Here is a 212,243-nt window from a genome sequence, read left to right on the forward strand (position 1 = left end):
GGGGTCTGCACCGGGGCCGTGGTGGCTCCGGAGTGGAGATTTTGGGTTGATTTCAGAGCCAAAGCCTGGGAATGAGGGCTGCTGTTCCTGTGGGGTTGTGTTGAGTCGTTCCTCGCTCGAGGCTTCTGCCCGGGCTGGGCCTGGCATGAGCAGGATGGAGCGGGAGCTGGGACAGCTGCGAGTGGGGACTCGGTCTCCCCTCCCACTCTCCACAGGCAGGAAATCAGCTGTGCTTTTCCCTGGATGTTGTAATGGGCTTTTGCTTTTCTGGGTCCTTCTCCTCCGCAGCCTGTGCCTGGGGACACTCCCTGGGAGGGGTCTGCCCCAGCCTTCCCTTCCCTTCCCACCTTCCCTGGAGCTGTGGGATGAGGGAGGCGCCGCTGACAATGCACTGAAAATATTTATGGTGTTTCCTTGCCAACGTGCTGAGTGTCTGAGCCACCCTGCAGGGCTGAGCCCCGCCTCGGTGACACGGCCTGATGTCCCCTTCTGGGCCACCTGAGCCTGGCCCCGGGCATGGTCCCGGGGATCCCGGCTGGTCCCGGGACTGGGCACGGCGGGGCCGCAGCCGTGTCCCCGTGTCACTGTCCCGTGTCACTGTCCCGTGTCAGTGCCACCGCAGTGCCCGGCCAGCTGAGCATTGGTGACCCCATTGTCCATGGGGATTTGTGGGATCGCTCCCAGCTCCCTGGGCAGGGGCGCTGGAGCAGCGTGGGGCAGAGCTGGCAGGGGCAGAGCGTGCCCCTAATTACGTTAGTTGTTAATTGCCTCCCGCGTGCGCCGGCCGTGGCACCGTTTGCTGGAGGGACACCTGAGCAGGGCCCTGAGAAATCGCCCGTTCCCAAATCCTGCCCGAGAGGGGCACTGGGACAGGGCTGTGCCAGGGGATGTCCCCGCTCCCGGCTCTGTTTGTGCCGGTGGCACAAGGGCGGGGGTACCCGCGGGATGCTGCGGCAGGGCCCGGCTCCAGCCTGCCGCCGCTGCCGGGCCCCTCTGGCCTGTCCCGGCCCGACCGGCCCTTCTGGGCCCAGCCCTGCTCGTGCCTCCTGCCCTGCTTTCGGGGCTGTCACCTGGGCTGGGAGGATGGCCCGGGTGACAAAGGACGGTTTGCGATAAGGATCTCGCTGTGTCACCGCCGGGGTGACACACCTTGGGGCAAGGCCGGGCTGGGAAAAGCCCATCGGGGACCTGGTGGCCCTGAGGGGGTGGCACCAGTGGTGGCCTGGCCGAGAGGGACCGGCTTGGCTGGCCGGGCCACGAGCCGTGCTTCTGTTCCCGTGGGAGCCCGGGGGTGTGGAGGTACCCCAGGAGCCCGGGGGGCTGAGGGGTCTGGGGGTACCCTGGGGGTTTGAGGGGTCTGGAGGTACCCCGGGGGGCTGAGGGGTCTGGGGGTACCCCAGGAGCCCGGGGGGCTGTGGGTTATGGGGATCCTCAGGGGGCTGTGGGGGTACCCCAGGAGCCCGGGGGGCTGTGGGTTATGGGGATCCTCAGGGGGCTGTGGGGGTGCCCCAGGAGCCCGGGGGGCTGTGGGTTATGGGGATCCTCAGGGGGCTGTGGGGGTACCCCAGGAGCCCGGGGGGCTGTGGGTTATGGGGATCCTCAGGGGGCGTGGGGGTACCCCAGGAGCCCGGGGGGCTGTGGGTTATGGGGATCCTCAGGGGGCTGTGGGGGTACCCCAGGAGCCCGGGGGGCTGTGGGTTATGGGGATCCTCAGGGGGCTGTGGGGGTACCCCAGGAGCCTGGGGGGCTGTGGGTTATGGGGATCCTCAGGGGGCTGTGGGGGTACCCCAGGAGGCTGTGGGTTATGGGGATCCCCAGGGAGCTGTGGGCTGTGGGGGTACCCCACAAGCCCGGGGGCTGAGGAGTCTGGGGGTACCCCGGGGGGCTGTGGGGGTACCCCAGGCACTCGGGGGGCTCTGGTGACTGCCTGGGGACCCTGTGCCTGGGGACTGCCCGGTCAGCGCAGCTCGGGAGGCAGCAGCCGGGGCAGTGACGTGGGTGACAGTGAAGGGTGAGGTCACCCTGCCGCGGTCACCGCCGTGCCTGGGATTTGTCAGGAAACAGCCTGTTCTGGACGGCGGGATAAAGGTGCCCCAGAGGCCGGGAGGAAGGAACAGCCTGAGCAGGAGCTGATTTGGGAGCTGGGCAGAAGGGCAGGAGCTGTTCCTGGAGCAGACTGAAGTGTCAGCTGCCCGAAGGTGCTGGGAACAGCCAGCCTGTCCCCTCTTCCCACCCGGCACAAACGCTGCTCCCGAGGTAGCCACCCTGGCCAGGGGCACCCGCAGGGACCCGGCTGTGTCTGCCCTGCCTGGGGTTTGTTCTGGTCATTCTGGGGCTGCCCAGCTGCGGGATTTCATCAGAGAATGGCCCTGGAGTGGGAAGTGTTCCTGTCCCCTCCTTCCAGGCGCTGAGGGCTGCCGGGCAGAGCTCTGCAGGGCTCTTTGGGGAAGGTGCAGGCAGAGGGGGCTGGTGGTGGGAAGGTTCCCGGGGAGGTGTCCTGTGAGTGGGAAGGAGCCTTGGGAGGTGTCTAAACCAACGTCCTGCTCAAAGCAGGGTCAGCTCTGAGGTCACACCGTGTCCCCATTGAGCCTGCCCTGGGAATCTGCCGGGCTGGACCTGCCCAGCTCCTGCACAGCCTCCCAGCACAGCAATGTCCCTGTGAGGGCTAAAACCCTTAAAAGCAGGACTGTGGTGGCCCAGGATGACACACCCCAGCTCCTGGGCTGCAGCTGGGTGTGTGACCTCCAGGCTTGGGGCAGGGGCTGTGGGAGAGGGGCTGCAGATGAGTGGGACCATAAGTGGATGCAGTGAGAGGTTCCTTGGGAGCAGGAAGCCAGGGCTGGGTGGCTCTCCCAGGACTTCCATCGGATTTCTGTGGCTCTCCTGTAGCTCACCGGAGTTTTGCCTGGGAAAAAAAGATCCCTTTGCTTTCAGCTGTGCTGGGAGAAGCAGAGTGAGGTGAGGCTGTGGTGTCCCAGCAGGGTGGGCACAGACTGGCCCTGGGTTTCCTTCTGCTGGAGGGGAATTTGGTCCCTCATGAGAGGCTGAGTCATGGGTGGCACAGAGCACAACACACCAGAGCCTCATGATCCCAGCAGCAAACCCCTGCCCAGCCTTATTTGTAGTTTTTAATGTGGAAATCTGAGGTTCTCACACAGCAGTGAGAACTGGGGGATGGACACAGGGAGCATCTCTGGCTGCCCCTGGGGTTCCTCCGTCCCCACCGTGTCATCCCCATCCAACCATCGCAGCACATCCTCTGCATTAATATTTATTTTTCTCTTATGGCTACAAAGTCTGTTTTTATGAGAATAATTTCCCACAGACCCAACAACAAATGTCAGGTTGACCTAAGGGTTGTTGTTGCCTCAATTTTCTTCGGGCTCCCTCTTGTCCAACCAGCCGGGTACAAGTTGTCTCATGCGTAATTAGCCCGTGATAAATCATCTCCTGCCTTCTCCCCGTGCACGAGGAGCACATTCCCATGTGCTGATCCACGCTGGGGTTTGTTTGTCTGTGCACTCCGTGCACTCCCTGTACCTCTGCAGCTCAGCAGGGCCAGCCTCGCCCAGCTCTGCGCAGCTGCACGGGGACAGGAGCCGCTCCACGGCCACGGACTGCAGCTGCTCTGGGATGGGCCCTGGCAGGACGCGGCTTCAGCCTGCTGGAGATGATCCAGAGAGGCTGTGGCTGCCCCTGCATCCCTGCAAGTGCCCAGGGCCAGGCTGGACCGGGCTTGGAGCAGCCTGGGACAGTGGAAGGTGTCCCCATTGGCAAGGGGGGAACGGGATGGGATTTAAGGTCCCTCCCAACCCAAACCATTCCGTGGTTCTGTGACCCATGGTGTCCATGGAGAGGGTGAATCTGCTGCCCAGCTCATGGCCCAGCCTGGAGCCTGAGCCTCTCTGTTAGTCCATCCCCGATGATGGGGCAGTTCCTGGCCATTCCCACCTCAGCTCTCCAGCAGAGCAGGTTGCTCCGAGGCCTGTCCAGCCTGTCCTGCTCGTGCTGCTGCCCCCAGGCCGGGTGTTCACTGAGAGCCATCCCAAACCCCCTCAGCTGGGTCACAGGAAGGGCAGGACAGGGAAGTGCTGCAGTAAATACCACTATGGAGTCAAATTGCTGTTTGTTTCCCATGAACTCGGTGTTTGCACAGTCAGAGCAAAGGGCTCTGCCTTTCACTCGGATGCAGCACGAGGCCAAGGCACCAAGTGATGCCTCTTCCAGATAATCTCAGCTGGGATCTGCTGAGCTCAGAAGTCTCCTGCTGACTGATGATCCAGGTGCTTTCTGTCTCATTCCTGCCCACATCCAGAGCATTAGGCATGGGAAGCACATTTCAGAACTAACGCCGCCAAGAGCAGCCCTGGATGTACCAAGGCTGCGAGGGTTTGTTCTGTCCCGACCTCTGCATGGCTCGGGCTGGCCCAAACCTCAGCACAGGCTGTCACTGCACAGCCCCGGGGAACAAAGCTCAGCCTGAGCTCCTCCGAGTGTCCCAGGCAGGGGCAGGGGACGTGGTGCGGCACCGAGGAGATGCGGTGCCTCCTAAATCCTCATCATCTCCCACGCCAGGATGCAAGCAGGGAAAAGGCAGGGTTCTTCTCCCTGACTCCCAGGGATGCAGCACTAAACCCCCCACTCCTGCCTGGAGCATCCACCGTCCCTGGAAGGGGTCGAGATGTGGCCCTTGGAGATACGGTTTATGGAAATGGGGGTACTCGGTGGAAAGTTGGACTTGGCAGCTTCTCCAAGCCTGGCTTGGAAATGTAACGTGAGCATCAGCTGCTCCTGTGAGCTCTGTGCTCCTGGGTCGGTGTTGCAAACATCTGGCAGCCCGCTGTTTGTTTGTTTTTCCACCTCACACACATTTTCGTCATTTCTGCCGGGGGTGCTCCGGGGAGGCTGCAGGAAGCCAGTCTAGCCAGGGCAAATCTGGGCTTGCTTTGGGAGGGAAGTCGGGAAGAATGAATGTTTGCCCTGTGGCATCAATTTCCTGCCTAGCATTCTCCAAAAGGCAGCTGGAGAGGGTCCAGGAGCACAGATGTGTGTGTTGTGTGTGCCTGGCACCCTCCTAGCAGGGCTGGGAAGGAGCCTTTGCTCTTCCCTTCCTCCCTCCAGAATTCCCAGAATCAGCACTTTGCTGGGGAGCTCCTCTCCTCGGGAAACACCAGTGCATTATTCAGTTTAATGGCCCGTGTGGGAAGACGCAGCTGCTGCCTTGGGACACGGAGTGATGCAAGGGATGGGTTGGGAGGGAGGGGGAGAGAGAGGTCGGGCCACTGCCAGTGATCCCTGAGCCCCCTGGGCTGGGCAGGCACCTCACACTGCCTGAGCCTTAATTGACAGTGAGTTTTAATGATCTCTTTCAGGAGGCTGAGGAGTGGTAGCTCAGTGCCATGTCCACTGCTGGCATCCCGGTGGGATGGAAGGGCACAGCAATTGCTGCTGGCTGCTGTGTAGTTGTAACAATAACAAAAACCCCCACCCTAAACCTGATTTATTTTAAATGTGCCTTGTCTATGACTGAAATTTTGTTGTGGGCTTCATGTAAAAGGCTTTTGATGCCTCAGGTTTGGCGTGTGTCAGGTTTTACTGGATCACAGAACATCCTGAGTTGGAAGGGACTCACAAGGATCATCGAGTCCAGCTCCTGGCCCTGCACATCATAATCCCAAGATCCCAACATATTCCATCTGATCACAGCCTACGATTCCCACAAGGACAAACATCAGCTAACAAAAGCTGGCTTCACGTGGCCCCAACCAAAACCTCTCATGTGCATTTTCACCTTCCTTCTCATGAAATTGATTGGAGAAGCCTTTCTTTGCCACTTCACAGCCTGCTGGCAGTTGTTGGTTGTGGTTATGGAAATGTTTTATTTGAATAGTTATGGGAAGGAGTTTCAGCTGGGGGCTGGCTTGGCTGCAGCCCCACCCAGCAGTGCTGGAGCTGCTGGGGCAGCCCTGGGTGGATGGCACCGGCCCCAAGAGCTCCTCATCCTTCCTTCTGATCTCCTCATCCTCGAGGGCTGAACAGAATCAGGAATCCAGCCTGGTTTGGGTTGGGAGGGCCCTTAAAGCCCCTCCTGTTCTCCCCTGCCCTGAGCAGGGACACCTTCCCCAGACCAGGTTGTTCAGACTTGAAACCTTACTTAGAAATCAAATACGTGCTGAAATTCAAGTGCTCCCTTGATACCATTGTGGGTTTGGATTTTATTCTTCTTTTCCTATTAAGTCATGTGCTGTGACAGCATAAATAATGTGACTGAGTGTCTTTGGCAGTCTGGTCATCTGCAATGTGTCTCGAGGCTTTTGAGGGGGGGTAAAGCCAGAAGAGCTGTAGCTGTTGGACTGAGTGAGGCTGTGGAAAGGGGATCATTACCTGGCTGCACAAATAAGTTGATTTTTTTCTATCTTCTAGGGTCTGTTTTCCTTTTGCTGTGTCTCTTGTAAGGCCAATTAGCATTAATGGGAGTTGTGGAAACAGGCCCTTACAGGAGGACCTCGTTAGCTCTGTCTTCCTGTGGTTTTCATGCTGAGTTGCTAAGTTTTATGGATTAGCAAGAATGCTAAAAAATATGGCAAAGCAATGCTGGCTGTTGCCATACTGAAGTGCTTACTGAGTGAAATTAATGAGTCAGGTTTGGGAATGGATTGGCAGGTCCATAAGTAACCAGACCTCTGGAAAATCCATACCAAGGCAACCTGATCAGCCAGCTGTACAAATATCCCACTGACCTCTTCCTCTCGGACAGCCTAATTCCTGAGAAACTCTGTTTCCAGGGGAAAACCACGAGAAATTCCCACAAACTTTGCCTTCCCAACCTGCCAGAGAGGCGTTTGGGAGGGAGTCACACCCGGGGGAAGGCCCGGGGGATCTCCTTGGCTCAGCAGTGCTGCAAGGATTGCTGATTTCCTGGGATAACTGCGAGTCCCAGCCGTCCTGCATCCAACTGAGCTGGGATTTTTGTGGGTGTTGTGTATTTAATTCAGCTGTGAGAAACCTACAGCCCCTGACATCACTTCCCTGGCCTGGGGATGTTTGATTTTTCCCACGTTATGGTGGGATAATGAGATGTGTTTTCCTGTGTGGTCTCCCAAGGGGCCCTGAGGCAGGAAAGATTCTTCCCTGTTTCTTCTTCTTCCCGTGAGTTTAAGGGAATGCAACAGCACGAGGGACCTGGGTTGTATCAGAATGTGAATTTGCAGGTCAAAGAGTGAAATATCTGAATTTCAAGTCTATCCATGTGGATTAATTATCAGGATCACGGGATAAATGAACGTGGTTGAGCAGGAATGACAAAACATGGAGGTTGGGAAACACCATCCTTTTTAGAGAGGCGAGTTTTGGAAATATTAAATAAATGTAGGATTTAGACAGAGAAATGTCCCTGTGCAGTAGCTATTTTGATATTGCCAGCTCACCTTCCAAGCCCTGTTGTTTTGAAATGAACTCTCGGGGTTGAATTTAACATCCTTGCTTTCAAAAAGCCAAGCACACAAAAGGACAAGGTTTCCTTTCTCGTTTTTACTGCTGTTTCCAGTCCAGCTCTGTAACGCTATTTTTAGAACCCTGCGTTTTAATGCTGTGGCATGAACTGCTGGGATTTCCCCTGGCTGATATAAAAGAGAGGATCTGCACTTTGGTAATTGCAGTCAGCCAGGAAATCCGTGCCTGGTGCCAGAAATGGGCCTTCCTTCATAAATCTGTATTTATTTTCATTTCCCTGAGCAGCGGTGACGTGCCAGATCAGCTGTGCTGGTGTCCTGACACATTCTGGAGTGCCATGGAACAGGGGAGGCTGGGAAGCAGAGGCAGGGTTTGCCTCTGATTCACTGGGGACACGCACAGCTGGGAAGTGCTGGCTCTCAGGGAATCGGGGATGGCACTGTGTTCTGAGCCCCATAAAGAACTGGCAAAAGGCACTTCACAGGGAGCCTCACACCTTTGCAAACGTAAGTGATCAGTCCTGTCTGATGGCCCTTGCCACCTTGACAGAATTATCTGTTATCGATCATAGATTTATTACAAAGCAGGAAAGCTGTGATCAAGTGGGCTGAAATCAATGGAACAATCCCTGGAAGTGCCCAAGGCCAGGTTGGATGGGGCTGGGAGCACCCTGGGATAGAGGAAGGTGTCCCTGCCCACTGCAGAGTGGAATGAGATGAACTTTAACATCTCTCCCAATCCAAACCATTCCACGATTCTATAATCCAGAGATCTGGATGCTCTTTCAGCTTGGCCTGTCTGAGCAAACCTCTCTTTCAGTGTAAAATGAGGATTATTCTGCCAGTTGATCATTTCACCATCCCTGGAGGTGTCCAAGGAAGGCCTGGCATGGCACTCAGTCCTCTGGGCTGGGGACAGGATGGGGATTGGTCACAGATTCGGTCTTGGAGGGCTTTTCCAGCCTCAGTGGTTCTGTGATTCTATGATTCAATCCACTTTCTGTGCAGCCTGTGAAGGAAAAAGGCTCTGTATAAATAACCTATAATTATGCTTCTTTTTGGATCCAAGTTAATTCCCAAAACTCCTGTGTCCTGTTGCTGCTCTGGCTGGTCCCTTCCCCTCCACTGGGAAGGCTTTACAAGGTAAGGGTTACGTGAAGCACTTTCTAAAGTTCTATTTTTGAGAGTTCTGAAAGGTGACACCTGTGTGGAAGTCATTGCCATCCTTAAAATAACCAGGGTGGCAGCTCCGGGCACGGTGACATTGGTGGTGAGCAGGGACACACACGGCACGGGGGGAGTGGGACTGGCTCTTATCAGGGTTTTAGAGCACCAGGTACTGCGGAGCTTAATCCTGACAGGGCCTCAAGGTGTGACAGCTCGATAAATATTGAATGTGCCCTTAATCTCGGGGCGGGGAGTGCTGTACCCCCAGCAGGAAGTGCTGATCCTCCCTTTGTGAGTGCAAGATACTGCAGCGAGTATCTCCCACCCTATCGGGCCAGATATGGGAAGTGTACTCAGAGGGATATTGTGCAAAGAGCAAACAGCAGCAGGGAGGGCTTTTGTTCCGCAGGCACCGAGCCGGGGTCAGCGGGTGACACACTGCAGAGCTCCCCAAACTGCAGGCTTGGAGTCAGACCTGACTTGGTCTGGAAAGGGAGGTGCCCTCCCCAGAAAGGGGGGCTGGGTGTGCTGTCCTCCTGCAGAGGAACGGGGAGAAGGGAGAGTGCAGGGACAGTGGGACACACTGCGAGCTGATCCCAGCGCTGGGCACCCCAAATCCTGCTGGGGGACGTGGCTCTCGCCCCGCACACCTGGCAGAACAACCCACAGCCCTTCCTCTGAGCCCTGGAAGAAAGGCCAGCAGGTAAAGGTCAGGGAGCTTAGTGCCTGTAGCTGGGTTCTGCAGGAAGGCAGCCATGGCTCGTGAGGGGAGGCTGCAGCGTGGGATGCCAGCTTGCTTGTGTGACTGATGCCCAGTGACAGCCCGCTGCTGGTGCAGCTGGGGACTCTCGCTCCTCACCATCACCACACGACAGCAAAACTCTTTGGGAATGAAATTTTCTGCCGGGGGCTCACGAAAGCACTCGCTGCAACCGCTGGGAATGAATTCACTTTTATTTTATCACAGTGCCATGAGAAAACGGTGAATTGTGTGAATTCCCTGGACACCTCCAGGGACGGGCACTCCAAACCTCCCTGGGCAGCCCCTGCCAAAGTTTAACCCTTTCCATGCAGAAATTCTTCCTGTTGTCCACCCTGAGCCTGCCCTGGCTCAGCCTGAGGCTGTTCCCTCTCCTCCTGTCCCTGTTCCCTGGGAGCACAGCCTGACCCCACAGCTGTCCCCTCCTGTCAGGAGCTGTGCAGACCCACAAGGTTCCTCTGATCCCCCTTTTCTCCAGGCTGAGCCCCTTCCCAGCTCCCTCAGCCCCCTCACAGGACAGACTGGATGCAGGTCGTTGTTGCCATTCCCTGGGGAGCAATTCCCTGTGACATATCTGGGCCACCTTTGGTGTGCCCTCCCTCATACCTGTGGTGGCTGCAGGCTGGGGCTGCGTCTCCTCCCAGCCCTCCTGCACTGCAGCATCCTGTGGCAGGGCCAGGTTCTGTGCCAGCTGGGGACCCCTTCAAAAACCCTCTGGCAATGTGTTATCACCATGGCGTGTCACCATGGCTTCCAAATGGTGGCTGCAGGTCCCCAGAGATGGGGACAAAGCTGCTGGTGCCATGTTGTGTAAACAGGAAGAAAATCTGCCTGTTCCCTCGGTGACTCCATGGTGACCAGGAAACACTGGCCCATTTCACAAGCCTCCCCTGCCTCTCACGGGTCACACACATGGTTTGCTTTCCCCAGAGCCACGGACACCTCTTTGTGTGACTCTGACAACAGAGTCACAGCTGCTTGGGCTGGAGGGGACCTTAAAGCTCAGGGACCCCTGGCAGGGAGTCCCCACTCTTGATTCCACAGCTCTGGGCCTTCTGCTGGCAGCTGTGCCAAGTTCTTCAATAGCTTTTATCTGCGATAAATCACAAAAAAAAATTCTAAAGATTTTAAAGCAATTTAATCTAAGATCTCCTTTCTTAAACCATTTAGGACACTTTGAAATAGCAAACAGCTTATGGAAACCATCACGTGCTGACAGATTCACAGGAATGGGGGCAAAGTTTGTGATGCTGAGCAGTGCTAGAGGAGCCCCAGCACGGTGAGGTGGTGGCTGCTACAGCTCCTGCACCTCCCCGGGCTCCACAGGCTGCCAGCTCAGCTGGCATCCAGCCACGGGTCACCTCAGGTGGCCACGGGTCACCTCAGGTGGCCTGAGGACACGACGGCCGAGCTCCTGGTCAGGGCAGCACAGAGGGCCATCCTCTGGCCATCACCTCCCCCAGGATCTACCTTCAGAGAGCAGAAATAACCAGTTTTGCACTTCAGTAAATATTATCTATATTTGGATGCTAGCTGCAGTCTTGCCCTTGCTCCTTTTGAAGTCAGCGGGTTTGACAGATGAGGAAACAGGCTCTAAAGCAAAGCAAGAAAAATCTTATCCCACCTTATTTTCATCCCAGTTCCGCACATAAAAGGGCAGGGCTGCTTTTAAGGAGTCTGTTGTAGCAACAGCCTGCAACCAACACACACGTGCTGTTATCTCTTGGTGGGAGATAAATTTACATTGTCAGGCCATGCCATGGAAATGCAACATTTGCATTTTCCTGCCAGGATGTGCCAGGACGCTGCAGGGCAATCCCAAAGCAGGAGCTGGGCACTGAGGTGAGGCGGAGGAAGGAGCAGCCTGGCCTCCTGCCAGGCACTGCACGCTGCAGGGTTTCAGAGGGGATGGAGAGGAGCCCAAGCAAAGCTCCAGAAGTGTGTCACCAGTAAATATCATAACACGGTCTCGGGGCTTGCAAAGACTCTCCTCACTAGTCCTTACTTGTATGGGTATTCCCATTCCCTCTGCTGTAAGCTGGGAGACCCAGGCATTGTTTTTGCACGCTGGATCTCAGAATGATGCACACACACTCATCTTGCCCCCTGGATTCAGTGAGCCCCACCATCCTCCTTGGGATGCTCCATCCTCTAAACATCCCAGCTTCCTTCATTTGTGTTTTCCCTCTATCTTTTCCTGTTTTACAGTGACTCCACAGTTCCTTCATCGCTGCCTGGTGTTTCTTTCAGTAGCTCACCAAGGCTGTAACATCTGTGTTGTTTCATCCATCCTTGTCCCCTTCCAGTGGGGAAGGCTTTGTGTGCAGTTTCTGTTTTGGCAGGATTTTCAGGTTTGGTTTTTTGTTTTTTTTTAAAGGCAGCAGTAGAAATGTTTTGCTCCCTCCAGCTCCTGTGTGTAAATTAGGAAAGAGCAGGTTGCTGGTGGCTGGGGGAACAGGGAAGATTGATGAGGTTTCTGCAATCCCATGGGAGTTCCCTGGCAGGCTCCTGGGAAACTGCTGAGTCCTGCATGATGAACCTCACCCTCACAGTAACAGCTCTGTTTTGCTCGAGGAGCCATCAGGAGTGCCACCATCATTGTCATCCAGAAGCATTAGGAGATCTTATAGATATGCCCTTGAATGCCTTGAAAATAGAGAACAAAGCCTCCTACCCTCTGCACCATCTCCCAGGGGGTTGGGCTATTGCTCGGACCTTTTGACAGGAGAAGAGGAAACGGCCTCAAGCTGTGCCAGAGGAGGTTCAGGTTAGACATCAGGAGGAATTTCTTCATGGAAAGGGTTTTTCAGCACTCCAAGGGGCTGTCCAGGGAGGTATCCAAGGAAGGACTGGATGTGGCACTCAGGGCTCCGGGCTGGTGACAGTGTGGTATTTGGCCAAAGGGTGGATTCCGTGATGCTGGAGATCTTTTCCAAATCTAACAATTCTTTGATTCCCTCCCCAGATCCCATCCTGCTGACTGGTCTGTGCCCTCTGCCCCTCTGTGCCCGTTCCTGACTGCCAGAGCTGCCTCTGTGCTCTGCATTCCCTCCTCACTCCAGCCCTGTATCCCTGAGGCTTTTCCTGGCACCCTTCCCAACTCCTTTTGCTGCCAAGTCAGACTCAGTACAAGCGTCTTGTATTCCCTTTCAAATCCTTTCCTATCGTGGCAAATAAACCCACTGTCCTCCACACACACACTCCTGATATTATCCTTGACAGCTCTTCACTTCTGGCACTCAGCTGCTGCTAATCATATGGTTTCTTTCTCTGAGTCACCTCGTGTGCTCTTGCAGCCAAGAGCTTGACTCTGATTTGGCAATGTCACGGCAGGAGCACATCCCTCGGGATCCCTTTGCTGCCCCGCGTGTCCCACTGCCACCAGCACGCTCCTCTGTGCTCTGCTCTGGGCCACATCCGTGCCTCTGGAGAGTGGGACCATTTCCTCTCCTCTGCCCTCCCACACGCGCCACCAGCACCCCGCTCCACACCGCTGTGCCCGATTTTATCATTTCCCTGCTGCTTTGCAGTTTCTGTTCTTAGCACAGTGACCTGCCTGACCTTGACTCCCAGGTAGCCCGAGCGCTCAGATCCCTTCTCCAAACATCCTGCCACTGAGGCCCCTCTCCCCCCACGCTCTCGTCCTTGTGACATTTGCAAAGAGGGGGCAAACGGAGCAAACCAAACAAACCCCATACTGCTGGAAAAGGGGAACCAATGCAATGTGCAGGGAGCACCAGGAATAACCTCGCTGCCTTCCGAGCCCTGTCCTTCCCCTGACCCCTCCTGCCGCACGCCTGCTCCATGCTGCGGGCCCGGCACAGGACCCCCCGCTCCTCCCCAAATCCCCTGTGTACCTACGGAGCGATAACCGAGCTCAGCTCCTCCCTAGGAAAACAACCGGAGCTTCCCAGAGGAGCTGTTTGCAGACGACGCTGCAAAACCGCTTCCCCGCACTGCTCCTTGTACCGAGCAAACGTAAGGGCAGCCTAAAGCCAGAGGGCTGGGATATAAAAGTTGGATTTCTCATTGTCCAGAGAATGCTGCAGGTGTGGACACACCTATTCACCCTCCCAGCCCCTCGGCCGGTCCCGCTTTGTATGAAGAGGGTGTTGGTGTTTATTGCCTTTTTTCCCAGCTGTACACTGGCACGGACTTTGCTCCTCTGGGCTGGGATTTCTAAGCAGCGGGAGGCTTTCCACGTGTGTTTGAGAAGGTACAAAGCCTGCCGGAAAACAATGGAAATAGCTGCCTTATGACTGCTGCGTGTCACGCACTCGGTTCTTGCCCGCTCGTTTGTCCTTGGAGCTGCTTGCACTGCCTGGAACCTGATCTCGAGCGGTGCCGGGCGCCGGGGCTGGCACGAACACCGGCACCGAGCCACGGGCACGGCCGCGCTCCGGCCTGGCCGGAGCCCGAGGCCTCGGGCAGGGGCTGACCGACCCCCTCAGCCCCCGGAGCCACCGCGGAGGTGTGGAGCGGGCGGTGGGTTCCGTGAGGAGTGGGGGTTTGTGGGGGCTTCCTGATGGGAGGAAACAGCTGCTTCAGAGCTGAGTGCTTCTCCCGTGCTCCCTGGCCTGGGAGCATCCCGGCTGGCTCAGCATGGCTCTGCTAGGTTCTCCACACCTCCAGGACAGGATCTCCCCCGATCCCCTCGACCTTCCCAAAGGACAGGCTCCCTCTGTGCAAGCTTCCCTCGGACTTCAAGGACAGGATCCCCTTTATTTCCCCTACGATAGCCTCCCCTCAGCCTCCCAGGACTGGATCTTCTCATCCACAAGCTCCCCAAGCACAGGATCGCCTCCATTTTCCCCAGGACTGGATCCCCTCACCTGCTCCTCCAGGACAGGCTCCCCTCAGCCCCGCCAATAACTGGATGCCCTCAGAACCCTCTGGGACAAGCTCCCCTCATTCTCCCCAGCACAGGAGCCCCTCAGCCCCCCCAAACACGCGATCCCCAAGACTGGATCCCTTCAGCTCCCTCTGGCCAAGCCCCCTCCAGCCCCTCCTCAGCGGGCACAGCCCGGGGGGGGCCGGGATGCAGCAGCCTCCGTTCCCCCGTGCCTCCCTCGCTGCCTGCTGCGTGCCGCAGCCCGCCTTCCCCCCGCCCTGCCGCGCTCCCCCCGCTCGCCGCCCGCGGTGATCCGCGCTGAGCTCACGGCCGCGCCTCACGACACCCTGGCTCGGCACGTCAGCCCCGCCATCGCGTGAGAGCCGCCGCCCGCCGCCGCCCCCCCGCCCGCCGCCATCACGCACGGCGGGAACAGCTGCCGGCACGGCGCGGCCAGACCCCGCTCCCAGACCCCGCTCCCAGCCAAGGCGGGCTCTCGCCAGCTCCTATTAATGCAGATCTTAATTAATGACCCCCGCGGGGGGCGAGCCGCCCTTCACACGCAACACGCGCTCCCCCCCGTTAGCCCGCGCCTGGCGGGGAAGCACGAAGAGGTTAAAATGGAGGCGGGGGCGTGAGGCGGCTGCCAAGGCGGGATTAGCGCGGCCCGGAGCTCGGCACGCAACGCGGGACGGGGCACGGCGGCCACACGCGAGGGACCCGCGGTGACACGCGTGGCACCGCCGTGCAAAGCCGGGGGGGAGACGCAGAGCACCGGGCGCCCGAACGGGCTCACGGTACCCTCCGTCTCCCACCCGGCTTTGCATCCCTCTGTTGAGACAACTCTTACCCCTTTTTCCTTTTTCCCCTTCTTTACTGATGCAATTTTCCTTTTTTTTTTCCAATAAAGCTTTTTTTCTGTCCCCTAAAATTCACTACTTTCTTCAATCCAACCCCTCTTTTCTCCCCTATTCGTCTCTCAACCTTACTGATTCTTCACCTCAGAGATGGGTCGTGCATAAATTAAATTAAGGTCACCTCGGGTTTTTTTTTTTTTTTGCCATGGCCTGTCCCCAGTTTTGTGTGTGTGTCCCTAAATTATGGTTTTGGGGGTGTATTGTTTTATATAAGGATGTAGGGAATGTTTTGGGGATGTAGGAAGTGCTTTGGGGATGTAGGAATTCCTTTGGGCAGATGGTCCCTGCTGTGTGATAAATCCAAGTCCCAAACAGGGGCTGGGTTTTGGAGGAAACAGGAACCCATCAGCGCTGGAAAGAAGGGCAGAAAGTGGAATTAATCCCGCTGAAACTGCCGAATCTCGCTGCCAATCCTTCCCTGATTTATTTATTTTCGTGACTGTGTTCGCTCCAGTGGGTCTCACCGGGAGCTGGCGGCTCCCGGTTCATCCCGAGGCTGAGCTCGTGCCTCGGGTGTGACACGCAGATGACCCGGCCGGCAGGGCCGGATTTGGGGGTGTCAGGGGTGGTTTTGGGGCACCAGAGCCGAATTGGGGCTGGTGGGGCTGAATTTGGGGTGTCAGATTCAGGTTTGAGGTGTCAGGAGGAGCTTTGGGGTGTCACGGTTAAATTTGGGCTGTCAGAGCTGGCGGGGGGGGGGGCAGAAGGGGTTTGGGGGGTCGGTATAGAATTTGGGGAGTCAGGGACGGGTTTGGGATGTCAGGGCCAAATTCGGGACATTGGGGGTGACTTTGCGAGTGCAGGGCCAAATTGGGGTGACACCGGAGCCCGCCGCCGAGCCTGCGGGAGGCCATGGAGCGGCGCGGCCCCGTCCACGCGCTGCCCGAGGAGATCCGCAAGGTACGAGCTGTGGAAATGCCAAGCCCCAGCACTCGGAGCTCCTGCAGCAGTTCAGGGGTGGTGCACGGGCCTGTGAGCGCCGGTGCATTATCTGTACGTTTTGGCCCTGGGTTAGGTTGGGTGTTGGGTTTCCTCACTCTTTGTGCGGTGTAATTACAGTAATTCTATAGGAACCCTGCAGAGGAACACCTGGGTCTGTGCCGGGGCTGTCACTGCAGGTGAGTTTTGGAGAGCATCTCGCCCTGTGCCGGGTTATCACTGCAGGTGAGTTTTGGAGAACACCTCACCCTGTGCCGGGGTTGTCACTGCAGGTGAGTTTTGGAGAACACCTGAGTCTGTGCCAGGGCTGTCCTGTGCTAGGACTGTCAGTGCAGGTGAGTTTTGGAAAACACCTCGCCCTGTGCTGGGGTTGTCACTGCAGGTGAGTTTTGGAGAACACCTGAGTCTGTGTTGGGGCTGTCAGTGCAGGTGAGTTTTGGAGAGCATCTCGCCCTGCACCAGGACTGTCAGTGCAGGTGAGTTTTGGAGAGCATCTCGCCCTGCACCAGGACTGTCAGTGCAGGTGAGTCTCAGCTCTCCCCTTTCTGGCGTGTTTTGCTGCCAGGAGTTTGGGAGGACTGCAGAGCATGACATGTTCCAGAGGAGTATCAACACACACGGGGACGGAACATTCCCCTTGCTCTCCCCTGGTGTCTTTGTGTGTTCTTTTGTTTGCCAGACAGATGACTGCCGGTGTAACAGCTCTGCTGTTTATATGGCTCAGTTTAGGAGGAGGCTGCACTCAAGTGGAACACGAGTCACTTTTTGTAACTCTATCAGGTTTTCACTCTGGCAGTACAACACCCAGCTGTCCTCATTCCTCGGTCTGCAGCTCATAATTGACAAATCATTTAAAAGCTTTGTGTACTCAGCCTAGAGAAATTCTCCCTGGCTTAGTCCAGGAAACAGTTCAAACAGTTTCTGAGATGATTTCTGAGAAATCAAGGATGGGCAAGATGGACAAAGAAAAGGAAAAGGAATACTTAGCCTTAAAAAAAAAGGAAGGGAAGCAGCTGTGGAACACCTTCAGACTCTTGAGCAGCTGTTTTCATAGCAGGAAGGATCCCACTAAGTTTGTTTATTTAGCAGTTAAGTTTTTAGCCCCAACGGGGTACAGTGGTGAGCAAAAATCAGTGTAAGCTTCTCAGAGAAACAGTTGTACCAAACTGTTGAATGAGGGAACCCTCCTGGAGCTGGTTACTGCTTAATATTTCCTTTAATGACTTAAAGCTGCAGTTTGGTGGCACTTGAGCCTGTTTTATGTTGGGATCAGTTCCTGAGCCAGTTCCTGCTCCATGTGCTAGGCATATGCTGGCACAGGGAGGGAGCCAGGGCAGGCACAGGAATGCAGTGACATGAGTTCTGTCAGCAGCAGTGTCAGTGGCTGCTGGTTACTATTGAGCCAGCACCTTGGATTACAATAGGGAATACGCTGGTGCCAGTCGGGAAGGGGTGTGAGCACTCTGGGAACAGCATTAAACTCCATATTCTTAGGAAAAATAAGGCATTTAAAATTAATCCAGTGCATCAATACAAAATCCATAATAACCTCCTTGTCAGACTTAACAGTCTGAGGGCTGTAATCGGGTCACAAGCAGAACAAAGGGATGTTACACAGAAAGAATCTGTTAATGTATTGATAGTTTGAATGTCTCAATAATTGTAATAGGAATTGCATGTGAAACTTGGGTCTTTGTTGTCCCTCTGTCCAGGGCTGTTGAAGTTTCAGTTCTGAAAAATAGTGGCTGTAAAGATAGTGACGTGACTGATGGGAATTTAGAAAAGAGCAAAAAATAGTAAAGAGCTTAAAAATCTTCTAAGGATAATAGAGCTGGATTTGCTCATTCTGGAAAATACCTGAGGGCACAGTAACTGCTCACAGGAGGTGGTGGTTCATTTCCAGGTGCAGATGAGTCTTTTCCTCACATTTCTCAGGACTGTCAGTGCAGGTGAGTTTTGGAGAGCATCTCGCCCTGCACCAGGACTGTCAGTGCAGGTGAGTTTTGGAGAGCATCTCGCCCTGCACCAGGACTGTCAGTGCAGGTGAGTTTTGGAGAGCATCTCGCCCTGCACCAGGACTGTCAGTGCAGGTGAGTCTCAGCTCTCCCCTTTCTGGCGTGTTTTGCTGCCAGGAGTTTGGGAGGACTGCAGAGCATGACATGTTCCAGAGGAGTATCAACACACACGGGGACGGAACATTCCCCTTGCTCTCCCCTGGTGTCTTTGTGTGTTCTTTTGTTTGCCAGACAGATGACTGCCGGTGTAACAGCTCTGCTGTTTATATGGCTCAGTTTAGGAGGAGGCTGCACTCAAGTGGAACACGAGTCACTTTTTGTAACTCTATCAGGTTTTCACTCTGGCAGTACAACACCCAGCTGTCCTCATTCCTCGGTCTGCAGCTCATAATTGACAAATCATTTAAAAGCTTTGTGTACTCAGCCTAGAGAAATTCTCCCTGCCTTAGTCCAGGAAACAGTTCAAACAGTTTCTGAGATGATTTCTGAGAAATCAAGGATGGGCAAGATAGACAAAGAAAGGGAAAAGGAATACTTAGCCTTAAAAAGAAAAATGAAGGGAAGCAGCTGTGGAACACCTTCAGACTCTTGAGCAGCTGTTTTCATAGCAGGAAGGATCCCACTAAGTTTGTTTATTTAGCAGTTAAGTTTTTAGCCCCAACGGGGTACAGTGGTGAGCAAAAATCAGTGTAAGCTTCTCAGAGAAACAGTTGTACCAAACTGTTGAATGAGGGAACCCTCCTGGAGCTGGTTACTGCTTAATATTTCCTTTAATGACTTAAAGCTGCAGTTTGGTGGCACTTGAGCCTGTTTTATGTTGGGATCAGTTCCTGAGCCAGTTCCTGCTCCATGTGCTAGGCATATGCTGGCACAGGGAGGGAGCCAGGGCAGGCACAGGAACGCAGTGACTTGAGTTCTGTCAGCAGCAGTGTCAGTGGCTGCTGGTTACTATTGAGCCAGCACCTTGGATTACAATAGGGAATACGCTGGTGCCAGTCGGGAAGGGGTGTGAGCACTCTGGGAACAGCATTAAACTCCATATTCTTAGGAAAAATAAGGCATTTAAAATTAATCCAGTGCATCAATACAAAATCCATAATAACCTCCTTGTCAGACTTAACAGTCTGAGGGCTGTAATCGGGTCACAAGCAGAACAAAGTGATGTTACACAGAAAGAATCTGTTAATGTATTGATAGTTTGAATGTCTCAATAATTGTAATAGGAATTGCATGTGAAACTTGGGTCTTTGTTGTCCCTCTGTCCAGGGCTGTTGAAGTTTCAGTTCTGAAAAATAGTGGCTGTAAAGATAGTGACGTGACTGATGGGAATTTAGAAAAGAGCAAAAAATAGTAAAGAGCTTAAAAATCTTCTAAGGATAATAGAGCTGGATTTGCTCATTCTGGAAAATACCTGAGGGCACAGTAACTGCTCACAGGAGGTGGTGGTTCATTTCCAGGTGCAGATGAGTCTTTTCCTCACATTTCTCAATGTGCTTTGCTTGACTGCTCTGAAACTCTGGAGCAGCTCTCCCAGGCTGTTGTGGAATTCTCCCAGTGGGATTGTCCCTTCAGCTTGTCCCTCAAAGTAGAGGATGGGGCAGGCAATCTCTGGATTGTAAACGTGTTTTGTTAAACGTGTAGCCAGCAGTGCTGGGTACACGTTTAACAAAAAAATCTGGTGCAGAGGATGCAGGATTTCCAGACATGGACACACTTCTGCTCCTGTCCCATCCTCCTGGTGCCACGTGTGAGCTCCAAGGCAGCGACAGCCCGGGATTTGGGATGAGAAAGTGCTGGGGTTTTACACATCCTGTGCTGTTGCTCATCTCCTCCTCAGCTGGCTCGTGTGGTAGCTGCAGCATCCTTACAAGGCACTACAAGTCACTCTCACCATTTCCTGCCCTTGCATCCCCCGTCCTTTCTGCACACATGTCCTCACTCCCTGGATAATAGAGCTGGATTTGCTCATTCTGGAAAATACCTGAGGGCACAGTAACTGCTCACAGGAGGTGGTGGTTCATTTCCAGGTGCAGATGAGTCTTTTCCTCACATTTCTCAATGTGCTTTGCTTGACTGCTCTGAAACTCTGGAGCAGCTCTCCCAGGCTGTTGTGGAATTCTCCCAGTGGGATTGTCCCTTCAGCTTGTCCCTCGAAGTAGAGGATGGGGCAGGCAATCTCTGGAGATGCCACCAGTGCTGGGTACATGTTTAACAAAAAATCCGGTGCAGAGGATGCAGGATTTCCAGACATGGACACACTTCTGCTCCTGTCCCATCCTACTGGTGCCACGTGTGAGCTCCAAGGCAGCGACAGCCCGGGATTTGGGATGAGAAAGTGCTGGGGTTTTACACATCCTGTGCTGTTGCTCATCTCCTCCTCAGCTGGCTCGTGTGGTAGCTGCAGCATCCTTACAAGGCACTACAAGTCACTCTCACCATTTCCTGCCCTTGCATCCCCCGTCCTTTCTGCACACATGTCCTCACTCCCTTCCCGTCCTCTGCTGCCCAGATTTCATAGCCTCTCCCCTGGAATCTCCCTGTCAGGGGGACGTGTGCCAGCTGTGCTGTGCCAGACGGAGCACGTGCTCCCAGGGCAGCACGTGTGGCTGCAGGGAGCCTGCCAGGCACTCAGTGCTGCCCAGAGTGAGGGATGTTCCTGGCCAGGCTTGGGATGGATGGATGGATGGATGGATGATGGATGGATGGATGGATGGTGGATGATGGATGGATGATGGATGGATGGAGGATGGATGGATGGATGATGGATGGAGGGATGCTGGAGGTTGGCTTGTGGCACTCACATGGGGTCCAGGAGCTGCCTCACAGGGCAGGCTGCAATGAGAGCTCTCGTTTTCCTCCCCTTGGAGCTGCACAAGCTGCTTATCAAGGTTTTATTTTAGAGGAAGTTTTAGTCTAGAGGGAAGGAGATTTCTCAGCATTTTGTTAAAGGAATGATAGATGTGAAGGGACCTTGGTTCTTCATGTTCTGATCTATTTTGCCTCTATTTTGCCTGTGTAGAAACTTTTACAGGTCCCTGCTTTCTTCTCTCTCTCACTTCTTCTTCTGCTTTCACACCCTGTTCACAACATTGCATTTCACATTCATTACAAGGTGGGTGCTAAATGAAAAGAACCAAAATCAACCGGTGAATAAAGCATTTACATATCCATTCTTAAAGTTTGTAGTATTCTTTTGTATTTATAGTTGCATACTTCTTGGGAACTAATTGTTAGTAAAGATGGAAATCAGTGGCTTTTAATGCCTGCTTTTAATGTATTTACATAGAGTTCCTGCCAGCAAACTCAGCCTGAGAGGTGTCACAGAGCCTGGCAGGGTGCAGAAGGGAGTTAGTGTTTCCTTGACTCCAGTGTCATGGATGTGTATTTTTGGGGACTTCTGGTTTTGTTGCTTGGTTAATGTTTTGTTTTGGTTTAATTTTTCCTCAAGGCTTTTATATTTCACCTTGGTAGTTGTTTGTTGCCAGTGGTAGATGAATCATTTTTTGTGCCTTTGGACTTTAGTTAAAGTTCTGTGGGAGTGGAGGAAAATAAGAAGGGAAAATGCAGCTTTGCACTGAGGATCTCCCTGAAACAGGAAACAGAATGACCCAAGTCCTCAAAGCAGCAAACACATTTCTATTTAATTTCATATCTCATTTGGAAAAAATATAAAACCTTTGTTACCATAAATCATGAAATGAACAGGGCCAAGATACCCTTAGAGACTGAGAGTTGTGTCATGCCAGGAGCCGAGGAGCTCAGGGCGGGCAGGAAGTCCGAGGCGGTTCCCCTTGGGGACAGAATGTCCTGTGGTGTCCCCAGAGCATCGGGTACACCACAAGCAGCAAACGTGTGCTATACATTGGGCACAGTATGGGCTCTGTAGGAGCACATCACGGCAGCTTTCCCTTCTCCTGCCCTCTGTGAACCCAGCGTTGGGGTTTTCTCGTGAAAGCTTCTGGAACACAGAGTTCCAGCTGTGGTTGTGAGCCCAGCAGGACAGCACGGCTCCGTGCTTGGGACGTGCTGCTGGGGTGCCAGCAGGGATGTAAAAGCAGATAAATCTCCAATTTGTGCCCTCCAGATAAGCGTGCTGGAATGGCAGAGCCCTTCTCAGCATCCTGCTGGCCCCCACATTCTGAGTTCTCCTGGAGGTGATGTCCCCCAGTGCCCGCTGAGGGTCTCAGCACTCAGCTGTGGGATTTGTAATGTTTTGTGGTGTTGGGGTGCCAGGCTCCTGCTGTGGGAGTGTTCTGAGTGCTGGGGAGTGCTCTGGAAACGGGAGAAAATCCTGCAATGGTTTGTGTTGGAAGGGACCTTCAAGTGCCATGGGCAGGGACACCTCCACTGTCCCAGGTGGGGTTGTACCCAGATGGTTCAGTCTCTCCTCTAAGGGACACTCCACACCCTCTCCAGGCAGCATGGCCAAGCTTTTCTCATCACACCAGGGCTGTGTTCTCCATATCCAAGGTTTTCTCGCAAAACCAGGGCTGTGTTCACTACTGCCAAGGTTTTCCACCCTTTCTGCAACCAGTGTCCAAGCGTGCTGCTGGAACCGGAGGGACTGGAATTCCTCACCTCCCACTCTGGGGGGTTTGAGCCAGGAGAGGCTCCCTGACAATCACACCTAGGGATGCAGAGGTTACTCAGGCAAAGCTCTGTTAACAATGGGCTAAATCATCCTTTGTCTGCTGTGTTTTGTCATCAGATGCTTCGTGGCAGTCCTGGGGTTGAGTTCTCAGCTGGAACACGCCTTGACGCATCCCAAGGAAGGTGGGGAGCTCAGGAAGGGCTGCTGGCCCTGTGCTGGAGTGTGACATGCATTGGGATTCATTATTCTGCTTTCCTCTGGGCTGCAATGGCTTTGGCTACCTGAGCTCCTGCTGCTATTTCCTGTCGTGACACAGGGATTTTCCCAGGGCATGTCTGGAATGAAGCAACTTTCTGGTTTTATCCCAGCCTGTTTCTCCACTGTTCGTGTGTTCAAAGCAAGCACAGGGATTTTTATTTTGCAACTGTGATTTTTATGGGCAGGGAGCAAATAATGATGTGAGCACTGTGGCTCAGCAGTACCATCTGTATTGCTTTGGGGTAGATGCTGATTGAAAACTTTGCTCACAATACACTTTGTTTCTTTTAAAAGAAGTGAAGTTTCTACTGGGACCTTTTAAAAATCTTTCTTTGACTAAGGCAAATATAAATTTCAATCTAGTACCTCCTCATTTTGCATGTGCATCAAAAGACTTCCCTTTCTTCCTCAAAAATCAACGGTGTAGTTTGAGTCATCATTTCTTTTTGTGCAATAGGGATTGACTGGTGTGTCAGAAGAGGGACAGACAGGATGAGAAACATGAAAATAATGTGGGAGAGGAGTGAAACAAAAAAGAAAGTAAAATTGGGTAATAAGGTAGAGTAAATCAACACACAGAAATAATTTAAGACCACCCAGCTGCAGCATAAGGATTATTTATTTTTTCTCGACTTTAATGTTTTCAGCTACAAGTTTAATTTGGACAGAGTTTTTTTGTTTTGACCAGTCCTTGCTGAAGCAATCTGAGTCCTGACAGATCCACCAAGAGAGCAAGAGCTGTGGACCAAGGAGCAGAGGGTGTTGTGAGGAATTTCTCCATGGAAAGGGCTGTCCAGCCTGGCCCAGCTGCCCAGGGCAGTGGTGGGGTCCCCATCCCTGCAGGGGTTTGTCAGCCCTGTGCATGTGGCACCTGGGGCTGTGGGTGCTGTGGGCTGGTGGCACTCCGTGCTCTTGGAGGCCTTTTCCAAGCTGAGCAGTTCTAGGGTTCTGTGATGAGTGATCCCTGTGCTGGCTGCTGTAATATCAAAGCCTGGCCAAATGAGAGAGGAGCTCGCTCTTCTGAACAGGAATGCAGCTCTCCATCGTGGGGTGTTTGTGGGTGGAATGTGGAATTCCAGAGGAGAGGGGTGGTGGTGCACGAGCTGACACACCCTGGAGTTATTTGGTCAAGTTCAAGTGGTACAAATTCCTGTCTCATCGTTCAAAAGGCTAAAAATGGTCCAGACCACCAATTTATTTTCTTTTTTTTTCCTTGCAGCTTATGCTCTACAGATGAGACTGAGTCAGACAGATGTAATTTCAGTGATTATCCCTCTTGGCTTAGTCCTCCCCTTGCCTTGGTAGCTAAAGAAATCTTTGTAACCAGGGGATAGATAATATTTCCTTCCAAAACCAAGTGCAGAGTGGAAACTCTTCCCCCAGATGCTTTACAGCATCTGTGCATCACAACTGTAGCTCAAAGTCTTGTGGATAAAGATCTTCTGAGATCAAGCACTTTGTCCTCAGCAAAACTGGTTTTTTCATTCCTAATTGATTTTTTCTGTTCACTGCTTGTCCTCAGTGCTTACTCAGGACACACAAGTCCCCTTTCTACTCAGCTCTGGTAGTTTCCTTTTCTATTCCTTCCAAACTGTTTTTTCCCCTGATTTTTTCCTGCTTTGAAGCTGAGATGACAACAGTGTTTTTATCAAATGGAAACAGTGAAATATGGAATCTGAAACCATGAACTTGTATTTAGTACACATCCTTAGTGGTTACTCAGCAATCTCACTGTTCCAGAAAAGGTAATTTGTAAGCATAAGAACTGATGACAGTTTGTTTCCTACAGATTTTGTTTAATGGTTGATCAACTTTGGTGTCTAAGAGACAAGGTCTAGTAGAGCTTTTCTCCTGGAAAGACCATTTATTTATAAGGCTGCCAGGGGGCAGGGATAGATGGGATATTGGGATTCCTGGGTCAGATGGGATATTGGGCAGGAATTGTTCCCTGGCAGGGTGGGCAGGCCCTGGCACAGGGTGCCCAGAGCAGCTGTGGCTGCCCCTGGATCCCTGGCAGTGCCCAAGGCCAGGCTGACTGTTTTTTCCCCTGATTTTTTCCTGCTTTGAAGCTGAGATGACAACAGTGTTTTTATCAAATGGAAACAGTGAAATATGGAATCTGAAACCATGAACTTGTATTTAGTACACATCCTTAGTGGTTACTCAGCAATCTCACTGTTCCAGAAAAGGTAATTTGTAAGCATAAGAACTGATGACAGTTTGTTTCCTACAGATTTTGTTTAATGGTTGATCAACTTTGGTGTCTAAGAGACAAGGTCTAGTAGAGCTTTTCTCCTGGAAAGACCATTTATTTATAAGGCTGCCAGGGGGCAGGGATAGATGGGATATTTGGGTTCCTGGGTCAGATGGGATTTGGGCAGGAATTGTTCCCTGGCAGGGGGGGCAGGCCCTGGCACAGGGTGCCCAGAGCAGCTGTGGCTGCCCCTGGATCCCTGGCAGTGCCCAAGGCCAGGCTGGACAGGGCTTGGAGCAGCCTGGGACAGTGGGAGGTGTCCCTGCCATGGCAGGGGTGGCACTGGGTGGGATTTAAGGTCTCTCTTAACCCAAAGCCTTCTGTGATTCCATGAGAGAGGAACCTTGGATTTAGGATGGGAAATGAGGTCAGTGCCTTCCTTGCTCTATTGACTTTTATCTGGGTGCTGTTAATTTTCCAGGTACCCTGGACAGATGTGCTGGGTTTAAACTAACTGTGGCTGGCATCACTCAACGTGTGCCAAATCCGCTCCTGGTGTCAGGGAACTGTTCCATGTATTAATGTGGATATTTGGAAGCTGTTCAATCTGTACACTTATTGCAGTGCTTGCAGGGTAATTATTAATGTGCAGAGCAAGGTCCTGATTTACACAGCCTTTCCTATTCTGTGATTTTTTGACTCTGTAGCAAATACTGTAAAAATCCAGCCTGATCAGGAATCCTCCCAGATTTTCATTTCACCTGAGGAATGGATGGGAAGGAGAGCACTTCCAGCTGAGCCCAGACAGGGAGTATTTGTTGTTCTATGACTTCATTTATTTTGACATTCAGTAACAAAACCGACTTTGAAAACTAAGAAGTTTTGGTACTTGCACAAACCCTTTTCAGTTCAGAGCCCTGGTGATCCTATCTTGTTTTTGGTGGGAGAAGCAGTGAGAGTTCTCAGCTGTTTGTGTGAGCAGCAGCAGTGGCTGTGCTGCACAGAGCGCCGTGTCCTCCCTGTGATAAACCCTGCACAGCTCGTTGTGTCCTCCTCCAGTGCACTCATTCCAGTGCTTTGGAACTTCGGGGTACTTATCCTGAAGAACAGTTTCAGGTTTCCAAGCACAGACTGCAGCTGCCAGGAAAAATAAACTTGCGTTTTCGGCTCCTCCAGAGCAGCTGTAACCAGGGGGGTTTAAACTGGAGCAATGTTAAGAAATGGGGAAATAAAGCTTGTCCAGGGCACCCTGAAACACTGTTTATATCAAGCTGTATTTAAACTCCTAAAGGTTATTGTATGAGTCTTTAATTTATAATTTTTGAAAGCTCTTTTCTTTCCTCTCGGTAGGGTTTCTTTTTGTTTATCCCAATGTCTCAAAACATCAATTTTTTTTCTTCTGTAAAACAAAGTTTCTTAATTTGACTTAAACTATTTGAACAGGTGCTTGCATGTTCCCTGCTTCAAGGTTAATAACCAGATCAGTTGGAAAAGTCTGTTTTCCAATTTAATAAATGGCCTTTCCATTGGATGGGTGTTACTTGCTCTGTGTTTTGTAATCAGTCCTGAGTCCTTCATTCCTGGCAAAGGGGTTACAGATTCCACAGCACCCCAGTGCCAGGGACACCTCAGCAGCACTCATTAATTATTTTTGTGAAGATTGTGGATTACCTCACTTCCCTCATCTTGCCTCCTTCACTTGGATATGAGATGTCGGAAAGCCAGAGAAATAACATTTATCTGGTAATCCCAGATTCATTAATGAGATAGCTTTATAAAACACAGCATTTCATTTTCCATTAATACCTCCAGCCTCACTCAGAAGTACTTTAGCATTTCAGTGGGAGTTCCCACGTATCAAATGGATGTATCTTGGGAAGCTGCCAGGAAGGGAAAGTGCTGCTCTAGCTGGGGTTCATTTTGCTAATGAAGATTATTGTCTTTATTTGTTAAAGCAATAACATCATCTGATCTTAAATGTTCCAGAGCAGCAAATGGTTTAAATTGTTTGGGTCTATTATTATTTCTTAGTGTGACTGAGGGTTTTTTTAGTTGAACCTGCTTCTCTGAGGCACTCTGAAGCATTTTCTCTCTTTGTAGATGCCCCGCGACCAGACAGTGTGCAAATACTGCGGAGTCAGCTACCTGACACTCCACGAGTTCAAGGTGATGGAAGACAAAGTCAAAGCAATGGAGAAGGAGATTAAAGTTTATAAGGGAAGCCTAGAACGGGAGCAGAGGCTTCAGGCAGAATTGCAGGCTCTTCACCACGACCTCGAGCGCTGCCGGGCGGAGAGCGAATCCAAAACGGAAAGGTCAGAGCACATCATCTCCTCTGGAGACCCTCTCCTGTGTGTGGCAGGGAATTTCGGCCCAAAGCAGCTTAAAATACAAATAACATTTGTCTTTCTTTGCTCACATGGCCCATATACGCTGTAGGAGTTGATTTAAATCATCCTTCATGGTGTCCTGTGGAAGCAGGTTCAGGGTTCCTGAGCAGTTCAGGAGCAGTCAGTGTGTGGAAGGGAAGGAGAGGCCAGAAGGCACTCAGAGGGATTTCCCCTCTTATATCTCATCTTATAATCTTGTAATTTATCTCTAATATTCCAAATGAAACTCCACAGGACCGGGAGTGCCGCAGTCTCCCAGTAAAGAATTCCCTGTGTCCTTCCCTGGCAATCTCAGGATTCTGAATCTCTGCAGGGCTGGTTCAGGATCCTAAAGCAGTGAGGAGCAGTTTGGGAACTGCCAGGGGCATTTTGCTTGACAAACAGGAGGTTTCAAATCCTTACAGATATGGGAAGGCCCCACTAAAAGGGGGAGTTTTGTGCCATAAAACTCCAGTAATTAATGATAGATCTCAGAGCCACATTTGGATTTTCAGAGCACAATTAGGACCTTCAAATGTATTCTTTAGCTCATACTTACAGAGTCTGTATCCTTTGTTATGCACATATTTTGGAATCTATTGTTATATTCCATTAATTGATTACAGTAGGACTATAAATAATTGATGTTTGTAGTCAATTAATAAAAGATACTTTATAAAAATGCAGTTTGCTTGAGTTTGCCACTGATGGATTGAGGCTACCAGAAACTTCTGGGTAATTTTTGGCTCATCTGACTCAAATGGGCAGAAGTTTTTTTGTAAGGATGAGGTTCTAATTTTAATTATCAGCTCAGTTTGATTTTTGGAATCCCCAGGAGAGGTGTTCCTTGTGTGACTGACTCACACCAAGGGTTGTAGAGCTGAAGGTGCTCTTGAGATTGGACTGAAATGCTTTGGAAACCTACTTTTTTGGGGGAATCACTCAAATACTGTTAAAAATTAACTTAATTAATGGATTTAATTAGGCTTTTGCTTGCTAATATTACTGATAAAAAATTCATTTTAGAGCACAAGTTCCCACAAAAGTGAACAAAATGCATTTATCTTGTAAGTTACTCATAATGTTTCTTGCAATATCTTTTTAATTTAAATTTAACATCTTTTACCCCTCCTTACAGATATTTAATATTTTCTGTGGTTTAATATCTATTTTTAAAGCTTCTTTGCTCCTTGTCCCTTTAACAACCCTGGGTGGCAGCCCTGGTGGCAGTCTGTGAGCAAATGCACTGACAGCACATTCTTCTTGTTGAGGATCATTTGCCAGAGCTAAACTTTAAATTTTCATCGAGCTGACTTTTTGTAGTAAAGCTGGAACAGTTAATAAAATTTTTATCTCTGCACTTTTCCCCCCTAAGGCTCCACTTGATTTAAAAGCTGCTGAAATCAAGTGGGATACTCGCAGTAGGTTTCCATTCCAGCCATAAATCAAGCATTGTGCCTCGTTAAGAAACTTGAATGTTCCTTATCTTGTCCTGGCTGTCCTGGGCCTCTCTGCCTGCCTTGTGCTGTGGTGTAAACTATTCAACATCCTGGCTCTGGCCAGGCTGGCAAATCACTGCTCCCAGAAGCCAAACATGCCTCTTTCTTACTTTTATCTCTGCTAGACCAAGGGATTGAATCTCTTATCACTTGCAGACTGTTTCAGGTTTCTGTTCCCTCTGGGTTCAGGCATTCCTGTTGGTACCTGTGGCTAACCTTGAGAGCCACCTGGGAGTTTGCCTGTCCTTGGTTACCTTTCCTTTGGGATCCTGGCAGGAGAAGGGGAACAAACTGCACTGATCCCACTCAGCTTCAACCTTATTTTGCGTTAAAATCACTTCAGTCTTGATAATTAATTGAATTATTGTTCATTTAGTTAGCAAAATGAATCCACATCCAGTGTAGGAAATGTAAAATAGATGTAGATGCTGAAGATGTCCTCGAGTGCCACATCCTCACGTGTCTTGAACGCTTCTAGAGCTGGTGACTTCACCACTTTCTGAACTGAAAATGAGCAGCTCCTGGCTGTGAAATGAAAGTGAGCAACTCCTGGCTCTGGGCAGCTCCCAGAGTTCCATGGCAGTGAAAACGCCGGGGTGGAGGTGTTTTTTGGACAGATGTCCCAGGCTCCTGCTGCCTCCTCTCCTCCTGGCGGTGCCAGTGCTGCTCCATCCCAGGGGGACCACCCCGTGCCATGCAGTGCAGCTCAGGGATGATTCCTGTAGATCCCCTGGAGCACAGGAGATGCTCCTCGTGCTGTGGGACACTGAGGGTGTTTGCAGCTCCTGCTGGCTTTTCTTCTGCTGGCTTTTCTCCTGCTGTTCTCGGGGTGAGCATGTCCTGACCCCCTGCCTCTGCCAGGGCCCCTCCTGTGCTCCCCAGGAGCTCCAGGGGATGGATGCCAGCCTGGGCAGGGAATGCTCTGTGGGACGGGCTGAGATCAGCCTGTTCCTTCTCCAAATGGCAGCTTTTAACATCCACTGGACTCTCCCTTGGTGCTAAAAACCCCCAGAATAACGTGTTTGTTTTGCTTCCTTCTGTTGGTAACAGCCGAGTGCAACTGTCCTGCCTTTTCCACAGATTCTTTAGTGTGTGACTGAGCAGGACATGGAAACATCCCTTTAATGTCAGCTCTGGAATGGAAAGAGGAAGAAAATGTGTCTCTCCTTATTTACCAGTTTCTTTTTAATCCAAAAGATCTTCAAATACTCCCCATTCTAGAACAAGAAGGGAAAATGAGCATCCGGCTCTCCCTGGCTCCCAGAGTTTGGATTTGTTGTTGGTCAGTGATAAATCACTGATTTTTTCCTCAGCTGCAAACATAGATTTGAATTCCTGGAGCTGTTTAGGGGATGGACTTTTTCTTTTTTTACTTGTGAGTGACAACAGTTCTTCTCCCAACCACAATCCAACAGATTTTATCTCTCTCCTCCTGCTCTCCACCTCCTGGAAATTTGCAGGTAGCAATGGGTAAAATTTCCTACAAAGGTAATGCCAGGAATATATTAAATTTTTTGTTTTGATTTTTTTGGTGGGGTTTTTTTTGTTTTTGTTTTGTTGGGTTGTTTTTTTTTTTTTTTTTTTTTTTTTTTTTTTGGTTGTTTTTTTTTTTTTTTTTTTTTTTTTTTTTTTTTTGGGGGTTTTTTTTTTTTTTGGTTTGTTTGTTTTTTTGTTTTTTTTTGTTTTTTTGTTCCAGGGTTCACAACTGAGCCCCAAAGACTTGCTTTTTAACCCCCAGATGTTCAGTTCAGATTTTCTCAGAGCTCTGCAGATCCATGTTTCTTAACCAGGACTAGTATATTTTTAAATGTGCATTTTGGTGCTGATCTGTGTGATAACAATAACTAATGCACTGTCATAGTTTGGCTTAATTTTTATATATTTTCAGCATAAATCATTCTCATTCTCTTCTGCTGTTTAAAACTGAAGCCAAGGCTGATGTAGAGCTTCTGCCAGCCTTTGGTTTTGTAAAATTCTTGTCTATTCAAACATTACTTATTTACTTGTGGCAATGAGTCACCAGGAGACAAATAGATCATTCTCTCTGTGTGAGCAGTAGGTGTTGAAAGCTTAAACGGGCTGGTTTTTAACAGTTGCTTGTCACTGGAGTGGTATTTTTGGGGCTGGGAGGCTGCTTTAGGATGGTTATCTCCAGAAAACAGCTGGGGCTGATGTGCTCTGTGGGATTGTTCCTCACATGTAGCACAGGAAGGGAACTGGATTCAGCTCTTGTATTCCTGTGCAGTTCCATTCATTTCCTGACAATTATGGGAGCAAGTGCTGAACTGTTGAAAGAGCAATGTTTAAACTGTGTTTATTTACACTGGGGTAGCTGTGCCTGAAAAACAAACTGATGCTGTAAAGAAAAGTTCCCAAGGTAAATGTTAGAGGGGAAGAACACCTTGGGGGGATGGTTCTGGAGGTGTTTGCTGTGCCTGAGGCCAGCACAGAGCTGGCTCCTGCCCTGAGAAAGCTGGAACCAAAGCTGGAGGTTGATTATTGGTGCAAACAATTCTGATTATTTTACTTACGTCTGTAGGATAAAAACCCTGACAGTGGAACTTAAAACCAAGCAGGAGGAGATGAAAACTGTGAAAGCTGATTTGCAGTATTTCCAGGAGGAGAAGGAAGCTGCCTACAAGCAGTCACAGGTGCTCAGGTGAGAACCCAAAAAGAAATGCTGATGTTGGAAATGCTGTATTTCTTACATATATATTGTTCATAGAGGTTCACCATAAACCTGGGCATACAGTCATTTAAACATGATTACTCTGATTTCTCAATTAAAAATGATTGGACAATTTCTTGTACTGGATTTTGAAATGATGAAACAAACCCAGTTTTCTTCATTTATGTATAAAAGCTCTAAACATTTAGATGGGGAAACTTATTATACATATATTCAACACACAGCACATTTCATACACTGAATTATTGTAACCCAATGCAGTATAAATTACCAGATATTGGGAACAGAGTTGTCAAGCTTAGTATAATTCCCAAGTTTTATTGATAGAATAATTTATAAATATACATCTGGTACATTTTCTTTCTTGCAGAACTACCTTGGAACACCATTGCTCCACCCTGAACAAGGCTGTCTCACTGTTCCCTTTCATTAGGAGTGAATTAGACAGTATTAAAGAGGTCATCTCCACCAACATGGAGAGCTTTGCTGCCATGAAGGAAGAAATTTTTCGGCAAATAAAGGCCATGAGCAAAGAAGCTCTGACAGGTAAAGCACCCTGCAACCATTTTGGGCAAGAGAAAAAAGGATCCTGCAGGGTGTTGGTCCAGCATCCTTGTGGGAGCTGCTGGAGTGTCCTGCAGTGCTGCCCCCAAACTGGACAGGGCAAGAGAAGTAAAAGAGGAAAATGATGAAGGTGCTGGATACAATCCTGCTGTTAACTGTCCATCTTAAGTAGAGTATCAGGTCTGAGGGTAAAATTCAAAGAATTAGCCTCATTTTGAGGGCAGGACCAGCAAGGACTTGTGGAGCTAACCCACACCCAACAGCAGCAGCTCTCCCTGCTCCCATTCCTGGGAGAGAACAAGCCCTGCCAGGTGCAGCCCTCCTTATCTGAGGGGTCCTTGGGCCTGCAAGGGGCACAGAGCAGCCCCTGGGCTGGCCAGAATTCCCTTGGCCCCCAGGCTGCTTCCTGCTCCCACCAGGGCCAGGGGAGCAGGGAGCAAGGACGGCTGAGGGCTTTTTCAGGAGGGGCCATGCCTAGGCTCAGGCTGAGCCTTGGGTGCCATTTGTGCTGAGATTGGTGTCACTGAGAACAGTGTGCAGTGGTGCAGTTACAGACTGCAACAGCCAGAGCCCCCCAGCTGGCCCTGTGCCCAATTTACAGCTCTAAAGGCCTTCAGAAATAATCCTCTGACATATTCCTGTCCTAGCAGTTTTTCAGTGTGGATGAGTGGATGAGCCGCTGTTTGGCGTTGGGACAAAATCACAGAATCTCCTGAGATGGGGAGGATCCACAAGGATCCAGTCTGACATAAATGAAAGGGCAGGAGGTCTTTCTCCTTTTCAATGCCTTTATTAAAGAGATTCAGCTCAGGTGGGGAGAAATCGACGAACCCAAAGATCCCCCTGCTGCCCAGATTAACCTCAGTTTGGTCAGGGCTTTGAGGGCAGGCTGGGGATGTGCATCTCCACCTGCCCCTGTCCCTGTGAGCTCCAGAGCAGATCCACAGGGAAACCCTGCATGCCTGGAGCAGCTCAGGAGCCCTGGAGCTGTTTGGCACAGCAGCTGCCCAGTGAGCTGTGCTTCCTGGGCCATGAGCAGTGAATTCCTCCCTCAATGGTTGCTTTGTTCCCACTGGGAAGGGCTCTATGCCTGGAGAGGATGAGCCCGCTGAGACACTGAGCCAGCACCAGCAGGAGCTGGGGCCCTGGGCCACCAAGGGCTCCTGCCTGCTGCAGGTGTGAGCCCAGAGCATCCCTCCCCAATCTTCACTCCTGTAAGGACAGAGGAAGGTTCCTGTGTCCTGAGGATTCCCCTCTCCCTGGTCTCATTCCCTGCCTGCTGCAGGCTGGGGGTGATGGCAGCACGTGTCCCTGCAGACTTCTTCAGCCTCACATACATTTCAAGGCTTCTTTTCTGGAGTATTCCTTGTTGTGTTTGTTGTAGTACTCCCAATATGCAGAGGATCTGTGTGGAAGCAGGAGTGGAGCCTTTCTTACAAGGTTCTGTATCCCTCAGCATTTCCCACTTCAGACTAGTGCCACACCAGGAATATCACACCCATCCTCAAATCCAGCTTTCCACATCAAAACAATTTAGCCCCACTTACTTTTGTTGGCCTGTGAATGCCATTTAAAAACTTTGATGTTCTTGTTCATAATTAACGTAAAATAACAACAGTCTACATGGATTTGTTTTGCCTCCTCAGAAATACCCAAATTGAACCAAAGATTGGCAAAATCCCAGCGGGAGAACGAGTGTCTGCAGGAGAAGGTCAAACACCTCACTGAGGTGGCTGACACAGTTGAGCTGAAAACTCAGCAGCTCCAAACTTCCCTTCAGCAGGGGAACGAGCTCCAGAGTCGGTGCCGTGAGCTGCAGAAGGAAACTCTGGGTAAGAGAAGTTTTTTATCCTTTCCAGCAAAAAATCCCAGGGGAAAAAGAAATGTTTTTAAAAGCACAAGAGTTGTGGTTGTTACTGTGAAAAGACTCCACGGGCCTGAATAAAAGGTGGGTGCCTGCAGTCAGAAGGAGGGAATGTCATTCCAAGGAGTCTGGAGGCCTGCTGGCTGGGAGGGCAAGTGAAGAAAAGAGGGAAACCATGAAGGTGGTGGAATACAATCCTCTTGTCAATTGTCCAGCTTAAGTAGAACATCAGGCTCTGAGGGTAAGATTCAAAGAATTGGTCTCATTTTGAGTGCAGGACTGGGAAGGACTTCTGGCTCTCAGAGCAGGACTGAAAAGCAGGACAGACCAAGCCTTTTCTCTGAGCCATTAAACAGCAGACTCTAATGATCTGCCCTTGATTGTGTCTCAGGAAGCAGAGAATGCTCTTGAAAAGGGTGAGAGCAGTGACAGCACTTGAAATGACACCCTGGGAGCTGTGTGCAGACAAAAACTCACTGCAAAAGGATTATTTATGTGGGTATCTCTTGGATCTCTTTTCTCTTGCGTTCACAGCTCTGGCTCAGAGGTATTTTAGGACCTTGGGAACACGTGTGGGCACGGCACTCAGACTGTAATAACAGGATAATATCTTATACATTAATATTTAATTGGTTTGTTCTTACAGCAATACTGCTGAAAAGCTCCAGCAAAGACACCTTCTTTCTTTGTAGAAATTATAAGGAGCAGTGGACATAAAATCTCCTCAGGAGATCTCTCACACTCTGAAATACGTGGGTTAGCATCATGACACCAAACACCTGTACTGCTGTATTTGTGTGATGGCAAAACTGCCTTAGCTGAGTCCCTTTCCCCTCTGCTTACTCCAGAGGTTGCTGCAAACAGTGAGTTCAGGGTTTGTTCATGAGCATGGCAAACAAACACTTCCAGTTTCAGCTTTGCCCCCTTTAACTCCATGCAGAACTGCCTTGTTCTTACCTTAAAAGAGAGCTTTTCACAGTCTCTATTTTATTATGTTTCTAAAGGTTGTTCATTGTGTTCTGTATCTTTGGGGGGTCTGCATGGCTTCTTGGATCTTCTGACAACCTCAGTTTTCTTCCCTAAATTGGCATGTTGCATCAGCCCATCACAATTAATGATCACAGAATCCTGGAATGGTTTGGGTTGGGGGGGACCTTAAAGCTCATCCCATCCCACCCCCTGCCAGGGCAGGGACACTTCCACTGTCCCAGGCTGAAAATTTGCAGTGAAATATAAAACAACTGAAATTTTATGGAGAAAACATAGCTAAAAACACATCTAATTCCATACATGGAATTCATACAGAAGATTAGGACCCTGAAAAATCTTAATGATGAGTGAAAATACAGTGTAAGCTGCTTGATGTTTTATGTGAGGCATTTTAAAATTGATTAATAACATGTAGCAGTCACTTGCTAATAAATGAGTTATTAAGAAGCAGTAAAATGTTTGATGTGGGTATGCAGAAGGAGGTTTCAGGGCAGGAAAGCTGCTGGCTCAGGCATTTGGATTCCACCCTTCCTGAATGGATCAGTAAAACACAAATCCAGGAGGATTTCAAGGGGTCTGGCTCTAGGGAACACGTTGCTGCATCGGGGTAATAAACCCAGTTAATGCACTGCTGATAAAAATGGTTCTCTTTGAAATACCAAACAGGGTTTTTTTCATGAAGCAATCATTAAATATGAAACGAGTTTGCCATTGTATTAAAGTAAATGAGTGGGAACAAACAACATCTGACTGGAAATCAGTTCCAGGGAGTGGATTTGTCCTGCCCAAAGTGGGGTGTGGAAATCAGCCACATCCTGAGTGTCCATGCTTTGGGGGGAGCTTGGGGTTTTGCCTTATTTTGCTTTTTTTCCTCCCACAAACTACTCCAAAGTCCCTCTTTGAAATAATTTGACACTCCAGAAATAATAAAAACTACCAGGATTTGTGATTTACATATTTTTAAAGGATTTTCCTTTCTGCCACTGATATTTTGAGGATTCTTCTGTTGCATGTTCCTCACAGAATTGTAAAGTCATGATTATTTCACATCACAGCAGGCGTTTGCAAGAGCAGGGAGCAAGCAGTTGTTCCTGCTGTTGTTTTTGGCTCTCATGCTTGTCGAGGCTTTCTGGAGATTCCCTTTGCAGGGGATTTGTGGGATCAGATGGATTTGCTGCCTTCAAGGCACTTTTCAGCCTCACAGAGCATCACCCAGTCAAGGGAGGTGACAAATGCTCAACGCAGGGTAAGGTCTGCTGGGTAATTGTTTAATCAATCAGCTTCCCCAAATCAAAAATCAATAATGGTGATAATGTGTCTGTTCTTAGTGCTGGCAGCAGCAGGGCTGCAGTAGCACGGGCTCCTAAAAGATTTCTGCTTTCATTTTATTACCAGCTAGATCCTTTATTTAATCACAAATAAAAAATCGGGGTTTTTTTCCCCAAAGTCCTTGTGGTTTTTCTTTAGCTCACGACAGCTCTGGCCTTGCTCTGGATGGGTTGAAATTGCTGCTGATGCTCCCAAAATCCCAATTTGTGGTCTTTGGCTGCTCCTGCTCCATAGGCTACTTCAGCTCCCAGTCCAAAGCTGGTGGTTTGCTGCCGTGATGAGGCTGCTGAGAGGTGATGGAAAACTGCTCATGGAAAGGAGAGGGAATGTTAGCCCTCCTCATGGAGAAGGAGGTGTTTTCATCTCCTGGAGTGTCTTTAATGGCACTTTAAAAACCACTTTGAAGAGCTTTGAAAATGCAAAGGGGGAATAGTTCCCTGCAGTTGTAGGCAGGCTGCAGATCAGCCAGCTGTAAGTGCTGTTGAAATGTATTTTTTTATGAATTCCAGCTGCGGTGGGGAGGCTGGGGAGGGTGAGAGCTGGGGAATACAGGGCTGCTGTTGGAGCAGAGAGTGAGAGGCCATGGCTCATTAGAGCTTTCAGCAGCCTGAGTGCCAGAGGAGGCCCAGGAATCCATGGCAAACAATCCCAGCTCCCTGCCAGGGGCTGGGACCAGGCTGCTGCAGTGGCACTGAGAGAAGGGCCACACTTGGCTTCCTGAGGAAAAGCAGGAATCCAGGTTCTCCTCTGGAGCCAGGCTGGGAGAGGAGAAGGATCCAGGAGAGCTCAGAGCCCTGCCAGGGCCTGAAGGGGCTCCAGGAGAGCTGGAGAGGGACTGGGGACAAGGATGGAGGGACAGGACACAGGGAATGGCTCCCACTGCCAGAGGGCAGGCATGGATGGGAGATTGGGAATTGGGAATTCCTGGCTGGGCTGGGATTCCCAGAGCAGCTGTGGCTGCCCCTGGATCCCTGGCAGTGCCCAAGGCCAGGCTGGACACTGGGGCTGGAGCACCTGGGACAGTGGGAGGTGTCCCAGGGGTGGCACTGGGTGGGATTTAATGTCCCTGCCAACCCAAACCATGATTCTGTATTAAAGGATGTGTCTTTATTGAATTTTGTTTTGTCTGCTTGGCCTAAACATTGAGGGTAAAAAATTATCCCCAAGGAAAATTAAGGTGAGGATCTCCATGTTTTTACTGTTTAGTTTTTCCAGTATTTCAAGCCAATGTTAATGTGTAGGAGAAGAAGGTCTGTAGGAATTGTGACATATCCCAATTAGCAGGCAGGAATACAGGCAGAAAATTCAGGCTTTAGACCCAGGCCTTTGATGCTGGAGTGTGAACTCTGGCCATGGATGAGCAAAGCCAGTCCTTCTGAGGGCAGGAGTGCTTGTACTGTGTCACTGGGGGCGTGGGAGGGGAGCAGGCTTTGCCAAAACAACATTTTTTTCCCTTTTTAAGGATTTTTAAGGTCTTGGAGATTGCCATGTTTGCGTGGTTGCAGTTGTTGGTTTGTTCTGTTGAGGCTGCCCCTGATTTGTGCCACTCAGAACCGTTTAGAATCCGGTCCCTTTTTCTCTGCTGGTTTTCTGAAGGTGGAAGAATGAAGCAGGGGGCCATGGAGCCCAGGCTGGCCGTGGCCAGCAACATCTGCTGGGGGAGATAAACCTCAGCCACTCCTCTCCTGGCACATCCTGCCAGCTCCTGGCAGCTCTGGGTGATTGGGACACTTCCTGATGGCACTGGGGAGGTCTCCAGAAGGGATCTCAATCTGAAATCCATCCCTGGGCTCCTTCCAGACTTTTGTGAGTCACAAATTAAAAGAAGGACTTTGTTGTGTAGACCAAAAAAAAAATTATCTTAGAGAACACAGTACATGAGCTATTATAAATACAAAGAATTAGTTCTGTGCTGTGCAGGGCCTTGGGGTGTTACTTCACTTCTTTGGTCTCCTTAGAAACACGTGGTGAGGCAACGTTTTCCTGCTCTGACACTGTAATTTTTCATGCATGTATTTCATATTTCTCACAGAATGTCTGCTATGCTCTTTAAAAAATTGTACTGGGAACTATCTGTGCTAAGTGTACCTCTGACTTTGCCTGGAATTAGTGTTCTGAGAAAAATTAAATATTTTTGCCCCCTTTGGCACAGCTGATTGGCCAAATTCAGGGCCCATACAAGGGGTAGTTATCAAGTAAGTTTTAAATAATTGCTACAACTTCCTTTTTCCCAGAATCCAGGAGAAATCCAGCAAGAGGGGCTGGGTTGCAGCCTGCCTTGGCCAGGGATCTGTGTGCTCTCTGTTCCAGTTCCTTGACCATCTCCCAGCTCTGAGCTCCAGCTGGTCCCTGGTGGCTGGGAGGGGACCCAAAGTGGAGGGGAGGGGAAGGTGGAGGATCCCAACCCTCCTGGGGGATGGCAGATGGCTTTGAGCCTCAAGCTGTGGCTGCTCCTTCCCTGCAGGCCAGGCTGGATGGGGCTGGAGCACCTGGGACAGTGGGAGATGTCCCTGCCAGGGCAGGGGTGGCACTGGGTGGGATTTAAGGTCCCTTCAACCCAAACCATTCTGGCATTCTGGGGTTCCATGATCTATTTGAATAGATGAAATAATGAAATAATCTTCATTGTTGTGCACATGTATGAAACATTGAGCTTTTATTTAGATCACCCCCAAATTGTCAGCTATTATATTGGATTGGATTTTGTAGGTTTTGCAGGAAAAGCAGAAAATTACACAGCTCTACCACGTGTGCCTCTGATCCAGCCTCACTGGGAATCTGGTAGGAATTAGCTGTGGAGCTGATGGCTTCCAGAGTGGCTGCTTAATATTTTTATTTTCCACTGAAATCTTCACCAGTTGTTGCTGTTTCCAGGCAGGAGCTGGGGCACCGTGCCCTTGGATGCAAACTGGGTGGTTCCACTCCTGAAAGGCAGCTGTGGGCAGGCTCTGCTGGGTGTTGGGCACACACCAGGGGCTGCAGTGATGCAGTTTGCCCAAGGAAGAGGGAACAGTGCCCAGTTTGTTCTGTCTCTGGTTCTGTGGCTCGTCAGGTCCTCGTGCACGGCGGGGCCGTGCCCCTCAGTCCCTGTCCCTGTCACAGCCCTGCTCACAGAAGGTTACTGGAAGGTTTGTCACTGTGCTGAGAGCCATTCTGAGTCACAGAAATAAGTAAAATTCAACAGAAGTGAAACTGAGATGGATTTGGCCTGCTGAGTCTTTGAGATGAGGTGGTTCCTGCAGCATTGAGCCGGTATCAGTATTACAGAGTGTGAGTTCTTTGCATGTTTTGCAACAGGCTTTATTTTCATTACCAGAGAACATTTTTACATAAGGGGTTGAGTACATTTTCCTCTGCTCAGCAGGTTGAGCAGTTTCCCTTTGTATTGCCATTCTCCTTATTAGTTGCCTCATTTTCACCATGGTTTTCATTGACATCTGCCTCCATGGGTGTGGGACTTTCTGCTCACCAGCTCCCATTGACCTTGGTGGGAATTCTCTCTAGAGAAGACTTGCAGAAACCATTTGTGTAATTAAATCCATCTATTCCCTCATGAAAAACTCCTGTCCATGCTCAGTGAGCATGAAAACTTCTGAGAACAAATGGAGTGAAAGAGGAAACAGCTTTGAGAGAGACCACCCAAAGTACAGAACCAAACCAAGCATCATCCCTCTCCTTTTCCTTTATTCCAGAACTTGTGTCCACACTCCCACACTGAGGGAGAAGAAAAAAATACCACAGTTATTAATTATTGGCAGAAATCTTTTAAAATAACAATTTTTAACAGGTCAGAAAGAGTTGTTTGGGGAAACTCTGTGAGGGTGGGCAGAGGGCTCTGCTCTGTCTGGTGTCCACCCACACTAATCTGGGCTTCATCTGTGTCCAGTCACAGAGTTCCTGCTGGCAGGGCTGGCTGCTCCCCACTGCTGTGCCTCACATCTGCTGGGCAGCTGAAGCCAGGGCTTCTTCCTTTTCTGCAGGAATTCTGCCAGGAAATGGAAGCTGGATTCTTCAGCTTTGGGAACGTGCAGGACAAGGCTGAGGAATGGCCAGTGAGGGGAGCAGCAGGGGCTGCAGGTGCCTGATGTGTCCAGAGGCTGCTGGGCCACCACTGCTGGCTCAGGGACAAGGGGAGAGGCCACCACTTGTCACAGCTTGGAGCTCTGCTCGCTCAGTCCTGCCTCCAGCCATGGCAGTGACAGCACAGGGCTGTCACAAAGGTGCACTGCACAAAAATGATGGGTTTGTTTGGTGTTTGATTGGCTGTGGCACCCACGGCAGGTGCTGCAGAAGCTGCTTCTACAATTAATTTCCATTTTTCCAAGGGTTCAATCAAGTCCAAGAAATTTTACTGTTCTCTTCAAAAAGCTCTTTATAAATGCTGATAGTTTGGAATGGATCTGGCTCGTCCTGTGTGTTTTACCCTGTATAATTCTCTCCATGATTATTTTTGTTGTAGTCTTATGGACCATTTTCCTTTTCCCTTTACTGAAAAGAGGGGACTCTTCCACTTGTAGGATTTATCAAGATAAGGTGTGGCTGGCAGGAAGTCCCACACTGGGATCATCCATCATCATTGCTGGAAGTGACTGACAGAGACATGTGGGAAAAGTCACAGAAATTCAGGGAATTGGGGTGAAATGATAAATTTAAGAACAGGAGTGGCAGATTTGGCTTCTGGGAAGATGCATCAGGGAGCTTTGAAGGACTGTCATGGGAGCTGTTCCCTTCAGAGACAAGGTCCCCTCACTTTGTTTGCTGTTGCTTTCTGAGGAATAATCTTGCTTTTTCTTTCACTTCCAGATCTGTTGCAATGATTTGCCATTGGATTTTTTTCCATGTAGTTTGTCTTGCTGTCCTTTTGGTAGAAACTTTGATTTCAAATCATTCTTAGGCTTTCTGGAAAGGCAGCTCTTGTTCATGAGGATATTTAGAGATGCCCAGGTTGCTGTGGCTGCCCCATCCCTGAGGTGTTCCAGGATGGGGCTTGGAGCAGCCTGGGACAGTGGAAGGGAGCTGGGACTGGATGAGCTTTGAGGTCCCTCCCAGCCCAAGGCATTCCATGATTCTGTGATATGTTCATGGAGGTGAAACTCTGATTGAGCCATGTGCTGCTGCTTCAGCTTAAAGGGCTTCACATCTGCCAGTTATGGCTGTTCTTGGGATTTAAAAGCACTGAAAAGGGTGATATTAAGGCACACAAAACCAAGTGAGATAATTTAACTAAAAAACCAGGGATTGTCCTGGGAAAAAGGCAGTGGCTGATGGGAGCTGAGGTGATGTGTTCTGGAGGATGACATGTAGAGGATAAGACAAATAAATCATTTAATTACTGCCAGGGTTTCAGATGAAGTGAATTCCAGGTGAGTTTTGGGGCCACCTTCCTGCATCTGTTTGCTCTCTGTACAAACAATCTGATTTCAAGCAAACAATCTGATTTCATGTTTCAGTGTAGTTGCATTTGGTGTTTTCTGGTGGGATAAAAAGCCCCAAACACACAAACAAACCCCAGCTTTTTGCTGTAGAGACACTCTGCTCATGTGCACTGCCCTGCCTGAGGTGGGAGCGAGGAGCTGCAGGTCCCACCTGGAAACAAACCACTGAAGTGGATTGATTTAACATGAACAGAGACACAACCTCGTGTTTTTGCTTTCAGATTTAACAAATCAGGTGGAGACAGCTGGCCTGCAGCTGCAGAAGGTGACAGCAGAGATGGACCACTACAAGAAGCTGTTGCTGTAAGATTCCCATTCCTTGATTGCTTCCCACTGCACATAAAACACATCAACCACTTTTTTTTTTTCCCAGCAAGTGCTGCTTGTCACAGTGTTCTGAGAAGGTTCTGACCAACAGAGGAACTCTTTTATCTCCATGGGATTAATTCTAAGCACCTGCCTGGGGCAGCCTGGCTGTGGGAGCAGGGCTTCCTTCCTCCAGCAGGGATTGCTGGAACTGCAGAGGGATAAGGAGCCTCACCTAACACACAGGTGTAGGAGGAATTTTGGGAAATCCACCTAGCTTCAGGACTGAACATGTGTATATATACACATTTTTATGTAGGAAGGAAGGAATATATAGTGATAGAGCACTGCCAGAGGGCAGGATTGGTGGGATCTTGGGAATTAGGAGTTGTTCCCTGGGGGGGTGGGCAGGCCTGGCACAGGTTTTCCAGGGAATTTGTGGCTGTCCCTGGATCCCTGGCAGTGCCCAAGGCCAGGCTGGATGGGGTTTGGAGCCACCTGGTCTATGGAAAGTGTGGGTGGAACAAGATGGGCTTTGGGGTCCCTTCCAGCCCAAACCATTGCAGGATTTTCTCCCATTTCCAGAGCACTCCCACAGCAGGAGCCTGGCACCCCAACACCACAAAACATTACAAATCCCACAGCTGAGTGCTGAGACCCTCAGCGGGCACTGGGGGACATCACCTCCAGGAGAATCCAGAGGGATCCAGGAGCCAGAGGATGCTGAAGAGGCACCAGTGGTGCTTGTGGGGCTCAGGAGTCAGGAGCTGGCACTGCCAGGCTCGTGGCCACCACCAGCTCTGTGCCCTGCAGCCTGAGCTCAGGGACTGTGCTCTCGTGCCCTGCACCTTCTGCTTCCAGTGCCTGCACTCGGGGGTCTGACCACGACCAAATATTTGGGGTGCTTAGCAACAAAGTACTTGAGTGATAATGTAAGGATTGAGTGGGAAACAAAGATGTCATGAACACAGTTAAATCAACACTGAGGGCTTTCCAAGTGTAAATTGACATTTCAGTAATAGGGGCACAGTTTAATGAAACAACATATTCTATATCTGTTTGAATGTAAATATGAACCTTAACCATGGTTATTAATTGGTGCAATGGTGACATAATGACATGAAACCTGCAGTTTCCAGCCCTTTTACCTACAAAATTGGGATTTGTTCCGTTTTATTCATTTATTACTCAAAACTGTCATCAGTGTTGCAAGATCTCACTTCTTGTTTGCACCATTTGTGATCCAGGGCAGGCTGAGATGGCACTGCAAGTGTAACTTCCAATTATTAACAACCATTGCTGGAGCTGACACAACTTTCTGTTCTTGGCCTTTTACCTGAAAGGGAAAATGCAAGGAGGAAAATACACCCAGAAGTGATATCCAGCTGCTGCAGGAGTAAAGGCTCATTTCTTTGGATAATATCCTTTTTTACCAATGTTTTTTTAGGGTGAAGTCAACAGAACTTGATGTCTGTCAAAACGAACTGAAAAAGATCAAATATGAGAATGGCATTGCTGAGTCCAGGTAAATGCTGAAATGATATTTCATCTTTTTGAGCAATGACAGCAAACATTTTATTATTTTAATGCAGTTTTTATGCAATACATTAAAAGAATTTTCTGTCAAGTCAGTATATTTAACTTCATAAAAAACACATGGGGTTTTGACCAATATTTTTTTCTAGGCATTATTATTTCTGTCTATAAATAAGAATATAGTAACTACAATGCTGTTGTTTCTTTATTTCATCTGTAGACTTACAAAAGAGCTGAAGGAAAAGGAGGAATCCCTTCTTGTTTGCCAACAAGTCTGCAAACATTTACAGGAGGAGGTGGCTGAGAAAGAAAGGAGAGAAGAAGATCTGAAAAGAAGAACTGGGAGATCAGAGAGTGAGCTGGAAACCCTTAAAGCTCTGCTGGGCCAAACAGAGCAGGAGGTGCTGATGCTGAAGCAGGAGAGGTAAAGGGAGCTGAGCTGGACTCAGGTGCTCCTGGAAATTCTGGAGATTTTGGGAGTCATTGGATTGGGTTTTTAAATTATAATGGGATAAACAAAACTTGGATGAAGGGAAGAAAAAGTACTATTAAAAATAGGAGTAGAGAAGTTTCCTTGGACTGCAGGGCTTCAGCTGGAGTTTAGTCTGAGCCCCAAAGCCCCATTTCTGCAGCTGTTCAGCTGCTCTGTGTGCCCAAGGTGCAGGGAATATTCAAACCCTGGAATGCAGAACAGTTGGTGCCTCCTGGCACTTCTGAGTGCTGAAATCACTGTGGCTCTCAGGAGTAAAACTGGAGATGGAGATTCCGTGGCAGGTAATTAAAAATATATGGATTCAGCTTGGGGAGTCCAAAGCACAGGCACTCAAACTCAATCCCATTCCAGGGAAAGCAGCCCTCAGAAGCCCAGTGCTTTATTTTGCACATCTCAAAAGCAATCCCAGGGACAATGGCAGCTTTGTTCACAGCTGAGACCCTTCAGAGCCAGGCTGAACTGCTGGGAAGCTGCTCTCACACCTCCCCAAGCACCAGGTCCTGTCCAGGACCCTGGCTGAGGGAATACTGGGGCATTTTTGAGGTGGACAAGTTGTTAACAACATCAATGACAGGAATTGAACCTCTCCAGGAGTCTTGCCCTACAAGCCCCCCATAACAAAGAGTTCCTTGAACGACAGAAAGTACTCAGTGGTTTTCATTCCAAACCCATTACAAATTTTTAATTAATGATCCTAATATTCCAAGTTCATGAAATACAAGTTCTGGGTAGAATATTTGAAGTTTTTCTGTGTTCTTTGAAATTTGTCTTGAAAATATCAAAGAAAGATTAAAATGCCATTTGAAGTGGAAGATCAAGCACCGCATTTTCTTCAAAACATGAAATTCAGGAGCCAAGTGAGGGTGTGGTGGAGATTCCAAGGGGGGATTCCTGGGGCAAGGACGAGCAGGATTCATTGCAAGGCCAGGGGATTCCAGCAGAGTGGGCAGAGTAAATGTAAATTCCATTTACGTGGAATTTGTGTTTTTAGGGAGCTGCTGAAGAGCAGGACGGAGCAGCTGCAGGAGACGCTGAGGCAGAAGGTGCAGAGTGAGGACTCCTGGAGGGACAAGGTGACCCTGGGGGCTCTGCTTTGGGGGGCTCAGTTCCACCAAGGGCACAGGGAAGCAGGGAATGACCTCCAGTGCCACGTGTGGTGGAGTCATGGAATCATACACAGCCCGGTTTGGAAGCGACTCCGCCAAAAGTTCTGTCAGGAGCACACAAATCTTGTTTGCCTTTGGCCTCTGAGTCTGCTGGGGCCTCAGAGCCCTGAATTCACAGGGAAGGCTTTGTGTGGAGCCTCCTGTTTCCAAAAGCACACTTCATGTTTGCTGAAGCTCATGGAATCACAGGATCCCAACCTGGTTTGGGACCTTAAAGCCCCTCCAATGTCACCCCAGCCATGGCAGGGACACCTTCCATGTCCCAGGGGCTCCAAAGCCTGCCCAGCCTGGCCTTGGGCACTGCCAGGGATCCAGGGGCAGCCACAGCTTGTCCATGATAGCCTTTGTCCAAAGGATATCCTCATGATACCCTCCTGCCTCTTCCAGTGGGATTTGGGAAGCTGCTTCCCATGAACCACTGTCACCATGTCAACCTTGTTTTCATCTGCAGCTTTTATCATGAGCACCAAAAAACCCTGAACTGAATAAGAAATAAAAATATATTCATCTATTAAGAAGAATAATAAATAAAATATATTTATGTATTAAAAAGGATTTTAAAATATTAAAAAGAATAAGAAATTAATATAAGTGTATACATCAGTGAAGGAAAATTTAAAAGCAAAGTTGAACAATAATTGTGACTTGTCTGATTTAAGCCTCACATAATTGGTGACTGAAATTACTGTACTTTTTGTTTCAGTGTCTGAAAGCTTTATTTAGCCCCAGGAAAACTTGGGGACTGGTAGCAATTAGGATCAGTTACATTTCTTTGGAAACCCCTTCACTTTCCTGTCACAGGATATAATTTGGGGAAGGGATCAGGCTGGCTCCACAATCAGAGTGTTTTCAACCTGACATGAGAACAAAATAAAGATTGGTGGGAGGGAGAGGAAGCAATTTCAGCTTTGGTGTCACAGCCATTAAAATGCATCCACAGCAAGGCCCCAAAACTTGGCTCAGCAGCCAAAAAAATCAGCAAAGTGACAACATTGCCTTTGGTTTGTGCACTGCAGAGCACCAGAGGGCCAAGGTTTCTGTTTAAAATACATTTAAACCTGAAATTGTTTTAGTGGAACAAAAAAAAATTAAATTACTTAAATTTCTTAAATTACTTTCAGGAAGCAATTTAAGAAATAAGTCCCTTGGAGCACACCATTTATGGAACCCCAGGGTTACTGAGGCTGGAAAAGTCCCCCAAGGTCATCAAGTCCCACCTCTGAGTGGCCAAACGTGCCACCAGAGCCCCAGTGCCACGTCCTGGCACTGCCTGGCACCTCCAGCTGTGGTCCTGTCCTTCCCTGAGCCTCCCTTTTCCAGAGAAATCCCTCCTGAAGAGATGGGTGCACACATTTTTTCACAATTTTAATTAACGAGGGGCGTGTGAGTCAATTAGTGCCCAGTGCTCTCTTGGAACATCAGCCTCCACCCCATTTCCTGTTCTGCATCTCAGCTTCATTAATTTCAACTATTAAATGGGAAATGTTTTGTGTGAATGGGCTCAGGTTTTTGTATTGCCTTTAATTGTTTAGTCTGTGGAGTCAAGGAGCCTCCAACAAGTGATCAGGACCTGTAATGACAGGCAGAGTTAATAAATTTGGGGATTTAGGTTCAGAGTCCCAACTCCCATCTAAGAACATAAAAATATTAATATTGATATGAATATTAATAATAAATACACATCACTATAGGAAATAGAATTATAATACAAACACAATTAACACTATATTATATTTTATACATATTAATATTATATTATATATAATAATTATTATACATAATAAATATTAGCTATCATATATTAATTATTACTATTCTTAATATATATAATAATTACTATTAATGATATAATAATTATATTTGTACTAATTAATATAGTGTTATAATAATGTAATTATTGAATATATATTAATATAATATAATTATCCATGTAAAATAATTATAGATATTATTATCTATTATAATATTATTATCATATTATATATTATACAATATAATCTATTAATATAATATTATTATAAGATCATAATATATTATATATTATAATTAATAGGTATTATTAGTGTTGTTATTATTATTATGATGATTAGAGTCTACTTGAAGCATCCTACAAATACAACAGTTTTTAACTATAATTTGCACCTCTTCCACCCCCAGAATTGGGTGTATTTTGCTTTAAAAAATAATGACAATATTTCCAGTTTCTCTTTTTCCCCTAAAGACATTGGGGAGATTTATTATATTTCTGCTCATAATAATGTGTGGAATTAGATAATTGTAATTAAGCTCATTGTGGGCTTTTGTGCTTTTAATCATGGAAATAATGAGGTTTGTGTTGTGCATTTAATGTGCCTGTTGTGCTCTCAGCCTGCTGCAATTAAACCCAACAGAATCAGCTGCACGAAGGAATAGGAGCAGCCTGGGTTAGGAAAAGTGTTCTCCTAAGTGCAGCCTTCAGGGTGTCCTCCAGAATCCTGAATTTTCTATTGGGGAAATGATGAATTTATAATGGGAATTGTTGGAGCTGCTGTAAGCACTGGGAAACTTCACCCAATATTCCAACTGGAGAAGGGTCTGGGCTGAGCTCCTTGTGACCTTCCAGGGACTGGGGACAAGGATGGAGGGACAGGACACAGGGAATGGCTCCCACTGCCAGAGGGCAGGCATGGATGGGAGATTGGGAATTGGGAATTCCTGCCTGGGCTGGAATTGCCAGAGCAGCTGTGGCTGCCCCTGGATCCCTGGCAGTGCCCAAGGCCAGGCTGGATGAGCTTGGAGCACCTGGGACAATGGGAGGTGTCCCTGCCACGGCAGAGTGGCACTGGGTGGGATTTAATGTCCATCCCATCCCATGCCATCCCATCCCATCCCATCCCATCCCATCCCAGTGTGACAATGCCACTGACCCCTCTTGTCCCCCAGCTGGAGATGGACCTGGCCAAAGGGGAGGCTCGGCACAAAGAAGCAATTCTCAAAGTCAGGGAAGAGGCCAGAGTGGAGCTGGAGCTGGAGAGACAAAAGCAGCAGGAAGTGATCACAAAGTACCAGAGAGAGCACGAGGAGCTCCAGCAGAAGGTGTGCAATGCTCAAGAGAAAACTTTTGTGGCAGAAGATCACAGAAAACTGTAAAAAATGGGGATGTGAAGGAATGAAACCTTCTCTGCGTGTCATCCTCTCTCTGGATGATACAGTACTTTTTCACACTCTCAGTATATTTAATTTTTCTTAATAGAACAAGCTGAAAATAACTATTCCAGTTCAAGTTAATTGGTATGGAAGTTCTTTCTCACCACCAAAACTCCATCTATGTCCCCAGAGTTGCTAATTATATTTAATCTGACATCATCACTTTTTAAAAGCTTGGGGCTGTTTCAGGCTATGATGAGGTGCCACAATCCCACTCATATTTTTCCCCTTCCCAAGGGAAGCCAGCAGCTCCAGGGCCAGTAAAACCTGCTGGGCTGGAGTGGTGCTGGCACCACAGGGGGCTGGGAGCTCCAGATCCCCCTCAAGTTTTATGTAGAAATTGAGAAGTTGTACCTGTAACCTGAGTTTCCAAAAGGTTTGGTACAATTCCTGAGAAAATCTGAGAGATCTGGAAAAATGAAAGGTATGTGATGAGGTTTTATTATTATTTAAAATCTGGGACACTGTGATTTAGAGCTGAAAATAAGTTTGGCTTTGTTCACTTGGCAAATATTTAACCATGGTTTTTAAACCCTGAGGAAACACCGCCTTGCAGTAAATTTAACTTGAAGTTAAATTTTCCCTTTTTTTACCTCAATGTCTCTATTTGATCTTGAACACACTAATTAATCTCTGTGTTCTCAGTGAGTGGTGATTAATTTACAGCTCTCTGGTGTCCTCTGAGGGAATTATGTAAATTCAGAGCTTTTTTTTCTCTCTGAGGACCTGCAAGTTTGAATTTGTTGGTTTTTTTCCTCAAGTCTCCATTTGTCTGCTATTAATTCTCCATATTTAGAGGTACTGAGTGGAGATTAATTCCTGTCTGATCTCACCCAGATCCCAGGTTTAATATCCAGTGCCACCAAGAGCTTGAGGATGGAGATGGAAATTCTGGAGAAGAAGCTCCAAGATGCCCAAATGAAAGTGGCAGAGAAGGATGGAGACAAGGAAAAAGAAATCCAGAGCCTTAAAAGGCTCATCAGTGAGCTTGAGTTCCAGCTGACCATGGAAAAGAGCAACAATGAATCATTCCTGGATAAAATGAGGAAAGAAATTAAGCACAAGTCAGATGAACTGGAAAAATTAACCCAGGAGAAGACACAGCTGATTCACAGCTTGAGTCAAGTTCAAGAGGAGGTAGGAACGGGACCCAGGAAATGCCTGGTTATTTTTACTTGGAGACATGTGATTTCTAAAATCATTCAAAGGTCTGTGACCAGAAAATCCACTGAAATGCAAAGATTTCTCAGACAAATCCATCATCATTTCCTAAATACGGTACATCACAAAAGAAGTTTTAATTCAGCAAATGCTTAAATTAGCGCTTCATAGAAAAATATATTATTAAAAATTATTTTTCAGTTCCTGCAAGACCTTTCTTAGTCTGTAGCCTCATGTCCCACTGCCCAAACATGAGTAAACAATGAAGAATTCCCAGTTTTTAGAGTAGAAGACACGGATATTTCTCATTCCTTGAACTGGTGCCCCAGCTCCCACCAGTGCAGCCACGTTCCCTAACTCAGGAATGCATAAAAATGAATTAAATGCAAAAAGAAATTCAACTGATGGATATTCTGACCACAAACATTTGCTGAATGCTTGGAATATAATGGGAAGGGAGGAGAGAGCTGCTCCATGGGAAATGTGGAGTCAGGGACTGCAGATAAGATTAGGCTGGAATGTCCAAAGCAATTCAGTGGCAGGAAAAAGAATTGGTCAACAGCAAAAATAAAACTCTTCCAAGTGAATTGGTGCTGGGGTTGGTACTGATTTATTCCTTGGAAAGGTTGGGAAAGGTGTGAGTGGAATTCCAGTGAGGCTGTGCCTGATCTGTGCCCAAGGATGGGGACGTGGGATAGAGGGGCCTTGGCAGTGCTGGGGCAGCAGGGGGGCTGCATGGCCTTCCCATGAGTGATTCCATGACTCCATGTGTCCAGTCCTGGTTCCACACCTGGTTCCACACATGGTTCCACACTTGGTTCCATACCTGGTTCCACGCCTGGTTCCATTCCTGATTCCATTCCTAGTTCCACACCTGGTTCCATACCTGGTTCCATGGCTCCATGCAGGCTGTGCTCTCCCACTGCAGAGGGTTCCAGGGAAATGCAGCATTAACCCCTTGGTGTCACTGCACCTCTGTCCATTACTGCCTTCCCTTCCCAAGAGCAGCATTCCCACTTCTCCCAGCTGGGCAGGAGAGCAGGAGCACCTTCTGAGCACTTCCCTGGGATGTCCTGCTGGCTCCCTAGGGAACAGCAGGACAGTGCAGGGCGGGTCCCTGTCCCAGGAGAGTCCAGGTGTGATGGCTGGGGCATTCCTGGTGTTTCTGTGCAGAATTCCCTGCTGCAGGGACAGTGTCCAGGGGTGATGCCTGGCGCATTCCCGGTGTCTCTCGTTGCCGAACTCCCTGCTGCAGGGACAGTGTCCAGGGGTGATGCCTGGCGCATTCCCGGTGTCTCTCGTTGCCGAACTCCCTGCTGCAGGGACAGTGTCCAGGGGTGATGCCTGGCGCATTCCCGGTGTCTCTCGTTGCAGAATTCCCTGCTGCAGGGGCAGTGTCCAGCTGTGATGCCTGGCGCATTCCCGGTGTTTCTGTGCAGAATTCCCTGCTGCAGGGACAGTGTCCAGGTGTGATGCCTGGCGCATTCCCGGTGTCTCTCGTTGCAGAATCCTGCTGCAGGGACAGTGTCCAGGTGTGATGCCTGGCGCATTCCCGGTGTTTCTGTGCAGAATTCCCTGCTGCAGAGAGTGCCCCCAGAGAGCCCAGGTGTGATGCCTGGTGCATTCCCGGTGTTTCTGTGCAGAATTCCCTGCTGCAGAGAGTGCCCCCAGAGAGCCCAGGTGTGATGCCTGGTGCATTCCCGGTGTTTCTGTGCAGAATTCCCTGCTGCAGGGACAGTGCCCCCAGAGAGCCCAGCTGTGATGGCTGGCACATTCCCGGTGTTTCTCGTTGCAGAATTCCCTGCTGCAGGGGCAGTGTCCAGGTGTGATGGCTGGCACATTCCCGGTGTCTCTCGTTGCAGAATTCCCTGCTGCAGGACACGGTGCGCCGGGAGTGCGAGGAGCGCTTCGAGCTGACGGCGGCGCTGGGCCGGGCCCGGGAGCAGGTGCTGGAGCTGCGGAGGCTCAGCGGGAGCCTCCCCGCCGGGGAGCTGCGCCTCTCCGCAGCGCTGGGCACGGCCAGGGCCGCCCGGGCCCCCGGCTCGGGCCGGCACGGCGGCAGCACCGCCGGATCCCTGGATGCTCCCAAGGGAAGGGCGGCCCCGCCGGGCGAACCCCGCGGCCGGGTCCCCGCCGGGATGAGGCACCGGCCGAGCCAGCTCTGACAGCTCCGCCTGGGAAACCATTCCAGCCGCCAAAGGAGCACCTCCCGAACTCATCCATTCCTACAGTTTAAAATCCAGTTAAATTTTTTGTTTATTTTTGAGGTAATATCTTTTATCTGTCCAATAATTTATTCATGGTGTAATTAAATGCTGGGCACATTTCAAGATGGGAAAAGTGAAAAGAGTCTCTCCAAGAGGAGCACAAAGAGCAGCACATCTTCAATGAGTGGGGTTGAAATCAGAAAACGCCTGGATCCCAGAAGGTTTGGGTTGGAAGTGGCCTTAAAGTTCATCCCATTCCAACGTCCTGGCCCTGGGCAGGGAATAATGGCCCAGCATCACAGGATCCAGGATGGATGGGGCTGGGAACAGCCTGGGACAGGAGCTGGATGAGCTTTGAGGTCCCTTCCAACTCAAATCAGTCTGTGATTGCATGATTCCATCATCTCAAACCTGGGCTCTTATCCCCCTGTTTGTGTCCTGGAGCAGCAGCTGCAGTGAAGGAGGAGTGTGGCCAGGGAGGAACAGCACGTAAAATAACGGGAGCAGGAACGGGATCATGGCTCTGGCACGAGGGAGTGGCCAGGTCCTGGAGGCAAACCAAGTCCAGAACAAATATTTCCCTTCTCCCCCTCCCTCCCAGAACCCGGAGCTCCTGCTGCTAAGCAATAAACAAAATATGGAAATGTCAGGGACCCTTTTTAACTGGCTTTGAAAACAATTTAATGAATCTCACCATGTCAAGGAAAGTTTACCAAGTGTTTTCCATGGTGGGATGACAGGCAGAGCACAAAGTGCCACAGAGGATGTGGACACCTCATTACAGCCCTGAAATTTTAGGAAATCAAACTTCCTGCAGGAAGTTCTTGTAGGAGTGGTGTCAGGGACCTTGCACTCCAGGACTCGTGGCACGAGGCAAAGCCAAATAAAGCTCCAGGAACAAACCTGTCCCTGTGGATCCTGCCCTGCTGGCCGTGGGCAGCATTCCAGCCCTTCCCTTGGAGAAAACATCCCATGGCACGAGGCTGTCCTGTCCTTCCCTGCTGGAAAGGCTTCAGACTGCCCCTGGCAGAGCTGGGGGTGGTGCCTGCTCTGGAGGGAGCTCCTGCAGCCCTGAACCTTTCCAGGCAGGATCAATCCCCTGTGCCAGGCAGGGAAATGGGGCTCGGTGGGCTGGGGCTGATGCTCTGTGTGAGCCCCAGACACATTCCTGGTGTGGCCAAAGCCTCCTGGCTGTCCCTGCTCCCAGGGGACAAAGGGACAGCACAAGAGGAGCCCTGGAATCTCAGTCAGTGCCTCAGTGTGGCTCATCCTTTTCCCACCTGAAGTTGCCCAAAATGCAATGTTCTCCACAGATGATGTGATGGAGAGTCCAGCCCCTGTCTGGTCCTGCTTCTCCTCCAGCAGAATTTGGGATCAGCACGGGCCATGCACAGCTTGCCATGGATATCACTTCATTCCCACTGGGATATCACAAACCAAAGCTGGGATGATCACTAGACCTTGCTCTGAGGTGTGTGTAGGATCTGGGATCCCGACTGTGCCTTGCAGATGGAGTTTTTCTACAAAAGAAGAAATTGGACTGCAGGAAAAAGCAACTTAGTTCCTAAGCAGTGTTAAAAGTGCATGGAAATAGAAACTGATGCCACAGATCATTAAAATGTATTAATCAGAATAAAAGCATGACTGTCTTTCTTTGTACTGTGCATTTTCAATACCAAATAAGAGTAGGATAATGAAACTGGGGAAAGTTCCCTTCGCAGACAACTTCCCCCCCCCAGCTGCATTTTTAGTTATTTAAAACAGGCCCTTATTTCCATCATGAAAATTCCATGTTGGATTTTGTCCTTGGTGGTTACAGGTGGTTGAGAGTGCCCTGCTGAAGGAAGAACAAACCCCAAACAGCTGTGATGGTGTGAAACAATAATCTGGGGTTTTCATCCTCACAGCACACACAGAATTCATTGGGGTGGGATGATAAAAAGGGCACTGCCTGAGATTAATGCTGGGGGATTTTCACACCAGGAATGTCATTTGTGTGGAGCATCTGGTGTTGCCTTGAGAGCTGCTCCCAGGTCATGGCCAGCTCCCATGGATTGTTCTCCTTGGCCCTCCAGGCTCTGGATCAGCCGTGCCCAGAACGATCCCACCTTGCTCCTCCCGGGGTGGGGACAGGGCTCGGTGCCAGGGGAGCCAAGGCAGGGACACAGGTGCCACCAGGCCTCTCAGGGGGATGGAGACCCTTCCACTGAGGGGGTGGGCCCAGGGTGTGTCTGAGGCCACATTTCCAGTCCCCACCCTCCCTCTGTTCCCTGCAGTGGGATGTGGCTGAGACCAGCAGGAGTCAGGCACTGGAGTCAGGCATGGAATGAACACAGGGTGGGAAACGTCAGGGAAAGGGGGAATAACCCAGGGGGTCCAGATGGGAGGAAAGAGCTGACATCTGGAAAGGAAAATCTCAGTGTGAGAGAGAGGAAAATGCCCTCCCCTGGAGCTGTGCAGCCAGAGAGGATCCCTGCAGTGGTGGAGCCCCTGTGCTTGAGTCATTCCAAGCGGGTGGGAAATATCCATGGAAAATGTCCTGGCAGGAGCAGCCCTGCACTGCAGGAGCAGCTGAACCCAGTGTCCCAAAGGGGATTTTCCATCTCCTGATTTATGGGATGTGGAAAGTGGTTAGGTTTGGCCTGGCACCACTCCAGGGGGCAGTGCCCAGCTGGCACTACCTGCCTGGGGCTCTGGGGAAAGAGTCCTGGAAGAAATCTGGTGGGCACAGAGGAAAGGAGCCTGGAGAGCCATGGAATGCAGCAGGTTCTTCTTCTTGCCGGAGGGTCACACTCTGTCCTGCCCAGATGTCCTTCACCATCACCACCACCATTGTCACAGACTGTGTTGAGTTGGAAGGACCTTAAATCCCACCCAGTGCCACCCCTGCCATGGCAGGGACACCTCCCACTGCCCCAGGTGCTCCAGCCCCAGTGTCCAGCCTGGCCTTGGGCACTGCCAGGGATCCAGGGGCAGCCACAGCTGCTCTGGGCACCCTGTGCCAGGGCCTGCCCACCCTCCCAGGGAACAATTCCTAATTCCCAATATCCCATCCAACCCTTCCCTCTGGCAGCGGAAGCCATTCCCCTTATCCTGTCCCTCCAGCCCCTGTAACACAGGCACTGCCCCCTCCTGACATCCCTTTCCCCAGTCCAGGGCAGCTGAGCAGCATTTCACTGGCAGCAGAAATCGGGCACGTAGCATCCCCTCAGCTACCCCCAGGCTGCATGTTGGGAGTTCCCTCTGCTCTGCTCCACGGCCGGTGCTGGGGGCACTGGGAATTCGGGAATGACAGGCGGGGCTGGCTCGGGAATCGTGTCTGTCAGGAGAAGTAGCTCCTCAGGAGCCCGAGGCCGGCCCCGCTCACTGAACGTTTCCATGAATCATTGGCTTTTATGGAAATCCGTTCCAGCATCCTCTCCCCAGCTGTTTCCTGTGCACTGTGCTGGCCGCAGGGCTTGTTTTAACTTTCCGGGACTGAGCGGTCATTTGAATCACCACAAAGTTCTGAACAAAGAACCACGCGTGCCTTTGGGGAAAAGCGCCCAAAAAAGGATCCTCGGGAGCAGCTGGGAGGAGCCCGGGCAGGGCCAGGCTCGGGGGTGTAACCGAGCAGCAGCACGGCCCCCCCGGCTGCCAGCCCCATCCTGTCTGTCTGGCCTGGGGGGTGTCTTTGCAGGCTCCTTCTGAAAATAACCCCTGAGCCTCTTGGAGGGTGATGGAAGCAGCAGCTGGAGCTGGATGAGGCAGAAATTCACCTGCTCAAGCTGGACACAGGGAGAACTTGGATTTCTGATCTCTGGATGAAAGGCTGGTTCTGGAAACCAGGATTTTCTGTGGATTTTCTGGATTTTTCAGGATTTTCTGTATTCATAGAAATATACAGAAATCCTTTCCTCTGGCTGGCTCTGGGTAAGGATGTTCCAAACCTGCTAAAGATCCATCTGACAGGGAAACAGTCCCTTGTCCACATCAGGAGAGGATCTGTGTGTGCCTGACCCTGGAGCAACAGAGACCTGGGGGAGCCACAGCTGGGCAGGGCCGTGCAGGGGGACTCTGCAACCAGGGCTCAGATTCCCTGCCCTGGATCTGTGGGACATCCTTTCCCTGGATCTGTGGAACGCCCCCTCTCCTGGATCTCTGGAACATTCTCTCCTGGATCTGTGGGACATCCCCTCCCCTGGATCACAGCACAACTCAGGGTTCAGATCATGAGCATTTAATCCAAAGCCATGGCCTGAAATAAGAGGAGAGCAAAACACCTGGGCAGGCTCCTGGCACAGAGCAGCATGTGTGCAGGAGGTGCACAGATCCCAGAAGGCAAAAGTCTCCAGGGTTCCCTCTTAGCCTGACCCAGGGAAAATTATTCTGGGACCTTAAATCTCATGATCACCACAACCCTGAGAGCCGGAGCAGGACGCTCAGTGCCTGGGGCGTCCACAGAGCTGTGGCTGCCCCTGGATCCCTGGCAGTGCCCAAGGCCGGGCTGGACAGGGCTGGGAGCACCTGTGACAGTGGGAGGTGTCCCTGCCGTGGCAAGGTGGGGCTGGATGAGCCAGTCTCACCTGGGGTTAAAGGTGGCTGAGGACACGTCGCTGCTCCCTGGCCACGCCGAGGTCGCCGCTGGCTCTGCAGAGGGCAGGGGAAGGGTGGCGGTGCTGCCTTTGTGTCCCCAGCTCTGGCATCCCTGTGTCGGCTTCGCTGTCGCCGGGGAAGCCACGAGGAGCCCTGAAACAAAAAGCAGCCCTGGGGCCATCCAGTCCGTTCCTGACGGCAGCCAGAGCTCCCTGATCGGAGCCAGATGTCAGAGATAACATCTCCGCTTGTTCTTGCGGTTTCCTCGATGGCAAAGCACTACCGTGCTCTCACCCTGCCTGGCCGCGGCCTTCTGAGCATCCTGGTGGGGAAAAATACGGAATTCTGGAGGGCTGGTTTGGGGCTGGGCTGGCCCAGCGTTCCCAGCCTGCCGGGAGATGCTGAGGGGGAGGACGGAGGGTGCTCTGTGCCCTTGGAGGAGGTGTTTTATTCCCTTGGAAGGGACAGGGTGACAGCTCCAGCCTCTCCCCTCCACTCTGTCCCGTTTCAGTCGCTGTCATCCCGCTGCATCCTCAGAGCAGGTGTCTCCTCAGCATGGAGGGCAAACTTTGAACCATCTCCACCTGGCAGAAAGATGCTGAAAGTGTTTCCTTTTTTAGAGGTACTGAAGCATAGAAAAAACTTCAGGGTTTGAATAAAATCTCAGCTTCTCACCCTCTAAATCACTTTAAAACAGGACCTCAGGCATTTGAATCTCAGCTCCTGATTGCTCCATGCAAACCTGGGCTCCCAAGTCACATGGAATTTTGGGAAGCGGCAGCAATTCCTGAACAGGGGTAATTAAATCTGTGAGGGCCTTTCAGGAGACTCACTTGCTTTAAGGTCATTTTGCTGTGGATTTCTGCCCTTGGCTCCTGGGCACAGGCCCGGGCCTGCCCAGCACCCGCCGGGCCTCAGAGGGATCGCCCTGGCCTGGAACATTCCAGGGATGGGGCAGCCACAGCTCCTCCGGGACACCTGGAGCAGCCCAGGCCATGGTGAGGGACCCCCATTCCCTCCCCTTTGGGTCACTCAGGGCTGTCCCCGGAGCTGTCCCAGTCCCTGCTCCCTCCCGGGGAATCTCCCACAGCTGGTGGCTGGTGCCACCCCTGGAGGCTTTGATCCATCCCCGGCTCCCAGCAGATGGAATTGGGGTGTCCAGCCGAGGCCGTGCCCCGGGGACGGGGCTGCTCTGTCCCCCGGCCCAGGGCAGGACATTTGTCCCCTGCTCAACCCTCGGTGTGGGCAGCCCCGGCAGAGCCGGGAGCCTCCGCTGGGCTCGGCAACACTTCCACCTACAGAGGGATCCCAGAACGGCAGCCGGGAGTGAGGGGAATACCGGGAGTGAGAGGGAATACTGGGAGTGAGGGGGAACACCGGGAGTGAGGGAGAATACCGGGAGTGAGGGGGGAACACCAGGAGTGAGGGGAACACCGGGAGTGAGGGAGAATACCGGGAGTGAGGGGGGAACACCAGGAGTGAGGGGAACACCGGGAGTGAGGGAGAATACCGGGAGTGAGGGGGGAACACCAGGAGTGAGGGGAACACCGGGAGTGAGGGGGGAACGCCGGGAGTGAGGGGAATACCGGGAGCGAGGGGGGAACACCGGGAGTGAGGGGGGAATACCGGGAGTGAGGGGGGACACCGGGAGTGAGGGGGACATGGAATCCATGGGAATAAGGGGGGGCACGGAACCCCTGGAAATGATGAGGGCACAGCACCCCTGAGAATGAAGGGGCTGCGGAGCTGGAATGTCTCTGCAGGGTGTGGGCACGACCCCTTTGCTCTCTCCAGCAAACCCATCCAGAAGGATTCTCCATCCTGGACAAAAATGGGCACTTTTGCTAAGTTTTTTCCTTCCACTTTTTCTTCAGGCCATCTTTACTAATTTTTTAAACTTTTTCTCTTTTAATTGTCCTGCTGGGCTGTGGCCAGGCAGGAGGAAGGGATGGAAAGCTGTTTCCTTTGCAGGAGTGCTTTTTCCAAAGAGGGATGTGATTGCCAGCCTGGCCAGGAGGGTTTGCTTCCTGCCCCAAGGAGCCTGGAAGCAGCAAGGATCACAGACAGGAGAGTCACAGACTCGGCCTGATGTGAAATCCTAGATTTTATGAGTATTTCTTGGCAGGTGCAGCAACCAGGGAAAGATTTCTTGGATGAGGGGCCCTTATCACCTCACCTGCTGCCACTCACCTGTGGGTTTGGGGGTGACTGAAGCCCTGAGAGGAACCTGTTGGGCAAATTTCCATCAAAAATATTCTCCTTTTTCATTTTTCCTCTTCCCAAACCATCCAAAGCTCCTGCTCCACGCTCATCCTTCCAGTATCTGTAACAAACCTGAAAGTGAAGGACAGGCAGAATGGTTTGTATGAAATGCCTTGAAATCTTTGCACCTTTTTGTTGAAAATTAGTCAAAAAATTTTAATAAAATCCTTTTTTCAGGGAAAAAGAAACTCTGAGGGTGAGACCCTGTGCCCAAGGAGAACCAGGTGGGATATTTCCCTGTCCCTGTGAGTCTCAGATGTTCAGAGCCCAGTGGCAGCTCCTGATTTCCAGCAGCGTGGCAGAGGCTGCAGCACCACCCAGGGCAGGAATCCTCCAGATTTCCCAGGAAAATTGTCTCAGCTACTGAGATAGGAGCAGAATGCAGCCTCAGGGGACTCCTGGAGGTCAGCACAGGCGCTTGAAGTCAAATGACTCATTTCTCTGACTCAGCTCCATGAAAACTTCAAAATTCAGGGATCCTTCAAAGTCTTAGGAGAGACAGGAGCTGTGGTGCAGGGACATGTCACCTGCAGTGCCCTGCAGCTCCTCCTGCCAATCCTGCAGGGAATGGGGCCCCTCAGGACTCTCAGCTGCCCTTGTGGAAAATCATGGGGCACTGAGCAGAGCTGGGGCTGTGCTGGAAGTTTGAACTTTGGTTGTTTCTTCTGAATCCCCAAATAATCCTCACAGTTTTCTTCTGATGTTTATATATTTTTTTTTTTTTTCTGGAAAAGGAACACTTGATCCTGATGGAGTTTGGAATCAAAAATGCAATCTCCCCCCATCCCTCTCCATCAGGGCTCAGGGCCCTTTTCCAGGCCCCTCAGACCCTCATCTCTCCCTGAGAGTGTTTCTTAAAATCCCCAGGTCTCTCTCAGTGCTGGAGATGGGGCAGAGCAGCCCCTCAGTGCCTGGATCCAGGGGTGAAGCCACTGCTGACACATTTTGGGATGCACTCAGATGGAAATGGATTTTCTTGTTACACTTTGGAGCCAGTTAAAGTGGATCAGTAAAGGAAAAGTTGGAATCCCAGAGTCCTGGACTGGTTTGGGTTGGAAGTAGCATAAAGATCATTGAATTCCCACCCCTGCCATGGCACTGTCCCCTTCACTGTCCCAGGCTGCTCCAAGCCCCAATGTCCAGCCTGGCCTTGGGCACTGCCAGGGATCCAGGGGCAGCCACAGCTGCTCTGGGCACCCTGTGCCAGGGCCTGCCCACCCTCCCAGGGAACAATTCCTAATTCCCAATATCCCATCCAACCCTTCCCTCTGGCAGCGGAAGCCATTCCCCTTATCCTGTCCCTCCAGCCCCTGTAACACAGGCACTGCCCCCTCCTGACATCCCTTTCCCCAGTCCAGGGCAGCTGAGCAGCATTTCACTGGCAGCAGAAATCGGGCACGTAGCATCCCCTCAGCTACCCCCAGGCTGCATGTTGGGAGTTCCCTCTGCTCTGCTCCACGGCCGGTGCTGGGGGCACTGGGAATTCGGGAATGACAGGCGGGGCTGGCTCGGGAATCGTGTCTGTCAGGAGAAGGAGCTCCTCAGGAGCCCGAGGCTGGCCCCGCTCACTGAACGTTTCCATGAATCATTGGCTTTTATGGAAATCCGTTCCAGCATCCTCTCCCCAGCTGTTTCCTGTGCACTGTGCTGGCCGCAGGGCTTGTTTTAACTTTCCGGGACTGAGCGGTCATTTGAATCACCACAAAGTTCTGAACAAAGAACCACGCGTGCCTTTGGGGAAAAGCGCCCAAAAAAGGATCCTCGGGAGCAGCTGGGAGGAGCCCGGGCAGGGCCAGGCTCGGGGGTGTAACCGAGCAGCAGCACGGCCCCCCCGGCTGCCAGCCCCATCCTGTCTGTCTGGCCTGGGGGGTGTTTTTGCAGGTTCCTTCTGAAAATAACCCCTGAGCCTCTTGGAGGGTGATGGAAGCAGCAGCTGGAGCTGGATGAGGCACAAATTCACCTGCTCAAGCTGGACACAGGGAGAACTTGGATTTCTGATCTCTGGATGAAAGGCTGGTTCTGGAAACCAGGATTTTCTGTGGATTTTCTGGATTTTTCAGGATTTTCTGTATTCATAGAAATATACAGAAATCCTTTCCTCTGGCTGGCTCTGGGTAAGGATGTTCCAAACCTGCTAAAGATCCATCTGACAGGGAAACAGTCCCTTGTCCACATCAGGAGAGGATCTGTGTGTGCCTGACCCTGGAGCAACAGAGACCTGGGGGAGCCACAGCTGGGCAGGGCCGTGCAGGGAGACTCTGCAACCAGGGCTCAGATTCCCTGCCCTGGATCTGTGGAACGCCCCCTCTCCTGGATCTCTGGAACATTCTCTCCTGGATCTGTGGGACATCCCCTCCCCTGGATCACAGCACAACTCAGGGTTCAGATCATGAGCATTTAATCCAAAGCCATGGCCTGAAATAAGAGGAGAGCAAAACACCTGGGCAGGCTCCTGGCACAGAGCAGCATGTGTGCAGGAGGTGCACAGATCCCAGAAGGCAAAAGTCTCCAGGGTTCCCTCTTAGCCTGACCCAGGGAAAATTCTTCTGGGACCTTAAATCTCATGATCACCACAACCCTGAGAGCTGGAGCAGGACACTCAGTGCCTGGGGTGTCCACAGAGCTGTGGCTGCCCCTGGATCCCTGGCAGTGCCCAAGGCCGGGCTGGACAGGGCTGGGAGCACCTGTGACAGTGGGAGGTGTCCCTGCCGTGGCAAGGTGGGGCTGGATGAGCCAGTCTCACCTGGGGTTAAAGGTGGCTGAGGACACGTCGCTGCTCCCTGGCCACGCCGAGGTCGCCGCTGGCTCTGCAGAGGGCAGGGGAAGGGTGGCGGTGCTGCCTTTGTGTCCCCAGCTCTGGCATCCCTGTGTCGGCTTCGCTGTCGCCGGGGAAGCCACGAGGAGCCCTGAAACAAAAAGCAGCCCTGGGGCCATCCCGTCCGTTCCTGGCCAGAGCTCCCTGATCGGAGCCAGATGTCAGAGATAACATCTCCGCTTGTTCTTGCGGTTTCCTCGATGGCAAAGCACTACCGTGCTCTCACCCTGCCTGGCCGCGGCCTTCTGAGCATCCTGGTGGGGAAAAATACGGAATTCTGGAGGGCTGGTTTGGGGCTGGGCTGGCCCAGCGCTCCCAGCCTGCCGGGAGATGCTGAGGGGGAGGACGGAGGGTGCTCTGTGCCCTTGGAGGAGGTGTTTTATTCCCTTGGAAGGGACAGGGTGACAGCTCCAGCCTCTCCCCTCCACTCTGTCCCGTTTCAGTCGCTGTCATCCCGCTGCATCCTCAGAGCAGGTGTCTCCTCAGCATGGAGGGCAAACTTTGAACCATCTCCACCTGGCAGAAAGATGCTGAAAGTGTTTCCTTTTTTAGAGGTACTGAAGCATAGAAAAAACTTCAGGGTTTGAATAAAATCTCAGCTTCTCACCCTCTAAATCACTTTAAAACAGGACCTCAGGCATTTGAATCTCAGTCCTGATTGCTCCATGCAAACCTGGGCTCCCAAGTCACATGGAATTTTGGGAAGCGGCAGCAATTCCTGAACAGGGGTAATTAAATCTGTGAGGGCCTTTCAGGAGACTCACTTGCTTTAAGGTCATTTTGCTGTGGATTTCTGCCCTTGGCTCCTGGGCACAGGCCCGGGCCTGCCCAGCACCCGCCGGGCCTCAGAGGGATCGCCCTGGCCTGGAACATTCCAGGGATGGGGCAGCCACAGCTCCTCCGGGACACCTGGAGCAGCCCAGGCCATGGTGAGGGACCCCCATTCCCTCCCCTTTGGGTCACTCAGGGCTGTCCCCGGAGCTGTCCCAGTCCCTGCTCCCTCCCGGGGAATCTCCCACAGCTGGTGGCTGGTGCCACCCCTGGAGGCTTTGATCCATCCCCGGCTCCCAGCAGATGGAATTGGGGTGTCCAGCCGAGGCCGTGCCCCGGGGACGGGGCTGCTCTGTCCCCCGGCCCAGGGCAGGACATTTGTCCCCTGCTCAACCCTCGGTGTGGGCAGCCCCGGCAGAGCCGGGAGCCTCCGCTGGGCTCGGCAACACTTCCACCTACAGAGGGATCCCAGAACGGCAGCCGGGAGTGAGGGGAATACCGGGAGTGAGAGGGAATACTGGGAGTGAGGGGGAACACCGGGAGTGAGGGAGAATACCGGGAGTGAGGGGGGAACACCAGGAGTGAGGGGAACACCGGGAGTGAGGGAGAATACCGGGAGTGAGGGGGGAACACCAGGAGTGAGGGGAACACCGGGAGTGAGGGAGAATACCGGGAGTGAGGGGGGAACACCAGGAGTGAGGGGAACACCGGGAGTGAGGGGGGAACGCCGGGAGTGAGGGGGGAACGCCAGGAGTGAGGGGAACACCGGGAGTGAGGGAGAATACCGGGAGTGGGGGGGGAACACCAGGAGTGAGGGGAACACCGGGAGGGAGGGGGGAACGCCGGGAGTGAGGGGAATACCGGGAGTGAGGGGGGAACACCGGGAGTGAGGGGGGAATACCGGGAGTGAGGGGGGACACCGGGAGTGAGGGGGACATGGAATCCATGGGAATAAGGGGGGGCACGGAACCCCTGGAAATGATGAGGGCACAGCACCCCTGAGAATGAAGGGGCTGCGGAGCTGGAATGTCTCTGCAGGGTGTGGGCACGACCCCTTTGTTCTCTCCAGCAAACCCATCCAGAAGGATTCTCCATCCTGGACAAAAATGGGCACTTTTGCTAAGTTTTTTCCTTCCACTTTTTCTTCAGGCCATCTTTACTAATTTTTTAAACTTTTTCTCTTTTAATTGTCCTGCTGGGCTGTGGCCAGGCAGGAGGAAGGGATGGAAAGCTGTTTCCTTTGCAGGAGTGCTTTTTCCAAAGAGGGATGTGATTGCCAGCCTGGCCAGGAGGGTTTGCTTCCTGCCCCAAGGAGCCTGGAAGCAGCAAGGATCACAGACAGGAGAGTCACAGACTCGGCCTGATGTGAAATCCTAGATTTTATGAGTATTTCTTGGCAGGTGCAGCAACCAGGGAAAGATTTCTTGGATGAGGGGCCCTTATCACCTCACCTGCTGCCACTCACCTGTGGGTTTGGGGGTGACTGAAGCCCTGAGAGGAACCTGTTGGGCAAATTTCCATCAAAAATATTCTCCTTTTTCATTTTTCCTCTTCCCAAACCATCCAAAGCTCCTGGACCATGCTCATCCTTCCAGTATCTGTAACAAACCTGAAAGTGAAGGACAGGCAGAATGGTTTGTATGAAATGCCTTGAAATCTTTGCACCTTTTTGTTGAAAATTAGTCAAAAAATTTTAATAAAATCCTTTTTTCAGGGAAAAAGAAACTCTGAGGGTGAGACCCTGTGCCCAAGGAGAACCAGGTGGGATATTTCCCTGTCCCTGTGAGTCTCAGATGTTCAGAGCCCAGTGGCAGCTCCTGATTTCCAGCAGCGTGGCAGAGGCTGCAGCACCACCCAGGGCAGGAATCCTCCAGATTTCCCAGGAAAATTGTCTCAGCTACTGAGATAGGAGCAGAATGCAGCCTCAGGGGACTCCTGGAGGTCAGCACAGGCGCTTGAAGTCAAATGACTCATTTCTCTGACTCAGCTCCATGAAAACTTCGAAATTCAGGGATCCTTCAATCTTAGGAGAGACAGGAGCTGTGGTGCAGGGACATGTCACCTGCAGTGCCCTGCAGCTCCTCCTGCCAATCCTGCAGGGAATGGGGCCCCTCAGGACTCTCAGCTGCCCTTGTGTCCCTGCTGAACGCAGAGACCCCCAGGGCCAGGCTGTGCCTCCCACCTGGCATCTGCTGCTGCTGTCCCAGAGCTGGCACAGCCTGGCTGGGGAGGAGTTCTGCCCGTGAAGAACAAACACTGAGCACTGCTGTCCTGCTGCCCCACAGCTCAGCTGCTCAGGGAAGGGATGCTCTGAAGCACACAGGGGTGTGCACAGGTCAGTGCTCACACAAACCAGGGCTGAGCCCTCCACAGGTCACTCCAACACAAACCCAAGACAGGCAGAGGTGCTCCTCCTCCAAACCCAGGGTTTCTCTCTGCTCTGGACTAGCTGGGGGAAAAAGCTCCTTCAATTTCCATAGCAACAACCACATTTTCCTGAGCACGACACACACAAACACAGTTGTTAGACCGAAAAACAGCGGTAACCAAGAAACAGAGACATTTTATCTTCTCCTCCCCAAAAATACTCACTTTCCACCTTTCCAGAGCAGCTGCAGAGGGGGCCCAGCAGGACAGGGCAGGGAGGCACCAACACGGAGCTCCTGCTCAGGTGTCCTCTCCTTTCTGAGGGCTGTGGACCAGCCTCAGCCCCTGGGCTCTGCAGGGGAACACTCCAGCCTCAGCCACAGCCAGAACAGGGAGAGGCACTTTGGGGGAGCCCAGGAGAGCAGGACAGCAAACACCTGCGGGCTCCAGGGCTTGGTACTACCTGAGCAGCTGCAGAATCAGACCCGACTCCTCCTCTCCCCTTGCAGCTCTCCTTTCCCACAGCAGGCACAGCTCCAGGAATGTCCCAGCAGCTCCTGCTCTGACAGGGCACAGCAGCAGCCCAGCCCGGCCTCACCCCATGAACTTCAGAGAAGTCCATGACCATTTATTCCAAGTGCCACACCCCCAGGAGGACACAAACATCCAAAGCTCTCCCAGTTTTCTCCTCCCAAGAGCTGCACACCCACACCCCCGAGTCCCACGCAGGCACAGGGGTCAAAGCCACGGTGTGTAAGAAAACCAAGTTTAGTTTCCACATATTTGGCATCCAACAGGCAGTAAAAAAAAAAAAAAAAAACTGGCCCAGCCCCGCAGTCCCAGGGCTCAGCGGCAGTCCTTGAGCTGGCCCAGCCCCGCGGTCCCAGGGCTCGGTGCTGGAGCTGGCCCAGCCCCGCAGTGCGGTGTCTCAGCGGCGGTGCCGGCCGTGGCCCGAGCGGCCGCTGCCGTGGTGCTTGCCGCCCTTGTGGGAGCGCTCGAAGGAGCGCGAGCGCTCGCGCCGTTCCCGGTGGTGGCCGCGCTCGTGCCGGTGCTTCTTGGCCGCCTCCGAGTGCTCCCGGGACTTGCTCTGCGAGCGGGAGCGGGACTTTTTCCGCTTGTGGCCGTGTCTGCTGCTGCCCTTGAGCTCCTCGCGGCCGTGCTTGGCCTTGGCGTGGGGCGAGCCGTGGTTGTGGTGCCGCCGGGGGCTCCCGCTGTGGCTGCGCGAGCGGCTGCGCGAGCGGGAGCTGTAGGTGCCCGACAGGCTCCGCCGGTTGTTGTAGCTGCAGAGAGGCAACAGTTACAGCGTGTCCCCACACCGGGAAAAGCAAACAGACGTCAGCACTTAGAGCTCCCAAGGTACTGCAAGAAATCAGGCTTTGTCCCTCAGGGGTAAGTGAGGGAGGACAGGGAATGTCTTGGAACCTGCCTCATGGAAGGCTGGGGTCAGTGATGTGGGATTAAAGGTCCTTCCAACCCCAACCCTCTTGTGAATCTTTTAGATGAGCTCATTTGAAAACAAACAGCTCAAACTAAAATAAGAATGCAACCTCTTTTGTCCAAATTGGGTGTTGCCTTTTTCCTTCAGTGACTTCACTGAGATCCAAGTTGGCAGCCTCCAACTTAGATGTGAGCCTGAAGATTCTTAGGAAACCCCATCTGAAGGCAGTGGCTCTCCTCCTGTACCACGAGAGGGGCAGAGCCCTCAAGAGCCAGGCACCGCACCAGGGAGCACTGACACAAGGAGGCTGCGCACCTGGGGCACTTCCATCCCCTTCCAAGGGCACTGTGCTCCCAGACACTGCTCTCAGTTGTAGTGGGATCCTCGTGAAGACTAGCAAGGGAAGACTAACACCAGCACAGCACCGACTCCCCAGGTACAGCGGGGTTAGGACAGGCTAATTTTACAGCCTGAACTCTCAAGCGCAGCCCCACACCCAGCACTGAGAGCCTGCAGTGAAGCCAAGGCTCCCCCTCCCTTTTGCCGGCCAGCACTCAGGAGTGTCCCTGAAGGCAGCAGCCCCCCGAGCACCCAGCCCAGCCCAGCCCAGCCAGCCCAGCCCAGCCCAGCCCAGCCCCACTCACTGCCTGCGGGGGCTGTGGGAGCGCGAGCGTGACTTTGTCCGGGAGCGGGAGCGGCTGGCGCTTCGGCTGCTGCGGCTCCTCTTGCTCTCCTTCCTCAGCCTGCAGGGCACAAACCCAACTGCTCAGCACTGACACAGCACAGGGGCTCGGGAGGAGCTGCCTGCACTGCAGCCCAAGGTGCTTCTCTTAGCAGAGGCTTTTACCTACCCGTTGTAAGGGCTCTTGGAGGTTTGCTGCCTCTCTTCTGGCTCTTTTTTAACGGTTTTGGTATTCACACACACTGGAGATTTCTCCTCAGCTTTTACTTCTCTTGGGGAAGCTAAGAATTAAATTTTAATTCAGAATTAGTTCTTTATCCATCCTTTGTCATAAACACACTGTACATTGCTCAGACACCTTCACCAGGATTTGCACTAAGTGTAGATATGAACTTTACATCTATTATTTCATCCCATCTCTCCACTTATATTCACTCCTGGAATGGCATATTCGTGGGGAAACACTCTGCCCATGAAGGAGGAACAGCACTGGCACCTTCAGAGCACACAGCCATGCTCACCTGGGGCCAAAAGGTACAAAACAGAAGCTGCCCTTGTGCCTCACAATACAGAACATGCTACCTCGGCATTTATTTCCAATGCTATAGGAAGGACTAAGTGTGACCAGCAAAATCAGATTTCATCTTTACAATAATGGCACAAATATAAATGAGTAATAAGTAAAATTATCCAGTTAATACATCAGTGTCTCTACAGACAGTTGGTACAGCCCAGAGATGGATTCACCTTTCATGGAAGGGCTGTTAAGCCCACCAGAGCTCCTGCTTTCAAACTCTTCCAACCTCAGCTCCCTCCTTGCAGAAAACACTTCCCTTGTGCAGTCAGAAATTCACACTGCCCAGCCCAAAGACCTCTGAAAACTCAGGACTCTTCAGGAGAAGCCATGAGAGCTCAGACAGATTGGCCAGTTCAAAATACACGTTCCATTTAATTCCCTCTGATGCCAAGGCAGTGCTGGGCCTCTCTGTCCTCCATTTCCTGCCACCAGCTGTCTGCCCTCACTGCACCAAACAGCTGCCAAGCACATTAAAAACCACCAGGGGAAGGAATTTTCACAGATACCTGCTGCAAAAGGGGCCATGAAGGCTATTGCAGCACCCCCAAATTAAATCCAAAAAGCCTCTCTTCACATCACAGAACACACAGTAACTCCTGCTTCATTATTCTCTTATGGGTGCATACTACTGATGTATCACTCTCTTATCTAGGGAAATGTGGAATAAATAATCTCTTTCTAATCTAGTTTCAAGACCTATGTGAAAAAAAAAACCAAACCAAACCCTAGAAAAGTTTTTCTGTTCAGAAAATGGACTTACATGGTTTGGAGGCAGGAGAAAAGCCACCCAGTGTTGACAGTGCTGGAGTTCCATCTGGATTTAAACCTTTTGCTTTCAGTTTGGCCTCCTGTAGTGCCATTTTCCTCTTTTCTACTTCTTTATCCAGAAATTCGTAATTGGGCTGTGGAGGTAACAACCAGGTAAGAAGTTGAACTAATGCAATTCATATCTCATCTCATTTCTGAAAAATACCGAGTTGGCTTTTAATGATCTGTCCAGTAATGTCACTTCCAGAATTTGTTCTCTCCTTACTGGAGCCTGTCTCATTAGCACATGTGTATTAGGCATTCCCAAACTTTTCTGGACAACCATAACTCAGCTCAAGCTGCACTGAGCATCAAGCAGCAAACCCCAACATGCCAAACTCACCTTCTTTCTGGTATAAAGCTTCAGAGTTGTTAAGCAGATCTCCTGAATCTCCTCTTCCGTGGTGCCAAAGAGCAGGAACCAGTGGGGACGGGTAGGCAGCGGGATCTGAAAATCAAACAAGGAGAAGCTTAATGGAGATCTCAGGTGAGTTTTTGTTGAAGTATTTCCATGAAGCCAGAGCAGCAGCAGTGCCAGGCAGAGCTCAGTGCAGGCAGGGCTCACCTGCAGGGCTCTAGCAGCGAGGTAAATGCACGCACACGCGATGGTCTCTGGCTGGAAGCGAACAAACACGTTCGTCCGGAGGCTGTCGTTCATGTAATTCCTGAAAAAACCAAGCAGCACCGGTTGGAACTCCAGTTTGCTTCTCTTTCATTGCATAACAATACTGGAGACTCAATTGACTTTATTATTTTTTCTGTTGTTACATTGAACACATGATTCCTTCAGGTTGTGCTGGATGTTTACATGTGTCGCTGTGACAGTCTGCAGCACTGCCACTGTTTTAAACCCCAAGGCAATGACGTGTAGCAGTAAATCCAAGCAGTGTGGAACAGCCACTTCCTCCTTGAAGTTACCCTGGGAAGTGTCCACTGAGTTACAATTTAACAATTACTTTGCATCTGTCCAACTGATTGTCTTAAACACCAATGGGTTTGTATTTAAAGATCAATGTAGAACTCAAGAGCCATCAGCAGAGCAAGGGGCATTTTCAACCTACCATTATCCAGAGGCTACGTGCAACCTGCAGAGTTCATAAAACTCTCAACTGCACTTAAATTTTGTGTGCTCTGAGTAACTTCATCCAGGGAGATGCACCCCATTTGCTCTCTGAGTGTTGGAAAAAATGTGTGAGTTAGGACTGGGCCCCAACCTCCTGAGCTGCTGCTGCACAGGGCTGGCACTGCCAGTAACACCCACCCAGAGATGGGGTGAGCAGCAGAGCTCCATGGATTTCTAAATTCCCAACATGGGAGAGAGAACAGCAGTCAGTCAGTGAGGACTCTACACCCCCATGCCCAGCTGGCTGCTAAGTGAACATGCTGCATGCACTGTCACCCTCTGTTTAACTCAAGTTTAAATGTTAAACCAACTAAAGAAACGCTGGCAGAATTGTCCCCCACGTGTCCTTTAACATACAGCAGGTAGGCAACAAAGACATTGAGAAACAGTTGTAACAGTTACTTCTAGAACCAAATATACAAATCCTGGCGCCAGGACAGAACTAGGAGGTGCTGCCCGATGGCTTTGGGTGACGGCAGTGAACTCGCTGAGGCTTGCACTGGCTTGGCTGGAGAGAAGGGCAGCCAAAGCAGCCATCCCCAGGTCATGGGCTGAGGTGCAGAGGGCAGAGCTCTATGACTTACCAGCAGGGACTACCCTTCAATCAAAGAGTAGAAAAAAGAACAAAGTTAAATTGAGTTCTCCATCGCTATGCTGGAATCAAGCCATGAAAATAGTAGGCAGAAACAAGCACCACAAGATTGTCCAAATGTGTTTGGGTGGTGACTTACATCTCATTGCTTTGCATAGGGATCAGCAGGCTTGTTATTTCTGCTACTATTTTCCTGGCTAGGAAAAGGATGGAAAATAGCAACTTACCAGGCTGTCTGTACCAGGGTTTGATTACGTTCACATTCTAGGACTTGTAAATACATAACAATGATCTGAGGAATAAGGAAAGGGGGGAAGAAAAAAAAAACCAACTGAGTTTCAACACATAAAGCAGGAGTAAGGAAGTACATATATACATATGTAAAAATGAAATCAAACAGTATGCCCAAACAATGGGGGCTCCTTCTCTCCCCAAGCACACACCCTAAGCTCTCATGTCAGCCCATCACGTTCAGACAATTCTTTACTCCACTACTTTTCTGCTATTTTCAAACCAGCCACCTTTATCCTTTCCCAGGGAAGTGACTTTTTTCAGTCAAAATGGCTGTTTGCCCAAGTACTCTGGCAAAAGCTTTAATAACTATAGGAGAATAAAGAGAAGAATTCAGGTCATTCTGACACCTGTGTTTCTTGTTCCACAGCTCCCAGTGATGCCACCAAGGTAGAGTAAGAATTAAAATTACATTATTATTGAGAACTCACCTTATGAGGATGCTTGACATGAACACAAAATCCCAACTCCTTCAGTACCCTCCTTTCTGCTTTGATTACTTGATTTTTGGTGTTTATGTAGTTCTGATCAAGTATCAGGGGGCTTGGAGTCCTATAGTTTGCAAGAAATAAAATCAAAACTGTTTTGCATATCCAAAAATAACGGCAACTCTGTTTTCCCTTCCAACCAACTAATGGCAACAGAAACCGGTTTTCAACTCCTGCAAGCAAGTTTAAGCATTAATCTTGTGCTGTCCAAGTTTAGATAAACTAGTTTAGTTGCTGCTTTTGGCTAGCTACAGATTAGATGGCTGAGATAAAAAAAAAATAACCTTCTGCTCCTGTGTATGCAAACTGCACTGCTCCAGCTGCTGGAAGGAGTTGGCTTGATGGGGGAACTCCCAAGAACATTTCCTCTCCAAGGAAGAGGTGGCAGAAGAAGGAGTCCTTTGCCAGGCAGGACTTCAAAGCAGAAGTAAGCCAGACCAGGGCTCTCACTGGCATTAAAGTGAGAAGCTTGTGCTCTAGAACCTGCAGTTTCCTATGCACTGAAGAGCAGCTGACTGACCCTTCAGAGAAGCCAGCCCTGCCCTGTGATGTGTGAAAAGCTGAGTGAAGCACAGAAATAACCTGGACATGGGCACAGATCTGCCTGGGACTCTGGGCCTGCTCCCCTCTCCAGGGGTACTAGGATGATCCTGCTGCTGTCTGCATCTGCAAAACAACAGCTCACTCCAGAGAGAGATTTCAAACTCCAGCATTGTCAATCCTAATTCCTCACAAGTCCAACCCCTGAACTGTCCAGAGCATGTTTAATCACGAAAACCTTCTGTACACTCGATGCACAAGTGTCACACTCCAGTGCATATTTGCTTTGTCCATGCTTAGACTTGACCTTTCAACATTCCACATGGGATATTTTAATCCACTTCCTGCTGAAGACAGACCAGCTTTTTCCCTGTAATATGCCTCACACATTCCATGTGCTTTCCAAAGCAGAATAATGATTTTGCAGCTCGTTATGCTCTAATAAATCACGGTCTGTGTACACGATACAGCCCAAGCGCTGGTGACAAATTTATTTTACATTACCTTCAAAAGAAAAAAAAGTAATGCAAAGTGGATTCAAAATACAGCTTTTGTTGTATCAGACAAAATATTTCACTGCCAACTTGCAAACTCCATGAGTGGATCGCACTTCTCTTCCCTGATAGGTCACAGAACAGAAAAAATACTCAAAAAACCAAGGTTCCCACCCCAGGAAGAAAGGGTCAATTTAACAACAAGGCTGGAATAATCCAGTTTATGCCATGACCTGTGCAGTTACTGCACAGGAACCCACGGCCATGGGCAAAGGACACCACAACCTTCTCTAATGGAAGCATCTTGTTGTACCACCATGCACCTGAAGCATGAGCTGTCCCTGCTCTTCCCAAGGGGCTGAGATGCAGCTCCCAGCTCTGGAATGAACAACTGCAGCTTCCTGGTGCCAGGCTGGACCTGCAATTCAAGTACTGCCTCATTATTTAAAACACCAGGTTTTGCATGTTGCACCAGAGTTAACTTCTCTAGTTAAGTGTTACTCTCACTCATCAGGGCAAGTTTACCAAGTTTTTCATTTCAGCTCCTCTAAATAAACCCCAAATTGGAGATTTTTTTTCTTCTGTTTACGGTTGGCTGTTTTTCTTTTCTCCCCATAAATTAACTGAAAATGAAAAGCTTTTCAAGCTCTTTCAAGCTCTTCAGTGAGGAGCTGATTTTGTCCAACACTTCAGCACTACAGAGACATGCTGAACAGTGCTCTGGAGTGGGACAGTGGCACAACCAAGCTGAGCTCTTCCCATCAGTGAAGCTGATTCACTTCCAACTCATTCCCATCAATTTTACTGGTGTTGATAACCTTTCCTTCAGTACTGCTCTCCACAATTTCATCTCCAGATCACTGGCATTAACAGGATCTGCAGAGCAGCCCCCAGAGGAGTTCAGGTGTCCAGGCTGTTTGTCAGCAGAAAGCCTCACCACAGGTGGGAGATCTCGGGTTACACACTTAGGACAGCCGTGACTTCCAGTCTATTAAGAGACTCTCCAGTGGGACTGCTCAATTCACCCACCAGCCCACCTTCCACATGTCCCTGCATTCCCCGAGAGCTCTGGCAGGAAGCTAAGGTGGCTCCAAGTGCAGCAGGACAGATGGGAGCCTTTACTGTATTTTAAGTTTCCACTGTCCTTGCACAGGGCTATGGGAGCAGCACCAACAGTTCACACTTCCCACGGCACAGGGACAGGAAACCCAAGATGCCAAGTGTGCTTTGCTTTACTCTGCTGTCCCACTCCTTTGGTCACGAGTCCTACAGCCCTAAGGAAGCCACACAAACCATCAGAGTATCCAGACAGGGCTTCCAGACAAATACAGCCTTTTATCCACTCATGGAAAAAGAAACATCTGCAGGGGACTGAATTGTTTTACTGCACCTTACTACTGGCATAGGTCAGGTTCTCCACTGCATTGATTCACCAATTTAATACTTTTGCCATAAACTCTGCAATGTTGGTGAACAATTATTTACAAGTTAGAAACTTCAGAAATTCCCCTTTGAGAAACTTCTTTGTTTTCAAATATGAAAAAAGAGGAACTTTGCCAGTGCATTTGCTGCACTTAATTCTCAGTCCAAGAATTATCCTAGGACCAAGTAACAAAGCAGAGAAAAAGAATTTATAAGCTTATATATGAAATATAAGCTTCAAACCCTGTACAGCCAAGGAGTGTTACAAGTTCCTACTTGGAATCTGTTCCTACAGACCAGCACTAGAGCTCCAGGCAAGACTCCATCTTTAAGAACAGAGCATACAATGGCCCCTCTGGGAAGTCAATCCAACACTTAAGATGCAAAACTTGATTGGGATTTAGATTGTGTAACAACCCAGAAGATTAACACACACTGTAATGTGTTTGTAACAATAAATAAATCACAAATACCTTTGTGAAAAATCACTCTGACAAATGAGACCTAAGTTCTCCACACAGCTGCAGTTTCATTGGGTGCAATATTAAACTTTGATGTCTTTGGCATGACTAATGCCCAGAGGAACAGTGCCCTGCGTGGAGTTTGTTCCTAAGGAGCAAAGCCCTCGTGACAAGTACAGCAGGGCACCAGCACCTCATTGCAGAGCAGAGATCTGTTATGCTGGTCAGCAAAGGAGCACCAGTTCTCTGTTTGTCTCCAGGATCACAACCACAAGCAGCTCAGGTTTGCAGGCAGTCTGAAGGCACTAAGGATGTGTGTCATTAGCTGACTGAACACCTCAAAGCACCATGTGAGATTACAGCACCACACGAGTCACATTTCCAGTCTCAGGACCTTCTGCAGCTTTCAGGCACAGTTAAAAGAAATAAAATCAGCTTCAAACTACATTCTGCAAGTTAAACAACAGTTGCACTTTGCTCAGAACAGAGGTTTTGGCACACATTAATTAAAAAGCAGTTTTTCCACAGTACGAGCTTTTCTCCATGCACACAAACATTTTTACATGCAGTTCTACATCACATATGCTCGTCAAAGATCCCAAAGAAAATATGCTACTCCAAAACACTTATTTAGCTTTTTCTTACTTCTCAGCATTAGAAATACCACCTCGGTTGACTACATGTCTCATAAAAGAAAATTCCAATGCAATTCCCAGTTCTGCAAACAGGTACATAAAAGGGACTGCTTACATCATGATTGATTAAAACGTACAAATTCAAGACTTCCGTACCCTTGTTTTACTGTGAATTCAAGCTGCAATTATACAGAGCCAGAAAGTGGAACTAAGAACCCAAAACTGGTTAAGAAAGAAAGCAAAGCCTACCCAAACTACCCCAAATTCGTGTGCAGGTTAAGAGCTTCAGTTAACAGAAATGCTAGACTAAAAAAGAAAGTACAGCAGCCTGTTTCAGTTCTGGGTTGTGTGTGAGAGACTAACTACAGCCTAAGTGTTAGCTTCAGTAAAAAAAAAAACAACAACAAAAAAAAAAGGTCAAGCTAGTATTCTAAAAACCTGGACAGCAAAGAAAAAAGCTTATAACAAGATACAGGAGTTCTTCCAAATGGTTCACCAGCGGCCAACCTGTTAGTCCCCCGATTCCAGTGACCTATGCTCAGAGCACTGGCTTCTCCTTGGGGATTTTCCATACTTCACTCACTGTTGCCATGACGACAGCTTCATCTTTATGTACCACTCCACATCACCCAGGCTTTGGTAAATGTAGCTGGTCGCTGTATAGTCGGTTGCAAGGGAAAAAAGAGTTGAAGTTAATAACGTGTACAGGTGATGGAACTGTCAGCTTGTAAAAAGTACAGAAAAACGTTTACATCCTGCTTGCTAAAAAAAAAAAAAGGGGAGGGGGGGGTGCGAGTCTGAATGTCAGACTGCAGCGTTTTTGAGGTTAATTTCATGCAGATTCACTCAGAATCGCAGAGCAACAATACCCATTTCTCCCGAAAATAATGGGTAGCAGTGCACGATTTCTCTGGACATGATGCACTTTAGGCACCACGTAACATGCACAAGTTGGGATTTGGAACAGGCTAGCTGGAAAGATTTAAATTCACAGGTTAAGTTCAGTTTCTCTGATCCTTCACACAGCACAAAGAGACAACTAATTTATATTCTCGTTGCAAAGAAAAGCAAGGCATATGATTAATTAGCCTTCACTGCCTGGACGGAGGCCAGAACTTTACTAATCGCTGAGCCTGCTCCAGTAATTCCAATAACCAGACTCCCTTAATAACTGTGGAAGACAATCCCACTGAATTCACACCTGGCAAAACTTCACACAGCTCTCTCAGGGCCATCGGGGAGAACAGCTTTAAAGGGCAGACAGAACAAAGCTAAACTCCAAAGCCTAACACCAACTCTTCCTTCTTGGATCTAGAGCTAACTAGGACAACACCATCAGGAGGCAGCAAAAGCCAAAGCTCTGCTTCAGCAAAGCATAACCAGGATAAAGACACCAACAAACAGCTGGCTTCCCTAAGGGATTTCTACTCTGTTTCTCAGAAAAGCTTGCATAACACGAGTTTAAATTCCTGCCGTCACCTGGTGATACAGGGCAGGGAAATGAAACGTGAATTTAACACTGTAGCTGAAAGCAAAATCCTTTTGTAACTACAGAGAACCTGAAGCTTTAAGCAATCAGGCACCAGAAGCAAAGCTGAAGCCTCCAATCCCAGACTGTGACACTGCTGCCCGACAGAATTAAGGAGATTTTGTGTTTAACAGCAACCTAGAGAACTCTTTCCCTTCAACCACGCCTTCCTCCTTTCAATGCATCGGTTATTTGCTTTACACACAAAAAACGCTGCTTTACACACAAAGGGCAGCACTAGAACTCAGAACTGGGACAGCTCCACCCCACGTTAACACGGCCAGGTGAGTGCCCACTCCACCTGCACAAGCACACCAGCACAAGACTGCTCTCACTTTCTGCGCCTAAAAATGCCTTCAGCCTCCCGGACTCAATTGCACGTTCCTCACCACTACAGCTGCAAACACTGCAGGCCAAACCAGCAGCTTTCTCAGGAACTTTCTAAAATGGCTTTTTCTAGAAGGCAACACTGTCACCACTAGAAGTTCAGCTTCTTCTTAACGCCATAACCACACTTGGACAGCCACAGATTAACGAGGAAAAAAACCATCAGGACTGCTAAGTATGGTTAAAAAACTGCAGAATACACAGCAACTCACTAACTGGCTACACACACGTAAGACTATCTTACAGCAACTACGAGACGCCAAAAAATCAACAAACAGACCTGAAACCACAACCATGGTCCTAAAACTAGAACCAGTACTTGCCAATCGTAACTCGTAGCTAAATCAACAAAGACAAACGGGTCTACCAAGTGAACAAAAGCAGAAGCAGCCGAGATTGCACTGTACTGCCTACACAGCAGCCAACGGGCACTCCCTTCTCAATTTTAGGTCGTTGAACTTAGCCTGGAAAAATACTGTGAATTGAGAACTGCAGTGTACATTAGTGGTAACAGGTGCTTATGCTCATAACGAAGCTGATCTTACCTTTTTGCTCTTAACTGCCGCAAGTGATGGAACACGTTGATCACGTCCCTTATCCGACGAGGCGCCTCTTCGATTTTGGACGCGAGATTGATGCAGGCCATAGCAACAATCTGAAAAGAAGCCCCGTTTCCGTTAAGCAAACAATTTTCAACCCAGATAAAAGCGAGAATTACGTAACTAAGAAGCAAATACGCCAGGCTCGAAGCGAGCGGCCAGCGTGGCGCGCGGCCGCCCCAGCCGCCCTCTCCCGGTGCCCCCGGGCCGCGCTCACCTCGAAGCTGTGCTTGACGAAGGACTTGGAGTAGAAGAACCGATGGAACAGCACCTGCCCCGTCGCCATGGCCACCTGTGAGGGCAGAGCAGGAGGAGGGAGAAGGAGCCGAGTCAGTGCCCTGGCCCAGCCGCCGCCATTTTGTGTGAGGCACCGCCGCCCCCCCCCGCGCCGCCTCACGCCCTTCCCGCCGCCACAATGGCGGCGCCCGCCCTTCCCTTCCCTCCCTGCCCCCCTGGAAGCCCCGGCAAGGGCTCACCTGCGGCAGCCGCAGCAGGATGCCGGCCGCCTGGATGAGCTCGCAGCCCAGGATGCGCAGGTCGGTCTCGCACTGCAGGTCCAGCCCGTCCTGCATGGAAGGGGTGGGCGAGAGCCGCTCCTCGGGGATCAGCGAGTGGTCGATGGTCAGAGACACCTCGGAGTAGAGCCGGTCGCCGATGAGGATGCCCGGAGCGGCGGGAGGAGGCGGCGGGGCGGGGGCGGCGGGCGCGGCGCGACAGCGCCGCGCGCGCGGGGGGCGGCGGGAAAAAAGAGTCCGCGGGACACGCCCCGGCACCGGGAATGGGAACGGGAACAAGAACGGGGGACCGGGACAGGAACGGGAGCGGGTGTAAACCCCTGCAGAATAACGGAGGGAGCGCGAGTGGTGCTGGATAACCACAGAATCACCGCAGCAGTTGCGGTTGGAAAGGATCGTCCAGGGTCAATCCAGTCCAACCCCTGCCACGGGCGGAAACGTGGTACAGAATAGATACAAAAACATAAAAGTAGCACAAAGGTTGTTAACCAGGGCTCGGGACCTGCATCCAGGCCTGGCTCGAAGGTTTTGGCGCTCGGAGTACGCCACGTAGTGCAAACAAGACCGTAAATTTGAATGAAAATAAGGATTGCGGGTTAGTGTTGGCAAAAGGCGGGCTGCGCCTTTCCAGACTGGAAACGTCCAGCAGTAAGTTACCTCCAGTTTAATTTATTGAGGAAGAACAAAATAAAAATCAACCAGCTCCAGCAGTTTTAGCCGTTGTAGGTAATAAATTCACAATAAACGAGGAAACATCCCACATGTTTCCGCGAGACGCGCGGAAGAGCACAGCGGCCGCTCACGCCGCGCTCGCCGCTGTCCCCGGACACCGCGCTCCCGGAGGCCGCCCTGGCGGCGCCAGCAGTGTCTCAGCGCTCCCGGCAGGGCCCGCATGTCGCGACATTCCCCCGCGCTGTCGCGACCCCGCGGGACGCGGCCACCGGGCCACCCCCGGCGGATGCGTCACTTCTGGGAACGTCCGCACTGCCGCCGCGCGCCCCAGATCCCTCCGCGACCGTAACCGCACGCGCGCGCCAACCGGGAAAGCCCGCCCCCCGCGGCCCCTGATTGGCTCGCTGGGTTTGAGTGGCGGCGGCGCCTGAGGGGCCGTGCCCGCCATGTTGTGTGGGGGTCAGGCGGCGGCCCCGCCTTGCCCCTGTTCCCCGGGGTCCCTCGGGAATAGTTAGAGAATCCCAGAAGTCGGAAAAATCGTCCAGCGTCGAGTCCAGGCTGTGCCCGGTGCCCACCTTGTCACCAGCCCAGAGCACTGAGTGCCACGTCCAGCCCTTCCTGGGACACCTCCAGGGATGGGCACTCCAAACCTCCCTGGGCAGCCCATGGAGAAATTCTTCGTGAAGCACACCCTGAGCCTGCCCTAGCCCAGCCTGAGGCTGTTCCCTCATCCCTGGGAGCACAGCCCGACCCCCCGGCTGTCCCCTCCTGTCAGGAGCTGTGCAGAGCCTGATCCCCCTTTTCTCCAAGCTGAGCCCCTTCCCAGCTCCCTCAGCCCCTCCTGGTTCTCCATTCCCTTCCCAGCTCCCTCAGCCCCTCCTGGTTCTCCATTCCCTTCCCAGCTCCCTCAGCCTCTCCTGGTTCTCCATTCCCTTCCCAGCTCCCTCAGCCTCTCCTGGTTCTCCATTCCCTTCCCAGCTCCCTCAGCCTCTCCTGGTTCTCCATTCCCTTCCCAGCTCCCTCAGCCTCTCCTGGTTCTCCATTCCCTTCCCAGCTCCCTCAGCCCTTCCTGGGGCTCCATTCCCTTCCCAGCTCCCCCAGGATCCACGGGATCAGCCATGAGGAGGAGGCCGAGGTGCTCGTGGTCTGCTCATCCTCCTCACAGGGTGTGGAGCAGCTCCTTGTTTTGTGTCATAGATACAGTCATTAATAAACCTCCCCACTTTTGCAAACGCGTCTTTTAGAAAGGTGTCTGCAGTACGTTTGGTTTTCACCCTTCTTTTCCTGTTATATTTTGAGGCTTCAGAGTCTGTAACTATCACCAAAACAGTGGGTTTTTAATGGAAATAAAGCATTTAATTGGGCGCTGTTTTATGTGCAGGTTCATGACTCAGCAGGGATTCTGGCTATTTGGAAAGGACATTATTTATTATTCACTTATTTGGAATAGTTCACCCTATTTTCCTGGCCCTTTGACAACCTCCCCTCCTATAACCATGTGCTGTACAATTCCTGAGATTTTAAAAACAATTTTACACGGAATAAAAAAAAAAAATCTCACCACCCACCTGGAGCAGACTTTGGAGCTGTGATAGCAGAGCCAAAAAAAGTCCTATGAACCCGAATGCTGGTGCTAAACACCTCTGCAATGGCAAAAGCAATTTACAGCCCACGGAATGCACTGGAGGTTAAAGGAACAGTGATAAAAGGAGAGCTGGGGGAAGTTGACTGTGACCCTCGGCCTACCCTGAAGTGAAATCCTGGGTTACGTGGTATTTTCAGGAGGCAAACAGCACTTTCCATTTCCCTGCCAGGTACCACCCTGTGCCAGAGGGGCTGGAAAGGAGCAAAAACGAGTCATGGAAGCAGCAGGTGTCAGCGCAGTGGAATTTGCCCTTTTTTAATTTTTTTTTTTTTCCATGCACACACCCATCATTTATTGCTTTCAACGCACTCCAGTTTTCCAGGTTGCCCTTTGATATTTCAAAAAGCCGGAGAGATTTGTACTTGCTCTCCTTACGCAGCTCAACCCGTTCTTACCAATCCTTGATGTTTTCACGTGTTTTTGAACTCGGTAAGGACGAGCAGTGCCTTGTCCCCTCGGCAGCAGGAGCAGTGCTCTGTTGCCAGGACACTGCTGGAAAACAGCATCAATCAATAATTGCTGCTTGAGTCATGATGAGACATTAACGAGCCTGCTTCTCCTGGAGCCCTTTGGCCTGGAGCTCTGCAGGCCATGGAAGCACAAATGCAAACTGATTTTGTCCTTCCAGGTGTCTGATTGCACTGAGAGATACCAAAGCTGAGCGATAAAAAACGGGAAAAAAGGAAAGACCTCATGAAAAGCGAGTTTTGGATATCCCAAACTCTCTCCTCTGGTGGGCAGTGCCTAAATCCCCTCAGGATTTACACACTTGGCAGCAAATGTTTCCCAGAACAAAATACAAAACGTTTCTTAGAAAATTACTGCAAATTACAGTGTGCAATTACCTTAACAGAGAAGAAAGGATTGTTTTGGGAAAATAAGAATCTGCGGTGACAGAAAAATCTGATTTCCTTGAAGAATGATGGCTGTAAGAAAACAACGTCACAGGAGTATAGGCAGCAAAATATTTTGACATGAGCTGATATCTAAAAGTTTCTGCTGTCATATCAAATAGATGAGACTAAGATAATACAAGTTAGATCAAGTTATTGATCAATTTATTCTTTAAATTCTAAAATCTCCAAAGTAAAGCATCAGTTGAAAGGTGTTCGTTTCTTTCTTCTTTTTTTTTTTTCTATCAAGCATTTAGGAGATTGACTTTAATTCTTCATGCTGAATGCGATAAATTAACAGAGAATCTGGAATTCCCTTCCACCTCAGTCATAAAATTCTGCCTTATCAGCTGGAACAGGACTTCTGATGGCAAGCACAGCCCCCGCATGTGTCAAGTACTGGGTTTGTATTGATAGAAAAGTTTGGTGCCAAAAAAAACTTGGCAATGGGAATTATTCCAGCTGGATAAACAGTGTTTTTGCTCTGCCAAATTATAACTTGAAGAGAAATTCGTTAGATACCTTTATGAAAGATTTACAGAGATTCCAATTTTGGGCTCTGAATTAACAGCTCAGAGGAACAAGGAGGATTATTTGAAATCGTTCCCAGAGGGTGAGTTCTTTAAGCTCTTACTCACTGGTTTTGAAAGAGAAAAGAGGAACTGAGCGGTGGAGTCACACCCTGCAGTTTGCCCCGTGAATAACCGGGTGTGAAACCAGGGCACCCGGGATAAGCTTGGCTGTAAATGTTTCTCTCTTTCAGCTCAACTGAGCCTTCACCTTCCACTCCCCCATCCCTCCCTGCCTTGGTTTCAGCGGAATTCCTCTCACTCATTTCTCATTTGCTGCAGTGGAGGCAGAGCTGGAGAGTGGCTTAAAGTATCAAGAAACGATTTAAACATTGCTCATATATCAAAGCAGGTTTGTTTCTATTATTCTGTCACCTAGAATGTAAAATTCACTGTAGAACTGGAAAATTTCTGCTGTAAAACCTCATACGCAAGACATTTGTTGCCTTTTGATTTCCCAGTAAATCTGCATTTTTGTGAGCGTTATACAGATTTTTCAGAAGATTTAGGGCCTAAATGAAGCCTGTTTCTCTCAGTTCATGAGTTTATGGACTCGAGGCTTCAGGTTTCCCGTCATAACACACACAAATTGCTTCAGCTTCCACCAAAGGTATTGGGAAAACAAGTAAGGAATACTCACCATGTATTAAAATTAGTTTCTCCTAATGTTCACCAGCTCACCTATCTGCAACAGTGGTATTAATAGAAACAAATATACAAATATAGCAGTTTGATGCATTTGCAAACTGAACATCAGGCTCGAAGTCACTGCAGTTCAAACCTATTTTCCAGCACATTTAGACACACTGGTATTCCAGCACTTTTCCACGTGTAGAATTTGATTTATTGGATCTTATCAAGGCCCACTGGGGCGTGGATCAGCAGCAGTAACAACCTTTAAGGCTGGATCCTCGGGCTTCTCTCTCTGCAGAGGTTGGGTGTGAGCAGCCTGAGCCCTTCCTTCCACAGGGTGTGTCCGTGCATGGCTGGCCACGAGCAGCTGGAATTCTGCGTGAGCAGCTGGAATTCTGTGTGGGCAGCGCCGGGGCGTGGAAGGACAGCTTTGCACTGAACTGGTAATTGCCCCACAGTGTGACAGCCATGTGGTGACATCTCTGCTGCCTCGTGGCTCCCAGGGCAGGTGGTTTCTGCTGTGCCCCAGGTTTGACTCAGCACCGCCGGTGACACCCGAAACCGTGAAGGTGTGACAGGAACAAACAGGCTGCTTCATGTCCCCGGTGGCACAGCCGGTCCTGGGCGGGTGACAAACCCTTCTGGCCTCCTTTGGGAATGAGGAGAAAAGCACAGCCAGCCTGGGTGACATCCCCACCAGCGTGTCACCTGAAATCCCGTCTGGCCCAGTGGAATGCTGGGGTTCCCAGCTGGGGTAAGAAAACTGGGAAAACAGCACCTGGGAGAGATGATGGCGAGCGTGGCCCAGGCTCCCAAACCCCCTGTGCTTCAGCGAGGGGCTCTGGCACACTGCATCCTCCTGGTGGGAAAGGCCTGAGCAGGGAACGTGCCTGGCTTTGTCCTTGGGCTGCCATCCCCTCCCGTGTCCTTGTGTGCAGGTGTGGGTGTCCCAGGTCTGTCCCCGCTGAGCAGGGACAGGAGGGAGCACGGAGGAGCAGGTCACAGCAGAGCCACTGGCACAGAGGGGACACAGGAGAACAGGCTGTATCCTGCACGGCTCACGTCAGGGACAGATATAGCTCCAGCTCTGGCAGGAGCACATTTATCACTATGACGAGACCCCTGAACTATTTTTAGAGCTTTCCTCATGAGTCTGCAGCTTTGAAGGACAGAAAAAGAAAGATGAGGCTGGCTTGGCTGGCCAGGCTTACCCAGCTCTTGTGGGGCAGGAGCTGAGGAGTGTGTGCCAGCAGGGACAAGGCACCTCCAGGAGCTGAGGAACACGTGGACATGGACAAGGCACCTCCAGGAGATGAGGAACATGGGCATGGACAAGGCACCTCCAGGAGATGAGGAACACGTGGACATGGACAAGGCACCTCCACGAGATGAGGAACACGTGGACATGGACAAGGCACCTCCAGGAGATGAGGAACACGTGGACATGGACAAGGCACCTCCAGGAGATGAGGAACACGTGGACATGGACAAGGCACCTCCAGGAGATGAGGAACACGTGGACATGGACAAGGCACCTCCAGGAGATGAGGAACATGGACATGGACAAGGCACCTCCAGGAGATGAGGAACATGGACATGGACAAGGCACCTCCAGGAGATGAGGAACATGGACATGGACAAGGCACCTCCAGGAGATGAGGAACATGGACATGGACAAGGCACCTCCAGGAGATGAGGAACATGGGCATGGACAAGGCACCTCCAGGAGATGAGGAACATGGACATGGACAAGGCACCTCCAGGAGCTGAGAAACACGTGGACATGGACAAGGCACCTCCAGGAGATGAGGAACACGTGGACATGGACAAGGCACCTCCAGGAGATGAGGAACACGTGGACATGGACAAGGCACCTCCAGGAGATGAGGAACACGTGGACATGGACAAGGCACCTCCACGAGATGAGGAACACGTGGACATGGACAAGGCACCTCCAGGAGATGAGGAACACGTGGACACTCTCGAGGCACCTGCGGGAGGGGGGGTACGTGAGCATGGACAAGGCACCTCCAGGAGATGAGGAACATGGACATGGACAAGGCACCTCCAGGAGATGAGGAACATGGACATGGACGAGCCACCAAGTGCAGTGTCTGGTTCTGTCGTGATGCGGCACTCAGCCTGCACAGCCCAGCATCACCTGTGCTAGAAGGCTGAGCCCAGGTGAGCATTCCCGAGCTCCATCTGTTTAAGATGGAATAGCTTTCCCCAGGAATTGCCTCGCTGTTCAGTCGCAGGGCTTTGGGAGCCTTGGGGTGTTTCCTGCCCACCTAGACTGTGTTAGCAACCCTGGCACGGCCCAGAGGGACACCCCAGTGCCAGAGGGACCCCCAGTGCCAGAGGGACCCCCCGTGCCAGAGGGACACCCCCGTGCCACCTTGCTGTGCAGCAGGAGCGCAGGTGGCTGTCCCAGGCAGGCTCTGGGACACAGCGTGGCTGTGAGCCCCGAGAGGCCCCGTGTGAGCACACCCAGCCACATCCTGCTGCTGAGGGCAGAGCTGTCACCAAAACCCTCTTGTCAGATCTTGGGGAAGGAAACGTGCAGCAGCCCACGGTGCCGGCAGGTGCTTCCCCCGAGCGGACACAGCGTACAGAGATGCTTCGCCTCAAGGAAATACCGAGCAGAGCTGTCACCGCCTTACCGTTCGCACATTTGCATTTCCCGGGCTGCGAGCAGCGCGGGCGAGGGTGAGGCGAGGTCAGGAGGGCAGCGCTGGGCACGGCCGGGAGAGCTCTTGGGTGTTCAGATCTGCTCTGCAAGGGCTCTGACACCATCTCCTGCTGGGCTTTTGTGGCCGCAACTCAGTGCTCTGCTCGTGAGCAAGAGCTCATTTTGTGTATAAATGAAAAAAAAAGCTGCTTTAATATTAAACAAGTGGTTACTTCTGTCATCCAAGTGTTAAAATACCAGCTGGCAAAGCAAGGAGGGCACAGAGCAGAGCTGGGGGTGATGTGGCCTCTTCTCCCCCTGCAGGAGTGAATTCCTGTCATGGTCTGTGAGCCCTTCAAGCATTTCTTAATGGCTTTGCAAGTTTGTTCTGCTTTTAAAGCATTTTCAAGTGTCTCCTTAACCTCAAGAGGTCTTTTCTGCTATTTTTTCCTCCTCAGAGAATGATTCACAGCAGAAAGATCAGGGCCATCAGGTCCTTGCCTCTTCATCTACTGCTCTGACTTTACTTCTCCTGCACTATCTGAATGACCTCTGAGTCAGTGGCAAATTCCCCACTGGCTGCAATAAAACATGAAATTCTGTCCTTGGGAGAGCAGAAAAGCAGCACAAGCTCGCTGAGGTGTGTGTTACACTGACACAAGCGAGAGGGTGAGCTCAGGAGGACGTGGGGAAGGAATTCCCCCCTGGCACAGGGTGCCCAGAGGAGCTGTGCATTCCTCTGCAGCCCCCTGGGACACTGCAGGTGTCCCTTTAAAGGCCCTTCCAAGCCAAACCATTCCATGGAAAAGCTCATATTGTACCTCAACATTCAAGAATGTGAAACAGCCTTTAATTTTATAGCTTTGTACTATTTTTTTTTTACAGACTTCGCTGTAGCGTAGGGTTAACTAAAAGCCAAAATATAATTCCATTAACGACTCGCCGGTGGTGAATTTCACTGGCTGTGTTTGAATAAGACGGCAGTCAGTACTCGTGGGCTTTTTCAAGGGGTTGTTTGCCATCTAGTGGGTTGTTGGGATTTTGCAGAAAAGCCTCAGGTTGGTTATTTTCGTGGCACCCCCTCCGTCACGGGATGGGCAAAAGGAACACGAGCAGCAAGAGCCTCTCCAGGAAAGGGAGGGGATATCAAAGTGAGAATACACGGGCAAGATTTTCCTTACTGATGTAACAACAGCAATATTGAACACACCCAGATACTGCCACTGACAGCTCACGAGCCATTTGTAAATAGAATAAATTGGTGATTTGAAGTAATTAGTTGTTCGTGCCATCAATAAGCTCTCCATCCCCAGAGCACCAAGAGAAAATTGGCATTTCAGCACAGAGAAGGTGTGCATTGCCAAGGTGTACTGGTGTGTAAATTTAGTCTGGGGTATCCACATCTCAGAATATTTTCAGTTCCTGTTAGTTAAGGGAATTGCACAAAGGAATAAAATTAATTTTTAAAAATCATGTTAATAAGTAATTTATGAGGATGTGGGAAGGCATTTTGTTCAAGGATTGAAATAGGGATTTCTGTCGTTATGAGCAAAGTTGCCCCACAGTGTACAGTATCATACATTAGAGTAAGGCTTTTCCTTAATATAAATCTCCTTTTAGTCAACATTATTGACTAGTTCTGTCACTCAGTTTTTGAGCAGATTAGAGTCTGAACTAGGGGATTCTTAACGATTCTTTAAGCCTTCTCTAGTTTCTGGAAAGACTCACAATATAATTTTCTACTATTTTCCTAAATTATTAAAAACATGGGGTTTGGCAAATGTATGTTATAAGAATGCTCAGCAATCTCTGTAAAACCTTTTCCAAAGTTCAGGTGAGAGAAATCCTCTGTAATAAATTACTGAGCAGTTTCTTGTACAGGGCCCTGCACCCAGCAGGAGGCAGCACTTTACTGCAAAACAATCCAAAACTTCTGTGTGTGACTTCAGCTACAACTCAATTAAACTGGAAAAAACCATAACAATACCCGCGGTCTGGTGCCTGTGTGCAGCAGCTTTGACAGAGGCTGTGCAGAAGTCGGGAGTGGCTCCTGCAGTTCTGGTCCTCCCCAGGCAGGGAAGGGGGGCCGGGGGGCTCAGCCCCTCCAGGGGGAGGGTGGAAGCTCAGGGGTCTTTTAGAAGGGAAATTCCACATTTCTCCTGCACTAGTTGCAAAGAGGACTGTGCTAATTCAGGGCGATGTCAGGTTCAAAGTGTGTTAATTGTGATTTTGTGGCCCTTTTGTGCCTGCAGGTATTGCCAGGAGGGCTGGAAGAAAGGCTTCTGACCCTGTTGTGCAGCAGAGCAAGACTTGTGGTGATTCTACCCTCAAACTGTGCCAGAAGTCTGCTCTGGTGCCACAGAGGAACGCCAGAGGGGATCAGCAAAATTCAATTGCTCCCTTAAAGTCCATTTGCATATGTCTTTATCAAGAGAAAAGTCACAATTTACCGTAATTACCATTTTTACTGCACCAGAGCTGAACAGAAAAGCTGGATGGCTCAGCCAGCTGAAAGCGCCAGAACCTCAGCCCATGCACGGAGCAGTTCTGGCTCTCCTGTGCCCACACCACACCAAAATAACCAATTTGGGATTTCAGACAGGTGGATTTCACAGGCTGGGCTCCCCCAATTATTGATTGCCCATCCCTTCTATGTCTGGAGCAGAGCAAGGCTGTCCCCAAAGCTCTTGGCTCCTTTGGGATAACACCAAAGCCCAGTTGCTGGACACTCACCTGCTTCCCTTGGCACAGCAGCACCCGCAGGGAGGTGGGACCAGCTGGGACCTCCTGAACCCCAAACGTGGATATGAGCAGATATCCTGCTCCTGGAACTCTTCTCAAGGAGTCCAAGACCAAGCAGATCACACCATGGCTTTCTCCATGTCACCACCCAACTGCCAGCACATCCAGGAGCTTCATGGGTCAGAGAGAAGCATGTTGTTCTTTTAGGTGGACTTTCCCTGCTCCCCATGTGGAGCCAAAAAAATCTCCCCACCCAGCAGTCCTGAGCCTCAATCCCCTCCTTCCATCAGCAAATCCTGCTCATCCTCTCCATGCCCACGTTATTTATCCCTCTGCCACCTGCACGTCACTGCCCAAACGCCTGCAGCTGGACCTCTGTCAGCACGGGGAGCCAGGCACTCTCCTCTATGCCCAGCTCTCCAGGAGCTCAGAGAACCTCGTGTGCTCCATGATTAATGGGAATGTTCCAGACAGCTCTGGCAAAGTCCAGCTGAGCACTCTGCAGGGCTGTTTTTCCCAAGCCACGTTTTGGGATGCAGCGATGGCTGAGGGAGTGAGAGCCGTGTAACCTCACACATCAGCTCAAATAAAGGAAAGATGTCTCCATCACAGGCCTGTCAGGGTTTAGGCTGCCCAAACAATCTGTGAGTGTTTAACAAGCTGCTGAAAACCACTGGTGGACAAAAGGCATTTCTGGCATTTTTGGATTTTGTGTCAAGCTGAGTTCCCTGACCCAAAATGTAATGATCATAACAAGATGCATCTCTCTGCACTTCTGCAGTGACCAGGCCCGGTGGCAGCTGTGGCTGTAAAACAACATCAGCAACAGCCCAAAGGTGTTAGTGGACACTGTGCTTCCATGATTTCCCTGGTGCTGGCATTGTCCTGCTCTCTGCTGGCTGGGCAGTGGGACACAGAGGGACTTCATGGAACCAGCAGCTGTCCCTGGAAGTGTCCCAGGCCAGGCTGGACGGGGCTTGGAGCACCCTGGGACACTGCAAGGTGTGGGACCAGGTGGTCTTTAATGTCCCCTCCAAGCTGAACCATTCTGGGATTCTGTGACTCTCTGAGCTGAGGCACAGTCATGGACAGCTGGAAAAACAGACTCTGCTGTTGCCTAAACACCACCTGCGCCGGAGCAAAGGATCCTCACACTCGTGTCCTTCAAAGCAAGAACAACACCCTGGTCACGAATGTTTTCCCTTGGGCTGGAGGCCCCGCAGCTCAGCCAGGCTGGGCTCTCTGGTCCCTGCTCTGCCCTGGGACACGTGGCCTCCTCCTGCTGTTTTCCCCCAAGGAAAGCTGCTTCCACCACAGCAGCCCCGGAGCCTTTGCCGGGAGCGCTGTGGTGACGCAAAGTTATCCTTTACAAACTCCCACAAACAAAACCCTCTCACACACACATCTTTTCCACGAAGAGCTGCCAGTGAAAACCAGGGGTTTTTGCTCCTAACCCCGAGGCATTGGCGTTGCTTCTGTCATCCTGGATTTTCAATGACCTTTACCCACGCCCTGGGTGGTGGAACCACATCCAAGGCAGTGGCTGAGCAGTGCCCGGGGATGGCCGTGGTGCCACTGAGCCCAAGGAGCCACCTGCTGTGGCACTGCCTGGGAAGGATCCAGTGTCCCCATCCATCCCCTCCAGGACACACAGCCACCAAGGTCCACGCTGATTTTCCTGCTGAGGAGGAGCCGGAAGGGAAGGGCAGGGGCAGAGATCAGGAGGCAAATCTTGGCTCTCAAACAATAGCTATTGTGTAAATGTATTTTTACTTCTGTCCTAAAAAAAAACCCAAGTGATTTTGGTGTGTCCTGAAAATTGCAGTTACTTAAATGCCAGGATTTTTGTGGAATCATAAAAGGGTTTGGGTTGGAAGGGACCCAAAGACCATCTTGTTCCACAGGCAGGGCCATCTTTCTCTACGCCAGGTTTGTGCAAGCCCCATTGAACACTTCCAGGGCTGGGGAGTCGATATCCAGAGAAGATGGACACAACATTTATATTACAGTATCCACATCTGTAGAAGCAAATAAACCTAAATCTTTTGATGTCCTGAGACAGTGTGAGAGCTGTTAGGGCTGCCTGGGGAGTCTCCTGGAGGGGCTGGGACTGGGATCACTGGGGTGGGACAGAGACCCTGGGCTGGGGCACTGGGGTCCCACGTGGGGGTCCCAGGTGGGGCCAGCCAGGGACATGCATGTCCTGGCACACAAACTGTTTTGAGAGTTCCAGGTCATTTCAGTGAAGCAGTCAAATGAATCAATTCTGATTTTGCCTCTTTCTCTGCCTAATTAGACAATGGGGAGATTTATGGAATAATTGAGCCAACTCAATGTAGCTGTAATTTGACATCTAATTAATCAATGTCCCGCTCCTTCACAGGTGCAATATAAACCCCTCCTAACTGCTGCAGGCATGTCTCTATTGTTTCTCTGGAAAAAATCCCCAATCCAACCCCATTTCTTGTTTGCTCCCGCCACTGGAGCACAGAAGCTGCAGGAATTCTGTCGTTGCCCCCAAACAGCAGAAGAGACCTTGCTGGGTGGTCTCATCCCACAGGTCCCACGGGATGGCCTCGGTGCAGGCTGCTGGAGGCACAGCTGCCTCCTGATGCTGCTGAAAGTTTGGGAAGCAGCTCTTCTCACCAAAATACTGCTGGCTGCCAAGCTGGTGCCGGAGGTCTGTCAGTGGGGAGGGAGGGATTGTGTTCCTGCAGCTGGCCGAGCCTGGGGAGTGCAGGAAGCTGCAAAGGTACCACCAGGACACCCAGGGATCCTAGGAAAATCCTGGCCCTATTAGAGTTAATAGGAGTTTTGCATTTGACTTCAGCAAGGTCAAGGATTTTACCCAAGGAATATTAGTCATCAGCATTGGGATGAATTAGAGGACTTGTCAACAAGAAGCAGGCAAGGTTAGTCCCATGGGTGGCTGAGCTCGGAATTGGAACGGCTGGAAAAATAATGTCCAGCTTATTCCATTTATTCCCGTGCTGCATGCGGGCCCTGTGTGCAACACCTCAGCATTCCCTGCCTGCTCTGTTCCAGCCCATCAGACACGCTGGGGAACGCTTTGTTTGGGATGGAGCGGGGAACTGTGGGGTAAAATTTCCTTGGGAAGCTTCCCGGAGCCGGGCTCAGCTCTCACAAAGCAGCCCTGGGAAGGCAGTGCACAGCCTATGGTTCCCGTTTCCAGGAGATCCCATCCAGCCTGAGTCCCACTGGCAGGTCCAGCCCAGCAGATCCCTGGGGATTGTGTGGATTGCACAGCTGGAGGCCAGCGCTGCTGCCACCCTGCCAGGGGACAGCTGCTCCCGTGCTCCGTCCCCCCTGCACCAGGGGAGGTGACAAAGCCCGAGGTGTGAGCCAGCCCTTCCCTGCCAGAGCCCTTCCCAGCTGAGCCCAGTTGGTTTTGGGTGTTCCTGAGGCCACGCTCTCACCCAGACTCGGATCCCTGAAGGATGCACGGGATGGGGCACAGGAGTCACGGGGGACATCAGCTCCTCAGGAAAACATGGATTATTGTCCTTGCAGAAACCTGGTCATGGGAGTGGGAGCCAATATTTGGCAGGATTTGTTTCCTAGAGAAGCAGTGCTGATCTGTGAAACTTGGAGGGTTTGGAAATTGCTCACGTTCAGGAAGGAGCAGAGCTGGATTTTGGGTTGGTTCAGGTTAAACCCTAAAGCTGGGTCTGTGCCCCCAGTATGTGGAAGGGACTGGGGGTGCTGGTTTGCACTGGGAGCTCTCTTCCATGGCAGAGTCCTGGAGCTGTGGGCTCTGAGGAGGGTGTTTGCATCCAGCCCTTTTTCCAGGATGTGCCCAAGGACCCTCAGTGAGCTCTCAGTGCTGTCCCTGCCATGACCAGGATGGTTCCTGCAAGGATGAGCAAAACAACAGAGAAAATGCTGCACAATCAGAGCTACCAACGTGGTCCTGGTGGATATTTAAATCCAAAATGTTGTGGATATTTAAATCCAAAGTGGTTCAGATATTTAAATCCAAATGTTGTGGATACTTAAATCTAAAGTGGTTTGGATATTTAAATGCAAAATGTTTTGAATATTCAAATCCAAACTGTTCCGATACATGTTCTTTGAAAAAGAACCAACAAAATCTATTTATACATTTGCTTGAGAAGTTCCCTGCTCTCATTCTGCACTGCATTGATGATCTCTGTGTTTCTCCTTTTAGGAGGGTGACTGGAAGAAGCTGCCAGCTGAATTTCTGTTTCATTTTCCTCCAAGTTTTAATTGAAGTCAGGAGAAGTGTGGCTGGGCTCCCTATTTCAGGGAGCTGTTTCCTGGCACGGCACCCAGGGTGCCTCTGGCTGCAGAGCAGTGCATTCCACATTGCTCCCACCAGGCTGGGCTTGAAGGGAAGGCTGTGAGTGCCTGGTGACAAGTCTGGGGACAGCAGGTGACACAGAGCTGTGCTGGTGCCACACACGAGGTGCAGGCTGAGGCTTGGCTCCGAGGGTAGGAAACACAGAATATTTGGGGTGTAAAAGCTGGTTTTGATGGCCAGCTGATAACTCACCGTTATCAGTGAACTCAGGCTGAATTGCAGGATGTGATTCTGGAACTCAAGGCAATAAATTCCAAGTTCTCACTATGAATTGACTTCATTCCCCACAGACTCAGTGGTTTGTCCTGAGGGCAAGGTGAGGATTTGTTGGTCCAGGTGTTGAAATTAAATGGACAATATCTCCTTTCCTCATCTCCCAGACCTCCTGTGGATATCTCCCGTGGTGTGTCCATCCTCACCCTTGCCCTGCTGCTCTTCCATATCTTCTGTGACTGAATTTGGCTTTAACAAGGTTCTTCTGATCACTTTGCCACATTCCAGGACCTGACACACATGTTCTAGCTGATACAAGGATTTTCAGGAACCTGAACATTTCACGTCTTTCCCAAGAGCTTTGGGGAGTCTGGAGCCAGTTTTGAGTTTTTTGGTTTTACTCCCCACCCTGCACTCCCTGTGCTGAGCCCACCTGTGGCCTCACCATCTTCCTGCAAGTCTCTTGGAGCACCACTGTCCCCTGGGGCCACCATCATGGGAAGTAATTAAAAGTTATGGGAAGAAAAGCCAAGCAGAGATGGCCAGGAGTGCAGACAGCCCAAGAGGAGAAAGCAAACAGCCTTTTCAGTTTAGCCTAATTTCCCTTTCCCTGGCAGTTCCTTGCTCCAAAGCCCAGAGATTCTTCCCAGAGGTTTGAGGGTGTTTGGGTGGATCAGGCTGAGAACCCCTCTGTCCTGTGAGGCCCAGGCAGCGGAGCTCAGGCACCCCCGTGCTGCCAGAAATTAATTTTTCCTCATTCTAATTTGGGTAAATGCTCATTCCCAAACACTGGCATCTCACCTGTCAGGATAACAAACGGCAGAGCTCTGGCAGCCAGGGAGACAAACACAGGAACACTCAGTGCTTGTGAGGGAGCAGGCTCCAAGGACAAACATTTGCATTTCGTGGGACAACATTCCCAGCTTTGAGCCAGAAACCTGTGCAGCAGCCACACCAAGGGAGCAGGAACCAAACCACCCTGGCAGATCCCTCAGACCCTTCAGACCCCACTCCCTTTCCAGCCTCAGGCCATCCTCCTCCTCCTCACACTGCACAGCCAGCCTGGGCAAGGCCAGCAACTGCATCCACTGAGTGGAAGGTACAGGGAAAAGCAGGTTTTTCCTCATTTTTCCACATTTCTGGCAATATTTTTTTGCCAAAGTTACATTTTGCTAGGTTGGAAAATTTCAAGTTTTATTTCTAGTCAGCCTTGAATGATCTCTGGGCTCATTTCTTCACTTGCAGATTTCTCGTTCTTTTTTTGCCGCCCTCTTTTGTTTTCAGTCTCTTCTACAGCATTTCCTCCACTTTGGAATCATTTGAAAGTAACAAAGAAAATCAAACAAACTGGGAATTTTCCAGATTTGCAGAAATTTTGAACAGTTACAGAACGGAGAAGAGAATTAAAAAAAAGGAAAGTCTAAAAATTACATTCAGTTATAAAGTAGAGCAAAAGCAGGAAAAAGAGGGAAAATCAAACCAGTTAAATATTTAAAATTATTTTCCAGCCATACAAAATATTTCAAATTTCTCAATTTAAACCTGAAAGCAGCAGCAGGACACATATAAACAATAAAAGGATAAAGTCCACCAGGATTAAATAAGGAAAATGAACTTTTCCCACCGAGTTGATTGAGAAAAGCAGCAAGCCCTCACTCCTGGCATTCTCTTGGCAGTGTCAGACCCGGTGCACCTCAGGGCTGGGTTTCTAACCACATTCCCTGGCTGAAGAAGCAGCCCTGGATTTCCCAAGGGAGGGTGGCAGCTGCTCCTGGGGCAGCGTCCCCATGGCGGGCCGTTGTCCCTCGGGCCCTGTGGCTGTGCAGGCGGCTGTCCCTGCTCCCCGTGCCCCGCAGGCTCTGGGTGGCCTGGTGGCCATCCCGCGGGGTTTGGTGGCCCCGGGCCTACAGGTAGGTGGTGGCTTCGCGGCCGTGGCGCTGGCGGGCCTGGGCCACGGCCACGTTGAGGCACTGCAGCCACTGCTCGGCGTTCTTCTCGTCCTTGGCCTTGAGCACGTAGGTCCTGCTGTCCGTGAAGATCTCGAAGGCCCGGGGCAGGCCCCGGTCCCGCCGCTTCTTGGGCACCACCTTGACGCTCTGCACCTTGCTCAGCTCGATGGGGCGCTCGTCGGGGTCGTCCTTCTGCACGCGGGGGACAGGCAGCGTCACCCGCGGGGGAACCCGGCCTCACAAACTGCTCAGGGCTCCTGGCAGCGGCCCAGGCCAGCCTGGGCAGGGCTGGGACAGTGAAAGGTGTCCCTGACGTGGCAGGGGTGGCACTGGGTGGGGTTTAAGGTCCCTTCCAGCCCAAACCACTCTGGGATTCTCCTTCTTTGTGGAGATGTTCCCAGGAGTCACCAGCTGCTGCTGCTGCCACATCTTGTGGCTGCCCTGTCCCTGGAAGTGTCTAAGGGGCTTGGAGCAGCCAGGGATAGTGGAAGGTGTCCCTGCCATGGCAGGGGGACAGAATGAGATGGTCTTTATGTCCCCTGAAAATTGGGAACCCAGCAGTGACAGCTCCTGGGCAGCACTCTGGCTGCCCTTGCTGTCCCCTGCCATGCACTTTGTGAGTGGGAAAACCACCACGGGCAAAGGTGAGGAGTGAAATCCTCTGGGAAAACCAGAACAGGCAAAGCTGAGGGGTGAAAACCTCTGGGAAGAGCAGAACAGGTAAAGCTGAGGGGTGAAATCCTCTGGGAAGAGCAGAACAGGTAAAGCTGAGAGGTGAAAGCCTCTGGGAACACCACCACGGGCAAAGCTGAGGGGTGAAATCCTCTGGGAAAACCAGAACAGGCAAAGCTGAGGGGTGAAAGCCTCTGGGAAGAGCAGAACAGGTAAAGCTGAGGGGTGAAAGCCTCTGGGAAGAGCAGAACAGGTAAAGCTGAGGGGTGAAATCCTCTGGGAAGAGCAGAACAGGCAAAGCTGAAGGATGAAAGCCTCTGGGAACACCACCACGGGCAAAGCTGAGGGGTGAAAGCCTCTGGGATGAGCAGAACAGGTAAAGCTGAGGGCTGCCAGCCCCTGGGAGCAGCACCACGGGCAGATCTGAGGGCTGCAGCCCCGGGAACAGGGCAGGGAGCAGGGCAGGGAGCAGGGCAGGGCTGCTCTGGACTCACGGATTTGCCCTTGCGGAAGAGCAGCTGGTTGCCAGCCAGGGTGAAGTAGCGCGTTTTCCACCTCTTGATGAACTTCCAGCGCACCTGCTTCTCCTTCAGCTTGCCCTCCATCAGGGGCTGCCCGTCCTGGTTGATGCCTGGGGAGGGAGCACACGGCCAGGGTTAGTCCTGCCCTCCCTGTTCCCCAGCCAAGGCTCTGCCGTGCTGCAGGAAGGTTGTTCTGCCTTCCTCATTGTCCCAGCCTCCAGCATTCGGCTCTCACTCCACACAGACAGCTCAGCCCTCAGCCATGTCCTGCTGGAGAGGCCAAGCAGATGGAGCTGACAGCTCACACCCCTCGTCCATCTCTTCTCCTACTCCTTCAGCCATCCCAAACTTCTCCCCACCACTGCACCTCCCAGTTGCACCCCAGCCCTGCAGTACCCATTTCTGGCCTTGGGCACTGCCAGGGATCCAGGGGCAGCCACAGCTCCTCTGGGCACCCTGTGCCAGGGCCTCCCACTCTCCCAGGAGGAATTCCTTCCCAGGATCCCACGCAACCCTGCTCTCTGGCAGTTTAAAGCCCTGATATCTCCTAGGGGTCTCTTTTTCCTTTCTCTTCTATCTTTCCATCGATGGCCGGGACACAAAGGACCAGCTAGACTGGAGGGCAGTGCAGGCACAGGCGTCTGAGCAGGGATGTTTTTGGATGAGATGTTTCCCTTGGAGCCCATCCCAGCATCTGTCAGAGGGGCAGTGATCCCTGGCTGGCTGCTCTCCCAGCCCCCCCATCCCTCCAGCACCGCTTTTCCTTGAAAGCCTTCGCTGCAGTCGGCAGCTCCTGAGCCCAGAGCTGCCTGGGGCGCCCAAGTGCCACCCAAGGGAGTGCCAAAGGCTTTATGGCCTCCTGGGCACCCAGCCCCTGTCTGGAAGAGGGCAAACCAACGCCAAGACAAGGCATCAGCTGTAGATAAAGGATGTGTCCTTCCCCCAGCACTGTTTTCCTTGGCAGCGAGGCTGGCGGGGGGTGCAGTGTGGACTCGTGCAATTTCCTCAGGAAAGACCATAAATATTCCTGTCTCTGCAGGCAGGGAGCGCTTGGAAGGAGATGGATGAATGAAAAGGGGGTTGGCAGAGCCTCAGTGCCGGGGGGAACTGCAGCTGTGATTGCCACGGCAGGAGCAGGCCGTGCTCCGCTCCACGCAGCCCCTTCAGCCCTGACTCCACAGCTTTTCTGGATATTTTTGTGCCAGCACCAGCCTGGCATGGGCAGAGTAAAGCAGAGTATAAATATTGTATAAATGTATAAATATTGTCACTGCAAAAGGGGATACATTTCCCAGGAGGCTGATTTGGGCTGCACCCTCTCCCCACATGCTCTTTAGTGGGACAGAACCACACTTTAGTGTCCCCTGTACTAAAAACTTTGTAATTTTGTTAAATATTGTTCCTTGCCTGGCTCCTGGTTCCACAGGAACATCTTCAATCCCATTCCAGAGCCGTAGAAAAATGTTCCAACCAAACTGAGAGGGGTAAAGCACAAAAGGCTCAGGGACCAGATGATACCGAGATAGTTTGTGGTCAGGAGCACAACATGAGAAGGGAAGTGAATGTGCAATTTTGGCCTAAAGTGAATTTTAATGGCCAAAATCTTTCAAACCCATGATCTGCTAAGAAATGTTGATCTCTGTAAGGAGCCAGTGGCTTTAGGCAATGCTACCAAAGGACTTCTCCTGTGTATCCACAAAGGAGCCCGGGGGAGTTCTGGTGGCAGCTTCCAAAGTGGCCGTAATGAATCCGATGCCAGCGTGTCTGAAGGGCTGATTAGGAGAGAGAGATTCAAGCAAGATAAGAATAAAACTCTTTTCCAATGTTTTTCTAAGTCCTTCTGCTTATTTTCCTTGCGGTTGACTTCACAGAATCCCAGAATAGCTCAGCTGGAAGAGAGCTCGAGGGGTCTCTCCTGCAGCTCCAAGCAAGGTCACCCACAGGGTCAGACTGGGCTGCTCGTGGATTTATCCACGTGGGACTTGGAAAATCTGCACAACATCTCTGGGCAAGCTGTGCCAGTGCTTGATATCCTCACGGTGGGAAAGCTTCCACTCACAGGGAACAATTCCTGTCCAATATCTCCTCTAAATCTCTCCCCTTTCAGTTTGAAAAGGTCATGAAATATCCAAAGGTCTTGAAACACTTATTTTTTCTTAAATCATCTTAATATAGACACACTGACTCCAGTTTAACCCTGAGTAGTTCCTGTTGATGTGTCTGTTGGAATTTTCTACTTTCTATCTTGCTTTCTTTGCAGAACGACAACACATCCAGCTCTAAGTAGTTTGGGTACTGAATAAAAAGTTAAAAACCCTCCAAACTCTTCCAAGATGAACTTGAGACAGATAAAACCCAAAGCTTTAAATCTTGAATTTGATGAAACATAAAATCCTCCACAAGAATTCATGAATGATCTCAGTGATAATAAACCCCTATGAACTTGAAAGAATGGAATGTGTGGCAGATAAATGCAATTAACCTCGGGGAATATGGATTCGCTCTCTTCCATTAATCACCACATTGGGTTTTGCTAAAAACCTGGAAGGAACACATTGCTGGATGCCACTTTTTATGATTTTCCAGTGAGGATTGGAGCTGGGCTCCTTCATTTCTGTGGATAGCTGGCAGTCTAGGAGGGGGATAAATGTATTCCCAAGTGAAGGTGGTGTTGGCTTTCCCAGGGAACTGCAGTTTTCCAGAGGAATTCCCAAACACTCTCAGTTCTTCCCCAATCCCAAATCCTTGCCCATGGCTCCTCTGCAGCCCCCAGGGATCCCTGCCTGTCTTTGTGAGCTTCCAGAGGGGGGAAGGAGCTGGAATTCCCTCAGTTCCCTCGTGGACTCTCCGGTGGTTTTGCGGAATGTTTTGTGCAAGAGCTCGTGGAGCCAAACTCCCAGTCCGGGGGGTTGTGCTGGAATGAGGCTCCCAGCAGGCAGCTTGTCCCAACAGGAGGAATCCTGGTGCTTTCCAGCACTCCAGGTGCCTGTGCTGGAATGGAGCACAGGACGGTGTGAGCTGCTGTTCCTCCCCTGAGCCCAGGGCAGAGCAGCAGGGATTGTGGGAATGCTGCTCCTCAGGGGCAGGAAAAGCCAATCCAGGGTGATTGAACAGCACTTCTGGACAAGTGTGGCTGTACAAGACATGCTTTGGCACCAGAAGAATGCATGAGGAGGAGTCAAACTTTCTCCAGTTGTCACTGTGGGTGCATCAACCACTTTGCTTCAGCTTAACTGGTTCTTTCCACTCAGGATCAGCTTCCAGCCCCAAAATCCCTCCCAGCTACGGCCAAACAGGAATCACAGAAACATGGAATGGTTTGGGCTGAAAAGGATCTTAAAAATCATCTCACCCCACTCCTGCCATGGCAGGGACACCTTCCCCTGTCCCAGGTGCTCCAAATCCCAGTGTCCAGCCTGGCCTTGGGCACTGCCAGGGATCCAGGGGCAGCCACAGCTGCTCTGGGAATCCCATCCCAAGGCAAGGCCAGGGCTTTAAGGCAGTGTTTGCCCAAGTCTGGAGGATAAATGGCATCTTGCACCATGGCATTCAAAAAATGCAACAAAACCCCACATGAAGCAAACCCAGCAGACAATAATAGAAAACAATTTTGCCTCTGAATTCCTTCTTCAACAGGAATTCGGTTGCTAAACAGAATTGCTGAGAGGAAGAACTTGCTTTCTTGCCTCTCAACAAGTATTTCAGATTTCAAAGGGTCTTTCACACTCGGGAATGAAAATAAAAGATGTTTCACGGCCTTTAAATTCCTTACCAATCCAAGGAGACCTCCAAATCCTTCCTTGTGTCAGATCCTACAAACCCAGAGAGACCCTGCAGGGTCTCCCACTCTGCCACGAGCCTTCCCAGCTGCCACAGCTCTGCAGCACCAATACAAAGGTGGAGTTGTCACTCCCTGCAAATTTTTATTCCACTGACCTCCCTCTTCCATGCTGCCTTCCTCAGCTTTCACATGACCCATTCAGGGAATTTATTTTCTTGATTTTCTAAAGGCCTTTGGAGCTCAGAAGCAAATCATGATACTCACAATGAGCCTTTCTTACAAAAATTCTTTTAAAGTGAGACAAAGAGAGCAACTGCTGATGCAAAGGACAGTTACAGCCAGGAGAGCAGGAGTGAGGCAAGGCTGGACTGCTTAAATGTCTTTGGAAATTCAGACCAAAGTTGCTTCATTAAGCTCTGACATTTTAAGCAAGAGTCTCGTTTTCCTCATCGCTCAACATCCCTGACGTGATGGGGAAACCACACTGAGAGCTCTGTGGAGATGAAGTTTTAACTGAGAGCAGGGTTTCTGTCCTGGTCCTGGAGTCCCACGGGAAGGAGAAGATGCTCAAACAGCCATGGAATGAGCAGGGGCAGCCCGGCCTGCAGCAGCAGCTGGCCACTCCTGCAAGACTTCCTAAATTCGGAGTTGATGCAGTCTGAAGAGACAATAACTGTTAGAATAAATCTCTGAAACAGCCAATTATTCAAACACTTGGCCAGAACAGTCCAAATTCTTGGCCAGGACTGGTCAGACTTTTATGGAGTGGTAGAAAGCATCTGAGAACAAGACATTCCTCTGCCTGTCAGGGCACTGATCTGCACTGCTGGCTGCCAGAGAGCTTCAAGAGCAGGGCACCAGGAGCTTATACTGGGGAAAAAAGCTGGTTTTCCCCATTTCCCACCCACCCTCTTTTCCAGTACAGCTGAAGTATTATGCCTTTAGAAGACTTAATCACCATGTCCCTAAGGAGGTGTGCACTGTGGAGTAAATTGTACTAAAGCAAATAATTGAGAGTGAAGGAAGCAGGAACCAGGTGTTGTTTCTGTGCCAATGTGCCCTGACTTGTGGCACCTGGGTGGGCTCCAGAGGAGCTGGGATGTGGTCCAGGAGATGCAATCCTGTATCTGGACACTGGAGGATGGGTGCAGAGCCCTCCCACTCCCCAAGGCTCAGCGATGGTGCAGATTTGGGGTTGTGTCCCTCTAAGCACACACCAAATCAGGTTTGGTCCTGAATGCCTCACCAAAGATGAGTTTAAGAGAGAATTCCAGCTAAAATAGCCACTGGAAAGTTTGGTTCCCCTTTTCCCACCATGGCCAGACACCCAGCACGACCAGTGAGCTTCACTCCAGGCACTGCAGCCCCCAGGGACAGAGGCAGGACCCCTCTGTACCTGTTGCCTTCTCGGGGTTGTTGCACATGAAGCACTGCCAGGCTCCTGCCTCCTCGCTGTAGCCAAACAAATCAAAGAACCTCACTTCCTCCAGGTGCATCTGAACGTTCTCCAGCTCCTGGGAGGGAAGGAGAGAAACCAAACTCATGAGGTGAAGAAGCACCAGTACCCCAAATCCAGAGGGACACAGGGGGTCCTTCCCATGTCTTCTGCAGAGGGACAAGGGGCCAGGGCACTGAGCTGGGCAGGACAGGGCACAGAGCTGGGCACTGAGCTGGGCAGGACAGGGCACAGAGCTGGGCACTGAGCTGGGCAGGACAGGGCACAGAGCTGGGCACTGAGCTGGGCAGGACAGGGCACAGAGCTGGGCACTGAGCTGGGCAGGACAAGGCACTGAGCTGGGCAGGACAGGGCACGGAGCTGGGCACTGAGCTGGGCAGGACAAGGCACTGAGCTGGGCAGGACAGGGCACTGAGCTGGGCACTGAGCTGCGCAGGACAGGGCATTGAGCTGGGCAGGACAGGGCACTGAGCTGGGCACTGAGCTGCGCAGGACAGGGCATTGAGCTGGTCTCTCCCTCCACCAGCAGGAGCAGCTGATCATGAATTATGGATTGGGGCTGGTCTAGGTTTTGTTTTTCCTCTGCCATGCCCCTGTCAGCAGCCTGGCCCAGCACTTTTCCCAACAGCTGAACCACCTTGGAACACAAGAGTGATGAGGACAGGCTGAGGGAGCTGGGAAGGGAATGGAGCCCCAGGAGAGGCTGAGGGAGCTGGGAAGGGGCTCAGCCTGGAGAAAAGGGGGATCAGGGGGAACCTTGTGGCTCTGCACAACTCCTGACAGGAGGGGACAGCCAGGGGGGGTCAGGCTCTTCTTCCAAGTAATAAATGACAGGACAAGGGGAAATGGCTCCCAGTTCTGCCAGGGGATGCTCAGATTGGATACTGGGAAAATTTCTTCATGGAAAGGCCTGCCCAGGGCAGTGGTGGAGTCACAGGAGGGAGTTAAAGCTGTGTGGATGTGGCACCCGGGGACATGGTCCATGCCTGATCCCCTCTGCACTCCAGCCTGCCTGAAATAACCTGCAAGGAGCCACTTATTTCAGGAGAGAAGAACCTAATTGGAGAGGAGAGATTTATCTCATGCCCTTGCTCCATCAGCCTGAAAAGCTCAGAGAGCCCCTTGTGCCACTGTGGCCATTCCTTCTGCCACGTGAACAGGAAGGAGAGGGGAGAACAGAGCGACCCAAAAATGTTAATTCTGCTCTTAAAAGCTGAGTGACAAAGGGATCCCCGTGGGCATCACCTGGGGACAGGAAAGCAGTCACCACCTCAGGGCTGCCACGGGGGAGGTGGCACAGGAGAGCTCAGCCAGCTCCCTGGGCTGGGCACACACAGGGCTTTGACAAGGAGCTCTGGAGAGCCCAGGCAACCTGGGAGGATCCACATCTGGAAGTGCTTTGCTCCTGGCACATCTGGAGCCGTGCTGAATGAATAAATGAATGTTTTCTGTGGCATGGAGAGGCTGCCCAGTGGAACACAGCGAGCTCTGTGTGAGCCAGGCCCTGGCTGCAGCTCCAGGGATCACCACAGCTGAAGGCATTTCTCAGAACTCAGTCTGGAGTGAAGCATTGATGTCATACATTACTCTCCAGGTTTGCAAAATGCTTTAGAATACATACTAGAAAAAATGTATCACCTTCCACTGTCCCAGGCTGCTCCAGCCCCAGTGTCCAGCCTGGCCTTGGGCACTGCCAGGGATCCAGGGCCAGCCACAGCTGCTCTGGGCACCTGTGTCAGGGCCTGCCCACCCTCCCAGCCAGGAATTCCTTCCCAATATCCCATCCTACCCTGAAAAAGCATTTCAGACTCTACTAGAACACAATGCATAAACTTAGTCTCAAATATAGCAGACAATGTTGATGCTGCCTTTGCATCAACACACTTCAAGCCATTAAAATTAAAAGTGCTGTACTTAATGAAGCAACCACACCCCCAGGATTTTGCTTCCTGGACTACTGGCAGAGGAATAACACCAACAAATACAATAATTTGTCCAATAATTCACAATGTCTGAAGTCCTATTAGCAGTAAGAACTTTTGAGATGACAAATTGCAATTATGACAGAAGCTGAGGAAAATAAGGACTAGGTCATGCAGGGAATGTTCCAGGCAGATTTTTTTGGAATTGCAAAAGCTGAAGAAAACCTTCTCTATGGCAGTCCTAGTCCTCGTTCCCAGAAAACTGAATGGAAATTGCACTAGAGACAAACTCGGGCTCTTGGTAGTAAACAAAACCAGAACAAACTCTGGTTCTGTGTTAATGAACAAAACCAAAGCAGAAAGTCAATCCAGCAGCAAAGAGCAGAGGCCAGGAGGGACCCTGCAGTGCTCAGGGGGTTCCAGCTGTGCCTGTCCTCAGCCCCAGGGCTGCTGGGTCCCTGCAGAGCCCAGGATCCCCCTCCCAGCTCTGCTGCTGTGGAACTCTGAGCTGGTGGAGCCCTGGTCACTGGGAATTCCAGACTTTCTGTGCTGCCAGGCTCTGACCCCCAAGAGAGCACTGCACTGACCTGAGGCCTGGAGAAGCTTCCAAAATGGAAGGATGGAACTGGGATTGTGGGGGTGCAGTTTGAATAGAAGTGTGTGATATCACAGGGTGGAAAACTTGGAGTTTAAGGGCTAGAATATAGTAATAGATATAAAGCAAGATGGAGGGTTTAGGGAGGAGGCTGCTCCTTCTTCACCTTCTTCTCCATGGTTTGGGTGGTTTTTTGTAATTGGATAAAAAGTCCTCATTGTGGGCATGGGTGGTTGGCTATTGGGTTAAAAGTAGAAATAATTTAGGTGTCATTTCTTAATTGGACAGTTTATCCTTAAAAAGCCTTGTAGAGAGATATACAGCTTCATTTTTAGTGTGTTGGAGTGAAGTGCTGCAGAACTCAGGGAGTGTGAGACTGTGACATGGATAAGAACTAATAAACATCTGAGTCCCAACAAGAAATATCTCACACATTTAATCCCAACCCTGGCAAAAAAACCCAAAAAAACCAAAAAACAAGACTCCAGCCTGAGACACTGCCATGGAGTGAGGAAAGCTCCCAGACAGGCTGGACTCCTGCACCTGAGCAGTGCCAGGGGTGCAGCCCTGCAGATCCCCTGAGCTGGGACTGGTGCCCACACCCAGCTGTGCCTGAGCCCTGTGCTCCCTAAACCCTTCACTCTGCACCAGCTCTGCCTTTGGGTGAGTGGAGCTTGCCAGGGGCTCGAGTTAAACCCCTGCTGAGCAGCAAAGCTGCTCTAAAGCCTCTGGATGAGCCAGGCCTGGATTCAACAGCAGCTCAAATCCTTAGCACAGCTCCTCTGGGTGTGAGTAAAACTGGCCCCAAAGCTGCACTCAGATTTGGGGGACCCCACTCCTCTGACCCCCAGCAAGAGTCCCCACTTCTTCACCACATTATCCTGGCAGTGTAGAAGGTGCTCCTAACAAAACTCTGGTTTTAAACCAGCCATAATATTGGTAATTTAATCCTATTCCACCAGACATCTTCATGCCCACAATATTCTGAGAGAGAGTGCTGTAAAATCATGTTTGACAACTCATTTCATCCAACTGAGCTGGATGGAGATGCCCAGGAATAAATAGATATTTGTTTTCCAATCCTACAGTGGCCTTTTCCAAGCAGCTGATTAATAGCTTGGAAAGAGCACTCACTGAAATCCTGGAGGCAGAAAAGAGCTTTGGGCTGCAATCCCTTCAGCTCATGGGGGTAACTAATGGCACATGTGCAGACAAATAACTCCATAAAATCCAGGGCTGTGTTTAGCTGGGGGAACTTCCAAGGGCTGCAGCTGAGCTGAGTCTAGAGCTCCAGACTGAGCAGGAACAAACCCACGTGCAGCATCCCTGCTCTTCATGCCATGGGTCAGCTCAGTGGAGGGGTGCAGAACCAGCCTGGGCACCTTTCAAAGCACAGCACAAAACACCCCTGAACAGAGCAAAGGTTCCTAAGTGCAGGACCAAGTCCTCCTGCTCTTTTAATCGGTGAGGAAATTAACCCCTTACCTTCTGGTGTGGGAAGGTGGACTGGATCATGGCAGTCTCAAAGCTGTGCGTGCCCTCGAGCTGAGTCTTCTCCCACAGGGCCTTGAGGACTTGCACAGAGCTGCTTTGTATGGACAAAGGTTCTGCCAACAGGCTCTGAAGAAAACGTTGAGAATGATTTCAGGTGTTTTTTCACTCAGCTGTTACCAAAAAGCATCTTGTGCTCACAGTGGGACAGACAGGAGAACAGCCAGGGGTGAGCCCAGCTCTGCCCAGGGAGTTCTGATGGATCAATGGGCTCACAACTGGATACAACATCAAACATCTCATTTCCTCTGGGTTTCTGAAGTTTATTGCACATCCCACATCTCTGAGGTCTGAGGATTGCCCTTCAAGGGCCACTACACGACCTGGTTCTGTATTGAAATGTGAATTTCTCACCAGTCAGCAGCACTGGCCTCTGTGAACCACACACAGACCTGGGGGAGCTGCATCCCCCTGGGAAAACCTGGCATTTCCAGCCAGAGGGAGAGGTGCCTCACGCCCCTGCAGGGCTGTGTGAGCTTGTTTGGAGCTCCTCCAGGTCTCAGTCCTCGAGCAGCACTGGGCAGAGGGCAGGATGAAGCTCAGGAGGGAGAACTGCACAGGACATTCTCAGCACGGAGTGCAGGAGCTTTCAGCTCCTGAACAGGACAGGATGTCACCTTGCTGGGTGGGTGCTGTCCCCTCCAGAGCTCCCTGAGCCAAAGGCTCCAAGCTCCCAGCACTGTGGGTGACCCTGGCATTCCAACAGCCCGAGCTCTTTGTGGCACCACTGCTCACACAGCAGCACTGTGGCTGAGAACATTTGTGCCTCTCCTCCATCTCCTCCGTGATCTTTTAATTAAAGAATGCATTTACACACCAGAGCCAAGATAAGAGTGCACAACAAATCTGATTTTCCATACTGCAAATATTTGATTTCACAATATGGGCAATGTCCTTCAAATGTGGGATTCCTGGATGGACTTTCTGTCTCCTCTGTCTGAGCAAACCCATCCAGCCTAATCCTGCTGTCCTGCACTAATAATTTCCCAATTTCTATGCAAGAGTTTGGAAACACAGTAGAACTCTCCATTATTATTTTTTAAATTAACTGACCAATGTTCTTGAAAAGTATTTATTTCTAGGAAAACACACAGGGCAGAGCAATTCAGGCTGTTCCATCCACAGCATCCCTCACTGTGTGAATTTTGTATAATCCTGGCTGTTCCCAAGGCTGCCTTAGGATGGGATGAACTGCAGTGAAAGGCTCTGTGTGTGATAAGAAACTGAACATTGTATTTCAGCTCAAACCCCACTGTTGCATCTTGAAGTGTGAATGGAGGCTTCTCTCTTAGTTTCACACTATTTGTAACCTGTTAGGAAATTCCACACATGTGCAAGTGCTGGGCTGTTCTTGGAAGCAATATTAAACACAGGAAAATCATTTGAGGGGTGGTAGAACAGCACTGGGCTGATTTACAAATTCTGCTCAGTCCAAACCTCTGCAGTGAAACCCCAGTGGGTTCTGCCCCTCCAACCTCCTCCTGCAGCCTTGGGGTTGGTGCTGCTCCCCTAAAACCCACTGCCAGCTCCTGGCTGCTTCCAGGCACCTGGAAGTTTTACCTGAATAAGAACAATATGCTCTGGTCCCACTTTTTTATCCCCAGACTTTGTAATCTCCCCAGCCAGTTTGAATCTGGGGTATTTAACAGAAATATAAAAACTTATAAAGCACAAAATAACTTCAGCCTAGTGGAACAAGTTCCTGAGGGACCACAAGGGTCACAAATGGCTGAGTTAGAGATGCATTTAATGAGTTTAACCACGAAAAATTCCTGTCCAAGTGGCCCAGGAGAGCCCAGAGGGGCCCTGGTTGGTGTGGCCCTCACCTGCTGGAACAGGAACATGATGTGGATCCAGAGGGGAGGCTGCTGGCTCACCAGGGTGAAGCTGGATTTGCTGTACAGGCAGTAGTGGCCCTTCAGGGGACAGCTGAAGAACAGCTTTGCCACACAGCTTTGGACAGTATCTGCAAAGGCAAACGTGGGATGTAAAAATCAGCTACAAAGCAGAGAGGAAACTCAGTGCCCGTGCTGGGGTGCCAGAGCCACGTGGGAAAACATTCCCCTCAGGATTTGGGGCACTCCTGCAGCCAGCAGGGCACTGATGTGTCTGCACCCTTAAAGAAGGAGAGAAATTCAGTGTTTAGTGCTTCAGACCTTACCCAGTAACCCTTTACAGCCAAATGCAGGAGGGGCAGCAGAGCCCAGCCAGGCTGTCCACAGTCCTTGTGCTTTCTGGTGTGTTTGGGATATCAAACCAGCAGGCCCATCCAAACTGTGTGTCCCTTATCCTATGTAAAAAGTTTGTTGGAAAACCCCTGCCCTAGCAGGCCCCAGCCAGGTGGGGCTGACACTTTTGGATCCCTGTTGAGGTGATGGCTTGAACTGGAAATGGAGCCCTTGAGATGCACAATTCTGCTTTTGCTAAATACTATAGATCATGGAATGGTTTGGGTTGGAAGGACCTTAAATCCCATCCAGTGCCACCCTGCCATGGAGGGACACCTCCCACTGTCCCAGGTGCTCCCAGCCCCAGTGTCCAACCTGCCAGGGATGCAGGGGCAGCCACAGCTGCTCTGGCAATTCCAGCCCAGCCAGGAATTCCCAGTATCCCATCCATCCCTGCCCTCTGTCCATGTGAAGCCATTTCCTCAGCAAACCCAAACAGCTTTGTCAGAGGATGATAAAATGGTTTCCCCTTGCCAGCTTCTGGAGGTTTGCTCCCAGCCTCACAGCCACCTGGCCTCTCTGCAGCATTTCTGGCAGGTTCCAACATCCCACTTTTAGATTTTCTGCATTTTCAGTGGCAACCTGGCCACTGACACTTTGTTCTAGCAAAGCATCCTTTTGTACCTCTGGTAAACTCATTCCTCACATATCACACCTTCACACAAAATACTGAATTTATTACATTTTCCTCCTGTGCATTCACATCTTAGATTAGATGGAAAGTGTCAAACCAAGCATTTCGAGTCTGTCTGTTGTGGACACACAGGCTGCCTCTGCTCTCAGCCTCTCCTTGTCAGGAGATCCAGAAACCATCTCTGCTTACTCACGTTTTCTCCAAAGTCACAACTCACTTTTCCAGTCAGGAGATTTTCTTTGAGCCTTTTCTTCCTTCCCCCTTCTCCCCACTGTGACTCACCAGGACAGCAAGAGACTGAGTCACATCCCTGCATGGCTGGCCCATGAGCAACACACCCCAGCAGGGAAAAACGGGGCATAAATCCACTTCTCTTGGATTATGGCATGAAATGCACACACTTGGATTTCTGGCTAGGGGGAAAACTTGAGTTTCACTACCCAAACCTGCCAGTTCTCACCCAAACCTGCCAGTGCTCCTGTTCACTGTAACAGAGGAGTTTGGGAAGCCAAAGGGGTTAATTAGAGCCATCCTGGATCCTGGGGCACATGAAAGCACACAATGACATTTCCAAGGAGGCTGCTGACAGATGCTCCTCCAAACTGCAGACCCCTCACAGATGCTGAAATAACCTTCACTCATGCACTCAAGCAGAAATCAGGCTTGGCCCGGGGCCATGTGTGTGAAAAGTTGATGTTTCAAGATGGGAAATGAGTCTTAGCTAAAAATGACCCCAAAGCACGGTGAAGAGGAGCAGGCAGCTTGTCCTTCCTCTTCCCTGGAGCACAGCCGTGACTCTCCCAGTTACAAACACACGGACTGACAAAAAACCTGGGAGCAGAAGGGGCAGGGCTGCAGCCCCTGGGGAGAAAAGGCACCCAGGTGGGATCAGTTTGGTGGGCTGGGAAGGACATTCCCGAATGCTGCAGGTAAAAATGGCAAAGGATCTATGGAGAAGCTCCTGAGAAAGTGCTTAGCAAGGCTTTGTGGTGACACCGAGGAGCACACGGAGGCTGAGGACACGTGCCAAAATCAACGGCAGCTCCAGAGCAGGGCCCTGCCTGGCTGAGCACGAAGTTCCTGGAAAACTGCAGCACTCATTTGTCACTAGCACTGCAGAAAGCTCCTTCCCAGATGATCTGCCAGGCTCGGGAATGAGCTGAGCAGCTCCTCAGGGCTGCTCTGCTCTGTTTGATGTGCTGGGTTTGGCATGGCTGAGCAGAGCCCACGTTTGCTACGTGCAGCTTTCAGCAGCTCCTGATGAACCACCAGGATCCACCTCTGACAGGGAATATCAGTTATTCCAATTCAGCAGAACCATGGAATCATGGGGTGCCTTGGGTTGGAAGGGACTTTAAATATCATCTCATTTCAGGCCCTGCCATGGCAGGGACACCTCCCACTGTCCCAGATGCTCACAGCCCCAGTGTCCAGCCTGGCCTTGGACACTGCCAGGGATCCAGGGGCAGCCACAGCTGCTCTGGGAATTGCATCCCAGCCACTCCCAGCCAGGAATTCCTTCCCAATATCCCATCCACCCTGCCCTCTGGCAGTTTAAGACCATTTTCTCCTATCCTTTCAGTACCTGCCAGGTTCTCCTCCTTCCTCAGCCTTGGCAGGAGAGTCCAAGTACCACAAGAAAAGGATTTTGAAACACGAGAACATGTGAAGAGCACCACAAGACACAAACCCACCCACAGAGTCACCAAATGCCCCAGAAGGCTGATCAAGACCCCAAGGAACCATTCCTGAGCCAAGGAACATTTCTCAGCCCAGCTCTTGGTGTGTCTCTGCCTTCCAGCCAGGGAATAAGCAACAACTCCTTTCTCCTACAGGAAACAAGGGAATATATGTTGCAATTTTAAAGTTCACAACTGAGTGGTTGTGCCTGGGGAAAAGGAACAAAATATAACCAGAAGAATGTCAGCAGAGCTGTTAATTGTTACCTATTGCAGCTTCACATGCTGGGCTGAACCAGGAGGGTACAGAGTCACTGGCTCTGGGAACAATTAATGTGTTATTTGATTTACATTGGTGATCCTTTACTATTAAATGAAATCTGTTAATAGGAGCAAAAGTATGCTCATAAATTTCCTGAATAGAATCAAACCCATGCATAAACATGGAACCAATAAGAAATGGATGCAACTTTTAAAATTTTGGGTTTAAGCTTTTTCAGCTTCCTCAGTTTCCTTTGCCTGACCTCTTCAGTTTGGGTTACAAAAAGTATGCAAACAATAAATACATTTATAGGAGGAGAGGGCAATTTTTAAAGCAAGCAGCTTCAATAAATACTGCTTTATATTGTTCTTAACACCACTAACTTTGTGTGCAGGGCATAACTCAGTGCAAGGTGTGAGTTACACCAACACCAGCAGAGAAGCAGGGCTGTAACGGGGGTGGACACCAACAATGAGGCACTCAGCACAGACTCCACATCCAAGGGGCAAATCCAAGAGCTCAGAAGCCATAAAATCATCCCAGAATCACAGACTGGGTTGGAAGGGCCTTAAAGCTCATGCTGTTCTACTCCCCCTTCCTTCCCCTACTCCTAGAGGTTGCTCCAAGTAAGTCCTGTGGTTGATGCCACCACCCCCAGGAGTGTCCCAGCTGCCAGATGAAGCCCACCTGGAGCGCAGCCTGCTCCCAGGGCAGGTGTGAGGCCCCCAGGATGTGCCACACGTGTGTGAGGGCAGCCAGGGGACAGCTGGGCACATTCCCAACGCTGCCTGTGGCACTGGGAATTTCTCCTCGATCTGACAGCGTGGATCACCAGGAGCACGACGGCCATCCTGAGTGCTGGCACTGCCATCCTGAGTGCTGGTACTGCCATCCTGAGCGGTGGCACTGTCATCCTGAGTGCTGGCACTGCCATCCTGAGCGGTCGCACTGCCATCCTGAGTGCTGGCACTGTCAACCTGAGTGCTGGCACTGCCATCCTGAGCGGTCGCACTGCCATCCTGAGTGCTGGCACTGTCAACCTGAGTGCTGGCACTGCCATCCTGAGCGGTCGCACTGCCATCCTGAGTGCTGGCACTGTCAACCTGAGTGCTGGCACTGCCATCCTGAGCGGTCGCACTGCCATCCTGAGTGCTGGCACTGTCAACCTGAGTGCTGGCACTGCCATCCTGAGTGCTGGCACTGCCCTCCTGAGTGCTGGCACAGCCCTCCTGAGCTGTGGTACTGCCATCCCCAGCAGTGGTACCGCCATCCCCAGCAGTGGTACTGCCATCCCCAGCAGTGGCACTGTCATCCCCAGCGGTGGCACCACCATCCCCAGCAGTGGCACTGTCATCCCCAGCAGTGGCACCGCCATGCCCAGCAGTGCCACCACCATCCCCAGCAGTGGCACTGCCATCCCCAGCAGTGGCACTGTCATCCTGCGTGCTGGCACTGCCATCCCCAGCGGTGGCACTGCCATCCCCAGCAGTGGCACTGCCATGGCCCTGCCTCCCTGACGATCCCCAGCAGTGGCACCGCCATCCCCAGCAGTGGCAGTGCCATGGCCCTGCCTCCCTGGCCCCTGGGGTGTCTGGAATGCCAGCCCTGGCGGATGGAATGCCAGCTCATGTTTGCAGAGCAGCGCTGCTCCCTGGGAACGCTCTGCCGAGCCTGCCCAGCTCTGCGATCCCCCTGCAGGACCCGAGGCCCATCTGTTCCCAATCAGGGGCTGGCTGATGGAATGCTGGAATCCGTCAGGCCGGAGCAGGGGTGAGCACTGCAGGGGAGCAATGAGCTGTTCCATCCGCGCCGTCATCTGGTCCCCATTACCCCTCAGTACCACATAAAACATAATAACAACCACATTGGGGGCCAGCACGCTGCAACCTGCTCCCCCTGCCGCCTCCTCCTCTGCCAGGAGTCCCAGGGAATGCTCCCTGGATGGATTTCCTCCTGCATGGCACCAGCAGCCAGGAGGGATTGCTGGAAAATGGCTCCAATGTTTTTCCTTGGGTGTCGCTGGACTGGCCTCAGTGAGCGAGGGGGAAATGATTCTGTGATCTCCCAGGGCTCTGTCCTTTCAAAAGGAGGCTGGAGATGGCAAATCCTCCAGCATCCTTGACACACAGATATCATCAGATGCTTTTCTTCCAGCAGCTCACTCCACGTTCAAAGCTCTGGGCATTAATAGTGGCTTTTTTACCCAAATTACCTAAAAATCGAGCAGAACCCGAGCAGAGCACAAGGGCCTGTCCTTGTTATAACCAAATCCAGCAGCTGTGCAGGCTCCTGTCTGGGAATGGCTGCACCCAGCCCTTCCCAAGGGCAGGATACACAGGCACCATCCTGGCAGCAGGGGGAAACAAGGAGAGCAGGTCAGAAATCCTGATCAGAAATCACCACCAGAGAATACAGCATCCCAACCCATCCCCAAAAAAATATGGGCTGAGGAAAAGGCTGCTGAACTCCGTGAAAACTGAAGAGCCTGACAAATATGGTGGCTTGTTGTTTTTCTCTTCTTTCAAGGAAAAGATCTCCAGGATTAAGAGGCTTTATGTGATGAACATGACATAAAAAAATGCCTCAAATTGCATCAGGTATGTCAGAGATGTGGGTCAGAGCACAAGGCTTCAAGCTAAGCAGGAACTGAATCAGTAAATGGATTTTTGTAGGTTTGGGCTCCTTCTTTCTTCCCCAGCTCAAATCCCCTCTTTGACTGCAGTGGTATTCCAAAAAAATCCCCTTATGCACGTGAGTCTGGTGTTGCAGCTTGTCTGGGTGAAACACCCCCAGCTTAGCCCTTTTCTTTAGGATAAAACCTTCTGGCCAACAGCCCAGTGCTAGCACTGCTCCTGCTGTAGGATCATCACCCAATTCACAGCTCTCCCCTGCCCAAGGCACAGCCAGCCAAAAATAGTAAATATTAAACAACAGGGCTGACATGGCAATTTTTCAAGGTCTGTATGAGGCATCCTCAAACTGTCACAGACAGTTCATGGATCCACCCTGACACTTCTTAACCTGCAGCCCTTCCCAGCTGTAAAATCTGACACTCCAGTTAATACTGCATCCATTTGGACATGGAATATAAATTGAACGAGCTTAGAAGTCAACAAGGAGCCTGCAAATCACACCCTGTAAAGCAAAAATACTCCGTGAGGGGTAAGACCTACACAGCAAACATCTGACTCAAGAGCAAAAAAGGCAATTTGCAAATCACAGACAATTTAGCAGAGCAGAGGTGCTTATTTTGTGTGTTTTAAACTTGCCTCTGACAACTTCATGGCGTGTTCTCCAGCACCTGGATCGGGGCAGACACTCAGTTAATCCTCCCAGTCACTGGTGATATTGCAAATCTCTTTTCCAGCCTGCAGAGGCCATTTATCTCCACATGGAGCTCTCTGATTTTCCTCACACTCTTGTAGCCACTCTCATCCTTTATGCTCCAAATTGAGGCTCTAATTAATGCAGGCAGTCCCAGAATGGTTTGGGTTGGAAGGGACCTTAGAGCCCCTCCAGCTCCTGGGCAGGGACACCTTCCCCTGTGTCGTTAGTGCCCAGATCCGAGGGGTCCTGTAGGAAAACTGGGATATTCCCAAGGTTCTGCCCTCAGCAGCACACCCCCTTCTGGAGGAGGCCCCAGTCTGGGGTTAAGAATGAGGAATTCCCCCCAATCCCAGACAGGCTGCCCCAGGTCAGACACCAGCAGCAGCAGAAATGCCAGCAGGGGTGGAACTCTGGTCAAGAGAGCAGAATTTGGCCCATCACCCCTTGGAAATCCTTCTAAATTCTTTATTAACACCCTGCTGACCCCTCAGAGCTGCCACTTGAAATCCCAGGAAAGACCTGAGCAGGGAAAGGAAAGCTTGGGGAATGTGCACTCTTGCAACACATTTTGCCATTATTTCCTTCAAATACTCTGTCTCATGAGGGGCTGCTCTGGGGTTCTTATCTTTTCATATCTTCCATGTCTTACACATTAAATTTCCAGTTCAGACTCCCACACAGCCAACATAAAATCAGCCCACTATATTTATTAATGTTCTCTAATCTTGTTTTTTTCTGCTAAACACGTTGGTGAAATGTAAAACACGCCTTTGAGTGGGCCCTGTTAGAGTTTGGGGATCTCTGAAGTGCAATAACTGCAGGGTTTTGGAGAGCTTTGTGCAATATCTGGAATATTAACAGAGCTGTCCCCTGTGGAATGAGCAGGGCTGCATTTCTTCAACAGATTCAGAACGAGTCCCATAAATCTCTGCTCTGCACATGTGTCCCTGCCCAAGGAATTTCCCTAGGAATGCTAGTTGAGGATTTTCAGGAAATTACAATAGTTTGAGTGAATTTAGAAATAGTCACATGCCTAGGATGTATCATAAGAGGTATTGCAGAAAGGAAACTGAGCAATACATTAAAAAATATTCAATATATGGGATTTCATTAATGTGGGGTCAGAGCACTCAGCACTTCAAAAACCACATTGTTCACTCTCATGTTTTCACTGGAATTTTGTGCAACACAAGTTTTATCCTTAATTCTACCAAATAACTATTTCAACTACTAAACCTGGAATTTAAGGTATTTAGGAAATTCTTCAGAAGCATAAGCTTATAAAATATATATAGAGAAAGAATTATATCCCTTTTATGAGTGGAAACTGCTTTTCCACTTCTTGACCACTGAGAAAGGAAAGAAATAAATATTTTATCAACTTCAGTTGATGATTGTTGGAGCTGAAGTGATGCTGTATGAGAAGGTGATGTTTGAAGTGACTGGAAATTTAATTTATTAAATTAAATTAAATTGATTGAGGTAGCTGCTCTTTGGGATCAACCTGGCCCATGGAAGGGTTGGGCTGTGAACAGCTCATGGCCACCAGTGAGGAGTTGGATGCACCCAAATTCACCTCAAAGGGAATCAAGCAGGACCAACCCAACCCAACCCAACCCAACCCAGCCCAACCCAGCCCAAAGCATTCACTTCAAAGAGGAGCAGATCACAGACCCACCAGGGATGAAAGCAGCAAACATCAGAGCACCCCAGGGATTGGTGAGATGGAATCCAACCCAAGCCAGCCCATGGGGATCTCACCCCGCTGTGCCCTCAGGGAGTTTTGTGGTTGGAATGTGCTGCCCTGAGGGTCCTGACCTTTGTTGTCCCAATCCAGCTGATTTAATGAGGAAGGAGCCCCAGACCTGCCCCAAGCCAGCCCAGCAGGAGCCTCACGGACCAGCATGGGGCCCATGGCACGTGGAATCTCCAGCACACATCCATCCCTGATGTCCTAGGATGTCCCTGATGTCCACAGCTCCAGCCTGGAGCTGGGAATGTCCCTTCCTGCCCTGTCTTGTGCCCAGAGGCTCTGCCACCCTCAGGGTTCACTCCCCATGACATCCAGAAGGAAATGTTCATCTGAGCCTTCATGGGAGTCTGGGAGAGGCATGGGATGGGATGTGTCCCTGAAGGAAATTAATCCCGGAAGGTTTCCAAAGATTCCATTTGGGAAATGTTGTTTCCTACAGCTGATGCTCCTCCCTGCCTGTGCTGGGGGGTCTTTGCTCCCCTTTGGGCCCTGAGGGGGGTCTGGGTGGGTGTAGAAGTCCTTGGGAGGTTCATCCCTTACCTTCAATCACACACTGCTCAGGGATGGGAATCCTCCTCCCCATCTCCATCACATATTCCTTGACTTTGCCCAGGTTCTCCTTCAGGTGCAGGTACAGCTTGTCCTGGTACTCCACAGGGCCCGTGGCTGCCTCTGCCCTTCCCTCCACGGCCTTCTCCGGGCTCACCTCTGGCAGACTGGCTGCCTGGGGGGGATCAGCACTCTGGTGTGAAACCAGGCAGGTCCCCACGAGCCCTGCTTCGGGCTGCACCCCAAAAGGCACCTGCTGCTGCTCCTGGCTGAGGCAGAGCTCGGAGAAGGAGATGCCAGCAGGGATGTCCCCACTGTCCTCGTCCGGCCCTCCCTCCGAGCTCAGCCCCCTCACCCGGAGCGTGTGCAGGGCCAGGCTCTTGGACCTGCAGGGAGGAAAGGAAAAAGGGTTTGGAACAGAGCAGGGCACAAAAATCCCCCCAAAATGTGCCCTGTGCAGCTCCCTCAGAGAGCCCAGTGTGGGGCTCACCGAGCCAGGGGCAAGAACCTTCTGGGAAATCTGCATTTCCACAGCCAGGCTCAAACCTGAGCTTTAATAAGCAAATGAAATGGAACAATATCCAAATGACATCCACATATCCCCACATCTGCCAGGGGGGAGCAAGGCAGCCCCTCTGCAAGGATCCTAGAGCCTGGGGAGGTGTGGCTGCTGCACCAATCCCACCATAAAAACAGCAATTTCACTGAACCAGGACCCTGCCTCCAGCTCTTCCTGCCCTGCATCCCTGCTGGGGATGGAGGGGAGCAAAGAGGGCAGAAGTGGCTGGAAGGGCCAGTCCTGGAGCTGGAAGAGCACAGCTCTGTGTGGAGCTGTGGGGCAGGGACAGCCTGAGGAGCCTGTGGGTCACGTTGTTGTCACTGATAAATATTGTTAGTGATAATGCCCCAGAAAAGCTCTCAGGACCTTCCTGTCTGTGATATCTCAATGTTTTGGGGGCTTTTTTCCAGCCCTTTTTGCTTCTTTGGGGCACAGAAAAGATTAAATGGATTTCCCAGAGCAGCTGTGGCTGCCCCTGGATCCCTGGCAGTGCCCAAGGCCAGGCTGGACATTGGAGCTTGGAGCACCTGGGACAGTGGGAGGTGTCCCTGCCATGGTGGCACTGGATGGGTTTTGAGGTCCCTTCCAACCCAAACCATTCTGGGGGTCTGGGATTTAGAAAGATTTCATCCAGCCCTTAAGTTCATGGATGCAAAAATGGGTTAAATTTAGGTTTATGCTGCCTGTGGGTATTCCATGAGCAGATCAAACCCTCCATGTTTGGATAAAGTTTTATGACAAAACTGATCTCTCTGAACCCCTCACACATTTTCCAGAGCCATACCTGTTAAACCTCATATCCTTCCTTTCTTCTTTAGAAACCTGGCCCAGGCTGTATCTCCTCACTGAGCCGGGGGTGCTGTTGTCCACATTTATTTTCTCTTCAAAAGCCTGGATTTTAACCTGCAGCTTTTCATCTTCTTCACTGCCATTCACGACAGATTTTAAATCACTCAGTGGTGCAGGACATTCTGCCTCAGGGTCCTTTTCCATCCTGAGGAAGCAGAAAGCAGAGGTTTAACTCTGGCACACTCTGTTCATTGTGCTGATGCTGTGTCTGTGCCTGGGACTTGTGGTTTGGATCTGGTAAAATAATTATGTTTAAACAGAGATTCCCTGAGGTTATTTTCAGCAACATCTCCTAGATCAACATCTCTGATGGATCAGAAGCATTGAATATCTCTGACAACCCTGGCATGGAAACTGCCAAGCACCAGCAAATCACAACTCTGTCCCTGATAGTCAAAAGTTTTTCATCTGAACTCAAACCATTCTCTAAAAATTGCTAAACACTGACTTATTGCATTATTTTAACAAGGCAAAAGTCAAGCTATTTGCAGACTTTATAGAAATCTGTGGTTTTAAAGCTTTGACCAAAGTACATGCAGTTCTTACTGAATTACTGCCCTCTGAGAAAGAAAAGTACCTTTTAAAACTTGGAAAAAGTTATGAGCAATGTGACTCCAGCTCAGCAAAGAGAAAATGAAGAGTTAAAATGAACTTGTAGTACTGCAGGGCAAGTAGCTCTGTTTTGGATTATTATTGTTGTAAAATCACAGAATCAGAGAATCATGGGATGGTTTGGGTTGGAAGGACCTTAAAGCCCATCCAGTGCCACCTTCCACTGTCCCAGGCTGCTCCCAGCCCCATCCAGCCTGGCCTTGGGCACTGCCAGGGATGGGCAGCCACAATATGGAACATTTTAATGCAAAATTCAAAGGTAACTTTCCAATAAATTGAAGGGAAGCTGTTGATCTTACAGGACAAAAAGAAATCTGCTGGGAAAGACTGTTGGTAAAAACGTGCTGGGTTCCCTCAAACAGCTTTGAAAATGGCTTTTTCTGGGTTCCTTCATTGCTCAGAGCCTGCACAGAGACTCAGCTCCTCTGAATATTTGGCCATGTGCTGGAAATCTGAATTTTGAGTATCCTTACTCTGCCTTGGAGATGCTGCAGCAGCAGCAGGACTGGACTTCTCAGGGATCAGCAGCAAGAGCATCACTGCTCCTTCCCCTCTCCCTGCCCTGCTGGGATGGTGTGCACGTTCCCATCTCACTCCTGCAAGCAGGCAGGAACTGGCACCAAAAATCATGGAGCAGCACAAAGCAAACAGGAATCTCTTGGAGAATCAAGGGGGATTGGACAGTATTTACTTTTTAAACTCCACTCACAGCTCTAAAACAAGTTTGTTATGCTTCTGACTATTTCTTTGTTTGAGTTTCTTTTTTCCCCCCTGATGAACAAACATCTGAATAGTTAAATCTGTAAAACATGGATATATAAAACCACAAACCAGGGGTTTAACACAGCCCTTCCAAAGCAGCAGAGTCTCACAAGTCACACTCGCAGTGGGGGAGCCCATTAAAAACTCCCCAAACTGCAAATTACCAATTGTAAAAAGCCAGGTTTTTAAAAAAAACAACCAGAAATGTGGCATCACAAAATGCACTTTTTCACTTGTTTTGATAAAGGCAGCTCAGGATATTTCTCAGGGGAGCTGGCAAGTTTTGTCTTGCTTTGTTTTTAATTCAAGCAAGATCTCATAATATATTAACACTGAGGAGCACTTGAAAAATATTCTTCTGTAATAAAGACCCTTGATGTGACCTTTCCTAACAAATCTTTCTGGGGATGTAGGACAAGATTTAATTTATTGGAAAGCAGTCACTCCACCACAGCTCCCAACACTGCTCCCATTGTGGAAGGTGAGCTCTAAGGAAAACTCCTGTTCCCTGTGTAAATATGGGCAAAGCCTGGGGGCACAGAGAGGGGATTGATGGACTGATGGGCCTTGGGAGTGACAGACCCCAACCAGGGAGCCTTGGTGATGTTTGGGATTAAAAATGGTGTTTCAAACAGCACCTCTTTGTCCAGCCTTCTCCTGCTGAGCTCCTGTGGCTTTGTGAAGAGAATGCAAGAAGTACTTCTCCTAAAGAACCACAAAACTGTTATGGCTGGAAAAGAACCCTGGATGAACCCTATTTTCTGTATGTAGAGCAGAAAAAAAAATCACTCCTGGGGTGTGGAGGGTGGGCTCCTCAAGCCACCATCCCATTTTTGCCCCTGCTGGTGCCAGGATTCCCAAGCAGGAAGCAGAGGGTCTCAGAGTGCCCAGGAGCTCTCCTGTGCACCAGCCCTGTGCCCACATCAGTTCCTTGGGAAGCCAAACGCACAAACCCCCACCAAACCCTCAGTGAGGGCTCCATCCCAGCCCACTGGGACCTCTGGCAGCCCTTCCTGCTGGGCTCCCCTTCCAGCTCCTCTCAGACCAACCATTGTCTGCAGCCTTGGCAAGAGGCACTGCTGAGGCTGCTGGAGCAGGATCAGCTTACACCAAAGCTGTTTGCAGGAGGAGGAGGAGGGTGCACGAGCTCACGGGGAAACCATCATGCCAAAAATAGTGCCAGGCTGCTGATGGCTTCATGCTTCAAATCCTCTGGGAAAATGCACCTCGATGCCCAGGTGATGCATTAGCACAAAGGGCATTTCTCCAGACCAGCAGCACCATTACCACACCAGCAGTGGGGAGCTCACAGTGGGACAAAGAGCATCCCAAAGGGAGATTTATGAAAATACACCTGGGACTGTGGCCAGGGCTTCACCTCTGTGAGCATGAAGGCTACAAGGATGGGTCAGGGTATTTGTGGTTTGTTAGGGGAGAGAAAATCACCTCCTCAAATAGGATGGACAAGAAAGTTTGAAGGCAAGTGGTGGAGGAATGATCATGGAACTGTCAGCAGAATCCCAGACTAGTTTGGCTTGGAGGGACCTTAAAGATAATCCCATTCCATCTCCTTCCACTGGGACCTTTCCACTGTCCCAGGCTGCTCCAAGCCCTGTCCAGCCTGGCCTTGGGCACTGCCAGGGATCCAGGGGCAGCCACAGCTGCTCTGGGCACCTGTGGCAGGGCCTGCCCACCCTATGAGTGAAGAACTTCCTCATATTTAACCTAAATCTCTGAGTGAAAAACTTCCTCATATTTAACCTAAATCTCTCCTGTCCCAGTGCCAAACAATTCCAAGCAGCCACAGCACTGGGAGGAGCAGCACTGGTGCAGCACCTTAAGCTCAGTTCTTACACAGAACCAGGACTTTGAAGCTTTCTTCCCCTTTAATTGACTACACTGCCCCTCTAGGTTGGCTAAGTCCATTAAAACCCTGCATATGTTCTTTAAAAGCCCCTCTGGGACTGAATAACTTGCAATTTTGGGACAGGGCATGGCCTGGTTTTAATTATGCTCCCCAGTCCCTGCATGTAAAACTCCCTGTGTCAAACTACGCCGGGCCAGCCATGGCTCTGAAGAAATCAGCTTCTCCTTATGTAAACACAGGAGTTTTGGAAGGAATGGTTACAATCCAGGCCCACAGTTTAAAATCCTGCTTTCCCTTCACAGCACAAACACTCTGGATTGCTGCTCTTCAGCTCAGTGACTGCAGCAGCTCCAGAGCTGGGAGGGCACTTCCACCTTCACATCTGGACTGGTCCCACTTCCCAAGCACGAGTCAAAACCAATTCTGCTTAAATCAGCAGACAGCTCTCATTCAGCCTTGTCTGATTTAGCTGATACTCTGCTTGATACAGGCCTGAAATGTAAAACCAAATAGCTAAAAACTGAAAAAACAGCATTTTGCTGTGATCTCTCACAGCCATGTTGAGATAATGAAGGCACAGAGGATTGGGGGAGGGAATTAAATTTAAAATAAATAAATTAATTAATAAAATCAAGGAGCAGAGAGAGAAAATCATCTGTAACCACACTCACACAGACAATAAAGCTTCTACTCTCCAGCCAGTCCTTAACAGAGAGAATTTTAGCTAGAAACAGCCAGATTTTGATGAAAACCTTGTTTTTAACTGGGTTTCTTAGCAGCTCTAGAGATAAATGTTCAGCCCAGAATATAATAAGGAATAGGAATATCACAGTATTTTAACAAACAAAGTAATTTTTCAACCATAAATGGAGGGACCACGATGGCTTGGGAATGCTGAGGGTTGCTTTCTGCTGAGGCTCTGCCACCAGGTGAGGCTTGGACATTTCTCACAGCCCTGTAGTCAGATCAGGGGCTCTATCTGGATTCCTCTCCTTTCTCATTTTTACCTCTCTCCAGGACACCAATTATTTGTTTCTCCACTGAGCTCAGTGTTTTGGCTCCACTGCTCCCAGTCTGGCTCCAGGGCTGGCCTTCACTCTCAGGAGTTTTCTGACACCTGTGTTCCATTTTTCCAAAGAATCACTGCTCCTGTGTGCCCCCTTGACCTACTGCAGGATACACAAATCTAATTCTAAGTCTCTTACTAATTAGAAGTGACTGCCATCCTCTATTTAAATAACATTCCCATCCTCACTGTTACAAACCCCACAACACTTCAACCTTAGGATGCACATTTAACTGGGTTTTCTTAGCAGCTCTAGATATGAATGTTCAGCCCAGAATAATAAGGAATATCACAGTATTTTAACAAAGAAAGTAATTTTTCAACCATAAATGGAGGGACCACGATGGCTTGGGAATGCTGAGGGTTGCTTTCTGCTGAGGCTCTGCCACCAGGTGAGGCTTGGACATTTCTCACAGCCCTGTAGTCAGATCAGGGGCTCTATCTGGATTCCTCTCCTTTCTCATTTTTACCTCTCTCCAGGACACCAATTATTTGTTTCTCCACTGAGCTCAGTGTTTTGGCTCCACTGCTCCCAGTCTGGCTCCAGGGCTGGCCTTCACTCTCAGGAGTTTTCTGACACCTGTGTTCCATTTTTCCAAAGAATCACTGCTCCTGTGTGCCCCCTTGACCTACTGCAGGATACACAAATCTAATTCTAAGTCTCTTACTAATTAGAAGTGACTGCCATCCTCTATTTAAATAACATTCCCATCCTCACTGTTACAAACCCCACAACACTTCAACCTTAGGATGCACAGCCAGAAGCAGCTGAGACAGCAGAAAATCTCGCTGTGGATGCTTCAGAAATTCTTTTCAGACTTTTGTTTGGTCAAATCTTCATCAGGGAGCTACGCCAGCCATTGTACTCATCACCCTCAGTGGGCATTTTCTAGAATAAACTCACTGATAATTGTGAGGCCTGACTTCACTGATTTATTTTTAACCAAGGCTTTTTTGGCTTGCTTAAATCTACTTATCTGGGGCATGGCTTTCTTCATGGCAATGGGAGTATATTTAATGGGAATTTTGGTGCTTCACAGTGATGCCTAAAGAGGCTACCTAGAACAGAGGCTAGACAGAGTTAAAGGAATAAAGCAGGGATTTATTAAAAGGCCTTCAAAGGAACTTGGGCAGCACAAGAGCCTGGCCATGGCTCTGCCCAGGATGGACCCAGCGTGGACTCCAAGTCAGGAGTTTTGACCCTTTTATAAGTTTTGGTCCATTTCCACGTTGGGTTCTCTGTCCAATTCCAGCCCCAGGCTCTGCAATCCCCCCCACCCAGGCTGCTCCCCTCCATTCCCTGCTGTTTGCACTGCTGGGCTGAAGCTGCAGCGGGGTCCTTGGTTCTGGGGCTGGAAGAGGTTTGCTCTCTGTGCCTGAGCTGTAAAGCTAACACTTTACACGGAGTTCAGAGTCACACACTAAGGCAGTACAGAATCTGGAAACCATGAAATCCAACCCTGCAGGCACGAGCAGGGCTGTGTCAGAGCAGCAGTACCTGGCGGGCGCCGCGCCGTCGGTGCCGAGCTGCCGCGCCAGCAGCTTGGCGATGGCAGAGAAGCTGTTGCTCATGCGATAAATGTCCCTGCTCTGGGCGCCCAGGATGCTCGAGAAGGTGTCGGTGAGGCTCTTGATCTCCAGCAGCAGGAGGTGGTGAAAGGAGTGCTCCATGTTGGCCAGCTGGTTCACCAGATACAGCAGGGAGGTTCTGGCTCGCTCCTGGGCAGTGTGGGGAGATAAAAGCAGGGCTGAACACAGGAATTCTTTGTTTGCTGCTGTCAGGGGCTTTGTGTGCTGGGACTGAGTCACCGTCCCTGGGGAAGAGTGGCTGCCCCACCATGACACAGGCAGCTGCCTCAAACACAGTTTATTTGTGGTTTCACTGAAATGACTTTTGTTCCTCTTGGTGTTACCTAACCCAGCCTAACTCAGGACATCTTGTCTCCTCCTCAGACCTAGAGCCAGATCCCTGAAGGCTCTTTAAGGGCCCTACATCCTTCTGGGTTGGTAGATCAGCCTGGCTGAGTGATAAGGGCCCCAGCAGCACCAAGCTGCCCTTTCACCTCTGATGAGTCTGGCTCAGCTACTTCATAAAACCAGAGAATGGTTTGGAAGGGACCTTAGAGACCACCCAGTCCCACCCCTGCCATGGTCAGGGACACCTTCCACATTCCACAGGTTGCTCCAAGCCCCATCAACACCTCCAGCCTGGATCTGAGCATCTCCAGTTCAGGGCTCCTCTGTTAGAGTTCTCCTAATTAGATTGGGTTCCACAGTCCTAAAAACACCCACGTGGGAAAAGCAGTGGAAAAAGCAGCAATTAACTCAGGAACTCCCCTCGGATCCTTCACTGGGGAATCCTTTTACTCAGGGAAGCCCACTTGGTCCTCAGCAGATTGATGGAGAAACTGGGAGATGTTTGGATTTCAGCCTGTGCTGAAACACAAACAAAGGCAAAAACCAAAGAGCTTTCTTCTTCCCAAGGGCCAGCAGGGAGCTCATGTGCCACGCACGTGCTCTGGGCTCTGCAGGGTCCCAGCCCCATTTCCTCCTCTCTTCTGGGACCTCATAACCAGAGAGCAAAATCTGCTGAAAGGTTGATTCCAGACCCACCTGGGCTATAAAAATACCCGGAGACTTTGGCAGGACATGGCCCTGCATCACGGGTGAGACTTTTTTGGAAGAGCAAACCAACGTAATTCAAGGAGAAGCAGCTCTGCTGCGTTGTGCCATGACAGAGATAAATGGGAAGAGTGGATCAGACAAATTGCACCCCTTCAGCCATATGGGGGAAAGCTCCAGCTACACCCTGGGCTGGGCTGATGTGACCAAGGTTTTTCCTCAATGGCTTGAACGAGGTTGACTTTTTGGTGCACAGTTACTCATTTATTTGAAAGCCGATCCTTCCTCAAAGAGATAAACAGAGGCTCAATTAACATTTAAAACACATTTTTGTTTTCTAAACAAACTGTGCAGCAGACTAAATGGAGGAGCAGTTTTGACCATTTTGCTGTCACTTTGATCCAGCTGGAGAGCCTCCAGCCATGCTGAAATGCTGCTACTCGCCTGGAGTGAGGTAAAAGAACAATAAACTCGCCTGAGTAATATAATATGTAACTGTTATACAAAACAAAATTACAGCAAAATAGCTCAACATGAAAGCAGCCCTTATCCCTGCCACAGTTCTTATCCAAAATGTTTCACAAACCCTATTTGGATGCACATAACCCCTTGTTATTTCAGCAATGCCTGTTTGATGTATTCGTGTATTTTCTCGTAAGCAGCCCTTGCATTTTATGACATTACATCTGCCAGAAGGTGAGGAGCTAAAGCACAAACAATGAGGTGTGTGGCAAACTGTGCTTTTTTCTTAAAAACAGGTTCAGGAGACTACAAAAAGATCACAAGGCTTTCAGAAATAACTCCAACTCCCAGGTGGTTCAAAACAGGGGAAAAAAATAAAGTGTCCGACTGCCCTGAGCCCCAAGATGGTTTTTCATTTGCACAAGTTTATGGTTAAGGGACAAGTTCTGGCTTCAGCTTGCTCCCCAAGAGTGTTGCTGACACCAGCAGAAGTGGTGTGTGCAAACAAGGGGCAACCTTTCAGTTCCAGAGTTCTCCTCTCTCCCGGGGTCTCTGGAAGCACAAGAGACTTTTTCTAGGAGCCAGCAAGGATTTGCTGCTTAGATGCACAATCTCGACCACTGAGGGCCAAGCCTCAATCCTTGCCACCTCTTTTCCCCAGGCAAACCTTGAAGTGAAATAAAACATCAACAAATAAAGTTCCAGCACTGCCATTGATGTCTCCTTGCCCGCTTGTTTTGCTTGGCTGGGCAGGGGACACTGATTCCTGTCTGAGAAGTGACAGAAAATCCACAGCACGGCTCGTGTCAGGACAGGGGACAGGGGGACAAGGGGTGAGGGAGGGTTTGGGAGGGCCCTGACACAGGGGCTGTGAGATGAGACCATCAGAGGCACACATGGGTTGGTGGTTGGACTCGATGGTCCTGGAGGTCTTTTCCATCCTGGCAGATTCTATGATTCCATGAGCTCACCTCTTCTCAATCAGCCATGGAGGCATTTCCTTCTCCTCTTAGGCGAGGTGATTCTTTTTGTAAGACCAGCTTAGACAGGGTTTGGAGCAACCTGGGGTGGTGGAAATGTCCCTGCCCGTGGCAGGGGAATGACATGAGCTTCAAGATCCCTTCCAACCCAAACCACTCTGTCATTCCAAAAGCTTCCATAATTCACTTCCTAACTTTTTAGAGAGTAAAACAAGAGAGGAGCTGTTGCTCTCCTGGTGGAACATTCACCTCTGCCACCCTCTGTGTGTTGTCTTTATCCCTGTTTTTGAGTCTGGAGCACAGGGTCCCTGGATGTCAGTGACAAATAGAGCAAACAAATGACAAATGTGTCCTCCCCACGGGCTGGGATGCTGCTGAGTCAGCAGCTTCCCAAAAAATCAGACTCATGGCATGGGACATGGTGAGAGCTTTCTCAACATTTATTCCAGGGAGACTGAACATTAATTATGCAGTCCAGGCTGTTTGTGCTCCACTCAGTAGATTGGTGTAGCCACATAAACCAACAGGTTAAAAATACAAGGGGAAAATATTCTTTGAATCATGTCTTTGTAAACTTTAGTGTGTAATTTCCAGCACTACATGGAATCCAACAGGGCCAGTTGGTTCCTTGCTTATTCTTGGTTTGGTATAAAACAATCACAGCAACAAAAGGCAAAATAAATAAATTCAGCCTCTTTGAAGTAGCAGAACTCAGCGGAAATGGAGCCTCAGAGACACCCAGATGGGGAGAGCTGGTTCAATACCCCAAAACACAGAATCCAAATGAAATCCTTCAGTTCTGAGCCCAGCTGGGCCCAGCTGAGGATTGGCTGGTTAGCAACCATAAACTTTCTAGAAAATGCTGACACTCAAATAGTAAACACAGAATTAAATGTGGTCACCTGCAGATCTTGTAAAAGTAAAACTTGCTGGGGGATGGAAGTAAACAAGGAGAGAACAAAAAACTTCATTTGGCTCCCAGGCCTCAATGGGATTTTGGCTCCTCTTTCCATACAACAGAAATAAGATTTATGAAGCCAAATCAAATCTGGTTTTGATTCTTCTGAGATAAATTTAATTTTACATGAATATAAAGCTCCAGATCAGTAGAAACAGCGAGGATGGTGTCTTCCTGTGCTGCGCAGACACAGGCCCAGCCAATATACACCCAAATTAATTGCCAAAGGGGAAAGGACTGGAATAAGATCATCTTTAAGGTCCCTCCCAACCCAAAGCATTCCATGATTCCATGGCAGGGCAGTCAGGTTACTAGGTAAGAAATATGTGGACACATTACTTTACACAAGAATAAAAGCAACCCCAACCCCAAACGCAAGCAAGTCCTCTTGTTTCCCACCCTACCTCATCGAGATGTCCAACAGCTCCGAAGATCTTTGCTGTCTGCCCAATCAAACTGGGAAAACTCTCTCCAATTTCCCTCAGCGTGGGAAGGAACGGGGCCAAGGCTGCAGGTTCATAGCTGGATATTTCCAGAAGGATGTTTAGAATCACCTCGCTGTGGTTGGGGTCCCTCAGGTGTTCAAATAAAAATGGCAAACACTCTCTCAGCACCTGTTAAAAAAATCAGAAACAAATTGGATCTCTGTTTTGAATTGTGAACACATATAACCAGAGGAGATACAACCACCAGAGTGATAAAAATAAGCCACCAGACTCTGAGTTAATAGAAGTTTTCCACCCTTGGTGACCTTTGCATAGAGCTATCACTGAGGTCAATCCAAGTTCAACTGAACATATGGAGTAAGGGTAAGCTCTGCTTTAAAATATGGCAGTTATGCATAAATAAGTAAGGAAATGCCCATTTAAAAAAAATACCAAAAACCACCTTTACTAAATATTTTCCCTGCTCCAGGCCAGTCTATATTTTATTGATTAAAACAACGCAAGACTCAGCCTTCCTCAATAATACAGTAAATTAAAGTACTTGCAGAAATTTTTCAGTTTCACCAGAAACTAAATGTGACAAGGTCAGGAGCTGGAATAGAGGGAAAAAACAGGGGGCAAGACCCTCACTGCATAAATGTGCTGTAGGTAAGCTGTCATTTCTTGTAACAACACAATTTTTGGGAGACTGAGGATGTAGTCCTTAGAGCCATCTGCCAAACAGGATGCAGTTGTGTACTGTGGGATTAATTCAGGGTACACAGGCACACTAATGCACCTTGGATTCAGGGAAACTGCTGCAGCTGTAGAAAAGACATGCAGACACAGGCACGGGTATAAAACAACCCCTTCTTCTGTTCTTGTTTTGGGGGGAATTATCAGTACCCATCAGTTCCTAAATCATTTTAATTGTCCTTGACATGGATTTTAACACAGTTCGTGTACACTGACAGAAACACAGCTAAGGGAATTCACACTCAGCTGACAGAGGAAGAGCCAAAAACATTGGAGGCAAATGGTTCGACCCAGACATTTTGGCCTAGCAGAGTCTTTGCTATGTTCTTATTGTGACTAGGTGGAGAACTTGGGCTGGAATTAGAGAATTGACAGGGAATCAGCACAGGAAGGCACTGCCCTGCATGGTGCGATTCCTCCCTCACCAAGCCTGTGAGACACAAACCCCCCAAAAGGAGGGGCAGGGAGATGTTTTACCCCCAGTTCTCTCTTCCTGGCCACGGTGTGCAGGAGCCTGAGGAGGTGGAGCTGCTCGGGCGGGTCCAGCTGGGCCATGGGTGCCACCAGCTCCCGCAGGCGGGCGTGGATCGGCCGCGGCTGCTTCTCGTAGAGCGCGGGCAGCACCCGCAGCAGCATGGAGTTCCCTGGGGACACAGCAGGGACAGCGTCTGAGGCTGAAACGTGTGGCTGGGGTGTGGATTCTACTGCCCTCTGTCACAGCTGGGGCACGTATCTGCTGTTCACTGGGCTGGTTTCTTTCTCTCTCCCACAGCCAATCCTCCCTCCAGATCTGTCGGAGCATAGTCTGACTCTGGTTTGTTTTCTTTTTTTTTACTTTTGTATTTTTAATTTCCCAAATAAAGAATTGTTATTCTTATTCCCATAGCTTTACCTCAGAGCCCCTTCATTTCAAAATAATAATTTGGAAGGAGGGGGGTTTACATTTTCTATTTCACAGAAGGTTCCTGCCTTCCTTAGCAGACACCTGCCTTTTAAAACCCAGAGACAGGCAGGGACCAGCTGTCAGTCAGTGCCCAGCACTGGGCAGAGCCCCACAGCACCAGCACGCTCTGGAGAGAGCAGGTCAACAATCACAGAATTATTTGGGTTGGGGAGATGTTAAATCTCATCTCCTTCCACCCCTCCCCTGGGCACCTTCCAGCAGGGTGCTCCAACCTGGCCTGGAAGGATCATCAGTACAAAACCAGGGAGGCATAAAACTGTAGAAAATTATATATTGGGCCAAGAAACCAAATAAATTATCAAAAATAGAGCAAATCATTGCAGGCATAACAACACTATGTAAAAAAAACCCCACTAATTCATATTAATTATAATTTTATTTCTGAATGAATTGCAGGCATAACAACACTATGTTAAAAAAAAAAAAAAAAACCAAACCCAAAAAACCCCACTAATTCATATTAATTATAATTTTATTTCTGAATGTCATAAGAATGCTGCTTAATGAGCTTTCAGTTTTGGATGATGCTCTGTTGAGTCCTAGGCCAAACTAAGTGTGATTTCAATTAACAAAGAAACAAGAGAAGAAAGAAGGAGAGAAATTACAAACAACAAAAACAACAAAAGACAAACTGCAATTCTCCTTTGCTGAGATTCAGATTTTCAAATTAAATAAGCATCATATGGAAGGAATAGTTGGTGAACAGAGAGCTAAACATGTATTTGAACAGAAATAGTTAAGGATGCCATTTCCAGGAATAGAATGGAGCCAGAGAGAGCCAACTGCAGACAGACAGAGATATGCTAAACCCTCTCTCACACATTTTCTTAAGATGTCTGTGCATAATTCAATTTGAAGTCCAGGCTCATACCAAAATATATAACTTCACATCGCAGTACATGCCTGCCTCAATGGATTTAAGTTTCACTTGAGCAACATATGGAAAACATCTGCCTATTGCAACCTAGTATGGCTCCTTTTTGTAAACCCTTGGAAGTCCTCACGGCCTCTTTGGATTTGGTTTCCAAGAGGAATCAGCTCTCTGGCCTGCTGCTTTTCCTCCCATTTTCATCTGAGCCGGATAACTTTGGAAGATAAGCAGATCTCTTCATGGATGGTAGGAAAAGGATATTTGGGTTCAGACTGGAGCACGTGGGGCTCTTGCCAGATACAGAAAATGCACCCCAGGACACGGCTGGGTCTCACAACCTCCCCCTGAGCCAAGAAGCGAGCACATAACTCAGGGCAGGTTCAGACAGCTCTGAGCCCAACAGCTTGTAATGATCCCTGAGGGTCTCCCTGAGTGGCTCTCCACTCCAGCCAGCCACACTTCTGCACCTTGTCCTGCTTGGAGAATCCCTGGCTGCTTCCTGGAGGCTGCTCCGAGCCCCCCATGCAGCCCCAGCAGTGCCAAAGGCCAGGCCAGACCCCACTCCCACCCCACGGACACAGCACATTTATCTTGTTCTGTTCTACACGGTCACAAGGGCCAGGGGCAAAGGAAAGAGATTTGCTGATGAATCAGCCTGAAAAGATGAACAAACTGCTCCACTCTGGCCATTTTCTAACCACGTTCCCTGGGCTCTTCCCGACGGAAGATGGTTCTCAGTGGATCTGGATAAAAATGTCACCACTAATATTCCATGGGATTGATGCCAAGCTCCAATTCCCCCAGAGGGAGAAGCTGGAGATTGGGAAAGGTTCTTCCCCAGAGGGTGCTGAGCACTGCCCAGGCTCCCCAGGGAAGGGCACAGCCCCAAAGCTGCCAGGAGAGTTTGGACAGTGCTGCCAGGGATGCCCAGGGTGGGATTGTTGGGGAATCTGGGCCAGGGGTTGGACTGGAGGACCCCTGTGGCTCCTTCCCAACCCAGCATGAGGATGGATTCACTGGAACTTTCCTAGACTCATGTCATAGTTCGAAATGGAAACATTTTGTACTGAATACACCAAAAATTCTTTTCTCTCTGGATGACATCGTGCTTCCAGCACTAAGTCCTTTCTTTGCACTTGCCATTGCTTAGTTTGCACTGGGAGTTTTCTGCCAATGTGGAGCAGAGCCCTTAAACTCCAGTCAAATTTCAACAACGATTGCAAAAGATGAAATTCCCGTATTCCTGGACAGGCAAATTTCCTCCCAGCTATAGAAGTGTGATGGGAAGGAATCCAAGAGGCAGTAACAAAAATAACAGCTTTAAGCAAGGAAAGACACCAACCTGAGCCATGCTATTGCCTAAGCTGGGATGTCAGAGGTAGGAAGGGATCTGGAAGGGAAGACTGATTATTTAGTCTGGCAAAGGAGCATTTGGAGTGCGGGGTGTATCAGAGGAGTGATGCAATCACAGATGATGGACTGCAGCCACCAAACTTCTCTAACAAAAAATACTTTGTGCTAGCGCAGCTTTGGGCAGCTTCCTGCAGCAAACACTGCTGGGCTGATATTCCCTAACCAAGATAAATGGAAAGCAAAGGCAATCAGAGCAATCCCCTCCCTCTGCAGTGAGATTGAAGTGACCTCACTGACATGGAATTGCTTTTAAGTGAAGAACCTGTGTGCACACGTGTAAATAATCCCAGATATCCCAGTTTGGGTCTGTTCTTCAGAGACCTCAAGAAAGGTCAGCAGGCACAACCCAGTTGGCCATTTTCTGGTCTTTTCATGTTTGAGGTAGCAAAGGATACTCAGAGCTGTTTGTTTGTCCCATCTTTAAGGGCTCTGAGGGGATTGATGCACACCCAGCTCCCCAGCCCCCTGATTCCCAGAGCTCAGGCAGCCAGAGGTGATATTGGGAATTCTGAATAATTCATTTGTTCCCATTCTTGCTACATCTGCCTCAATCTAAACTAAGAGCCTGAAAATGTTTGTTGTGTGAGAATGGAAAAAACATCCCACTCAATTCCCTAAATGCCTTCCTTCCCTCTTCCTTCCCTGCCACCCTGACCCCCCAATACTTTCCAGATTAGATTTCCTCACCCTTCCCAAGCAGACCACACGCTGGGAATGACACAACCCCAGCACACAGAGTCCTACAGCTGGGGACACTCCACGGCTGCACAGGAGGCAGGGAGGGACCCCAGGGGCGTGGTGGGGTGGTGCCAGCCCTGCACCCACTCCTGGAAAAGGCTGCCCCGAGCTCCAGTTCTGCCCATCCCAGGAGCACAGAGAGCTCGGGAAGAACAAGTGTCCCAGGGGCAGATGGATTTTCACTCCAGAGGGAGCTTCCAAAGACAAAACTCAAGCACCAGGACTAATTTTCCACCCAGGATGACTCAGGTTTGGCACATACCTACTGGAAAGTCACGGAACCATTTAGGTTGGAAAGGACCTCCAGAATCAGTCCAACCTGTGCCCCCATCCCCACCTTGTCCCCACCACCCTCCCAGGGAGGAATTCCTCTCCAATATCCAAGGCACAGGTAGTGCAGGTTTGTATAAGCAAAACCAGAGAGACAAACGGAAAGGGAACTAGATTCCAAGTCAGATGTAATTACAGGAGGGTTTTTTTGCTATTCTCTGGATATTTCATTGCCAATACACAATTTGTATTAGATCACCCCTAATCTCACCTAAGCAAAGCATCTCTGGCATGATTAATGGCCTGTTGAACCAAAAAGATTGCAGAATTTAAACCAGATTAATACCAAGAAGACTTGGACTAAATTAATGTTTCATCCAAAAGCACCTTGTTTTGCATTTTCAAAGGTAACAGACACAACTCTGATTGTGCAGCTGCAGATTTACAGTTCCCAAAACAGGATACGAGACTAACAGTTTATCCACGGGGTAATGGTGGTGTAAGTGCTAATTAGGGCTGGAAAAGCAGGACCCTAACAAGCTGTTAGAACCCCTTAAGAGCTCTCCTTTATTGCTTAAAGCAATAAACTGTTGGTATATAACAGAATTTATTATACAGCAGCGCCTAACCCTCCAAAAAAGCTCTATTTAGCTGAACCAGACACGTGTATCCAAACCAACTCCAGGTATGTTTATTTTCCTACCAATCCCCTCCCGAGCCCTGGCACACACCGACCACAAACTGAACTTGCAGGGAACGCTTTCTTTTCCACAAACGACACAAAACAACCCAACCCAGCCCGCGCAGCCCGAGCGCTCCCACCCATCCCCGGGCGCTGCCGCACGTCCCAATCCGCCCGGGGGCAAGCACAGCTCTCCCCTTGGCCACTCAGAGCATCGCCCAGGCAAACCTGGAGGGCTGGGATTGAGCAAGCTGCCCGCCCCCTTCCCTTCCCTTCCCTCGCCTGCCGGCCAAAAGGCAGAGCCGGCAGCGCTGCGCTCACAGCGCGGCCGCTCATTCATTCGGGCTCGGCGCTCGCAGAGCTCATCGCGGCTCTGCTGCAGCCCCGGCTCTGCTGCAGCCCCGCACAGCCCCGGCTCTGCTGCAGCCAGCTCCGGCTCTGCTGCAGCCCCGCAGCCCCGCACAGCTCCTCACAGCCCAAGGACCGTCAGGAAGCAGCCCGGAGAATGCTGCCCCGAGAGCTCCTCTCCCTGCTCACGCTGCTCTGTGTTTTCAGGGCTTCTGGCTCTGTGGTGGATGAAGACGATGACTACGAGCTCATGTACGTGAACCTGGATAATGAAATCGAAGGTCCAGCCCCTGCGACTGAGGAAGGTGAGTAAACTTAAACTGAATTTAAGTGCAGAACTGCCTTTGGTGCTGCCTAGCTCTTAGAAGAGTTACTACTGCAAACATAATTTACTTTTTCCAGAGGGAGAAGCTCTTGCTCGTAGCGGTGGATTGTTATGGGCAGTAATGGTAAAGCCCTTGGATGGGGTGCCTGGGACTGTGCTTTAGGCTCTTGATTTCTCAGTTTTCCTGCAAAAGGCTGCTGCTGCCCCAGGGGTTTAGGATCTCTGTAATCACACCCCTGCACGGTTCTGTCCTGATACAGAGGGAAAGGCACTGGCCCCAGCACGGCAGGGGGTTGCAACCAGATTGTTTGTAAGGTCCCTTACAGTCCAAACCAGTCTGAGCCCACGATTCTGTGACAGTCTGGAGGACACGAGCCTTGCACAGAGCCAGGTTTTATCAAACACTGCCGTGTAAAACTCAGTACAAAGGAACAGTAACATCTGTACCTTCCCTTCCAGCTGTTTCGTGTGACTGCCAGCGGGAGCACAGCAAGTGGGACAAGCTGTTCATCATGCTGGAGAACTCGCAGATGAAGGAGAACATGATGCTGCAGGCTCTGGATGAACTCCCCAGGCTGGAGCTGCAGACCCTGAAGGCAGAGCTGAGCCAGCTGGCCACCACCCTGGCGGGCACCTTCGCCACTGTCACCTCCCACGTGGTGTCCCAGGTGGAGCAGGTGCTGGTGAGGAGCAGGGACCAGGCTGAGGAGGCCAGGAGGCTGCAGGAGTCGGAGCAAGGGAAGGTTCTGGAGCACGTCCTGCAGCTGAGCCACAACGTGTCGGTGAGGCTGGGCTGGCTGGAGAGCGCCTGGCGCCGCAGGGCCGAGGAGCAGGCACAGGAAACTGCTCTGCAGCAGCACAAACTGGATGCCAGCAGAGGGGACAGCCTCATCCTGAGCTCGCTGTGGAAGGAGCTGCAGCAGACCCGGGCTGAGCTGAGGGCGTCACAGCAATGGGCAGCTCAGCACCTGCTGCCAGCAGGTAAGGCCAGCCTGAGAGCTCCAAACTACCGGGGATCCACAAACCCCCTCCTGGGCACCTCCTTCTGCAAGGGCTCCAAAGCAGCCCCGGGAGCAGCAGGGCAGCTTTGAACAGGTTGTGTGTGAAGGGGGCAACCCCAAACTGGTGGAAAAAGAGGCACTGAGCTTTTCAAACATGGGATCAAAGATAGGTTTCATCAAAGTCCTCGTGCAGGGCAGAGCCAGCCAGGATCCCACCTCCTCCAGGCTCTCCCAGATCAAAGCCATTGTCAGAGAGCAGTACATGTATTTTAGACATCCAGATTATGTTGTCTCACCTCTTGCCTTCCCAGCTGGTGACTCCTGTGAGTTTGCAGCAGTCACAGAGCTCTCCTGCATGTTCCCACTCCTTCCTCTTCCTCCATGAAGATCTCCTCACCAGCTCCAGTGTCCAAGAGCTGGACATGGTGCTGTCAGCCAGCCAAGCACACTTCCAGGGCAGGGAGGGCACATTCCCTGCATGCCAGTGGGAATAGTCTGCCCTGAATATTCTCACTGGCACAGAGAAATCAGTGACCCGTGCTGCTGTTGTTTGGGGGATTTTTCCTTTTCCAAAGCATTGGCACTGGTGGTTGTAGAAAGGTGGGCTCATACCTCAAATCCCAACTCAGCTTTTGTGTGCAGGGCAAGGAGACACCCAAAAAAGCAGCAGCAGCTTGGGTGTGGCAGAGCAGCCCCTCATTTGTTTCAACGTGGGTGCAGAATCACCATGTGCAAGATAAACCACTGAAATCACCCTGCCCACCAGCGAGCTGTCACTGCCAGCCTTCTAACTGCTGGTTAATGGCTTGTTTTCTACAAATATAAGTTATTGTCACCTAAACCCCCCCAAAATCCAGCCCCGCAGGGTGGGTGCGTAGGAAGGAGGGGGTGCAGCATCTCCAGAGAGAACTCTCACCCCAGGGATCAGAGAGGAGCAGTAATTGCTGCAGCAAAGGCAACAAAAGCCACACCATTGTTCACATCAAAGCCTTTACAGCCTAACCTGAGCCCATCCCTTCACGCAGGGCAGACTCGGCTTTAGAAGTAAATTGTTTTCATTGCTTTAACACAGCACCTCAGAAATCTTTGTGCTTTGGGAGGAGGTCTTTGAGCATATTCCTCTTTTCCCCAAATAAAACCTCGCAGAGAGCATGATCTCATTCCTTATCTCCCTGCACCCCAGCCAGCCTCAGCAGCTACTCTGCTCTAGGTGAGAGCAACAAACTCGATCTGCAGTGAGGATCGTCAGTGGAAATTGAGTTTATTTCCACTGGTTCCCACATGATTTTACATAAAACAACCATACTTGTAAATTTAAAGGCTACATTTTAAGTACTTCCAGAGTATCTCCCTGTTTTTGTTTTTTTTTCCAAGGGAATTTTTAGCAACTGACTTTAATTTCTCACATCTTGACTTACTGCCAGCCATACTCTCGAGCGATTTTCTAATCACACTTTTTTGTTCTTCACTGAGGCTGGTTTTAATTTTGTTTAGGCTTTGATAATAGAGCCTGAAAGCTTGCTAATTAAAAGCCTTTTCACAATAGTGCTCTTAAGTAGCATTTTAAGGAGAATCCCCAGCAGTTGCTCACTGACCCTGCCCCTCCTCAAAAGGGTCAATGGGAGATGTAAAATCTGTTCAAAGCTGGAGGGAAGCAGCCCATGAAATACCACAGCAGCTCAGTCCTGGAGGGCACAAAGAGTCCTTCATTCCCTGAAGCAGAAATTTCCACACACGTTTTAGACATTTCGGATCCTCCAGCTTCTTTAAACAGGAAATGAAGCAGCTTAATTGGAGAAGGGGCTGCTTGTTCCCTCCTGTCACCTTGGATATTAACTTAGGTGCAACCAGGGAACAGCACAGAAACCACCAGAAATGTCTTGGCTTTACTGATCTCCAGTTGCTTTCCCAAGTTGCATAAATTTCTGTTAGTGGTTTTAACTAATCTAATTTCTATTATCAACACTTGGATTAATTGGACATGAGAGAAGAGCTGGTTAAAAAGTATCACTTGTCTCATAATTTCTCCTGTTTAACCAGTGCCCATGAAAGCTCCTGACCAAAAAACCCTAAAGGCAGGGCCAGGAAAGGGAGTAGTGTAAATTAAGGAAGCAACCCATCTCAGCATGTTCCTGCCAACATTTTCTGCTTCTCAGCAGCTCCTCATGCCCATTATTCATGGCACAGCCTCCCAGCAGTTCCCTTCTCCAGGCACAGCCTCCCCCCTCTCCTGGGAATGCCAAAGCTGCTGTTTGATGGGATCCCTGACCCCTTCCCTCTGCACAACGTTGGTATTTTCACTACTCCACAGCACACTTAGAGGATAGAACATAACTTCAGTGGCGCCAAGGGAGGGTTACTCAATTACCTGGTAGAATTACCCAATTCCAGGGGCTGACAGAGTCCCTTCTCCCAGGAGGTGGTGCTCCATTCAGAGTGGGAAGCCCAGCTTCCCAAAGGAAGCAGCAAGGCAGAGAGGCTGCATTAACCCTTTGGATGTCCCAGGACTGTACAGTGCCCCCTGTGCAGGCAGGGAAGAGCCCAGAGATTCCTGCAGCCAGATTATCCCTTGCTAGAGTGTCCAGCAATTCCCACACCAGCTCTGGCAGCTCCTTCCAATCATCCTGGGGTAGGTTCCTGCATCCCACTGGATGAGCTGAGCTCTCAGCTCCCTTTGGGAAGCCTGGAAGTGAGCACCGGATCAGGTACTGGGACAGGCTGCCGGAGGAGTGATGGAGTCCCCATCCCTAGAAGAGCTCAAAATGGGTGGATGTGGCACTTGAGGGCCTGGTTGAGTGGTGAACACGGTGGTGCTTGGCTGGCAGTTCACAGAATCATGGAATGATGTGGGATGAAGGGATTTCTAAAGATCATCTTGTTGCAATCCCACCTGCCATGGGCAGGGACGCCTTTCCCTGTTCCAGGCTGCTCCAAGCCTCAGTGTCCAGCCTGGCCTTGGACACTGCCAGGGATGGGGCAGCCACAACTTGGTGATCACAGAGGTCTTGCTGTGTCAATGTCAAAGGTCCCAGCTGTGTTCATACAAAAAAACCAGTTCTTATTTACCTGACAATCTCCTAAACTTTTCCAGGCTGTGAAACCGCAATTCTGTTCCCCATGCGCTCGAGGAAGATCTTTGGGAGCGTCCACCCAACCTCTGGAATGACCCTGAGCTCCTTCACTGCCTGCATCTGGCTCAAGGTGACCGAGGCCTTGGACAAAACCATCGTCTTCTCCTACGGAACCAAGTTTAACCCCTACGAAATCCAGCTGTACCTGAGCCGCGCCGCGGCCGTGCTCGCTGTGGGCGGCGCCCAGCACAAGCTGGCTGCCACAAATGTGGTTGTTCCTGGCAAGTGGCTCCACCTGTGCGGCTCCTGGAGCTCGGAGAACGGATCTGCATCCCTGTGGGCACAGGGGGAGCTGGCAGCCAGCGCCTGGGACGTGGCTGGGGCTCACACCATTCCTGACGGGGGCATCCTGCAGCTGGGCCAGGAGAAGAACGGCTGCTGCGTGGGAGGGGGGTTTGATGAAGCTCTGGCCTTCTCGGGGAAGCTGACTGGCTTTAACCTGTGGGACCGAGTGCTCAGCCCCGCCGAGGTGACAGCTCAGAGCACGGGGGACACCTGTGGCACCCGGGGCAACGTGGTGGGCTGGGGGGTCACGGAGGTGCTGCCCTACGGAGGGGCCCAGTACGTGTCCTAAAGCCTGGGGGCTGCACGGGAATGGATTGCACAGAGCTGAACAACAATACTGAAACAGCCAGAGCTGCAGGAGCCCCTGCCTCTGGAATTCCCAAGGAACATCAGCCCTGCAAGTTCACAGAAAGAGGCACTGTGGAGATGGGATCAATGTCTGCCTGCTGTCCTGGAGAAACCCTGAAAACACAGCCGCACACCAAGGCGTGGCGCTGGGAAAGCTGCTCCTGTGTCAGGCAGCTCTGTCTCTCCAGTGCAGGGTTCTCTGATGTATAAAGTGAGGGTCACCACGGACATTCAGGAGCCAAATGGAGCTCCCAACATCCCTGCTGAGGAAAATCTGACCTGGCTCTGCAAAACAGAGCAGCTGTGGCTGCCCCTGGATCCCTGGCAGTGCCCAAGGCCAGGCTGGACACTGGGGCTTGGAGCACCTGGGACAGTGAAAAGTGTCCCTCCCCATGGCAGGGGGTGGGACTGCATGAGCTTTAAGGTCCATTCCAACCCAAACCGTTCCAGACTCCCTCCAGTCCTTGGGTTCTATAGTGTTAATGTGAATTTTACAGAGGAACCACCCAAATCAAGAAATGTGTTGTCTATTAATCATTGGTAGTAATGTGTAGACTCTAAGAAAGTAGTTCCTTGTTTAAAGCATTATTTATGCCACGGATTGATATAAAAATAATATTCCCCATCATAATCTGATATGACATTGGGAAGAAATGCAGCTGTATTATATTGTACATTGACTTTGTGATAATTTTATTGAAATTATTTTTGTAAAGTTGTTTTGTAAATAAAGATACTTTACTAGACTAAAACTCTCTACTCTTCTCATAAACCAAAATTCTGAACCAAGTCCCAAGTGGGGCTTTTTCCACATTTTGAATCATGCAGTTTTAGGTGCTGATAGAGAAAACATCAGTAGCAACATCTCACAGGAGCAGGGACCCCATGCACAATCCTGGCCCTCTGGGGCCAGGTTCTAAGGTACACTTGGACTTGTTTGCTGTCCTCAGGGGGTTTGTACAAGATAGAATTGCTGCTCAGTGCCAGTGATTCTCTTCTCTCTCACACAAACTTATCCCAAATCCCCTAAAGCCTAGGGCTGGATACAGAGCACAGCAGCAGCTGCAGAGAGCCAAGGAACTGCTGAGGATTTTTGGGTAGAAAACAGAGCACAAGCAGAGAATGATGAATACCCTACACACTGGGTATGTAACCATTTACAACAAGAACCATTGCTTGCTACCTGTTGAAGTCTCTGAAGAAGTTATCATGAGGAATGTCTTATTCAAGCAATTCCTATTTCCCCTGGAAGCAGCCCATCCTTCTTCTCTATCCCCATGTTTCCCTGTCTCTCTCATTCTCTCAGATATTCTAAGAACAGACTTTGACAAATTTCTTGACATGTTGCTGCTACACTTCCTCCTGACCATGACAGATTCCTGCTGCCCTGATACAAAAGTAGTAAAAAAAGGCAAATTTCACTTTCCTGTGCCATTCAAGAGGGCTGTGCTTCATACCTAAAGTTGTACGCACTGCTCCAAAGTTTTGGCAGCACTGCTTATTTAAGGGAAAAGAATTGCTCTGTTTGCTGGGATTTCTCCTGTTACCCTGCAATAAAAATGTATCTACATTATAAATGCTTGGCAATAAACTTGACAAAAATCCCTCACTAAGTAATATCTGCAAATAACCTTAGCTAGAGAACAATGAAACATTACCTCTGTTCATCTTTGGCAGCCAAAACCCAGATCTTCAGTGTTACAGAAACACTCAGGGTCCCACCATTGTGCAAGGGCAAAACCACTCTCAAATCCTCCCTCTGTTCAGTGCCCTCCATTAAGTGAAAACAAATGTCCCTGAAATGCAGCAGGAAAAGGAAAATCCTCAAAAAGATCTCCTGAAATCCTTCCTGGCTGCTCCTCTTACTGCAGCTCATACCTGAAATGCTTTGTCTTGGAGGGGTCCTTCTCCTGTCTCAGCTCAGGTTTGGCAGGGGACCAGAGGCTAAGCCAGGCCTTCCATCCTCACTGACTCAGCTGGAAAACTTCCCTTTTCCAGAGTGCTCTGCTCTTCCTTCATCACCCCCAGCACCAGCAAAGCTCTCCCACAGCCCAGCACCACAACCCACCTCCTCCAGCACACTTCTCTCCTTCCTTCCTCGCTCAGCTACGCTTTCCTTTGTCAGCAGTTTGGAGGAAGTAGCATTTTGGGGAATTTGGGCTGCAGTTATGAAAAAGCCTCTGCAATCCTGCACTGCCAACACAGATGAAGGAGCGAGGCTGAGGCACAGCCCAGCACCACAGGATGCCTGAGCTGCCCTGGAAGGGGGAGCAGCCATAGGACTCTCAGATTACAGGGCAGAGCTGCTGCTGTCCCTCGGGAATAAGTGGGAATAAATCCGTGTGACCCCGGTGCTGACGGACGGTGTCAGCACACAGCTCAGAGCCCACGCTCACTGGGCCAGAGCAGTCAAACCCTTCCTAAAGAGCTCTTTTTTAGCTAATGAGATAAGAACCTGCTTGTGCAGCCAAAGAGTTGCCCAAAGTAACGAAAAACTCCAGTTCCTCTCCAGCATTTGCAGGCAAGGGGCCAAAGTTTGCTCAGCCTGGTGCCACGAGGCTGAGCCCCGTCTGTGCAGTCCCACAACACGGCTTTGTCTCCAAAAACTGCCTTGGAAATCCATCCTCAGCAGCTTTGCCTCCTGCTCCCTTCAGCAAACGCTCTCAGGGCAGCTCTCAGCTCCCAGCCTGCTGCAAACCCAGCCTCAAACGCCAATTATGTGCAGTGTAATTAAAACTACGCAAAACAAATCATTTTGCCTGTTCTGAGCAGCCCCTTCCAGGCTGGAATTCCCAAACCTGATATCCACAGCAACATCTGCTGGTGGAAGAGCATAAATACACAACTCAGCCATGCTGAAACCTTCCATTGTGGCTGTGCATCACTTTTCCCAAAACCATGAATATGCTCACTATTTCTTTCTGTCAATACCCAACATTTACAAGAGGCAACACAACATTAGCACATTAGTAAGTCTTAAAAGACTAAATTTATATATTAATTTATAAATTAATAAATACAGGATGCACATGTTTATTTTGAGGGCTTAACATCTTCATAACAATGTTATTTTAATAATTAGTTATGGCTACTTACTGCTATTTCCCCTACTCGAAGGAGAACACTGATTTTAGCACTGCAGTAGCACTGTGTTGCAACAAACACTGTGAACTTTATTACTCCAATTCACTTGGAGTTCCTTTTATAGAGGAATGAATATTTTTGGCTTTTTAAACCACAAAAAAATAAAATGTAAAGAGATTAGCAACATTGTTCTATATAAAGCTAATAACGTAGGCAAAATGAAAGAACCACTACAAAGCTTTTATATCTTCCATCTGACTATTCCACCACAGAATGGGATTAATTTCATCCCCATTTCTCTTTTGGAGCCTTGCCAGTGACACTAAGAGGATAAGAGCTCCATGGCTGGTGCCTCATATCAGGGCTGATAATTTGGAGTCCATTAGCAGGGAATATTAACGAGTTCAGATGTATTTCCTGCCCTGTGGGTCAGCCAATCCATACCAAAACCTCCAGAGGTGCAGTAAATTCACATATTCCTTGAGAAAGCCTGCTGTTAGAGTGTGATTAATACATTTGATCACATTTATAGATATTTCCATAGGTCTGCTTTACACAGCTCATATTGTTCAACGGTTGAATGGATCCTGGAGTCTTTCCCACCCCTAATGATTGATTGATTCTGTAAGATCATGGTTCTGTACATGCCTAGCACAGCCTGATCTGGTCACACACCTGGATTAAACCCCAGCTCTGGGCTGGGCCTACCTTGCAGGACACTCCTGACGATGGTTTCTGTGTGCTCAGCCAGCAGCTCAGCCTTGGCAATGGCAGCCAAGGACAGGTAACTGGACATGTTCCTGCACAGCTCCTTATTGCCCCTCTGCAGGAATTTCACTGCCACTGGCACAGCCAAGGCCATCACTGGAGGCCGGTTGTAATTCTGCAAAAATGGGGGGGAAAAAAAGATTTATATAAAAGCCTTGTGCTGGGCAGAGTAGTGAAACCGAAGTCAAAGCAACCAGGGGAAAAGAGAAAAAAAATTGTCAAGAAAGTAATGTTTTGGTACCACCACTGAAGGCAGGAGTCAAAGAAAGAGCAAATACAGAAATTTAAAACTACTGCAGCAGGAAATGTTAAGAACAGTCCTATTTTTGTCTTCTGCTAGAGGAAGCAGCGGGGCACTAACAAAATGTGTGGTGCATAAATAAAAATCAATATAAATAAAATACAGAAGATATGAAGTGCACTAGCTACATGCTACCATTTCTAATGAGAGATTTGGAGTTTGGTGCTCCCTGGGAAGACAGAGGCTGTATCCAACATCCCAAAGCACAGGAAACACCTTGGAGCAGCCTTTCCCTGGTACTACACTGGACACTTGCTCACAGTGTAATAGCTCTAGTATTGATCATTAATTATTCTGTAATCATTAAGATTTCATTTTTTTACTTAAACTCACAGAATCCCAGAATGATTTGGATTGGAAAGGTCCCTTAAAACTCGCCCAGTTCCACCCCTGCCATGGCAGGGACACCTCCCACTGTCCCAAGTGCTCCCAGCCCCAGTGTCCAGCCTGGCCTTGGGCACTGCCAGGGATCCAGGGGCAGCCACAGCTGCTCTGGGCACCTCCAGCCAATTCCTCTGAACACTGAGATCCTTCAGGAGTGCAAACTCCTCTTCCTAAAATGGCTCCAAGCTTCTGAAGTCTCAGGGTCCCTGAGTGTACACTGGGGTTTGGAATCAAGGTCAGGAAAGGTTTTCTGCTATTACTTATACAGAAAATTGTGTAGACAAAGCACACACATCCATTGCCTGATGAATTCCCACAGCAGCAGGACAGATTTGTGTGTCACTGAGCACCCACATTCCCCCTGGAGCCTCCTTAACCAGTGCTGTGCTCTCCTCAACACTCAGATCTTTGAAACTGGAGCACATCCCTGTTTCTGAAAATAATCCTGCAGTGTGATTATGTCTAATTAGCAGCTGAAATCCCAGGCAAACCTGGAACCCAGATGTTCGAGGCAGCAACAGAACACTGCGAAGGAAGGCAGAGCAGACTTTCTGGACTTTCATTCTGGAGCAGCTCTGAGTAGAATAAATTTAGACTGAGAAACCCCAAATCTATTATTCCACAGAGTTTGAGCAGCTCTGAGGATTCTCCCTTGCAGCAGAGACTTGCCAAGCAGTGGACACTCCCTCCCAGAGACCCCTGAGGAAGAAGGGGCTGCAGCCACCCCTTGGTGTCAAGACAGATCATTTTGGCAGCTGCCATATGACCAAAAGCTGCATCTTTAATGAGAAAAGCCCTCCAAATAAATGAAGCTTTCTGCAGCAGCATGTTTAAATCAACATAATGCCTTGTTATGTTTGGCTGAGACACCACGGAGCAGGAGCCAAATGCTGCTCCAAGTTATTGCTCTGCTACTCCACACAAAGAATGGGAAGATAAGGCTTGGCTCTCTGACTAGGATTTAAAAGATCTAAGAAAATTCTAAAGAACAATCCTTTTTTTCCCCCCACCCCTTACAATAAAGATAAAATCCTTAGTTAAGAAAAGGTTTGAATTCAGAGGGAAGGAGAAAGGTTTCATCTGTTCCATGATAAACATCAGGGCAGGAAGGCACACTCAGAAGATGTGGAGGTGACAATGAAGAGCAGATTTCAATAAAGTGATACAGTGATGTTTGCAAACCTTGGGGACCTCCCTGCTGCTGATATCAACAGAGACCTGCCTGAGATCCAGCCCAGCTGGCAGATATTCATTATTGTTCCAACTGTCCCCCACATCTGCTGGAAAACCTCCGTTTATACCTCTTTGTTTTAATGCAAATGAACTTACCAATAAAAGCTCTGTTTTAGGGAGCAGCAAATGTGCATTTGTAACTCAGCTGTGGCTGCCCCTGGATCCCTGGCAGTGCCCCAGGCCAGGCTGGACATTTGTAACTCAGCTGTGGCTGCCCCATCCCTGGCAGTGCCCCAGGCCAGGCTGGACAGGGCTGGAACACCTGGGACAGTGGGAGGTGTCCCTGCCACGGCAGGGGTGGCACTGGATGGGCTTTGAGGTCCTTCCAACCCAAACCATTCCATGATTCTGTGAGCTACCTCAATGATTTCAGGAGAGGAGGAATCAGAACGGTGCAATCCCCCCAGCTCTGAGTTTTAAACATAAACCACTCACAAGCACCCAAAAAGAGAGCTACCAAAGCATTTTAAAAACAACAACAACTGGCAAGGAGAACACAGCACTGCTGCTCTCAGCCCAGCTCTACCTGCAGGATACAGCTCATGATGTCAGACGCAATTTTGGCATGTGGGGCATCCTCGTCCTTGCCAGAGGGTGTCAGGTTGTGCTCCAGACAGGACTCCCAGAGAGCCACCAGGGCCTTGCCGTGCCTCTCGATGGAGGCAGTCTCCCTGATGGCCGTGGTGATGCGGGTGATGCAGATCTCCACCACGGCCTGGTCGTTGTCGTTGGTCTGGTAGTCCTGGGGCAAGCAAAACACATCTGCCACCGAACTGCTCTGCCAGGACCCCACCCAGTTCAGTTTTTGTAGCATTCCTGAGTCCTTTTTTCCATGTCCACCTTTACAACAAATGGTCAGCATGATAGAACTCTGGAATTTGTTATCCCACAGGTCTTAATTCTCATTACTGGGAAGGTATGGACCCCTGTAATTGCATATAATCTTTAATATGCTTTAAATAACAATTTAATAAAAATTATTATAAAGATGAACTAGAAATATCTTTGAAGCTGGTGGGAACTGGATTTTGTCATCAGATTTAAATATTTAAAATATTTTAAAATATTTTTAAATATTTAAAATATTTTAAAATATTTTTAACTATTTAAAATATTTTAAAATATTTTTAACTATTTAAAATATTTTAAAATATTTTTAACTATTTAAAATATTTTAAAATATTTTTAACTATTTAAAATATTTTAAAATATTTTTAACTATTTAAAATATTTTAAAATATTTTTAACTATTTAAAATATTTTAAAATATTTTTAACTATTTAAAATATTTTAAAATATTTTTAACTATTTAAAATATTTTAAAATATTTTTAACTATTTAAAATATTTTAAAATATTTTTAACTATTTAAAATATTTTAAAATATTTTTAACTATTTAAAATATTTTAAAATATTTTTAACTATTTAAAATATTTTAAAATATTTTTAACTATTTAAAATATTTTAAAATATTTTTAACTATTTAAAATATTTTAAAATATTTTTAACTATTTAAAATATTTTAAAATATTTTTAACTATTTAAAATATTTTAAAATATTTTTAACTATTTAAAATATTTTAAAATATTTTTAACTATTTAAAATATTTTAAAATATTTTTAACTATTTAAAATATTTTAAAATATTTTTAACTATTTAAAATATTTTAAAATATTTTTAACTATTTAAAATATATAAAATATAAAAATATAAATATATATACATAAAATATAAATATTTTATAAAAATATTTAAAATATTTGCTCTTCAAGTCTTATCAGAAATTTAGATTGTTTATATACCCCCCCCTTATTAATACAATATAATCCCATTAAAAATTTTATTAAGGACAATGTTTCACTCACTGCAGCTGAACTAATAATTCTGATCTGTTCAAGAGCTTCAGAGAGGCTTCCTTCGATCTCAGCATCCTCCAGGGAGAAGAGATCCCCTGCCCGGGACAGGTCCTTCTGTGCCAAAACCAGCCCGAAGAGGTGATGCATGGCCCTGCTCAGCCGCCCTCTGCAGGCACCATGGGCACTCAGCTGGGCACAAAACGGGAACGGGCCCGGCCAGGAGCAGTCAGGTTCATAGGAAGGATAAATCTGGGCTGTATTTCAAGGCCTCCTTGGCCCCAGTCTTAAAGAAAACAAAACAAAACAAAACATTAACAAATGCATTGTTTGACATATTCCAGTTTAGCAAAGATTTTTAAATGTGTGTGAAAGTGTCACACAGAACTCCTGAGCCAGAGACATCCTCAAGCACATTCATGAACTGTGTATATTTTCACCGTCAAACACTAAGTAGCTTAAAATTAGATTAAAAAATACCTAATAACAGAACCCAAGGTTTTCTTCATTTCCATGCATGTTTCCTGAGCAGGCTGGTCCCTCGAGCAGCTGCTGAAGGTTCCAAACCCCTTTCCCTGGTCAGGAGCAGAGCTCCAGGAGGAGGAGGAGGGTGAAGCCTCTTCCTTTGTTTCCTGGATTGTTGTGTCTTGACTCAGAAAAACATTACTAGCAAGATTGAGAAGATAGCGAGCTTTGTTTAGAACAAACTGTCACTTTTGTTGCCAAAATGATCCCTAGGGTCTTTTAAACTCCTGTAAAACAAAGCCTTGGCTGAGATGAAACTCTGCTCTTCTCCTTGGCTCAGGAATGGAGCAGAGGCTGAGCCAGGCTCACACTTTGGGAAGCATCCTGCACTTGAGTCCCAAAATAACTCTGCTTAGGTCCCTCCTGGATTCACTCTGAGTGTCAATTCCTCTGGATTCTTCTCTGGAGTTGACAAAGCCACAAGACACATCACTTATAATTATTTGAGATATGGAGTACCCTTAATCTCTATTTTATTCTCTTTTTTCAGGGGAAAAAGAAAAGAGTAAAATATAATAATAGAATCAAGGAACATGAATGAGTTGGGAAGGACCTTAAAGCCCATCCAGTCCCAGCCCCCCTGCCATGGGCAGGGCCATCTCCCACTAGCCCAGGCTGCCCAAAGCCTTGCCCAGTCTGCCTTTGAACACTGCCAGGTGGGAACATCCACAGAAGGTGCAAAACCAAGGCAAAACACTGAGAACCTTCTGGAAGCAGCTCCCTGGACCAATCTCTGTTTTAACAGGCAGCACACTGCACCTGCTAATGCCACAAGGCAGGGCAGTTTTAATTTGCCCAGCTCTACAATGCCATTGCACAGCACTCCCAATCCCATCGAGCAGAAACAGAAAGGAGCTGAGACTGCAAATCCCGAGGCACAAATCCCCCACCCGAACCACAGAGAGGGTGGGAGGGCAGGTACGCTCACCTGCTCACACTCAGCCATTCCCAAGTCCAAAAATAAAAGTTCAGAAAGCCCCAGACATAGATTTTTTTTACCTGCTTGGGATCCTCCCAGGCCATCCTCAGGGATGGGGACAGGTGCTCTGGAGACAAAGCTTCCTCAGGGATGGGGACAGGAGCTCTGGGGACAAACCCTCCTCAGGGATGGGGACAGGAGCTCTGGGGACAAACCCTCCTCAGGGATGGGGACAGGAGCTCTGGGGACACAGCCTGTCCCTTTGCTCCTGTCCCCCCGGGCAGGGGCAGCAGGAAGCAGGGAAGGCTGGCAGGCAGGCAGGCATCCCGGAGCTGTGAATCGCGGTGCCACGGGGAAGGCATCCCAGGAATGCAGACTAAAGCAGCCTAAAAGTTACCCAGGGCTCCGTCAGGTGACCAAGGAACCCAAATGCAGGGAGGCCTTATCTCTGAATGAGCTGCTCTGTTTCCAGGGCAAAATACAAAGCCTGGTCCACTTGAGGGCAGTTGTTTTTAATAGAGGAAACAGAACTCTCTGTGTTAGTGGAAAGCTATCCTTCCCTGGGAAGGAGGGTAACAGCCCTGAGTAAGCTCACACTGTTTGAAAGAAAGACAAGTGAACAGCCTTGCTGGAGAGGAGATTTCCTGGCCAAAGGAATAAATGCTGTTGTTTTGCAGCCTTTACATGAGCACAAAAGAGGGTCTGAGGTTTGCTTTGGCTTTTAACATGAGCCTCAGGAGCAGCACAACAAAATGTGCCCACATAATGCAGAAAAGTGCTCCAGGAAGGAAGGTCTGTTGAGCCCTCCCTTGGATCAGCTGCTCTGAAACACAGCAGTCCTTTCTGCAGGAGCTGGGCTTCATCATCCTCCTGGGTCCCTTCCAGCTCAGGATATTCCCTGATCCTTGGGAATACCACTGGCCTTTTGCAAATGATCCTCCCCTGGGTGTGCTCCCGCACAGCAGCTTCTCAGAGAGGTCCTGAGCTCTACCCAAACAGAGACTTTTATGGGAGTTTTATAGACAACACTCAGGATGATGCAGGAAAACATTTATTTATTGTGAGCTCTTGGAAATGGAATTATAGCAAATCCTCTTAATGCTTACATTGTGTAACAGTGCTGGAAATACTTTCCTTCCATCAGCATTAAAGAGAATTGTTCCTTAAGCATTTCCTTGCTCACTACAAGATTTGCTATTAATAGGCAGCTGGCACTGAGCAAGAGGGAAAACAAATCATGTGTCTTATAAAATGTCACTTTTAAATTTTCTTTTTTTTAAAGGGTCAAGCTGGGCAATAAAACTGCTGCAGGGTGTAACTCCTGAGCTGTCTCATCACCTTGAATCTCCAGCAGCTTGACTCCACACCACCCATCAGAGTTTTCTCACTGCTGTATTTGTGTCCCACACACAGAAGGAATGGACAAGGCAAAGGGTTTGGCCAAAGTTTGTCCATCCTGCCTGGATCCCCTGGCACTGCAGAGGGGATTCACAGCAGGAATTCATACCTTTCCAAGGCCAAAACATGGGGAAAAAAGCACGAACTCCAGCACTGGGAACAAACTTCAACTCATCATTATGCAGGGAAAAACCCTCAGCTTATAACACAACCCATTTGCACTGGTTCTGGTGCAGTCCCACATTAATTCCAAGGTTTGATCTGATTTTCAACACCCCCTTTTCCCGTTTCATGCCAAGCTGAAAGAGCCACCCTTTCCCTGGGACCTTGAAGCTGCTCCCCTCCAAGGTGAGTCTCTCCACTTGCTGCAGGCACAGCATTCTTACCAAAGCTCCTTATCAGAAGCAATCAGAATAAAAGCCAGCCTGACAGGTTTCAGAGCTTGAAGCTACTGAATTGGTCTGCTTGCAAAATAATTCCCCCAATAATAGAAGATTAACAATAAAAATCCCATGTAAAAGGGCAGTTGGACCTACAGGCATCCAAAAGCCATTTGAACTTGAGCTGAAAGGCTGAGCCTTACAGTTTATCAGGAGCTCAGCTTCTGCAGAATGACATTAGAAGGACAAGAAAAAAATATAAGCTTTTAAACCAAAGAGGAAGGGAGAAGATAATTTTTTAAAAATATTTATAGTGAAGGAAATTCTACAAGACAATAATTTCCTTAACATCCAAAAGACTTGAAATGTAAATGCAGCTGCTTGATTTTCTGGGTGTTATCCCACTGAAAACAGAACTACAACCTTCAAATAATTGCACAATGACATTTTTTTTGTCTAGTTCTGTGTTACACAACATCCATCAGGAAAGCCTTCACTTTGTTTAAGGAATTTTAGGGAACTCAGGCCACTGGAGTTCATGTTAAGTGAACCTTTACTGGATTTTCTGGTTTCTCCCTTGCTGGAGCTGCAATGAGGAAAGGGATGCTCCCATTTCCAATTTCTTATTCCCCACAGAAGGGCTGACCCACCACAGGTGCCAAAGCTCTTTGCTAAACGCAAGGCCATGCTCATTTTCTGAAATCTTCAAAAATCTAAAAGGTATAGAATGAGCATCCACTTCAACAATGTAACTTACAGTGTCTAGTAAATTCCACAGGAGGGGAAAGTGATCTGGGAATTCCCTCGACCTGGAGAGATTCATGTCAGAGAACTGGGAGCTGTGGGGACAATAGCTCAGAGCTCTGAGAAACCTTAAAATGGAAACAAAATCTCTTTCCTTACCTCGAAGCCATGTTGCCATGCTTAACTCATGGATTACACAGAGCACTTTGGATGAAAGGCACTGGAGGAAAACAGAAGGAAAATGGCATTAGTGACTCTGCCTTTCCAGAATGTAAACTCCCCCCTGGACTGCTCCAGGAATGAGTGGTTTACACCAAAAAGGGTTTAACCCTCAGGACCTGAGCCCTTTAAAGGCCAGGGGAGCAGCTCTGCTGAGCCCTGTGCTGGTTATTCATATGAGTGAACAGAGCAGGTTTGTATTTCCACGCTCTGGGGATAAACGTTTGTAACAACTGCATATTTACTTGTCATTTCCTTTTCCATGAATGGCAGGAAGATTAGGATCATCGTCAAAGAAAGATTTGAGTTTCAGGTAGAATTCCCTTCTGTTGGAATTCTTTTTCCCCATCTTACAAGAAAAAAATTGGTGGAATTTCTGTCTCAAAGAGTTACAGAAGTTTGTAATATTGCCAAGACTGCTGGATACTTCCTTCCCCCCCTGCACCAACCCAGGGAAAGAAAAATTTAAAAAAAAAAAAAGCCTGGATGTTTAATCCAAGAATATCCACATATGCAATTCATGGACAGAATATTACCAGATATTTCAGAGAACCTTTCCCCTCTGTTTTGCACTAATTAATTTTTTTTTTTTAATGCTTGGAAAGCATTTACTCCCTAAAACAGAGCATTCTTTCAAAACTTGGAAATAAAGTTCTCACATTTTTCAGTGAAAGAAAAGGATTAAAGATTATATTGAGAGAGCATCATTTTCACACAGGGTGAATAGTCTGCAGCAGTTCCCATGGGATCAGCTGCATATATTTAAAATCTTCCCACAAGACAACCATTGTTTCCTATGAGCCTCTCTCTTTTTTCCAGTCAGGACAGGTTTCCACACTTCACGTCCCTTAAAATTCCACGGATGCAGAGCTGGACCAGATGATGAAATGATAAATTATGAAGTCTATTAATTAATTTTAACTCCTAGAATTCATTTTAGGGGTTAAAACTGATATTTACTGACGGAACACCTCGCAGCAGTGCTGGGAGCTGGCTTGCTGTCAGCATCCAGCTCTTGGACACAAGGAACCTGTGTCCCTGTGGAGGCCACTGAGGACAGTCAGCAATTACAGAGCCTTGTAAGAGATCTCTCCTACCAGAATTCCAGGGCTGGGCCACCACCACAGCCTGAAGGCAGTTCAGGGTCCTTCCAGATGTGGGAATATTCTCCCCTGTGATGAACTGGTTTAACCAGCAGGTTTATGGGTCAGAATCTGCCTGAACCAGATCTCACCGAGCTCCGAGGCAATTTTGGCTGCACAACCCGTGGAGGAGCCACTGCTGCAGAATGTAGGAATGTACTCAGGAACTTGGCAACTTCTACTGCTGCAAACCGACAACTTGATCAATTTTTCATATACATAAATTACTTGATAATCTGGGTGCTGTCAAGACAGTTTTCTCTGATTTTCAATCTATAAGAAATCCTATTTGGCTGCTGGTTCAGCACACACTGATGCTTTATATAACACTTCATAAGACGTAGCGTTTTTAACAGCAGTAAGGCAGATTTGTAAGAATTCCATGTTTAAATGTTTCCATGATATTAAAATATTAGACTAAACTAAACAACAGTGCTAAAATGGAATAAATTTCTTCATAACAAACACCAATTCCATCACTGTCTCAACGATGCCATCAAAAGCTGCTCATTTTCAAGGCTGCTTAATGAGATTTTAGATCTGTGACTTATTTTCAAGACTGCAGTGATGTTACAGAAAAAGAATTTGGTTTAAAATTTTACAAAGGGAATAATGTGTATTTCTGTCTAAAGGGAGTGGAGGAGGAAATGGGGCAGAGCATGAGGGACTGCAGGGTCAGAATACAGGGACCCTGTCATGAAAAATGCCACTCTAGCAGGGAAAATTGGACTAGAGCAGTAAATAAATGCAAAAATCATTGAACCTCAAAGTCTTCTGAAGCAGCAGTCACCAGACAAGCACTGAATGTCCTGAAGTTCCTCCCAGGTACCTGGCAGTCCACTCCAGTGTCTCTCCAGCTGGTGATTTAATAGGACCAGCAGCTCTCCAGCATGCCAGGGTGCCCCCAAAGCAAGGGTTTAATTCTGGAGCTCAGGGACAAAGTGCCCCCGTGCATGGTGAGGGGAAGGAGACAGCTGAGCCCCAGGAGGATGCAGGGGTGCTGCAGGTTCATGTCCCACACACAGACACTGCTTCTTCCTTCCCTGGCACCCCCAGTCAGCTCACAGCACCCCTCACAGGCATCACTGTAACACATTTCTACACCCCCTAGCCACAGCTGCTGCAGTCAGAGAAACCCAGGCACAGGCACCCTGCTAACGACCGCATTCCCTCCAAACTCCCTCCATTATTTAACACTCAGCCCTGCTCCCCAGCTCCCCTCCTCGCAGTAATTTATTCATTATTCTAGCTGTTACACGAACACATATTTAAGTTATTCATACCTCTCAGAAGCGAGACCTCAGAAAAACATGAATAATTGATGGCAAATTGGCGCTCTGTAGAGAAATTGGGATGGGCTCCATCCCAGCTGCCAGTGCCCCTTCCATCCCCCTGGCTCTGGTATGTGAGCGAGGCTGCTGGCGGGTGCTCAGCCCTGTCAAGCCGACCGTACAGTCTATTCAGTTACCCTGGAGTTGTCATGTGGAATCAAGCAAACAAATATCTTCTCTCCCTCTGCCCCAACCCCAGTGCTGGAAAACACATCAGGAATAATTCCTCACCCAGTTTAACTTGGGCAGCAGATCGAGTGAAAGTGCTCCCAGCTCGATATGGAATTTGAATTAGTTAAAAGGATTTATCAACAGCCAGTGGTTACATTCAGTTAATTAATAACCCGCTTAAGAGTAACAAGGAAATTGTAGAAGTTAATATTACTTATGGGGCCTCTTCTCGAAGGCTGGAGCCTCTCAGTGCCTCTGGAGGAGCTTTAGCCCAAAGAGAAGCCAGGGGTGGGTAGGACACTGAGGAAATGCACCTTTCAGCTGACACTTGTGGCATCTCACCAGCTCCTGAACCTCAGCCAGCCCTTCCAAAGGGACCTGCCCAGCTGGGACCTGTGCCCAGGACCTACCTGAGCACTTCCAGAGCTTGGCAGCTGTAACAGAAATGATCTCCAAAGCATTCCAGAGGCGTTCCGCACACACTTGATCCTTCCCCACCAAGAATGTCCATACTTTTCCCCTTAACTTCCCTCTGACAAATGAATCCCTGATTCCTACCAAGCCAAGCTTAACTAAAACTGACCCTAGGGATCTGTGCCTGGCTGTGTCCTCCTCTCCTGGGAGAGCACAGCAGCAAAGCCCCACTGGGAGTGTCCCAGCAAGGACATTTTTCTAATAACAGCCAAAGAAATATCAAAGGAGCCAGCTAGGAACAGCCAAGTGTAAGGTCAAGCACCCTTGGGCAGCTGCTGGGAGAAAGGAAAGCCTGTTTGCCCAAAGATAATGAGGGGAAACATTTGTACAACTCTTGTTAGGGCTTCTGTATTACTGAAGGAGTTTATAAATTATAGGTTTTTTAAAAAATCTGCTCCCTAGAATACACATTCAGTCACACAGGTCCTCAATTTTGATGGCAATTCCTCCTAATGGCTTTTTTGCTCCTGCTTATTGCACCACAGCCTGGGCAATCAAATACAAAATTAATGGGGGGTGAACACATTCCTTTAACGATGTTAAAGTTATTGTTGTTCTTTAAGGGAAATCCAATTGTGTGTTTCCTACATCCTTCCTTTTAGCTCAGGAACGACAGGAACACAGCTTCTCTCCCACTTCCACGAGACTGTATAAAAGCTTGGTGTGTTTCCTACATCTTCCTTTTAGCTCAGGAACGACGGGAACACAGCTTCTCTCCCACTTCCACGAGACTGTATAAAAGCTTGTGAGGTGATGGCAGGACAGAAATATTCTCACTCTGAAATTCATTTTCTAAGCAAGAGATTTTAACATAACAAATTTCACAGGGTAGGGTGGTTGACTAGGGGAGCACAGGCAGGGGGTTGGATTTTATTTCTGCATCTGATAACAACTTTATTCCTTGTACAACAGGAATTCAGAGCTTCCTTTGCTCACCATGAACCTAATTTTGACTTTTAATAGCAGCCAAAATCACCCAGAGATTGTGGATTCCCCATCCCTGGAAGTGCCCAAGGCTAGGCTGGACTGGGCTGCGATAGTGGAAGGTGCTCATGGCAGGGGGTGGGAAAAAATGAGCTTTAAAGTCTTTGCTGTAATAATAAGACAAACCAAGATATTGTGGCAATAAAGCAAAAAGGTTCACATAGATCTTTCACCAGCTGACAGAAGAGAATTTACTTTATGAAAATAGGTTTTTCCCCATCCTGGAAGAAAAGAAATTGGTTTTAATTTTTATTACAACAGCTACAATGAATGACGCCCTTTTTCAGCAAAGCCCTGGAAATATTTATTTTGTTAGACTTTTAAAAACAAACATCTTGTTAGGGAAGAGACAGGCTATTGTTCTCCCTCTGACTAATTGGGGAAAAGCAACAGAATATTCCATATTCATTACATTTCAATTACATTTCACCAAAATGACTCATGTTATCTTCCACCCAGACAAAGTGTTTTAATTTTAATAACGACAATGCCGACAGCTACAATAGTGTTCTTGCAGAACTTTGCTTGTAAATAATTAACAATTGTTGTATAATGACAGAGAGGGGGTTGATAGCTCTATTAATTTCACAGTCAGGCTGGAGTCTCTTTAATTTTGGGTATTCATAAGAACCCACTCCCCTCCCAACATAACAGGCTAATGGCAAAATCAGGTTTATGTCCCTGCAGCCAGTCCCAATGCCAAAATCCTGTTGAATGCCAGGAATCAGCCATGGAAATCCAAGGAGAATTGTGCAGGACTCACAGATCACACCTCCAGAGGGTTTCAGTTTGGCTAATAATTGCCTGGGTTTGAGGCTGAAATCTGGAATGGGATAAATAAAGAGTTTCAAATCCTGCTCTGTGCTGGGGTAGCCTCAGCAGGGGACAGATGCAGGACAGGGCACCACTTATTAATGGCCTTTAAATATGTGCACTCCAAGCAGGACACCCACGAGTGTTCCCCTAATCCACTCATATTCTTAAAATCAGGCAGCATTCCCCTGATTCTGGTGGAATCAGCCAGGACACAAATGCCTTGAGGACCACGTAAAGATTCCCCTTGTTGCCATACCAAGTCTTGCTTCTTCTCCAGTTACCGTGTACCAGCCACAGTCACAGCCCCTGCTGAAATTAAAAGAGGTTTTCCCTGAATAAAACTCTGGGATTGTGACCCAGGTCTTGCAGGAGCCAAACCCTGCCGAGCCCTGGCTCTGCTGTTTGGGTTTGCAGGTGGGTATTGCCTGGTGCAATGCTCAGAGCTCATTAACAGCTGCCCTGCTCCGAAGGCTCATTTGCATCACAAACCCAACATCTGCTGCGCCACCATGGTGATAAAGTTTATCACAAATAGGGAAACTTTGCATACTCATTTTTTTTATAACCACTGCTGGTTCAGAGAGGTCTCCAAAATATTCACAAGCAACAGAAAAAGTCACCTCAGCCTCCCTTTGGACAAACTCAAACACACCCAGCCTTGTTTTCACATCCCCACACACATTCACATTTCACATCTCAGGTAACATTTTCATTAGCCACCTGCATCATTTCCCCACTGAACGCATATTTTATTACTTCAGACATCTCCTTCCACTGGCTTGGCTTTCCACAGACAGGGCTTCCTTAATTGAGCTGCATAGTTTATGAACTGCGCTAATTGAGCTGCATAACTCCGGTGCTGCCGGGGTTTCAGACCCTGAAGCCGACCCAACATCGAGCGCTGGGTCGGTGCCACGGGAGCTGCAGCTCTGCGCGTTCAGGCGCCCTTTCACAGCCCCGCGCTCCTAACATTCCTGAAGGCTTTTCCCACTTCGCAGTACCCTTTTGAAGGGCTCAAAAGCTGCATTCGGCTCGCACAAGTGTTTTTTAAATGAACAAATGAAGAAAGCTGCTGCTGACAGCCCAAGGAACGAACCCCCTGTCCCTGAGAGCAGCAGGGAGGAAAACTCACCCAGAAGAGCAAAAGCGGCTATCCCAAAGAGAAAAAACCCGCCCGAGTCCAGGGACCGCTCCAAGCGAGCTGCCAGGTCCTGGGTAGGAGCCAGGAGCCTTTAAAAGGGTCCTGGAAGCAGGAAGGAGCAGCGGTATTGACAGGTAACCGTGCGGACCTGGCAGTCCCAGCTGCCCGAGTTAAGAGCTCAGCAATCAGGGCACAGACACCGCGTCTGGAGCCAGGGCTGGTTCCGCACAGCATCCAGCTGTTTCTCACCCTAATTAAGTCTATAGGCTAACAGGGATTATTAATATTAATCACCCGGCCTATGAAGCTGCTAATGAAACCAGCTAATCCGTAGCAGCGCAAATGAACACAGGGATTTGCGCTGAGTTACGCGGGAGAGAAGCACTACCTGCTCTGCAAAGTGCTCGCACCTTGCTTGAGCACAGTTCTCCTCCTGGCTGCGGAGAGATGCCTCAGCAAGGCACTAAAAACCCTAAAACACCTGCTGGATAAGCTTTCCATCATTAACGCTGCACCTCAGAGGAGCACAGGGCTTTGAAAGGGGAACACGCTTCCACCAGCACCTCGTTTCACAGCGGCAGCAGAGCTAAGCACAGCAGTCGCTTGGGAACGTAAGGAAAGCAGGCAGGGGAAAACAGAACAGAGGCAGCACCTCACAGGAAACATTATTGAAATTAATTCACACCAGCACTGATGTGGAAGTGGCTTGGCAGGCAAAGCTTTGTTTGCTAGATTTGTAGAACTCTTTGTGTAAATAAACATGAAACTGTAGAATGCTGGATTGGAAAACCCTTGAGCTTACCAAACCTGTTGAGGCAAGAGCTGTCAGGTCTAGGCTCGCCTGATGTTTGCCCTGATGTTGCTTCCCTAAGCAAAGCTTTTCAGCACTCCACAATTAGGAAATTACTCATTAGCCAGAGACTTTTCCCTACTCCATTAGGAACAGAAAACACCAGGCCACTGGTTTGTTCCGGTGTCTGAATTAATGATTCTTTGCTCTCTCAAATGTCTCCTTTTGAAGGAAACATCTCTTTATTTTCATCTCTTTCTCATTCTGCTCGTGTTGTCCTGCCCTGTTCCTGTGCAATCCTCACTAAGTTTCCATTTCCTCAGTTTCTCTGTGTTTTGGGGGTTTTGTTAGTTTGGGTTTGTTTATGGGGTGGTTGTTTTGGGGTTTTTTTGTGTGGTGTCCCTGTATCTGTTTTTCCTCCAACATCCTCCCTAACTTGAGAAGCTCCTGCTGCAGAAACCAGCTCCCTGAATTCTCAACACATTTTCCAGAGAAACCATTTTCCTCTCATAACTTCAAAATTTAAACCAATAGATCCTGTGAAATAAAACAAGATCTGATCCTTTGTGTCCAAAATGTGGTTCCTGGCTTTTCCCCAGCAGGTCTGAATTTATCAAATCGTGAGGTGTACACATTGCATTAAAACCAAGTAATAGAAAATTCAGTGTTCACCTTTCAAGTCCAACTCGGTAGGAAACCAATTCAATTTTGCTGTCAATTACGTTAGGGAGAAATAGGAGAAAATAGAAAAAAAATCAGATTAATGCATTCTGAGATAAATGGTATTTCAGGTAAGTTTAATCTTACTTTTGAGAGGTGCAAACCCATCACGTGCATCTACACTGAGGAGCCTGGGAGGCACAACACCAAAATTGTTTCACCCTCATTCAACTGAATTAGGGTTTCCTTTTTTTCCCTCAGCAGGACTCTCAGGACAGGATGAGGATTTCATCTGGGGCCTGAAATTCCATATCCAGTTTAACTGACTTTAGCCATAAAGGCAATTTTCTCCTAATGAGCAGTGAGATTGGCCCTCTGGTCTCCCTTGTCAGGCTGTAAATAGATGGGTCTCCTCTCTCTTTGGGAGGACAAGGATTAAAGGAAGGCAACACGGAAAAGAGAGGGAAACCCACGGGAGCTGGGGGTGGAGACCATGAATGTCAGAGATGTTTTTAGGAGGTTCCAGATCTCAGCTCAGCAGATTCTTCAGCTTAACTTTAACCCCCTAAGAGTCTCAACTTTGTAATTATTCAGTGTTCCATCCTTTAGAGTGGGGATGAGACTGGAAGGTTCCTCCAGTGACCACCAAGCCCAGCCCCAGCAGCGTGGTCAGGGCCACCTCCGGCTGGATTTTGAACCATTTCCATGGCTGACCCCTGGATTCAGTGCATCCCTGTCCTTCTTGTACTGAGGAGTTTGTTTTTCAGAAGTCAAGTGCATTTATCACCTCTCATCCCCAGGAAAAAAAAAAAAAAAAAAAAAAAAAAAGCCTTCCTGAATGTCTTCAAATCTTTAACATTATTTCACCTGTAAAATGATAAAATCTACTTTGATTTGCCACTCTAACAGTGCATTCACCCACCCTATATTTTGCTCCCAGGCGGGGTTAATGTCACACATATATACACACAAAGGATTTTTATATTTTAGTAGCAAGGCAACAAAGAAATTCACTTAATGACAAGTTCTTGGACTGATGCATTATTCATTTTCTTATGTGACAGCAGAACAAAACTGTAGCCATAAATATATAATGTTACACACCACGTTTAATGTCGTTTACATTTATGGAGTAATTGGCTGTCTTCCACATTATCCTCTCTTTAGTCACTTCTTTTTTAAGGGAGTGTCATGAAATGTAGCTCGTGGCATCAAAGATGTGTTTATTCAGGAACAGGGACAGCAACAGGCTGGGATAAACCCAGGAATCTCAATCTCTGTTTCTGAAAACTTTTTTTAGTTTCTGGAAGGATTTTAGAGCTATCTTTACACCACTTTTCCACATACAAATTCCTTTTTGCTCCTTCTTTTCCTATGATTAACATGAATTTTTAAAAATTCAGGAACAAAAGGAGACAAGGTGAGAAAGAGGACCTGTGACAAGGCTGCAGCAGAGATCCAAAGGAAACAGGGGTGGATTCAGATCAGCTGGACAATGTGCTTGCATGAAGGGTCAATCCATCCAGGAGCTCCCCTCCTACAACCACAGAATCCTGGAGTGCTTGGGATGGAGGGGACACCTTCCACTCCAGCCTGGTCTTCCCCACATAACAAAACCTGTTCCTTGCACAAGCCTGCCACCAGAAGTGCTACAAACCCTCCTGCTTTTGCCCATCCCAATGGATGAGTGTCATGGACATATCAGGGAATTTCACCGTGCCAGACAAATGCAGCTCGACTGCCAAAACCAGCACTGAATCATTGCCTGAGCAGCAATTAAACTAGAACAATGCAGATAGCCAGAGCCTGCCTTTAATCATTCCCCCAGCCCTGTGTTAATTAGCTAGGCTGCAGCAGCCACTGACGTGATGAGCCTGTATGAGAATGAAAAGTAAAACTGTATTAAAAATTCAGTAAATTATACAACACTCTTCCCTATCAAAATATTCTAAAATATTCATGTTTGGCTTTCCAGGACCTTAAGGGGGCTTGCAAAGAGGCTGGAGGAGCACTTTTCACAAGGGTCTGGAGTGATAGGACAAAGGGGAATAGCCTTTAGCAAGAGGGCATGGTTAAATGGGATGTTAGGGGAAAATCCTTCCCTGTGCAGGTGGGCAGGCCCTGGCACAAGTGCCCAGAGCAGCTGTGGCTGCTTCTGGATCCCTGGAAATGTCCAAGGCCAGGCTGGACAGGGCTTGGATCCACCTGGGACAGTGGAAGTGTCCCTGCCCATGGCAGGGGGTGGAATGGGATGGGATTTAAGGTCCTGCCAACCCAAACCGTTCTATGTTTCTAAAAGGACAAAGATCCCTACAAAGATCCTAGGATTGTCAATTAGAATTCTTTGTACCGTGGTCTTTGTTGATCAGATTAAACGTGTTTAAGCCAGCAGGTGGGTGCTGGCGCCGCACTGGGAAGGTCTCATGATGCTGTTCCAATTCCCGCAGGTCAGGCGGTGATCCCGCCCCTCTGCCCAGCGCTGGAGGGCACATCTGGACCAGGGGAGCAGATCACCCTCTGTGTGCCCTTCCAGCCTTGCTCAGGCTGGGATTCAGGGATTAAAACCCCGCCTGGCAGGGTGCCCGGCCCGAAGGGCGCAGCGCCGCTCGGCTCCGCCGGGCCCGGCCCTCAGGGAGCTGAGGCCGCAGCGCCGCCCGCCCGCCAGCAGGAGGCTCCCCGCGCCCGCGCTCTGAGGCGATGGCGGCGGCGGGCAGGGCAGGGGCGGCCGCTGTGGGGACGGTGCTGCCCCGGCCATCCCGGCCATCCCCGCCATCCCAGCCATCCCAGCTACCCCGGCGATCCCGCTTTCCCCGTGCTCCCCTTCTCCCTGCCCGCCCGCAGGGTCTCCTTCGAGGCGAGCCCGCCGCATGCCGGAGCGGCAGCCGCAGCCCTGCAGATCCGTGCCGGCCCCGCTCGGGTCCGTGTCCTCCGCTGCCGCTGCCGGTGCCCGGGCTCCCAGCGCCGTTCCCGGTTTTATTCCCGTTGCCTGCCTCGCCCGTTCCCGTGGCTCTCCCAGGGACCTGCTCCCTTCTCCGCAGGGAAGAGGGGAACGGCAGCCCCGGGAGCCCCGTTCCCGCAGGCTGCGCCTCCCCGGGATGGGATGCCGGGCTCCCCAGAAAGGCGCTTCCTTCTGTTCTGTTCTTTGGTTTATTATTGTTAATAAAGCCATAAAATCCTAGATCATAGCATCAAAGAACCCGGACTGGTTTGGGTTGGAAGGGATGGTAAAGCTCATCCCGTTCCAGCCCTGCCCTGGGCAGGGACACCTTCCACTATCCCACGTTAAGATAAACTGAGGTTGTTCTCTGGGAACTGGCCTTGGTTTCCAGGTGAAATCTGGCCAAGCAGAATTCACAACCAGGAGTGTCTAAAATGCTTTCAGAGAACAGTTTTGGCCGAAATCCAGTGACCAGATTAATACTAGGGTATACTTGTAAGAAGCCCTGGTTACTCCATAGCCCAACTCCACCTTTTCCTTCCCCAGCAGGAATTAAGCGATGAACACTGTAAAACTGAACCCCTTTTGGGGCTTGATCTGTTCTTAACTGCAGTTTAAAGACCTTTGGCACACCAGCCAAACACACATCTGACATCCCCATACATCACTCGCAGTCCTGGGTATTTGACATCCAGAGCACAGGGATGTTCACAGCAGCTGGAGAGGCAGAGGAGCTGTGCCAAACCTCCCAAATTCCAGGGAAAACCTGCATTTCCTTGTCTGCACTGGGAGGCTGTTCCTAAGCATGTAGATTTCACTTCTAAACCATTGTCTATTTCTGTTTACTCACTCCAGAGTAAGATATTAAAATGAAAAAAAAGTGTCCAAGCGAGAGGCTCAGGTTACTGATTCCTTATTCCTAAATACTTTGGACCACAACAGTGTTATTTGTAGCTGAGCAAGCACTAAACCTTTGAAAAGGGGATGGTGCCAAGGGTCCAGGTCACACCTTCTCTGGAACTTCTCCATATGGAAGTAACCAGGATTTGAGCAGCAATCTCAGACAGAATATGAGGTTACAGGCAAAGAATTGTTATAGGAACATAAACCATTTTTAATATAATTTTATAATTTGGGGGTTGGAGCTGGATGATCTTTAAGATCCCTTCCAACACAAACCATCCTGTGCTTTTCTCATCACTGACAACTTCAATACTACAGCAAACAAAGAAATGTTCTGGCAGTCTCCTTGTCCTCCTTTCATGTGGAATTCCTGGGTTTGCTCTTCCTGGGACAGGACATTTTGCCAGGGATTTAAGAAAAGTAGCAATTTTTGTAATAGTAAAATTATAGTCTCGGGGACTGGCAACACAAATATTCTGCTGCATAAATATTGAATAATAACAACCCAAAAATCAAATTTAAATACCACGTCTTGTTTTAATGAGTCTGCTCAGCTGCACAGTGCCAGAATGGGATAAAAAGTACTTGAAACACTACATGCAACATTTTTTTAAACTTAAAAAGTTATTTTCAAAGATGGCTGCAAAATCTAGTAACTTCCCCAGTATAAGCAGAATAAACTGAATATATCCTCCAGGCTCAGGTGATTTCTCAGTGTATAAATGTATTTTTATTGTTTAATTGGTTTAGGTCCAATGATGACAGTTCTCTGGAGAGGCAGCCAACTCCTGCAGGAAACTTGTTCCAGCATTTAAAGCCATAAAAATATGAAGTCTCATGGAAAGAAAAAGGAGTTTCTGGTTGATGAGCAAAGTAAGTCCTAATTTTACAGAGAATTATGCTCTGTGAAAACAAATTTTGAAACTTTTTCAAGATTGGAATAGTTTGGTGCATAATGGTGGCATCATTTAGGGAGTTTTGGGGACAGGATCACCCTACAAGTGCCTTCTGCAAGTTTTTTATGCTTCCCATGTTTCCTGTGGAGTGTTCAATGACACAAACTATTTGACACTGTGTTGAGTCACTGATTAGGCTGGATGCATTTTAGTGACTTTAAAGCCCACCTGGAATCTGAGTCATAACTTACTTCTTGTTCAGAGCATTATCTCCAAATTAATTGCATGGAACCAACAGATAGATAAATATTTTGTATAAATATATTTTTAAAGAGTGAGTAGCATGTTCAGAGGGTAAGTACCTCTAAGGAAAGTATTGTGACTTTATTAGCATCACATTGACCATGAAAAATCAGAGTTCTGGTCTTAGATTGCAATAAATTCCCTGGTTTAGCTTATCCTGCGGCAGATTTCTGGCCCCTCGTTGTCACAGACCACCACGAGCTCACACTAAAATGCTGCAGTGATAAATCTGGGCTGTTACATATTGGATCCACAAAGTATTTCTGTTTCTTGGAAGTCCAGCTCGTGTCTGTAATGAGCGAAGAGGAGCGAGCATTGTGTGGGTGATGCCTGGTTCACGGGGGCTGTGTTTATTCCCTGGAATCTGGCAGGTTCCTGCGGGAGACTGGGGCTGCTGCAGCCGACTGGATGTGCGGGGCTTTGCACAGAGGATGTTCAGCATCCCTAACCGGATTTGGGGATTTGCACGGGCTGGGAATGGGGGCAGAAATCAGCTCGTGGGATTGGAGCTCCATCCAGGAGTGATGGCTCCTCAGCTGCTCTCAGCAGCTCCCCAGCAGAGAGCAGGAGATTGTGCGGGATCGGAGCGCCCTGGGTCTGGCACCTCCTGCAAGGATGTGCCAGGGATGTGTGGGAGGGCTGGAGCAGGGCTCATTGCCATTGTCTGCTCGCTGCCTGCTGCACTCCCCTAAGCTGAAAGTCTTAAGCAGTTCTCAAATTCAAACATGAGTAATCTTGCCTGAAGCCTTTTGCAAAAGCTGCCTTTTTCTTTTTCTTTCTTTCTTTTTTTTTTTTAATTTTATATTTGCAATGTTCCTCTATCTGCATAATACAGACAGAATAATATGCCAGAGAAGCATGTTGTTCATGTTTGCAAAAATATTTGGTGGTTGACAAATGAGTTTGATGTACTGTGCTGTTGTACTGACTTGACACTAATCTCTGCCACTTAGAGCAAATGAGAATAAATCACCTCTCCTCTCTTATCTTCTCCACCCCGAGTTGTGTGTGCACTTGCAGCTCAAGCTGGCTCAAGGTTTATTTAAATCCATGCTTTCCCAGCAATCCTGTCCTGCCAATTCAGTTTGGGTTGGGAAAAGGTCAGGAGCAGCCCTGGAGTTGGCACTTGCACAGTGCTGAATCACTTGGTCACTGCGGTCAGCTTTCAGAATGCAGGTAGGACATGACAAAGGAAAAGGGGAAATTATCTCAGCAGCTGAAAATGCCTGGGAAAAAATGGGGTTGACTCCAAAGTCTGATCCCATAATGGGGATCTAATTTACTGGCCTGGTAAAAGGGCTGTGGAGCTCAAGTGAAATAAAACCACGCTTGCTCAGCTGTTGAGCTGCAGAAATGTGAGCTGAAATATTAATTGGAGAAGGGCTTTACATTAAAGCTGTCATGTTTGTGAGCATGGAGTTCAGCGAGGTATGTCCAGTGGGCTCAGGTTTGGGATTGCTCCCTAGTCCTCACTGTCAATCTGAATCACAGCTCTCCAGTTCAGGGGCTTTAGCAGAGCTGTGAGCTCTCTGTTCATTCTGAGCCCTGCCGTGTTTAACACAGGGTTCTCTTATTTCTGCCATCTATAAACCAAGTCATAATTGCCCAAATATTTACACTGATGTTTATTTCTGGCAGTGATTTGGTGTTTGTCACGCACATTATGATTATGAAGCAACATTTCTGTGCAGTTGAGAGGTATTTCAAATTACTTGCCTACTGAACAAGCAAATGTTTCATTTCCTTCAGATTGCCACTGCTGCTTTTTATGAGAACAAGGACCTAATTATGATTCCACAATTTGTGTACTGTAAGCTCAAGAATCAGAAGGTGACAAAAGGTAAGTTTTTACAACAATAAAACGTTCTCCCTGATGTAGCACAGCCTTGACTGAGAGATTTTCCTACGGCATTTAAATACATTTTATTTCAGAGGGATCTAAAAATAGAGTGTACAAATTCTGGAGTTCTGAGACCTGTTGCCTCCAGTTTTCCTTTGCTTCTCATTTCTGACCCACACACATCTGTGAATATTTTCCATGGAGTACTTTCAGTTGATATAAAAAATGCAATAGATTTTTGGATTCTGGTTCTATATTTTAACTGATTTCATGGTTTTTGTGGAAATGTGTGGGAGTTGAAACCAAGCCTCATTTCTTTGTGGGGTTCAGTTGGTTTCCTCCCCGTTGATTGAATGTGGGCTTTATTTGCTTATAGCATAAAATATGTTGACATCTTCATGTGTTCTGTTTCAATATATTCATTAAAAAATCATATTCCAGGGAATGAAATTACTGGAGTTGTGCTTGAGCAAATCCTGGTGGTGGCTGGAATGTTCAGCCTGCCCAAGAACTACTGTTTTGTCTGAAATGGAAGACAGCTCTCTTCATATTGTATCAAATCAAAACCATTAACGCATCAATTTAAAAAAAAATAGGAAAGAAAATCCATGGTACAGCAGAGGTAACAAAAAGCTGAAGTAAACCAGATGCCTCCCCACAGACTAAATGGGGGTAACCAGATTCAATATGGAACTGATAATATGATAATAAACCTGGAGATACAGCACAGCTGAGGGATTTCCTTCCTGCTGCCTCCTCTGGACACAAACCCAGGTTTTGGAGCATGGAACAGGCACTGCCTGGTCCAAAATGACACAGTGATCAATATCTTAGTGAGCTTTTACTAATTCACATTCCAAATATCCTTGCTTTTGCAGTTTTTTTATCAAGATGTGCAGCATGAAAGTTACATTCTGTTCTATTTATCAGTTTTGTTCGTCAGGTGTTATTTAATCATAAATTAGATACCATACATAATCATAATAAAAGAGAGAAGGTGAGAATGAACATTTCCTGTCAGGGGCAATGCCCACCAAGGAGTTCCCCAGCAGTTCCTCCACTGCCACCCTCAGCACTACAACAGTGAGCAGGGCTGGGCACAGAGCCCAGAAAAAAGGGGTGGAACTTCCACTGCTGCCAAGAAAAAGAGACATGAAATTCTACCTTTGCATTTGCATATTTGTACTGCAAACAGAAAGTGACCTCAAATCAACAGCAGATGTTATTTTTTCAGCTAATTTGTTTGTGTGTCATTCCAGGCAGTCCCAGCCTGAGGAATTTGGGCACAGCCTGGATGGTGGGGTGTGGAGCTCTGAGTGGCACTGCCCTCTGTCAGCTGCTCCTCAGGAACCAGCAGCACAGGCCAGCAATCCCAAGGAATAATGTCAATTCTTACCTGTTTCCATTAAAAAAAAAAAAAAAAAAAAAAAAAAATCCCCCCCCGAAGGTTTTTGGAAAATTTGTGTTCTTAAAAAAAAAAAAAAACTGGAGGATTTTTTAACAAGGATATAGCAATCATGTATGTGGATGTTTTCCCCACCCATCCCAAAATAAAAAAGTTATAAAATTGCTTCTTTTAGCAGCTTCCCAGGCTTGTTGTGTCCTTCGGGCCCTGAGGATGCACTGCTCTGAACTAACAGAACATAAATGTTGTGTCTCTGCCTGTGGGAAATGTTGTAAACATCCACGTGGAGACCACAAAAAAAATCAATAAAAGTGGAAAATCACCATTGTACCTGCTGCTGTCAGTGCAGCAGGAAAGTTCACAGCCCATTCCAGCAGTTTGATGGCCCTCCTGCTAATGCCAGGGAAATAATTGTAATCCAGCAGCACAGCCCAGCAGGGAGGCAGCTTATTTTCAAAACACAGCCACAGTGAGAAAACCAGCAACTCTTAAACTGTGAAAAATGAGTAGTTTGCTTTCTCCAGACAGGATTTTTTTTTTTTTCATGGCTCAAGCTACAGTTTTTAGTTTTGATTTGAGTTATTGTGCCCAGGCTTTTTTAGCAGGAGGACTGGATTGATGTCAGTGTCATATCCCAAAGCCTGGCAGCAGTTTTGATCTGCAGTGTTGTGAGATGAAGATGAAACCCTTCCTAGCCCTCTCTGGTCATCTGAAGAGCAGCCCTGCCCTGCCTGAAAGGAGTTCTGTCCACAAACTCAGCCGTGGACTCTCGGTTTAATCCTCTGAAATGCCTCCGAGCATTCTTGCCAAAATCCATGTGCTTTTCTCGTCCAGAGCTCTCCTGACCTGATTGAAATGCCAGGCTTCATTTGTGGCTGTGTGTCCTGTGTTTTCCTGGGCAGCAGATTCCCTCAGCTCTGTAAAAACGTGAGTGGCTTTTTGGCAATTGTTTATTTAATTTTGTGTTCCTTCCAGTGTTGGGCTCTCCCTCACACCGAGCCCTCCTCAACTCAAACCCCCACTCTGCTTTTTTCACTGCAAAAAAATGGGATTTTTTTCCACCCCTATTCAGAGAAGGATGATGAGAATTTTAGGAAAACACTGGTCTTTGATTGCTGGAGAAAGATTGATTGGCAGGGGAAGAATTTACAGCTGGATTTATCAGCAGAAATCTGCTTTCTATGATTGTTGTCATGAGCAAGTGGCATCCCCCCTTTTCTTTCTCCAAACTATTCCACCCTGGGAATAAAAGTTACAATTAGATATAAATTAGTTTTAAATCTTAGTCCCTTTTTGCCAAGGTACCATTACCTTTCACCACAGCCTCTTCACTATCAGTATATTTTTTTTAAAAATCAGTCTATTTTAAAAAACCCAACAAACACATCAAACGACCAGAAGATTTTACTTTGTTCATTATATGCAGATATTTTAACTGATTATGGAAGTGATTAATTATTTTTTAAGGCTGTTGATATTCCCTCTCTACCTGGAATGGCACAGCATTCTAAAAAACGTCTGCTAAATGCCCTGCTACAGCAATAAATACCTTAAACACTAGTTACCATTTGGAAACAGATTATCCCTGCTGTTTGCACTCCCACAAAAATGGCATTAACCAGAGATCCAAGCACTGTAACAGTTCCTGAATTTTCAGTGATTTGTGCTGAAACTCAGGAAATTCAGAGCCCCAGAAAGACAGGACAAGAATGACTGAAAGTCTTTGAATGGATTATACCACAAAATGCCCAAATTATCTCTAACTGCCTACTGTGGGTACATTTCAACATTTCTTTGTATTTATAGAACTGTTATTTTAATAATTTGTGTATAAAATTTGTGTTTAGCTCCAGAGAAGATGCACAGAAAGCACCTTTTACCTGCTCTTTGCCTTGGCCCTGATGGGAAACTGCACCTGTGGACTGAGCCTTGTTCTAAAGATGCCAGAACCCAAATCCTCCTGGGTCCTCTGCTTTCTTCACCACCTTCCCTGGCTTATTGGGAGCTTTGGAGTTTTGTTCCTTGACATTTTGGTATCATTTTCCTGTTACAGCTAAAGATTCAAGTAGGCTTACTAATAAATAGATCAGAAATGAAGTGGATTCTTTTTAAATTCACAATTTTTTCTAACCTGATAATAAAACCTTCTTGCTGAACAATAATTTTTACCCTTTCTATAATGATAATTCTTACAAGAACAGCAAGTTTAGAGAAAATGCCAAAATTAAAGCTACTTTGAACAGGTTAATTTATAACTTGGAGTCAGTAAGTAGACACTAAAAGTTGGTAAGGGTTGCACATGGTGTTGGGGTATTTTTATATTTAATATATTCATAGCCAGTGTAGTAGTTATTGTTAGTCATGCTCTTTCCAGGTGGAGCTTTGGCATTTTGTGATCAAGAAATAAAAAGCAAAATCTTTGGAGAAACTTTTGTACCTTGGCTTTAAACACCTGGTGAAAATGGATGGATTGGGACTGTGCACTACAGTCACCTGTCTTCTTACCAGAGCTCGGATTTGCACTTAAAAGAGCAAAAAAGGGAGATTTTCTGATTTTTTTTCTGTAGGAAGAATTGTAGGTTTATGTGTGAAAACATCTCAGTGCTTAACTCCATGAGCTGGAGCCATAAACCAGGATGGAACAAGGAGGGATTCCAGGCATTTTGTGTTAATCCATTCCAGATTAAAAGCAAGTTCTTCCCCAGATTTACCTGGAACTCTTCCAGGAGTTCTGATTCCCAGAAGTTCTGATTCCAGTCGGTGTTGTCTTTCTGATTAAAGGAATTTCAGAAGGCCCTGCAATCAGAGGAGTGACCAGACAGCCCTGGCCTCGGGATGGGCCCTGAAATTCCAGTGCCATTCCCAAGCCCCAGCTTGTGGGCTGGGTAAAACCTTCTGCACCACGGAACACAATCCCCCACTGAGCTGGGGACACTGAACTGTGGGCTCTGGTCTGTTCTGAAACAAATTCTGCTGTTCTCTGTTATGGGACAGTGCATTCTGTGAGCAAACTGTGGGATTCAGGGGGTTATTCCATGAACCAAGTCCTGACTTTCTCCTGCTCCAGCCCCCAGCTGGAAACATAAATCAGGCAGTATTTATTTACCCAAAAACCCCCAGAACTTGATTTTGACGACCCTCATAGTACATTCTATACAGATTTGCAGATGCTTTTCTATGATAGACTGTGAAAATCAACTTTTTATTGCCCCCAAAGCTCCCCCGCTCCATTCCCTGCCTGGGACTGCAGTGCCAGCCTGCACATGACATCAATTCCTGGGCTCTGCCTTGATTGGGGTCTGAATCCAATCTTGTTAATAGTCCTCCAGTTCAAATTGTATTGGAAACAGATGCTTCCAAATCAGGTTGAGGAGCTTACAGGAATCTGGTCAAGTATAAAGTGTTGGTTGGGAATGGATGAAGTATTTGTAATCAAGAGAAAACAAAAGCAGACCTCCTGCTTGGAGAGCCCTGAAGGTAAGGGAGGCACTGCTTTTAGAAAGAACTTCACTGCTGCCTCTTGCCAAGCAAGAAGATAAAAATCTGACAAATTTATCCATCACTTCAGTCCAGAAACCAAAGGATGGGCCACCTGGGTCTTGGAAAACAGGAATTAACCCCAAAAGTCCTAATTTATAAGAGGGAGGCATTTCATCATTGGTATTTGTGTAACAGTCTGTTTTGAGGAGAAGTTGCCTAATTCTGGTTGACTTTATTCCTGATTGTGTCCAGAGTTTCATTAGGTGGAAAATAAACCCTCATTTCTCAAGGTCCAAGGCAGGATTAAGAGTTCACTCACTCTGTGTCTGCTGCACTATTCCTGTGCTTCCATCTGACACGGACTAATCCTGGAAACAAATGGGCTCCTGCTCAGGCTGGAGCAGCAGCTCCAGGGCAGGATTCCCCCAGAGCCCCTTCAGCCTGGCTTAAGGGATAGCAACACCCTCACCCCAAAGCTGTGCTGGCTGCAGTTAGAGGGGTTTGGCTGCACAAACAGCCAATTACTCCCATAATTAATGGGATTGTCCAGTTGTCTGTAGAGCATGAGCTGCCCTCATGTTCACTTTGAGAGGAGTTTCATCACTGCACATTTCAATTACAAATTGGACAGAATTTCCTTTTCCAGTCAATGTTTCCTCTCACTTTGCAGCAGGAGATGGTTGGGATTCCTCGAGGTATTCTGGAGCTTGTCAGAGATGCTAAATCCGGGTTTGGATTTTAGTAGAGCTTTATGTTCTGTGCATGACTATTTAATGTTTCCCTTGTACACAGGGCTGCAGTCCTACTTGTTTGAAAATCCTAAATCAGTCCAGCCCTTGGTCTTGGAGCAGCACCATCCTGAAGCTTCTAAGAGCCTGAATCTAGTGCAAGTTTTTCTGGAAAACTTCATCCTTTCCTCTTATTTCCTCCCCTGTGTCCTTCCTCCCCTGCTCCCTCCAAACCCAAACAACTCTGCTTTGTGTTTAGCTCAGAAAAAAACCCTTCACCAAGATTTTTTCCTTATTTTTTAGCTTTGACATCACCCTATTGTCTGGGAATTATGTCCAGCTCTTCCACATGTTTTCCTTTTCATTTAACATGGCCAGGCTGTGACTGGATGGCCAGAGTTTATTCAGCAAGAGCCAAGCTGAATTCTCCTGCACCTTTGGAATCCTTTCTAACCCTCTACAAAACATCAGGCTCTGCAATTTAATTACTGGGCTAAAAATAGAAGCCTGGCCTGACAATTGAGCCAGAGGAGTTTTCCAGCCAGACACTGAACTTCTCTGCACTCCTGTAAATGATTGAGGTTGCCTCCAGTTTTTAAACTCAGCTTTTAAATTCATCTCAGATTTTTAAATTGCCAGTACATTGTTTAATTTCGTGGAACAAATGTGCTGCAGTAGCTCAGTGGCTGTTGGAAAGTTTACCCTGAAACCCACTTTGGGTGTCTCCTCCACTCTGGGCTCTCTCTGGAGGTCTGAAAGTTCCTGGATTCGGTATTTTGGCAGTTTAGCTTTGTTTGTTTGTTTTGTTGGTTTTGTTGTTGTTGGTTTGGGGTTTTTTTGTTTGTTTGTTTTTGTTGTTTTAAAAAAAGAAGCAGCTGATATATTTGCTGCACAAGCATTCTGGAAATACTCTTTTATAAGGTGCACATAATGAGTGTTTGTCATTTATTCACCTGCAGAGCTCTGGGGCTGTTGCCAGTGTGGTGGCTCGGATGGTTTTTCCAGCCTTAAAAACTCCAAGGTTCTGTCATTCTGTAATCCACGGTGGGACTTCCAACAGATTCCCACGGTTTCCAGGGAAGCCTCTGTTAGAAGCCAAAGTGGTTTGTACCAAACTCAGAACTCAAGTACAAAACTCCTCAATTATCCAGCAAAACTTCAGGAGAATTGTGATTATTTTGCATTTAAGGGCTGCCTGTGCTCCAAGGCAATGATTTTACTGCAGAGCTGACACCGTCAGCAGAAAGGACAAGGACACATTTGTTAATTCCTTTTACATGAGCAGTGTTTCAATGGCCTGCTTTACAATGGGGATAAATAATTATGTCTAATTGCACAACTCGTGCTGAAAACCGCTCTAAATGTTGAGTCATTTGTTGTCTGAGTGTCAGTGCCTGGAAATTTGGCTGCCTGGAAGTTTTGCAGCAGATGAGAATTGTGTTTTGTGACCAGGCCCTGCTGAACTATTGCTAAGAAGAGTTTTAAAATAATTTTTAATAACTTTTTCTCCTTACCAGCCTCTCCTCTCCTTTTAGACATTTGTGGGCTGATCAAGAAGCTCCTTTGATTTCAGGTAATTTAAAAGGACACAATATAAATTTTGGTTTTAAATAATAAAAACTAAACAAAAATAAATTTGTTTTTAATTAATAAACTAATGGATTCAATGGATTGCATTTAAATTCCTACCAAAAGCACCCCCTGGAAATGAAATGTTTTCCCTGTGTTTTTGAGGATCCATTAGTTTATTAGTTTCAGTCTGTATTTCCCTGATTTCTGGAGTGAGTAGAGGGAATTAAAAATTAACCTTTTCAGTCCATAAATTAAAATGCAATTTGTTGTCCTCCCAGATTTATCTGCTGTACCCATGAGATTAGCAATCTCCTGCTTGGCTGTGATTGAAACCATGACTTGTTCCTTCTTAATGCCCTTAGAATTTGTTCTTCCATCATTTCTTCAAAGATTATTTCTCCTTTTATTGCTGCTCTGTGTAATCCTGTTTTGGGCTGTCTTTTTATCCCCGTTTCATACTGCTGGTTAGAACAGCCAAATGTGGGGTGTATAAAGTTGCTGTGATTTAATTTGAGGCTTTTGACTGAAAATAATTTGAATTTTTGCATGTGAAGCAGCGGTAGTTATTTACTGATAGCTCATATATAAGTAATTACTGTGTATGGGTTAAATCAAGGCTTCAGTTTGAGTAAATTTTATTTCCATACTCAAACATTCCAGGTTAAAGGCAGATCCTGATCACCTCTTCCTTAATCCCAGGAAAACACAGCATGGAGCTCCCATCCCAGTTACTTTATTGGAGAGCAAAGTGCCTTAAATCTTCTTGATTTATTTTACTAATTCTTCCCTAGTGCTGCTTGTAATCCGAGATTAACGGCATTGTTTGCTAATTTCATTGTTTTAACTATCATGGAAATCTCATTAACTAAAGGAAACATCTAAAATGTCTGCAGGGCTTTATTTTTAAACAAATTAATCCCATTTTAAATAAATTTACCCCACCACAGTTCTCTGCTGTCGTCAGCAATCTCCTCCAAGACTGGAGTTACTCCTGGTTGTTACATCCCAGCTTTGATGTTCAATAAGAAAACTGTGTCTAAAATAAGAAAACTCTGCTTTATTTGCACCTTCTGCCTTTCTCCTGGAAAATGAGGTTTTCCCAAGTCCAGCCTGGTGTTCCCCCTCCCCAAACTTGTGTTCCTGGGAAGGGGAGTTGGCTCAGCACGAGTGTGGAGCCACAGCTGGTCACTCCAGCCTCCCATTCCCTCTGTCCCCTACCAAGGAGCTCTCCAGAATCCTCTGCAAGCAACAAAAGCTGCTCCCACAATTTTTGGGGTACAACCCCTGTATTCCCAAAGCCGCTGGCGGACACGGCACTGCTCCCTGCAGAGGCTGGGCAGTCAGGAGCACAGTGATCCCTGGCTCAGGAGCCTTGGGACAGCATCCATGGATGTCCCAGCTGGAGCAGCCCAGTTCCCTGCTCCGTGCTGGGATGAGCTGGGATCGCTGCTGGAGCAGCCCAGTTCCCTGCTCCGTTCTGGGATGAGCTGGGATCGCTGTTGGAGCAGCCCAGTTCCCTGCTCCGTGCTGGGATGAGCTGGGATTGCAGATGGAGCAGCCCAGTTCCCTGCTCCGTACCGGGATTGCTCCTGAAGCAGCCCAGTTCCCTGCTCCGTACCGGGATTGCTCCTGGAGCAGCCCAGTTCCCTGCTCCGTACCGGGATTGCTGCTGGAGCAGCCCAGTTCCCTGCTCCGTGCTGGGATGAACTGGAATTGCTCCTGGAGCAGCCCAGTTCCCAGCTCCGTACCGGGATTGCTGCTGGAGCAGCCCAGTTCCCTGCTCCGTGCTGGGATGAACTGGAATTGCTCCTGGAGCAGCCCAGTTCCCAGCTCCGTGCTGGGATTGCTCCTGGAGCAGCCCAGTTCCCTGCTGGGATGAGCTGGGATTGCCGCCGGGCCGTGTCCCCTGCCCTGGGAGGTGACAGGGATGCACGCAGACATTCCCCGGCAGCACAGCTTCGCTCCAGAGGCTCTGGACCTGTCCCCTGGAAGCCGTTCCAGCTTTTCCAAACCCCAGGCCGGGAGTTTCCCGGCCCTCCTGCCGGCTAAGGAGCCCCATCGCAGAGGCGAGTTAAATCCAGCCCCTGCTGGGGGGTGTTAAGGGAATCTTAATGGCACGAGGGAGGATTCATGAATATTAACAGCTTCCAGTGCCTCGGTGTCCATCGTGTGGCTGCTTGTGAGAGGCTGCTGGAAATATATGGGACGGAGACAGGGCATTGATTCACTCCAGGATGAGGGGGGTCGCCCTAATGTGCTCCAAACAGCTTTTAAATAATGACTGCGGAGGAATTAAGACCAGTTTAATCCGACTAAATAATACTCCTAATGATAAACCATTAAAATCAAGTTGACTTTTAGATTCTAGCAATTGTATCAGACAAGGTGATTACACTCACCATCAGTACTGATAATCATTAAAATAGATTAAACCATGGACTGGGAAATGAGAGATGCTGGGTGACTCTGGCAGAAATGCTGCTTTGACTTTCCAGCAGGGCCCCTCCTGCTCCCTGGAACTTCTGCTGCTCCCTGAGGATTCAGGGACCAGGCACTGTTCTCCACGAGCCTCAGAATGAGCAACTCTTGAAACAGCACATTTTATCTCAAAATGTCTTGGGAGGGTGGCTGCAGACAACAGGAAGGAAAAGGATTATGTGGTCTTGCCTTGGTCCACCCACTCTGCCTGGAGCCCAGCCCTTGTTCTGCTGGAGGACATTTTCCAGGGTGGGAACACATCCAGAGGGAATCCTCACTGGGAACTGAGCTTTGATTCCTTCAGCAGCAGCCTGAGGTTTCTCCTCTTAAAGGAAGTTCCTGTAGATGTGGCCCAAAGTGACTCTTGAGGAAGCTGGGCATTCAGAGCTGCCCCGAGCAGAGCCTCAGCCCTGAGCTGCACGTGGCTGGACCCCAGCTAGCCCTAAAGCCAGCTCTGCCCACGGGGTCAGAACCAGGTGGTCTTTGAGGTCCCTGCCAAGCCACACCATTCTGTGATCCTGTGACAATGGGAAGGACCAGAAGCAGCCAAGGCAGCGGGGAGAGAGAGGAGGAACCTCGTCAGAGCTGCTCTTTTCTTGCCACAGGCAGCACCTCTGCCCCGTGGATTGGCCAGAATCCCAGAGCTTGATGATAAAAATCCCCTCCCCAGGAAGAGAGAAGGTGTTCTGTGAGAGGACGGTGCAGAAGAGCTCTTGGGCACGTTGGAGAAGGAATTTCTCAGTGTTCCAGAAGGCTCCTTGGCAATGGAGCCTCCCCCTGCAGTGTTCCCTGTGAGCCACCTCATCCCTCTGAGGGCTCTAACTCAGCCTGGAGTGTTTGGGGTGATCCAGGGCAGCGTGGCTGCTGCTCTGCCCTGGGAATATTGATATGGAGCACTCACTTGTCTGTGCCTTCAATTGCAAAGGGCTTTTTAAAATTGATTACTGGTCTGGCTCAAGTTATTGGATGACCCTGTAAATACAGAGCGAGGATGGGCGTTTTATGATGTCTGACTTGCCTACAATATTTTTTTATTAAGTAAACGGTAATGGAAATATTGGGTTTTCATTCCTTGCTTGCTCCTTTCCCAACAATTGCCAGTAAATCAAAGTTGCAAAGAGCTGCTCTGTGCTGGCAAAGCTGACAGAGCCTGGTGGGCACTCATTTTGGAGATGATATGCCCTTATTTCTAGGCACTCAGCAGACTTCAGCGCTGATGTATTGACACTCCCAGCTTTCAGGTCAAGGAAATAGTGCAGGAAAGCATTTCCAGCAGAGAAATGCCCATATTTTAAAGTAAGGACTGCCGGTGGTAGCGACGCCAATTTGCTGAGGTACAAAAATGCCACACTTAGAAAGCAAGGAAGTATTTCTTCCCTTCTTCTTCCAACATCACGTCTGGGTGTCTCCATATCCATCAGGCACTTTGGACAGCACAGAAATCCCTGTGAGCCCCTGGCCACGGGGCCAGGCTTGGGCCATCTCTCCCATCACACATCTCACACCCACGGCCAGGCAACTGGGGCGCCTTCCCACCCTCCCAGGAAGGATTTTTCCCTTACATCTGATCCAAATCCCCTTTCTTTTAAGTTATTTGTTCATAACCCAAGAGCAGCCAGTCCGGATCAGCCTGGTTTCTTTAGGACGGGTGATTCCAGCTGGGATTCCCTGGGATACTGGGAGCCCCGGGATGCCGGGACTGGCCGGGACATCGCTGCTGCTCTGCCAGGGGAGCTGTGAGCCCGCATCCCTCATCACATCCTGCATCCCATCCCGCATCCCTCATCACATCCTGCATCCCACCCCGCATCCCTCATCACATCCTGCATCCCATCCCGCACCCCTCATCCCATCCCGCACCCCTCATCCCATCCCGCACCCCTCATCCCATCCCGCACCCCTCATCCCATCCCGCACCCCTCATCCCATCCTGCATCCCTCATCACATCCCTCATCCCATCCCGCATCCCTCATCCCATTCCTCATCCCCCATCCCATGGCGGCCGGGGCCGCTCCCACCAGATGGAGCAGTTGCTGTTCCAGCGCTGCCGAGCCGTGAATCCCAAACTCTGCGGAGCTGCGGCTCCAGCACGGACGCGCTGATCCTGCGGCTGCTCCCGGGTGTGGATCTGCCGCGGAGCTCCCGGAGCTACGAGAACCAAACCCCAGCCCTCCTTTGCTTCTCTCGTTTTAGCAGCCTCTGCTTCCCGAGCAAGTCCCAGCTCTGCCCGTGTTTTTCCCAGCTTTGCCCGGTTTTAGCTGTTTTAGCACGATCTTTTCACTCTCTTTGGCCAAAAGGGCAAAGAGGTGATCAGGGATCAGACAACACACAACAGTGAAACGTGCTCCAGGTGTGGACTGGGGGTGTCTCTCCAGAGGGGAGCAGAGGATGCCCACACAGCCACCCCATCCCTTGGCACCGCTCTGGGGCTGGACCTTGTGGCTCTGCACAACCCCCAGACAGGGACAGGAGGAGAGGGAACGGCCTCAGGCTGGGCCAGGGGAGGGGAGGGTTGGATATTGAGAGAATTTCTTCTCAGAAGGGGCTGTCCAGCCTGACACAGCTGCTCAGGGCAAAGTGGTGAAGTCCCCGGCCCTGGAGGGATTTATCAGCCCTGTGGATGTGGCACTTGGGGACATGGCCAGTGTGGCCTTGGCACTGCTGGGGGAATGGTTGGACTCCATGACCTCAGAGGGCTGTTCCAAACTGACAGTTTTCTGAGTCTGTTCCTTGACTCTCCTACTGCTTTAAAAAGAAATTGTTCCTAAGCCCTCCTGCCCTGGCTGCACTCTGCCATGGAGGGTGGTGTTAAACCCTGTGTGCCCGTACTAACCACGAGAGGTAAAACTTGAGATTCTTCCATCTGCTCTGCTGGAGGTGAACCTCGGGGTCCAGGTACCCCCAGAATTTGGAAGGCTCAGCCAGAACTCCAGATGTTGCAGTTTGGAGCTGGCTCTGAGCTGGTGAAACACCAAGGTGGGATTTATTATTGCATCATTTGTCTGCACATCGAAAATAAGATTGTGTTACATAATCGCATCTCATTTGTTATTTATTGCTTTCTCTCCCTGCACAGATGTGGATGTTTCTCCCTCTCTCCTGGTGGATAATCCCTGTGGTTTTCCTGCTGGGCTGTGGGAGGTGCTGTGGGATGGGTGGGGAGCCAGGGGCTGGAGGGACAGGATGGGTTGAAGTTTTTCCAAAGAAAACCAACATCTTTTACCTGTTAATGCCTACAAAACTGCAGGAACTTCTGCAAACAGCGAGTTCAGGGGCCATGGCTTGTCCTGGGAGGTGAAATACTTGGACATCGAGCTGATACTGCTACAAAAAATGTCCCAAAGTTTGATGGCACCAAACCCCATCACTGCTTGTGCAGGTAACTCTCCCGTGCCTGCCTGCTGCCTTTTCCTGCCTTTTCCTGCCTTTTCCTGAAGTGCAGGCAGGGCAGGCAGAGTCACCCCCAGGCTCCTGCTGTGCTGCCTGGGCATGACAATCCAGATCCAGGTGCTGCCAAAGTGCAATCCTTGCTGCTCAGTGCAAAAAAAAACCCTGCAGCAGGAGCTTTCCCTGGTGCCCTCCCTGCCCAGCAGCCTTCCAGAGCTCAAGGAGCTCTCAGGGCATGGTGGGGGTTTGGGAGTGTCCTGTGCAGGGCCAGGGGTTGGACTGGATGATCGCTGTGGGTCCCTCCCTGCTCAGGATGTTCTGTGATTCTGGGACTCTTCTGTCTCACAGAGCATCCCACAGTGAGCTGAGCCCATCCACACCCCGGGTAAAACCCACATCCTGCTGAGAGAAAGTGAGATTTAGGATTTAGAAATAGTATGAGGTGAAAGGGCTTGGAAGGGGCTCTGCATTGCACCAAAATCTACAGGTGGTTGTGGGTGCCAACCCTGCTGCTCACACAGAGCACTCGGAATAGATTCTGCTCTCTAATCCAGACGGATCAGCCCTTGGAGCACATCCTTCCTCCCAGTCTCCCCCATGCCCACACGTATCAGTTCCATCTCCCAAACCACAACAGACAAATGATTTGAGTTGTGTTTTGGATCCCACAGCAAATTTAACACGACCCCGGCGGTGCCGGCGCTGCAAGAACTCGCCCCAAGCACAAAGCTGGAGACAGGTTTGATTTTAAACCTCTTTATCCAATATTCCAGCTCCTACTTAAAAGCAGGTGTACGATGGGCACGTAATAAATGTTGATCTTCTCGCTCCAACTCTCTGCTAATGTGATTTTTGGTGCTGCATCATGTAGAAAATATGAATTCTTGTTTTCTTATGTAAAAGTGCTGTCACAAACCCCAGCAAGTTTTCAGTGTGATGAGACCCTTAAAAAGGGGAGATTTTTGTTGTGCTGTAGTTACTGATGTCTTCTGCAAAGGAGATCCTTAGGACACGGGAGCAGCTCTGGCTGCCAGTGCTGGGAATCCCTTGGACCCCCACGGAACGCAGGGACAGCGATGGAAAACCTCCCCAGCTTCTTGGCAGGGTCTGTCCTGCCTTGCTCTGTGCTTCTCTCAGGTTTTTCACTTGTGACCAGCCTGTGTCCCCTCCCTGCCTGTGTCCCTCACTGCTCTCACACAGAAAGGCTTTCCCTGCCAGCCTGACACCGCTTGTCTGAACTCACTGCTGTCCCTAAGGTGACCTGGTGGCACCAAGGGACACAGGGACGGTTTCCTCTCCATGCAGAATTCCCTCAGCAATGCTGTCCTGGCCCTGGCTGCTGCACAGCACGAGGGTTTCTCACTGACTGTCCCAAAGGTGAAGTTGTTGGTGAATGTTTGATCATTCCTCTGCAGCCCAAATTAATTAAACCACACCGGATCTGTTGTGTGGAATAAATGGGAATAATTTTACGTGGTGGAGTGATTACAATGTGTGCTCTTCCAGGGCACATATGGGAAAGCAGGGTCCTTTGCTGGGTGGGGAGGGTGCTCCCCTGCTTTTCCATACATCCCTGAGCTAAGAGGGAATGTGGAGTAATGCAGGGTGACTTAATACCCAACATGACAGATGGATAATCCACACCCATGTAAAACGTTGTAAGCACCAGCTGCACGTGACCAGCCTTCATCCAAAACATGTGTGGATCTCCAGCATTCCCTGCACAGCACTCCCTGCACAGCATTCCCTGCAGAGCATTCCGTGCACTGCATTCCCTGCACTGCATTTCCTGCACAGCATTTCCTGCACAGCACTCCCTGTACAACACTTCCTGCACTGCATTCCCTGCACAGCACTCCCTGTACAGCATTTCCTGCACAGCACTCCCTGCACTGCATTCCCTGCACAGCACTCCCTGCACAGCACTCCCTGTGCTGCATTCCCTGCACAGCACTCCCTGTACAACACTTCCTGCACTGCATTCCCTGCACTGCATTCCCTGCACAGCATTCCTTGCACAGCACTTCCTGTACAGCATTCCCTGCGCTGCATTCCCTGTGCTGCATTCCCTGCACCAACACTCCCTGCACAACATTCCCACCTGTCTCATTCCGACCCCTTGCCAGGGGCAGGGACAGCCCCCAGACCTCCAACTGCTCCAGAAGAAATGACATTACTGACAGCCCACTCAGGAGCAGTGCAAGCATGCATTCCCTGAAAATTCTGTGGTTTTAACTGGCATTGTCTGCACTGCATTCCCTGCACAGCACTCCCTGCACAGCACTCCCTGTGCTGCATTCCCTGCACAGCACTCCCTGTACAACACTTCCTGCACTGCATTCCCTGCACAGCATTCCCTGTACAGCATTGTCTGCACTGCATTCCCTGCACAGCATTCCCTGTACAACACTTCCTGCACAGCATTCCCTGCACAGCACTCCCTGCACTGCACTCCCTGCACTGCATTCCCTGCACTGCATTCCCTGCACAGTACTCCCTGTACAGCATTCCCTGCACTGCATTCCCTGCACAGCACTTCCTGTACAGCATTCCCTGCGCTGCATTCCCTGTGCTGCATTCCCTGCACCAACACTCCCTGCACAACATTCCCTGTGCTGCATTCCCTGCACAGCATTCCCTGTTCTGCATTCCTGGCACTGCATTCCTACCTGTCTCATTCCGACCCCTTGCCAGGGGCAGGGACAGCCCCCAGACCTCCAACTGCTCCAGAAAAAATGACATTACTGACAGCCCACTCAGGAGCAGTGCAAGCATGCATTCCCTGAAAATTCTGTGGTTTTAACTGCAAACTGGGATGTGGAGCCACCAGCCGGAGAACAAAGGTGACAGAGCTGTCAGAACCGAGCTTTGTCTTCAGAACCATTATTCAATCATCAGAAGATGCTGCTGAGAGAGGAGCACAACCCAAATTCCTTAAAAATCCTTTCAGATAATAAGGCCACAGTCAATAGTACCCAGAGAAGAGGAGGAGATTTGGAAGTTCCTTTGGAAAAGATCCAGCTCCTCTCAGAATTCTCCTCCAGGATGTTTGGAGCATTGGGGAGTAGCTCCAGGAGTGTGGGGGAGGCTGTGCCCAGGAGCCCAGACCTGTGCAGGATGGAAGGAAAACCTCTTCAATCCTCTAGAAAGCAACCAAAAAATTAAATTTTGGGTGTTTAATACATGAAATTTCCAGTTTCTAGGAGAATGGTTGCTTCTCTCCATGCTGGTGGTGCTCCCTCAATCCTCACATCTCCAGGAGTTTGGGGTCCCTGGATTCTGTTCAAGGTGAAGGGAACAATGCATTTTGGAAGAGGGGCTTTTTGGATTAACATATTGATAATTCTGGGGTTTGCAAAATTTCTCAGCTCCCGATCCCTCCCACTGCTGGTATTTGCTTTCCAAAAGAGAAAATGGGGTTTGCATTTCCCAGCCACGCCAAGCTTGGGCTCCTGATGCTCAACACAGATCCTGTCCCAGCCGAGCTCTCCGCTGCTGCCCTGGAGGAAAACGGGAATCTGAAGGAAGTGTGGGAAATGGGAATCAAACAGAGTACAAAGAAATGAAGAGCCCAATTTTGGGGAGGGATGAGGAGCACTCCTGCACACAATCCCCCCCTCCTGTGCTGCCTGTGTTCACAGATTCTTGTTTTGACTCATCCTGCAGCTCCAGCTGTGGCAGCAGCTTCTAAGAGAGCGGCTCAAATACAAATTTGATGTTCAAGTGGAGGAATCAACAGAATTATTCAAGTGGTGCAGAAACAGCCTCAGAAAAGAGTGTGTGCAGCATCTCAGCTATTAATGTATTATTCCCCAACAGCACTCCTCGCTCACTGAAAGAGCAGAAAGGCCTGATTGGGAACGCTCCAGTTTATATAAGAATATTAAATATGCCAAAGCTTTTCCAAATAATAGTTTGATTAGTCCCTGCTGGGATCACTCAGGGATCCAGTCCTACCCTGTAGCACCCAGGGCACCTCTACCCACAGCTCCCAGGGTGACATCACACCTGGAAGGGCCACTCGGTGCTTCATTTGCATAAAAAAAGTTCATTAACAAGTAATTAAATGGCAGGAGTGAGGGCCCCACACCCCTGAGCTGTCTGGATGGGCAGGGTTTGGTGGAGGAGCCAAGGAGCTTCTCTGGTACCCCTGACCCTGTTTGGTGTTTTTGTAAAACCATCTGTGGGTGCACCAGAACCAGGGTTTGTGGTTCTTATCAGTGCTGCTATCAGTGCCCAGCTTTGGACAGCACAGACCTGGGGGGGCAGGAGGGGAGCTCTGGGCATGGCCTGGGGATGATTCCTGTTCTGGTGTGATTCCACAGACCCAGAGGCAAATCCCCAGGAGTCTGATTTGTGTTCTGGTGTGAAATCCTCAGGTGTGATTCCACAGACCCAGAGGCAAATCCCCAGGAGTCTGATTTCTATTCTTATATGATTCTAAATTCCCAAAGGTAAATCCCCAGGAGTTTGATTCCTGTTCTGGTGTGATTCTAAACACACAGAGGTAAATCCCCAGGGGTTTGATTCCTGTTCTGGTGTGATTCTAAACACCCAAAGGCAAATCCCCAGGAGTCTGATTTGTGTTCTGGTGTGAAATCCCCAGGTGTGATTCCACACACCCAAAGGTAAATCCCCAGGAGTTTGATTCCTGTTCTGGTGTGATTCTCAACACCCAAAGGTAAATCCCCAGGAGTTTGATTCCTGTTCTGGTATGATTCCACATTCCCAGAGGTAAATCCCCAGGAATGTGCTATCAGTGTGGGGCACACAGCTTTACTGGAGAGTGCCTTTCCACCCAAGGTGGCTGCAGGGACACAAATCCATCCCTGACCCAGCTGGAGAAGGGCAGTGGCAGCACCCTGAGTGCCACCACACGGTGCTGGAGCAGCATTCCCATTCCCAGGAGCCAAGCCCAGCAGAGCTGCCCCAGCGCTCGCAGGCCCTGCACGGGGGCAGCTGGAGCTGGGCACTGCTCTGTTGGCAGGGGGTCCTGGGGCAGTTCACCCTTCTGGCTGCACTCCCAGCGTGGTTCCCTGCACACTGGGGGCTGCCACGTCCCCCTGTCCCCTGGCTGGTGTCACACCCAGCCCTCAGCTCCGGGGCTGCCTCTGGAGCTGCTCCTTGGAGCTACTCAGTATTCAGTGGCACCACTTACCTAATGCACACGGATTTAATTCATTTCTGATTGATCCCATAATTACAAAATTTGTTTAAAGCTGTTATATTATCTCCTTATTTGACACAATATGGCACAATTTTGTTATAGTATTGAAAACCAAATAAGACAACTGCAGCTGGTAGCATTTCAAAGAGCCATTCCCTTTAAGATGAAATCAATCCTGTTTCAAGTTTATTCCCTTGCTTTAGGATCGAGGCTCTAGGGGTGTATTTTGCTGAAAAACGTCTTTTTGATTTTTCAGAAATTCTTCAGATTAATATGCAGCTGTCATTGCCAGGCAAATCCAGCCCGGCTTTCATGTGCTCCTTTCTCCCCGGGCTGCGGCGAGTGCCCGGCCCTGCCGGGAGCCACCGCGGCGCTGGTGACAGCCGGGACACGGCCACCCGGCCACGGCCACCCGGGCCTCGCCCCTCGCCCCGCACTCACCGGCCTTAAAGCAGGAGCCGTGACAGACGGAGAGCCCGGGTCCTTTGTGCGGCCCCCGGAGTGTCCTTTGAAAAGTTGTTTAACTTGCAGATCATGTCGACAAAACTTTCCAAAGGGATGCTTTGGAGTAAATAGACGCTGACGGCCCTGAGTGAAGTTTAAATATTTATATCAATATTTGACTTATTCTTTCAGCAGCATCGATCACAGAAGCACGGAAGGGTTTGGGTTGGGAGGGACATGAAAGCTCATCCAATGTCCCAAGGGCAGGGACACCTCCCACCGTCCCAGGCTGCTCCAAGCCCTGTCCAGCCTGACCTTGGGCACTGCCAGGGATGCAGGGGCAGCCCCAGCTGCTCTGGGCACCCTGTTCCAGGGCCTGCCCACCCTGCCAGCCAGGAATTCCCTCCCAGAATCCCATCCATCCCTGCCCTCTCTCCATGCGAGGCCATTCCCGTTTCTCATGGATGTTCCCTACAGACACTCCACCTCAGCCATGGCTCATCCCTGGTGTTCGGGAAGGAATTTTCCCGTTTTCTCCCTGCATTCCATCCCTGCAGAGCCTCCCGGGCTGCTGAGGACCGGGATGATCTCAGCCCAGCAGCTCCTGCCCAGGATTTGCCTGGGTGGGCAGAGGAGCCCCTGGGGGCTGCTGGAGCTCCTGCCCTGCAGAAAACACTGCCACAGCTTTCCAGACGGCGTCAGAAAAAAGGGAAGAAGTTCTCTTTTTATTCTTTTCCTTACTGAGTGGGAAGAAAGAAAGAAAAGGGTTATTTGAGCGCTCCTGTGGACTCCCGAGCCTGCCCAGCACCGCTCCTTCCCTGCTGGAGCATCCAGGCAGGTGAGAGCAGGGATGGAGCGCTCCGGGAAGGGGAGCGGGGCCGGTCTGGGGCGTTCCTGAAGGCTTTAAAGAGCTCATCTCAGAGCGGGGACAGGGATCAGTCTCTTTTCTTGCAACTCGCTTCACAGAGAGCGCCGCTGTCCCCTGACATCCTCAAACGCGGCGCTGGCAGAGCGATTGAAAGGCGGCGTGCGGCAGGAGCGCTCCTGCGGCCACATGAAACGCGGGAGATGCGCTCCCCTCCTCCCAGCCCGGGCCTCCCCTTCCCCACCACCGCCGAGCCTTCCCGAGCAGGATTCCTCTGCTGCCCCGGCCCCAAACCCGGCCTTGGCCTCTGCAGGGGCTGGGGGAGCGGGGGGGCTGGGGGCACTGGGAGGGGGCTCTGGGGGTGCTGGGGTGCATCACCTCGGGCTGCACCGAGCCCTCAGCCCTGCCAGCTGGTCCCTGCCGTCACCCTCAGGCGGTGTCACCTCCCGGCTGTCCCACCCGCCGTGCCCCCAGGGGCCGGGTCTGACCCCCCCGGCCGGGGCTGAGCCTGCCCAGGACCCTCCCGAGCCCGGGGCCGCCCCGGCTGCTGCTCCTGACAGCAGGATGCAAACGAACGGCTCTGCAGCGTGTTGGATAAATACAATGTTTGTTCTTCCTAATGGATTTCAGCAAGATATGGTAAATATTAACTCCCAGGTGGGGCAAATGCATTATTCATCAGCAGGCTCGCTCCGCCGGCTCCTGATGAACGCGTGGCAGCCCCGGCTGCGGCAGAGTTAATTCTCCTCCCAGGAGCTGGGCTGGGGCTGGGATTTGTGCTGGGAGCTGGTTCTGTCTTGCTGAGCAGGGCTCACACAGCAGCGAGGGCTTTGCTGCAGAGCTGGGGGACCCAGCCCGGAACCCCAGGGGTTCCATTTGATCCCTCCCCAAATCCCTCCAGAGGAGTTAGGAGTGACTGAAACCTCAGCGAGGTGATGCAGGTGAGTGGTTGAGCTGGGGACAGCTCTGACACCGTTTCTGGGGGAGAAGATGGGGTTTGGTCATTGATTACCCCTCTCCCCTGTGTCCACACACTCCTCTCTGGGTCAGCCAGCACATCCCTGTGCAAACCTCACAGCACCCAAATAACTCCCTGCTGCTCCATCCATCTCCCAAACCCCAGTTTTTGGTAGGTGTGTGCTGAGGAAAGGGTTAAGAGCTGAAACCCTCCTGCATCGATCCTTGGCCATGTCATTTAACCCAATTAATTCCAGCGCAGTAAATAGGATTTAAATTTCTGCTGAAGTGATTTGTTAAGTCAGGAGATAAATACAGGCCCTCACCTCCTTCCCTTAATTAGATGTCAATTCATAAACGCAGGAATTTGATGCCACGGCGAAAATTGCCCCCAGAAGTGATTAGAGCCTCTCTTAAACTGGTGGAGAAAATCTGTTTTTACAGACTATTGGCCCTTCCACTTTTTCCTGGGCATAAATTAACCCCTGCACACACCTCGGTGGCTCTGGTGACACCGTCACCCTCTGGAGCTGCTCCCCCGCCCTGCAGTTGGATTTAAGCCCAAGCCTAAGAAGTCAAGGCTGGCGCACTGACTTAGCAGTGCCCAGTTTTTCTCCTTGTTTGAAGCTGTCTTTGCCTTTGCCTCGTGCGGTGACAGCCCCACCAAAAGCCATCTCCCGAAATGAAAGCAGTGACATTCAGCAATGCGATTCCGGACCTGGCTAAGTCAGATGTTAAACACCTTAGGGGTATAATCTCCTTTTAATGTGAGCACAACTCCCATTAACATTAATAGGGGGTTGTGTGGCGGCTTCAAAAGGAGAATATTCACCTAAAAGTGCAAATTAGCACTTACAAACTCTATTGATAAATTATTAAAGCGGATCATTAAAGCATAGCCACGCCTCCAGATCATTAGAGCAAGTCCAAAACAGCACGGGGGCATGCGCGGTGCTCCCTCATTAAAACAGCTCCTAAAATGCCATTTAGGCCCCAAAATGAATCCAGAGTAAATATTGGTTCATCAGCGCTGCTTCGTGCAGAATTTGGAGCTTTAAGAGCTTGGACTTCTCTTCTTTAAATGCAAATGAGCAGCAGGAATGCTTTAATGCAGGTGCCCGCTCAGAAATCAGTTTAGAAGGTAAATTAAAGCCCGAATTAAAGCCAGGCTGTCACCAGAGCTCTTTTTTGTTGTTTACATGGTGACAAAGCTGCACCCCGTCCCCAGGGGGCTCAAGCCCCAATTCCCACAACTCATTTTCCTCCCGTCCCGGTGCCGTGGGGCCCGTGGGTGACACCAGAGGCTTTGAGGGGACACTGGAATCGTCCTTGCTTGCCCTTCCTGGCTGTCCCCAGGTCACAGCAGCCCGGCTCCAGGCCCGTCCCCATGGGCTCACTGGGCACACTGGGGCTGCTCATTCTCCCCCCGAGCAGACCCCTCCAAGCCGGCTGTTCGTGGGAATGCAGTCACCCCAAAATCCCTGGAAGGGGTTCGGCAGGACGTGGTCATCCTGGGGGGTGTTTACTCAACCTGTGATGATTTTCAGTGCACTAAAGTGGTGTTTCCTCAACTGCAGTATTCAGGTTGCAATTTGTAGCATCGCAGTGACCAACACCCCTAATTTAGGGTGAATTTTATTGCCTTCACCTTCCAGGGATGTTTTATAAATTAAAAAAAAAGGGTTATAATGTTATAACCACTATCCTAAACACAGATCCCAAACTCCAAGCCCATTCCCAGAGCCATTAACCAAATTATTTTTGAAAATAAGATTATTTATATTAATGGAGCAGCAAAAGGAGTAGAAGTCAAGAAAGCAGCCTCTCAGTGGTGGTCCTGAGTTTGGGATGATGCCAGTTCTTTCTGCTGTTGAAAATTTTGCAACAGGTGAATGCGAAGATAAATAAATTCTATTTATTTATTTTTTTATATAAATAAATAATGTTTCTGGAGGTAAATAAAGACACAAATTCAGGTGGGGAGGTTAAAACAGAACAAGAACGAGGGCTTGGTGCGCCCTCAGCCAGAGCTGGGTGCTGGCTTAGGTGCTGCTGTATTTCCCAGGAAAATTGAAAATGTGCATTTTGGGGTCGGGTTTTAGCAGGTTCAGCTCTGAGCTGGAGGCTCCGGGAGCGGCATCTGCTCAGGCACGTCTCCAAGAGCCCCCGGTGTCACCAGAGCCACCAGTGCCCCCAGCAACACCCCCCGAGGAGCCCAGCCAGGCTCAGCCCCATTAAACGAGTTTTAATTATTCCACACATTACACTGAAAACACTCGTTCCTTTTTAAAAATAATTCTCCTCAGAAAACACGTTTTATCTCTCTAATAAGAAACCATTAATTAGGAGATGTTGACCCGACGAGCTGTGATAGTTTGGTGGCTGATGAACACTGCCTTTAATCAGACCTTTTACAAGCTGGTGGATGTTAACTTGTGGCTGTTAATTATTCACACCTTCAAGTATTCCGATGGTCGGAATATTTCATGAATGCCCTTCTTTTTATTTAACAGCGACGATGGATTTTATGAGCCAGGAATTGCACTTATTAATTTACAGCCGTTTTGCACTTCCATGCCAGTCGTTTGGCATTAACTCTCCGTTTAAAAATAATAAATGACCCCTGACTCTCTATTGTCTGTCCTAATTAGCATATTGTCTTTTAAAGAGGAAAGCGTGTTTTCTCTTCATTAACAGTAATATTACCTCGGCAGACAATCAGTAGGTCCGTGATCTAGAAGCTGCTGTGGACGCCAAATTACCTCCTCTACCAGGACAAAATCAATTAACACCACTAGGGATGTCATTATTGTCACATTATGTCACCGGATATACTCCAGGGTAAATAAATGATTTGTGGAATTTTTAATGCCGGAAAGCCACGGCTGAGCACCGGGGGCTCCGGGCACTGCCCTTCCCCGGGGGCCGGAGCTGGACAGTCCCGGGAGAAAGGGCACGGCGGGCGGGCTGGGGGACCCCAAATCCCCCCGGAGCGGCACCCCAAATCCCCCGGGTCACCCGCACCGCCGAGAGCTGGGAGAGGGCTCAGCCAGGGCAGACAGCATCTTATCCACAATTTCATTGCCAGGACTGCCCGCCGCTCCGACAGGAGCAGCCGCTGCTCCTCGGCGGAGCATCCGCAGCGCCCGGGAGGTGCCGGCCTCAAAAGTGTCCCCAAGTTGTGCGCTTGCCCTGCGTCGGGGGGTGTTTAATTAAGTCTGCTCTGTCTGACACGATCTGATGTCATTGTACAAGGAGATGTTCTTTGTTAGCAGCGCGCTTAGTTTCAGGCTCCTCTGTGTATTTGAAACCATGGTAACAGAAGAGTAAGCTAAAGCCAATGAGATAATGAGATATTCTCATTGTAATTGTGTTTCGCGAGGGCACACGCTCCCATGGGTGGGATCCGACTGTCTTACAACTGCGAACAGAATTTAAGGGACAGGAATAAATTAGCGCGGCGGCGTTTGCCACGACAGCCGTGTAAACACTCCCGACGCGGCGCTGCCGCTGTCCCAGCGCCTTCCAGCGCGTCCGCGGCGCGGGGAAAAACGCTGCCAAATGGGGAGCGCCGCGCTGAAACCCCTCAGAACTTCAAGGAAGTTCAGGTCTGAAAGGCATTAACGAGCTGCGAGGTGCTGGTTTGCATGATAATTGCGGCGGGCGATGGAGAGGAGGCGATGGAGGCAGGGGAAGGAGGACCGGGCTGGAGCTGCCGCGGGGCCCGGGTTGTTGGGGAGATTATGGGAAAATCCCACGTGAAAAGCAGCCCAAGTGCCCGTGGGGTTCGTCCTCCTGCTCCCCTGGAAGTGAAATCCAAAAGTTCAGCCGTGATTTAAATGATAAAACTTTCTAGAGGCGCTGAGGAAGGGAGGAGTTTGTGCTCTCCCATTGTGAAGGGAGAGAAACGCAAAGCGAGGGGTTGGCTTTGGAGAGCCCTGGGTGAGGTTTTCGTTCTGCTCCCGACCAGGACAGCGGGGCCACACCGTGGGCAGCACTTCGCACACGAGATGGACTCCGAGCACCACCAAAGCAAACTAGGAAATGTGATTTGGGGAGTGGAAACAGGATCGGATCTGCTTCACGCCCTAATTGTCTTCATCCTATAATTGTCTTCATCCTGTGTAATTCCCAGCAAATGTACAATTAGTGCTCTTTTCCTCAGAACATCTCAGTGCAGGCAGGGCCATTGCGGGTGGTGAGTGTGAGCCCAGGGAATGTGGGATGGTCTCTTGAGAAAAGTCACAAAATGTCTGGGAAAATCCATTTTTCCTGGAGCAGGAATGGCGAGGGGGTCCCCGGGAGCAGAGCCCGGAGCTGCTCCACCACCCGGGCAGGCTCAGGCAGGGGAGCAGCCACAACTTGCTCCACACTGTAGGCAGGGATGATTTTTATTAATGTAATTATTACTGTTGCTCAAAGAGTGCACTTCTGATGTGGGGACTGCTGACAAGATAAATTATATCTGTTGTCAGCTGCATGGAGAGACCTTTGGGAGATTTTAATTAGGAGCAGGCTCCCCCCAGCCCATTGTGCATCTTCTCCAGAGCGGGGCTGGAGCCACACAGCCATCCAGCCTCCTGAACCATCCAACCTCTTTTTCAACCATCCAGCCTCCTTCTCAACCATCAACCTCCTTCCCAACCATCTGAGATCCTCCCCAACCATCCAACTTTCTTCCCAACCATCCAACCTTCTTCCCAACCATCCAACCTCCTCTCCAACCATCTGAGATCCCCTCCAACCATCCAACCTCCTCCCCAACCACCCAACCTCCTTCCCAACCATCCAACCTCACTCAGAACCATCCAACATCCTTCTCAACCATCTGAGATTTTCCCCAATCATTCAACCTTCTTCCCAACCATCCAACCTCCCTCTGAACCATCCAACCTCCTCCCCAACCATCCAACCTCCTTCCCACACCACAGAGATTTGGGGTTGCCTCATGCACCCCAAGAATTAGTGCCTGTATTTATTTGGTGTGAAACAAGACCATGAAGTGCCATATTTTACATGGGCACCACTCCTGGGGGCATTTCCCATTAAAGCTGTCAGCAAATCACCACCACAACGGACATAATCAGATATAAAAATCCCCTTTAAATGGCTGACTACGCCTTCTCCCCACACCATCCAACCTCCTTCTCACACCACAGAGATTTGGGGTTTGCCTCATGCACCCCAAGAATTAGTGCCTGTATTTATTTGGTGTGAAACAAGACCATGAAGTGCCATATTTTACATGGGCACCACTCCTGGGGGCATTTCCCATTAAAGCTGTCAGCAAATCACCACCACAACGGACATAATCAGATATAAAAATCCCCTTTAAATGGCTGACTACGCTGTGAGCTCCTCCCTGGCACGGAGTCCGAAGGAAATGTTCATTTAGACTCTTAAAGGAAGGTTATTTCCAGTGCTGCAGTGCCTGGGCACACTCTGGCCACAGCCTGGGGACCTGTGTGGGATAAATGGTGCTTCAGCTGCAAAGGTGATGCAGAAGGATCCTCCAGGACCCAGGTGTGGGGTGGATTGGTCAGTCCCACCCTCTGAGCTGTCCACATCCATCACCCCCCACAGGGTCCAAGGCCTCCCACGTGGATAGATGCACCAGGAAGGAAGAATATTTTAGAAATTGTTCCAAAAGAATCTGCCCAGATCCTAATGCAGCCTCATCTTCTCCTCACTGACGTGCCCATGCACAGAACAAGTTGCCAAGAGCCTTCTCTCAGGATTTACCACAGAAGAGCTGTCTGACAGCCTTGTACAGGAAATCAGAGCTGTGTCGTGGCTTTCTGAAATTTCAGCAATATACACAAATCACGTGCATTTATTAAATCAATGTATAATCATTTTTACAAGGAAGTGTAATATAAAAAAAGACATAAAAGATTTCTAAAGTAACGCTACACATCTCTTTTGGACAAATGTTATTTCAGGGATTTATGATAATTCCTTTTCTGAAAGAAAAACGAGGCTAATTGAAACAAACTTTGTAGTTTCTATTAATGCCATGGAATACAGTATGTGCTGCCAGTTACAAAGTGACATTGAAAGCTGATGCTGTTCTCAACAACACCATGATTTCTCAGTTTTATGTACTTTTTAATTTCCTCTGTGGAAAATCTGTTCTTCATAAAAGGACTGCTGAAGAAAATGTGGAAAAAGTTGATTCATTCCATATTTACATTCTTGCAAGTACCTGGAAATGAACCAATTACCAACGGGAGCCAAAAGAGAAGTTAGGAAAGTCATTTAGAAAACTCATCTTCTGACAGGCTCTGCCTCAGAAGTGCCTGGGAAAGTCCTGCCCCGATTGCAAACCCCTTCGAGCCCAGCAGGACTGGGATCCTTGGCCCTGGTTCTTGTCCCACTCTGAGCTCCAGACCCTCTGGAGCTTGGGGACAGCTCTGGAAAGGGGCCTGGACTCCTGTCCCAAACTTCAGCTCACTCTTGGGCTGGGACCCCAACACAATCTCAAACCAAAACATGAACATGAACTCAAAGCCAAGGCCAAAACCAAAACCAAAACCAAACCAAACCAAACCAAACCTGAACCTAAATGCAACCCAACCCTGATGTGAACCCAACCAAAACCCAAATCCCAACCCCAAACCAAGCCTACACCAAACCCAAAACTGAGCTCAACCAAAACACAAACCTGAGCCCAAATAAATCCCACCCCCAAACCTGAATTTGAGCCTTACCTAAACTAAAAGCCAGCCCTAAGCCAACCTCCAGCCAAACCCAAACCAAAAATAATCAAACTCCTCCACAAACCCAAACTCCAAACCAAAGTAGAGCTTTAACCCAACCCAAATCTAGTCTCAAACCCCAACAGCCCCTCAGCCCAGCACATCAGGGCAGGGCTGCTGTGGCTGCAGGAGAATGCTCTTCCTATTAAACCCTCAGAACCTCTCCTAGTTCAATTAAAAAAAAAAAAAAAGGCAAAAAAAAGCGCCAAAATTCCCTAAAAGATTAAGAAGAAGGGGGGTTACTTGTACTTTTGCCAGTCCCACCCCAAAACCACTGTGAGAGCAGAGCTGCCTCACCCAACCCCAGACGTGGCTGCTGCCGGCTCCAGCCTCAGCCATTCCCCCTTTTCCCTCACAATTTCAGTGGATGTGCCCTGCTAAAGAAGCCCCCCAGCTCACGAGGGGCTGTTTGGAGCTTCTGTGCTCCCTGTTGGTGACTCAGCCATGCAGGAGCTGAGTTTTTCCCTAGGCCTGGCTTTAATAAAGCCTTGCTGCCCTGAGGTGCTGCTTGGGGCTCGTGTGGCTTTCAGCGGCGCTAGGCCCGGACACGGCTTTATTAAATTCTGCCAGAGGAAGAAAAGGAGAAAGCTGAGTTTCCTGCACTAATATGATTTTTTTATTCTCTTTTTTTATCCCCCCCCAGCCTGGTGGCTTCCACACTTGTGTTGTGAGTTTGTTTCCAGCAGGGAAAAGCAGGATTGTTACCGGGAAAAGCCGGGCCTGCGGCCCCGCTGGCCCCGGAGAAAGGGAGCAGCCTTGTCCCACCTCCTGCTCCACAAAGTGGAACACAGCCTCCCTGAGGGTGGATGGAATGAGGTGGAGCGTTTTACCTCCCTGACTTTCCTGCACTAATATGATTTTTTTGTTCTCTTTTTTTATCCCCCCCAGCCTGGTGGCTTTCACACTTGTGTTGTGAGTTTGTTTCCAGCAGGGAAAAGCAGGATTGTTACCGGGAAAAGCCGGGCCTGCGGCCCCGCTGGCCCCGGAGAAAGGGAGCAGCCTTGTCCCACCTCCTGCTCCACAAAGTGGAACACAGCCTCCCTGAGGGTGGATGGAATGAGGTGGAGCGTTTTACCTCCCTGAGGTTTTCACTCCCCGTCCCTGTAATCCCTGTTTGCGTTTATTTCGGCAAGGAAATAAACTTGGGATCAGGGATCTGCCTCCGCAGCCGGCAGCCCCGCTCTGCTTCCCTGCTGCAGGGTGCAAAGAGGATGGGGAGAAACTTCCCACATTCAGGAGAGCTGGCAAAGAAAATGTTTGTTTTTTTGAAGAGGGAGACAAAACCATTCCCCAGTCCTGCCCTGGCCACGGAGCCAGCATCCAAGGGGAGCCCACACTCCTGGCTCATGGCTGTGCAAACCCTGGCTCAGAACCCCCTGAGGTGCTGCTGAGCCTGAGGATCCCAAAATTCTCATGGAAAGGCAGCACTGGGCAGGTGGGACTGACCCACTGATCCCAATCCCCAGCAGCCACACCGCAGCTGCTGCACAATAAACACGGCTTGGAGCAGATACACCAGCATTGATCTGATACTAATAATTCTTTGCACTTCCACAGGGCTTTTAGGGGGTCTCCAGGGTTTCTAGGATTGTTTTTCATATCCAGAGCCCTGAAACAGCAACTGGCTTTGGTGATCCCCTTGGATCTCTGGGAGCATGGGAGCCATCAGACTTTTATAGGAGCAAAAATTAAAATTGCTTGATATGCAACTGTTGCGATTCAATTTGAGGCAACAGGTTTCTCAGGCTCCCTGCCCCAAATCCTGTTTGTAAACCCAGCCTTTTGCCTTCCTTCCAGCAAGCAGTGAGTGGGAAAGTTGGTTTGTGGCCTCCAAATTAAATTAGGATTGATTTTATTTTGATTTTTTTTTTTCCTACAGACAGACTGAAGAAATATCTCCAGTTAGAATTGCTTTAAGTCCATTTTAAAGTATGCACTTTCATACTGAATTTAGCACACAGGCTGTTAGTCTTGTTATTTTAAATTAAGTAGAAAATCAATTGGAAAATGTAATTTCTATGCACAGCAGCAGGAAACTCTGGGGGCACCAACATCTGCTGCAATGGGGCATCTGAACATCTTAAATATTAGAGGGTAAATGAACCACTGAATGTGGATACTTTAAACTCAGCTGAAATACACCACCATGACATTAATTAACTGCATCTGTATGGATGTGTCAGTGTTAGGTTAATTGTTGGACTTGATAGAGTTAAAGGCCTTTCCCAATATTAATGATCCTGTGATTCTATATTTTATATAGCATATGTATAATTTTGTTCATCTTTTTCCTCTCCTCCTTCTCCTTCTCCTTCTCCTTCTCCTTCTCCTTCTCCTTCTCCTTCTCCTTCTCCTTCTCCTTCCTATCAGTATTTTTAATTTCTAGCCTTCCTCCTTCCCATCTCCACCTGCTATTTCCATCCCCCAGATTCCGAGCACAGAACATTTCTGTGCCTCTTTGGAGCTGTTCCTGCCTGGTCTTCTCTGAGTTTCCAGGAGACAGGGCCCACATAATTTGTGGGCTAATGGGGCCCTTTGCTGTTCGGACTGGCAGAAGAAATGCAGCAATATCTTTGCAAAATTTAATGAAAGGAAAAAACCAAATTCTTAACTGAGCAAGGGAGTCAGATGTGCAGCTTCTCCAACAGGAATGCTTGTTTTCCCCTTGGGTGTTCCATCCGTGCAGGTTGTACATGAGATTTACGTGCTGGCTTTTGTTTTGGTGTTGATTTATTTATGCTGAGGATATGAACTGAGTGACTGCAAAGTGCCTGCTGAATGCCATTCGGATAAATCACTGCTGGTATTTATTGTATTCCTTGCTGGACTGGTGTTGCACACACTGATATAAAAAAAATGGACGGGAAATCAATGTGGCTCAGTGTAAAATATCTTGACTATAAAGATTTTTCAGATCTATCAAACATACAGTGTGTTTGCTGTGTCTGGAGGCCGTTCCCTTGACATGAGGATTGTACTAATTGTCCGAGTATTTGATTTAATTTGCCGTGGGAACCAGGAAGGAGCACACCGTTCCTACTTCAGGGATTTCACTGTGAGTTTGGGACAGGAAAATGCTCTGTACATAGGCAGCCATGGGATAGAATCCCTTCCATGAATTTGAGCCCAATCCAAAGTCCCCAAGGCTGTTTTCCCTTCCTTCCCCCACGCTCCCTGCTGTAGGGATGCTGCAGGACTTCTTCACACCACAGAAATCAGAACAGCACAAACTCTGTCCGTAGACACTCCACAGATTTGTTCTTGGGTTAGGGATGTCCTTCAGCCTGGAAAGCTCTGTTTCCTGCTGGGATTGCCAGCCAGCAGGGTTCAAGGTGCCTCCTCCTCCTCCACCACAACGTCTCTTGAAGAGGATTGTGAGCTGAGCAGGGTGAATGGTTTCACAGAGATGGAGAGCAGGGCTGGATGGGATATTGGGAGGGAATTCTTCCCTGGGAGGGCAGGAAGGCCCTGGCACAGCTGTGCTGCCCCTGGATCCCTGGCAGTGCCCAAGGCCAGGCTGGACACTGGGGCTGGAGCACCTGGGACAGGGGAAGGTGTCCCTGCCACGGCAGGGTGGCACCGGATGGAATTTAAGTTCTCCCACCCAACTCTGGGATCAGGGATGCGCCCAGGGGTGCATCTGGTGGGTGCAGACACCGCAGCGGCTTTCAGGGAGCCGTGAGGGGGATGAGATGCTGCTTTCCCTGCTCATCCCTCGTTCCAGGGAAGCTCCACATGCCGGCACCGCGTGTCCCGTCTCACCGCACACCGCGGCACCGCCGCCTCGTTAACGGGGGGTTAATTGGGAAAGCGATCGCGCCCGAGCTCAGCGGGGAGCGTGTCCCCCTCGGAGCGGCACCTCTCCTGTTTGGATAGAAAGGAGCAGAACCATTCCGGTATTTCAAACATCACTCAGGCCCCGCCGCTCTAATCGCTGCCTGCCCAACCTGCCTTCGGTCACTAATGCGTTCAAACACCGCTAATGACACCGGGGGATGACAAGATAAGGACGGGCTGCGGATGAATGACTGCACAAAGGCAGCGTGGCAGGAGTAATTAGAGGCTCACGTGGGCCCAGACGCCGAATTTCGTGTACAGCTGAACCCCCCCAGATAACCCCGTGTGCTGGGAGCTGGGGCTGGCCACCCCTGGAACCCAGCTGACATTGGCTGCCATGAACATGAACCAATTTGCAGCGAAGAACCAACCTCCATTTCCCTCCATTAATTAGACAAATTAATTAAAGCGCTCTTTGGAATCTATTCCCCATTCAAGACGAGGATGCTGCAGAGATTTTGTTAAATGGTTCAGAGAAGGCTTATTAATCCTGAAATGAATTCTATCAAGCCCTGTAAAGCACCAACTTCAAGTGCATTTGTGGAGAAGAAAGCTTTGCAAATCAGATAGGAAAGCTACAAAAGTGCTGGGTATTATCCTAATCTGGGGAGTGTTTAATTTGACATTCTTATGTCAAGATATTAGAAGAGAATGAGCAAATGGCCTGATAAATATGTACTTAAAGAATGACAATCCTCATAATCAGTTAATTTCTATTTATCTTGTGATACCCTTTTCCGCAGAAACTTGTATTAGAAAATAAATAAGATTACAGGGTAATTCTGAGAGCGGTAAAAACAGGAAACACTTAAAGGCAGAAGTTGTGTTTTATTGTGCAGCACTTCCACAGGGATTCCATCCACTCCCAGACATGGGATTGTCTCCTGCAGGACTGGTACCACCAAACCCCCACCGTGGGCATCTCCCTGCAGCCCAGGGACATGGAGCAGCCAGGAGCAGCCAGGGAGGGGCATCAGAGCTTGGAGAACTTCTTATGCCAGAGCTTGGTGATTTCTTCTGCAAACCACACTGCACTGAGGAACAGAGCTTGTCTGAGGGAAGGCTTGGTTTGGGGGTCTGTTCTGCTCGGGTTTGAACTCAAAATTCCTCATCAGAGAGCCCAAAGAACAGCCTTAAAGGCTTCAGGGTATGACCCAGGCCTGAAACAATAGCCAGCCCAGAAGAAACGAGTTTATTATCTGCTCTAAAGGGATTTTATTGACTTGCTGAAAAAAAGAGTCATATTTAATATTGAAGTATAACTTTTAAAAACAGAGATGCTGACTCTATAAAAATGTGCTCTGGAGCTGAGACCTTGACTCCGAAGCGTAATCCAGAGTTTTTTTATAGCTGTGCTATAAATCATCAAAATTAAATGTTTGCATTAGCAGCAGTGGGAGAAGCCTATGCAGAGTGTGGGGATGTGTCACCCAGCACAAAGCTCAGCGACTGCACACCCCGGGGTGGTTCTGACCCGGGGAGGGCTGGGGGTGGGCTTTGCCTCAGTTTCTGCTGGGTTTTGCTGTTCCCCTGTGAGGTTTTTCCCAGTGGGGCAGGCGAGGTGCCAGGAAGGTCACAGTTCCCTGAGGAGGAACTGGGGCAGGGTGCTATGGGGGTGAGCTGGGAGAGCAGGAGCAGGATGGGGAGAAGCTGCCCAGGACAGTGAGGGTGAAAAAATGGGGTTTTCCCCCATTCACATGGAGGGCACCAGGCTGGCACCACCAGCCCTGGGCTCGGCCTTGCTGAGCTGTTTTCCCACCATAATCATCACAGGAATATCATCTTTATCCAGGAACTGTCCAGATCCCCTGGCCAGGCTGACCCAAGGGGGTTTGCAGCCCTGGCCTGGCTGGAGGAGGGTTTTCAGTGCTGTCCTGCACATGAACCCCTTCCCTGCACTGCTGCAAACGCTCTGCAGTCCGGCCAGCCAACCTGTTAACATCCTCTCCTTCACACTCCCGCAACGAGCCAGCTGCTCTGCTAGGAAAATACAGCTGGAGAGGTTTATAAATAGTAAATTAAGGCTTGCTCCAGCCACTCCAGCTGGGCAATGTTAGAGGAGTGAGCAATTCATCACCGGGGTGTCATCCCCCCTTGATGTGCTGCCCACCAGCCCCGCGCCGGCGCGAGCCGGGGACTCCTCGCCTCGCTTGGCTCAGCTCCCGATTTAGTGTTTGATCCTTCTCTCAGAATTAATTTTGCCAGTGTAACCTAACCAGCCGGGGAAGTGTCGGTGACGGGTCGCTCACAGAGGCTCAAGGACGTGGCTCCCAGGGAGGGACGGGTGCTGCAGTGCCCAGGAGCCCCCAGTCTGCCCCACCTCCCCCTTGGCCACTGCGGGGACGTTTCAGGGCCAGTCCTGAACAAGCTCCATCTCTGCTGGGCAGGAGGGGCTGGAGAGATGAGCCCGGACATCTGACACATCCTCCTGCTGTGACTTTGCTTCAGGGAGAGGGGAGAGAGGGCTCGGTCCCTCCATCTGTTGTGTGCATCAGCGAGGGTCTCCTGGGTGTGTATCCATATCAAAACTCAATTAGAAAATGAGCCCTGCATGTGAAGGACTATTGTGTTCCAAGTATTTTTATAATTAAATCTGAGAAGGTGGGATAGGCTCTTTATGAAGGGCTTTCACAGAACATTTCCTAGTGCATGGAGGAAGGGGGTAGGAGAGTTTATTTTATGTGTGGTTATATAATTTTCAGTGCACAATGGGAAGAAATTTCTCTGAGGGGTCAGGATCCCAAATGCACATCATTATCATCATCATCATCATCATCATCACGACCACCATCACCCTGCACTGCTGCTAGTTAACTGTTTAATACCCCCCAGTCACTGAGCAGAGGCTTCATCCCAGGAGCTGGAGGGGTGCAATAGCAACCTGCACCTCCATCCCATGGAGCAGCCTCCAATGGAATTGCTCAGAATCACTGAATCCCAGAATGGCTGGAGCAGGAAAGGACCTGAAAGCCCACCCAGTGCCACTCTTGCCATGGCAGGGACAGCTCCCACTGCCCCAGGCTGCTCCAAGCCCCAGTGTCCAGCCTGGCCTTGGGCACTGCCAGGGAGCCAGGGACAGCCACAGCTTCTCTGGGCACCTCTGCCAGGGCCTCCCACCCTCCCAGGAAGGGATTTCTCCCTAACATCTAATCCAAATCTTTCTTCCTTTATTTTAAGGCCATTCCCCCTTATTTTATCACTATCTGCCTGTGTAAAAAGTTGCTTCTCTTCTTTTTTATAAGCCCCCTTCAAGTGCTGGAAACTGTAGGGCTTTGGCTTTGTGCTGCTGCTCTTGAAGTCCTGCACTCAGAAGAAAAGTTATTCCCTTTCTACATCCCTGCCTGAATTATTTCCCACTTGCAGAGCTGCTACCTACAGGATATAATCATGAGCACAGTAAATCATTGTGCCATGTCAAGCTGCAAGTGGTTTTGGAGTTAGATCTGGAGTTCAAATCTGCGTCTGACTGTGTATTTTATCTCAAATGTACTTTTTAATTTGTCCTTCTGAAATTCTTCTAAATTTAGGGGGTATGCAGCAAGAAGAGGAAAAGTTTTTCTAAGTAACTGTGGTTATTTTACTGCCAAAGGCTCTGCAAGAAATCTCAGCCCAGTCCTGGAGCTAGGGCTGTGTTCAGGACTGGGTGTCCCCTTCCTGTACCCCAGACTCTGCTCTGCCCACAGAAACACCCAGAGTGTGCACACAGATTTTTCAGCCACAAATTGCATTTCTGTTCTTTGCACAGATCTGTTTAATCCCCATCGTGATTCCAATAATTTTTATCTGTCCATTTTTTATTCTGTTAAAAAGCCAGTGTGATGGCTGCCGTTAATCACCCAAAGGAGTGGGAGTTTTAATATTCTTCATAGCAGGTGAATATTGGATGTGCAGATGTCACCTCCTTTGGTGGCTCTGTGATGGGGACATTGTGACAGCACAGGGCAGCGCTGAGGGGACAGGAGGGACAAACTCCTCAGTGCTGTCCTTGAGCTCCCCTTGCTGAGGGGTGGCAGGCGGGGGATGAGGAGGACTTGGCCAGGAACAGAAGAATTCAGGGCCCAAAATGAGACGTCTTGGCGTTTTCTGGGCTGGCTCCCTGGAGCCTGGCTTGGAGGCTGGGCTGGCTGAGCCGTTATCCCCTGCCAGGGCTGCCGAGGCGAAGGCTCCGCACCGCAGCGTCGCTGCAGTCACATCCGTGCCTCAGAGTCTGCATTGTCTTCAGAAAATAATCCCCACTCCATAATTCCCCCGTAATTCTCCACACGAGGGTCTTCCCTGCCCAGCCAGGGGATGGGAAGGCAGCAGAAGCTCTTCCACGGTCGGTGATCCCAAAGTGCATCGTGCCAGGCACGGAGCACGGCTCTGCCGGCACCAAACCCCGCTGGCACCCACGGGCCATGGAGACCACAGGTCATCACAGCTGAATCAGCACATTAAAAAATAACATCCTGGCAGAAGGGACTGCCTTCAAAGCACAGAGGCCAGAAAGAACAATTGTATTAAACTGCATTCATGAATTCATAATAAAGTTCAATTTGCCACCATTTATCATGTGACTTAAAATTAAATTGAGTTTTTAGTGCAAAAGAAAAGGGTTTTGTGTTTTTTTTTTAAAATAATACAAAATCTTTCATGCCATTCACAAATCATTTGTATTAGCACTAGTGTATACAGATTAATTTATTTATTTTCATTAATTCGTCGCTGCTTCCCATTGTTCCATTATCCTCAGGGACAATCCTTATTCTTTCATGTATTTTTAAGAGCTAAAGAGTCACACAGACAAGTAACAGACTAAAAAGGCACAGTGGCTTTAGTTGTCTCTTGGGTTTGGAGTGCTGGAAGGAGTTAAAAGCCATGAGCTGGAGGAGGCCATGGTGGTGGTGGCATTGACCATAGCATTGGTGTTGGCATTGGTATTGATTTGGCATTGATATTGGCATTGGTATTGGTGTTGGCATTGGCATTGGTGTTGGTGCTGGCCTTGGTTTTGGTGTTGATTTTGGCATTTGTGCTGATTCTATCTTTTTGGTGTTGATTCTGTCTTTTTGGTGTTGATGCTGGCATTGACATTGGCATTGATGTTGACATTGGCATTGATGTTGGGGGTGGCACATCAGGACAGGACCCAGGAAACAAGGAGGCACCAGAACAGAGACTCTATCCCATGAGAGTTGGCCTGTCAGAGGGAGCCTGGCAGCAAACCCTCATCGCCCACATGGAAATCGTGGAAATTCTAGTGCTGGAGCCACAGCTGCCTTTGGGCACTGCACAAAGATTGTGCGGGTCTGAAGCAGGAGCTGCTCACAGGAACCCATCACCCCGTGCAGGATAAAGAGCAAATCCAGCCCAGCGTCCCCCGGTCGCCCCTGCCGAGCGCGCTCCTTATCAGCGCCGTTTGTGCGCCCGCCGAAAATAATCATCTGTGAATGGAGCCCTAATTACATTAGAGCTAATCCATTTTCCTCTCTGAAGCTGGTAGTCAACAGTTTATTCTCTCACCTCCGAGATGAAACCGAATGTCAATTTTGGAGATAACATTGACGTGAACTTATGTATCAGGCAAGTAGACAAATACCATTATAATCATTTATAATCCTTTAAAGCTGTGACTGAGAAGTGGCATTTGGACTGGATTTAAACTTGGCGTTGTCCGTGCGGAAGATTAACCGCTCCATAAGACTTTGATTTCGGAATATTGCCCATTAGAGAGTTTTGACATAGGAAATTGAAGTATTATATATAGTTTTAACGTGGTTAACGGAGTCTGACACAAACAATAACATTCCAACTTCAGTTAATTCTTTCGCATCCCATTTTCCCCAGCAGGGAAAACTCCGCTGTCGTCCAAAAGCACCCCAGCAGGACTTTGAAGATTATTCCTGCTGGATGGGAATTACACATCCCCAGCTCATTCCTGCTGTTGCCGATCACTATCGATGCTCTCCAGGAGCTGCTCTGCATCAGCCAGCTCTGTTTGTGCAGCAAGGCCCAGCCTCTGGGGCTAACACCACCCCACAAAATCATAAAATCATGGAACTGTGATCCATAGGTTGGAAAAATCTAAGACCGAGTTCAACAATTCCCCCAGCGCTGCCAAGGCCACCACTAACCCATGTCCCCAGGTGTCACGTCCACAGGACTGTTAAATCCCTCCAGGGATGGGGACTCCACCACTGCCCCGGGCAGCTGTGCCAGGCTGGACAATCCTTTCCTTGGAAATTTTCCCTGGATGGAGCAAAGGAGTGGCCAGAGTGCTGCAGTGTTTAGAGTTCATCCTTCCCAAATGCTCTGCAAGTGTTGATGGCAGAAGTCAGTGCTGACTGCTGACAAAGGAATGGATCTTATCCAGTGTCCCTGGATTTTCTTGGTGACTTTTGCACTAAAACTACAAGTTCCAGACATTGCCCATGCAGAGGTAAAGAGCCAAACCCCACAGGGGATGGTGCTGTGGTCCTTGCTGGATGCTCCCAGCCCTGCAGCTGCTCCAGGGAGAATGAGCACCAGGATCACATTTAGAGCTTCCAGGAGGAAATTAGTGATTAGTGTTTAACACTTTTTATTGCCACTTGTTCCTCAAAATCACAAGCAGCTTAGGAGGGATAGAAAGGAAATTTCAGTGGTGGTGCCTGCTAGATGAGGAGAAGGCAACAAGGGAGGGTGGCCAAGGGAGAGGTGGAAATGCTCAGTTGCTCAGGTTTAGATGTTCTCCAAGGCACAGGGATGTGCCAGGCTGCTGTGGGCTCCTGGTGTGGGCTGAGCACTCTCTCCTCTTTGAAAAGCTTGAGGAGCTTTCCATGTGCCATTCGCAGTTTCCAGGATTGTGCCCTGATTTGAGGCCTCCCCTTTTACCACAGGAGGGATGTGAGTGACTGTGAGCAGGCCCCAGGGGAGCAGGAGTGCCCAGCCATGGTTGGACAGGGATGTTTGGGGCTCTGGAGGAGGCGAGGGGGGAAGGAGCCACCCAGGGCTGCCCCCACGTTCCCCCCTGGGTCCCCAGCCTCAAGAACTGGGTGTCTGTTGGAGGCACATTCCAGCCCATGCAAACAGCTTGCTGTCATCTGGCTTCAATCTGGGGAAAAATGGGCTCCAGAAGTTTTGGAATATTTGTATAAGACCACAACGCTTCTTATCAAAACATTTCCCATTATTATTTTCCAGTCTTCCCTCCATCCCCAGCTACCTCCTCCTTCCCTTCGGTGCCCAGCCATGCCCCAGCCATTAGCAGTGCTATCATTTTTTCTCTCCATCTGGGAAGCAGAGGAGAGCTTTCCTCTAAAGAGGGCAGCCCAAATCCTCCTGGGGCTCCCAACCCATCCTCCATCTGCGGTCACACAAGTGTTTCCTCCCGGGCATTATCCCTGGAAATGAAAGAATGTGAACACGCCAGGCTCATTTGTTTTGTGTGTTTAATTTCGGCGTAGGTTTGTGTAAGTACTTATCGTCTTCTCCTCGGGAGATAATCCAAGACAAATGTGCAGGCGAGAGGCAGCTTTAACAAATGGGGCTGCCTCCCGAAAACTCCGTGGAATAAATCGGGATGGAGGAGCAGCGCCGGAGCCGGCAGAAGGGATGCTCCCAGGAAGCACAGAAAGTTATGAACACAGCTCAAATCAGCACGACCCCATCATCAATATTCATAGAGCCCAGACAAAATATTTCATATTGGAGCTGCTCATAAATCAGAGGGAGAAGAAGGGGAAAAGGGAAGAGGTGGGGAGAAAGGGGAAGATAGAAAGGAAGGAATAGCTGGGGGATGAGGGGATGGTGAGGGGGGACTCGGCTCATTCAGGGTAACATCTGCTTGCTCTGAAGTGGAACCACCTGTTAGTTTATTAAACTGTGCAATTAATTTATGTGGAAGGCAGGGAAGGCTATATCTCATCAAAACCTTCCCTTTTAGCCTCTTCCTCCAAAAGTGAGCAGGATAAAACTGTGCATGGCACCATCGCTTCCACAGGGAATGATGGAGAGTCCCCAGCATGTCCCCCCACGGTGCCCATGATGGCTGGGAGCCAACAGAACTCCTTAGGCTGGAAAAACTCTTCAAGATTGAGTCCAACCATTCCCCCAGCAGTGCCAGAACCACTAACCCATGTCCCCAAGTGCCACATCCACAGGGTTGTTAAATCTCTCCAGGGATGGGGATTGCATCACTGCCCTGTTCCAGGCTTTGACAACCCTCCCCACGAAGAAATTTTCCCTAACATCAAACCTGAACCTCCCCTAGTGCATCTTGAGGTTATTTCCTGTCCTGTCACTTGTTCCCTCAGAGAAGAGCCCTGTCCTTTCAGATGGAGGCTGAGGATCACAGAGCATCTCTACAAGGAACCACATCATCCTGAGCAGGCAAACAGGGGCTGCAAACCACTGCTCACACACATCCCAAAGGGTTGTCTCCAAAATCCTGCAGTGGCAGGGGAGAGCATTGTGCAGGAGAGGTTTTGCACCAGCCTCTTGCAGCCCCGCTCTCCGGCACTTATCCATGTCAAAACATTTAAATTTTTCATTATCAAAAAAAAAAAAAAAACCTAAAAGATTTTCAATAATTTATTTCAGGCATCTATTTTGGAAGGCGTCCGAATGGCTCCTTCCTGCAAGTCCCCACCAGAGGAGGGCTCGGAGCCCCCGGGGGGTCCTGGGCCTTCTGAGCCCACAGGATCGGGCTCCAATTAAGTGCAATGCTCTCCAGATTTGGTTCCCATTATTGTCTTCCTTTGGCATGACCGACCAGAGCACTCGAATTGGAAAGGTCCCAGAATCTTCAGTCTCCTAAAATATTTTCAATAACGTTGAGAGCAATTTTCCTTAGAGCATGTAAGGATTTCAGTGGAGGAGCCAACTTTCCCAGAGGAATGATCCAATTATGAGCACTGGATGCTCTTGTCAATCTCTCCCTTAGGGACGTGGAAAATCAAAATTATGATTTATTTTTTTGAATGTGACAGTGAGCGTAAAGGCAGAAATCTAAACCATGCCCTTATCTCCCCATGCACCCCCAGCTCCCTCTCTGATAAAGTCAGCCAAAAATACCCACTCATTTCAGGCAGAACCTCCTGAAGTTCTGCTCTAATGACAGCACAGGCAGGACCCAGCCCTGGGAGCAGCTGAATGATGACTTTTTAATGGTGACCTTTGCATGTAAAAATTGAGTCAAAATTGCTCTGCTTCTCGCTAATGCAATGAGGGAAATGTGGTATGAACCCCGTGGTTTGTGCTCAGTGACAAAGGGGGGGAGAGGCACCAGCAGGCCCCCAAAAGCTAAAAATAGCTCCCACGGGGAGGGGGCAGGGGAGGGGGGCAGGGAGTGAGGAATTGGCTGTGCCTTTGCTCAGGATGCTGCAGGAGATGTCCCCAGGATGCTGATCATGGGCTGTGCCAGCTGGGATGGGATCCCAACGGGCACCATGGGCTGTGCCAGCTGGGATGGGATCCCAACAGGCACCATGGGCTGTGCCAGCTGGGATGGGATTCCAACGGGCACCATGTGCTGAGCCAGCTGGGATGGGATTCCAACGGGCACCATGTGCTGTTCCAGCTGGGATGGGATCCCCATGGGCACCATGTGCTGTGCCAGCTGGGATGGGATCCCCATGGGCACCACAGGCTGTGCCAGCTGGGATGGGATCCCCATGGGCACCATGTGCTGTTCCAGCTGGGATGGGACCCTGATGAGCACCACGGGCCATTCTAACAGGGACAGGACCCCCATGGGCTCCCTTGCATCCCAACACCCTGCAGCCCCCGTTCCTGGCAGGCACCCCGTGCCCCCTGTGCCGTGTCGGGGCGCAGGCTGGGCTGCAGGGGTGCAGCTGTGCCGTGTGCCGGTGCATTGTGCCGGGAAGGAGCTGCCTTTGTCTGGCGGGCAGCAGGGGGCCTTTGTCCCCACGGGCTGCCCGGCTCCCGGGGCTGGAACACCAAGATCAAGGCGTGGGCAGTGGGATGTGCAGCCACCCGCTCCCCCTTAGAAGTTGTTGTTGCTATGGGGTCTATTGTTGGCAGCTTTCCCCCGGTGCTTTACATCCTGCACCTTGCTTTTCACAGGGTGAACAATAATGCAAACTCTTTTTGCTCCCGGAGTTGCCTTTTCACAGTTTCCCCCCCTTTTGCAACCTATAATGAGTGATAACTCTAAAGAACAGCACAATTCCTCGAGAGGCTCACCCCCCAGCTCACACCGTGCTGCTTGCTGGGTTATTCTGCCCAAGAAGCCCAGGAAAATCTGCATATTTGGGGATGTATGAATTACCCAACGTGGCATCTCTAACTCTGCAAGGATTGTCTCTGGCTAATGAAGCTGTCAGGGCAGGCTCCACGCCGATGCTGCCCTGCCGTGGGCGCTGGCCCATGGCCAGCACAGCTCCTGCTGTTCCCAGCCCCAGTCTCCAATCCCAGCAGCACAGGAACAGGATCCAACCCTGGCTGCTCCCATCATCACCACAACAGGTCCATCCTCCAGCACTTCTGGAGCGCCTCAGCAAAAAAAAAAAAAAACAGCTGGAAATCAAAACTGTTTGGTCTCATCTATTAATCCTTGAGGTTGAACCTGCAACCTGCAACCAGAGCTTTGATCCTTTCAGGGTGTGACCTCAGGCTCCTGCAGATCCTCTGTGTGCTCCTGCAGGGCTCTGGGGAACACACATGGAATCAATTTGATGTTGTGCCAGGGACAGGAGCAAGATCCCTTGCCTGGGTGCTGGAGGGCAGAGGATGGGCAGGTCCCTGCACCAACACACCACTCATTTCCCATGGTCAGGTTCCCATCCCCATTCCAGCAGTGGGGAAACATCCCAAGGAGCTGGTCCCACTCCTGAGGAACCTCCCCCTGGCCATGCTCAACCCCACGCTCCCATCCTCGGGAGTCTGGCTTTCATGAAATCCATTGTAAGGGATGAATAACCCCACGTTCAGAGCAGCTTTCCATGATGGGAGGGGATCTTTCCTGCTGATACAGACTGGGCTCCCTCAGCTCAAACCCAAGTTGTAAATTTCCTTAAATGGAAATTGATATTCGTGTTTAAATAAATTATTTTATTGGTTTTAGAATTCCTAATGACGAGGAGCAGGAGGGCTGCTGGAGCGTGTGCCAGATCGTCTGCTTTCCTAATGACAAATGTTTGAATTAAAATAATTCTAATTAAATGGATGTCAAAAAAATGTTTCAGTTTGAAACACACTTCACAACCTCACATCACATCCTATCAGGCAGCGGAGCACATGCCAAAACACAAAGCAAACTGAGACCTTTAGGCAGACATTCCTCAAAGAGCAGTGGTAATTCCCAGCTGGCTCTGTGGTGCAGAGGGGTGGCAGGGCCAGGAGTCACCTGCACCAAACCAAAGCCACTTTTGGGGCTTTAACTACTCTGACATCATGTGACTTTGTAGGGCTTCAGCTCTCCTGGAGGATGTGGGAATCTTCACTCTCACCCAGCACACACGGAGCCAGAGACAAGGTTTGCCCTCCTTCTACCCAGGGTGGTTTTAGGGTTGTATTTGGGTGATTTCTCCTTTGGAGTGGTGGCCTGGCATCATAGAATCATCAAATGGGTTGTGTTGGGAGGGACCTTAAAGCTCATCTTGTTCCACCCCGCTGTGGGCAGGGACACCTCCCACCACCCCAGGGTGATCCAAGTGTTGTCCAGCCTGGCCCTGGACACCTCCAGGCATGGGGCAGCCACAGCTTTCTGGGGCTATGGGTGCCCAGTGATGCAGGACAAACATGGGAGCCAACTGCAGCCAGGTGCTCGGTGTGGTCAGGAATGCTGCAGGAGGGGAAGGGGGGAGTGAGGGACATCAGCAGCAACATCCTGGGACAGCTCTGAACCCCCCTCTCTGAGCCCAGAGTGATGTAACAGGACCTGAGGCCATTTATCATTTTCTCCATCTGACCCTTTTAATTTCCCATCCCAGGAGTATTTCCAAGGGATCCCCAGCCCCTCAGGGCTGCAGGTAAACCTGGCAGGATCCCATGAGATCCCCCATCCTCTATCCCACATCCCACACAAGGCAGGGCCGCTCTGCTGTAATTGGCCAAACGCTGTAATTGGATCTTAATTACACAACTCTGCGAGAGGTTATTTTCCACATCCCACACAAGGCAAGGCCGCTTTGCCGGCAGGGCCAAACGCTGTAATTGGATCTTAATTACACAACTCTGCGAGAGGTTATTTTTATTTCTTTGTTTGTTAATGCAATTATTTAGCTGCCCTATTTTAGCCTTGACCTTGCAGGAAGAGGGTATTTTCCAGTCAGCATAATGCTTTATCTTTGAAAGCTCCAATCAATAAGGATAATTAATGATGCCTGCTGCAATGATAGCCTCAGCAATCATTATCCCACATTAATCCCTGCAGTCAGCCTGGGGTCAAGGCCATCTAAATCATTCACCTGGGGGTGGAGAAATTCAAATAATTTCCCCATTTAAATCCAAGCAAACAAATCCCACTGTGTTTTTCCGAGCTGTTTGGAAGGGGCTGCAGCCTGTTGCGGCCGTGGGTCTGCAGGAGCTGGGGATCCTCCCTGCAGGAATCCAGGTCCCCTGGTGGGGATGGCAGTGGGGACATGCCCCAGGGACATGCCACATGTGCCACCAGCTTCTCCTCAAACTGGCAGGAGGATTCAATGTGGGGATGGTCCTGCTGCCCACGCAGCAGACCCCAGTCCCAAAACTGGGATCACCTGGTGTGGTGGTGCTGTGGGAGCAGGAAGGGGGTTGTGCTCCTCTTGCAGGGACAAAATGTCTCTGCCACCAACCCCAGGAGGGGGGTTTGTCACCCTTTAGTGCTGGTTCATGCTGGAAATCCTTGGGACACTCAAAGAGGGGAAAAGGCATCTCCAGGACATCTCCAAGAGGAGCAGAGGTCTTTCCCCAGGGTATTCCTGTCCCCCACCAGTCCCCCAAACTCCAGCCCATGCTTGAGCTCCCAGGACAGCCACCTGCACAACCCATGTTCACACAACTGCTGCTGCTGCAGGTGTCCCCAACCCTCCTGCCCATCCCACATCCCCTTCCCAACCAGTATGGAGTGAGGGACTGGCAACTGGGTATGAGCACAAACTGCAAACCCATGGATCTTTCTTTCTTTCTTCAGCCTGTCCTTGGCACATTTATAATCTCTTAGGGGCAGGGGTGCATGTGGGGCAGTGTGGAGAGCCCAAGGAAAACCCTTGGCATGTTCCCTCTGGAGTCTCCAGCCACCCTCAAGGCTGGGTCAGCTCTCGTGGCTGCTGTGCCTCGATTTTTTTAACATCCCTTATCAGAGGGGTGCAGCTTTTTGACATCTCCATGCTAGCAGTGAAGATATCCTTCTGTCTGCTCCGTGCAAAGATAATTTTTGGGATACAGCCAGCACTGGGGTCGCATCTTGATGCTTCCCAATGTAGTCAGCTGGGAGAATGCTGCATCCCTCTGACCCCAAGGTGAGGAGGAGGACAAGGATCCCATCCAGCCTTGGGTGCCAGTCCCAGCCAAAATGCCCATCCGGTGCTGCTGGGCGGAAAGAGGCACCAAGGACTTTGTCAGGATATGGAAAAACCCACAAAGCCAAGCTGGTGTTATTATAGAACAGCTGCAGAGCAATGTCCTTGGCCCAAAAACCGGCGCTGTTGATAATCGATTCAGTTTTGCTGATCTAAAGCTGCCTCTGGTGGCCCTTGCAGGGCTGGGTTTTACAGCTGGACGTGTGGCCTGCTGCCGTGCTCATGGCAGTGTCCACCACCGTGTCCTCCATGATCCCCACTGCGATTCCCACTGAACTCCCACCACAATTCCCACCATCGTGCCCATGTGGTGTCCACCGTGATGCCCACAGGAATGTCCACCACAAAGTCCTCCATGATTCCCACCATGATTCCTGCTGCCATGCCACCACAATGCCCACCATAATTCCCACCGGGATGTCCAGTGGAGCAGATCTCAGGGCTGTCCCTGTGTCCCCCCAGGGTCTCAGCCCAGCTCAGGGGCTGATGGCCCCCAGGGTGGGTGAAGTTTGAGACGTGCCAGTGTTGAGTCCCTCCATGGAAACAAAGGGATAATTTGGATTAGTTCTGATTTATGGCTCTGTTATGACCAAGTTTGTGTTTTCACCAAAGTCCTTCTCCCCCTGCCTGGAATTAATTCTATATTAACAGCAGCATATAATTTATAGTGGACACATCCACATATTCAATAAATTATGGCCTAACTGTATAATTCCACAGCTATAATTAATTACATTAAAGACCTCCATTTTAAGCCCACAATTAGATAACCCTGGGAGACAATCCCGTTAGCATTTTTAATAAATACTTGTGTTTGAAGCTGTTGAACAGAGCACCTGATAACTGATAGAGCAGTGTTAACATCTGTTCCATTATTTCCACAGGACGTTGCTTTAACGTAATGCTCCTCACATAAAATATGCATTTGTTCTTGACTGTCAAGTGCCTCTATTATTTTATTAAAAAGTCAAAAAAGAATATAATCAGACTTCATAATTTATGTGTGACATTTTCATTACAGAAAACTTTATGCAAAATTGAATTCTAAAATTTAATTTCCTGTGATGTTTAAATTACTTACTATCTGGCTCCTCTCCAAACATTGTGATCACTCCAGGCCCCATATGAATTCCATTAAGGATATGTTTAGCTGCTGCCAAAACGTATGGGGTATTTTTCTATGTAATTCCAAGAATATGCTCCCTAAATTTATTTTGTGCCAGTTTAAATAGTTTCTCTCATGCAGGAAAGAAACACAAGGCATTTTAACAGCTGCTATGGCTTTTTTTGTTGTTGTTTCCCTTGGGTTTTGATGCCCATCGTGGTTCTTCAGTCCCCTTAGCCAGAGGAGAATTCCCAGCAGTCTGGGAGGACTGGGTGGAGACCTGAGCTTTGAGGGTGCCCTGCTCACCACATTCTCTGTGTGCACTGGTAATTAGCACATGCAAATTAGGTGTAATGAGTGTGTGGCTGAAGGAATATGGTCGGTGCTGCTTCAGGTCCCAAAGTCTGGGGTTTTTATTGCCCCTGCTCCACATCATCTCCCTGGGATGTCTTCAGTATGCATGTAGGGAAGAGAAAGCAAATCAGGGCCTGGAGAAGGGCAGGAACTGGGAATTGTGAGTGTCTTGATGGAACCTGAGGGGGTCAGACACAAAATCACAGAATCCCTGAGTCCCTGAATCCCTGAATTACAGGATCACAGAATATCCCAATCTGGACCCACAAGGGTCAAGTCCAGCTTCTGGGCCTGGAGCAGTGGAGGGAGTGGGAGACCCCAGGGAGGGACAGAGGGATGCTCCAACCCCACCAAGACCCACAGGACGTGTGGAGTCACCCCCTCCGTGGTCCCATCACCACCAGGGCTGCTCAATGCACGCATCTCAGCATCTCCCAGCTTCATCCCTCCCCTGGAGCAGTGTCCTGGTTGTGGACAAATATTTAAGGAATAACCAGGTGCCTCTGCCATCCCTGAGCTATCCCAGCTCTTCCTGGCAGCTCTTTCTAAAATCAATCTGCGTTTTGCATGGCCTCATCCACCCGGAGCCAAGGCACTCTCAGCGCTGAGATCAATACATCCTCCGGCCCAGCGCTATCGGATTCGCTCGTTTGCTGAGCAGAACACGCCAGTAAAACTCAGCCTGCTTGGGAAATATAGCCTGATCTCATGAATCTTCAGAGAAATACAGGGAAAAGCTGCAGGCGTGTTTTTGGAAACGTTTCCAAAATTGTTGTTGCTGTAAAATTGCGATGTTTCGTGTGATGTGACTGATGGTGATGTAGGAGTCGCCAAAATGAAGGTGCTCTGCCAGATTCCTGCTTCCCTCCCCGTGCCTGGAACATGGGAGCAGCAGTCACACCCTGGTGCCTGTGTGTGCCTGGGGGAAGAGTGACTGGGAATAAAGAGATGCTGGGAAAAGGGGATGCTTGGACAGTGCCATGCCTGTGCTCTTTGCTGTCAGCTTTGTGCTTCAGGGATCTGAGCATGGTGGTGAACATCCCAAGTCATCCCAGCATGTGCCAGGATGTCCCAGCAGATCCCAGTACACCCAAGTTGATCCCAGCATGTGCCAGGATGTCCCAGCAGATCCCAGTACATCCGAGCACACCCTTGTGCATCAGCATGTGCCAGCTGATCCCAGCACGTCCCAGCAGCCCGCACTGTTCCCAGCTCATCCCAGCTCATTGTCTTTTTAGGGATGTTCAGGACAGGCCTGAGCTCACTAACTCCAAGTCAGACAAGAGGAGATAAAATCCAAAAAATCCTCACCTGCTTGGATGGAGTGGGGCTTTGCACATGCCAGGGGGTGGAATCCCTTCCCCAAGGACACGGTCCCTGCTCCCTGGCCATGCGCATCCCCCTGTGCCAGGGCTCCCTTTGGATCTGAGCCCATTGCAGGTGGGGGAGCAGGAGCAGGGCTGATGCTGGGAACAGGGATGTCACTGCTGGGATAGGGTCACTCCCAGCCTTCCCTGGGCATCGGGAGGCCAGCCTGGTGAGTGGAAAGCTCCCAGCTGGGAGTTGCGGTAACCGGATCTACCCGGGCCAGTTGCGAGCACAGAACTAATAAAGGATGCAGCCGGGCTGATGCCGAAGGAAGGCTGGGCAGGAATAGGATGACAGAGCAATATCGCAGGAGGTAGGATCCTGCTGAGTCTGGAAGTGCCTGATTTATTTATATTCAGCTAAACTGAAATATTCAGAAGGAGAAAATCTTCAAGCTGGACCTTTTCGCTGCCTCCTTTCAGAAGAGAGGGATGTGTGTGGTGTTTGCCAGGGAATGATGCTCGCCCTGTGCCTCTTCCAGTGCCCAGCTCCCATTAATTCAGGCAGCACAACTCCAATATGAATTTTTTCTCTGATAGCTTGTGGTTCACAGATTGGGTGATGACAAAACGAGGTAATTTATTACCAGTATATTAATTTATTTCTTATCGAACACTTGATTAACCTGTACACTTTGCTGGCCGCTCATCTTTAGGGGGTTGTAGTAAACGTATTCATTTATTCCTGGGTGTGAGCTGGTACCTTTATAATTCACCTGTTCATTTTGTACCCCTTAAGCCCTTTGTTTAAGGGTTAAACACTAATGATGGTAAAGCACATTCTCATTCTGGAGAGCTGCTTCCCTCAAAATCCACTTCCCCATTCCAGGCTCAGCCCTCCTTGTGTGAACAGATCATGCATTTACATGGAGTCCAGTATTTGTAGCCTATTCCCAATCCTTAATGGATCAGAACCATTTAGACAGACTGTCATGGAAAAGTGGGTATAGAGGGTGGTCACCATTCCTGTAGGCTGTTCATAAAACAGAATCACAAAATCTCCTGAGCTGGAAGGGACCCCCAAGGATCGTCCAGTGCAACTCCTGGCCCTGCCCAGACCCCCCAGAAATCCCAGCCTGAGCATCCCTGGCAGTGCTGTCCAAAGGCTCCTGGAGCTCTGGCAGCCCTGGGGCCGTGCCCATTCCCTGGGGAGCCTGGGCAGTGCCAGCACCTTTCCCTGATCTCCAACCTAACCCTCCCCTGGGTCCTGCCCCTGCCACAGAGGGCAGAGATCGCTGCCTGATGTTGGTTGACCAGCGCTGTTGGTGGGTGATGGACATTTGACTGCAGTGAGATGTTCCTTTGCAGGTGAAACTTTCCAGAGCTCTCAGCTACCCTTGGCCACCTCAGTGCTGGTGCTGAGGGGAGTTTTGGGGGGGATCTGGTGTTTTGGAGCAGAAAACTTGAGGGAAAAAGGGCATCTCACAGCGCAGGAGGTAAAAATAGTATCGTGGGGAGAGGGGGGCTGTAATAAGAAACACGTTGGGCTGGAAATAACTTAATTCTGTCACAAACACCAGCTTAATGTATGCCCTTAAATTTGCAGCCATCTAGGTTTCCCTGCAACATCCGCCCGTATCGGGAGGATCTGCTCCATCCAGACACGGTGGTGCCTCGCACCCGCGCTCGCAGCAGCTTTTAATGAGCATTTCTCTATTTATCTCATGTCACTGCTTCCCCAGCAGCCCCGTGCCCGGCCTGGCCAGTAAAAGCCATTATCTCTATTATGCTGCCGATAGCCCATCGCCGGGATTGCTGCTCCCTAATTGCTGGAGCACCCTCCTCCTCCTCCTCCTCCTCCTCCTCCTCCTCCTCCTCCT

The 212,243-nt window shown here is 49.5% G+C and overlaps 5 protein-coding genes and 2 long non-coding RNA genes across 10 annotated transcripts; 4 read left to right on the top strand and 3 right to left on the bottom strand.

Annotated features, from left to right (window-relative positions):
* Nucleotides 1-7,828: 7,828 nt before the first annotated feature.
* On the top strand, nucleotides 7,829-12,588 carry LOC121336624. Its single transcript, XR_005952792.1, has 3 exons — nucleotides 7,829-7,958; nucleotides 8,521-8,594; nucleotides 12,344-12,588. It is a non-coding gene; the product is annotated as an uncharacterized LOC121336624 (long non-coding RNA).
* A 3,390-nt stretch (nucleotides 12,589-15,978) lies between these two features.
* On the top strand, nucleotides 15,979-54,850 carry LEKR1 (leucine, glutamate and lysine rich 1). Its single transcript, XM_041406069.1, has 12 exons — nucleotides 15,979-16,026; nucleotides 27,224-27,438; nucleotides 31,531-31,650; nucleotides 32,051-32,226; nucleotides 33,891-34,076; nucleotides 42,084-42,165; nucleotides 43,616-43,693; nucleotides 43,925-44,128; nucleotides 45,189-45,486; nucleotides 48,286-48,438; nucleotides 49,387-49,686; nucleotides 51,573-54,850. Exons 1-12 carry the CDS (start codon nucleotides 15,979-15,981, stop codon nucleotides 51,873-51,875), a joined length of 2,163 nt encoding a protein of 720 aa, XP_041262003.1. The 3' UTR covers nucleotides 51,876-54,850.
* Nucleotides 54,851-54,954: 104 nt separating this feature from the next.
* On the bottom strand, nucleotides 54,955-65,404 carry LOC121336625. The gene is made up of 3 exons (XR_005952793.1): nucleotides 64,933-65,404; nucleotides 58,683-58,826; nucleotides 54,955-56,645 (listed from the first exon to the last, which is right to left on the bottom strand). It is a non-coding gene; the product is annotated as an uncharacterized LOC121336625 (long non-coding RNA).
* Nucleotides 65,405-65,533: 129 nt separating this feature from the next.
* CCNL1 (cyclin L1) lies at nucleotides 65,534-77,478 on the bottom strand. Of its 3 annotated transcripts, XM_041405758.1 has the most exons (11): nucleotides 77,248-77,478; nucleotides 76,989-77,063; nucleotides 76,718-76,827; nucleotides 70,649-70,769; nucleotides 70,154-70,218; nucleotides 68,777-68,876; nucleotides 68,555-68,659; nucleotides 68,165-68,306; nucleotides 66,997-67,108; nucleotides 66,790-66,888; nucleotides 65,534-65,987 (listed from the first exon to the last, which is right to left on the bottom strand). In XM_041405758.1, exons 1-11 carry the CDS (start codon nucleotides 77,341-77,343, stop codon nucleotides 65,636-65,638), a joined length of 1,377 nt encoding a protein of 458 aa, XP_041261692.1. In that variant the 5' UTR covers nucleotides 77,344-77,478; the 3' UTR covers nucleotides 65,534-65,635. The 3 variants fall into 3 exon arrangements, with proteins under 3 accessions (XP_041261692.1, XP_041261691.1, XP_041261690.1); XM_041405757.1 differs by lacking the exons at nucleotides 76,989-77,063; nucleotides 77,248-77,478 and adding an exon at nucleotides 74,841-74,913; XM_041405756.1 differs by lacking the exons at nucleotides 76,989-77,063; nucleotides 77,248-77,478 and adding an exon at nucleotides 74,765-74,913 and having other exon boundaries at nucleotides 76,718-76,792.
* A 16,092-nt stretch (nucleotides 77,479-93,570) lies between these two features.
* Nucleotides 93,571-144,613, bottom strand: VEPH1 (ventricular zone expressed PH domain containing 1). 2 transcript variants are annotated; one of them, XM_041405949.1, is made up of 13 exons: nucleotides 144,476-144,613; nucleotides 143,136-143,351; nucleotides 140,632-140,806; nucleotides 126,941-127,107; nucleotides 125,687-125,896; nucleotides 121,759-121,979; nucleotides 115,889-116,098; nucleotides 114,537-114,931; nucleotides 105,940-106,079; nucleotides 104,048-104,182; nucleotides 99,986-100,103; nucleotides 94,782-94,918; nucleotides 93,571-93,807 (listed from the first exon to the last, which is right to left on the bottom strand). In XM_041405949.1, exons 1-13 carry the CDS (start codon nucleotides 144,611-144,613, stop codon nucleotides 93,571-93,573), a joined length of 2,499 nt encoding a protein of 832 aa, XP_041261883.1. The 2 variants fall into 2 exon arrangements, with proteins under 2 accessions (XP_041261883.1, XP_041261884.1); XM_041405950.1 differs by lacking the exon at nucleotides 104,048-104,182.
* Nucleotides 131,907-136,780, top strand: PTX3 (pentraxin 3). The gene is made up of 3 exons (XM_041405951.1): nucleotides 131,907-132,054; nucleotides 132,534-133,055; nucleotides 136,167-136,780. Exons 1-3 carry the CDS (start codon nucleotides 131,907-131,909, stop codon nucleotides 136,778-136,780), a joined length of 1,284 nt encoding a protein of 427 aa, XP_041261885.1.
* Nucleotides 144,614-162,345: 17,732 nt separating the features above from the next.
* On the top strand, nucleotides 162,346-166,544 carry LOC121336698 (lysosomal amino acid transporter 1 homolog). Its single transcript, XM_041406070.1, has 6 exons — nucleotides 162,346-162,373; nucleotides 162,947-163,037; nucleotides 163,130-163,174; nucleotides 164,297-164,421; nucleotides 165,277-165,369; nucleotides 166,290-166,544. The coding sequence occupies exons 1-6, from the start codon at nucleotides 162,368-162,370 to the stop codon at nucleotides 166,497-166,499; spliced, it is 570 nt and encodes a 189-aa protein (XP_041262004.1). The 5' UTR covers nucleotides 162,346-162,367; the 3' UTR covers nucleotides 166,500-166,544.
* The last annotated feature ends 45,699 nt before the right edge of the window (nucleotides 166,545-212,243 follow it).

This window comes from Onychostruthus taczanowskii, unplaced genomic scaffold (assembly GCF_017590055.1).
Source record: "Onychostruthus taczanowskii isolate IOZ18803 unplaced genomic scaffold, ASM1759005v1 scaffold24, whole genome shotgun sequence".
In the NCBI taxonomy this organism is placed as follows: Eukaryota; Metazoa; Chordata; class Aves; order Passeriformes; family Passeridae; genus Onychostruthus; species Onychostruthus taczanowskii.

Excerpts from the sequence above, each read along its gene's own strand:
- PTX3 (XM_041405951.1), top strand. The coding sequence starts at position 131,907 with ATGCTGCCCCGAGAGCTCCTCTCCCTGCTCACGCTGCTCTGTGTTTTC. Across the intron at positions 132,055-132,533 it reads AGCCCCTGCGACTGAGGAAG|CTGTTTCGTGTGACTGCCAG; the intron begins GTGAGTAAACTT and ends CTTCCCTTCCAG. Across the intron at positions 133,056-136,166 it reads TCAGCACCTGCTGCCAGCAG|GCTGTGAAACCGCAATTCTG; the intron begins GTAAGGCCAGCC and ends AAACTTTTCCAG.
- LEKR1 (XM_041406069.1), top strand. The coding sequence starts at position 15,979 with ATGGAGCGGCGCGGCCCCGTCCACGCGCTGCCCGAGGAGATCCGCAAG. Across the intron at positions 34,077-42,083 it reads GCTGCAGAAGGAAACTCTGG|ATTTAACAAATCAGGTGGAG; the intron begins GTAAGAGAAGTT and ends TTTTGCTTTCAG. Across the intron at positions 49,687-51,572 it reads TGAGTCAAGTTCAAGAGGAG|AATTCCCTGCTGCAGGACAC; the intron begins GTAGGAACGGGA and ends CTCTCGTTGCAG.
- CCNL1 (XM_041405758.1), bottom strand. The coding sequence starts at position 77,343 with ATGCAGGACGGGCTGGACCTGCAGTGCGAGACCGACCTGCGCATCCTG. Across the intron at positions 68,660-68,776 it reads TCGCTGCTAGAGCCCTGCAG|ATCCCGCTGCCTACCCGTCC; the intron begins GTGAGCCCTGCC and ends TTTGATTTTCAG. Across the intron at positions 65,988-66,789 it reads TCCCACAGCCCCCGCAGGCA|CTACAACAACCGGCGGAGCC; the intron begins GTGAGTGGGGCT and ends GCCTCTCTGCAG.
- VEPH1 (XM_041405949.1), bottom strand. The coding sequence starts at position 144,613 with ATGCATCACCTCTTCGGGCTGGTTTTGGCACAGAAGGACCTGTCCCGG. Across the intron at positions 114,932-115,888 it reads AAGGATATGAGGTTTAACAG|GTCCAAGAGCCTGGCCCTGC; the intron begins GTATGGCTCTGG and ends TCCTCCCTGCAG. Across the intron at positions 100,104-104,047 it reads CCACCTTCCCACACCAGAAG|GAGCTGGAGAACGTTCAGAT; the intron begins GTAAGGGGTTAA and ends CTTCCCTCCCAG.
- LOC121336698 (XM_041406070.1), top strand. Across the intron at positions 163,175-164,296 it reads ATTCTGGAGTTCTGAGACCT|GCAGTCCCAGCCTGAGGAAT; the intron begins GTTGCCTCCAGT and ends GTGTCATTCCAG. Across the intron at positions 164,422-165,276 it reads CAGCAATCCCAAGGAATAAT|AGCTCTCCTGACCTGATTGA; the intron begins GTCAATTCTTAC and ends TTTCTCGTCCAG.